General features: G+C 28.5%; 6 protein-coding genes across 13 annotated transcripts; 4 read left to right on the top strand and 2 right to left on the bottom strand.

Moving 5' to 3' along the window:
• The first annotated feature begins 9,813 nt into the window (after window positions 1-9,813).
• On the top strand, window positions 9,814-35,628 carry LOC129972062 (CD151 antigen-like). Its single transcript, XM_056086043.1, has 7 exons — window positions 9,814-9,826; window positions 13,247-13,335; window positions 16,207-16,398; window positions 21,704-21,778; window positions 24,304-24,411; window positions 34,640-34,795; window positions 35,497-35,628. The coding sequence occupies exons 1-7, from the start codon at window positions 9,814-9,816 to the stop codon at window positions 35,626-35,628; spliced, it is 765 nt and encodes a 254-aa protein (XP_055942018.1).
• A 19,778-nt stretch (window positions 35,629-55,406) lies between these two features.
• LOC129971520 (transcription factor CP2-like) lies at window positions 55,407-83,471 on the top strand. 2 transcript variants are annotated; one of them, XM_056085369.1, is made up of 19 exons: window positions 55,407-55,843; window positions 56,790-56,916; window positions 60,976-61,035; window positions 61,171-61,344; window positions 62,286-62,464; window positions 65,355-65,422; window positions 66,863-66,968; window positions 67,067-67,173; window positions 68,874-69,020; window positions 70,230-70,298; window positions 72,144-72,185; window positions 72,267-72,385; window positions 73,560-73,629; window positions 76,230-76,380; window positions 78,078-78,168; window positions 79,225-79,271; window positions 80,430-80,572; window positions 82,320-82,371; window positions 83,296-83,471. In XM_056085369.1, exons 2-19 carry the CDS (start codon window positions 56,801-56,803, stop codon window positions 83,355-83,357), a joined length of 1,803 nt encoding a protein of 600 aa, XP_055941344.1. In that variant the 5' UTR covers window positions 55,407-55,843; window positions 56,790-56,800; the 3' UTR covers window positions 83,358-83,471. The 2 variants fall into 2 exon arrangements, with proteins under 2 accessions (XP_055941344.1, XP_055941345.1); XM_056085370.1 differs by lacking the exon at window positions 56,790-56,916.
• A 29-nt stretch (window positions 83,472-83,500) lies between these two features.
• On the bottom strand, window positions 83,501-102,186 carry LOC129971571 (protein arginine N-methyltransferase 1-like). Of its 3 annotated transcripts, XM_056085461.1 has the most exons (12): window positions 102,033-102,186; window positions 99,907-99,938; window positions 95,479-95,550; window positions 94,653-94,826; window positions 93,963-94,118; window positions 92,557-92,620; window positions 91,003-91,145; window positions 90,308-90,395; window positions 89,015-89,130; window positions 88,735-88,885; window positions 85,559-85,680; window positions 83,501-84,408 (listed from the first exon to the last, which is right to left on the bottom strand). In XM_056085461.1, exons 2-12 carry the CDS (start codon window positions 99,922-99,924, stop codon window positions 84,325-84,327), a joined length of 1,188 nt encoding a protein of 395 aa, XP_055941436.1. In that variant the 5' UTR covers window positions 99,925-99,938; window positions 102,033-102,186; the 3' UTR covers window positions 83,501-84,324. The 3 variants fall into 3 exon arrangements, with proteins under 3 accessions (XP_055941436.1, XP_055941437.1, XP_055941435.1); XM_056085462.1 differs by lacking the exon at window positions 95,479-95,550; XM_056085460.1 differs by lacking the exons at window positions 99,907-99,938; window positions 102,033-102,186 and adding an exon at window positions 95,735-95,791.
• A 21,468-nt stretch (window positions 102,187-123,654) lies between these two features.
• Window positions 123,655-188,625, bottom strand: LOC129972408 (YLP motif-containing protein 1-like). Of its 4 annotated transcripts, XM_056086533.1 has the most exons (20): window positions 188,107-188,625; window positions 173,563-173,784; window positions 171,974-172,205; window positions 167,050-167,321; window positions 165,853-165,999; window positions 164,987-165,070; window positions 163,766-164,052; window positions 161,863-162,528; window positions 160,051-160,292; window positions 137,524-137,679; window positions 135,515-135,968; window positions 134,383-134,584; window positions 134,188-134,307; window positions 131,759-131,935; window positions 130,622-130,708; window positions 129,038-129,121; window positions 128,365-128,445; window positions 128,220-128,271; window positions 125,314-125,423; window positions 123,655-124,739 (listed from the first exon to the last, which is right to left on the bottom strand). In XM_056086533.1, the coding sequence occupies exons 1-20, from the start codon at window positions 188,443-188,445 to the stop codon at window positions 124,599-124,601; spliced, it is 4,155 nt and encodes a 1,384-aa protein (XP_055942508.1). In that variant the 5' UTR covers window positions 188,446-188,625; the 3' UTR covers window positions 123,655-124,598. The 4 variants fall into 4 exon arrangements, with proteins under 4 accessions (XP_055942508.1, XP_055942509.1, XP_055942510.1 ...); XM_056086534.1 differs by lacking the exon at window positions 137,524-137,679; XM_056086535.1 differs by lacking the exon at window positions 173,563-173,784.
• An 878-nt stretch (window positions 188,626-189,503) lies between these two features.
• On the top strand, window positions 189,504-220,517 carry LOC129971268 (aprataxin and PNK-like factor). The gene is made up of 12 exons (XM_056084877.1): window positions 189,504-189,734; window positions 193,282-193,356; window positions 195,287-195,462; window positions 197,460-197,572; window positions 198,584-199,086; window positions 201,456-201,603; window positions 202,514-202,660; window positions 204,842-205,041; window positions 207,607-207,746; window positions 211,339-211,494; window positions 214,871-214,947; window positions 219,369-220,517. Exons 1-12 carry the CDS (start codon window positions 189,639-189,641, stop codon window positions 219,554-219,556), a joined length of 2,019 nt encoding a protein of 672 aa, XP_055940852.1. The 5' UTR covers window positions 189,504-189,638; the 3' UTR covers window positions 219,557-220,517.
• A 31,308-nt stretch (window positions 220,518-251,825) lies between these two features.
• On the top strand, window positions 251,826-263,851 carry LOC129972778 (molecular chaperone MKKS-like). Of its 2 annotated transcripts, none has more exons than XM_056087034.1 (5): window positions 251,826-251,964; window positions 255,605-256,592; window positions 259,244-259,413; window positions 261,671-261,781; window positions 263,095-263,851. In XM_056087034.1, exons 2-5 carry the CDS (start codon window positions 255,614-255,616, stop codon window positions 263,521-263,523), a joined length of 1,689 nt encoding a protein of 562 aa, XP_055943009.1. In that variant the 5' UTR covers window positions 251,826-251,964; window positions 255,605-255,613; the 3' UTR covers window positions 263,524-263,851. The 2 variants fall into 2 exon arrangements, with proteins under 2 accessions (XP_055943009.1, XP_055943010.1); XM_056087035.1 differs by having other exon boundaries at window positions 251,834-251,971.
• Window positions 263,852-286,262: the final 22,411 nt, after the last annotated feature.

Raw genomic sequence — 286,262 nt, 5'->3', positions numbered from 1 at the left:
AATAAGAAAATGGAAGATATGCAAGTCAAAGTATTTGCTCTTTCATTGTGTAATTCTTTCATCTCATTTCAATAATACTTAATTCAGAATCCACAAAAATGCAATTCCAAACATATATATTATTGGAATCAGTGGCAGTTCCTCTCCCCTCCCCCCCCCCAATTTCATCCTATACTATCATATTCATACTTTTCTATACTCTAATTTATATTTTTGTGTTTAACCTCGTAGCATGATGAAAACAAACAAATATGTATATTGAATAGCTTTTCTTTAACTAATTGGGTTCGAATTCTGATACAAATCTATGATTTAGATTTAAAACAGGATAGCAATAATTCGTTTATTTAACTCGTTAATTTTTTGAGTTCTCGCGTTCCCTTAAACACGAATAGATAGACCATCAACATTTTGTGGAGATGTCCAATTTTTTAATAAACTGGTCGATTTAACATTTTTTAAACTTAATCAACATTTTAACTATTTAGATTAATTTTTTAATTAAATAATCTTTTGAAAATATTATTTATTTATTAATTACTAGTCGCTTCGGGCAATCAGCTGGCCCGCCAGGAGTAATGGTTAGATAAGATTTCAGATAAATTATTTTTTTTTTATAAATTATAGTTCAAAATTGCACTAAATTGTCCGACATTAAGGCCATATTATTTTAATTATCTTAGTTTTTCTTATCATATACTTTAACCTTTTTAATCGAGACAGTCTCAAAACATCATAGCACCATTGAAAACATAAATGTCCGATTTATTTATTTTCTAAATTTCGCGCTATTGTCACTTTATTTTTCTTATTCGTCTTTCAAATTACAGATAGGAAAGCTAAACAGAGATCTCTTTCTTTAGCTTCCAACATTGGAAAAAAATCGCGCGATTAAATATTTGACAAAACATTGAAAACGGTTTGAATTTCGATGTAATTAATAATTTGGAAATAAGAAAAAAAAAAAAAAAATTTAAGTGCCAAAATTCTCATAAAAATTTACAATGACTGTTAAATTAGCATCATTAAAAAGATAATTGTTTTAAATTTTAAGCTATTGTAAAAATCTTTGTGTGTGTGTATGTTGTAATAGTTTTGGTAGTTATCGCGGAAAAATGCCGAATGCAGTTTCATTTTTAATTAATTAAACTTCAAAATGGTTGCTCCTAGATGCAAATTTCCACCTTACAAAGTATACATGCGCCAAGTTTGGTAGATTTTCTTCTTTTTGTATACACCCTTCCACCACTGAACGATGCAATATCGACAGAATTTGTTGTGGCCGATTGCTACCTTTATCATACCGTTCATATCACTGAGCAGTTCTCCAAACTGGCACCCTCTTCGAGATGATTGCCCCCCCCCATGTAGTGGCTGTGGGTCAAATCGTTTGATCTGTAGAGCTCCAACAGATGCTTTTATTAGTATAGATGTTTCATAGCTGCACAGCATCCACTTTTGGACAAAATTGCACCGTTGATGCTTAGTGCTCAGTGCAGAGATGCTCAGTATTTATAAATATCTGATATCTAAGTAAAAATTAAGAAAAATCGATAGGAACCTGTACAATTACACTTAATAAAGTCTTATTATCCTAATATTTTAAAATTCACTCAGTTTATATCTTTTCTATTATTATCTGTTTAGCGTTATAGTTCATAACAATTTGTTAAATGAGTTGTTTGCGACCTTTTATTTTTTCGTATACATACTATAAAGGAAGCATAGTAATCGTCAAAAAATTCAAACTCGATATTTTTACTCTTTCTTCACATTTTAGACATCTCTGAGTTCGAAAAACGCATTTCTGAAAAATGTAAGTCTGTCTGTCTGTGATAAAGATAAAACAAAACCACCTTGCTCTGGATAGGTGAAATATCTTATACTGCTTAAAATGCTCTTTACAAAAAAATCTGTAGATTTCTATCAAATTTTGAGCGAAATCCGTTCAGAGGAAGTTTGTCTGTCCGAATGTTCGAATATAAGTTAATACGATAATTACAAAACGAAGAGAGCTAGATGGATAAAATTCAGTACGCATATTTAACAACTATAATGTAGACACTTATCAAATTTTGAACCAAATCCAATGAAAAGTTGGTCTGTACTTTCAGAAACATGAAAACGCGATCATTCAAAAGCGCAATGACTTAAATATATCAAATTTGGGATGTAATTTTGTAAATACAGGTGCAGTTTTGCATCAAATTTTCTTTTCAATCGGTTGGTAAAACGTTTCTAAAACACAAATTCAATTTTCGGATACTATTAACCGCATACTAAGAATTAATCGCCAAAAAATTCGCCAAGGATCATACGAGGTTCAGTAAAAGTGCTAACTTCACGTTATAGGTTAATATTTCTTACTTATTGTAAGTCAAAACTATGCATCAAGGCATTATCTGGAATAAAAACTTTATTATAGAGTATTCGAGAAAACTTTGGAAAGACCACTCCTATTTAGCTCTTTTACCTGAAATCTGCCTCTGGCCATTAGACAGTTAAATCATCGATGGATTTAACAGATTAAATATTGGATACATACATCTGCCATTTTAATAATAATAATTGTATATTGTATTATCATGTCACAATTAGTAGCACGCATGCAACTAAAAGCAGTAATTAAATGTTGTATATGACTTATTCCCTCGAAAATACTCTTGGGATCAAAAGAGTGATAAAATGTGGAGTTTCATCAAAGTCCAGATGTCAGATTTGTTTTTATGTGTGTTTAGTATAAAAGAAATTAAATATGCCACATAATAATTTGGGTTTTATAAAGATAATTGAAAGTGAAATTTTCCTTTTGTAAGTTTTTCGGATATATTTTTTATTGATAAATCAGTTTTAATCATTAATCATATTTTAAGAATTATATTCAATAATTAAATTTCTTATATTTTTCTTCTCAGAAGAGGAAAGTTTAATAAATGCATTACTTTCATTTCATATCCTAGTGTGCTGCCCTCTATGCATTCCTTACACAACTAATAACATTTCCACAACTACTATTAAATTTTGTCAGCGAGACATCAGCTCTTAAATCAACAATACGGGAAAAGATTGGTTATGAGCTGGAACAAATACTAATAAATAAATTATTTTTTACAATTCATTTATTGAAAATTTTTATTTTCAATTCTACTTGTAAAATGTTCTGAATTTTAATTGAATTAAATTGTTGGTATCTGATACATATTCAATTCAATTATATTAAAGTAAATTACGAACACACTCGTTTGTAAATGGTGATTTTACAAGCAAGTAATTTACTATCTTTACCCGATTACTGGAACACATATCTACGAATAAATCTTAAGATATGATTATTTATCTTTAAGAATAATAATTTATAATTTATTTGAATACTTGATTCGTAATAAGAGCTAGGATACAAATTAACAGGGAATATTTTTTTCCAAAAATATGAAAACAAAATGATAAAAAAAATAATTGAACAAAGAAATCAAAAATAAACCAGAAAAAGGAAATTAAAAGAGATTTGAGCCTCGAGACTGAAGTATCTTTGCACGATAATGTTTTTAGACTCATTCATTTATCTTTAAATATTTTTAGTAACTTTAATAATAATTATCGTAGATGCAAAAGTGTATTCAAAATTGTTGAAATATGTGTGGGCATACAAAATTTGTATGCAATTACTAAAACAATGAAAAGTATTATTATAAAAAACTTAAAAATATGGAAAAAAGTATTAAAATTAGTGAAATAGTAAAAAGAAATATAAATGATATAATTAAAAAGTTATTTTCGTTATTTTAAAAATGATTTTCATGCTATTTGAGTTTGAGAAAAAAAACGCTAAAATTCGTTTAAATTGAGAAGATGATAAAAATTTTTGGGGAAAAAATACTCTGTTGATTGAAGAAATAATGACCCGCTAAATTTCTATCTCTGGTTAAAAATATAATTAGTTAATCTGACCTGCAAAGCGTTTTGCACATTTGTAATTATGCATGTCGCATGATGTAATTTATACATAAAAACTTAAACTTATAACCACTGTTTTCAAAAAATATAATGAGAGAAATAACTGGTTGAACTCGGAGCAGTTATATTGCTTTTGAACTGTCTGAACTTGATTCAGAGCGATAAGAAACCCGAAAAAGGGAAGATAAAATCTGTGATAAGCATGATAATATTTTAGGCTTTATTCATCAGTCCGGACTTCACGTGGCTTGATTGCATTAGTCATTACAATATCAGTTATTACATCAAGAATTTACCAGAGATTACCAACCTATAAATATTATAATATTTAAATACTTCAAAACAATAATAATAAAATTGTGTGCATTACAACCACAGCTAGAAAATTCGGTACAAATATACTTTAGAAATGAGAATAAAATTAAAAATAAATTGTTCTGAGATCTCTCTTCCACGCTTCAAAGTATAGATATGCCAAGTTTTTGTAACTCTAGATCAAGCAGCGAGTTCACAAATTGTACAGACTAAGTCTATGGCAAAGGATACCTACGTGCTCTGATTGGTTTAAGCCTTGGCATCCTTTTGGCAATGTTTTGCCAAAAAGATACTATACCGAAATATATTTTTACAAAAATAAATAAAATTTGTGGATCCCCCCCCCTATTTTTTACGGTTTACATATAATATTAATCTGGAACACATATACAGCGGAAAAGATCAAATCCTGAAACCTAAATTCAGGAAATATAAAAATTACAATTTATTAAAAATAATTTTTGTATGTGTTTCTTCTTAATATTATTTTGATATAACTAAAAAAAAATAGCTACGGAATCACATATTCCGTTAAAGCTTACATATTTATACGTTTTGGGCATTGAGTAATCATCTCCCCATATGTAGTTGATGGGAAAGTAACAAATGTTCAGCAACAAGTTTCAATGACTGCATAAATTATCTAATAAAGGCACGAAAATCATAGAAAAATAAGAATTATTTAATTGCTGCATCATATGTTGAGTAGTTACATTCATATAGTTTTTATACTTCTGTGCATAAACAACATTAGTTATTTATATTACTAGTATTATTAGTAATATTTATTATTATTATTATAATTAGAAGTATTACTACTAATATTTAGAGAAAACAGTTATTATATTAATAAAAATTAGACCGTGTTGATATTCACTCGTATCTTCCATAAAACTAATGAAAGGTACAAGGTTTGAGCCAAATAAGCGAAAACTAGACTAATATGAGTGCAAAACATTGCCAAAAGGATGCCAAGGCTTAAACCAATCAGAGCACGTCGGTATCCTTTGCCATAGACTTAGTCTGTACAATTTGCGAACTCGCGATCAAGCAATCCGGCTTGCAGAGAAATAAAACAAACGGCTACACTCACATTCATCTTTATTATCAGTGGAAATTAAGTTTAAAAAGTACTATATTGATTGTTATAATAAAACTCAAATCTTTTTCATTGTTAAGACAAATACATCGATCAAATGGAAAGACAAATACACATATCGATATCTGGAGTTTTCTTCCACTGTTGTTGATGAAGATAAGAAGACACAGCTTACCTTTTCCCTGATGATTAGATATCTGAATAAGATATGCTTTTAATATTTTTTTTTTAAATTCGTCTATTTTTAAATATTTTTTTCTTTCTTATAATATAATAGGATGTATAAATACATTGAACAAATATTATGAAAATGCATAACACTCTGAAAAGTGCAGATTTAAAGCTTTTAAAATTGTTAGAGTTACATGTTTTAAGTTTACCAAAATTTGAAATTTAAAGATATGTTGCTGATGAAGCCATAAAGACCACGTTACCTAAAATATTTAATAGAAATTTTTAACAACTATCAATCTCGATGAAAAATCTGGCAGCCAAAAGCAGGCAATTACTAACAAAAACCTTTATTTTTGCTTAATCACCTGAGAACTAATAAAATATTCATACTGATTTTTACATCATTTTTTTTTATTTTGTGGTATGCAGTTATATATGATGATAAATCCTTCATCGGTTAAAATTTCTACAAAAAATATCCGGAAAATTGTTCTTGCTATAGTTCAGCAAACGATTGTAAAACTGCGCTTTTGCGCATGCGTTAGGATGGGTTTAATTCGTCAAAATAGGGGTGAAAGGGAAGATGAAAGGAGGAGATGTTTACATTTACTAGTATCTAATAGGGGAAATCCAAGGTCAAAGAAAATACGGGAAATACACTCATCGTTCCGCGTTTCACCCCTTAATGAGATGGAATCGGCAAAATGCGGTCGTCTCAGAATCTGTTGACGAACTATACTAATATACTTCTGTTGGTGTCAACAATTTAATTTTCTAAAAGGCTAAATTTAAATTGCTCCAGACATTAATAGTATCTTCGACAATCAGTGCATAGTTATCATAATAGTTATTATACTAAAAACGTCAAACAATATGGCATCTTTCGTGACAGCAAAAGTATCTTATATAATGGAAGGAAGGAATACTTTCTCCGGCACTTCCTCGCATATTCTGTAATAGAGCACTTGCATATTATTAACCCTATGCCATTGACGAACAATAGTTAGGATACAATCTTCTGCAGTATGATCTTTGAAAAAATTTTTATCGATTAAACGCTGAAGAATTGTTTATATACTATAAAAAACATTAAATGTGTATGTCGTGGCTGGTTCGTGAGTGCTTTGAAAAAAATTAGGCAAATAGAAAACTTAACAAATTTATTGCAGATTCGTTCGAGTTACTCTGCTCAGTAACTCCTTCTCCTCCAAGAGCAAACACTCGAATGACATCACTCTTTGAATTACACTCGCGCTAGTTGCCTAGCGCCATCTATGAACGTTTATTTTCTTAACGCTTCAAAATCCAATCACTACAGTGTATTTTGGGCATTTCTTTTTTTTCCCACTGATTAAAACCAAAATTTAAAATAGAACTGCAAATTTAGTCACAAAATCCCTCAAAATCCCAAATTTTATAAATTTATGCCATTGCGGTTTTGAGTAATTGCGATTGCATGCTTATAAAAATACAAACCGACAGACGGTCCATTCATCGACAGAATCAATTTTTTTTAAAAAAAAATCAAATTTTATCAATCGAGTTCAAATTTTATTTATCTAGGTGAAGTTATCGCATTAATTTTCACTCGGACAGCCAAACAATAGACTTTCTCGGAATGGATTTTGTTCAAAATTTGACAGATATCTACATATTTAGTGTTAAGTTCATACACCAAATTTCATTCGTTTAGCTCATGTTCACAGACAGATTATCATGTTTACAAACAGATAAATATATACACAAACAGACGTTATTATAACCATAGGAATGGTCTTTTTAAAACTTTCTCGCAAACTCTCTAATAAAATTGTTGTACCCCTTCCGTCGCATAAAAATGTGGTGGTATTAGAGTGCATGGTATTAGAGAATAATAGCTACGAAATATTGACGAGTAATAGTTACGAAAATTTTCTGGCCTGAATATGGTATTTTTACTGAATCTATCGTGTGATCCTTGGCCATTTGTTGGCGGTTAATCAATCATGTTTAGACGTGTTTTCTATAACCGATTGAAGCTAAAACTTGACACAGAACCACAACTTTAGCTATAAAATCATATACTGAATTTCATATATTGCAGTTTTAAGTTATCGTCATTACATGCTTGTGAAAGTACAAAGCGTAGAAGATTTTGTTCCAAATTTGAAAGATATCTACACTTTAGATGTCAAATCCGTGCACCATGACTCTGTATTTAGGAATAATTAACCATAACGAGATTAAAAAATGTGTAACTGCTTCAAAAACTGTAATTGATGCGAATCCAAATATGCGCATCCATTATGTGTCAAACACCAGGTCTTACATAACAATCTTAAAAGATCTTAAAGATAATTCTGCCAAATTTTCTCAAAAAGTGTCTCTCATTCGTAATGAATTTCTTCTGTGGTCTCACGCGTCTGTAATGAAGATCTATATCACATTTGCAACTAAATCCGTCAAAAAATTAATCGTCTCTCAGTATATACTTTTACATGCATGTAGATGCAAAAATTTTTAAATTTAGAAATTTAAGTAAGTGAAATTTAGTTAACAGTTTTGGCATCTAAAGTGTATATTTTTTTTTTATCAAATTTGGAACTAAATCTGTCAGAATGTTCACTGTCTGTTATTTCTTTCTGATGCATGTAAAGACAATAATTCAAAGATGCAAATAAAGGAAATTCAATCTGTGATCTCATGAATACAGTTGTAATTCAATGTCAAATTTGTGGTCTAAGATTCTTATCCAAGTTTCTGTTACTATGTATAAACTGCATGTCGGCCATCAAAAATGGAATTCTAGATTGAGTAAAAAAGCTAGATTCACACAAAACATCAATCTTTCGTAAATATTGTTGCAGTTAATACACAAGTATCTACTTTCTGTGCTTCGAAACCCGCAATTCTCATGAATGAAAATAAAAATCTGAGCACTCTATGTCTTTCACAGCCTTTTTCAGTGTCCATAATTTTATAAGAGTTATAGGGATAATATTTTTATAGAGTGTATGCGAAAAAATTTCTGAGAGACCATTCCTGTTGGTTATTTATTATATAATCATTATTTTTTGTAGAAATAATTTGGTGTCTATCTTTTCCTCCTCTTTTGTGTAACGAATAATAATATTTTTAATATCAATTGTATGATAGAAACTTATTTTTACACAGAAATTCTTTTTAAATGGTCATGTTCTTAGCCTTTTGTTTTCCCTCCTCTCTACTTCCTTTATTAGAAGCATCTAAATTAGTAAATATTATTTTAAACAATAATGATGTCGTGTCCGATTTACCACGGAAAGGGGATGCAGTAGCATCTGAGGGTAAAGACCCCTGACCACCAGAGGGCAAAAGTCTGCTTATTTTAAATAATATAATATAATATGTTTGATAATTATATTCAACAATCTCGGAAGTAAACTGTACAGTCACTAAACAGCGCAGAATTTTCGTGAAAGTTTTTATTATTCTTATTTTTTTTTATCGCCGTAGATGCGATATACTTTTTAAGGTCTGTTGTAACGGCGACCAAAAAGTGCCAAGAAAAAATTTCGCCAATTTGGCGATTTCAATCGTCAGACTATATAGCATGTGATTCGGACGTTCAAAATTTTTCGTAATAAGTAATAATGCACTTGAGTATATTTTTATAATTTTGCGAAATTTTTTCTTGGCGCTTTTTGATCGCCGTTAAAACTGAATCGTACCATTTTTAATAAATTAAACGAACCAAACGCATTGGTGTGAATGAATATTTTCTTCGTTACTAAGCTACCTACAAGTATGGAAAATGAACTAATTTTTAAAAAAAATTTAGAACATAGAATTTCTCTCTTCTACAAACACCAACGACATCTAACGATTTTAAATTGCGACATCCATTCCTTGTTATCCACAATGACGCTTCAAAACAGAACGTTAATCTAATAAAACAAAATATAAAATACGAAGTAGCATTTTCACGTTTCAAACAATGTATCCGGCACGTGTGAGAGTGTATTTTGCTTTTACCAACTTTCCTTAAATCCACAATGAAGTCACGTGGTGTGAACATGAATGGGATATTTTTCAGCACCTCGTAGTAGCATAATTGACTTCCAACTCGCTAACTGACAGTAATAGTACTTAATACTTTTTTCTATTTAATGCGTGATAGTGAGTTGAGAGTCTGATGCTTTTTTTCCTGACAACGTTTGACAACTTATACGTGAATTGTATTGTTAAAGACATGGTGGTTTTTGTTGTTGTGAAGATATGCAATCTGAATATATCTATATTGTTTAGTAAATATGTTCCGTAGAGGTATGTGAAGGCACTAAGCAATCTAATTTTTTTTTTTTTTTTTCGTTTTGATATAGAGCTGTTGGCACGTACTTTGATTCGACAAAAAGAGGAGAAATATGTTCTTTATTTGGTGAATACTTCCTACTTAATTACATTTTCTTAATTTTTTTTCTTTTTTTTTATCTCTCGTATTTTTAAATTTTAAATGAATAAGGATCACTCTCAATAATTCATTTGGTAAGCTTAATATTATAAACTGCTAAATATATATATATATATACTGTATAATATATGCTGTATAAGCAGATATAGTTTTAAAACAAAACAAAAAAATATCTCCAAAAACTATAGTGAAAGCAAGTAAAACCAACGGGAGTGATCAACCAAAAGCGTTTTCGCATACTTTGTAATCAACTTGTCGTGCCAGAGAACGCCTTGCATGGCATTCGTATAATAGTTACGAAATATTAGCTTTTGACGTCAATTTAGTATTTTTACTGAATTTTGGCGAGTTATTTGGCATATTAATCTTTGGCGCGCGTTAATAGTATCCAAAAATCGAATTTGTGGTTTAGACGAGATTTTATCAACTAATTGAAACAAAAATACGACATAAAACTGCATATGCAGTCACAAAATTCCATATCAAATTTGATATATTTAAGTCATTGCGTTTTTGAATTATCGTGTTTATTTATTTTTGAAAATGCAGACCGACAGACAGTCAATCCATATTTGGATTTGGCACAGAATTTGGCATGTGTCTACACTACAGATGTTAAATCTGTGTACTGAATTTTGTCCATCTAGCTCTCTTCATTTCGTAATTATAGTGTTAACTTACATTTGATCAGATACTATGATCAGAATTTGCTCAAAATTTGGCAGAAATCTCCAAATTTGTTATAAAGACCGTATACCTAATTTCTACCATCTAGCTGAAATAGTCATCTTTGTCACAGACAGACGGACTTTTTTTTCCAAAAACATGTTTTTTTTTTGTTTTTTTTTTAACTTGGGAGAGGTTCAATACATAAAGATTCGTCAAAATTTCGAGTTCGAATTCTTTGACGATTACTATACTTTCTCTATACTACGTATAAGAAAAAGTAAAAACAATTATGTTTAGAAAATATCGATCAAAACACAGAAATTAGCTACATAGGTACCTTTTAGCAATAGCTGAATTTATTAAAATTTTTGACTAGTTTAGCTATTTTCAACTCAGTTCAACATAAATAAGAATAATTGAAGTTGGCATACTGGTTTTTCTAGCTAGTCAAGAACCATTTAGCCTATATGGTGGATTACGAGTATTATCATAGTATTGTAGTACGTCTATCAACCTGCAGATATCTGATAGATGGTTCAGAGTTAAATAATATTGTTACGAATTTAGAGTATTGCTTACCTGTTCAGTAAGTTTCATTGTAAGGATGATAGTTTTACAAATATAATAATGGTTGTTGAATATATGCCGAGTCAATGATCTCCGGCGTCAATGCCATTGATCTCCGGTGTTGGCAACAGATAGGGCGATCATTTGGCGACTTAGAGACGAATTTAACGACTTTGGAGACAAACATGTAGGACCCTGAATATTCGAAAATCTTGACTGTGCTCTGTGACAGAACCTATAAAAAGCGAAGACACACAAACAAGAATGGTCGAAAAATCGAATCAAGAAAGTAGAATTCCCGCTGGGCGCTTTCCACTGTTACAATGGTTTACTAGCTATCTTCTGCTTTTATGTAGCTATTTACTACTAGTGCTATTATTTGTACACTTCGACTGTATTTTATTACTGTATATTTGTGTTTTTGAATAGATTTAAAACATCGTTATTTGTTACTGAGCCTGTTAGGCTTTCCAACCGTTCAACCCATACACGGATTTTGGAAATTTTATGTAACAATACTCTTGGAAAAATCAAATCAATAATCGAAAACTAAAAATGGTAAACAATGCAAGAATAAACAAAATCAAGTACCATTTTTCAAGTTAAATTGTCGAATGAGTAGTACTTTGTATTGAGATTAAATAACCTAAAAATTAATAGATTGTTTCTTTAATCAGTTAAAAAAAGAATGTAAAGAGTTCGCTAGTATGACAGCTTCCTGCAGGTTGATATGGTGAACAATGAAAGTGACAAATGAGGCGACAGTCATGCTTTCCTCTTGATCAACATCGAATGGGTCTTTTCTTCTTTGTATTTGTAATAGTGACTTGCGAGTTAGGAGCAGTGTTTTCTCTTGTTTAAATCATATCTAAGGTATTCAAATATGAAAATCCTTCAACCGTGAAGGTGAAAAAATCAAAATGATTTCACAAAAACAAAATGGCATTTGCAGCACTCCATATGTGACAATAGCAGCAGGGAAAGATACTTTCGTATGTAAGCAATTTCCTTTAGTGACAACAACGTGCAAATGTCACAGTGGTTGTAAAATTTTGTTTAAGGAGTATCCACAAGAACATTTTACGGGGTTTTATTAAAACAATGACAATGGTCAAAGGTTAAGATCTATTTTGTTGTTCCTCATTGACTTAGTCGCCAATGGAGTAATCCAAACAAGCAAGCAGAGTAGCTTTTCTGGTTATCTTATTTCAGATTTATTTGCTAGTATTTTACCTCAATGAATTGCACACCTACTACTTTGGCGACTTGATATTCTTGGTGAAGTGAACATTAAAATAAATTTCAACCGGATTGATAGGTAAGACTTAAAGTTGTTGTCCAGTTTCTCGCCAAACCCGGCAAAAACGTGCAAAACACTCAAAAATTTGCCGAAGTCCAACACTCTGAATAATTACAAGAAATGCTAAAATATGCCTTTTAGTGTTACAAAAAAAATCACTCAGAAATATCTACAATTAGCGAAAAATCGCCAAAATAAGTTTTGTGGCGGGGCGTAATTTGCAAGTCGAGCATATCAAGGTACCTCCTTTCTTAATTAAGTGAAGGAAATTTATTGTTAATCACATGAGAAAAATAAAATCTCTTCTGAAAGGAGACATCAGAGTATAGAAAGACAACATTCGGAAAAAGAACATATTCATGCTTGTGAAAATACATTTTAAAACATTCCTAATTTTTCAGCAAACATATACAAGCGGTCTACATATTCTCAAAAATTAAAAGAAACTCGTATTCACAGAGAGACATTGTAAAAGCTAGTTATGTGCAAAAAAGTTTTTCTAGAATTTCTCAACAGTTTCTTCTTCAGCAGATGCTACCTACTTTTACCAATTTTATTCTTTACTTTATTTCTAATGTCTATTATAGATCCGTGGATATCGTGATTGGAAATAGATTCTACATCTTTCATTCATCTTTTAAAAATAAATGACAAAAATATAGAAGAAAATCGCCACATATTTTGTTATATAGTGTTAATTTGAAGATATCAACTTGCCGCTATTCTTATCTTCTTTTAGCGGACACGGACATTTTGGTCCTACATAGCGACGAAGTGAGACACGAAGCTCTGAAAAGGACTCTCCGTGTTATCAACTTCTTCTTATGGGTGAGAATTAATGCATTTGAATATAAGAGTAAAAAATGCAAACTGTATTCAAACCCTTCGTTTTAAAAATTCTTTATTGGTCTGAATTCATGTGACGAATTAATACTGTTTGTAATCTGCAAAAATCATTTACTTTCTGAGAAATACACATATATTTATTTAAATCAATCAAAAACTAGAAATTAATCTCCACTGCCAGTTTTAAAATAAAATAATGAAAAAATGAGTAGTCCGAGAAGTTGTCCTTGACAGTACAAAATGCTCTACAATATCTTTTCGATACTGGCCAGCACTGAGAATACTGAATGTTAAGGATAAAATGTTAGACAGTCTCTTTGTGATGATAAGGAAAACACTTGGCAGGCGAAGATAACAGGCGCTTATAAATGTAAAGCACTGATAGCCGATTTGAGGGGTCACATGCATAAACACAAACCCTTAACAGATACCCTTAACATGTACCCTTAATACACTTAACAGATGATAAGGGTATTAACGTGACAGTGAATATATATATATAGTAAATGGTTGTCATTTTCTTATACTTTTTACTTTCTCGTACGTAAAGTGTACAAAGAGAAAATATTACAAACTAAATTTTATTCCTCCTGCTTGCTCCAATGTTGAATTATCATGGCCGCAAGCAGAAACACGGATAAACCTGTAACCTACTTCTACTCCATAAAGTGCCAATACTAAACAGGTTGGTACTAATTTTTTTTCTGCGGAATTCATCGTCCCGTGTCCTTTACAATCTATATATGAAATGTGATTCCATTTCGTTCATTCGTTTAAACTGAATATGCCTCCAAAATGGGAAATTTATTTTGTGGCCACTCTGTACTTAGATATTAAGCAGAATTCTTCTTCCTCAACATCACGCAATTAAGTATTTGACGAAACAAGGAAAAAGTTTAAATTTCATTTCAATAATGAAATATTTGGTAAAAATAATGCAAAATAATTTTTTTTAAATTACCAATATTGTAGAAAAATTTGCTCGCCCATTAAATTAGTGTCATAAAAAGACATATTTAAAAAAAATTAAATGGTGTAAAAATCAGTTTTATGCAATAATATTTTCGGAAGTTGTTATGAAAAAAAAACTTAAAAATCTTGATTACTTTTAATTAATTAAAAATTCTAATTAAAATCTCAAAAACCCCGCTCCAAGATACACATTCTCCTCCCTCCTCCAAAAAATATCTGCAAATTTGGGGATTCTAGGTATAATGGTCTATAGAGCCAATATAGCTCTCAAATGCACACAATTCTTTTTTTATCATTAGTAGAAATAAATTATATTCTTGTTTATTCTTTAATTTTTAAGACAGTAAACAAATTACTTCATCTATAAAGGGGACCTTGAAAACTTTTATTAGTTGAAACGGATGACTAATGAAAAAATAAGACGTCCTAGTCTAGACCTACACAATAATAAAAATCTAGCTTTGATGTCAATGTCGTAAAATAACAATAGGCTCTTTATAAATAACCTCAATATAAATAATATCTTTTTCTGTTCTCTTCTACAAATACAGATTAAATTTGAGGCACCTTTCAATTACTTTTTAAAAGGTACAAATTCATCCAATGATTTTACTTTTGTCTTATGAAGTACGACATGTTGGTTCGCTGAAAGTTTTTGTTGTGCTTAGTTCCCTTTAAATCTTTTATGCATAAGTTTATATGCATGGTACCCTCAATAAAATCTTATAAACATTAAATTGTAACCGTTTTTAAACATTAAACTGTTATTTTAGTAGCCATTTGTTCTTTTATTGAGTACATGAACTCTCCTAAAGAAGAGAAGTCGAGTGACATCATTTTTTTTACGCAAACGTAACTCTCTGCGTCATCCACCATTCAATTTGCGCATCATCTAACGCAGTAATTTCATTTTGTCGTTTTTCAAATAAAATTCTAAGTTTATATTAAAATAATCTCACGTATTTTGCTCTAGAACCTACAGCATCAAATATGACTCAGGGTTATTTCTTAAAAAGTAGGTACTCAGTCTAAAAAGAGTTTTTTGCTTTTAAATCAGTTTCTTAATTAATTAAAGCTGATCAAAATTTTAGCCTTTTTCCTCAATGACTCCGGAGAATATTATCACAAAATATAGTTTCTTTCAAAATTTTAAATGTAAAAAAAAACAAATCAGTTTTCCAATTAATAAATTTGCATTTAACATTCCAGTTCGCTTTGAATAAATTTTAAGAACACATTATATTAATTGTTATTGACATTGCCACATAAATGTTAATAAGGCTGCCACATTATTTTTAACTGTTTTAATAAACAAAAACCAGTTTTTTCATTAAATTTTTCATTCGCCTGCTTTTGTCGGTGTTAAAATTTTGATTAAAAAATTACTTTCTTCGGATATTACATTCAAAGCAGAATTTTCACTCTTGCTTTTATTTCCATGATAATGCTGGCGTCCTGTCATAGGGGTAGCGCGTATTCCCCATGATCTGGGCGTAAAGTGTTCGAGTCCCGGCATGATTGATCTTCTTCTGTGATCTTTCCGTGAGGTGTGTGAATGTGCTCATATGTAAAAAGGGGTTGCGCAAGCGAATGTGACGCATGAAGCAGCTAAGTCGTACTCTTTGCCCTAGTTGGCGCTACTGAAAAACAAGAGACGCTCACTCGGCTTAAATCGCTAACAGATAACTGTCAGCGGGCTTGTAAAGTGCCACAAGTCACAACAACAATGATAATGCTTTTATGCCGATATTCTGTAAAAGAGTGAAATGAACATCGTTATGCACAGAATGCAACGGCTGAGGCAAGCCAGCCGAAAATGAAATAGGTGATTATAAATTATTAGCATCAATATTTTTTTTTTCATTTTTTTTTTTCGAGCAGCTAAGTGGGGCATCCGTGGTGAGCACGGGCACCTTCGCGAATGTGGATATGCAGCACTCAAACATCCTACTCGAATTGCAAGTCTTCTCCATCGTGAACATCCTGCTCATCGTGTCCGGAAGTGTCATCGTCGCATTTTCCATTATCACCTGCTTCCAGTACTTTTTCAAGAAGAGGATCACCCTCTGCGTGGTGAGTTTTCTCTCAACATCATCTACAACCAGCGGGAGTAATCGCACCGAAACTATCTCGCATTCTTCCTAATAAAAATGTAAATCCCTCGTATAAAATTTTGGACTTTGAGGAATGCCATTAGCCCCACCCCCTTCAAGTACTCAGATTTTTGTTTTTAAAGTTCTACCTATAAACGTTTTGTTATTCGTTGTATAATGAAGAAATACCGAGTACGCATTTTAGACGCCTTTTTGTCAACTCAGGAAACTAGAATTTATCACACAAATAGAATTTTAATTTCAAGATCACTTACCTAATTTTATTTATTTATAAAGCTGTACTTTTAAATTGGCGAGCTTACGAGCATGAGAAGCTACAGACAGCTAGACGATCGATCCCTTGACGGTTTTGTTTCAAATTTATATATATATATATATATATATATATATATATATATACTAAAGTATTAGAATCAAGTTAATAGGAAAAACAAAAATCAAATAAAAATTAAACCAAAAAAATTATTAAAAAAATATTAAAAAAGAATCCGGCCTGAAGACTTTTTCAAGGGTCACCCTCAGGCAGGGATTCAAATAAAGGGATTTTTTCTGTGAGGACATACAGACATAAGTCTAATAATGATTCCTCGTGACCCGAAAATCCCCTGAAATTATGCTCAAGAGATATACCATTTTAACAGAAAGGAAATACAAAATAACAAATTAGAAAAAAATAACCACAAAGTAAAAATACAATAAAAACAATAAAAATAAAAACAAAAACAGCATTAAAATTAAAATTAAAATTAAAAACGAAAAGGCCAGAACATACCATCCAACAGTGAAGGAAACTTTAAACAATCGTTTGTGATTTCCTGTTTTAAAAAAAGTTAACGGTAAATTATGTAAATAGAGGTAGGCACCCAGCGCCATCTATTGAGTGATCCAATATGCAAGTAAAGTTCTATTTTTATTTAATTTTTATTATATTTAATAATTTATATAATTTATATATAATTTTTTATTTTATTTAATAGTTTTTTAATAATTTTTTTGGTTTAAATTTTATTTGATTTTTGTTTTTCCTATTAACTTGATTCTAATACTTTAGTATCAATTCATCTGTGTTTTAGAAGTAGCTGCAATTGCGCTCTCTAAATACTATGAAGTTCCTTTTTGGTTTTAGTTTAAATAGGTAATAAATTTTAATTGCGATTTCGAAACTGTTTTGTTTCGTTTTCATTTTAGTTTCGTTTTCAAACTTTTTCTTACTTTAGATTGGTTACTTATATATATATATATATATATATATATATATATATATATATATATATACAGTGGCTCAAAAAATTGAGAATACACCTTACGTTTACTTGATAAATGCGACTTTCAATATAAATAACACATTAACGGGAAGTGCAAACATGATTTTATTTTTACACATAACAAATGGTTTAATTTAGAGTAAAAATAAAGAAAAATCAACGAAAAATATCTAAATTGAAAATTTTAAGAAGCATTTTAAATAAACATACGCAGAATTTTGCCTCAAAAAAGTGAGAATACACCAATGAAATTTTTGCAACATCACGCATAGAAACAAAGTGTCACTATTAAATTGCATGTCTTTTGGCTCTTATAATGGCCTCTAAACGTCATGGTACCTATTTGACCCATTTTTGGTGGTATTTGAAGATATTTTACCCCATTCTTCTTGCACCACTTGTTTTAAATGTGTTTTGTTTCTAATTTTGTGTCTTTGAACCCCTTTTTTGAGTATGGCACACGAATATTCAATAGCATTGATGTCGGGGTACTGTGGTGGTGTGTGTAACTGCTGTTTACAATGAAAAAGACACCATATTTTGAAGTTACGTGCATTCTGTTTGGGGTCGTTGTCCTGCTAGAAAATGGAATTTCCATCTAAACCCAAATTTTTAACACTTTCCTTTAGATTGCTGCTACCATATGGTTCATCCAACTTGTTGCAAAAACTTTTCAAATCATAGGCAGAAGAGTAAGTGCTTAAATTGTGCCAAATGCCATTAAACGAGCTGGATATAAAAGTAGCATTGTTAGAGAGAAACCGTTCACCAGCTTGCAAATTCAGAAAAAGCATTTGAAGTTTGCAAAAACTCATCAATTGAAGACCAATAACCTTTGGAAGAAATCTATATTTAGTAATGAAAGAAACCTCAACATTTTTGGCAGTGACAACCATCTTACTGTATGGAGAAAGCCTAATACTGCTTTGTATCCAAAAAATTTACGTCCTACAGTTAAACATGATGGTGACTCCGTGATGATTTGAGGTTATATGGCTTCATTCGGGTAGGAAGTTTAATTTTTATAGATGGCATTATAAATGATACGGTTTACTTGGATATACTTCGCAGCAATCTAAAGGAAAGTGCTAAAAATTTGGGTTTAGATGGAAATTTCATTTTCCCGTAAGACAACGACCCCAAACAGAATGCACGTAACTTCAAAATACGGTGTCTTTTTCATTGTAAACAGCAGTTACACACACCACCACAGTACCACGACATCAATGCTATTGAATATTCGTGTGCCATACCCAAAAAAGGGGTTCAAAGACACAAAATTAGAAACAAAACACATTTAAAACAAGTGGTGCAAGAAGAATGGGGTAAAATATCTTCAAATACCACCAAAAATGGGTCAAATAGGTACCATGACGTTTAGAGGCCATTATAAGAGCCAAAAGACATGCAATTTAATAGTGACACTTTGTTTCTATGCGTGATATTGCAAAAATTTCATTGGTGTATTCTCAATTTTTTGAGGCAAAATTCTGCGTATGTTTATTTAAAATGCTTCTTAAAATTTTCAATTTAGATATTTTTCGTTGATTTTTCTTTATTTTTACTCTAAATTAAACCATTTGTTATGTGTGAAAATAAAATCATGTTTGCACTTCCCGTTAATGTGTTATTTATATTGAAAGTTGGATTTATGAAGTAAAAGTAAGGTGTACTCTCAATTTTTTGAGCCACTGTATATATATATATATATGCTTTAGACGCTTATATTATGTACCATTCATTTACGCAAATTGTTGCGCTTTTAAGTCATCAGTTTACATTCATGCGATGTTTTAATATTTTACGTATATATGTATTAATATTTTACGTGCTAAATCTGCCTATTACATTTTGTCTGTCCATCTCTTGACATTTTCTAACTATCGTGTCCTCGGACAGAGATACTTTTCCTGAATGGATTTCATTCAAAATTTTAGATATCTACAAATTCAATGTAAAAACAAAATACCAAACAACATCCATCTAGATCAAAGTATTTTTGAATCATCATGATCACAGATAGACAGAATTCTCAAATTGTGTTTTTTAGACTTCGAAACACAAAAACATTTTTCGAAACATAAAAGCTCGTTAAAATCTCACTTTTGAAATTTTTTGACGATTTTAGTATTTTTTTATGAAAAAAAATAAAAAATAGGAAAAAAACTAAGAAAATAGAAAAAAAATATAGACTAGAAATAAGAAAACAGAACAAATTAAGAAGATGAGTTTTACCCTCAATATTCTCATATATATATCGGTACAGCCTATGTATCCATTCATCAAATATTCAAAAAAAAATCAATTAGAATTTCTGTTCACACGACCCCTTAACTTAAGTTTAATTTAGCTGTTAGTGCGTGTCAAATTTTATCTGAATGGCGTATTGCGTTATTGGCACATTAACAGACTGACCAACAGATAGAGATTTTTTGGCGGATTTCCTATAAAGTCCATTAAAAAAAATATCTAAAATTGTGTAATCAAATTCTATAAAATTGTTTATAAATTTATCTTAAATTTTTTTCTATTTGAAAATCAAAAGTTTTATCTTTACACTGAATGGTTCTGTTGCAGATTGTGGTACACAAGTACAGCATATGAAGGCTACAGTAGCTAATCTCAGCTCGTGACTTTATTATCTTGAAATTGAGATTACAAACACTTATACACAGTATCTTATAAATAACAAACATTAAGTAAGTTTAAAAAGAAACTCATCATTTTTAAAATAGAATGTGGGGTTGGAAACGCAGAGGATAACGACTGCAAGGGGTTCTTTGGAATTAAATAAAACATTAAAAATAGATATACCAGTTTTAATGTATAGTATAATGAAATGCAATAATAAATACAAGGCCAAACAATACATTTGCATGAATAGTAACAAATATAATATGTATCACTTCGGGCTTCATGCAAATGGATTATTGCATTATTGTGAATTTGTACTCTATTACTGAATGCAGTAAATATTATTTGGTATATACTTTTCTTTTGCTTAATTCATCTTCAAAAATTCTTTTATAATATACCCTCTTTGCCATTTTGACTCCACTTTCTGTTGTAAAAAAATAACTTCTTCCAATATATCTGAAGTTCCCTTAAATTTTTTTAACTTTCTTGTGAGATACTCTGTAAAAATTTTTCAGAAATTTTTCGGAATTTGCAAATTTTATAAATCAAATAATTCAATGCAATGAATCATTCTGGAAACTAAATAATACAAGGCAAATGATTATTCAATAAATCAAATAACAGAAAGCAAACCATCATTCTTCAAATCAAATAACCGAATGCAAACGAAAATTCTAAAAATTAAATAATACAAAGCAAACGATCATTCTACAAATCAAATAATTTAATACAAACGAAAATTCTAAAAATTAAATAATACAAAGCAAACGATCATTCTACAAATCAAATAATTTAATACAAACGAAAATTCTAAAAATTAAATAATACAAAGCAAACGATCATTTTATAAATGAAATAATACAAAGCGGACGATCATTCTTGAAATTAAATAATACAAACGATCATTCTACAAATCAAATAATACAATGCATACGATGCATTCTACAAATAGTACAATGTATACGATGCATTCTACAAATAATACAATGCATACGATGCATTCTACAAATAATACAAAGTGAACTATCATTCTCCAAATTAAATAATACAAAACTGACTATCATTCTAGAAATCAAATAATACAAAACGGGCGATCATTCCAGAAATAAAATGACATAAAGTGAACAATTACTCTGCACAAAACGAGAAACAAATACAAAGAAAAAAAAGTTTTTAATCAACTTGCTTTCGATCAGTTCAGATCTCAGTACTTCCCACTTTGCTGGCATATATTAAGCAGTTATGGCCAAAGTATTAAAAATAAGAATTCGCTCAATTTTTGCAAACAATCTGTAATATATTTTCTGAATTTAAATTGTCTTTCTCCTGTTCCAGATACTAATGTTTTTATTACTTTTTCAGTTCACCTATCTGGGAACCCTAGTATTTGTCTTGCAATGTGTCATAGCTTCTCTTTCTTTCACCTGGAGAGAAGAGGTATGCTATGTTTATGCTTAAGGTGATAAAACCGTATTACGTTAAAGAACTATTGAAGAGTTCATTTATCTTATACAGAAATCTATTCATATTAAAATCGGTATGGAAATGTGGGCAATCATTTCTGATTATAAACTTATATTCTAAGAATTTGTATATACTGAATCTATCTGAATGCAAGCGTAAATCAGAGGAAGTGATCTCCCCAAACCTTTTCCGCATACTCTCTTATAAAGGTGTTATTCCTAGAGAGCGCCTTGTATGGCATTGGCTAACAATAGTTACGAACTATGAACCTTTGGCTCTCTTTGTTTCAGACATACCGTCATTTTTTAAATGTGTTTTTCGAACTCATGGGAGGTCTAAAATGTGGAGAGGAATCAAAATCTCGAGTTTGAATTTTTTGACGATTACAATATTTTTTCTATATTTCGTAGACGAGAAAGTAAAAATGCCAAATGAATTTTAAAGAACTGAAGAGCCCGTCTCCTATTTCCTTCAGTAGGATGGACCATACTGTCTTCGAGTTTGAATTTCGTATTCGCGACCGGAAGATAATTGATTTCAGACTTGATTCCATGGAAAATTCATTATGTGGCTTATTGAAAATTAAAAATAAATCCGCTAAATCAGAAAATTATAAATCCGCCAAAGTTCAGTATCCTTCTGATGACGTAGCGTAAAAGTTTGGAGAAGGAGTTGCTACTTCAGTTGCCGTTCTCATCCTTTGACAATGGTTTAGAACTATGAAGTCCGTCCCAAATTAGCTTTGAAGTACCTTCAAAAGAAGATATTAATAACGAGACAATAATAAAACGCTTTCTTCTTGTATTTATTTGGAAATTGCTGTTTGTAATGCATGAAAGTGTTTGATGTACTTTAGCTATCTCAGAAACAACAATATGGCTTTCTTAATAACATATTTTCAGCATTAAAAAAAAAAGAAACTTTTTTTCAGGTGTTTCTTTGTAGACCGATTTACTAATTATTCAAATGAAAGAAAAAGTTATTAAAAGTTTATTTTGATAGACTATACATTTTCCTTCGCACACCAGATATCCCTTTTACTTTCTTGTATATGAGTTTAGTTTAGTTTAGTTATATTAACGTCCCGTTTGAAGCAACACTAGGGCTATTTTGGGACTGACCTCGTCATTTTGAACCGCAGTCAGATGACGAGGACGACACCTGAGCTGGCAACCCCCCCCCCTCTCCACACCACACCACACCAGCGGGAGGACATTTCGTCTGGACGGATTTAATGTGTAACAGACCCCCTTACACGACGGTTCATCGGTGGAATCGGGTCTCGAACCTGAAACTATCCGGTTCCGAAGCCGAGACCAGGCCACCGCGGCCTCTTCTTGTATATGAAGTATAGAGAAAATACTGTAATCGTCAAATGGTTGGAACTCGAGTTTTAAAGAATCTCCATGTTTCAGACCTCCAGGAGTTCAAAAAACGCATTTTTGAAAAATGTCTGTATGTCTGTGACAAAGGTAATTCAAAAACGCTTTGAACTAGATGGATTAAATTTAGTACGCTGTTTTACACCAAGATTTCTATCAGATTTTGAACAAAATCCGTTCTGAAGAAGATCCGTTCTGTCGGGCTGCTCGAATATCAGTTAACACGATGACTAAAATCTAGGAGAGCTAGATAGATGAAATTCAATCAGCAGTTTTAACATCTCTAGCGTAAGCATCTGTAAAATTTTGGAACAGGTCTAATAAAGGGTTGACAGCCTGTCGGTTTATACTCTCAGATGCACGTAAACCCGATAATTAAAAAACGCAACGACTTAAATATAACGAACTTGGTATAGGATTTTATGACTACAAATGTAATTTTGGGTCTAATTTTTGGTTCAATCGTTGGAAAAAACATGTCTAAAAGACAAATTACATTTTTGGATACCATTTACCGCATGTCAAAGATGAATCGCCAAAGATCACATGATATATTCAATGAAAATGCTAAATTCGCTCCAAAGGTTAATATTTTTTTAACTATTGTACGCCAATGCCATGCCAGTCGTTCTCTAGAATATCTTTATTAGAGAGTATACGAGAAAGTTTTGCGTGACCACAGCCGCTAGTTCAATCAATTATTTGTAGATAAAATTACTTCTGGCTACTTATTTCATTTGAATACTTTCTACGTTGGCATGATAGCCTGGTATTAAGGTTTCAAATAGGAGATTGGAAAATCCAAGCTCAAATCACGCTTATACTAAAGTTTCCCTGCAGTATAATCGGGTCAGGACTGCATTTAATTTAGTGTAAAAATTCAAATGACTTTCTTCTGACATAATAGGAAAGTAAGGAAAAGTGGCGTCACCAAAAGTGTTTCCTATTCATCTGACCGTGGTTCAAATGAGTCCCAAAAATAATTCACATTTTCTTTCAAAACGATATGTTAACATAACTAAGTTTAATTAAAGCTGTATAAAGATTGTGCAGATATGTTCAAAATGAATTTCATTGATGATTAAAATCAGACACAGGTCTTAATAATAATTTCAGATTGGTGTGTTTGTGGAGAAAGAGCTGAACCGCTTTGTCCTCGAAGACTATAAGCAGGTGAGCAGAGGTCCAGGGAAACTTCTGGCCTTCGATCACATTCAATCAGCGGTAAGAGCGAAAAAGATTTTTATATGTTTTTATTAAATCTACGAATTACATATATGTAAGTCAAACTTTGTATTTAGAATACAGATTTCGTGGTTTCTTTCCATGAACAAATTATCAGAGGAATAATTAACCTTCTAGCCGCCTTTGGCGATCAGTTTGTTCGCCGCGATTATTGACTTTTTAGGTTGTTAATAGATTTATTTATGAAGTGCTTTTTTAAAAAAATATTTCACTTTATTATTTGATACGATTGAAAACATAAATCTATTAGAATGTGTTTTCTGCAATTTACAAAATGTATATATTAAGAAATAAAAGCGGAAATGAAAATCCTACAACGGAGTCAATGATTGGCTGAAAATCGTGATTTGAATGTTTTAGTGAATGAGTTTGAAATCCATCAATGAATTTAAAAACATTTTTACATTAAGTGTATTAAATTGAATCGAAATATCAAAATGAAGGGAAAATTCTACAAAAATTATATTGATATGATTAAGAAGGTAATTTTTTTTCATCTTAAGATAATCCAGAGATTACTTTTATAAGATAATAGTTTTAGAAGGCATGAACATCAATTTCCATAGGAAAGTCATAACGGTTACCTATTTGGCGATGGTTAAGACTATTTTTGCGCTCTATTTGAAACTGTTATTTTTTTTTATTATAACTGTCTGTTATTTTTAATTTCTTTTAAATCATCTTTCCTCTGATTGAAAGCGCATTTTGGCGACATGGCGAGCTATCTCCGGAGCATTTTCAGTGATATTTCGCAACTCCATTAAATAGCTAAGCGAAATGTTGAAGGAAGTGCATTTGTAAAAAGACCATTGAAGCAATCTGAAATTCGTACAATGATTTCTTAACATTTGGCTGTTGTCATTGTATTGGCCATTCGACAATAGATAAAACTAGCAATTTCTCTGCCACATACGTTAACATTTGTGTGTGTGTGTGTGTGTGTGTGTGTGTGTGTGTGTGTGTGTGTGTGTGTGTGTGTGTGTGTGTGTGTGTGTGTGTGTGTGTGTGTGTGTGTGTGTGTGTGTGTTTATTTTACACTAGAGTTATATTATTATATGTACAGAGAAGAAGCGATGAGATGACTCCTCAGTCTACATCATGACACAAGCGCAAATGGGATAGAAATTTATCTTTTCGGTGACTTTACTATGAGATTTTGATAGAGATTTCTTTGCCACGTCTTGACTTAGGTAAGGATATCTTAGGCATATTTTAAAAAGATGTACTGGTGTTAAGAGTTTTTATACCTATGTCCCTGGTGTAGAAATCATGGAATCGGCAATTTTGTCAAGCGCGTGTTAGAAATAATTAAATAAAAATGTGGAGACTGGATCAGGAAATAAGAGATTGTTTTAGATTGAAATTATCATGGGCTAATTTAAGATAAAAAATAGGAAGTTAATTAAAATTTAATTTAGATTTAAAATATAACTACATATAGATTGGTAAATGCTTTATGTGTACCGATTCCAAATGTAAAGTTACACACATGAAATACGTGGCATCTCGAATGATAGTTGTTTTATTGAAATGAAATTTTATAATTTCATTATTAATACCTGGCATGTGGTCAAAAGTATCCAAAAATCGAATCTGAATTTTAGTCTCGTTTCTTCGAACCAATTGAAATAAAGATTTCACACAAAACTACATTAGTAAACATATCAAATTTGATATATTTGCGTTTTTGAATTATCGCGTTTACATATTTTTGAAAGTACAGACCAACAGACCGTCAATTCCTCGTTTCTTATGGCTCAAACATTTGATAAGTGTCTACATTATAGATGTTAAATCTGTGTACCGAATTTCATCTGCCTAGCTCTTCTCGTTTGGAAATTATCTTGTTCACTTATATTCGAACAGCCGAACAGAAAGACTTCCTCAGAATGGATTTTGCTCATAATTTGATAAAAATATACAAATCTGATATAAAAACCGAGTACCAAATTTCACTTGTCTAGCTTAAGAAGCTTTTGACTTGTCTATCCCGAGTTCGATTTTTTTGACAATTATAATACTTTATCTATACTTCGAATACGAAAATGTAAAAAAACAATGAGTTAAAAATATACAAGTGAACAATTAAGGAATATTCTCGAAAGGCAACAATAAAGGAATTTTTTAATTTTTATTTTTGAAATAAATTATAGATAATCTAAGATAAGTGAGGGGTATTATTTTTTAATTTTTTGCTTTTATTATTTTTTGTTTCTTTTTCCTTGATGTGATAAAAATATAGATGATTTTATCCAATTCGACAATTATCATCCATCAGCTCTTTTTATCAAAATTTTTAAATACGGTCGTGATCGCATTGAATATCAGCTACAATGTCATAGATTTTTCGGCATGAAAAATATGTGACACTTTAAAAGAAATATTTAAATGACAATTTTTTTATGTGATTTTTCATTTTCTTCAAAAATTAAGTTTATTTGCGCATTATTCTACAAAAAGTAAAAATAGTGCTAAATAAACTTGGCTTCAAAAAACTTAAATAAAAGCAGAAGTTTCTACCGATCTTTAACAAACAATGACAAAGTTTCATCGTGCCTAATAGAAATCTTAAACGTTTAAAAGAAAGCAATTTGTGACGGGGAAACCATAAGTCAAGAAATAAAATCATTCATTCATCTTGTGGCAGAATGCAGGGTTCTGCAACTCAACTCGTCTAGTTAAAGGCTGAAAGAAAGTGCTAAATCCATTGGAAAAGTTTGAATTTTCAAAATGTGGAAACAATCTACCCTACTCAAATAAATTTTGCTAACAATTCACGCCTTATTAAATAATAAAAATAATAAATATTTCTTGAATTTTTATTCTACAGAAATTTTGTCTCATTATCATCCAAATATAAACTATACACTTTCTATTAGTTTTCATTATTGTATGACAGAAGCGATGATTTTCAGGAATAGTTAAATGACGTACCCCTTTGCATTCAGTTATATCCTTTCAGACACCATTCAAAAAGGTTCATCATTTTGAAGTTTTATTTATTTATTATTTCTTATTGCTAAAAATATCTACAGAGTGATAGGAAGATGTAGATTGGTTTTTAGAGTAAATTCGACTTAAAACAATTACATCTATTTTCCAGTTTGGCACAGCTTGGTCAGTATTGGCCCTTGCGCCATAAAAAAACAATCAAATCAAATCAAAACATTTATTTATTTTCGGAACAATAAAAAGTACTTGTATCAGGTGAATAATTATGCATCGAATTGCTTGTATGAGTACAAAGTGTCAGCTTATTTAGACCAGGATTTCCCAAACTGTGAATCTCGAGTCATTTTTTTAATAAGTCTTAAATGTTTTGTTCCGCATTTATTCAAAACTCCGGCATTTTAGCTTTTTCAAATCCGGAATTCCCGGAGTTTTTTTAAGTTCCCTAACTTCCACTCATTCAGTCTTGTTAAACTTAAGATTTAGTTTAACAAGATAAGATGATAGACAAATTAAATTTTTTTCAAATGATAATTTGTGATATGTGACTGTTTGGACACTTTCATTTACAAGTTTCAGCCAAGGAAGTGGTTTTCCCGAAACTTTCTCGCGTACTCTCCATTTAAGGGCATATCCGCCTCCCACCGCGTAAAATTATGGATTATGGGTAAAGCTGCAAATGCACGGTTTTTACGAAAAATAGTTACACTGGCATGAATTTAACATTTTTAGTGAATCTATCGCCAATGTCTGCTCATATGAATATTTTTAGATTCTAATGAAGTACTTTTTATTTTTAACAATAAAGGATAACAATATTATATTTAAAAGAAAAATACGAAATACAAAGGGCAACGCACAGCACAAATATAAATAAAGATGACACTTCGAGACATCATCACACACAAATAGCAGATCGTTACTAAGCAATCATAACAACATAAAACTCTCAAAGAGAATTCTCCGTATATTAATACTTAAAAAACAAAATTTATTCAATCATTCTGTGTACGCTTCCGCATTTTTAGCTGTCACGTGAGAGCATCAAAAGATCTGGAAGAATTTCGTAACTTGGCTCCGAATGGAGATATCGCCAAGATTCTTGCATAATCAAGAACTTTCCTTTTTACAGTGGTTCAGTAACCCGGCAGTCATTCAACATTCCTTAGAGTTATCAATAAAACTATTTTTTTACTACGAGAATAATTGCTCAAGGAGACAATATAACAGATCTGTAATACTATCCTCCCCCACCCTCACCACCCCCACACACACCGTTTCTCAATGACTGCATGCCTTATCAGTTACTTTACGCAGAATTATGGTCTTTAGTCAGTACGGAAATAACAGATTAATGAGAATTGACGACCTCTGAACTCTGTAAGCAGCACTGTTTAGTTTCTTGAAAGTAATATAAATTTCCGTCCTAGTTCTGTTGAAGCCTCGGGCTTAGACCTCTATGTCGATTCGGATTATACATCCAAACTTGGTTCCCCTATGCGAAACGGGGGTCTGTTGCTCTGATGTCGTAACGAATTTACATTTGCTGAATAAACTGATTGAGTCGCTCTCTTACATAAACCAATTCCAAACGTGCCTTCAAATTCTTCATTCACATATTCATTCTCTAAGGAAGGCATATTATTCAGTTCTCCAAAGTTCATGTCATATGGCAATTGCAACGCTCGACCAAAAAGTATCTCGATTAAAAATCTTCCAGTTACTTTAAGAGCCGTTTGGCCAGGTGAAAAGAGGTAAATATGTATCCCAATTCATTCAATTCTGTGACACAAATAACAAAGGATAATTTAAAATCGTGCGATTAGATCTCTCAGCCATGACACCGGATCAAGATGTAACTTTGTTGTTCGAATCTGCAGAATTTCCAAAATATTGTACAGTTTAGAAAAGCACGCGAAATTAAAATTTGTGTCTTGACCTGAATGTAAAAGCACGCCAAAATACGAAATTCGACCTCAAATGAATTCCTCAGCTGCAATCGAGGTATTCTGATCGGAAACTAGAAATGCTTCCGACCATTTCGTAAATAAGTCCATCAATACTAGGACATAGATTGTCCTACGAAAGTCCAAAGAAAATTCTAAAATATCCAAAGCTATTCTCTCGAATGATGCATCCACATTTTAGCTCTGCAAGCAACCTTTAATTCTTATTTTGGATCCTTTTTCGGGCTGCACAAGTTTGATATTCTTTGCGCCATTTTTCAACTTTGGTTTTAAATTGTTTCCAATATAATTGCCTTCGAATCTTACTTAATGTTTTCACAATTCCAACATGTGTCCAAAATGGTATCTAAAATGACCCCATAGTTTGAAATTTCTGTTTAGATGTTTGTTTTTGAAATGTCCATCTATTGGTCATACTAATTAATTATGTCGTTCTATTCAAACCAATTACAGTTATAGTTTAATTCATCGTTATTCACTATTGTTCACTAAATCTGTCAGTATCCTTCTAACGACCAGAGAATTGATTATTCATAAAAAACAGCAGTCTGAATTTACCATATCTTGCATTTTCTTATACCTTGTAATTTTATTTAAAAATCGGTGGATATTAATTATTGGATTCAATTGGAAATTTTTGTAAATTACATGCAATCTGAGTTGTGCCATTCTGAATACAGGATTTCATTCAATAAGTAGATGTTGCATCTTTCAAGAAAATAATTTCAAACTATTAGTCTCTATCGTATTGTTCCCAAAGGCAATTGCCTAAAAGTTCCATGATTTTAAGGGGCCAGAAGTCCTCGAGATTTTTTCTTTTGCTGTACTTTGACAGCTATTTAATTTTGTGCCTTCATTTAAATATACATAGCTTTATTCAAATTAAAAATCAAGTATTGTTCAAATTAATTTTTAACAATATTCCAACAATAACCAGTACAAGATTAATTACAGATACAGGATTTACGATATGGTATTATATAATTTATAAAAATTTCCGATAAGATTTGCCTTTATTTTTTTTATCTTTTTGCGATTTAAATTTCAGTTGTGCATGCTTTTATACGTAACATAAAAACTAGTCTTTTAGAAAGTGATCGACAATTAAGCGTTTTGCAATTCCAGTTTGTCAAACATTTACTACTATAATTAGTAAATTTTGACAAATTGAAATATAAAAGTTAAATTAAAACCAGCTGTATAAAAGTTAAATTAAAAGGTTATATAAAATTAAAGGCTATATGAAGGTTAAATTAAAAATCAATAAAGAAAATTTAATTTTGAAAGTTTTGAAGGGAAAAAGGATTACCTAGAAAACTTAATCTGTCACTTCCTAAACGTACCACATCAACGCTTTCTAACAATACTGAGCGCATACATATGTAAGTCCTTTGTATTTACATCACCACTCATTAATCCTCTTTGAGGGTATTCAGTTTGTCAAAATTTGTTACTTTAAACTACCTACATAAAGATAAAAATCTATAAAGAATATTTGTTTTGAGAGTTTGGAATGGAAAGAGACCTAATTTCCTTATCTAAGGACCTCTACAAGGCTTAATCTGACCTGTCTGAGTATAATACATCAACACTTTCTTACATTAATGAGCGCAAATGCATACAAGTCCCTTTGAAGTCTTGGATTTATCTTAGCAAATAATTTATACATCTTAAATAAATCAGATGCTCCACCAACTTTCCAAAGAAATAACAGCATTGGCTGGCCAGATCTGACATTATGTTCCCAATCAATTATAGACTCTTCCATTAACTGGGAGGTTCTGGATGATATTTCCTTAAGTGACCATAGATATATACAAACAACAATAGCATCCACTATAGCTAACCAGTTCTACAAAAGATACAAGACACGCCATGGGAATCATCCTAGATTTCTCAATATACTTGGTAAAGATATTTATTATCTAGAAAATAAAATAGCAACAGCAAGAAATTCCAGAGAGCTAAATGACGCTACAATAGTTCTTCAAAACTCTATTATTAATGCCTGCAACAAAACCTTCAAGATCAAAAAACAGCTTTTGTTAACGAAACCAAACTGGTGGACAGAAAAATTGGAAATTCATAAAAAGAAAGTAAGAGCACTAAGAAAGAGAGCACAGAGGGCACCAGAAATTGAAAAGCAGTGGAGATACCAGATCTTCAAGAAAGAAAAAACAGAGTACAAAAAACATATTAAAAAAGCAAAAAACACGGGCTGGAGAAATTTCTGCAGTTCAGCCTCCAACCCATATGGAAAGCATTACAAAGCCGCCTTCCGGAAATCTGTTTTCCCATCTCAAATTCCATACCTGATGAACAGTGACCCAAAAGGAAGTCTGAAGGAAGCAGCGCAAACCATCTTGGACCAGATTTTCCCATCTCCTGCTATTTCAACTAACTATAATTTAAACACTTCAACGCAGCCACTTGACCCTCAATTTTCCCTCCAAGAAATTTCAATGATTATAGACAACCTTCCGTCAGGTAAAGCTCCCGGTATTGATGGAATTGACAACCTCCTTCTTAAAATTATACACAAGCGCTTTCATAATATCTTCCCAACTCTCTTTAATAAGTGCCTAGAATTAAGTTGCTTCCCAGATTCCTTGAAAATAGGAAATATTATTTTATTCCAAAAACAAGGAAAAGATCAGAGACTGGCATCTTCATATCGACCCATTTCTCTCCTGCCAACAATCGGGAAGGTGCTAGAGAAATTAATGACCCAAAGGTTAACTTATCATCTTGAGACCACTAATAGCCTCAGCGAGCGTCAACATGGGTTTAGGGAAGGTAAATCTGTAGACACAGCCATCCATGAGCTGATAAACAAAATTCAAGCTGCAAGAAGAGAGGGCAAGCATGTCTTAGTGCTCTCTATTGATATAAAAGGAGCCTTTGACAACTTGCAACACAAAGATATTCTCAAAAGTCTGGATGAAAGTCCCTGTCCTTTAAACATCAATCGCCTCTTTCACAGTCTTCTCCAAAACAGGAAAGTGACCCTAATGACTCCAGAAGGTAGGGCCATGAAAGATCAGAAACAAGGCTGCCCTCAAGGATCATGCAGTGGTCCCGCTCTCTGGAATCTCGTAGCCAACGAAATTCTCAAGCAGGTCTGGCCAGAAAATGTACACATCCAAGCCTTTGCAGATGATTTTGTACTGGTTATCGAAGCGGACACAAAAATTAGCCTGGAAAGAGAAACTGAACTTGCAATAGCCAAATTTAATTCCTGGTGCTCAAATAATAAACTTTCCATCTCCACGGAAAAAACAACCCATATTTTATTCAGCAAAATGGCGAGAGGCCCCAGAATCATGTGGAATGGAGACATCATTAAGAGAAATAAATCTATTAAATATCTAGGAGTCCACATTGATGACCAATTAAACTGGCTAGAACACATAGAAAAACAAGGAGAAAAGGCCATTAAAATGCACCAAAACCTCAAAAGAATCGCTGGAAGCACATGGGGAATCTCTCAGAAACACAAAAGAGTTCTTTACAAGACAGTAGTTGAGAGAATGCTCGCCCATGGTTCATCAGCGTGGTGTCTAAACCCAACATATAGAATGAAGAGGAAGCTCTCCACCATTCAGAGACCATTTCTTCTCTACATTTCAGGTGCTTACCGCACAACTCCAACAGCAGCGCTACAAACCATTCTCGGCATTCCACCCCTGCACCTGCAATTACAGTTTGAAGCCAGACTAACGACAATATATCGCCTAAGAATCCCTCTTCCTCATAATATAACAGAGATACAACCAGAAGATCTAGAGAAGAAAGCAACTGGTTGGTCTACTCACCCTTCACAGCATCTCAATCCCAACCAAATTTCATTGGAGGATGAAGGAATAAATTTATCTCAAATAAATAATATCAATATCTTCACAGATGGCTCAAAAACAGAACATGGAGTTGGAGCTGCGTTTTGTGTTCTGTTCAATGATTCCTGGTCCTACCACTGGTCTGCCAAATTGAATGACAATAATACCGTTTTCCAAGCTGAACTCACTGCACTTCATGAAGCAGTAAAATATACATCTCAGTTTTCAAACAACAATACTTTTAAAATACATGTTGACAATAGAGCTAGTATCATGGCATCTTCAAATCCAAAGAGCACAAACCAAAAAGCAAGAGACATTTTTGGTGTCCTGCTTTCAAATCCAACAATAAAAATTTCATGGGTTAAAGCACACGCGGGCAATATAGGCAACGAAAAAGCAGATCAACTGGCAAAGGACGCAACGCAAAATGGGCAATTCTACATGCAAACAAAGATACCAAAACCACATATAAAAGCCCTCCTCCGGAAAGACATGCTTGAGGAATGGCAAGGATATTGGAGCAATGGTGTCACAGGCAGAAAAATTTTTAATATCTTACCTTCAGTCAACCTTAATCCCACTAACTGGAACAGAGAGGAAATTATTTTCTTCTCAGAACACGGCCCTTTTCCTGCCTACCTCAAAAGGTTCAACCTGTCTGAGAGTGACCAGTGCAGTTGTGGTGGGATAGGCACCGCACTTCATTATGCTACGGAATGCATCCTTACAATCTCCTGGCATATGAAAAAACCATCACCAAGCCATGAACAGGAATGGCTGAAAAGAGTCGCCGGCAACTTCCTTTCCAGACAAAAAATCCACAGTATAATTAAATTTATAAGTGGAAATAGAGACCTATTCTCGCCTCCATAGCACTCAACATCAAGTCTCATACCAAAAAAGACTAAGGGAAAAAACAAGCACTGCAGTCTCCTGTCACACATTTCAATCAAACAGAGATTGTCTTCATTTCTATTTCTCAAATCATTTTCCATCTGATTTTTTTTAACTGCATCCTGATCTACTATAACATAAAAAATGTGAACACAGATTATATGTATATTTTTACAAATTTTATCTCTCAATCTGCATTATATTTCTAAGCTAATTACTACAAATTATATTTCTAAGTTGAAAAATTATGTAAACGGTCTCATCATAATATAATTTCTTATATAATTGTAAATTTTGTAAATAGTTATTTTTGTTTCGTTTTCCTATTGTAAATATTTTGTTAATTAAATAAAATTCCCGTAACATGCCTACCAAACCGTTCAGTGACCAGAATGGTCACGGATACGGGGGTATGAGACGGCGTTCTGTTCTGTATCTATAGCATCTCTCTAACATATTAAATCTCTTTGAGCGTGCTTATGCTCACCGCAGTAGTCCTAGAATGAGATAGCTCTGAAAAATGAAACTGACACATTTTGATGCAGATTCTTCTTCTAGTATCATTGCTGTGGTGCAAACAACTACACAGATTGGCAACGCAGCTCATGGATACAAAGTCGGTCCAGTCCTAATGACCTGCCCGTCGTCTGCTGTCGGTCCACGGCCAGCATGGCCGACTGCAATCTCAACAACCCTGACATGGTATACAAGGAAGTGAGTTTTCCTGTTTTCATTCCACTGAATGACAATGTATATATGTTTGTCTGTTGACTCTTTACAGGAACAGGCAATTTATAACATAGAACTATCAAATTTGGCACAAACGGATTTTAAAGGGTTCAAATGTATTCTTCGGACTAATATTCTTCTAATTTTAGTTATTTAAAAATTAACAAAAATCTTGATGATCTTTTGCTGTCATTTCTGAAAATATTATGGCAGAATAAATTTAATAAAAATAGTTCTTAAAAGAACTATTTAAATTTTGCCAACTAGCTAAAAGAAAGTAATTTTTTAAATATTGGTCTTTTAACTATAAATTATTTCTATTTATATCACAGAAACATGAAATCATAAATTTACTAGGAAACTAAGGCATCAAAAATTTAACTTAGTTAATCAATTAACGAATAATCAAATTTTCAAAACATAAAAATAATGTATTGTCGTCGAGAAGATGCAAGTGCATAAAATTTCAAAATTCTAGTAAGAGTAAATAAAGGCGATTACAAAATTCCATTTTCACAAACATAAAATAGAAAAGTTAAGTGGAAATGTATAAAAGTTCATCTTGCAATAATTTAATATTTATCTTTTTAGTGATACCAGTTTAGATTTTCCATACTGTTTTATATACAATCATTTCAGTTTTTTTTTTTTTTTTTTCAAAATTAATTGTTTTTGTCTTTTTCCAGGGCTGCATAAAATTCCTGAAGGCGAGATACGAGATGCATTTTCTTATCATGGGTATCGTGGCCATCGCGGTTGCCTTTTTTCAATTCATATGCTTCCACCTCACAAACTATCTCATGTTCAAACTAGAATAACATTTTGAAGTATCTGAATGATACAAATACAGTTTATGTTCATCTGGGAGTTTTATGATTTATTTTAAAAAAAAAATAACTTGAAATGCATAAGGTGCAAAATTTTAAACAATTTTCTGATGTAGAAATGTTGCAATGTTGCCACTTTAATGAATCATGTGGGCAAATATTGATACATGCTTCATTTTCGTTTTCTGAAACTTGAAATATATGTAAAGAAAAATTACTGTTATCGTCAAAAAATTCTATCTAAAGACTGATGAATTTGCTCATTTTACTCCTTTTAGAATCCATAAAATTTAGTTTTAAAATTGTGTTGGTATGTTTTTGAATATGGGAACCCGAAAAGATTTCGACGGTTGAAGTCTGGTATGCAATCTTTGGAACTATAATATACATTATCTGTCAAATTTTCAGCATCATCAAGAAGTCTGTCCATACGCGTGCTTCAGAACACAAAAACTTAAAAATGGAACGACATATATTAATGGAATTTAACATATGATTTTATTATCGGAACTGTATATCTCTATCAAATTTGGACCTAATTGATCAAACAGACAAGCGAAAAAGTCGAAATTAAGGGTACAATGGACTTTGAAATGAGCAAAAATGGACGAAAACGTGCAATTTTATTTTTATCTTTTTATCACCAAAATATGTGTTTATATTAAACTAAAAGAGTATTATGAAATGTCTTCTTCAATAAAATACATATTTGGAGTATTTAAATTTAAAAAGTTCATCTTAATGGCTTTTCTCAAAATGATATTGTAATTAGATTCAAATATCTTTGAAATGTTCCAAATTTCTTAATTTTTGAAGGAATTAAATAGAATTTATAATAAAGATTCCTATTAAGTATTAAAAGAAAATAAGGTATATATTTTATATTTCAAGGTTTTTTTTAGGTAGTCAGTCAATTTTAGTTCAGAATTCAATTAAAAGTCAATTTTAGTTCAGAAAAACATAAAATTCCTATGAAAATTCAGTAAGTGTAGATAAAAATATTTTTTAAAAAATTAGCTTTTAATCGGAATTACAAAATTATATATAGTTTTATTCCAAATAAATTTACATTGGGTAATAAGAAAAAAAAATTGAAAAAAAAAAAATAAAAACTAAGCATCCTGGAAAATTTTCAAATATTATATATCTTTTAAATTTTTTTAAAAATAATATATTTTATGTTTTTTTAAAGAGCTATGATGTATTTATATTTCAATGCATATGCATAGAAAAGTTTCTAACCCTAAGTAAATAATACGCAAAAGTGTTTAATAGCATCCACCGTCCCCTTAAATATTTCCATCGATTCAACCAAACAGCATTACTTTTCTGAATGAAAGTACTTAAATATCGTTTTATTTCAACAGGAGTTCAATGTCATTTTAGAACAACAGCAAAACGTTCACCTTCAGTGGGAAATGTAGATAAGCAATCGTCTAGTTATTTTGTAGCTATGTGAAAAGTGTATACTTAGAGACATTTTTATCCTTGCCTTTTGAAACGGAAGATTACAGCGTACATTGTTATCTGTCAGGTCAGAATAGTACTCATGAGTTAGCCTTTGCCAATTACCGATAAGAAAATTGTTTTATTTTTATCTTCTGAGCGAGTTCTTGTTTTGTTTACGAGCAGTCGATCAAATTAGAAGAGGTCAACAGTTCATTTCCTAAACAGTTCAAGGTTTTGTTTACTCATTAAAAATATTAATAAATATTTAAAACATTTTTTTGCTGTAATCTTTTCCACTTTCACATCTAAAAAGAACACAAAAGAAAGAATTACTGATATCTTTGAAACTTTAAACTGAGAGATTTTGATAAATATGTGCGCTGTGCGCTTTAGATAACCCTGATACAGTAAAAAAAAAAAAAAAAAAAAAAAAAAAAGTATTTTTATAGTTTTGTTTGTCTGTGTACCTGTTAACTTGATAGTTCGAAAAAATAGAAAGAGTTATAGACAAATGAAATTTGGCATGCGCTTTGGCTTTATATCAAATTTGAAGATTTCTATCAAATTTTGGACAAAAATCTATTTACTGAAAATATATCTGTCCATACCTTTATATCAGGCCTTGTAACCACGAAATTCAATAGGCAAAATAGGGGAATATTAAAAATATTATTATACCTCCAGAATTGTAGAACTTACCGCCAAATCTGTATATCTGTAGAAAATTGTCTATTAAATCTGCCTACAAATGGACTGATTTAGGCAGTTCTTAACTTCTTCCTTCAAAAATTCAAGGAGATATATAAATGAAATTTGATAAATAATCTTCACATGTAAATTGTGTATCTGTATCGAAGTTTAATCAAAGAGAAGAGATTCAAAAGACACATTCGATTTTTTTTTCATAGTTCTGCGAATCTTAACACCAAAAGCGACATATTATGTAACTATTACGGAAAAATGCTGTAAAAAATTCAACAGCTTCAGTAACTAATAATGAACTTTATTCTATACGAAAATATGAATACACGATAGCAAAATGACAGTCGAAACGCACGCAGGAATAGCATTTACAAAAATAAAAGCACACACGTTATTAAACAACCACAACGGAACAAAGCACTCTTAGAAAAATTGCTAGACTCCGAACAGAGACTTTCATCAATTACTTTTTATCGACTCGACTACTTACTCACTCTCGTCTGTGCGCTTCGTTTTTTATAATTAACGTGATGGGGCACCAAATGTTTTAAAACAAACGTTGGAACTCAAGTCTTAATGGAAATACCGAAACAATTCGCGAATTTTTGGGTTCCTTTATTTCTGACGTTAAAATCGCCAAACGGTCGCCAATGCTGGGTCACTGGCCGGCATCTTTTAGAGCTATCTGTGAAATTCTTTCTCCTATCACAAATTAACTGCTCAGAGAAGCAGTATTACGAAATCTTAATTATCACGAATTAGTAGTACCCGCACAGCGTTGCCCGTGGCATAACATCCAAGAGGAAGAATTAGCTTTAAACTTAAATCTAGCTTCCACTCGATAATGTGCTCCGGCTAAGGACGGATTTTATTTTTTGGGCCATAATGAGTTTTGAATCGCTGTTTGAAATCAGACGTAAACAAAGAAATGTATCATATATGCATGGCACAGCTTTTGCTATTTGCGTATGCGCAATTTCAGGTTTTCGCACATGAGCGGATATTGCTGTTTTACGCAAGCGCGAATCGTAGTAGGAAATTAATTAAAATCGCAATTATAAAACTCGTTTCTTTTATTTCGATATGACTGCAATATACTAAAACCTTCCCCAATAAATGCCTTACAAAATGGCACAGATATGTCTAACACCAGTTAAGTATTTCTCGAGTTTTTCTCTTTCAAACATACAAAAGCTTTCAGGAGACTTCATTTTATACTAAGTATAGATATCTACTTATATGTAAAGCTTTGAAATAAATCAAAGTAAATTTCTATTTATATGTAGCCTATGCGATATAATCAAAACGCAGTTCTCAAATCTCCAATGGCAAGAAATTCAAATTAAAAATAAATTCAAATTTTATAACCAAACATTAAAAAAATAATGCCCTGAGCATGAAAACCCATTGTTCATATTTTTTCAAATAACAAAGCAATTTTTTTAACTACTATAATATCTATAAATAAAAAAAAAAACTGAATTTTTTGCATTCTCCAGAATGTTTGAACTAAACTAGCAAATTTAACTCAGATATTATATGGAGGGTTAAATTGTGTACTTAAGAGAGGTTTTTTTTTTTTTTTTTTTTTTTTTTTGAAATTTGTATGGGAATTTTAAATAATTCAATATTAAACCAGATTTTGACTTTTTCAAGCGATAATTCTTGAAACAAACTATTTTTAAAATAAAAAAAATTCTTGAATGATAATTGCCTTGAAATTTTTTCTTAAATTTTAACAATTTCTTGAAAAAAAAATTTTGCACCTGGGGTCCCTTTTTTTGAATTTTTAATTAGAATTTTAATTATTAATTAAAAACTAACTTTCCTGCCAAAAAATCTTCAGAATGAGTCAGATCTTCAGAATCCCACTGCCAAATGAAAAAGGTTTCAGTTCCCCCCCCCCCACGCTAAAGAGGTTAGGCTTAAGAAATTTTCGGCAGATTATTTCAAAGATTCTGTTTATTTTCTTAAGGTTTGATGCATTTAAAGTTAAACATTGTTAATTAATCGATCTTTCAGATTCCTTCTGAAGTACTTTTGAATTAAAATAAAACCGAATAAAGGAAATTAAAAATTTCTAATCTGCATAGCGTTACCCCAACTAGAGTAGAAAATTCACGCATTTTCGTTACCATAATTGGCGTTGAAAATTCACGCATGCGCATTGTGTTCTGATTGTTGACAACGGATACGGACTTGGTTTTGAAGGCTTAATATGTTTTCGACAGATTATTTCAATTGATTCTGCTTATTTTTTTAGTGTTTGTTGCATTTAAAACTAAAGCATTGTTAATTAATCGATCTGTTCATGATGAATCTGAGAAAATTTTGTTGAAAACTTCTTGAGATATATAAATTAAGAAAAATAATCTTTTGTGCCCATAAAGTTTAAATACTCAGCGACTCTGTTTTCAGTACTCATATTTAAAAAAAAATGCTTCATTTCAATAAAAAAAAAATATTATTATATTTATTGCAGTTTAATCATTTCCACTTTAATTTAAAGCATAAATTCTACGGGAGTTAACAGAAAATTAGAGATATACATATTACGTTATGGCTGAAGGCCTTTATAATATTATGAATGAATTATATGACTATTAAAGTTTGAAGTTTTAAAATATTTTAATAAAGAAGCAATTAAAATGGGAGTTCCAGAAAATATTTTATTATTAAAATTTTAACGTGCATTAAGATTGGCGGCTGGTCACCAAAGGCGGCTAGTATATAATAAATAAGTATAAAGATATTAAATAACACGGGTTTAACGGTCGTCACAATACGATGCTTTTAAAAATGCTTTATTGGAATCATGGACGTCATGTTATGCGTAAGAGGTTTAATGGAAGGTAAATATAAGAATAATCTCAGCAGAACCAGCTGATCGCCAAAGACGGCTGGCTGGTTTTGCCATTACTCAGCTCATTAAATTTTCCTTATTTTCCTGAATATAGTGGAACTTATCTTAATTAAACGTAATTGCTTTTAATTTCAAGTCATGTCAATTCGAATTTTTTTTTTTCTGTTCCCATGAATTTTTATTAATATAGTGATAAAATATTTTCTTTGATTCGAATTCATTTTGATTCATTCGATTTCAAAATTAATAACTGTAAAAAAATTGTCTTTGTTCTCTAATTGTTGTCAAGTTATATGTGTTCATTCTTTCATATTCTTAGTGATGATAACTAATTTTTTGATGACTTTTAAAAGTAATAAAAGACGATGACTTTAAATTTGAAAAAATAATTTCAAATTTCACTTTTTTAAAGAAACTTTGAATACTTCATATTTGAATTCCTATTTATTTTGAGGCTTTATTTTGCAGCTATTTTTATTACTAATTTATTAAAATTATAAATTATAAATATTTAAAAATGCCATTAAAATTGCTTTTAGATTAGTTATTAATTATGTATTATTTCTAAAAACTTTTTTTAGCAAAAATAAATCTTTTCTGCCATTCCATTCCCATTTTTAAAAATTATTGTTTTCACTTATTCATTTTTGATCTAATTTTCTTCATTGGAATCGATGAATAAATCAAATATTTATTATATTCCCATCAATTTCCAATTAGTAAAGCTATGCATATTTAAAAAATTGACACTTTATATTTTATTAAAATTATTTTTTAATCAATAAAATTTTTTATTCTTATTACTCTTTGCTTATTTGTTAATTATGTATTATTTACAAAAACTTTCATTAATAATAATAAATTTTAACTGTCATTCCATTCTCATTTTTAAAAATTATCGTTTTCACTTATTCATTTTTGATCTAATTTTCTTCATTGGAATCGATGGATAAATCAAATATTTATTATATTCCCAACAATTTTCAATTAGTCAAGCAACGCATACTTATAATATTAACACTTTTTATTTTATTAAAATTATTTTTTAATCAATGAAAAGTTTTATTCTTATTACCCTTTGCTTATTTATTAATTATGTATTACTTATAAAAACTTTCTTTAATAATAGAAAATCTTTACTGCCATTCCATTTTCATTTTTAAAAATTATCATTTTCTCTTATTCATTTTTGATCTGAATTTCTTCATTGGAATCTTTGGATAAATTAAATATTTATATTCCCATCAATTCTGAATTAGTCAAGCTACGGATATTTATAATACTGAAATTTTATATATTATTGAAATTATTTTTTTAATCAATAGAAGTTTTATTCTTATTATTCTTTGCTTATTTATTAATAATGCATTATTTATAAAAACTTTCTTGAATAATAATAAATCTTTACTTCTATTCTATTCTCATTTTTAAAAATTATCGTTTTCACTTATCCATTTTTGATCTAATTTTCTTCCTTGGAATCGTTGGATAAACCAAATATTTATTATATTCCCATTAATTTCAAATTAATCAAGATACGCATATTTAGAATATTAAAACTTTATATTTTATTGAAATTATTATTTTTTAAATCATTAAAAAGTTTTGTTCTATTTACGCTTTGCATCTTTATTAATTATGAATCATTTATGAAAGCTTTTTTTATTAAAATTAAATCTTTACTGCCATTCCATTCTAATTTTTAGAAATTATCATATTCACTAACTCATTTTTTATCTAATTTTCTTCATTGGACTCTGGATAAATCAAATATTTATTATTTTCCCATCAATTTCGAATTATCCAAGCTGCGCATATTAAATCTGTGTAGTTTTTAGATAATATAGAAACTTTTTTTTTTGAAATTATTATTTTTAAAATCATTAAAAAGTTTTGTTCTAATTACGCTTTGCAACTTTATTAATTATGTATTATTTATAACATATTTTTTTATTGAAAATAAATTTTTACTGCAATTCTATTTTTATTTTAAAAAATTATCGTTTTCACTTTTTTCTTTTTGATGTAATTTTCTTCATTCGAATCGTTGGAGCGTATTTATTTAACTATGCATAATTTCGGAAAATATTGAAACTTTAATGAGGAAACATGTTTGGAAAGTTTACTGGTCTTTGGTTTACGATACAGAATTTCCTTAAGCAGACAAACAAATCAAACTACATCTGCAGAATTTACAATGTCTTCCGACTGAACACGATGCATGAAAACGTGACACATCGCTGCTAATCTTTTCAGATATACGCTCCTATATAAGAGCGCCTTTAACATCTCGCCTGTTTCAATAATAACAATACGGCCTGTAATGACGCGTCATATTACGTCAGAATCAGACAACGGGTTAAAAGCTACGTTACTCTCGTTCAAAGGAAAAATTTCCACAATTCTTTTTTGTTTCCAATTATTATTATTCTCTATAATTCTATGTTAAGGTTAAAAGATATCCTGATTAATTAATTTTGTAAAAATGTATTTTGTTGACAGTTACCCCAAAATAATTAATAAAAAACAGGTATGTTTTACCCCACAAATTTCTCTTTTGTTTCTACTCTAGGATGTCACTTATAAGGTCAAAAATAACTTTATTGAGAAGATGTATGCTAAAACATTTATCTAACTTGAAAGTTTTCAGTTCGAATCCTGGTATCTTGAATTTCCTATTAATATAATTTCAAATATCATCTATAATTCGAATTTATATTTGTTGATTTGAAATTAAAATTAAAAAATTGATTTCATTTTTTATCATTTTTGCAAATTAGTTATTTCGGTACTTTGTATCCTCAACCCTTATAAGAGAATAAATTTTAATTATTAACTCGATGTTACAACTGAAATTTTTTTTAACAAAATAAGGAAATATAATTTTATCCTTTTTTTTAAAAGAACTTTGATAATGCTATGAGTGAATTGTTGGGTTTTTTTAAAATTTTATTGGGCAATTGAAAGATTCAAAATGTTGTTACATCATTCACTTATTAAAATTATCTACCTATTTACGAAATTCATATTTTTATAATTATTAAAATTAATTAGAGTTATTACAACTTTATCAAATTATCTGTTAGTTTTTTATTGATTTTATAAAACCCTAAAACTATTCAATGTTTAAAATTAATCTTCACATCACTTTTTAATTAATTTTTTTTTCCTTCGAAACCTTTACTACATTCAGTTTCAGGCCAAATTTATCCGAATCCGAATTTTAGGATAAACCGAATTTTTAAAATGATTCTACCATCCTCGAATCAGCCAATCGTCCGCTGTATAAACAAATATTTTCATTACTTTTGTCTGTCTGTAACAAGGCTAACTCAAAAATGCTTTGACCTGTACGGATGAAATTTGATATACCGTTTGTACACAAATATGTAGATTTCTATCAAATTTTGAGCTAACTCCATTCAACAGAAGTCTGTCTGTCCGATTGTTCGAATATAAGTTAACACGATAACTACCAAACGAATAGAGTTAAATAGATAAAATTCGATAAGCAGATTTAACATCTAATGTGTAACATTCAAATTATGAGCCGTATACAACAAGTGGTTGACAGTCTGTCGGTCTGAACTTTCAGAAGCATGTAAACGCAATGACTTAAATACATCAAAATTAATAAGTGATTTTATGCCTACAAGTGTAGTTTTGTGTCAAATTTTAGTTTCGACCTCTTGGAAAAAGACGTTTAAAACCTGAATTCGATTTACGAATACTATTAACCGCATGCTAGGGATTAATCGCCAAAAACACTCGCCAAGATTTATACGATAGATTCTTTGAAATGCTAAATTCAAGCCAAAAGTTAATATTTTGTAAAGTTGTAAGCCGATGCCATGCAAGGTTGTCTCTGCGTTAAGACTTTTATTACAAAGTTCGAGATGAAGTTCTGGGAAAACTATTCTTCCAGGTTAATTAATGATATAATTCAAATTTTAAGAAACACTTTCACGTAAGTTTAAAAATCTACTCTGTAAGGTATTTTGGACTAGTTTTTTTTTTTATCATACTTTTAGCATTATCCGTGTACTCGTGTACTTACGCGTGACTTAATGATAAATGACTAACCTAGTGATGATATACCAGTTTGACGTGCCTAAAAGTTCGAATATGTTCATTTTAAAATGATGAATTCTTTAGTCCAAGTCACTAACAATATATTTCTTATAAATTTTGTCCAAAATTTAATGTATATATATATAATTTTGGTGCCTCATATAAATTTTACCCTTGGAACTCTATGCATCCTTGGATTATCGTTTTTCCATACAGACCATCAGACAAATACACAGGTATAATTCCAAAAATATTTTTCAAATATTTAACATGTTATTTCAAAATTAATCAAAATTTTAAAGTTTTTTTCTCAATAACTTCGAAGCATATTATCGCACAAAAATCCATTATTGCGTATGTTTAAAATCAATTTCATTAGTTCTTCAATGATAAAGATTTTTTTCTGTACAATTTTTTCCCAAGTTTGTTAAACTTAAAAGGTATTTTCTGGTATATTTTGCAACAATACTTTTTATTGTTTTAGCTGTTGAAGATTTGACGTATACGTGTTGCGACGATGTTAAATTCATTTTTTATCAACATTTTATTGCTGCTATGTAATTAAGAGGAAATTCTAAAAGTAAAGATATAGGAATCAAACCTTAAAGACTCTCATATTATGATGTAAACCCTTTTTAACTTTAAAAAATTTAGAATAACTTGAATCCTATTTTGTAAAAGTTACAGGCAAATTGGATAGATTTTATATGATGATTTAGATGAATAAAAACTTTAAATGCATTTTTTTCCATGTTGTGTTTTTGCTTATATGCTACATTTCGAAACCTTAAGGCTTTCTTAAAAATGGGAGTAGGTGTGTGAAATTTTTTGCGAATGTCCAGAAATATATGTTTTATAAAACTTGGTATGGTTTTAAGGTCTGTAGTAATTTTTTTTAAAAATGTCTAAAGTCAAAATTTTTGCATTTTTCAGATTTTTTTTTTATTTTTTAAATAAAAAAATTATAAAACGTTCAATACTGTTGGCAGGAGGAAATCCATGCTAAGTTTTATGTAGCATACTAATAGCTACCTGGGAAAAATTTGAAGAAAAATCTTCATATTTAAAAAAATTCTTAAGGTTTAAAAAAACTCAAAATTTTTCAAAATATTTAAATTTTTAAAAACTGTTAAATTATCTCAAAAAAAATTAGAGAAGAGCTATCGAGTACTATTTTATGTAAAATAAAAGTAAAATATAATTTTAAACATTAAAATTTTAGAAAATAATTTTTGAGGTACCGTGTCGCCTTTAAAGCATTAACTGAACTTAACTAGCATAAAAACTTACTCTTTATAGAAAACTGAGCCTTCATATCGTGATCACCAACGATGAAATAATTATTAAGGACGAAATATTTGTAGTGACAATGAAAACGATTTGAGTTTATTTAAAATAGTAAAATGTACAATTCTAAAATATACTTAAATTATATTTAAAAATAATTAAAAATTATGCTGTAATTAAACTGCATCATTGAAAAAATAATTTTTGAACTTTATACTGACGTAAGGATTCTAAAATATTACTCGTTAATAAAAACGCTATGATGTAAAAAATACACTTAAATTTAGTTGATTAAATATTTTTTGGAAAAATGGTTGTGAGGTGCACATTTTAATGTTCTAAAGTATATTTGTGCTAAATATAGTAGCTCTAGGTCTGACGGTCTTGCCTGTTGAGTGTCAAGACACACAGATACATTCATCATTACTATTAGTTGAGATAGAGCTGATAAAAGTAACTTCAACCACAACTGTTTCCTTTTAAACTTGGTTCAAGAATAGGCTATCATGGAGAACTCCATTTTGACAACGTTTGATAGAACGAAATCGTTCTTCGTTGCGCAAAGTTGCAAGTTTATGTTTGGAAAGATATAACGGTCTTTTGTTTATAAAAAAGCTAAGTTGCGTTTAAAATTACTTTACGGTGGATTTTGTTTTTTGCATCTTACTCTCAAGCTTAGACAAGTTTTTTATTTGTTTCTCCTCATATTTCTACTCTGCTAAATTCATTTTGTACGAGGTAAGATTGTTCCTTTATATTTTGTGAATTTTTTCTTCATTGCAAGCTGAGTCGCACATTTGTATCAGTGCAAGACTTTAGTGATGAGTCCTTTCAATTGAATTCTGAAACTCTCGCCTTCAACACGATGCCTCAAATTACTGACATTTATTTTTTGAATGAAAAACCTGCCAAGGACCTTGTGCTAAATTTAGGTAAGAAGCATTACGAGGAAATAAACGTTATTTTTTCTAATGCGAATGCTTCTTCTCAAATACCGCGCACAAACCCCATTCTGATGCAAACTTTCATAAAGCAAAATATCGACAGACACTCAAATATCATGAACATGAGATTTACCCGGCAAGGGAAACTAATTTTTACTACAAAGGATCCGGGATGCGCAAAACAACTTCTTAGCTTAGAGCAGATTAACGATACTAAGGTTACTTCAAACGTTATTTGGGAAGGAGTTACTTCTAGATTTCTGCTTATTGATATGCCCACATGTGTTCCACTCAAAGAAGTTGCAGATGAACTGCGACAGTTTAACGATATTGAAATCAGAGAGATGAGACGTTTTGTCAAACAAAATTCGACACAACAAACTTCTCCAATTCTCGTAACAATTCTGGGTACTTCTCTTCCAGATTCAGTTAAACTTTGGCTTACAATCCAGAAAATTCGACCTTTTATTGATCGGCCTAGACAGTGTTCAAAATGTTACAGTTTCCTACACCCATCTAGGATATGTTCGAAAGACCAAGTTTGCCAATTATGTGGAACAGAACACGTTGGAAATTGTCAAAACCCAGTTAAATGCATTAATTGTCAAGGTTCTCATGCAGCAACATCTAAAGCATGTCCCTTGTACGTCAAAGAACAACAAATTTTGGATCTAAAATGTCGTAACCACCTCACTACGGGGGAAGCACGACGCATATTTAATGCATCTTCTAATACAACTTATGCGACTGTTACTAGATCGAACACGGAACCCATTGACTTTGAAAAATCTTTAAACGACAAAATGGAATCCATCATCCAAAACATCAACAAAAAGATGGAACAACATTTCAACGACAAAATGGAATCCATCATCCAAAACATCAACAAAAAGATGGAACAACATTTCAACGACAAAATGGAATCCATCATCCAAAACATCAACAAAAAGATGGAGCAACATTTCAATGCTCTATTGGAAATATTTCAAAAGACGGTCGAATCTATGGTGCAACAGTTAATTCATGTGATTGACAAAGGTGAAAAAATTAAATCTCCATCCAGGAAGAAAAAAGCTTTACTTAATGCTTCGAAAAACTTCGCTAGTTCTACTAGTCAACCCATGCAATGGGACGCTGGTGGCCCTGCTGGGACTTCGGATTAATAATCTTTTTTTTGCGCTTTGTTTCCTTTTTGCTGTTTTATGTTTCCTCTCCCACTTTACTGCTTGTTATTTGTTTCTCTTCTTTGCAAAGCGCTGCTTCAATTTTATCTTTCCCAAATGCTTGGGTTTTTTTTTTGGGGGGGGGGGTTGTGTGTGTGTGTACGTCACCCCGGTGTTTGGTTGACCTCTTGCAGAGTTTGCAGATTGCTTTTTCCTTTTCTGTTGGTTTAATTTATTAGGATGCGTTTTGTTCAGTGGAATTGCCGTAGTATTAGGAATAAAAAAATCTGGCTTGGTATTCCTCCCTTCTCAATTTCAGATTTCTGGATTTTTCAAGAAACTTTCCTTTATGCTGAAGAAGATTTTAGTTTCTATAAAAAAAGGTTTTTTAGATCTCACAGGGAAGGCAGACTGGGAGGGGGCCTTTTAATTGGAATCCCCGATCATTTGTCGGCATACATAATCCCTTACGATGTACCTCAAAATTCGGACGTGGAAATACTCACCGTTAAAATCATTACAGCTTCTCTAAACTTTTGTATAGTAAACATTTACGCTCCTACAGGTTTTGACATTGAAATTTTCGGAAACTTTTTTAACTCACTTTCTGAACCAACGTTCATCTTTGGTGACTTTAATTTACATCACCCGTTTTGGGGCTCAACCACTTCTTCCAGACTCAGCAACAATTTTGTCGATTGGTTAACGGATTCAAATTTTGTCATTTTAAATACTTCGAACCCGACGCACATTACTCCTGCAGGTAACCAATCACTTCTGGATCTTACCCTTTGTTCCAAATCACTCTTCTGTAGCTCAGATTGTTTTGTTGCTGAATCATCTTTTGATAGCGACCATTTCCCCATAATTTCCACCTGCAAAGTTTTACACAACAAACAAAGGTTCCTCACAGAAATTAAATGGCAATCTATTCTTTTTCAATCGGAAAAAAATTTTGAAGATACAAATCTTAACCTAGACTCAGTTTCATCAAACATTTCAGAAATCATATCCAATAATACTAGAAAAATACCTTTGAATAACAAACAATACCCACCCTGGTGGGATAAAACCTGTCACAAACTTTACAACCTTAAAATCATATATCGGAAGAAAGCATTAAAATGCATATCAACTAAATTTTGGATTCTTCACAAAAAATTCGCAAGCAGATTCAAATTTTATAGTAAACAAGCAAAACAAAAATTTTGGGATAACTTATGTAATAGTGCAAGAAATCCTCGTTTATTTTATTCTATCTTAAGAAAACTGAATCAGCAATATGAAGATAATAACTCCTTCAACACCATTTCTGTTAACAATTCTTTTATCACAAACCCATTCGTGCAAAGTAATCTGTTCGCAGAATTTTATGCCAACAATTCCAGTACTCACGAGCCATTACCAATCCAGTTTACGGACAATCAGGAAAGCGAATTAAACGGAGCACTTCAAATGGAAGAATTACAATTCGCAATTAAAAAATCAAAAACAACAACCCCAGGTCCAGACAATATTCCCGCATCCTTTTTCAAAAAACTTAACAAAAATGCAAATTATTACATCCTTCAATTATTTCAACAGATTTTTAACACAGCATATGTTCCCAAAACATGGAAACATGCACTTATTATTCCCATTCCAAAACCAAATAAAGACAAGCTTCAGATAACATCATATAGGCCAATAGCTCTAACATCTGTTTTTTCCAAAATCTTTGAACGTATCTTATGTAAAAGAATTACTGATTTTCTTACAAAGAACAAAAAACTTCATCCAAAACAATTTGGTTTTTTACCATACAAGGACAATAGGGCAGCCACTTACTCATTATATTACAGCATTTCAAAAGCAAAGAGGGAAAAAAAACATTTCATTGGTATTAGTCTCGACATCGCAAAAGCTTATGATTCGGTTTATATTGACGGATTGATATATAAATGCTTGGAATTGGGCATCTGCGGGAAGATATGCGCTTGGTTGCATCAATTCCTTAGTCACCGTTCGTTTCAAGTGCGATGGAGACAAACACTCTCCGACATAAGAATTACAAACAAAGGATTAGCACAAGGTAGTGTCCTCTCGCCAATCTTATGGGCAATTTTTATATCGGATTTTTTTGAAACTCTTGAAAATGAAGTTGATTGTTTGATCTTTGCGGACGACATATTTATATTTTGCTCGCACCAGTCTATTGAACTTATTGCTAAGAAATTACAAAAAACAATGGAAAACGTACATCAATGGTGTACGTATTGGAAGCTTTCAGTTAATGCAGAGAAAAGTTACATAGCCGATCTTTCAAACAAAATTAATTTTACCCACCCAAATATCTCACTAGCAGGAACGAACATCCAATGGAAAAACTCAATTACATTCCTCGGAATTCCTTTTTCAAAAAGAAATCAAAACGGATCGATCTTAAATAAAATTAAAAATAAAGCTTTAAAAAAAATCAATGCATTAAAGGGTTTTGCATATAAACATTATGGCCCAAGAACAAAAGATTTAATCACAATCACAGACAATAGCATTTGCAGCTTATTCTTTTACGCCAGTCCCATTATCAACAAATTTCCAGAAACTCACATGAAAGCATGTAATATTATTCAGACCAAAGCACTTCGCATTGCACTTGGTGTTCCACAGTGGACACCAAATAAAGCTCTCCTTTACATCTCCAATCAGGAAATTCTCAGTGAAAAAATCAAACGTTTATCCTTACAATTTCTCATTAAGCAGATTTCTATCAGTTCCTTCTCCGCCATCTACAAATTAGATTTAGAACATTTCAATCTTGCTCTTATTGAACAGGACAAAATTTTTCTGGATAAAATTTTTTCTGATCTAAACATTAATTGGAATCGCATTATTTCTGATCAACATTTTTTGCAACTTCCAAGAGAAAATTGCAGTATTATTATCTCAAAATACCCTTTTCAAAACAAATCTCTCCCACACTCAGCTATTAATGGCAGTTTTCAAGAAACGCTTCAAAAGGACTTCAAACAATGTTTCATTATCGCAACTGATGCATCGAAATCGCAAAACTTAACTTCAATCGCCGGCATTTCGGATCTGTCTCAATTTGCTTTTCGAACCCACAACATCAATTCAATTTTTACAGCTGAAGCTCTTGCAATTTACCAGGCTCTGGACTATCTTTCCGTTCCTGAGAAACATTTACTTCTTCTTACAGATAGTCTTTCAGTTCTTACAGCACTTCAAAAATTTTCATATAAATCCCCATCCATTATTCATAAAATTGTGGCCAAAATTGTGGAAAAATCTCAGATTAACCAACATATTACTTTTCTTTGGATCCCAGGGCATTCGACAATTTTATGGAATGAAAAAGCGGACTTGATCGCAAAATCAGTTACAGAAATCAGCCCATGCATTGAATGGATCGCATCGGAAGACATCATCTCACGCATCAAACAAATCTCAAAAAGAAAAACAACAGACAGCTATAGACAGAGCAAATATTATGAAATTCTTGGTGAAATTCCAGACATAAAAAATATTGCTAAATGGACAAGAAATAGAAGAGAAGACATCATTTGCGCTAGAATATCTACCAAAACACTCATTACACCTGGCCTTCTACATCGTTTTAACCTGTCGAATGAACCAAATTGCGAAACATGCCACTCTTTGAATAATTTGGATCATATCTTACTGCACTGCCGAAAATACTCAAGCTTAAGACGTTGCCTGTGGTCGAAGTTGGGCCTCAACTCTCTTTCAAGCTGTAATTTCAAACAACTCACGAGCAAAGCATTTGCAGATAAACTCTCTCTCCATATTTTCCTTCAACACTTGAAATTTTTTGATATTTATTGATTGAAGATATTGTTGAACGCTGGGATGACAGCCTTTGTAGCTAAAAATCCCTAAATCCCCCTCATTCAAACAAACAAAATAGGCTATCATTCTAATTCAAGTAAATCTCTATCGAGTTTTTTTAAATATTTATGGATTCCGCACAGTTTTTATGTTGAATTTTAGTGTCTATATACGGCTTAATCTTTAACGCGCGTGCGCGTGTGTGTGTATGTGTGTGTTCAGCTCTACAGGCTAAATCGTTGATCTAAGTCTAACAACATTGGCAATTACATATATATTACTTTGAAGGATGGAAATAGGTACTTTGGCACGATTTTTTTTCTTGTAATTTTAATTAAAATTTAAGCAAAATTTGGCGATGTTTACTCACGATAAATTCACGAAAGTAATGATTTTTACATTGTTTTAAAATTCAAAAAATTATCTTTTCAATACCAAATTTTTGCCAATAAATATTTTTTAATCAAATTTTTAAAAACAATGTTATTTCTTACAAGAATCGTAAGAATTCTGAATGAATATTAAACATATAATGAACGATAATATAAGAACATGAGAATTCTAGAAGAACTCAAAATTTATAGATAAAAGTCTTGATTTAAGTTGCAGATATTTTTTGTTGATGTTTTACTATCCGAATTACTATCTTGTTCTTAACACAAATTATTATTGCCAAATCAGATTTCAAGAAAGCAAGGGATATATTTACTTAATTTTGGGAAGAATCTGCAAGATAACTGATTTTTATTTAAAATTAGCCGCCTTTGGTGACAAGCCGTTTCGCCATTATTAATGCTCGCGAAATCAATATTTTATGTAATTTGATCTCATAATCATTTCAGCAGAATATTTTTAAGCTTCACAATTTGATTGTCATATAATTCACTTATACTATTATGTAGGCCTTACGCCATTCTGTTTATTGTTATGTGCATCTCTCTTTAATTTTCTATCAGCGCCATTAAATTTCAATTTTAGATTAAAGTGGAAATGATGAAACTGCAATTAATATTAAGACATTTTTTTTATTGCGACCGGACATATCTTTAAAAAAATTAGAACTGAAAGCAGAGTCATTCAGCAGTGTAGAACAGAACTGCACTGCAGAATAATTTTCATAATTTATAGGTCTCATAATTTTAGTCTCAAAGGATTATTCAACAAAACTTCATGGATTCATCATGAAATTAAGTTTTTATTTTTATTTTCGAAAGGATTTAAGTGATGTCAATAATAATATTTCATTTTTTTTCGGTTTATAAATATACTTAAAAAAATTATGGTGTATGAATTTTAGTCCTAAAATTTTTAGTCTTAAAATTTTAGTCCTAAATGTTTAAATTTTAGTCTTTGGTCCTAAGGAATCATATTCTGCAAAATATTCTTGACACTTCAACTTTTAAATAAATAAATAAACGTTTCTCTCTCTGCTGCTATCAAATCTGACCGATTTATTAAGTTTTGGATATTATAATTTTAGAATCAGCAACATTTTCATAATCTAGGTCAGACCAATCGCTCTTGAGAAACTCTGGAAGATGATTGGCTTCTTTGGGACGGTCCATGAAGTAATCTAAAATCGTCCGTTTTTTGTAGAATAGTGATATTGAAATTTTCATAAATTGGTCAGCTTAGTTAATTACGATTATTGAATCTAATTATGGTTATTGGATCCACTTTTCACATATGGGTAAATTTAGTTACATCACTGTACCTATTTATGACTTTGAACTTTTTTCTTTCTCATATGTGAAGTATGCATAGCGAACATATCCAAATGTTTGATATCCGAAAATTAATGAACCTCAGCATTTTAGAACTCCTTGAATTTAGAAAAAGCATTTTTGGAATTATGTTTGTCTGTAAATACAATAACTCAAAACTGGAACGCTTACTAAAACTTACTAAATGAAATTTGGTATGTCATCTTTTACAAAATTGCAGCCTAATTTTGGATAAAAATTCATACAAAATCCCATAACATATTTGATATATTTAATTCCATTTTGAGTTATAGCGTTTAGATGTTTCTAAAAGTGCAAACGACAAATGGTCAACCCCTGTGTCGTATTTGGCTCAAAATTTGATAGGTGTCTAATTTCTATATACCAAATTTTATCTATCTAGCTGTCTCCGTTTTGTAGTTAACGTGTTGATTTATACTCAGACAGCCCGATAGACTAACTTTTCCACGTTACCGATTTTGTTCAAAATTTGATAGAAATTCTATTGTGGTATCTATAGTATCAAAATAGATTCTACAAAGAAAAGAAAAAAAAAACGTACACCAAATTTCATCCGCCTTGCTCAAAGCGTTTTTTAGTTATCTTTCTCACAGACATATACAGACAAATAGATAAATGAACGAACAAACAAACATAATGCTAAAAATGTATTTTTCAAACTCAGATAGGTCTAAAATATGGAGATTCGTCAAAAATCTCTAGTTCGAATTTTTTAACAATAACTATACCTTCTCTTTATTTCATATACGAGAAAGTAAAATGACGGAAAATAAATATTTAGGAAAGTATCATACTTAAAAGAAAAAGCTGTTAGATTTGGAAATGAAATAACCATATTTTAAAAGTATAACATTTACATATAATTCTGTCCAATAAAAGGTTTAAACATATTGCAACCACAGATAGCGCACATTATAAGATCGTTCTTTTTTTAGCTCATTTAACATGTTTATTAAGTTATTTCTTCTCTGTAAAAGTGTTTATGCTTATTTTTATTTTATTTTTTATGAACGGCATCTCCGTTTGCCCCAGTAATATTTAATCAGATACTCGGTATTTATAAATATCGAAATAATGAAGTGACCATAACGAAACAAATATTAACTGATCCATTACACATGACAAAGTACTAATACTGTCTTTATGTGTTTTACAACTAACAGAATTTGCATTTTACACAAATTTATGTGGTAACTAAGTTAATAATATATATATTAAATTCGAGCCTTTTGCGCTCCCCTTCCTCTACTTTTAACCAAGTGGCCCTAGGTAGTTGCTTAGACGGGAATCAGCTAGTGACGCTATTACACATTCAATTTTTTTTTAAAAGTTATTGTAAGAATCAAAATACGAATGCGAAAAGTAACATTTATCAATTTTAAAAAATTAAGGACCATTTAGAAAATATTTTGAAATGATCTTTCAACTATTCTTAAATAAGAATTATCAGAAATTTTAGAGAAACGCGAGATAAAACGATTTCGCTACAACTACTAAAATCGTAGAACAATTTTCGCCATCTGAATTTTCCCTCTTCTATCCTTCTCTACCTTTGCGCTAACGGTTCCATTCTCTCCCTCTCTCTCCCTTTGATCTAAACACCACTTGTTGGATTCAGCGTTTTCGAATCTCCGCCTAATAGTGCGACGTAATGCTCTGTGAAAGTATGAATTTGTTCTTATGCGCAGATTTCGATTCTTTCGCAATGCTTCCTTGTGTTGAAACGCGCTTCATTTTATCGAAGTTGTTTTGTTCTGGAAGCTTCAAAAGTTTCAAGTGTATAAATACTCCAATAATTTTTTCTTTTTCTTTAACCTTTTAAATCTCTATGCCCTTAGAAACTATGAGAACTTTATTTTAATATGTGGTGCATGTAGCTGTTGAGTTACTATATTCGGGACATTTAAGTGACGTCAGCTTGGAAGCTTTCGTAATATTAATGTTGATATTTGGTAGAGGAGCGGAATTACACGTGCCTCGGAGATATATTTTTTGATATTTTGGCTGGGTTGAATTTCTCAGTATCAAGATGAATGAACTCTATCTGTGTGAAATGGACTGGTTTCCAAAGCCCTTGAAAGTGTTCAAAAAAAGTTTCTGATAGCTGGTTTTTTTACTTTTTAAAGAAAAAAAGTAAGTTTCTTTTTTTATTGCTTCTTACTTTGCATCGCTTCCTTATATCCTAGAACATACTATTTTATTAATGTAGTGGAATTTAAATAATTTGAAGCTGTCCGATCCAAAAGAGAATCGATTTAAAGAAAACTAGATCATCAACATTAAATGCATCAAATAGGAAATTAAAGGAACCTAGGGAATTATTTCAATTATTGAAGAATTCGAATTTAAAAAAATTCGGATTAACGGAATTCTGCTGAGTAAAAAAGTGATAATGAAATAATCTAATATTCTGCACATATATTTCATATTTAATAATTTTTATAGTAACAAAATGTGTGCATCCCAGATTAAAATTATAGTGTTTACTGGTATGTTGAATTAAATGTTAACTTTTTGCACATTTTATTCTGTTATAGTAGCCGGAAATTATATTCAATTTCACAGATATTTTTTTTTTTTTCAAATCTGAAAGGGAAATAATATTTTGCTGAAAGGACCATAGTTGCAATTTTAATTTCTTTAAAATTTTAAAATGCATATATAAAGCATATAAAACTTATTATGAATAATGAGTTTTCCATGGATATAATAATACTAAAATAAACATATTTTATGTATGCATTTTTTTCTTGAAATGCTATTTAAAATAAAGGTGTAGATTTAATTATTTTAATGAAATTTTTAATAAAAAAAGAATTCTAACAAATTGATTTAACACACATTTTTTACGGGATGCAAATTTGATTATTTTTAGTTGCAACTTTTTTATAAAACATTTTATTTTTTAAAGAACATACTGCATAATCTGAGTAAAATTACTTTATGTAAAATAGAGATTTTAAGCTGTGGTTCCTTTTTTGTGTCTCAGACAAAAAAAAAAAAAAAATCATACAAAGTTTTCTTAAAATTTAAGGAAATAACAGTGACACTTGGTAGTCTTTCAATGCTTTTTTTGTAGGTTATACAATTATGGAACCCCCTGGTGGGGGTCTGTGGACCATGGAGGACCTGGACCTCTTAGCTTCAGACTTGGACTCCAGCCTTTCAGGATTAGGTGGAGCTGGCACTACCACTTTCGACATGAGGTAGATTCTGAATAGAATTGTGAATTTAAAAAAACACATTCTTTTCAAATCTGGACTGAAATATTTGGAATAGATAAAATATAATCCCTTTTTCTAGACTTTTTTTACTTGTAATACAGCATGAAACTTTCTCCAGGTCCATAACAATCAACCATGGTGATTCATCAGAACAGTTACTAATAATTCTGGAAAAATTATCATAATTAGGAATTTAAATATCAGGGATGTGATTCTTCTGCATATCTGCAATTTTCTGCTTCCCCCCCCCCATCTTGTTCTGCTTTTTAAGAAATCTACAATTCAGTTGTATGAAATTACTATCTTAAAGGTAAAATGGAGATAAATCTGTAAAACATAAAAATAAAGAAAAGCATTCTTAGCAAAAATAAAGAAAAAAAATATTTGTGACAATCAAGTTTATGCAAAAAACTAGCTGCAAAGGAAATATCTTTTAAAGCTGCCAAATTACAGAGACAGTTTTGTTTGTATATTTTTATTAAAAGAAAAGAAAGATCTCGGATCTGAATCATTTCTTTCACATCTAAATCTTGTATACAAAATCAAGTTGGTTGTTATACCAATGTGACTAATACTTAAAAGGAAACTATGAGATGCTTTTTAAGTCAAGTCAGTGAAAGATCTGTAAAAAAAAAAAAAAAAAAATCTAATAATGTGTTGGATATATGCAAAAGTCCATTGCTGTTAATGAAGTATTTAAAGTGCTGGTTTTCCCCTCATATTTGTTGTGTAATATATTTTAAATTTTTCTTGTGTAATATATTTCTTAAATTTTCTTTGGGAAGTGATATGCTATTGAATTCTTCCTTTTTGTAAATATTTTGAAATGAATATAAAAGCCAATTAGGGTGGCTCTATTTTTGATAATTTGTTTCTGTATATTGACTATTTAAGTTATACTTTTTTCATGTTTTCCCTATGCTCATTTTCACTTTTTGGATTTCTTTTTTTCCTTTTGTTCAATCACATTCCTAAGTATGCATCTAAATTTAATTTGTTAAAAATTTTACTTCCTATATTGGTTTTTAAACAATATTATTCAATATTTAACATCTGTTTGATTTATTTGAATTACAAAGTATCATTTTGATAATGTTGAGAATTAAAAATTTTGAGCTCCTCTTCCATCTGCAGTATTCAAAAAATCTGAATATTCATCTAAAAATCAGCATATTAAAGCATTTAATTATTAGCTAATTAATTATGAGCTAAACCTTATTAAATATCATATCATTCTTCTTTCATAAATATATGAATCATTGATGGAGTAATTTATTTTTCAGCATAATGTTATAATATTTATTTCAATTTTCATATTAGTTATCAAAATATTTTCTCTTTATTTAATTGGTTTGCTACAAAAGAATTAATGAACAAGTAATATAAATTATGCCATGTGTATTTCTTGCAAAATAATATTGAAATTAAGTTTTAAAAAATGATACTGAAAATTAAATCGGTGGGAGGATAAATAAAAGGAAAAGCATTAGTTGGCAGATCTTCAACTTTGAGCTGCAGTGATTTTGGTTTTTTCCATACAGCTTGTTGTTTTTCTATCCTATTATATAATGCTTTGATATATGCATTAAGTAAATTGTGGCACTTATATATACTGTTTTCTTTGCAGTCCTCTGCTATGAATTTCTTGTTTTGCTGCATCTTTTTTGCTTTTTTTTTTTTATTCTGTTGATCATCAAATTATAAATATGGTGAAGCAAGGAAATGCCTTGTTAGGAAAAAAAAGACAAGTATATTTTTAAGTTAAGGAAGATATATTTCTGATAAAAAGCCACCTCTGACAATCAAGCAAATATGAGCATGAAACTTTGTTATCTATCTATATTATGAAAAAACTAAGAACTAAGTAAAAGTTGCCAAAAGGGATTATATTATATCTGCTCTAAATTTTTCTAGTTGCTCATGTAACCTTGCTAGGTTTTTTATTTATTTATTTATTTGTAATTGCTCGAATCATCAAACAATCCTTTTTTTTTTTTTTTTTTTTACCATAGTTGTAAAAGTTTTAAAACAGAAAGAAAACCAGTCTTTAAAAAAAAAATACTGTTATTAAAATATTTTACTTGTTTTCATTATTTATTTTTTAATTTATTTACTTAAATTTCAAACTATTTAAAATTATATATTAATCATATATTTTTTATATTTTTTGCTTTCATATTCATTTTTTCTTTTTCTGTTTTAAAATAAAATATTGGATAAAAGAAGAAAGAATAATAATGACAAATGACCCTTTAAATTACATTTTCATGTAAATCATGCACTGTATTAATTTTTTTAAATTGTTTTGATTTTTTTCTGTTAATTTAGAGTTATTATAGTTTATACCTGGAGCAGCTTGTATATACTTTGTTAGCGCAAAATATTGTGCAATATCTCAATGGAATTGTTTGATATTTTAAATGACATTTTCATGCAATCATCTAGACAGCATCATACAAATAATAGAACAATATCTTAGAACTTTTTTTGTTAATCAGTAATAACTTCAAAACTGTGACACTTCTTTCCATTGTCATTTTAATTACTAATTTGTTTTATCTTACATTTAAAATTTTAGTATGTCTGCAATAGAAAGCTTTTTTTTATATTGCTTTCAACATTCAAGTGAAGCATTTGGAAAAACTAAAATAGGAAAGTAAGCTCTCTTTCCAATTTTTTCTACCATCTTTGTGCAGAGGGAAGAAAAAAAGTCATTTTTAATGTACTGCAATTCATTCCAATATCTAATGTTCTAAACTTCATTTCTTTTTTTCTGAAAAAACAAACAAACATTTCTTTTTTATATTTGAGTTTTAAAAGTGATTAACACTAAATATTTTATCTTGCAGCATCCTTTTAAAAGTGGACATTAGAATATTTATATTCCTCCCATTCGCTTCATTTATACATTACTAAACTTTTGAAAGACTTGCAAAATGCTACTAAGCTATTATTTTATGCAATTCTTTTTATTGCATAAAAATCAGATTATTATTAAAATATATGGATAAGTGTCTTTAGAACAGTAAATCATATTTAATATGTATATCATCTTTCCTACTAGGCTGTTTAGTATTATAATACAGTGAACTTAGTTTTTCTTAATTGTTTTGATTATCCAAGAACCTTTCCGTAAGTCCAGCCTCATTATAAGTTCTTTTGAACTCCTGTCAGTAAATTTCTGTATATTGCCTTCCATATGCCTATCTAAACTGCACTTTCTTCACTATGTTTGCTTACTGCTATCCAAATCTGTTTCCCATTTTTTCAATGGTAATAGATGGATCTTGAAAGCGACTTAAATCTAGAAATTTCTCCATACATTGTTAAGAATGTTTTCTTAATATAAATGAAATTGAGATAATTAAGATTTTTTCTTCTTAAATAAAGAAATTGCCATCTTTATTAATTTAAAATCATTCTATTTTTATTTTTTTTTACACAATAAGTTAAAAAAAATTTTAAAATTTTTTTCAGAATATAAAACTAAAAATTTAAATTGGTTTATTACTTATATTAGCAATGAATATTATAAAATAAGCACAAAGGAATCCACTGATGTATCTTCTATTGTTCCGGATTAAAGTTTCGTTTAAAATTATGGTCCTAAGTGGAGCACTTGAAACAATAATGGAGTGTTGAAAATTCTCATGTTGTCACCTTTTATAAAAATCTTATATAAGCAAAATTTAGAAAATCAGCTTTTTTAATTTCCATTTTCTTTTTTATATTCCAATCTGAAGTTGCATCAAGCTTATTCTAATGAAAGTATATTGTAAGTAAAATTTTCCTCCCTGAAACGGGGGGTTACATGAATGAAAGATTTAAATAGTCCTTTTTCAAATAAATTATATTTTGTTTTTAATGAGATAGTTTATATTTGTTATTTAATATTAGCTTTGCTTTTATTATTTTAAAAAATTATTATTTAAATTAATTATTATTAAAATTGTTTAATTATTAAAAATTATTATTTAATTAGTATTTAAAATATTAAATAATTTTTTTATTTTATATAAAAAAAATTTATATTTTTTTCAGTGACACATTGTCTGCTATTCAGGTGATCAAAATGAACAAAGAAGATGATGTCCTCATTAGGTATCTATAGATTTAAAATTCAAGTAAAATACGTTGTTAGAATTTCTATCGCTTATTTCTATTGAGTTGATTATTTTTTTCTTCTTAATTTATGTTGAATAATAGTATACAGAGCACATAATTCCTGATTTTCAGAGAGCAATGGCTCCGCCACCTATCTTTCCCAGATAAGGGCTTGGATAAAGTGAAGGCTCGATCTGCCCAGAATTTGAGCACTTGGAATTTTTCAAAATCAAGTGACCGCCCAAACTCTAAGAAACCTTGTCGAGCACACCAAGAAGATTCTTTAGAAAATGAGGAAAAAATTAGGTATTTTTAATGCATTTTATACATTTTTTTATCAATGTTGTATTTCTATCATCTTGTTTATAATAAATAAATATTATTTCATACTTTAAATTTTTAGTTTACATTAGAAACTTTTTCTAATGCAGACAAAAAATAATCTACTTTTAGTGGAAAAGACCTATATCTTTTAATCTTATTCCATGAAATACAAGATTTTATGTTCCTTTTCTGAAAGTCTTTTGAAAAATATAACATTCTTCATTAGAGAAAATTTCCAATTTTTTTTATCAAGTTCCTAATGACAAAATTTAAAGAATAAAAATCTGAAACATGATTCTGCTTTTTATGAATAAAAAAATTAAATAATATTTTATTTGTTATAAAAAAGTTCCTTTTAGGAATTTTATTAGACATTGTATTTTTGCTGAAATTTGAAGGGAATGTGTTACTTCGATTTTATTTTCAGAGCAGAATTTATCTCAAAGTTTTGCTCCCCCCTCCCCATCTCAATTTTTCTTTATACATGTATCGGGTTTTATTTCTCTTGGAATTACATTAAATCTGAAGAATAAAATTAATTTAAATAATTAGATGGACCAGATGTTTGAAATTGCAATTCATATATTTTATATGTATATTTTTAATATGTTTGAAGATTAAAAAAATTGAAGTCTAAAATCTTTCTTAAGAATATTGTAATTTCTTTTTTAGAAAAGAAGAAAGGTGAAAGTTTCTGAAGTTTCTTGGATACCATTAAATTTTATATTAAGAATATATAAAAAAAATTTATATTATTGATTAATTGGTGTTGCCCAATAAAGATAGTTTGGACTATAATTTTTATACTACCATGTAACATAAATACTTTTGTTTTGTTAAATTTTATTTTATTTATTTTTTAATTTCTTTCATACATAAAATTTTGTACAAGCCATATTTTTATAGCTTGCTTTTTCTTCCAGAGAGAGCAATGGAAAGGCCAGCATTCTGCATGCCCCTACTTTATGCAATTCTTTATCTCAATATAGTCTTCAACCTGGATTTATTTCTAAAGCTAAGACAGACTTCCAATATGTCTTGGCAGCAGCTACCTCTCTGGGAACAAAAATTGGAGCAGAAACATTAACTTACCTCAATCAAGGTATAGTTTTTTTTTTTTTTTTTTTTTTTTTGCCCTGATATATTACCATTAGGCATATCATTTATTGTGAATTTAAACTTTTAAATAGTTTGAATTTAACTATTTTTAATTTAGATCATTTTGAAATAGAAATGAATCCTTTAATAGCAGTTTTTAAGCTTCATTCAGTTATATAAATTATAAATATATTCAATCATTCCTTTTTTCATAATTTTAATATAGATGAACATATTGCTTCTAACTGAAAAATATAAGATAATAGGGAAGAAATTTAGAATTACAGTTTTTGCACATTTTTAATAAGTTTTATTATTATTATTGTAGAAGCTAAGTAAGCCATATGTTATATTGGCTGATAATTATGGATTTTTTTAATTAAAAAATTAGGAATTTTTGTCAGTAAAGTCAAGTTTTCAATATCTTTAGTAATCAATATAGCCAGCTGTGTATATTTACTTGTAAATTTATTCCTAAATCAAAAGTTTTAATTTTTTCAATAAATCTATATTTCCTAGTTAATTTATTTTTTGCTGTCATTAGATTTTAAAACTTGTTATTTTTTTTTATCTGTATATATTTTTTATGACTGAGCATTTACTTTACTCCTTCTGCTTGAAAATATGTGATGTTTTGAAATAATTTCTCTCTAAATGCACAATATATATGTAAAAGATTCAATTTGTCAGTGCTTTTAAAATAAATTCTTGTTTATGTTGTAGATTTTTTTTTACATGAACCCATTTCTAATTGAATTAAAAAATTTCTGAGTCTGGCAAACTTTTAATTTTTTGCACATTTCTCAAACTCTAATGACTAACTTTCACTGCCTGGATAAAATTGGCTGATTGATTAGTGTCACATGTCCCATTAAGTTACGGAATTAGTAAAAATTTGTAGAATCTTGTGTTTTGTAAAATCCGATATCAATGTTTTCATCTCTCCTTTCTCCCCATCTGGCAATTCATATATCTTTGTACTTCCTAACTATTGTCCTGGATTGAACTTGTTTAAAATGCCTGAAAGTCTTGAATTGATCTTTCATCCATTTTAACAATATGTGGAAACAATAATAAACTGGTTTCTGAATTTAAATGACTGCCAGCTTCTTTAAAATTTGAACTCTTATTATAATACAATTCCTTGTGTTATATTCAAGTAATTTTATCATTAGTTGAAAAAATAAGATTTCTGATTTTACAAATGAACTAAATTTAAATTGTAAAATGATTTCATTTGAAATGGAATTTAATCTTCTTTGCTGGAAAAGCAGCTTGATACACTGAAGTTTTTCCTTTTTGATATGAAAAATATTTTAGAAACCTTAGTTAACTGATTTTAACTTGTAAGTCCTTTTTTACAATTCTTTTATCAAAATCCCTCATTAAAAAATATAAGGATTATATTTATGAAAAATAAAACTTTTTTTTATTTTAAAATTTCTGAATTGATCAAACTTAAATATTTATAATGGCTTATTATTTGCTGGTTATACCAGTACAAACATTACTACTAGATTTTCAAAATATTTATTCTTATCTCTTAATTCTTTGTTTTTGATTGTAAACCAAATTTTCAAACAGAGGGAATGCATTATTGTATCATTTTTATGCATATTATTAAATTTCATAAAACTTTATTTTTTCTTACCAAAATTATTATTATTGCTTATTTATCTTACCTTTTTTTCTATTATATACTTGCATTATATAATTTAATTGTATCTTAATTGTCTGAACTAGGGCTTTTTAAGAAACTTTTCCTACTTGCAATAATTGTTTTGGATGGAAGAAATTTTAATAGTATCATTTCTCTCTAGAAAACTGGCAATTATAAAATTTGAAAATAACAGATGTTATTTAAATTATTATAGTTAAGTAATAATAATTTAGGAAATTTTAATAAAATATTTTAATTCAATTTTTTTAACTTTTTTGCTTACAAATGTTGAATGAATTGGAAAGAAAAAAAATTGCTACCCTAATATATTTTTCTGCATGATTACACATGAAAGTATTATCCGTTATTTAAAAAGCCCTAGTTTACACTGCAAAGCATGTTTGATGCTTAAAATAGAGTTGAAATTATTAAACTGACTGTTATTAATTACTCATATATTGATTTGATAAATTCGATTTGAAACCTGCAATACTTTTTGATTTAAAATGTGTTATGCTAATTTTACTATTTTAACCTTTTTGTGGAGATGCAACCAAAGCTGGATTGTATAGTGCTCTGACTATCCTCGTATAGCACAGGAGATTGAGGCTCCTATCCAGGTTGCTTAAATCACAGGGTCACTTTTTATATTTTTGTGAAGAAATTGGCTTAGTATTGAAATGGGTTAGTCACTTTTCTCATTAAGTTTTCTTCATTTTAGGTAGTTAAAGTTTTATTTTAAATATAGTTAAAAAGGGAACTTGCAATGGAATTCATCTTTAACTAAGCATTTTTTTTTAATACATGTAATCAGTCCACATTACCTGAGCTGTATTTTGCTTTGTAGCTCTAAGAAGTCAGACCATGTGAGTTAATTTATGTTAGTGTAAATTGTCTCCATTATAGACATTTATAGTAAAAATCTTATGTATTGTTTATAAAATTGCATGTTAGATATCTGCACCTTGCAAATTTTATTGTACATATTTATTGTGGTTGTTTTATTCTCTTATAAAATAGTATGTAGTGAAATTATAGTGTTATGACAGTTATATTCAATAGATATTTAGCATTTTTTCCTATTTTTTTATTTTTTGTAAATATTTATTGTTAATATTCTCTTTGTTTTATGGTTTCAGTTATTAAGATGTATGTAGTTCCACTATAGCCTCTTTTGCAGAATTAAATTTTACGTAGTATAATATTATATAATTGTTAATCTTAATTTTACCAGGGCAGCCATATGAAATTCGTCTAATGAAAATGCATGGTATTTCTGAAATGAAAGGTAAACTTTTAAAAGTAGGTCAGCTTTTCTTTTCTTTTCTATTTTATTTATTTATTTATTTTTGCTCAAAAGTTATCAAATTTATAAACTTTCTAATGCACATTATTAAACAATTTTTGTTTAAGCTTTGCCAGATATTTTTATCCTAAAATATTATTTTAAAAGTATTTAATTTTTTGAAATATATTTATTATTTTTGCTTAAAATTTATCAAATTTATAAACTTTTTAATGTGCATTGTTAAACAATTTTTGTTTAAACTTTGCCAGATATTTTTATCCTAAAACATTATTTAAAAAATATTTATTATTTTGAAAAAATGTTTATAAATAGAACTTCTTGGATCAAAGTATTTTCATAAGCAATTATTTTGATTACATATAAAACTTTAAATGTATTTCAAAGCATTTCATTAATATAATAACACAGCAACAATATTTCTTACAATAATACACCATGAATAAAAATGTATACAATTATGAATTAATGCAACAGGAAAATGCAATGAAATTTTTTGACCAAGAAATTGTTTAAGTAACAGTAAACAATTGCTTGGTCAAAAAACTGCTTGTTTGAGAGAAGGCCATGAGAATGTTCAATTAAAAAAAAATTTCCTATTTGCCAAATGACTAAATTTATTTAAAAAATACTAATTTTTAGGAGTATAAAATATTAGGATAATATTAACTCTTAATGAAGTGTAATGTTGTTGTTTTTTTACATTTTATTATATTTACTTAGTTATTAAAATATTTAAAAACACCAAATATCTACATCATTAATGTTATGCAAACATATGTGCTGGGTAATCTGTAATCATAATAGATTTTTTTTTAAATTCATTTTCTAAGTGAATAAAATTAAAAGAATTAATCTAAAATAAATCATTAGCATTTTAAAAAATTGTTGAAATGGAAGTTAAATTAACTAGTTTATCAACAAAGGAACTGCATAATGTGCACTTCCTCAGGCCATAAATTGAATTAATCTAGCACTAAAAAAAATGTTTAAATAATTTGTGTTGTGTATTCTTACCTTATACTGGATATTTCATCATATTCATTTTTCCACCAGAAAATAATGATAATTATGTTATTTTATGTTATGTTTTCAAAATTAATGCATATCTTCTTGATAACCATACAAGTGTTTTTTAATATGTTTTAATGTATTTCAGTTTAATCATTTCTCATTCTGTATTATTTTTATTAAAGCATTTTATTTAAGAGCCTCTTCTTTTATTTATTTAAAAAATCATATTTTTCCATCTGGCCCATTTTTCTTCTGTTTTCATCGTTTCTTTCTTTCTTTTTTTTTTATTCCAATCTTATTTTGTTAAAAAATCAAATATTTATTTATAACATTTTTGTTCAAAGAATGTTCATTATATAATCTTTCAGCACATTTAAAATGTCTTTTTTTTCTCTCTCTCCCCCTTTCCCATTTTACTATAGAGCATTTTGCGTGTAAGTTTTCAAGAACGCAGACTTCAATTTCGGGAAAAGATGGAGTTGATGGCTTGGCAAAGTCAAAGGCCTTCAGAGAGAATTTTAGATATAGGTAATATATAAATATATAATTTTTAGCATAATGAACTATAAATGTCTGCTTTTTTTTAATATTAAATGTTTATATTTAACAGGTTAATTTAATTCCAGATGTATCTCTTTCCTACGGAATATTCGACGTGATTCCTGATCCAGAAAATATCAATTCATGCGAATTTATGTGGGATCCTACTAGAGAAGCATCTGTCTTTATAAAAGTATCTTTTTCTGTTTTTCCATTTTATGAAGTAAATTTGCAATTTATTATGTTCATAATGATTCGAAATATAGTGTTTGAAATTTGTAAATTTATGAAAATCTCAAAAATGAATATTCCCTGCTCACTTCTTATTTCACAAAAATATGATTTCTTTGTAGAAAATTTTTCCATTGTTGCAAAGAATTTCGAACTGGAATCTGTCTGTATAACAAATTATTTGGAATATTGAAGTATAGCTCTTATAGTTTTATTCCTCCCAGTGGAATTTTAGTCATTAGTCATTGGATTTTAATCATTTTGAGACATTTGTCATAATCATCAGAGCAAAAGAGAGAGAAAAGAAATAGGAGGTACAAATGATTTGGATGCCTGTGTTAGAGAGTGTTGTGATTAATGTAACGCCACTTTTGAAAGTGAAATGTAATAAGAGAATGAGAAAAGTTATTTTGTGCCTCCAAGTACCATCTTCACTTGATGTTAAATTGTTTGAGATTGGGGAGTGGAAAAAATTTTATTATGCCACTGTACTATTCTGGAATATCCAACCACAACTGTTTTGAAAATTCTGAGTAATATTTTTAAATAATGGAAAATTATTTTTAACCCCTTTTCAAGTTAAAATCTTTTTCTTTCTTGCAATTTATTTATTTGGGAAATTAAAATATTTCACCATTGTGTAAAATTTAAATTGTTTCAAAAATATTGACTATATATAATTGCTTAATTTTTCATTTTTTTTTTTTTTTTAATGATTGACTTAGATGTATGCATTTAAGTCTTACTCTGTATGAAAATTATCAGTTCTATCTACTATTCTGCAATTATAGTGTGTTTCTCCAAAATGTTCTTAAAAAACCTTGCATAATTTTTTCAAATTTTAAGTTATTGTTTTTACAAGCTTTTTTCATAGCAATATGTTTTAAATTATTCATTTTTATAATTTTGTTTGACTTGAAGATAAAGGTATTTTTGCTATACACCCATTCTTTTCTATTTTCATTATTGCATGGAAAATTTTAATCCAATTTTTTAAATCTACTGTCTTATTTTTCTTTTTGTTTATGCATTGGTTAATAAAGATTTTTTTCTCTTTCATTAGTTACAAAATTTTTAGTTAATTTTGAGAATAAAAATAAAATCAGTAACATTTCATTGTAATATTTAGTTTCAATGCAGGATGTCTTGAAAAAAGTCTAGTTTGATATAGCAGTGCCTTTTTTGTGTTGGAATTTTATTATAAATCATATTTTTGTAGTGTAATTTAGTTTTACTACTTAACAGCTCAATTATTTTTCAATAAAATATAAATTTGAAGTAATTTATTGAAATTTAATGTGCGTAAACATGATTATTTTTAGATGGTACTAAATAATCAACTTATTTTTTATTTTCCATATTTAGAATTTTCATCATCTAATCACTTTGATTTATGTCTTGTGATTTTCATTCTTAATTACAAAATAATGTTTTTCATTTAAATGAAAATTATAAAAATATTTAATATAATAGAACCAAGTTTGTCTTTTGAATCATATGATTCAAAGCACTTATTCAACTTTTTATATGATTGTGTTAGAATTATACCAAAAGTTTTAAGTTTTAACCAATCATCCAAATTTTTTTCATTCATGACATTAATATAATTATATGAAAAAATGGCTTAATTTCGCTTTATAGTGATTCTTTCCTTTTTTTTAGGTTAACTGCATCAGTACAGAGTTCACTAGCAAGAGACGAGGTGGTGAAAAGGGAGTTCCTTTTCGTGTGGTTATTGAAACTTACAGCCACTGGGAGAGTCCTGCTAGGAAGCTGGATGCTGCTTCTTGTCTTATTAAAGTTTTCAAGGTGATTCAAAAAGAAAATCTTTTGAATAAATAATATCTAAAAAACAATAAATTATTTATATTTAAATTAAATTGTGTAAGATTATGAATCTTACATTTTTGATTAGTTCATTTATATTGTTATTAAATATTTTTAAAAATTGTTTGCATTACACTCACTCATAGCAAACATTCCTTTTTTATTCACTGGACTAATAACAAGAAAATATGGTGGACAAAATGTGAGTCTTTATATTTAAGAGAGAAATCTTTACTTTTAAAATCTGCAAAAGAGTATATATTTATTTATTTGTGTGTGTTTAAAATATGCAAAAGTGAATTCAGATATATTGAAAAATTACATTTAATTATACAAAAGCTTTTTCTATGGTTTTGCTGCTAAAATATCTCCTGAATACTAGTGTCATTATCATTATTAAAAAAAATATTAGAATGTAGTCTTGAAATAAATTTCTTTTTTGAAATTGTGTGCTATAGAAAATATTCCCAAATGATTTAATTACTTCGATATTTCTTGAATTTTAGCAAAATAAAAAAAGATTTGATATAAAAATAAAGTTCTATGTCTAAACTTCTGGAATTTGCCTTTTTTTTCCCTCCTAAAAGAATGTTTATTGAAAAAATATAATTTATGCTTTTCACATTTCAGTTTAATAAAAGCAGTTTAGTAGAAATATCTCTAGATATTGAAGAATTTTTATTTCTTTTGAACAATTTTTTTCATTTGATACTAATAACTTTTTGTACTCTTTCTATTAAACTTTATTAGCTTTGAAATTTCTTTTTAAACAAAAATAATTTAGTAGCAAATAGGCAAATAATATTAAGATTCTGTGATTTTATTTCCTTCACAAGTTGATGTTTATTAAAAAGGTGAATGAAATAATTTGGATTTTGGAGATTATTTAATAGATAATTATTGATAACCAATTATAATTTTGCTAAAATATAAATAAGGCCTTTTTTATGCTATTTGTACCATTTCATTTGCCAATCATTTCAGCATTATTATTTGGTCTTGGCACTTTTTTTAAGGTTCCATATTAATCGATGATTAAGATACATCACTTAATATCACATCTAATTTATATCTATGAGTTGTCCAATTCTCTATTATTTATAGATATAAATGTTATATATCTGAACCTGTGTGTGCATTCATTATATTGTGTATTGCATTGTAATTATGTAATTGTTTTCAAATTTTTAGTCTAAAGGAGCTGACAGAAAACACAAAACAGATAAAGAAAAATTAGAGAAGTTACCTCAAGAGGAACAGGTATATTTTTACTCTGTTGTTTTTTAATGAAGAATGTTTTTATTTTTTAAGAATAAATGTTTTTTAAAGCATTAAAATCAAGTAATTTTAATGAATCATTTGGACAATTTCGGTTCATTTTTTTTATTACATTAGTTTAAATAAATTAGTGGAACTTTTATTTTATTGAAAAATAAGCACATTATGTAACATTTGTAAGCACATTATGCTATTAAAATAAATGATGTGTTCTGATTTCTGTGTTTTTGCTATTTCAAATCTTTATAAAGAATAGAAATGCAATTGTGGTTGCATGCCTGACTGCATTGGCACTCTACAGCCTAGATTGTTCGACTAAGAGATACCAAATTTGTCATGCATATACTTTGGGGAAAGGAGAATGTGCACTTCAAATTGATTTTTTTTCATTTTAATTTGAATATAATTAATTAAAAAACTAAGCAAATTTTTAGAAATAACTTCTGAAAATATTGCAATACGAAAATTATTTTTACAGCATCTTACCATTCAAAAACTTATCTGTTTAATTATGCCAGATTTTTTGCCATATCATTTTTATTTTTAATTAATTTTGATAAAATACTTTAAGTTTATATTACAACAACATATTCCATTTTTGAAATAAAACTTAAATCTTTACAAGCATTGTTTTAATCAAACCATGAAGTTCAATTTTTTCCCCATGTTGATTAGGTTTTAGTGTAAGACATGATACATTTTTTAAATTTATTAAAAATTATATTCATTAATAAAAAATATTAATTTAAGTTCAAAATAAAGCACTTAAGCCCTAATTTTAAGTGTACCCATTTTTAAACACTGACTCTTTTCCTTGTGATATAATTGATGTGTAAAGATGTAAACAGAAAATTATGATAATGCTAAGCACAATGAATAAAAAGTATAAATCTTTTGAAATAATGTGAATTATATTTTAGTCAAATGAGGTTTCTATAGTATTGGAAGACTGATTATGATAATATGAATTAAAAAAGAGCAGTGAAATGTTTTGTTGAATAAATTTTGGTTTATGAATAAAAAATCATTACAAATCTTGCTGACTCTTGGTTCTTATTTTCAAATATAGTGTTTTCTTGTGTTAAATATAATGCTGTTTGAAATTTAATATGAATTTTCTTTTACTTATTTCTGTAAACTTTTAATAATTCATTTTGTAATTCTTACGTTTTATGGTCCAATCCTAAGAGATTAAAGCAAAGTTTAATTCGATTCACAATATATAAAAACGTCTTTAAAGAGCAGAATGGTCTAATGACAAATACATGGTTTTAGAGTCAAAGGCTCATGAATTTGAGTTCCAAACTTAAAATAATAGAAGCTATTATTTTTCATTGCTAAAAAATTTTATATTGTACAGGTTTTCAAATTGATATGGAAGTATAAAGATTACTATTTACTCATGTGTTTTTCTAATCATTTTACCATGTTTCAAAATTTTAAGATAGTTCCAAAAAATTTCATTTCAATTCAAAATAAAGTGTAAGAGCAAATTAATCAACAGACAAATTCTAGTTACATTCTCATGTGAAAGAAGAGGGTATTAAAATATTGTAAATGTTATAGATAAGTATGCCACTAAATATGAATCGTATTCAAAGAAATGCATCAATGTCAATAAAATTAAATAAAGAAATTATTTTCTCTCTCTATATATATATATATTAATTACTATGTATTTTGGATGTATAGGAATTTTTTTTTATATATCATATTTACTTTAGGAATCATGTTTTACTTTTAAGCATATATATATATATATATATGTTCATTCTTAATTCTTTTATATATAATATTTTTTCAACATATAATTTTTTTTTCTCCTAGACTGAACTCCAACCTTCATATCAATATACAATTTTCACTCCTGTAAGTATACTACTTTTTTGCTACTAATGACCAATAATTTATTCCTATTGTATTTGATATCTCCATTGCATTGTTTTTCAGTGTTCAGTCACCGTCGAAAGTATCCCATTTCAGGATTTTTCTGAGAATGCATCCTTTCCTGCCTATGGAAGCAGCATAGATTCAAAACCAGATTCGCCAAATGTTTCTACTGGTGAAGTGTAAGTTTGATCAGATAAATTATTTGCATGTTTTATTTCTGAGATTCAATCAAAATTATTTCCCTTTCTAAATCTTTTATATACTGTTACTCTAAAAATCATCAAAGCAAATGTTATAATTATGTTGAAGAATAGAATCGGATTATTTTTAATGAAAAATTCACTTTGGACCCTTAGCTCTTATTGTATGTGATCCTTATATGTCTTCGAAATTGGCCGAGTCATTGTGTTAGTATTTGATTGTACTGTTAGAGATGAATGAGTTGATATTTTGTAATTGCAACAGTTTTAATTTTAATATATAGTTACAGATTTTGTTTGGAAATTAATACTTTTCACATAATTATTTTGAATGCAATTTAATTTTATAGTACATGAGCATGTATACTTTAAAAGAGTGTGTGAAATTGCAATGATTTATTTGCAGAATTACTTGAAATATTCATTTGTCCAATTTATTTATTAGCTGCTTTTTTACAAAATTAGTCTAAAAACTTTTTGAATTAAGATAGAAATTAAATCTGTAAAAACAAGTATTAATATTAGCTTCATTCAGCTTGATAAAGTTAATATTAAAATTTTTTAGATGCTTTTATGTAAACCTAAAGCATATACAACTGGTCCGAATTTCTTTTTTCATTTGATGTTTAGTACAGATGGCTTATATTACGGCTTTGTAATTATCAATAATCAAATATTAATGAAGGAGTTTGAAAGTATTGATAGAGGATAGAAAAATCTTTTGCAGAATTTCCTTAATATAAAACTTAATATAGTCACAAATTTCTAATTGAAAATGAGGAGAAAGTTCTATATTATATCATTGTACCAAATTAAATATCCCTAAATATGATTCTAATTTATTAACTAATAATTTATGTTTCTTAAAAAATATTGTTACAGACTTGTATTCAATATTCTTTGTAGTGAAGTTCCAAATTGAAACCAAATGTTACTTCCTTTTATGGACTTCTTTTACTCTGCGATACATTCTGGGACATATCATTTATGAGAGATATAATCATTTATAGTATCTATCTTATTTATAATAAACTTGAATTTGTCTTTGATTGTCACTGAAAAAATTTTAGCGCAAATATATTTTTTCCTGTCTAAATTGAAAAATTTAGAGTATTGTACTATATGTAAATTTCTGTTTTTTTTTTTTTTCCAGGACTACTTCAACACCTTCCTTGACGTCTAGTCCTCAGCATTTTCCAGACATCAAGGACACTTTAGAAGGTGTAAGAGAGATCCCATAATTTTACTTTGCTAAAAATGATTTTTTTTTTTTTTTTTCCTTTTGTAATGAAAAGATTTTTAAAATTTGAGAAACATATTTCAGTTATTAATTTTCTGACATAGTTGTCTGTAGTCTAGGTGAACTAGATAGCAGAATATTCAACTATGAATATAGAACATTTTATTCAGGTGTCAACTCTTTAGTGCATTTAAAAAAAACAATAAACTGTATGTTTGTAGAGAATAAATATAAATTCAATTTATATTACTGCCAAATATATTTTTTCCCATATATATTCATCCATCAGTTAATTCAGTATATATTATTTTCCTGTAAATATTATTGCCCATTGACTGTCAATATTTTTTTAATATTTTTTTGGCCAGATAACTTATATAAATGTACAAAAAGTTGTATAATAGTATAATTATTTTCAAATTGTTTTGTTTTGAAAATCTTTGATATTTTTTAAAAAGAGCATCATTAGAAAATGATCAATAAAATTATCTCAATAAAAAAACAAAAGGCTAAGTAAGTAACAGATCGTTACTATAACCTCTAAAATACATATTTATGTACTGAATTTCGTTATAATATAAAAGCCAAACCAAAAATATAATGCTTCAAATATTACAATTGTATGGCATTTAACTTAGATTAATTTCAAATTTGTTCAGTTCTAAAGAAATGAAGTACAGAGTACACGTTTTCTGCTATATTCAATATTGGCTGATATTTATAGAATGAAACTAAACTCTCAGGCTTACCAGATATATTTTTAGTGCTGAGTGGTGAATGCAAAATTCTAAAATCCTCAATGGAAGATCATGGCAACTAATGGTTTAAGATTTAATTAGAAAGAATGCTAAAATAATTTTAAGAAATAAGATAATATTAATATTAAGAAATGAATAGAAATTTACTTTCTCTTCCTTTATTCTTTAGCTCCCCCCCCCCCTTAAATTTGTCTCAGAAATTAAAATAAAACTGTGCTAAAATTCTTTAGCATCTCAAAGTTACAGCTCATTCCAAAATAATGCACTTATAAATTCCAATTAATAAAGGAAGTTCAGAACTATTGTAATTATTTGACAAAACAAAAAGAAAATTTTGCCTTTTAGTATATTCTTCAAGTGATAATAGAAGAGTATAAGTTCACTCTTTTTACAAAACTGAAAAAATTATTTTACCAGAAAGCTTTTTAAATTATCTTTTTTACATTAATATTTATATGAAAAATAATTTTTTATATCTAAGTAACTTCTTAATTTTTTTTTCTGTAGAATATTTAAATCATAATATGAATCTATTGAATTTATATGTAATGAAAAAAAGTATTATTTTGACATTCCTTTAAGCAGTAGAATAGTTCAGCAGTTTGCAAATGTTGTATTTGAGTTTGATTTTTTTTTTCTATCAAAATAGAAAAAAATAATCTAATAAACAATTGTACATAAAAATGATGGATAAATTATTGGCAGTTCTGATTTTAATTTAATTGCATGAAAATATACTTTCTACCATATTATTTGGTCATTTAAAAAAAAATAAATCTTAAATACACATCTAATGTTGTTTATATGAAACTTGAATCATATTTATGAACTTGAATCATTGGTATTTCAAACTCTTTGAATAAATGATACACAAGATATTTTTACAGTATCCCCATGTTATTTTTCGATATTCTAAGCATTTCACAATATCGAGAAGATCTCAACTGATGCTAATGCTTGTGCTAAGGGTTGAAATTAAAATGTCTTTTATTGCAGATATGAACAGTATTTTAAAAGTAATTTTATAAAGTACTTGGGTTGAATTTATAGTGATCTCCATTCATTAAACCTTCATTTATTAAAGTTTTGTATTTAAAAAATCTTCCTCTTGATTTTTAATAGCATTAATGCATTATTTACTCTTTGTATCAATAAAAAATATTTTTCTTGGTAATTTTTTATTTTTCTAATTCAGTGCTGCTTACTTTATTATTTGTTTTAAACACTTCACAATTTATCATTTATCGAAATTCCTACGAAATCGAATCAACTGCTATGAAAAATAATAGCTGCTAAAAGAAATGGGAGTTTTAGGAGAATGTATAGAACTATCTAATTTACTCTACTTTATTAAAGACATGATAATTGCTGAATGAATATTCTGTAGAGCTTGACATATTGCATAGTGTTAAAAAATGTAATAAAAGCAATAAAATGAGGGATGAAAATGTTAATGAAGAGGTAAAATTCTTTTCCAACAAGAAATGCCAACATAATGCAATTTGAAAGGGATTATCATGAAAAGTGTTACAGAAAATGTGTTTCAATTTTTACAAAAGTGTGAAAATTTTGTTATTTATATTAGCTTGTTCAGTGCAGAATTACAACTATCATTAAATTTTGAGTATGCATTGCAGTCAATAAAATAGATAATTTTGAAGGAATGATGAGCCTTCATTAAGTTGAGACTTGATTGTACTTTCTAATAGAAATGCAGAAGAAATAAATAAGCTGGGTTTTCAATTGAACTTTAATTGAATTTAGAATGTATTTTATTAAATGAATGATGTCAGAATGTATATTGTTATTTTAAAAATATCTTCAGATGTTTTCTCCAGAATCAGATGATAGTGGAATTTTGACTCCTAATACTGGTGTGGAAAATATCACTGCAAATCTAAGTACAACTGATGTTCATTCTTGGTTATCCAGGAAAAAGTTTTCAAAGTATCTTCCTTGTTTTGAACTGTATTCAGGTAATGTTTACTCTTTATTAAATATGAACTCTAAAGATATTACAACAATAATTTTCCACATCTTTAGTTCACTAAAAAATACCACAATATATAATAGAATATTTCAAAATTTAAATTATTCAGTTTGAAAGAAATCAGCAAAAATGTGTTTATTGAAAAGGCATTGATATTTACCATTTTTTTTTATTAAATTTAATTGCATAAAATATATATGATATGTAGAGTGTCCACACTGATCATAGTTCAATTACTAAATTCTAATCTCTAGAGATAGGCTGCTACTTTTAATGGAAAAGATACTCTAAATAATCTAAAGAATTAAATTTTATCTTATTTGAGTTAATATAAACTTACTCCAGAAGTTATGATGTCTAAATATTTATGCACTTACTCAGTTCTTTAAGCTGTGTTTAATAAAATATTTAATAGTTTAAGTTTTAAAAAAAGTCCATTCTTGCTGATTTAAAGCTGATCAAGTTATAAAACTTTGTATTACATTATTTTCAATTGCTCAACGATTACCTCAAACCTACTACAAAAAACTAGCCCAAGACTGGACTTGAGTCTTGTGAATGCTATGCCAGCTCCCTATCCACTGTACTATTCGAATGCTCAACAACAATGATACATTATTAGTGTATAAGCTATACTGAAAGTTTGAGGGCCATTTTTACAAAATTGGTTGGCTGTTGTACTTCAATGTTTTCATGAATGAATATTCTAATCGTAAACTACCATTATATTAAATCTCACTCCGAACTCTGTTTTCGACCTCATGTGTTACCCTTGTTATTATTTTGCTAATCAAGTATTTAAAAATCTCATCACATTAAAATTCTGATTTTTTTGTTATTGTGTCAAAATTTATTATTTCATGAGATAGTTTTATTGATTTTTGAAATGAGTTTATAAGCTTCACAGTTAATTTTAGTTTATATAAAGCTTTCTTTGTTTATGGTCCTCCAGTGTATTGGTGATAATCATTACTTTGCAATAAAAATGCATATCTTATTCCCCAAATCCTTATGATAATGTTTGACCTTATATGAAATTATTTATTATTGTGTATTGCTATCATCTTTTTCATTTATAAGTTTAAACAAATAATAAGAAGTAAAAAAAAAAAAATGAAACACATCATATACTTTTAAACTGGTCACCACAGCTTCCCCACTAAATGAACTATATTTGTGTAGACTTGAACCTTGTAAATTGTAGATTACAAAATTTCACTTATGGACTTTTTTGTTTAGAGATTCTTCAATATTAGTAAGTAAAAATATTGTGAAAAAGTTGTTAATACCTCTTATTTCTTAACTATTTTGCAACTCTGGTTTTGCAGCAAAAGCCATGTGCTAAAATAATTTCATTCATCTTTCTCTGAAGTTCCTAATATAAATTTAATTTCAATATCCACTCTTGACAGTGGTTGAAGGAAAGCAAAAAATATGCCTTTGCAAAAGAATGTGTTGTAAAAAGGAGGGAAATATTGCTGAAATTGAATGTAGTATTGAATTTAATCTGTTCCTTAAGCTTTCTAAACAAGCTTAAGTGAAAAAACAAGCTTGCAGTGAAAATTAAATTGGCTAACTGTTACATATAGATAAAGAAAGAACAATAATAGGGGAAAAGATCTGTTGCATACATGTTATTTCTATCGTTGAGTTTCTGAGTGGTGAATCTTCATTTGCTTGCAGCCAAAGACTTGTTAAGTTTGAGCCGTGAAGATATAATTGAAATATGTGGTCCTTCCGATGGAATACGTCTGTATAATAGCCTCCATCGAAGGTAATTTTGAAATTATATTTTATAAATATTTTGGTTAACTTATGGGAAATTTATTTCATTTGTTTGTTATATATGAAAAATGAATTTTGATTCAAACTATCATTTTTCTTTTGTAGTATGTATATTTACAAATTCAGTGTAAATTGCCAATTAATATAAGATCTTGCTTTTTCAAGAATCTTGTTCTTTTTTTTTTGTTTTGTTTTTATTCCACCTTTGTATAATCTTAATATTTAAAATTTTTATTTCCTCTTAAAACTTACAAATAATTGAATCTGCCTTTCTCTGTCAGATTACAATCTTGCCAAGGCTTTATTATAAGGTTCGGTTAAAGAAGGTTACTATAAGATCCTCACTACTACAAAAGAGCAATTTAACCCTTTGCACTTGGAAAGATAATTGTTCACTTAATATATGGACTTGTGTATTACACCAAAGATAAATGCCTATGACTATTTTGAGTTTCCCTGAAAAGTGAATCTACATCTTTTTAACATTCTGTAGGTATTTTTAACAATTAAAACTTAAAACATAAATAAATAAAATGTTGTTGCATGATCTTGAATGGTGACAGAAAGAAGACATTAGAGTGGAAAGGGTTAAATTTTGTTTTCTTAGTGAGTAAAATTTAGAAAACTGACAAACTGAGTATGTGCTTAAATATAAATTGGTATGTTGTGATTTGGGTCAGATGAGTAGATTCTCATCATATATAATTCAGATTGAATCTAGTAGAAGAGGACTTAAGTTATTCTACTTGCTCATAAAATGTTTGAATGGCCATTGAACTCTTTGAAAATGCCTGTCACTTCTTACATATTGGTATCAAAAGATTCAAAGTACATATATATATATTCATAGATTTAAATTTTACTCAGATAATATCATAGCAAATGAGGTTCTACCAACCTGTGACTTGTTGAAATTTGAAAATACTTCTGCTGGTTTAGAAGAGAAATAATTTTTAAAGATTTCTAAAATTTTTTTTACCTTTTCTTAGTAGAAAAATGAATGTAATTTCTTGTAGTTCCTTAATGTATATATATATTTCTTTAGGGAACCACCACCTGTCAGAAGACTCTACATTTCAAGAGATAATATGAGTGAGTATATATTTTGTATGGCTGCCGAAAATGTAATTGTTCTTCATTTAAATTCAGGAAAAATAAGAGTAGTATGAATTGGATTTCTGGCACTTTCTTTCAATTAGGGTTATCTCTGCTAATAGTAAAATGTGTGCATGCATGCACTCTACAGGTCGGAGTGTTCAACCAAATTTGCCATAAACTTGCTATAGAGCATAGAAATTAAGCAGCTCGAAGCGATTTTTTTTTTTTTTTTAAGTTTGAATTAGTTTAAAAAAATAAGTAGTTTTGCAATTTTTCTGCAATAATTTCCAAAAATATTATTGCACCAAAAATATCTTATACATCATTTCAAAGGTCAAAAAATTGTCTTTTTAATATCAATTTAATAGTTGTGCAAAATTTCTTTTTGAATTTTGGCAATTTTTAAAAATATTCTTAATTAGTGGATATTATTGCCTGAAAATTAAACCGTTTTTATTGTTTAATCCAATATTTTATTGCATGATTTTTTTTCCACTGTTGAAAGCTAAAGAAAGATTCTGTTTAATATCTATGCAGTTTACATAACAAATAAAATTACAATATTCCAAAATTTAGATGATAAATAATCTTCGTTTAAGTTTTTAATAGCTCATAATGTCATGGGGCCAGTTTATATTAGAAAGGTTCTTTACGCAATAAACAGACAATTAAAATAAAGTTTTAATACTTGACAATATGATGGAATCATGGACATGAAGCTATATCTAAAAGATTTAACTGACATTAAATTTAAAGCCAAAAGTGACTACACACCAGAACTTCATTGTAAACATCTTGATATCTCTTCTGATATTAATGTCACTGAACTGGTATACCTTTCTATAACTGCTATCTTAAACTTTCTTTCCTTCTTTTCTTTATGCTCTTCTGATGACTAAATTTTTTAAAAAACAAGCTGCAAAATTATCAACATTTTTTTTCTGTTTTATTTACATGTTTCAGATATAAGAATTGTTCCTGTGTTAATATTAACCAAGTTAGAATTTGTAAAAATTTGTCTGATTATTAAATTCAACTTTCTATAGCTATATTTGCATTTAATTTTGAAGGAACAAAAAAAAATTTTTTTATTATAAGTTTAGATTTATATGTTTTTAATGTTGTAATGCTATCTTTTTCTCCAACTCATAGCGTTCCATGCTTTGTATTTGCATTCTGTGACCTGTTATGAATTGCAAACAGAGCTTTGTAGGATTTATCACTTTCCTGATGGGGCAATTGCAGAAATGTATATCACTGGACCAAACGGAATTCTATTGGTACTTACTGACAGAGTAAGTCCTTATCATGAAATTCTTTTATAAATGTTTTTTTCATTCATTTATTTTTATATCCCCTCTTTTTAACTATGCAAAAGCTTTATAAAATAGAATTTTATTTTATTTTTTAATTTATAATAATTATTTGTTTGCTCACAAAATTTAGTGTTCTGCCATTTAAGTAGAATTAATCTCCACTTTTTCTTTTATGAAAATTACACTTAAATTACTACATGTTTTTTTAATTATTATTATCTTTATTTTCAATACTTTTTTGAATCACACAGAGAAAAATGGTTCACTTCATACATTACTACTACAAAATTAAAATGTGCAAAATTGTAAGTTCAGTTTAACGTAGAATAACTCTGAAATAAATGAGCAGATATCTATTAAAAAGTATCATGATTTTTTTCCTTTGTTGTCTGGCGGTCTTTTACTTCCAAGCATTTTCTAAAATTAAATTAACAATATTCATTTTTATATTGTGAGTAGAAGAAACATTTTTATTGCAAATAACATAACTTTTCCATATCAGCAAGACTCATCTTACTACTTATTTAGCATACAAATTGCTGCTTACGCTCCCTCAATTTAAGTTAGTGTTCAAATGTGAAATGCTTAAAATTATTGTGGCGTGGAAAGAGTCATTAATTCTCTCTAATTTAAAATAAGATTGATCAAAACACCTTTTAATTTTATTTTCTTATTGATGAAACCACCTAGAATTTAGAGACTGCTCAATATAATTTATCAAATTATAGATTGAAATAGGTAAAAGAATTCAAATATTTTAATTAATTTACTTTCAAGAATAAGTTTTCAATCGACAGAGAAATGAAAAAAATAATTTACTTTGGACTGCCAAAATATACTTAGAATGATTTTTCAAATTTGGATTGAAAATACACCATTGGATCAAATATATATAGTACACGCTAATTATTATCCTCACAATCTGTTGAAATGATCTGTAGCTTTCTCTAAATATGAAATATTGTATCTGTGATGTGGCCAAAGGTACAAGATAGTATACTTCTGCATTTAAGCCTCTATAACTTATTTTTGATTTGGAATAGAAAAATCGGAATTTACATAAAATAAGAGTGTTACTGTGTCTATAGTGTACATACTAATGTCATTTCGTAATTGCATCACAAAATGCAATGAGGCAAAATGTTTTCTTTTTAATACTTACTTTTTAGTTATAAAATCAGTTAAATATTTACTTATTTTAAAAATGGATATTTGATTAATTAATTAGTGTTAATCTTGTTACAAACATACTTTCAAATTTTGTCACTTGTTGCCACAAAATTAAATAGTCATAGATACAGCACTCTCTCATACTTTAAAATTCTTTTAACAGATATTTAATTAAAAATTAATCTTCAATCAATTCATAGCATATTGTGAAAAAAATTACCTTTTCTGTTATTCTAGTTTTATTCCTGTACTATATTACTCTAATTTAAATAACTTTTCAGTAATATAATGAAGAATAAATCTTCAAAATAAAATCAAGAAAAAAATGTTACAAGTTTTGCTTTAGATTTAAAAAATTAATCAGCTTTAGAATCGTTCCATCAATAATTTTCATCGCACACTTCTAGTAATTCTATGACTTTATATTAATAATAAAAAAAAAAAAAATCTCAAATATTTCAATATGTTAGTGATGGAGTGGCGGACAAGCGAGTTTTAGATGAATTCCGTTTTTATTTAATTGGATTTACTTATTTGCTTTTTTTTCTCTCCCTAGGTTCTACAGAATCTAAAGGATGAATCTACATTTACTTGTGAAATATTAAAAGGTGACATTAAAATTTTACTAAATTTGCATAGTAACTTTCCTGGGAAATAATAATCATTAAAAACTTGCATGCTCATTTATATTTCTACTGTATTGAAAAAAATTTTAATGAATGTTTTTTTTTAATTATTTGCTTTTTAATATATATTTTAATTATAAAACTATAAATTTTCACAATTAATTCATGGTTTTGCAGAAGGATCTAAGTGATATTGTAATTATACTATTCTGAAATTCAAATTACATATATTAAATTTAACTCAAAATAAGCTTATAATAGTAGTGGTATATATTGCAAGATCTAAATTATGTAACATACAAGTTGTTTTATTTGCAAAAAAAGTCAATTAACTGCTGAAAGATTAACAGGAATATTTTAATATTACCTGAAAAGCACTTGCTTTCATAATTATGAAAAGTCAACAACAAATCTAATTTTTTTTTTTTTCTTAAATATGCAGAGAAAACATGTTTTGAATTTAAAGGAAATGGCTAATGTTAAATAATCTGTGAACATGTTCATGCATTGAAAAAGTAAACAATAAATGATAATTTAGTACGAGATATGGTCTGTTATTTACTGAAAAACATTGAGAGTTTTCTTATAGATTCTACAGTTAATTTTTAAAAAATTCAAAAAGAAAAAAAAAAGAAAAAAACTGAAAGGTGCAGTATATTTAAACTATGAAAGAAACAGTTCCTTTCTCATTATTTCAAATTAAGGATAAAGAAAATACAAGATAGCTAATTTCATACTTTGCCTTATTCTTGAAGATTCTGCAAACTATTTTAATAATGAGTTTTTTTTTTTCTTTTTCAAGTTAGCACTCTTTGTTTAAATGAGTGAAATAGTATTTCCTTTATCATTACTTTTATGTTCTAATCAGTAAGAACCTTAAGTTTTTATGCATGTTTTTATTTTTAGCTGAAGAAAATGGGAAGAATACAGTCATATTGAGAGCTTACATTCCAAATCAAGAAACATGAAAAATATTTTGCATTCTATTTTTATAATCATATGTAGAAGTGCCAACTTTATTTCATTGTTGAAAAGATATGTAGATTCGATATTAAATGTAATAAATTGTTATGAGAACAAAATGGAATGATTTTCATTAATGACACCCAACAACATTTTTTAAAATTGTTTAATGAAACATATTAAAAGTCATGTATCAAGATGAATATTCAAAGAAATTAGGTGAATTTCCTAAAACAAAATGCCACAAATTTTATGCCATCATAACATGAAAAAAATAAAATAAAAGCATCCCTTTTATAATAAAACAATATTCAAGATTTAATCATGCTATTTTTTAATATAATTGACAATTCTGAGAAGTATCTTATTTGTAGATAGATTATAAATACTCGATTAAAATCTAAATTCCCTGTCAGATAGACCATGGGTATCTTCAGTGGCTTAATTTTCAAACTACTAGCAAATAACATTTAAAAAATTATTTTAACACTAAAAATTGGCATATCGTATTTGTCACAGTCAGCAGTCCACACATATGTAACATTATTAAATTGAAATACAGGGCAAGACAGCACGGCAATTGCAGTGATTGCTACTTATATAAATAAATGCATAAGTGGTTGCCATCACACACATAAATGTAATTCGCATTTTATAAACAAGAATAATATTCCCTTTTTGTAACAAATTACAACATTATTAATTTCATTTAAAAAACATACAATTTTTTTTTTAGATTTTTAAATTGTATTCAATCAACCAAATCAAAAGAAAATATAAAATTCATTGACATACACACATATCAAACATTATTTGATACTTTAGAGTAACAGCTGCTTTTTCAAGTCAAGAGAAAACCCTTTAGAAATTAAAACGTTAACAGAATTGATTTCATAGGAACATACAGACTAATACTAAAATGAAAACAGTGTCAAGTGGTTGATAATGTTATAGAAGACAGAAGGAGCAGAATCAACGCATTCGATAGACAAAGTTGTCATTTAGTTCACAAAGCTCTCCTTTAAAATCTATTTCAATGGTAAAATCAAGATCCCTCTGGAAAGAAAAAAAACCAAAGAAATTAAATATTTTGCTAACATTTCTCAATACATTTACATACAAGTTGTAATATACTGTCTACAAAAAATACTGTTTTATAATGAACAGAAGAAACGAAAATGATTTTAATAATTTTTATAATGCTAATTAAAATTCTATAACAGCATTGAAATCTCATTAATATTCATTATGCTTATGATTATATATTAATGCATGTTAATTATATCAAGTTTGGGCAAATTGTGCTATTTAGCGACATTATTAACTTTTTTCTGAACTTAAGTTTTACTGTGTATATTATTTACAGTAAAATGCCAGAAATGAAAAAACTATTTTTGTTTACATTAAAAATTGGTTAATACATTGGAGAGGGGAAAAAAGTGCAAGTTTTGTTAATATTCAATAAAAACGTTCAGCCGAACTAATTATTTGTAAGTAAATGTCAAATTTGATTAATCAAAGCAATAAAAATCCATTCATTTTGTGGCAAAAAATAGGCAACAATCATAACAGATGTCTAGTTGAAATCTGTATTGTATTTGATATACATTTGACTATAAGTATAGTTTAAATTCCTCATAGTATAATTTATAAGCAATTCTACACATAATAAATAATAATTTTTAATAACAGATAGGGAGAAGAAATAACATTTTTTTGAACCTTTTACTTACTGATATTTCATTTTTTTCAACCTTTAGAAAACAAAAGCACAATTAAAAATCCCCCCTAGAAGTGTTAAGTCCTTACCTTACCAATTTAAGTAATTAAGCATAAATGGAAATAAGATCCATGGTGCATTTAAGACTATAAATGAGATGATTAATTATTTATGTCTTTCTATATCATGAATAAATATACACATCAGACATTGCATCATATAGAAGAAAGTGATCACATGGCAATTAAAGACACCTTTACTATTACAAACTTAGAGGGCAGAGAAATCTTAACAGCTTAATTTCGTTATATTTATATCCTCTTCAAAATATATGTGAATGCTACTATGAGACAGATCTCAATTTGAACTATGTCAGATGATATAAACAACACGTCAGCCAATACAATCATGTATCTGAATATCCAAAAAGATTGTAGCAAGAAAAAAAGAAAGAAAATTTTAGATGAAAAAAAAAAGCACCATCACCTTGTTCTTTTCATTTGGACACATTCTGAAGACTCCATAGACTTCTTCACCTTTCCTAACAGTGAGGTAGTCGTCAAAGTAGAACACAGTCTGCTTCCAGTGGGTATATGGAGCTTCCGGTGCTGAAAGTTTTATCATTCAAAATTATAACAAAATGCCTTAAATTATCAGCAATAATAATGCACATTAATCTTTTAGAAATTAAAATGAAACCAAAACTAAAAAATAAATAAAATTTTATAAGAGCTAGAATTAATTCAAAAAAAAAATTCATTTATGTTACAGTTTGGAATACTATACATGCATTCCAAACTGCAAAATTATATAAATTTAAAAAAGGGGGATACGGCATGAATATGAAAACAATGATCACATGGCCATTTATCTTTAAAAATTTTTTTTTAATCTGATAATATTTAGTTCTAAACACTAAGCTCTAAAAGCTACAAACTGCTTTTAAAAAATGCAGTTAAATCTTAATAAGTTATAATTTTTTCTCAGGATATTTGTATAAAAAAGAAAAAAGCATGAATTATTTACTTTTTAACTCAGAGTAATCGTCATCATATATCGCCATATTTTTTCTTGCCATTTCTAGATAATTTTCTAGCCATTCAGTAAAACTAAAATGATTTATTCAGAGCAATAAAACTAAACTAAACTCAGTGGCATGACAGCCCATGTGGGCCAAGGCCTACAGAGCCATATCTGCTTTCTAGACCGAGGGTCCTAGGGTGCAATGCATATGTCCCAGTTAGGTGGTCAGACTATTTAGGAAACACCCAGTGTTTAGTTCCCAAGCATGCTTGGTCCTCAGTTTATCAACCCACTGAAGGTGTGAAAGGCTGAGTTGACCTTTCCCAGCTCAAGGATCGAACTTCGGACCTGTGTGTTGAGAACACAAAGCGCTACCACTATGCCATTCAAAGCAATGAGACAACAAATTAAATAAGGTAAGGTTTCTTACAAAGCTCAAAACTACTATTTTAAATTTTCCCCAATGATTTAAATGCATTTTATTGTTAAAATATTATACTTCCTACACTTCCAAGCTGATGCACATAATTCAAATTACAATTGGACTCCTATTTACCAAATTTTGAAATTTAATGCATTTTCTCCCAACCCCTCGTTGATTAAAATAAAGACAAAATCCTTATTTAACAAATAATAAAATCTGAATTAACAAATTATTTTAACAGCTAATTTTTCTTTTAAATTTAATTTCTGTTAAAAAAAATATTAAGACTGTTTTTCAAATGAGCACAGCATCCACCCTGTCTAAAACAGATGAGTAATAAGCATATCTTTGTAGATAAGTAACCTATCAGATGATTCTACAAGGCTAAGATAAGAAATTATTTTTTTATCTCCCACTACTCCACAAAACAAAGAGAAGTGGGGAGTATTGGATGCTCAGTTTTACAGAACATTTGATTTCTGGAACATTGTAAAACATGAGAGATTATTTGAAATGGAAAATGTTTTTCATCAAGTGAAAACCTTATTATTTTACAGAAGTTTGGCAAGATCATTGAATTTCAAAACAACCTTGAAACCTCCATACCAACATTAGCTATAAATGTTAAATAATGGATAAAAATTAAAAAAGCAACTGCAGAATGTGATGAAAAATCATCAAAAACAAGAAAGTCATTGAAAGCCACTGCTCTTTCCGTTCTTAAATTTGATCTAGTGGAATGTTAAAATCATTCATGCGAAGAAAATCACAAATAATGGGTCTCTGATCAAAGAAGAAACCCTTCAACTTGCGCAATGTGAAAGATTTTTTCTGCATCCAATGGTTGGGTCGATCATTTTAAGAAAAGATGCCACATGGTTCCCAAAGAAAGTGTGCAGAGAAAAAATGGATATAAATAAAAATGTAGTAAAAGATTGGGAAGAAAAATTGCTCAGACAATTAAAAGATACTTACTAATTAACATTTATAACACAGATGAAACAGAACTGATTTATGACTTGCAAACCAACCGAACGTTTAAAAAATGAGTTTGTAGGAGGAGGGGGGAAACAAGATAATTACAGTTTTGCTAGCAGTTAAAGCTCATGGAACTGATAAGTTGAATCCATTTATGATAGGAAGGGCAGTCAATTTTAAAAATGCAAAAAACTTACTAACAAAATATACAGCAAATAAATAAAAACTGGAAGACTTTTTCTATTTTCATAAATTTTAACATCCTTAATTAAATCTATAAATACAAAAGAGGGCAATTCTTTTGTTTATTGATCAATATACTACGCATTCTCCAATCTGAAATTTCAAAAATAGACCAAAATTATGTTTTTCTTTGCTAACTGCACAAATGTACTTTCACTATAAGATCTTGGTATCATTCATTCTGTAAAAGCTAATTACAGAATGTTACTTATAAAAAAAATTATAGTATTCTTGGATAAAAATAGGAACAAAAGATGCAAATCCTAGACAACCAAGTTTCTAAAAATACAACTGAAAATTGTTTTAAAAAAGTGGGATTTTCAGGCTCACAAGTGGAAAGTGTTGAAAACCCTGCTTTCCACTTAAGGGCCTCGAAATCTCACTTCCTACTTGATTTTTCAGAAGAAGTCATATGGAAAGAAGACATTCCTAGAATAGAATTTAACAATTATGCCATATGTGATGACAGATTATCTGTGCAGCTGAAGTTAATGAACTTACAGATTTATCAGAACTAATAAAATACCAGTTCTGATAATGAAACTCCCATTAAAATTGTTACTTTTCTGATGCTTTACATGGTTTGGAAACTAAAGTATAGCTAATGCATCAGGATATAAATGGTGCAATATTTTGTTCATAAAAAAAGTCGAAAACCTTTTCCAGTCAGGTATCAAGGAAGTTGTGAAACATTACCTAGTAAATATTTTAAAATCTGAAATTAACTAACATAATTATTTGCTGTAACTGCTGAATAAAGAATGTACAATTTCCAATTATGGATATTTATGTGGAGATGTTTATTAGGCTGTTCCATAAAATAAGTGCAGAAATTTCTTATTTTTGAATCCCAATATTAAGAATAACCACTATTTAACTAATAAAATTTTCAGTCCTGATGAATTTGTCAAATTTGGGTCTGACTGTAAATTCAAAAATTTATTGCTCTAAAATATTACAAAAGGAGATATGATTTTTAAAAAAAGCAAATAACCTGTTGAAAAGCCTGTTCTTTTGTGGCATTTTGAAAACTCCACATTAAAGAAAGTGACAAATGCCTGGATGTAATCATCTCTCTTCACTTGCAAGTGGAAGGGACTAGAGAACTTAAGATCACTTGGCTTTACTGTGTATAGATCCACTTCCTGGGAAAAGTAAAATAGAAATTTATTTTTCAAATTATGAAAGTTTTTAAAATATTTTTGAAACTGGAAACTAATTTATTCACATAAAACAAGTATTTAATTTTAAATTAAAAAAAAAAGAGCATTTACTTTGAGAAGGCAAACACTGGTCACAACCTGCTTGGGATCCACAACATCTACCAAAGGTTCGGATATAGCAACTTTGCGGATGCAGCTCATATTAAATCCATACACACTATCCCACCCTGAAAAATACAATTAATATTATATCTCCTACATGTAGTTTCATATTTCCTTTTCATAAAAGAGAAAAAAAAACAACATTATTTTATGCTCAAAATTCAATAGCACAATAGTAACATTTCTATTTTGAAAATCATAAATAATCTGTTTATATTCTTAATGCATTTAAAAATTTCTTCATTTTATACTCAAACATAATGTATTATTGCATTCTTTATCTTCCTATACATTGTGATGAAATAACCTTCACTCCTCCCTGCAACATGTTTAAATGATCCTAAAATTAAATTGTTGCATTGCATTTGACAGGGATTAAATTAAAATCAATTAATTTTAAGTATATATCACTTCAAAGTTACAATTTTTATATATAAATGATGAAATTTCAACTAACCCCTAATTCAATGGATGAAATGAAACCTTCGGATAAATAAAATAGTGGAATCATTCAATGTTGCAATTGTTTTCTAAATGTTTTATTATTTAATATTTTTAAGAAGTTTTCCAAGAGTGCTTCTGAATTAATGTTTAAGCATTAATTTTTTTATTATTCTTTGTTTTAATGAAGTAAAAGATCAAACAAGAAGCATATGAATCTATTAAATAATAAAAAGTACCATAGGAATTGTTTATAAACTTCTTTTTATTAAATTATTTAAATGAGTGGAAAATTACAATTAAACTGCAATAACTGAGAATGTAATTTTCTAAAAACTTTGGCTTAAGAATAATTTTTGTGTGACAATATTTTTTAGAAACTATTAAGACAATTATATAAAATTAATTTAAATTATATAAAATTCTTATTAAATTTCCAAAATGTACTCTAAAATACATATCAAATTTACTACCACTGTGTTTACCCTATAGAGTACAATAATACACAAATACATATTTACTTTTATTATTAGAAACTGCCGAGATGTTAAAAGGGGATCCTCAATACTACTATTAAAAAGATAATTTTAATAAATTGTGCTAATGTATTTTGGTAGAATATCAAGTGAATCAATATAACATATAGATAGCAGTATCAAAATATAAACTTAACTTCAAACAGAATTTACATGGTTTTAAAAAGCAATATTTTAGCATATTGTCTGCTAGGAAAGGACCATCCTTAGGTTTATCCATTGGAGAATAAAACAATGTAATTAAGATAAAATTGAAAATTCTCACAGTTAATTTTTTCATCCTTGTACTGTCTGTCTTCAATGGCACAAATAAACAATGTTGCTCTATCAGGGAACATCATGCCATCAGGTTTCTAAAACAAATTCAGATAATAAAATTTTATATTTCTAACATCTAAATGTACTATTTATTTTTAATTCAATTACAGGTCATATAAATTTTTATGTTAATATATTTAAAAAAAAAATTCTTTTTTTTTTCCCCCCCAAAACAAATACATTAAGAAACACTAAAAAAATCTTAAAATAATAATTAAAAAAATATTAAAAAATCTTTAAAAATGATTTTCCCTCTAAAATTAACCATTTTAGCATAAGTTATTTTTATCAAATAAGATTACTGTAAGCAATTATCCAGTTTTATTTTAGAATTTAAAATTCATCATACATTTTCATGAAGTACTTCTTGCAAATGCTTTGGATCAAACTTGATTTGCTATCATTTTAGTTAAACTGATATTACATTGAGAAATGGTTTTTGAAAAATGCATCTCAAAATCATGTTTGCAACACAATGACAAATTTAATAAAACTTATTTATTGCACAGAGATTAATAAAGAGTTTTAAAATTTCATATTTATTTAAAAAGGAGTACAATTTTTTTTACAAGCCATATTTGTGAAATAATTTTTTTGAAAAGACTATCATTGTTTGCATGTGAAAATATCTCAAAAACTCACCAGCCACTTATCTCGAGCATACAATACAGTATCCAACATGGATTCATAGAAAAGACAGTAGCCCATCCATTCAGATATAATGATATCCACTTTATCTACAGGAATTTCCACATCTTCCACCTTCCCCTTCACAATGGTTATGACTAATAAAAAAAAAGTCACATGATAAAATGCAAAAATATTACTCAATGCAAATCATGCTGTGATTATTTTTATACAGAAAAATGATAAATACAATCAATAAATGCATACAATGAAAAAATGTATATAATTAATACTTAATAGTTTCTAAAACTACTTTTTAATATACAGAAAGAGAAGATTTAAAAAATACAAAATTGAAACTATGCATAATTGAAAAACATCCAAATAAAACACTTTCAGAATATAATTATAACAGTAATCTCTGCTTGCTTTTTCCCACAAAAACAGTCTCTATAAGGCTTTAAAAAAAATCTATGTACCATAGCAGCACAAACACATTATATATAAAGTAGTGCATAAGAATTCCCAGTAAATATTGTTTTTTAAGGGGATAGCACAAAATTTGACTTGTTAAAAAATATCAAAAAATAAAGTTTGTACTTTTACAAAAAGGCATACACTGAATTTCAAGCTTGGATATTCTTTTATACAGATGCATCACTATCTGTACTATATACACAGCTCTGATAGTGCCATCTGCTGAATATTAGTGGGAACTTATTCAGCATCCTATTATGTTTGCCAAATTTCATTTAATAACGCAATTTATTTGATTTTTGGTAAACTAAAATTATGCATCCCATCCCCTAGAATTATGCATTATTAATGCATCCCATAATTTATTGCTACAGAGGACCAAGAAATGAATAGAAATTTAAAAGGAAATAAACACAAAATGGCACCAGTATTTGAATTGTATTTCGATGCATTAACAGAATGAAAAAATACTAACGTTTTGCATTTCAGCTAAATTATTTAAATTCAATTATTGAAAAAATATTTGGCTGAATGAGTCTTTACAATAATGCAATTCCACTGGCATGTATCACTTATATAGATTCTGAAATTAAAATGACAATTTAAATTTTTTAAAATTCTTTTTTGTGAATCCTTTTGAAGGTGATGCAATGAATTCAAAAGTTATCTTTAATCTTTTTACAGTAAACATTTGATTAAAAAGATTCTAAAATATATTTATAAGAAATTTGTAAAATAGCTACTTTTCAATAATTTTCCTAAATTTAATAAATCTTGGAAATTTATTTCATGGTTGTCTTAATTTTGGTGTTTTTAGTGTATTTTAAAAGAAATTTATCAAGATCTATATTTTCAATTAAATTAGGCATTATTGGGTTGATGAATTCTTCAGTTTAGTCTTCAAATACAAACTAAAAATACATAATAAAAAAATTAGTTCAAGATTTACGGTTGTTTATATTAATCTATATATCCAGCCGATTTTAAGACTATATTATATAATATTTTATGAAAACTATATTATAATTTTTATCAACTTTAAACAAAATTAAGATTTTTTTTTATCCAAATTAAACAGAATCAATATCTTACTGTGGTCTAATTTATTTTCTTTTGTTATATTTTCAGCATGTTCCACTATTCCTGAACACTCAATCTAAAATTCGAGAAAAGAAAAAGAATACATCAGTTTACATATACACAAATATGAATGTATTACATCAAATAAACATATAGATAAACTTACAAGATATAAAGAAAAATGTTCATAATAATCACAAATCAAATGTTCACATTGTATTCAGTTAAAACCAGTGAAAGAATACTTGAAACTCCCTATGAATATTATTTAGAGATTTACATGCCTGACGATATCCAAGTAATTTTTTTTAATCATTACATAGGATGGAATTATTCAAAAGAAGAATTTGTTTAATAGCTTTGATACACTCTTATCTTAAACATCAATAATAAATTTAATGTTATAAAGTAATTTAATATTCATTAAGAGAATATAATATTTTGTGCTTTTATAACAACACATGCATTGATATCAGGATTAACTGCAATTTCAATTGATTTTATAGCCAGACCAGTCAGTCCTTTTAGGACTATTGTATGTATGAACAATTGAATATATGTTTTTTATCAATTTCAACAAATTTTTTCCTGGATTAACTACTGATATTTCAGATGTTAATAAATACACTATCAAGAATATAAGTTGATTTTTTATATAGTATATGTTTCGGGATATGTATAAGAGCACACTGACTACCAAATTGTTTTCCTACTATTTGCAAATTGGTTGCTTAAATCTGCTCCATCAATGCCTCCTGATTTTATTTTTTTTTAATCCTTCAGACTTTTGTTTTTGTAATTCTAAAAAGAATACCAAAACCTGCATTTAATACAGACGTGTATATAATACCCAATGGTAATAATGAGTAGACTTTTCCTGATAAATAAATGCCCTACTGCAGCATCTCTAAATAGTAATCTAGGAACATCTAATGGTAAAATCAATCCTGCATGGATTTAAAAAAAATTTTAATAATGAAACAAGTAAGTGCATCCTTCATATTTAACCTTTGTACCTACATGTTGAGTCTGAATCATCATTGTGAATGATGTGCTTTCAAATTTCTATTATCTAATTATTGATATAAATACATGTAAAATTTTTTTAAAAAAATCTCACATTTCCTTATGAAAATTAAACTAATGCATGTATTTTTCAGCTGTCTTAGCACTAAAATGAAAATTTAAAAAATATAATATTTTGTGCTTTTATAACAACCCATGCATTGATATCAGGATTAACTGTAATTTTGTTTGATATTATAACCAGACCAATCAGTCCTTGATTAATATGCCTACAAATTTTCGAAATAACTACTAACAAAATCTGAGTCAAATGAATACTGTTCATTTCATGCAAAGGTAGCTGGGGAAAAAAAAAAGACAAATGCATTTTCTTATTAGAAATTGTAACTTACACCAATAACTTTAGCTGCTCCAGCTTTAGCAGCAAACATGCACAAAATACCAGTACCACACCCAATATCCAAGACAGTTTTGCCACGAAATAGATGCTTGTTGTGGTACATGGCATTCCTGTACGTCAAAGTCCGTACTTCATCTTTTAGCATTTCCTGGGAACAAAAATATTTAAAAATAAGATATATTAAATTAATAATTTTTTTTAATTTTTTTTTTTAATTCTAAGTCAAAAAATTACCAGTTTTAAAAGTAAGCATGTTAACAAACATTTAATATATATATATATATTAGACTTAATTTTTATCATCCATTTTGAAATAGGTGGTCTTTTAAAGACAAATCTCGTAATCAGACAATGAAAACAATGCATCAATTGATAATCCTCTACAAACTTCCATGCTAAATCATCAGGAGGACATCTAACTTCAATTATTTAAAGTACAGCAGATATGTTTACATAGAAGTTCAGTAAACTCAAGTTTCAAAACTTGAAATCCTTCAGCTACAAAACTAAAATCTTATCATTAAGTCATTACAATTCATCCCCCAGAAATAATTTCTTTGAAAGTCAGCACAGTATTCATCTGTTAATGCAGTTGTAATGAGCTAGGAGGTATAATCAAGATATTATAGTAATAAATATATTTTTTAATTTTATAAATTTTTATAGTATTACGTTCACATACTTCATGAATCCCAAAATGTGCATAGGAATCAAAATAGTAATCTTTTGAAGTCATCTCTTCTGGACGGTAAGTTGTTAAACCATCCATTTCCTTCTGGCACCGAAAACAATACTTGGCATTGTCATCGAGAGGTACTGCTTCACCATTAACAATACTGGACTCTGTTGTAGACACCTGAATGGAATTTATAAACCAATAAATTTATTATTGCTTGATAAAAGATATCTTCCAGACCTTATTTCAAAAATTCATTTAAAAAATATGTAAACATATCTATAATAATGACTAGATTCTTTTTCCATCTCATTATTCAAAGTTGTCATAAAAAACAAAAATAATAAGTATTAATACCAAAAACTAATATATTTTCAAAAAAAAATTAATCAATATATTTAGTTGAAATAGAGGTTGTACTTAATAATTTATCACTATGCATCAGGCAATGGAATACAGAGAAAATTCTTTTAAATCAACAATTTTAAAAAAAATAAAAGTTTTACATTATTTTATTCCTTTCAGTATTTGAATTGATTATCTCATTAGAAAAAACTACCAAGATTTACTATTGAAATTATTGATCAATACTAGAAGCAATTAAAATTCAAACCTTTTCTTTATTATTATGCTTTATCTAAGCAGTTGTATCAATCAGCAAATGTATGCTACATAAACTTGCTACCGAACAAGGCCAATACCTTTGAAAATAATCTTTAACACACAAAAACAAATGTTAAAAACATTGCGGCTTAGTTCAAAATTGGCAATTCAGAAAAAGTTCAAAACTGGCCCTTCATCAGCACACTGGTCCGATAAAATATCGACTTACACTGAACTCATTCAACATTTTGACGATGTTAGGAACTTCTTGGAGACTTTTTTCAATATTTTGAGTGGAAACCTAATAAAAAAGGCACACATTATTTCAATTCTGCATTAAGGTGTGTTACAATCAGTTGATACTTACTCACAGCACAACCAAATTCAAAAATCCCCAATAAAATTTTCCATGAAATATAAGAACACTTCAAAAGATATAAAAGCTTGAATTCATTCATATACAAACTTAAGGCAAGAAGATTTACCAAATGCTTTTTGAAGTTTTCAGATTTATAATCCAAATTCATACAAAATAAAGAATTTAACAAGATAAGAAAATCACAGCCTTTCCTTTGCAACTTCTATTGAAATTAGAAAATATTTTTTCATTACTCAACTTCCTGAAAAGTGATGCAAGAATGATTACAATACTCTAAAGAGGATAAACAAATAAAATTTCTCCATTACTATTGTTAGCTGTTATCTATTTCCTAATCTAAAAAACTTTTCTTTTAGTATATCTAAAAATGAATTTCATCATTTTAATAATCAGTGAGGAGTTATTTGTAAATGGAGAAGTTAAATATTTTTAAAACTGAAATTAAAGAAAAAGAATCTAGTCCAGACATATTAGAATATACATATCATAAAACTACGACAATAAATAAAAATGTAATAACTTTAGTAAGTAGAATAAGAATGACAATTTTATCATTAATGCCTTTAAATAGGATACTAAATTTGTAAAGCCACATATAGCCCCTTTTCCATCTTTATATCAATCATCTTATTTAAAACTTTTACAATTCCATTCTATTTATAAAGAAAATAAATTAGATGCACTTCCAAATTTTGTAAATGTGAAAAAGTTGAATTTAAACATTATTTAAATTTGTGCAGCCTTTCGGATCCATTATTTACCTGTTTGAGAATTTTCATTTAAGGCAATACAATACCCTAATACAATTAAAGCAAATGAATCCAAAAAAAAAAAAAAAAAATGTAGACAGTAATAGTAAAAATAATCAATGACTTTTTAGCAGGATATATTGATTTTAAAAGGAAAAAGTCTGTTTAGAAAATATCATTATTTCACATTAAAAAAAAAAAATTTTTTTTTTATTCTTTATAAAATACTTAATTTTTAATGATTTCCATTTTATTTCTTAAACTATCTACCATTGGTGACTAACTGGTTCGCCACAATTAATGGTCATTGAAATTTTCAAATAAATATTTTATGTAACTTAGTTTTAAATTCTTCAGCAAAATATATTTAAGATTTAAATTTTGATAGATATAAATACAAATTTTAGAAGCCTTACGCTGTTCTGTTCAATTTACTATGCATTTGCCTTATTTGTTGTCAGTTCTAACTTTCCTTTTAAAAAATGCTTACATTCTGCTATTTTTAGCTTTTTAACAATGTAATTTAATCTCTTAATTAAAGCAATTTTATATATGACATTTTTCATACTAATAATATAGTATTCTATATATAAATTCTTTTACAGAATCCCCTCAGAAGTAAGTAAATAAAACACTTGGTTTCTTAAATCTGAATGTGCTAATAATGATCTGTTAAGGATAGAATTGCTATTTTGTATGTTTTGTAATTTTTGTATAAATATTGACAGTCAATTATGATTGTTGAACCAAACAAAATATCTTTAATAGTCACTTATATTTTTCACTTATTGTTTGCAATACATTTAATATTTGTTTAGAAACTTCATTTTTTTTTGTCAGAAAATATGTTTAAAATATACTTTTTTAAATAATTAAATGAAAAAAATTATAAAGCAAAAAATCAGGATCACTAAAATGATAATTTTTTTAAATTGCAAAAAAAAAAAAAAAAAAAAAAATTGTAAAAATTATTTGTAAATTATAATCTTTTTGAAAACTGTTGCAGAAAAATGACAGAATTTTGCTTAATTAAAATGTTAAAAAAAATCATACATTCACATCTTTCATAGTACATGTGTCTAAAATTATAGTCTGTGTATTTTCTATAGGCGGTTCAAGGGCACATTTTCTACCGCATTACATTACTGGCACCAGACAACCAATAATGAGGTAGAAAATGTGACCTTGAATGCCTACAGAAAATATACAGACTACAGGTAGCTCTAGATCAAATAGTCTAGTAGGCCAACACATTCGTATCCAATATAAGTAAAGATTATTGGAAATAGAAATTAGCACGGATTTAAAAATCTAACTCATTGTAAAATGTCTTTTCTTTCAACTGAGAAAAACATGAAAATTCTTTTAAAAAGTAGATAAAAAGTCTATAAAATAATAATAAATTAAAAATAACTATCTTTATACATAAAATTGCTTCATTTCTTTTGTTTTAAATCAGTACAACTTAGTTTGAATTTTTGTTGCATAATTCATATTTCATTTTCAATATCCACCATAATATAGTTTGATGCAACGATGATATTTTCAATTTTTATCTGTAATGTCTGTATTCAAAATGTTTATATTCTGAAGTCTCGCACCAGTATTCAATTCAAGATCAATTTTCAGAATTATAATTCTCACTAGTCTACCATCTTTCCAAAACATTATGTGTTTTGATGAAAGAAAGGCAATCTAACCATTATACTTTCTCTAAAGAAGGAGAAAGAATAAACAACTGAATATTAAACAGCATTGCTTCTCAGTAAAAAACTGTGTAAAAACTAATATTGGAATTAAAGAGTTATGGATATTAGTTGAGTACTAATGAAAACTCAGAATGTTGAACATAAAACAGAAACAGTGAAAGATAAAGTAGAATAATTTAATAAGAGAGGTACTGATTTATTAGCTTATAATAAATATAATTTTAATTAACTTCAAGCATGACAAGATGTTTCAAAATGAAACTAACCATGTCTTCTCAATTTGAGATTGTTAAAAGAAAATTTCAAATATCTTTAAAATTATTTCTAAAGTTAGAAGTTAATATCCCAGCTATAGAGGTCATCAAAAACAAATTTTTAAAACAATATTATTGCCATTTTTAGGATATTATGTAACCTTTAATTAATCTTTTGTAAAATATATTTACTTGCAGACTTTTTAAATTTAATTGTTACGTTTTGCTACTCTTATTTAGACAAGTTGTAAATTTTAAAAAAATACATATGAATATTAGATTTAATATTCAACTATGCATAATAGAAATCAAATTCATGAGTTATCACCAATTGACTGATAATTGTGGATATGTACCAAAATACTTGCCTTTAAAAAAATTATTATTAAATATGAAAAATGGCATGTAATGAAATTTAATGTAGGGCACAGTGTAACTCGATTTTAAAGAATTTTCTTAATAAATATTCAATTTGAAACTCATCTTCTTGTTGCAATTTAATAACATTTCTATTAAAAAATTCTACCCAAATTTATGATTTCTTTAAACATGTTACAAAGATTCAAATACTAATTAATACTGTAACATTAAAACATTCCAAGCAAATTATAAAAAAATCTATGTGGTGCTTTACCACTTCTAAAGAAACTGATAATATCCAATATAATTCGCTTATTAGCTCCACTATAATCATTTATCATTACCATCAGTAAACAGAGACAATCAGTTGTCATAGCAAGAGACCATGCAACCTCAGTAAAATCTCATCACAATTAAATTGATATAGAGATGAGTGAAATATGGGTAGTAGAAATATAGTCCCACACTCCTTTTTAAACATGTTTATTGTTTGATATGAAATGGTCAAAAGATTTTGTGAAAGGTTATGTGATCTATTGCAACCAACGATTGTCCTGATACAAAAATTGTAATGAGAAGTGGGATCCCTACATCAACTTTTTACAAAAGTGTATACATGAAAACGAGTGCAAAAGCAAAAAATAGATTACATTTAAATACAGTTTAGTCTTAAATACAGAGCATATTTAAATAGAATATTCACCATTTGTATTTAAATGCACTCAAAATGCATTTTTATAGTTCTGTTATCTACATAAGTAAACAAATGTTAAATTAAATGACAATTTCCATTTTTTAAACCTAAATGAAAGGTAAAATATGTTCATAAAAATGAATTGCCTTCCTGCTTAACAATTGTTAAGGATAACTTTAAAATGAAATGAATTAAAAATTTTAAGAAAATAAATTAGCTATTAAATTTAAGCTATTTAATGCATAAATATTCTAATAACGCAACTCAAACATCAATTTACTTAATTTCCTCGGCACACATCATATATTTCACAAAGTAAATTAAAATGGCAAGTTCATTTTAAAGGAATTTAAATCTGTAGCTTTGATTTTATAATATATATAATTATATAAAACTAAATGCCCACAAAAAATAAATTTAAAAAAATTATAGGTTTTATAATTCCAAGGCATGAATAATTGTTTTTTCTTCCACATTATATAATTTATATTTAATAGCAAATGAAAACTCACTTCCATTGTTTCAGACATGGTTTCTTATTTACCTACAAAAATAGAAAAAAAGGTAATTTAAAAAAATGCAAACACAAACAGAAAAATTCTTCTGATGGGAAAAAAATATAGAACATTTTCAACATGCCTATTAAAGAGAAAATGAGAAAGGAAAATTATAAAAAGACAATCATGCACAGTATACATGTTCCTTCAACACATAGTAATTTAGATATTCTGTATAATCAGTAACTTTTTGTCACTTTGCTAATTTCTAAATTTTCGCATGAGATGAAATTGAAAACAAAATAAAAAATACTAAAAGTATAATTAAAAATATAAAGCATTTACATAATTATTAATAGTGGATTTTGCTAAATTAAGATTCCATTTTAAGTCTAAATAAGCATTATTTATAAATAATTTATCACTTATTTTAATATACATGCCATATTTCATGTTAATTTCTAGACATGTAGACTACTGCATGACTCGTTTGTTGGTTCACATCTACTATCTTACAGTACCAATCCATCTATTCCCCCTCCCCCCTCTTTCTACTGTAGTTGAAGAGATAATAAAAAAAAAGGGTAACCTAATTAGATAGAAGATTCAATTATTTGGTGAGAGTCGTGCCAGTAAATGTGTCAAAGGTAGAATTTAAAAATCATTTACTTATTTTATGACTTTTCTTTAGTTAGTTTTAGTCTTATAACACAGTTAAAAATAACACTAATTTATTACTAACCTACAACAACTACGCTTTAGTTTTTAAATAATATTGTTATTCCTCAAAATTTCAAATGAAAGAAGGGGGGGGGGAGGGGGAAGGTTCCAACCATTAAAAAGACTATGCTGCTAAAACAACACATAACAAAACTTATTGGAAAAAGTCAATTTATAGCAGAAAGCGTTTTACATGAAACAAGATGACTGGGTTATAATAGCTGATTGCTAAATAATGGCCTTTTTTGTAAAAGATTTTTACATAAATGTATGACATAAAAGTACAGTATACATATAATATTACTTGGACAAAATACAATTTCCACTAAAACAAGTTATCCCTATTAAAAAAATTCAGAAAACTGGTATTAATGCAATACTTTCTTTACATTTCTGTGCTATCCAAATCATTTTCCTCGGTTTTATTTCTTAATCCTTTCACTTTAATAGTCATATTTAAATAATTTATAGTCAAGGTCATACAGCAAATAATAATTAACAATACTCAGAAGATTTTGATAAAACAATAGGTAAACAAATCAGCAATATAAAAAGCATTTGGATGTTCTGATAATAAAATAAAGTAATTATTAACATAAAATATACTATACATTTATTTATATTATATTGTAACAATAAAAAATTATTATTAAATCTTTAAAACAATTAATATTCAAGTAATTTATTTTACTGTTTGAAATCCTTATATCAATTTTCAGATATATATTTATAAAAATTATGAAAACACGAAAAATTCTCAATCAGATTTTTTAACTCAGGTATGCTAATTGATGTTTATTCTTTTATATATTTACACAACTATCACAGTAAAACAAACAAATGTAAACAATGATACAAATAAACAAAAAAAAATTATTATTCAAAATTTAAACATTTTAAATTCATAAAAATTTATAATCATTTTCTTAATAATTGAAAGGAGGAAGATGAATTGAAAATCTGCAATACCGTTGATATTTGTAAAATTTTAACAAAACAGGATCCTGCAAATAATCTGATTATAATTACTAAACATCAATACTAATACTAACAAAGAGATAACTCCATTCAGAACATTTGATTGGAATTAAAAGTATTTATTGGAAGTAAACGTCACATTAAAGTAGATTTAAAGGGAAAGAAACAATGTCTGGTTGATGTTGCTGGTTCAATATTACGATCCCTCCTGCATATTTAAAAAGATACCACAATTTAAAATTTCAAACCGTTTTAAGAATCAACTTAATTGTTTTTCAAACACTCATTCGGAATATGAAAGATTATTTGAAATCTTGAACCACTTTTCGCGCCTTCAAAAAGGAAAGGCGCAGCATAGCACAGAAAAAAAGGACGCCGAAACTTAAACCGGCATCGAAAACTAGAATAGTAAAATAATAAATATTTAAAAAAAGAATACTTACAAGTAGAGCTGATCAATAATTAAATAATAGAAGATAACTAACTAAATATGTATCACAGAAGGCTTGAATAAGAATGAAAATTAATACATTGCGGACTGTTACACACGTGCGAATCTGCTGCTGTGAAAGCGACTAGCAAGTGGCAGACTTGGCTAGTTTTGGAGTCGAGTTCAAAATAAATAACAATTTTTACTGAGCCGTTAAGATTCAGTAACATAATACTATTTAAAAAATTGTTAACCCAATACCTACTTAGTATTTTTAGCTATTTATTAAGAATATAAAAATACCACTTTAATTTTAAAATATTATTTAAAATATAAATGATGGTACTGAAAAAATATGAACTGACCCTCGATCCTTTTAAAAAAAACCTCTATGAAAAAAAAAGAAAAGATTAATTTATTATTTTCAATACAGTAAAACGATGTCATTTTATTATAATTTATCTAATAAACGCATATCCCAAAAAAATGTGTGTTGTTTTTAAATTATCTAACCCTAAGTATTTATTTTTCAATTGTGGATCTAATTTTCAATCAACCATGCATTTTACTGTTTGAAATATAGCTTTTTCAATTTTGATTTGGCCGTTGTGTCTTCCGTGAATTAACTGCTTTACTTGTGAGACTTCCTCATTGTTGTTTTCATTCTTTTGGGGTTTCCACTCTCTTTACGAAATCAGTGGCGGACTGCTCAGATTACCAGCTTGCACTATGGCAATAGATATAAAATACTCCATACTCCATAGATATAAAAAGAGCGAGCGAGAAAAGAAAAGAAAGAAAAAAAACATTCCTCTTGCAGAGAATAGCTAAAATTCCCTTCTTCTTAATTAACTAAGTAAACATAACAGTAATACATTACTTTTTGTTATATATACATAGCGTTTCTGTACAAAATCTGACTACCGCAATGACCTCTTAGATTTTTAAGATTGGTGGTCATGCGGCGAGATAGTAGAGACGTTATCCATTTTTGCTTTGTGGTATAGTTCGTCAACGGATTCTGAGACGACCACATTTCGACGACTCCATCTCATTAAAGGATGAGACGCGGAACGATGAGTGCATTTCCGGTATTCCCTTTGATTTTGGATTTTCCCTATTACATACTAGTAAATGTAAACATCTCCCCCTTTCATGTTTCCTTTCACGTCTATTTTGAAGAGTTAAACCCATCCTAACGCATGCTCAAAAGCGCGGAGGGCTTTACAATCCGTTGCTGAACTATATTTACGAAACGTGACTATAAATAATTTATTTTCTATTTTTTTTATTTATTTTTTTATAACTAATTGACAAGCTAACTGGACCTTCTATAGTAAAAAGAAAGACATCCGAAAGCTACAATCCTTACGAGCAGAAAAATGACGTAGTTTGATAATAAAAGCCACATCTGGAAAAAAGTAGCATTCACATCTTTTCTTAGATTTTTGAGTTTCGCGGCAATTATTTTATCCAGTTTAAAATGTTGTCGGAAAAGCAAAAAAGCCTCAATGTTATTGGACAGATTTTTAGTGATTCTTTGGAATACATGAATGAAAAAAATACGGTGTTCCGGTTTTCTGTGAGCAGAGAGTAAGGCCGCGATAAAATACTCGGTGTTTTTTAGTAAGAATATAAATAAAAAAAATTATTTCAAAAAAAAAATAATTTTTTAAAGAAGTTAGCTGAAACCTTTGTTTCTCTATTTTTATTTTGCTTTTGTTATTATAAACTTTGGCCGCCTCCAGGAATTAGCTGATTTGCATGTCTTATTATTTGTATTAATTTAATATTAAGAATTAAATTTTAATAGGCCAACTTAATTTTTCCAGAGTTTTACTAATTAATTATTACAAAAAGAGCACAAAATGAATCCTTTACACAATGACGGACTCACGCAATGGAAAAAAAAAACAAGTAAAAAAAAAAATGCAATGGTATCCAAGTTAATTTTTTTGTGCTGGAAAAAACGTACTATTTAATGATTTTTTTTTTTTTTGGTTATGTATACAGAGAATTTCAACTGCAATTATATAACTTCTTTACTAAAAATATTTCCTCTACTACTAATAAATACGAATGTGTACGTCTGTGTTGTCACTTTACAGTACATAATGTTAGATTATAGGTTGACAACGGGGACGGTACCACTCCGAAATAGGCATGGAGCCTTCCATGGTGGTAGCAAAGGTAACAATATTTTAAAATTTGACTTGATTAAGCATTATGGAACGACGCTGAAATGTCTTTTTCCTATTAAAAAAATGGTGGTCTAGAAAAGGATGGAAAATTTAGACATTTTTCTCTCATAACTACTGAAGATCTTATCAAACAAAAAAAATTATACCATCTCGAAATTCAAATAATAATTTTTCAATGATTTGCTGCTGTATAGTTTCCATCTTTTAAGTTCAAGAGAAACAAGAAAGTTCAAATTAATCAGTTATCAATCAGTTTACGATCTTTTCTTTGAACCAACAGCTTTTCGATTCTATTATGGTTCCACAAATAAAAACAGGCTATTTTAAAAACCAATCCCAAAATCCAATAAGAATAAATCGAAAATTCAGTCATATCGCCCAATCACTTTAATTTCAATAATTCTTTTTTAAGTTATGCTAGTGCACCGAATAACTGAAAATCTTAACAACTATTTAAAGCATAAATTCTACAGGAGGTAACAGAAAAGTAGAGAATAAAACAGAATAAAGGAAATTAAAAATTACTAATCTGCATAGCATTACCCCAACTGGAGTAGAAAATTCACGCATTTGCGTTACCATAATTGGCGTTGAAAATTCACGCATGCGCATAGTGTTCTGATTGTTGACAACTATTTTCAACGGATACGGATTTGGTTTTGAAGGCTTAATATGTTTTCGACAGATTATTTCAAGCGATTCTGTTTATTTTTTTAGTGTTTGCTGCATTTAAAACTAAACATTGTTAATGAATCGATCTGTTCATGATGAATCTGAGAAAATTTTCTTGAAAACTTCTTGAGATATTATATAAATTAAGAAAAATATTCTTTAGTGCCCATAAGGTTTAAATTCTCAGCGACTCTGTTTTCAGTACTCATATTTATTTTTTTTTAAATGCTTCGTTTCGGTAAAAAAAAAAAAAAAAAAAAAAATTATTATATTAATTGCAGTTTAATCATTTCCACTTTAATTTAAAGCATAAATTCTACGGGAGCGAACAGAAAATTAGAGATACATATTACGTTATGGCTGAAGGCCTTTATAATATTATGAGTGAATTATATGACTATTAAAATTTGAAGTTTTAAAATATTTTAATGAAGAAGCAATTAAAATGGGAGTTCCATAAAATATTTAATTATTAGAATTTTAACGTTCATTAAGATTGGTGAACCAACTGGTCGCCAAAGGCGGCTAGTCAACAATAAATTTCATGTTTAACAATATGGTTTCTTCCCCTTTTATGACAACCAAATGGCTGTATTTAAAAATTGAAAAAACCCAACAAAGCAATATCTTTATTATTGGAATAAGTTTGGACATTCAAAAAACTTACTATATATGTATAAATTCTTACAATTGGGTATCCATTGACAAGCGGACAGTTGGATTTTCCAATTCTTACGACATTTTACCTTTCAAGTATGTTGGAGAAACAATAACTCAGACGTTATATATATATATATATATATATATATATATATATATATATATATATATATATATATATATATATATATATATATATATATATATATATATATATATATATATATATATATATATATATATGTAATGATATTTTAAACTCTTAATTTCAATTTAATTAATTTCCAAGAATTTATCTTAATTTAGCCCATAGTAACTTCATTCTAAAAATATTCTCTTATTTCGTGATCCAATTCCACTTTTCTACTTAATTAATTCACGAGAAGCTTCATAAAATTGCTTAGTCAGCTAAACACCGAGATACTTTCACACGCTCGGCGTGAAGGGGTAAAAATGTCCAGTAAGCACATTCTTTCTTAAAAGATCCCTGTATTTCCCTTACATGTGATCGACATGCGTCAGAAATCCCTATCAGAATCTTATTAATATATTGGCACTGTGAAGAAATATTTTCCCTATCAAAATCTAAGGTTATATAAGGCGAGGGATAATTTATATCGTCCCTTCTTCCCCACTTCGGCTTTTGTCTGCGCTGCGGCGGACGTCTTGTTCGCGTCTCTGCTTGTAAATAATTATGCTTTCCCGATGGATATTAAAAAGAATTTTAAAATGTTAAAAGGTCTCTTCACTGCTGGTCACAACTGCATCCTGCTTCACAACAAATAATATTACATATATATATATATATATATATATATATATATATATATATATATATATATATATATATATATATATATATATATATATATATATATATATATATATATATTGTTACGAATTTGTGATGCGGCTTCCCAGCATAGTTGGTTCCATCATCAGAAAGACAGTTTTACAGTCATCTGTATTAGACGGAGTCCGGGTGTCGCGTCGGAGGTCCATGAGCTAGGCGACAAACTTGGCGACTTTGGTGCCAAAATAGATTATACCCGAAACATCGAGAATTTTCCCGATCCGTCCATTAGGAACCGAGATACGCCTCGAACGTTCCTGGTTGGTTGAGAGGCTTCTAGCTCCGCCTCCTGAGACTTATAAAAGGAGGCAGCCTCAGCTGCCAGAGTAGGTAGTCGGAATCGACGGTGAAGAACTGGTCTTCCAGGGATTAGCAGAGCAGCGACGGAGTCAAGCTAGTGCTGAACTAAGCTCTGCGCTACTGTATACAGTAGAGTCTTGTTGTGTGCTGCTGTTTGCACGTCTCGCGGCTGAAGATAATTGTCTTCTCTGTGCTGTATATAGTTGTCGTCTTTGTGCTGTCCTGTGTGTCCTCATGTAAATAAACGTCGTTTTTTTTTTCTACTGCTGATTGAGCGTTCTCCACACCATATAACTCCCACTATCCAAACGAACCCCGGAAATTTTGTAACAATATATATATATATCTTTCATAGAGCAGAACTTTGTTTACTATTTTTATGTCAGATATTTTTTTTCTTAAAAAAAAACTGCGGAAAAGGGAGTCTGTGGTTCTCTGTTTGTAGATGAGATTTTTATTTACAATGCTCATCTCTCTATAGACCATATTCTCGAGGAAATTAGAGAATCCAATGGGAAATGCTTTTAACCATCTGGGCGCAGCGAAGCCCTATTGCGCTACTGTTGTGTTGTACGAAAAAACGTAGATCACGCTGTTATTTGCTATTATAATTTTCCCATCAATTGTATTCATATTAATCGCGGTTTTTATTAATATCATCCAGTTATTTTTAGTAAGACTACAATTTATTTCGAGAGTTATTGATGCTATAGAGATGGAATGGGTTGCAACCGAAAATACTACCGAAAGATTATCAATTATTAAAAAGTTTTCTCTAGGAAAAACTACCTGGGCGAAACTTGCGACAGTGTGAGGTATGCAGTAAACTCGCTTACACGATACAACTTTATTTGTGCTATATATAAAAAAGGAATACGTACGATTCGTGCAGCAAAACACTATTATAATTAGGGATGACGAATATTTTCAGAGCGGTTATTACGTAACCAATATCAAAAAGTCACAAATACAAGTGATCAATACTTTTCAAAGCGGGGTGTGATTCAAATCCTTGATACGATCTTACTGATGATATTTCGATTACAGGTTTTGGATCACGATAGAAAGTAACAATCGATACGATATCATTGAAATTTGCCGGAGCGGTGACTTTACTGGAAAGTAAGAATCGATACGATCTGTCCAATAGAAGCTCTCGAAAGAAATCTGTGATTGGATTGAAAAGTGAACGGACCGGTTATTGGAATTATCGTATCGTATCATTGAATTGCATATCACTGAAATTTATCGGAGCGGTGATTTCACCGGAAAGTGCGAAGTCACCGCTCCACTTTACGGGAGTGACCGATATTCGTATTTGATGATGCGCTATTCCATACAGATCATTTTTAATTGCTCGTGACATGATTGACTTTGATTACATGTACTCTGTTTACTGCTGGCGCCATCTATTGGTAGAATATAGGACTAAAGTAAACATTTAAAGAAATGACATATATTTTTAATTCATCTTTTCCAGAAAATGGTTCACTCTAATAAATACATTAAATAAATAGTTTTGAGAAAAAAAAAAAAAATTTTAAGAAGTAAGCTGAAACAGATAAATTAATTCAATCACACGTTAATTAAATTAGTAAATTAAGTATTAATTACAATTAATAAATTTTATATTTAATATTAAGTAATAATTTTTAATTAAAAATATGATTGAAATAACAGATATTTGGAGCGCATATTTAAAAATAACAATAGCAACATTATTTGTTATTCAAAAAATCGTGGATTATGCATCTCTAATTATAATTAGTGGGAAGAAGAAAATATTTCCGTTGGTAAAAATTACTTTTTATATAATAAATACAGACAATTATAACTGTTTTTATTGTTTTGCTCACCACCCACCAGAAAAGGGGGGGGGGACCCGGTTCATTTCACTCTGTACTTTAAGCATACATACACAATTCTTCAGCCTTCAAACAATTAAGTGGTGCAATTACTGAAAATTAACCATATATCCAGATAAAAGCAAGAGAACAAACCTCTCAATACTCTCCCTTATATTTCGTATGGCTTTGCTCTTATTACAATAAAATATCTGGGTTTTGTGCAATCAAAGAGGTATCTTATAATAAAAATTCTCCCTAACAGAACGTTAAAGAAAATCCATGGCCTCAAAGTAATTGCATCCAAGTCCTATGGCTCTCGAATCAAAGATCTTATTACAAATATTGCATTTTTAGTATATTTTTCATAGCGTAGTCTTTATAAATAATTTTTCAGAAATCCAACTTAAAGCGTGCAACATCGTGCAAACCAAGATCCTACGAATTTTCTTGGTCTTCCAATTTGAATCCCTAATATTCTTCCTAATCAAGAAATATTTTCTAAAAATATTTTAAGATTTGCTAAAAATTTCTTCAACAAACAGTTAATCATTAACAAAGCTCCAACATTGCATAATATTTAAGCTAAGGATTAAAAGTTAAGGAAAAAAACTTGCTATTAATTGTTTTTAGTGTTTATACGAAGAATCAAAAGGTGAAATTACAGAATCGCAAAAGACATAACACCGTTCTATGCCCTTGTAATTATAAAATCACAAAAAAATGTGCAATCAAAAACAGGTTACTCAGACATTTAAGTTTTTAATGGCACTACATGGTCATGGGAATCGGCTTTATTAATTCTCTCTATCTATCTATACTTATATAAACCTCAATGTGTGTGTGCGTGTGCGCGTGTGTGTTGGTACTCGACAGGCCAGACCGTTCGACCTACAACTACCAAATTTGACACATGCATACCTTGGAGGTCGGGAATGTGCACCTGGGGTCCCGTTTTTTGAATTTTTAATTAGAATTTTAATTATTAATTAAAAACTAACTTTCCCGCAAAAAAAAAAAATCTTTTCATTTTCCCCACCGCCAAATGAGTAAGGGTTCAGTTTTTTTTCCCAACAGTAATGAGGCTAGGCTTAAGATTTTTCGGCTGATTATTTCAAACGATTCTGTTTATTTTCTTAATGTTTGATGCATTTAAAATTAAACATTGTTAATTAATCCATGTTTCAGATTCATTCTGAAGTACTTTTGAATTAAAATAAAACAGAATAAAGGAAATAAAAAATTTCTAATCTGCATAGCGTTACCCCAACTGGCGTAGAAAAACTCACGCATTTGCGTTACCGTAACTGGCGTTGAAAATTCACGCATGCGCATTGTGTTCTGATTGTTGACATGACAACCATTATCAACGGATGATTTAAATTATTTTTAGATTAGTTGCATGCTTTTGTAATTAAATTGTATTTATATTAGTTATATATATTTGTGTATACGCTTATAGTTTTAAGTCCATCGCTTTTTAAGTAGTTTTTTTTAACCTGTTTTCAACCGATTATTTTAAATGATTCGTTTTATTTTCTTAGTGTTTGATGCATTTAAAATTAAATATTGTTAATTAATCGATCTGGTCATGATGAATCTGAGAAAATTTTGTTGACAAATTCTTGAAATATTACATAAATTAAGAAAGATATTCTTTAGTGCCATAAAGTTTAAACGCTCAGTGACTGTTTTCATTAATCATATTACAAAAAAATACTTTTGCTTCAGTAAAAATATTATTATATTAATTGCAGATTAATCCTTTCCACTTTAATTTAAAGTATAAATTCTACGGGAGCTCACAGAAAATTAGAGAGATACATATTATGTTATGACTGAAGGCCTTTATAATATTATGAGTGAATTATACGACTATCAAAATTTGAAGTTTTAAAATATTTTGATGAAGAAGCTATTAAAGTAGTAGGAATTGCATAAAATATTTAATTATTAAAATTTTAACAAACATTAAAATTGGCGAACCGGCTGGTCGCCAAAGGCGGCTAGTATTTATATAAATTGAAAACAGTGGAAAATCGCAAAAAGTATCTCAAAGACTTCAGAACAAATTAAATAAACTGCACCATATATTTTCCTTTGGGAATATATAAGATTCTCAAAGAAAGAAAAAAAAATCTCGAAACCAGCTAGAGTGATCTTCCCAAAAAGGTTCTTGAATATTCTCTAATAAACTTGTCATGCCAAAGAACGCCTCATATGGCACTGATGTACAATAGTTACGAAATATTAATTTTTGACGTGAAATTAGTATTTTTATTGAATATCTCGTGTTATGCTTGGCGATTAATCCCTGATATGTTTAAGAATATCTAAAAATCGAATTGATATTTTAGACATGTCTTTCTCAACCGATTAAAACAAAAACTGGCCCCAAAACTGCACTTGCTGTCTTAATATCACATACCAATGTTTCGAGTCATTGCGTTTTTGAATTATCACGTTTATTTACTTCTGAAAGTACAGACCGCCAGTCAACATGCCGTTGGATTTCGCGCAAAATTTGGCAGGTGTCTGCACAATAATGTTAAATCCGTGTACTGACTTTTATCTTTCTAACTCCCTTCGTTTTGTAATTATCGCGTTAAATTATATTGGAACAGACGGACTTCCTTTGAACAGATTTTCTTTAAAATCTAATAGAAATCTGCAAATTTGATGTGAAGACTTTATACAAAATCTAGTTCAAAGCCTTTTCGAGTTACTCTTGTCTCAGAGAGGCGCGCATTTTCCAAAAATGTATTTTTCAAACTCGGAGAGGTCTGAATCGTGGAGATTCGTCAAAATCTCGAGTTCGAATTTTTTGACGATTACTATACTTTCTCTATACTACATCTACGAGAAAGTAAGAACAACTAACAATTATCAAAACGGTAAATTACAGCTCATTTTGTAGCTTTGTAGATATCATTGAGATTTCAAAGTGATCTCGAAACGGAAAGAAAGATAATCTAATTACTCGAATCTTATGCAAAATGATCGTTACCCCCCCCCCCCTAAACTGCTTACAAATTTAATCTACAACTAATCCAAAGTGTAATTAGATGTACATTCAGAATGACATGGATAACATTATCTTTTCTTTCTTAAATTAATCTATGCATAGAACAAAATAAGTTAATCCCTTGACCTACGAATTTACCTAACTTTCTAATTAGATGATAAAACCAATTTGAGACATTTATTATTATTTTAATTCCTAAAATAATATAAAGATATTTGAGATATTGAAGTGACCTTTTTCGTTTTAAATTATTGAATACTTACGCTTAGTTACAGATTTGAAATTCAGTGTGCATTCTCAGTATCTCTTACCAAGAACGTTTGTCCTCAGATTTTAGAAGTAAATCTCATTTTCTCATCTTCATCCAAATCTTAAAACACTTCGACATCTTATAACAAACTGTTAACTGTTTTTTTGACCGGGGATAAGGCTCTTGCTATGATAAAGTACTCATTTCATTGATAATTTCAGTGTCGTAGCATCATTAGGATCCCTTTCAAAAGTTTAGTATTTATATTTCATCCTTTCCAATACCATATAGTTAACTTCTGATTTTGAAAGCATAAAATAAACACAAAAATATTGTCTTCGCAGCGTTCTCTCCCTTTCCCGAGACCAGCAAACGTGGCACAAGATATATATATATATATATATATATATATATATGGCCCATCTTGTGCATAACTTAAATTACATCAAGTCAGAGATCATGATGATCCAATCGCTAAACTAATTATATTGTAGACAAGGGACTATGTACACTAGGGTGGAAAAAAAATAGCCTTAATTTTGTTAAAAAAATTTTAAAAAAGATTTTAGTTTGGTAATAGTGCAGAAAAGCTGCCTTTTAGGTTCAAAAACAATTTTTAAAAATTTGGTTGAAATATTACACTAACTTGAGGTACTGCAAAAAAAAACTTAAAATTTGAAAAAAAAAAAAAAAAAAAGAGGAAATTTTTATAATGGGCCTTTAAAATTTTTTCTCAGATTTTAATTTGGTAATAGTGCGGAAAAGTTACCTTTTAAGTTCAAAATTTTTTTTAGAAAATATGGTTCCAATATTATATTATCTTAAAGTGCTGCAAAGAGCTTGAAATTTGTAAAAAAAAAAAATTGGGAAATTTTTAAAATAGGCCCTTAAAAATTTTTCTTAGATTTTAGTTTAGTAACAGTGGTGAAAATTAGCTTTTAGGTTCAAAAAGAATAAAAGAAAATTTGTTTCCAATACAACAATATCTCGAGTATCGCAAAGAGCTTAAAAAAATTGAAAAATTATAAACTTTGATGAAATATTTTCATAAATTTTTCGTTCATATAAAGTTATTATAGAATTTTTCGTTAAAAGCGATGATTTTAAATACATATATAAAAATTACAACTGGAAAACATTATTAATTACAAAGTATAATAATAATAAAAAATATTTTTATGTCCAATGTTGAGTTTCTTACTTCGGTATCCTTAATGATTACAAATGTTATAGCTGCAGAATGTTTGTTTCTACTTCACTGCCATATTAAACTGTTTCTTAAATTAAAATTTTATATATTCACACGTGAGTCATTTTTTGCTTTTATGTATCCTTCTCTTGCGATTGAACCACAAAGGCCGATTAGGCCACTAGTTTTACAGCTCTTTCCACTGCTTGCATGAGACAAGGAAGCCGGGGAAAGTCGATAACCGAGTCTTCTATACTATTTGGTTCAGTTTCAGATGCCTTATAAAGTTTTTATCTTTGGAACATTAAACTTCCCGACTCTGTTTTTACTTTTAAAACAAGTCGTAAATCAAGTTCTCTTTGAATTTTATGTTCATTACTTAGCATGGACAAAAGGATATTTTCCGAAGCAGTCAAGTACCCATTTCTTTGAATAATCTGGTCTATAATGTTCTTGAAATCGTGAGAGATAGCGTGAATATGAGATAACGTTAAAAAGATGTTTGGAATCATAAGTGCATGAAGGTTTTAACTTAATATTAAACCACACAGGCACCTGGAAGTTTTATCTCTTCTTATCTATTTGATGGATCTGGTTAGTTTGCCTCTTTTTGTAAAGAACACTGTTCTTCAGCGTTGCCATTGTCGCCAGTAATCGCTTCTGATACATAAACATTTTTTGTCCCTTCTTGATTAAACTTAATTATTCTCTGTAGTTCCTCACTCTTTCTTCCTCAAAACGCTTGCGGTAGCAATATCAATATTACCTATAACCATTTTCCTGTTAGAGTGTTGATCATTTTGAAACCTTTGTTCCATAACTGGCACTTTTTTTTTCTTTCATAGAAGTCAGCAATATCAAATAAACGATTAGCTCCTATAAATTCTGTGAAGTTGGAATCAAACTTATCTGAATATTTTCTGCTTTTAGACTTTAATAAATTCCTGTATTAGTATAAACTTTTATCATTTGTGAAATTCTTTTGCTAGAAGCAACGGGAATAGAAGCTCTTGACCATATTTGTTCTATTATGGGAGCTAAAGTGTCACATATTTCACTTACAGAAGGATCCTTCTCTGAAGCAATTTTGAGGTTATGTCTAATATAGCACTTCATAACAGATTCATAAGTAGGGAGTTCAATTTCAAGCAAATCACTAAATTCCCCAAAAATATAACGCTCCGACATTTGCATTGCTTTCACTAATTTAGACATCTCCTTTTACTCACAGTAAAGCACACAAACTAACAAATCAGTTACACAATAGACGGAGCGGCGACGCAAATTCACCTGAACTCGGCAAAGCTATTGATTTGAAACCAGGCCTGTCCTTCTCACCGGACACAGACAAATCTCCACCTTACCTCAATAACAACCACTTCGGCGGCGGCTTATTGCCATGCCAATGCAATAATAAAACTGTTTTTATATTCCTATTCATTTTATATATTTCTATTCCTATCCTGACAACGCCTATTAAAAGCTATTATTACTATCATAATCGAGGTACGCAAAAATACTTTAAAAGTGGCAAAAAGTGTGTTTTTATGAAACTTTAATGTCTTTGCGGTACCTCAAGATGCACTCGAATATTTTTTATACTTTTTATTTATCTTATCTATATCAAGACATCCTTTCCACGCTATTACAAGTTAAAAATCAAAATTTGATTTTTCCGTTCCACCCTAATGTACACATCTTTGTGATCTAGTCAGAGAAATCGTGTCATTTTATATTGGCTTATATCGATATTTTTTTCTTTCTCGTATAATGTCCGGCTTGACATTTCGTATTAATATTTTTCATCAAAAATCGTCCACTTTAATTTCTATGAAATTCAATTATTTGATAACACTGCCAATCATAAAAATCCGCCAGATCTGTTATCAGGAGATTGTTTATCTCGGAATTCGTTGGATCTAATTAATAGAAAGATAATATTTGACTTTATGAAGATTCGACATCTCTGGATATGTTCGATTTCGACCCTTGAATTATCGGATGTCGGTAAGATTATGTATGAAAAAACTCCAATAGATTCTGTTGTGAAATGTTATCAAAATTGGCCGAATTATGGTACGGATATTACAATTCTATAAAAGGATCATTCATAATTCCAAAGATTTTTGCAACTTTAAAGTTAGAAAATGCATTCAGACAGAATGATTTTTAAGAATCGATAACATTTCCGATGCGCATTAATTGTAGTGTAATTATGCGGATGAAATCGAGGATTGTTCATAAGAATGATGATGAATATATTTAATTTTCCAATGGTGTTTTATGTTAAACATTCATTGTTTGAAAGGTTAATAGAACGTGCGTATTTAATTCACTAACATAGTGGAATTTTAGCACTTCTTATGATTTTGAGAGAGAAGATACAGATGTTAATAAGAAAAACTGTAAGATATGTTATTTGCAAGGGTAATATCTTTTAAAGCAATCGTGCAAAAGCCTTTGAAGCCTCTCTTCTTGCACTTCCGATAAATCGCACAAGAATTTTAGCTTTTTTTTTTCAAGTTATAGAATGGATTTGACTTTACTAGATTTAAACGATAAATGTTATAGGATGATTTTAACATGTGCCGTGTACTATAACTGCTTATCTAGAAATTATAGTCTTTGATCAAAGTCTTCCATGATTTATAGCACGAAGAAGGATATATTCGGAAAGATTCTTCGGACATCAGCATTGACTCTTATTAGAGTTTATTCAGCCATAAAACAACAGACTGGAATTAGATTCAGGAGAAAGATTTCAGATTTCATTATTAAGAAAGAAAATACGAGAGCAAATTTTTTCCTTTTCTGCATCTGGTGGGATGGTTTCTACAATGGTAAGATTCTTGACGGATCTATTAAAGACAAATTTAGGTCGAGAATTTTTAACTTATAGAGTTTAAGACATTACTTCAAAGAACAGGAATCAATCATAAATAATCAGCTGATTATGTGTTCGAAGATATCGATGAGTAGAAGGCACTGACATTTTCTATACTTCTACAAAATCTTCTTGGAAATCAGGTCGATAATCAAATTGTCAGATCAAAAAGTAAGCTTAGTAAACTATGGTCTATCAATACCACCACTGATATGTGGAAAACCTGTTGCTATTGTTAGAAACTGATATATGTCTAATTAGATAACAAGCGCGAACAACCAAATTATGGGGCAAGAAAGGAGCCGAGAACACGTTTTAAATTCGAATATTTAGGATTGCCGCAGCCATCAAAGGTACGACACAGCAATCATTAAAGTTGGAAATGTCCATATTAGCACACGCTATTCATACATCTTTATGATGTTGTTTGATATTCCAAATTCTGGACAATCTGAAGATAATGTAATAAAGTTATCAGTTTATTGTTATTTTTTTTTTCCAAATGGGTGCAATTTTAATCGGTAATGATTAAACAGAGGCTACCTACTAAAAGTGATTGAAATATTTCCAACTAGGGAACACGTTTCCCGTCTAAAGCTTTCAAATTTATATTGTTTAACACTTTCACGACCAAAGTTTACATCTGTGACTCAGATAATCTATATACGACTTCTTTGCTGTCTCTTAGAAGGGGTATTCTAAGCAGATAGTAGATATGAAGTAATTGGACGGTAGCTGTGAATCAGGTGGCAGTTAATGTGCTAAGGCCCATATAGCTACTATATTTTTAGAGGTTCACAAGCCTAATGCATTGCTTGCAAAAACAAGAATCAATGGTGAAGCAATTCTAACGTCCTTTGACGAAGACAACTAAAATAGCAGATGTTCTATCGACCTTTTTGTAACAAAATTGTCTGGCGAGACATCTCATATAACTTGATGAGACAAAACCATACAAAAGTGTGAGTTTATATAACCTTTCTAATTTTAATGTTAATTTCTTATTACAAATTAACATTTCTCTTATATATTTTCCAGATGTTTGTAAAGTTCCCTTTCACAATAGATGAAGATGTTATGCATTGCCCTCCGAACTTTTATACGTTACAGGAAAATTTCGATTCCACTGTACCAATGATTTCACAATGTAGTTCTCGTTTATACTACAAAAAATTAGAAAACATAGTAATATAGTAAATTTTCTTAATTCCAATTTTTTACCTTATCTGAAACTTCTGTAAATAAATTGCAATCGAAAAGTGCACTATTATCAAGTAAATTTTTTTAATATAAAGGGAATCAAAAAAGTATTTCAATGGAAGGGTTTAAATACATAAACATATTTAAAAAGTATGCAATATGAAAATGAGAATAAAAATAAAAAGTTATTTTGAAATTAATGTAACAAAGAAAGTAAATTTTGGAAACTCAAGCTTTCACAATGGAATCAGATAAGGCGATTACAGAAATATTATTTTTATTTAGAGATTAATTTCAGCAGTTACGAGTCGAAAAGATCCCAGAGTTCGAGTTACAAAAAAATTTATGGTCCGCGTTTTTTTAATGAAAATTTTAACCTAAGGGTTCGACTCACATAAGGCACATGTACTTATCACGTTAAACATTACACCTGTAAATCTGGGGCAAGAATAAATTATACTTCGAGAAAAATATCACTTTCAAGGGAACAAGAAGTAAAAATAACATCAGAAAGTAAATAGAAATTAATCATTCTTTTCCCAACATGATAATCAAAACTTTATCGCGTACTCTCTAATACTGGTCATACCAGAACAGAGAATTTTGTTACTATTGTCATACAACAGTAACAAAATACTTACTTTTGGCGTGAACTTAGCATTTTTACTGAATCTATTATGTTATTCTTGGTGAGTGTTTTGGCAATTAATCCCTGGCATATGATTAAGAGTATCAGAAAATAGAATTTGTGTTTAAACGAGTTTCTCGCAACCAACTGAAACTATAATTTGGCACAAAACTACATATGTAGTTTCAAAATCCCATACCAAATTTGATATAGTTAAACCATTGCATTTTAGAGTTAACACGTTTCTGAAAGTACAGACCGACAGTCAACTCGTAGTTGGAGTTGGTTCAAAACTTAACACGCGCCTACATTATAGATGTTAAATCTGTCTGTGTGTGTGTGTGTGTATATATATATATATATATATATATATATATATATATATATATATATATATATATAATGTATCCAGCTTTCTTCATTTTGCAATTATCTTGCTAATTTCTATTCGAACAATCGGGCTTACTCTGAGCAGATTTTACTCTAATAGAAATTTGCAAAATTGGTGTAAAAACCGTATACCAAATTTCAACTAACTCAAAGTGTTTTTGAGTAATGTTTATCACAGACACAGACATTCTTTAAAAAGGCATTTTTTGAACTCAGGGAGACGTGAAGATTTGTTAAAACCTTGAGTTGAAAAAGAGGGGGGAGGTTAGTTCAAGAGATGATGGTCATTAAAAAGGGAACAAGGGAATTTCCGTCCATAATCAACTTTTACTATCTGGAATACGAAATTAAATTATCGTAATCTTCAAAAAATTGGAACACGAGATTTTGACGAATTCCGCATTTTAGAGCTTTCTTAGTTCGAAAAACACATTTTCGGAAATGGCAAGTCTGTGACAATAAAAATGTTTTGAAATAGACGGATGAAATTTAGAATATGGTTTTTATAAAAAAAAATTGTAGATTTTATTTTTAGTATAATCCGTACGTCACCGTATGAACAAAATCTATTAAGAATTCTGTTTTTTCTAAGATTAGCTAACACGATAACGACAAAACGAAGAAAGCTACATAGATAAAAATCGGTAAACAGATTTAAAACCATAGCGTAGACACGGATCAAATTTTGAGTCAAAACTAACAAGGGACTGACCATCTTTCGGTTTATTCTTTCAGAAACATATTAACGCGATATCTCAAAAACGAAGCGGCTTAAATACATCAAGTTTGTTATGTGATTTTGCGATAATAAATGTAGTTTTGCGTCAACTTTTTCTATCAATCGATTGTGAAAAATGGGTCTAAAATAAAAATTCGACTCTCGGATATTGCTAACATCATGCCAGGGATAAATCGCTGAAGATCACACTATAGATTTAATAAAAATGCCAAATTTACGACAAATGTTAATATCTTGCAACTAAGGTACGCCGATGCCAAGGTCCACAATTTTTTTTGCGTGGTGGGTGGGGACTATACAAGCGAATACGCGAGAAAGTTTTAGGCAGATCATTCCTGTATTTTTATACTAAATGATATCCAAGTGCTTTTCCGAATTTACGGTGGTGTATTTATTGAATGCGCTACTATGATGAAGGGAAATCGACAAGTCGGTTAATCATTTAACCATATCATATCAGATGTGATAGAATGCAGATAAAACCATTCAATAGCTTAACAGACTTTGGGAAAAAATGATTGTATAAAAAATTGTTCAAGAAATTTATAGTTTTTTTCCTATAAAAATATATATGAGCCGTTTATTTTGAAAGTGGGGCAAGTCCATTAAAAAAAAAATGGGGATAACGGTAGTGATAGATAAAACTTGTTAAAATTGTTTACGCATAAAAAGATCATAAGTTAAAAAAAAATCAGATTCCAATATTTTGGAGATGGAAGTTTTAGCTCTTAACAGTATTGAAAAGTATTGTTTATTTTGAAAGTGGTGCAAGTCCATCTTAGATTGAAATTATTTTTGGCCGAATATATTGAGGCAAAATTTAGCTCCGGTTTCTGTATGGTGAAGCAAATGGGGCCATTTGACATCATGTCTGAAATATAGGGTGTCTCTGTCTATCTTTGATATTGAAAATCGGTATTTGTATAATATTTCATAAACAATAAAAAGTATATCTTAATTTTGTGTTTCGATAATATTATGTTTACTTCCAACATCGATTGTTCAAGTCCAGTAACAGTGAAATAAATATCACTGATCACAAATTTTATTGTCACGACATTCATTTTTACTGAACGATCATGATTTTGGAGTGGCAGAAATTTCAATCCGGAAAAACAGTTCCTTGTATATTCCGCAGGATTACTGTAAAGTAACATGACATTGTCGAAAACATAATAAATTTTTAGTACATGAAATGAAACGCGAAAATTTTTTTTTCAACCCAACCTCTGCAGAAAGCGGTTTTAAAAAAGAAAGAAAAACACTGATGGAGAAAACTTGAATTGGTTAAATATATGCTGGATCAGATTTACAAGGAATGCACCATACAAAATGTTCTACAAAACTTCAATAGAACAAGATGCTGAATTTAAAATTACAGATTTGTCACCACAACAAGGAAGACCAAGTAATTTCGGAAATATAAAATTATCTTTTATGTATGAAAAAAGGAGATTTATTACATCTGAAAAATGCTAAGACATGATGGATTTATTACCATATATACCTCCTGTTCATCATGAGCATTTTAAAACGTTAAATTCTGAATAAAATTCTATTTAATTATACCTACGTATAACTGAAAATGAATAATTTCATTGAAGTTCTTAATAAAACTGAATTGATTTTTTGTTATGTTATATTTTCTACAAGAATATTCGTTGTTTTGTTTCATTTTTTATCAAATGAATAAATAATTATCAATTTCTGAATAATATTTTGCTTTTTTATTAAAAAGAAAGGCTGAAGCAGCTGAAATATTTCCCAATTAAATGAACGTTTACAATAATTCATAAATTTTGAAAGTGAGGCAAGTTCATTTAATTATAATAAAACTCTTATTTTTTTTTAGTCAGCACTGTAAACACTATTGGATTATAAACGTTCATTATCTGGTACCACAAAATACAAAAAATATATCTATTTATATTTACCAATAATTTATTGAAATGCAAACCTTTAAATATCTTGCAATAACAAAAAATGGACTTGCCCCACTTTCAAAATAAACGGCTCATATATAAGGTATATCTTAAGCATAAATTACTATTACTTAATCATACGACAATAATTCTTGTGTACTGTTCAATTTAAAGTGTTATTAGATGTGAAAAAAAAAAAAAAAATTATAACAAAGTCACAAAATTTTGAAAAAAAATTCTTTTGTTTCAAGAAAAATAAGATTAAAAGGAAATGCAGAAATGCCTCTGAAGAAATCAAACTAATTAAAGAGTTTAAGCTTTGCTTTAAATGCATAGTCAGATTTATAAACATAATCCAGGGCAAATTTATTGTAATAATTGAGGATTCCAAAACATTTTCTTGGACTCTCACGCCGGAAAGTCAGAAAACTGTTTAGTTGAGTTTTCAGCAATTTCAATTCCACAAGACTTTTTTAATTTAATAGATGCCAATGATGTCAAGAAAATCTAACAATGGAAAGTTGGGAGAGTATTTTTAGCAATATTCATACCTGAGCCCTGAAAAAAATATTAATTTGAGATGACAAATGGAAAAATGCAATCAAAACATTTTCGGAATATATATTTCGTTTTTATCATTCCGAGTTAGAGTGAGAAGAGCGTCTTTATTGTAATTTTCTTGTATACGTAATATAGAAAAAAAAACAAAAAAAAAAAACATATAGTATAAAAAAAAAAATCGAACTCGGGATTTTGACTCGAGACAAATCTCCACGTTTTAGACCTCCATGGGTTTGAAAAACACATTTGTTTGGAAAATATCCGTGACTAAGATAACTCAAAAATGCTCTGAGCGAGACAGATTAAATTTGCTATACGGTCTTTATATCGAATTTGTAGATTTCTATCAAATTTTGAGCAAGATCGGTTCAGAGGAAGTCTGCCTGTCCGGCTCTTTGAATATAAGTTAACACAATAACTACAAAATGAATGCATTTAAATAAAATTCAGAACGCAGAATCAACATCTATAGTCTAGACATCTATCGAATTTACAGCCAAATGGAATAAGTGGTTGATTGTCTGTTGGTTTGTACTTTTAGAACATGTAAAAACGATAATCGAAAATGGATATGAAATTTTGTTTGAGATTTTGTGACTACAAGTGCAGTTTCAGGTCAAATTTTTGTTTCAATTGGGTGAAAAAATTCATTTAAAACACAAGTTCGATTTTCGGATACTATTAACCGCACGACAGGAATGAATCCCTAAATAATTTGCCAAGGATGACACGATAGATTCAATAAAAATTCTAAATTCACACCAAAAGTTATTATTTCGTTACTATTATACATCAGTGCTATGCAAGGCATTCTCGGATAACACCTTTATTACGAAAAAGTTTTGGGGCGACCACTCGTATTGGTTTGAAATAGACAAAAGCAATTTACTGTCAAAAAAGCACATTTCAGATCAGTTTTATACATTTTTTAGATTGTTCTTTACGGAAATTTTAAAAAACAAATGCCCTTACAATGTGGACTGCTGCGAAAATAAAATTTATTCACAGGTTTTCCAAAAATTAAGTTTACATATTTGTGCACTTTTATTTTAATCCCTCCCCTTCAAAAAGTAGAACTTTAAAAAAAGTCTTAGTATTGTTTTTTAATTAAAAAATATTTTTAGTTTAATTACAGGTAGCTTAGAAATAAGCAGAGCTGCAAAAAATACTTATCAAAAGATTGTAATTATATATAAAAAAAGCTATTTTACACACAAGTAGCTTTAAAGTTTTCATCTGAAATCCACAGTAAAGTATCAGTAAATGCTATAAATTTCTTATAATTTTTAATAGAAAATTCTATAATATAGAAGTAATAATTCAATATATAAGAGTAACCTTCTTTTATACACTTCCATCTTTACACCCAATCAGCTGAATAATGCTTGTTCGAAACCAAATATTAAATAAAATACACAGTAAATGATCAACAAAAAGTCATTTTTTTTACATGTAATAATAATGATTAATCTTTTTGAAAAATTTTCATCTGAATAACATTTCAGAAAATCAAGTCATATATTTCAAAAAGTGTCCTCTAACAAAAGAAAATGAATATTCTATATACCAAATGTATTTCTGATAAAAAAAAAAGAAAAAAAAAAAGATAAATTGTTAATCAGAGTGAGAGAAAAACACCAATGCTCAAAATTGGGCCTGCTCCGATTGCAGATTCAGTACCTCCAAATTCAAGGGTGAAAGTGTTCCTTTTTTTCCTAAAATTCAACCAATCAGTTATATGTACAGTGGGCTTTCGTGGGCTGCATGATGAATCACCCCAATTTGCAATTTTCTTGCATGTTGGTTCATCTCCTGTTTCCCTCCCACTTTTCACAGTGTCAAAGTATGCAAAGAGAATTGAAATCTCAAACTAAAAACTAATAATAATAATAAAGAAATTTTAGCTTTTAAAAATGAGTTCAGGAGGTGCTATATAACACTAAGGAGCTACCATTGCTTGAATACAATTATTATTTACATAGTTTGGCTACACATTGCTCTAATAATACACTTACTTGTAACTAAATTTAAAGAATTTTACATAGAATACAAAGCAGATTTTTCAGGGAATTAGGGATTGAATTCAGAAATTTCTGACTTCCAAAGTCATAGGTTTATCACCTGAGTATCACAACCCATTAGTAATACAGAGATAGAGAAGCAGCATTCAGACATCACTCATATTCTTAAGCATTATAAACAAATATTCAGCAATTATCTATAGATGTTTGAAGCACCTCCCAAAAATCTACTTTGAAATTTTTAAAATGCATTTTTTAAAATCACAGTTTATGATTCAATAATATTAATGAGCATCAAAATGTTGTAATAACTTTATTGAAATGAATTTTAATACATAGTAAGAAGAAATGAAAACTAAATGCAGTACACAACTTAGAATATTTATAGTCAAATACATACATATACTTCTTCCTACAATGTGATGATTTGAACTGACAATGATATTAGTTGCATTTTTTACATAGATGAATGACTCATGTAGCAAAAGAATTTTAAATGCTATTGCAATATTTCTTTGCAGAAAAAGGCTATTTTTAAATTAAAAAAAAATTATTTAAAATATTGTAAATCACTGCCATCTATATCTTTCTTTAAATTCTTGAGTCAAATATTAGTTTGAAATCCTTTAAAAAGGGTGGGGGTGGGATCTAGAATAAATATTCTTTAAGAAGATATATTATTTTTCTTTGTATTATGCTAAATAAATACTAGAAACTAGTTTAAAAAAATATTTTTATGTAGATAATTACCATTACAAAATGAAAATTTTCAATGAACTCAAAGAATAATAATGTAATATGGCAACAACAATTAAATGGACATGGACAATGAAAATAATCTTAAAGAAACAAATCTAGAAAATATACATATAATATTACTTATTATTGACACAGCAGCATTTATTATTTCCTTCTTCAGAATACACTGCAAGTTTTACAATACTGAAAGAGAAAGCCATCTATAGAAATGAGGAACAACTAGTTTTAAAATATGACAAACTGAAGATGGCTTCAAGTATGCTCTTTAAGTTATTGATCATATTCTGATCATAAAAGCTGGAAAACAATACCCTCGCCTCCTTTTGAGTTCCAACAAGGAAAAATAGCATTTGAAAAATTTATGTAATGAAAATCATTCAATATGATAGTAAAAAGTTGATGCACAACGAAACATGTAAAAGAAGAAGAAAAGAAAAAAAAAATAACAGGAGCTGAAGTATTATGACACAAGTGCATGAATTTAAAAGTACTTGGTCCTTGTGAGTGCTCTATCTGCATGAGTGGGATCAGTCATCTTATTCCAATCTGTCTGTCCTACAACAAAGCCAATTGCACGCAGACGATCTTGCTCTTTCCTCTCTTCCAAATCAGCCCAACGCACCTAAGAAAATATTAGTTCAGCCGTAGCTTTCTTGTGACAGGAAAATTCTTTTTTTTTTTAAACCATTTTTGCCATAATAAATTTTGCAGATAATTTTGCATAAAATCCTTTTTGCAGATAATAAATATGGCAGATCACCAAATAAAATAAATTTCATAAAAATTTACTTGTAATTTCACACTTGAAATTTGCAATTAATTCTGAATTAATTATTCATTAAACTGACAATTTCTAAACGAAATTAAAAGATTCCAAGACTTTATTACAGCTTAATATTGGCATAAGAGTTTACATCTATATTGTTACATGATAAGAATTAGCTCTTTGAGTCTTGATTAAAACTCCACATTCAGTTCATTGACCTCATGTGATAATGTTTTGGCATAAAAGTTATTGTAATTTTTAAAGCTAACTTTTAATCATCTTAGAAATCCAGAATCCGTGTCTTTGGTCTCTAGTTATTTTGTCCATTCTTTGAAAAAATAATTTTGCAAAAACTTTTTATTTATCTTTGAGCAATTAAGTGGCATTTTTTATGAAACTGTAAAAAAGGGTATTAAAAAATTATACTTACTCTTTTCTTTCCAGGTTCACATTTTCTGTCATCATAGTCATCAGGAAGCTGTAAATAATCTTCCATTGAAGAATGCTTTTTCTTGCTAACTCGGAGACCATCCAGTTGATCTGCAAAAAGACAATTTTTTTTGATAATATTTTTTCATGCATTGCAAAGAATGTTGTTACATATGTACAAGACTGTTCATATATCACTAAATAAGCTAGAAATTATGAAATAAACTGGTAATAATAATAATAATCTCCACTAATTAAAAAGATGAATGTACAACCAGACTGTTTGACTACAATACCAAATTTGGCATATATATATTTTAGAGAATGGCAGCATGCACCCCAGCATTATTATTACTTGAAATTAAAATTACTTAACACAACTAATAATAAGTATATTTATACGTAGAAAGATTGATAAAAATATTTGGAACTAAACAATTTCAGGCATCTGAAATTGCTAGAGATAAATCATTTCCAATAGCTTTCTTTTATTATTAAAACTATTTCCTTCTGAAATAATTCATGCTTGTTTACATAAGGCAATGCTAAAGCACATGCAAGAACCAAATATAGAAACTGACGTAACATTTTCTATAACTTTAATGAACAGGAAGATTTCAAAAGAAACCACAGTTTATTATTTTCTATTTCTCATATCCATAAAAAAATTTGAAAATCTTGAAACTTTGCATACAAGAAAGAATATTCATTGGTCTCTAGCTTTTTCATCTATTTTTTGAAAAGAGAATCTTACCAAAAATGTATACTTATTTTTTAGAATATATTCTTATAATTCGTTATCAGAATATGAGCGATTATTTTTGCAGCAATTTTTCATCCCATTATTAGATTTTATATATTTATGTGCAAAAATAGAGGCAATTTATTTTAAATAATCCACCACTATCTGTAATGACGGACGAAGTTAAAAATATTCTTGCACTTTTTGTTTGTGCCATAAATGGACATGAAGTTCCTTTTTTTCCTTCAACTCTGCAATAGATCCCCCCTCCCCCAATGTTTAAATTGATTGACATATCAGAGTGAAAATGGACCTATGAATAAACAACAAAGATTAATGAGCTAAGGCATGCAATTTTTATTTTTAAAAAAAATTATGATGATTAATCATATTCTACCTTCTTGGATCATATTGATGGTTTTTGCTAATTTGCTCTTACGATTTTAAAAATTTTGTATTTCATATTGCAATATTTTTCATTAGTGGATCACTATTCTTTTCCATCCCAGAATTTTGCAAAAGCACATGAAATTTTCTACAAGCTTCATCAGTTCACCTATAGCAATCATATCTAAGATATTGTTAACAGCATAAAGAGGTACTCTTCCAGTATTTTAAGACACATATACACATACAAAGAAAAAAAATGCTATAGGAATTTTTATGCAGTGCTATTCCATTTCAAATGGTATATATGTAACTAAAAAATAGAATTTGCAAGTGTGACTATGAAGTTTTGGAAATAAAATATACTTATCTTTATTCATAAATTAGCTGTCTCTGATGTTCAACTTGTTCACCAGAAAGAATGTGAATTTCATTTCAAATGAATATCATATTCATAATTTTATGTTTATGGCTTTATTAATTTTATATTTTTAAATTTCAAATTATGATGAGCAGATGAGGTGTTACTATAAATTTTAATCTTTTATTTATGAGGTTTCATTAAAAAATCATTGCCATTTGTTCATTTGTACGTGAATGCCTTTAAAAATGTCGAGACATATGATATAACTAAAACCGGCCAGGAATATAAATGATTGTTGTCACCAACAATTTCTATTTCTATGTAAAATACACAATAGATTCTAATATTTAAATGACATAGCAAATTTTATTCAAATTAAAGGATAAAAAAAATTAAAAATTAACAACAGTAATAATTCATCTTACTGGACATAATCCCTACTATGTTTAATAGACAGCTCTCTCTTAACAGATTTCACAAAATATTTGGTGAAATTGAAAAGAAATTAAAATTCATCATTTTACCAAAAAACATGAAAAAGTAGAATTTTCATCTTTTAATTTTAAACAACTGAAGAGAAATACACGATTTAAAACTTGTACAAAAAATGAAAACAATTCCACTGTAACAATAAAAATATTACTTCAAATTATGCATAAAATATTTTTTAAATTTGGCAAAAATTAGATACAGAAAAAAAATTATTATTTGAATTTTAAGATGGTGCAAAAATGATTTTTACATTAATATTCTTGAAAATTATTTCTAAAATTAATTTCATTAAAATTTTAAAAACTCAATCAAAGGAGATCATTCTCACATTCTAAAATATATTTGTGCCAAATTTGGTAACTAAATCAAATGGATATGCAAACAGATAACACACACATTCATTATCAATATCAATAGAAATATTAATGAGTATACTCTGAAAAAAGTTACATCTAATAGTATATGAATTTTTGCATTCATCATGAGTCAAATTTTTTGCTTCCATGATGAACTGATTTAATACAAAAAATAGATTATGAATAATTAAATTCTTCACCTAGGATATGGAATATGTTAATAATAGCATAATTTATTTTATAACATTATAATGCTTAATAAACTTACTTCTTAGTAAGGAGAATATATATTGCACCCAATACTTTCAAATGGAAATATATCTTACAGAATTTTTTTTTTAAATACATTTTACCCATGCACTAAAAAGATTTTTTTTAATTTAATTATTTCTCTTAGTTGTTAATTTAAAATTTGTTTTTCTAACTATTATACAATTTTAAAATTTTGACAACTTCAGCACATTAAAAACATGCAAAAAATTGACTATAAAATTCAATCTTTGCATACAGGAAACAAGTAAATTGAAATGAAATCATATGAACATAAGATAAAATTGATTGCATACCTAATTTTTCTTCTGTAGCTTCAAGTTTTTCCCAACGACTCGGAACATGAAACTAAATAAATTATATTGTAAATAACAATCATGCTCTTAGAAGGATGTTGGAAGTTATTATTATGGTAAAATTAAGAGATAAATAAACACTTACACTCATGCCATCAGTATTATTACTAGATTCTTCATCTTTATCATCATCTTTCTTATCATCAGATTCAACTTCCATCTCCACCTTAAATACATTCATTCCAATATTCATTAATAATGGTAAAAATATCAAACAAAGAAATTATTTAGAACAAAATAATTGATTTGAAAATAATGAAGGAATAACAATTTGAACAAAGTGTAATTAACCACTTTGAAAGGAATCAAGGAATGACATCGAACAAAATATAATTAAACATTTTAATAATCCAATTTTCAGAAAAAAAAAAAAAATTACAGGAACTATTTTTAAAAACACTACATATTCTTTTTATAAATAATTTTTTTTATATTAACTGATTTATAAAAAATATTTAATATCTCAAAAGAGGAGTCAATAATATTTGAGGAAAGTCCGAAATATATCAAATTTTGCCTTTTATGTTTAGAAGTCATTACACATAATCTTACAATATTTTAACATTTAAATTCACACAAATCAATGGAAGTATTAAATAACCAAATCTATATAGAAAAATATCAAACAGATAAAATTTAAATATTTTAAATAAATTTCATTAATAAAATCATCAAGTTAATAAAAAGATTCTTCAAGGGAGAAAAAAGGATTTAAAAAAAATTCTAAAATGGCATTAAAGTCAATTAGTTTAACATACTTCTTGGATAGCAACATCCTGCAGTAGAGAGCGAATATCAATGCTCATAAAATGACGAGGCTTCGGCTCCCATGACTCCAAAATCTAAAATACAGAATAGTTTCAAATCATTTCCCTTCACAGATAAACATAGTAAATAGTTAGAATAATATTTCCCTTCACAAAGAAACAAAACAAATAATTTAGTATCATATTTTTTTTTCTTAAAAAAAGGTTAGCAAATTATAAATACAAATTGCATATGTATCGTATGTTCTGAATACATGGAATTAGATTAACATTATACACCTTAAAAGGCAACATTTGTATGGTGAAGAAATCAGTACTTTTAAATGAAAATAATCAATTCCTTTTTCTAGTAAATTTTTTATCGAGCATAAGAAAAATCCCTTAATCATCCCAAAAGAAACATTTTCAAAAAGTAAGTCAAAATAAATAAATAAAAGTGAAACATTACTTTTTGTTTGAAACTTCATAAAAAGAGGAATGCATATGGATTAAAATTTTGGAACAGAAATCACTGGTAAACAAAAATATTAGGAAGAGGGGGAGGGAGTTAAAATTAAACATTAAAAACTTGGTAATAAAATATAATATGGATACTACTGAATTGACATTTAAAAATAGATTGTATTTTATTAATTTTTTTCATTCCTTATCCCTCAGAAATTTAATATGAAAATTAATTTTCCACTTAAAATCCACAAATAATTATTTTTATGGTGTTAACTTTGGATAATTAGTTGTTATAATTAAATTTCAGTTAATGATTATAAAAGTTTAATGGGCTTAATAAATAAATTCCTTCCCATTGTTTTACACAATCTATATTTTATTAGTTCATAACACATTTGTTATATATTTACATTAAAAGCGTGGAAATTTTACCAATTTAAAAATGTTTTAAAAGTATTCATTTAATTTTAATTTCAGATTCCGAATTACAAAGAACAGAACTTATTTAGTATTTTGCATAGTAAAAATTTAAGTCAATTTTAATATTTAGCAAGTTTTTTTACTTCTTAATTTAAATTTCTTTTTATTTCCATTTATGATCAATTCAAATGAATTCTAAGAAGTTATGTTAATTTATATTTTTAAACATTCTGTGATAAGCATAGCTATAACTTTCTTTATTCATTTTAGAAATTTATATTTGAGCAAATATAGTATGTTTTTCAAAAATGATTAAGTTGAATAAAATATAACTAGTGGTAAAGAAGTTAGATGCAAAAAGCATAAAAAAATATTCAAAGAATTAGCCCAAAAGTTGTTGGATAAGATTGGTAGGATAGATAAGAGGCAGGAGAAAATATTTATTTTCTTTTGATATGCATATTAAAACAGAGAAGCATAAAAAAATTAAAAGGACCAGAGTAGTTATTTATAAATTTAATTCAAAATCTTTCAGTAAATATGAATTTTATTCCAGTTTAGACAGCTGCAGAATGTAAAACAGAAATATAAATGACAATTTTAATTCAAGTTTAAATAAAATTATTTGCCATATATGAAACCTTAAAGAAAAAGTAATTTTTTGAAACATGTGATTGTGAATACAATAAATATATAAATATATGTTACCTTAGAAATTTCTTCTAAAGACCTATTATGAATATTTCGTTTATAACAAATGACAGGATCTTTACAATCCATTTCAGCAATATAAACCTGTAATTAATAAAAATGAGTTTAACTGGCATGCTACATTTATAAAGGAAAAACAATAAGAATACTGTATAGTTTCCTTGACAAAAACAACAATGAATTTAATACCATAAAAATCTCATATTAATTTTAGAAACACATCCACTTCTAAGACAAGAATTATTCCTATATTTAAAACAAGGTTTCAAAAAGCTGCTAAAAGATTACACATCTTGATAATATATTCAAGTTCCCACAATGAATCTAATATTTAATGAATTTGTTCGATCACTTTTTTCAATGGTAATAACAGTTTCCAAAATAAGGCAAACTGTTAAAAGCTTGCACATAATATGAAAATTGTTCATATTATTATAATCACAGAACAATGTTATGACAATAGTCACAGCTAATATTAAAAAAATATGTTTTTTTAAAGATATTTTGAATTTAAACCTCAACAATTATTAAAAGAAAAATTTGTATTTATACAAAGAAAATGAAGCATTTTTACTAAATTTATTATTCTTTTGCAATTTCACATTTATTAATAAGACCTTCTATCTTCACAAAAATTACAATATTATGTGATTACAACCATCAATATCAATTTATATTGATTTTTCAAGGATGAATAAATGTAGATTTTTTCTTAATATTAGATTCTTATCTCTAATATGCTGTACTGATGATAGTATAGAGAAAGTTGCACAATGTGATATATCATGTCCAATTCAATAAATTTTGACAGAATTTAATTTGTTAAACAATAATAAATATTTTTCATTAAAACAATCAAAAATGAATATTTAAGGAAATTTTTCCATAGCTCTAAAATACAGACACATATGAAATCATTCTGTAGTAATATGTCCACATATAGCTTTCAATGCATTGGCAACTTGAATATCACCGACTACAAGCAAAGTCACAAATGTACAATGATGGAGTAAAAATTTATACACCAAAAAATCTAAGTGAACAGATATTCAATTAAATTTGCAACTTCATAAAATATTCACAACTTTTAAAACATGTTCATAACTATTTTTTCTTAAATTTTCATCATAATACCTGGAAACCTCTTTGCTTTGCATAACTCCAATATTGCTCATATTGTTTGGACTTCTCATGCACTGCATCCACGATGATAAAAGGGAAGAAACGATCATCAATAGTCTTCTTAAATGACTTGAATAAACTGGATCTATAGGCTTCTTCCATTTCAATTTCATATTCAAATTTAAATTCCTTAAAAAATAAGAAAATTTTCATTTTATTTCTAATTTTGATGTTAAAAATAAAAACTATTCAGTTATAGTGTCTGAATTTTAATAAACAGCATTCAACAACAACAGAAAAAAAAATATCAATAAAATTGACTTTTTTTTTAATTATTAAGTACAGACATAAACTAATTTTAAAAAGTCAAAACCTATAGATTGGACTTAAACATGTTATGAGTGAGACCATTAAATGAATAATTTTAGTCTATACATAAAAACTAAAGAAAATTTTTTAATATAACTTTCCATTAAACCAATTAGATAGTTATTAGTTTAGTTTAATTAATCAATATTAAATTCCTATTTTCAAGCAACAAGAGAGCTATTATGTAATTTTCAACCTAAAACAGGTGATGAAGATGACACCCGAGTCGACATTTCCACTCAAAACATTTGAGCCACACTAGTAGCAGATATTTGATCTGTGACATTAAATCCAATATAGATCCCCCCACCCACACACACGACAGATCTTAAGTAAGACTTCAACTTTCTGATCCTATGCCAACAGCAAAGATTGCATCAAATGACAAAACAAAAGTCAATTTTTATATATAATCACTAACATTTTTAATACATACATTTATTTTTTGATCAAAAAGAAAAAAAAATAATAATAGCATAAAAAGTCTTGAAATTTAAGATAAAAAGGTGTTTTAATAGGGGGGGGGGGAAATGCATAGAAAAGAAAATACCATAAGCTAAATTATTATGTATAATTCTTTAATGAAATTAGATAAAATGAGTTAAAGTTCCAATGCTTCACTAAGAAGTTGTAGTAATAATGTAAATCATCTATTTTAATCTGATATAAAAAATCTAAGATGGAAATAAATTTTCAAAATTAGCTTTGGAAAGATAATTTAAAATTTCAACAGCAAATAAAAGGATAATATATATTGAAATCCTACACTCTTTTTTTAAAACAAAAATAGGTCAATGAAAAGTATTAACAAATATAAATATCTTTGTTTCTATTAGAATTAAAACAAGAACATTATTATAATTATTTGCACTATTCAAAATTATCTATGAATTCAAAAATATAGTTAAAATCATCATCATTATATTTTGCTAGACAGCCCAGGGTGGGCCAGTGCCTTTCTCTGATTTCTGTTCCATTGTATTCTATTTTTGACACTTGTGTGCCAGTTTCATTCCTAGATAGCCAGGAAGTCTCCACTGCCTCCATCCATCCATCTCAATTTGGGTCTACCCCTTTTCCTACTTGTTAGAGGTTTATGCAAAAGATTTTTTTTAAATATGGAATCATCATCCATTCTAGATATATGAGCCACCTAGTTCATCCGATTTATTTTTATGAACTTTATAATATCTGGCTCCCAATAGATTTTATATAGTTCAAAGTTATATCTTTTTCTTCAAACATTGTTGATTTCTATCCCACCAAGAATGGCTTGCCGAATTTTTCTTTCGAAGATGGCTATTTTATTTTCTCCAGCTTTGGTCAGGGTCCAGGTCTTTGAGCCATAGATAAGTATTTGTCTAATTAAGGTTTCATATAATAAAAATTTTGTTATTCCTGATAGTAATGAGGATTTAAAAAATCGTTTTAGTCTGTAAAAGGCTTTATTTGCATTCATTAGATGACCTTGAATCTCCTTAACTATGCTATTGTCATCAGTAACTATAGAACCAAGATAAATTTGGACAACCTGAAATTGGCAGAAACCAATTTCTAGATGCAATTCATGGAGGTTCTGTTACTTAGTACAAACATATATTTGGTCTTTTCGCTGTTTATGATAAGTCCCATGCTATTAGCAGCATGCTTTATAGAAAGAAAAGCATCTTTTAACATGGAAACAGTTCTTGAAATGATGCCAATATTGTCTGCATTGGCCAAAATTTGTGTTGATTTTGAGAAAATATTGCCTCTGATGATAATTCCGGAATCTCTTATGACTTTCTCTAAAGCAACGTTAAAAAGAAGACAGAATAAAGAATCGCCCTACTTGACTCCATTATTGACACTAATTTCAGCCAGAGCTTCATACAAGTAATTTCAATTAATACTGGTAGTTAAAATAGTTTACAAAATAATTCAATATACAATAAGTTATTTTTTATTTATCTATTAACATCATTACTCTATAAATTGGAAAGTTCAAAGTATTATTAATTCTAATAATATAAAGTGTTTTGTTTATTTTAACAACTTTTGATAAGTAGCTCATATACAAAACAAATACGCACCTTCCGTCTTACTTTCTTTCCTGTATCAGGGTCAACATCATTTACTTCCTTTTCTACCATAAAATAATCATCCAACGAAAGAATGCGAGGAGCTGATCCACCATTTTCAATTTCTTTGTCCTAAGAAATTCTGAAAGTTATAACCAAAATACAACTTTTTAAAACAAAATAAACAACGAAGTAAATGCAACTCACCTTGATAAGCTTAGCAACATAAGTTTTACCAGAACCTGGTAAACCTCTAAGAATAATGACCAACTGTTTTGGCCTAGTTAAGCGTTTGGGAGCAAATAATAAATCTTCAATTAAGTAGGACTCAGATAAGCTTTCATTTTTAAAAACGGATGATGGGGTTTTAAAATGAGATGACACTTCTTGTATATTCATCCCTTCATTGCTGGAAAAAAAGAAAGAAAAAAAGAAGCTGAAAAATAATTTTTAAAAAAATTCTAAATAGCACTTTTTTTTTTTACTGCATTAAATGTTTAAAAATATTTCATTAAAAAGTGAAATTAAAATTTACATGATAGTGAAATGGAATCTACAAGTAAAATATAATGAAAAAAAAAAATTCTGATATTTTACAAATTTTTATCATTGTAATTATTAAGGCAGGGAAATATGCAAAATTTATTATGGAACTTAAAACAAAAACATAAAAAATTAACTTCTATCAATTCTATTTTTAATCTACAGTAAAACAATAAGTAAATTTCCAAACTTTTATAAATAAGAATACAGTTTCCTTTAATATCTCTTAAATATAAAATTCAAATTTACACATTAAGAAACTTCCAGCAGTTATTTTCTCAGCTAAATATAATACAAAATAATGAAGAATTCTTCCAACAAATTCTCAAATTAAAATGCAAAGACAATAAATCATGAAGATTAATTTTGATAACTATTTCAAGCATTGCAACATACAAATGTATGCTTTGTTTGTTAAATTAATTAGTTTTTATTTTTAAAATTATTTCACAATTTTTAAAAATATTCTGGCAATTTTAAAGTGCAAAAAATTAAGAGTCAGACTATGATCCTTTTCATTTAATCTTTTAAAAAGCAAATTATTTTAATGTAATGATTTTAAGACCTTTAAATGGACATATCAAAAATTTTTAACAAGCAATTATCTGTGAAATTTGAATAGCCCCTATCTACTCATGAAAATATAGAAATCTGTTTTGGAGCTGAGTATAAAGAACTGGAAGACACTTAAGTTGCTGGGGGAGGGGGGGGGGAGTAGTCGAACACTGGAAAGAAAATAAAATAGCTAGTGTGTTGGGAAAACGAGAAGGAATAATTTCAAGTTGAAATTAGTTACCTTTCTTTTTTCTGGCTAGAAGAATGAGAGGATCTATCTTTGGAACTATTTCTTTCAGAATCTGCTTTACTGTCCCATCTAAAACGCTTACTGTCTCTATCTGTATCTTCTCTGTATCTGTCACGATCTCGATCACGATCTCTATCTGAATCTTCTCTATGTCTGTCACGTTCCCAATCCCTACCCCTTTTGTTTTCCCTATCTCTGTCTCGATCTCGATCTCTCTCACGATTATCATAATCCCTCTCCCTCAAATCGCGATTGTCTTTACGAGACCTGTCACGATCGCGGTCTCGCTCAGAGTCTCGGTGGTCTCGATCCTTTTCTTTGTCTCGGTTCCTGTCTCGTAATGATGGCCCACGTTCTCTTGGAGGTCTTTCATCAATCCTATCTGGAATATAGCCTCGATCTCCATGAGGAGATCCTCTGTCCACACGATGGGAGTAGTCGAACACTGGAAAGAAAATAAAATAGCTAGTGTGTTGGGAAAACGAGAAGGAATAATTTCAAGTTGAAAGTATCATGCAAAGCCTAGGAGGAACTGACAATTATAATCAATTCCAAGTAAAACACTTTCAACAATTAGCTGGTTTCATGTAATGTGAAAAAAAAAAAAAAAAAAAAAAAAAAAGCTGATACATAAAAAAAATAGTCAAATAATTAAAAGAACGAACCACTTCCATGCTAAAAAAAGCTTCAAAGCACTTAAAAACAATGAGTTTAATTTCATGATGCTACTAGATCCTATGAAGAGGATTTTTAAAACCATCCCCCTTTGTTTATCTAAGTAGAAGCTCACAAAACAGTCAAAAAATATATATTGCTGGAAGGAAAAATTTAGTGGAATCGCTGAACTTTTGAATAATTTTCTTATCAAAACCATGACATATTAAAAAATGTGAACACGAACATTTCATGTTTGATGAAAATATTAGAAGAAAATAAAAGAGATCTCAATTAAAAATTTGATAATTAAAAAATGCAAAATTATTTTCTTTATCAGTATTTTGCACTGAAACATTTCTTTTCGAAAGAGGGGCTAAAAATCATTATGGAGCAACAACCATAAACACTGCTAAACTATACCATTAAAAATTTTCATATAAGCACATATGTGATTACACAGGTTTAAAAAAAGAAGGACATCTCCAAATACTTCATTATTAAAATATTCGATTTTATTTTCATATAATTATGTTATGGAAAAATTTTAGTTGCCTTTGGTTAATTTCTTGCACACTTGTTCTTTGATATTAATTATTCAATCTCAACATGAAGACTAATACTATGAATAAATGATTTTGGAAATAAAATTCTTTTTAATTTCTTAAGAGATATCCTAGAGTTTTTGAAACGTAAAACCAAAACAAAGCATGAACTGAAAAATTTGATTTTGAAATAAACAAATATTAAGAATATAAATTGCATCTTAAAAAACATATTTAAATAAATAAAACAGGAAAAGTTTTCAAAGGTTAAACTTTCTATAAGAGCTTTAAGAATTTTTTTTTTCTATATTGTTTATACAATACGCAATATTTTTCAATATATAACAATTTAATATCAAACACTGGAAAGTGTGGAACTGGCATATGGGGAAAAAAAAATTAAAAAAAATGCATAAAACGCTTGAAACTGATACTGTATTAGAAAATATTAATTAAAACAGCATCAACAAACAATGCAGAAGTTACAATTTTCAATTAATTTATTTGACCACTTGTGTCAAACAAGTGCAATATTCGATGTAAACATATGCCTGTAAAATCATATTTCACAGGATTTATGCTTTGATCAATAAAATTAATTTTGTGCTTTTTCACGGATATAATATTACATGCTCATCTTTAAGTAATACTTCATATTCTAGAAGTCAGATGGCATAGTCTACATATTACATGAACCAATTTAATATTCCACTGATCAATTATTATAATGTATCTAATTTTCTTAAGGGAATAACAAAACTACAGGGATTTACTGAACGTATTATGTCATGCACAGCCTACCTTTGAGAGGAGCATTAGAATCACTCTCCTTCTTTGCAGGAATCATTGTAGAGGTCATAGGTTTCATACCGTGTCCATAATCAAAAGATTCAACAGGGACTTGTGAAAATATTATGGGATCATGGGAAATCAGATTTATATCCTTACAAAAATTATCTACAGAATAAAATAACACACAGTCACATTCACCGAGATTTGGATTGTCAAAACAAAATATTTTAATAAATCGTTTCACTGGTAAATAGACACATTTATAAAGATATATTTATAATTAATATGCAGAGCTGGATAAAGTAATTTTGTATATATAAAAAATTTCATATTTAACTTGTAAAAAAAAAATTATACCTCACTGGAAAATGTTTCATATGAGTTTCTTGATATCTCATTCTTGTATCTTCCAAAATTTACATACTGACACAGTATCCTAAACTGACTTTTTTCAGAAAATGCACACAAATTAGGCAAACTATTCAGGTAAATCTCTATAGAGAGCACAATTATAGAATATTTCAAAAAGATCATGCTCTTTGGAAATTTCACAATCAGATACCACTAAAAGTCCTCTTCAGCTTCAGGTCATTAGGTACCAAAGAATATTTTAAAAATGTACCAAAAGTTACAAAAGACACTAAATAATTCAAATAATTTCGATTCAGAATTCTATTACAAAATTCTTCATCTTCATTTGACAGAAGACCTTTCAATGTTTTAAAATATTTCCATAGCTGTTTAATAAGTACTCCACTGAAGGAAAAATATGTCCTTTTTTAAGTTAACAACGACACTTCTTACAAATAATACATTTTCCAAAATTGTAATTTATCATAAAGTCTGCAATAGCAATTATCTACCACTCATATAAGTCTCAGTATGTTTTTCAATCAAATACCAAAATCATGTTCCAACAATATTAGACTAAAACAGGAAAATGTTCAAGGTATGCCAGCTTATTTATGATCTTTCAGCATGAGATATTAAAAAATGTAATATGATTTTTTAAAAAATCTATGAGAAGCTTATTGATATAATAACCTTAAATGTTTCTTTCAGCTATCATGAATTTATAAATATAAAAAATTCACTAAAGGTATATATCAAAAAGAATGTTTGCTGCAGGTTATTTATAAAAGAAATTCCTTTATAAATTTTCAATTACTCTTTATAAAATCTGGTTTTAAAAAATCTTGAGAAAATTGAAATCATACTTACAAATAATACAATCCCACATATTTAATCCAAATTCATTGTTAAAACATGCTGGAATTTTTTGATTTAATAACAAACAGTTTCATGTCTCCTTCCATGCAAATGTCTTATGCATAAAACAAAACGAATCTTCGAAATATTCATTTTTGAAAGAAGAAATTTAAAGCTGCCTAACCCACTGTGATGCATTTTAAATATGAATTTAAATAATATTTATAAACCTTGATAAAATATATGTTTAAAGCTATTCAATTACTTTAAGGTCTATGAATCTATTCTCTGTTGTGAAATAATCTTTTAAGTTCAATAAAATTTTTGAAATAATCATTAATGTATTTTCTTTATGGAAAAAATATCATTTTCAGTTGCATTATCTTTGAAGTCATGATTAAGCCACATACGTATCTTTAAAGATCCTTCAAACAACTAATTCAAAAATAAATTTCTATTTATTTAATATTACTATAAATTATTTTTCAACTTTCAAAAGGTTGGAACAAATTTTATAATACAAAAATCTTCAATAACAATTAGAAACCAGATATAGAATTTTCTTTTACAACTAAACCCCTAATTATCAAAATTTTCTGAAAATATATATTAGCATATTTAACAACATATATTAGCAAATTTTTTTAAATTATAATTTAAAGGCCTTCATATTTTATATTTTTGTGCAAACATCACAAGATTATCAACAATATATCCAAGCAGCAACAACAGTTGAAAATTTTATAACAACAGTTAAATATTTTACAATAAGAATAAAGCATTTTCATGGCACGAAAGGTCATCAATGAGATCTAGATTATTTCCTTTAAGATGATATACACAGTGCTCAAATGCATTTCCAATAATTCTCATTTTCAATTTTAAACAAAAAATCTTTCACAGAATCGCCTTTTATTCTCTGTAGGAAAAATCTTTTATACAGTAGTTTCTTCCATGTACTACATTTTGAAGAAAAGCTTATCGTTTACGTATAATATTTTTGACATTTATTTTACAACATTTTTATTTGCTAATATCCTTTATTGTTTCAGAATTTATTTAATTAGGAGATATTGAAGGATCAATTCTAAATATTTATCTCATTGACAACTATTTTTTTAAATTACAGTTCCTGCTTTGCTCCTCGATACACATGGAATTCGATAAATGTTTCATTGCAGAAAACAACATACCATTTTTCACATTCAATTTCTGTTTATGACATTCAACTCATTGAAAATAACCCTGCAATACTTATATAACTATATTAAAAATTTCCAACTCATTAATGTCAAATATCACATAAAAACTGATTAGAAGCAATATATCTGTAAAGCTTTTTGCAACGTTAAATGTTGTCAACACTGAGCTATGACAAAATAATAATAATAAATGCAGCCAAAAGCAAGCACAGAAGCAAATAATATAAAAATTAAGAAGCTATGATTAAAGTAAAATTATAGAAAAAAAAATGCCAGTTTCAGACTATATTAAAAATATAATAAAAACGATTTAATTCAGATATCATTAACAAACATGAAAGATATTCATACCAACAACTAAATAATTAACAAAACATCTGAGGATATACCACAAAAGCAAACAAACATGAAAGTAATTTGAGAAACTAGGCAATTAAAAATTCACAAAATCCAAACATTTATATAACTAGGATAAACAAAGCTGAATATAACGGGAACAAATGTTAACTTCACTTACTCGTTTAAAGGATTAGCCAGTGGGAAATCCTTCCACTGTAGTCAAGACTCAATAGGAGAAAAATTTCATCAATATCAAGAAGAGCTTCTTATTTAATTCCTCAAGCACATTCATTACTCTTTGGCAATGTTCCATTATTATTTACAGCATGTACTTTGATTATGATAATTTCAGATATATATTTTAGCCAAGAAACCACACAAATGTATTCTTAGTTTTAATTTATTAATTAATTTCTATACCTAATAGTTTATAATTCAATAAACTTTATCAGTACAATTCTTCTTTTAATATAGGGGGAAAGTGCTCACTTCAAAATATACAAGTTCTATTACAGAAAAGTAGGCATTCTCTAAAAGATCTTGCAAACTAAGCGATTCAAGAATTATTTTAGCTTAAAACAAATTCATTTATGATTAACTTTTAAAATCCACAGCTGTACAGATTTTGTTAATAAAAAGTTTGTTTTAGCCAAACTCAATAGCCCATCCATTACTATTTCTCGTTTCCTAAACAGTCATATGTAATCATGTTTTCCTTTCCTTCTAAGATTCTTTAATGTTACTTAAATCATTATACATTAAAAACAAGAAATGAACATTTCAGAAGTTTTCCAATGAACTCTAAAAAACATTTCAGCAAATGCATCCACTGTTACTTCTCTAATCAACATCAACCAAAGAATATTATAGCCAAGAGACATTCCTGAGAAATGATATGCAATCATGTGCAGTGGAAAATAGATGACATTGTGGTAAAAGTAATGGCAGAAGTGATTCATAGACAGGAAAATAATTATTAAAACTCTTATTTCATTTCATTCTTCTACTATTAATTTCTGTAATTCTTTAAACCTTCAGAAAATATTTATATAAATATATAAGCATGAGTTTTCTTTAAAAGGATAAAAGAAAATTTCTACCACATCAGGATGAATATTTTGTAAAAATTACAACAGAACAGGAGAAAAAAAAAGCCTTTAAACAATAAATGCCAGATATGGCCATGAAATATCTTTGTTTCTTAAATAATTTATTCTTTAAATTCTTTAAGGAACATTAAAATAAATCAATAAGAATCACAATGCCTGTAAAAAGAATGTGTCTGAAAAAAAATACCTGTAAAAAGAATAAATATATTGTTTTTTTTTTTTTTTTTTTTTTAACTGGAGTAACTTTATACTATAGAATACAAGTAAAAAAAAGTTTGTTATTATAAAAATGAATTAAAATACTTTACATCTACCACAACAGATCAAATGAGATCAAATGCCTTACTATCACTTCTCTTTCTGGATTTGCAAATTGATACACACTCTCATTTTATTTTTATAAAACAAAAGAATAAATATAAGTACAAAATCTTTTGAACAATACCTCATCAGGCAACCACACACAATTTCTAAAATTTACAGAAATTTATAAATAAAGATCATTGTCAAAATCTTCAGAACTTATGAAACTATAATGTATCACACCACAAAAATGGTCCCAAAGTCATAAATATGTTTTGCAGAATAATTCAAAATTGCTATTAATAAAATTAATGTTACATGTATTATGAAGAAAGAGTAGCACATTGCTAACAACCATTTTAAATAAATGGCATTCAATGTTTTCGTACAGAATAAAAAATTTTACTAAGCATTGATGAATTTTGGCAAAAAGCATTGTGAATATAGCTTTAAACCCAAAAGTGTAATTGATTGCAGTAAGAATGGATTTTCATAACTGTTTAGATGATTTAATTAGATGGAGAATTATTGGCAGTCTCAAGAGGAGATAGTTTCAGGGTTAAAAATAGCACCACAAATGGTAAGCATTAGAAAGGAATTATAAATCAACTAGTACAATCACAAGGAGGTCGGGCTGAAGTCACTCAAGAACATCTTCAAATGTACAATCATAGGGCTGTTCTTCATAAGTAGCTACTGAGCTTTTTAGTGTACATGGAAAAATAATTGAGAGGTAAATAGTATACAGACACTTAGTAGAGTAAGGCCTCTTTACCCGTTGTCTAGTACAATGTCTCATAGAAGAACCCTTTTGTTGCAAATATGAAATATCAAGATTGGGCAGCATGCTCTTTTCATTGATCAGCACACAGTTATTTTTGAGTCTTTGTTTGAAGAGAACCACGAGCTTCTTGTCATCCCTCTAATATAAGAGAAATTTATTCTTTTGATATCAGATGGAATCTTGTCTGAGTGGTATCAAGTTGGGCAGTCATACACTGCTACACGTTTCATGCATGTGCACAGCATTACAGGGATGAGATCTTTGAAGTTGGTGTAAGAATTTTCCAGGGCGCTGCTGCAAACCTATACATTCTTTTTATAGATGATAATGCAAAGACACAGTACTTACATTGTTGATGATTTTCTTGTGGGGACGGGGGGGGGGGGGGGAGAGAGAGAGATATAGATTATATGGACTGGCTAACAAAGTCTCCATATTTCAATCTTACAGAACATATTTGAGATGGGATAACAAGAGCTATTACATAGTTTTGCCCGCTCCCTCAGAATCTTCCAGAGATCAAGAGCTGTTCTTTTAGATGATTGAGATTCATTGCCGCAAGCATTTATTGATATCCTCATTAATAATATGACGACTTACGGTTAGGCTCATTTTACAGAGCATGGTGGCCACTCTCTAAATGACATGGATATTTCTCAAGACAAAATGCACCATGATTTGACTTTATAATATATATATATATAAACTGTATCTCAACTTCTCTCAGTATCAAATACTTTCCTAGTTAATACAGATTTTGTGTTTATGATTTTAATTTCCAACATCGGTGATTTTTTTGAAAATTTGAGAAGAAAAATAACAGCTGATCTTTAAAAGGTTACAGATAGTTTTTTAGGCATTCATCATTTTTATTGCATCTGTAGAAAAATTTAGACGATTTGTTCAAATTTCATACAAAAAAAAAAAAAAATTAAATAATACATCTAATAATGAAGATCACTCAAATTAATAATAAAATTGAATAAATAAAAGCATTCATGACACTGGATATAATTAGATAATTTCCAGTATCCTAGCATGTTTTTTTTCATTATTTCCATAAATTAATGCGAGGTCATGTAACATGATGAATAAAATTCATTATGCAATTCTAGGAATGGAATTACAAAATTTTAAAAGGCTACGAACATATTTATGCCTAATTTATATATTTTCTTCAAATTAATTACAAAACCCAAACATGCAATTGTACAACTGTTTTATTTGTGAACATTTCATGTATTGTAGTAATGTTTAAACTTTAATTCTAAGAACTACAACTTCCACTAAAAGTAAACACACTGCAACCTTTAAAGCAAACAATGAAATCATTAAATGCAATCCTCTGAAAGATGTGGTGATTAAAAATCTAACTATGCAAACAGCAATAGAAGATTTCCAAGTCTTAAAAAACAGCTGAACTTCCAAGTCTTTATAGAGAGGAATAAGGTAATTTTTACTACAGAATTATTTGCAAGTATCATTGTAAGCTTCTGTTAGGATTTATAAGATTAAAGCAGGTTATAGCATAATTTAGTGATAACAGATTTATCACTAACTTATGGTAAAAGTGTTTGAAAAAAACATCAATACATATAGATGAAGTTACAAAACAAAAAAAGGAAAAAGCACAGTCACAGTCAAATCTAAATAGCAACTGAAATTAACATTTATGATAGTAACTTTATTTATGTTATATTATGCTGTATCCCCCCCTTTTCTAAAATTTACAAAAACTTTGCTGTTATTAGTTCACTGCTCCTATTAAGAATTAAACTTTTCCTTGAAAGCAGTGTGTGTGTGTGGGGGGGGGGGGGGGGTAGAACCTTTATCTCTAATAGAGATAGGATTAGTTCAGAAACACTTCACTAAAACTGATTTATCTGATATGCAAGCCATTCTTGAATTCTGGTCTTCGAATAACCCTGTTGTATTGTTGTTAAGTTTTTTTTTGTTGTTAAATCTGAAAGCTGGAGATTGCATAAAACACTTACATTGATAGATAAAATTTTATTTTAAAAGGATTAAACAAAAAGCACAAGATAAATATATAAAAAAAAATAATCGATTTTCAAAAAAAAGCAAACTTTAGTTTTAATTCTTACAACCACTGTTAATCAGACAGTGAGAGGTGGGGGATATAGGAAAACGCTGCTTCAAAGAATTTAAAACAAAAGAAGGCTAATTTTTTTTTTAAATTAAGGACATTTTGATTAAGGTTTTAATACATTGGCATCAAATGTTGCCTCCCATTTTTTTTCAATTAGATGACTTTAGTAGTTCAAAATGTAAATAGGAAAAATTAACAAATCATTCAAAAATTTCTCTAACAAAATTTATGGTATTCAGCTAAAGAATATTTAAATGTTGATTAAGTGGTTTCTTTTATCATCTCATGTTTGCAAAAAATGTAAGATTATAAAAATATGGAAGATAAAATTCTAAAGTTTTCATTCTTATATATATACTTCTTGTATATATATATAAGAATGTATATATATACTTCTTTTAATATTAATATTGATGGAATCAAGTACAATATGAATCAAGTAATGCTTTAAAGATTTTAAAGCACTGACAGAAAATTATGAAAAAACATGGATTTCTGAAAGCATTTTTACTGAATGGTTAAAAAAAACATAAACAATTATAAATTAGTCCATTTTTTTCAAGAAACTAATGGTTTTCAAAATATAAAAATAACTTTCTTTCCACTGAATGGCAAGAGCTAATTACAAATTATAGATCTGGGTGTTACAACTTCAGTATGCACTTTAAAATACCACAACAAGCAATATCCATGGAAAAACAAATATACAAGAGAATATTATCTTGCAAGTACAAAACAAGTTAAATTTGAAACGATAAAGAAATATTTGAATGTGAAACTGAAATTTGAAATGATGTTGGTGAAAGAAATAATGAAACTGTGATCATGGTTAAAAGGTGGAATCTCAAGATTATTTTTAAGGAGCATGTGAATTGTGACACAATATCATGAATTCGGAATTATTTATAATGAATTAATATAAGACAATTTGTAAAGTGCTAATTAAAACAATTAACAAGAATATGAAGAAATTCTCCCATCTTTCTTTAAAGTTGCAATGAAATGTTTGAAAACTGATTTTAAGTTATTAAAATGTTAACATATTCTGTTTGTTAAGCTCCAAGCAAAAAAGAACAAAAAATGCATTTAATTAAATTCATAATGTTGTAATTAATACTCGGAGACAAAATATCAGACAAAAATAGTTAATACAATAAAGTGGTTTAAACATTTATATTTCATTATAGAATTGAAAATTAGCTTTATAAATTTCAAATACAATATATATTCCAATATCATATATTCAGATTCAAAATTTTAATGTGCAACACTTGAATTTTAAAAACCTCATTTTAAAAGATTAAACCAAACTGTACTCGTTTTTTGTACTCATTATTACTAAGTTCTACACAATGCAAATATAAGAATTATACACATTATACATTTTTTGACAATTTGGAATTTTCTTTAAATCAATACATTGTATTGTTAGTCTTTGACTTCAATAAAATTTCTTACCAAATTGAAGTTTTAAAAAATAATTATCAAATAAAAATTCAACTAGATTAAAAAAAAATTTAATTGATTAAGATATCAACTTGCAACTTTCCTTATTCTTGTAAGCTACAATCAAATTAACTGATTTTTCACAACTTATGTTCAGCATGCATTTTCCTCAAGACCTTTTTTAATTAAATTTCTAGTCCTTTTTTTGTAATTCTAATTCAGTATATTATTTTACAATACATTAGGAATGGAATATAAAAGTCAATAAGAAAAAATATATTTATAAAATAGACTTTTAATATAATAAAAAAATTGAAGATTCATGTAAAATTTATAAATTAGAATAAACACTTGCTGTCACTGGCAACCTTACAGTATTATACAGACAATGATTTTCTACATATCACATTCATATCTGTAATTGATTATTTAAATTAAATATAACAGAACTAATATATTAAAGAGATCAAGATAACTTTTCATGAGTTTTATGATTTTTTAAATTTTAAATTCAAGCTACAGATGCTTAAACATTATATATGATGATACTAACTAATGTAAAATATAAGACACTTAAATCTTTTTTTTTTAATATGCTTAAAAGAAATGTTTTAAGAGCATCCCCCTCCCTCAATTTATCATAAAAGAATAAATTAAGAAATTCAGCTCAAAAAATACTATGAATGTCATCAGAATATAATGATTTTTCCCAATAAGGAAAGAAAATTTTCTTGCATGAATATCTTTGTACTAAACAAAATTAAGCAAAACAAAGTAATAATTTTTAACTTTATTTCAATTCCTCCATCTCTGCATTTGTACAGCAGTTTTAAAAAAAATTCAACAAAGCCAAATACTAATGAACATGTAGGATTTCAGAAATAAAAATTATATTCTTTCCAATTTAGATCAAAGAAATTTTGAAAGCAAAATATAGTCATTGAGGGAAGTAATCTTAGAAAAACAGCTAATTTCTTTTTTCATATATTTTAAATGAATATATAAAAGAGTAACTTTTCTGAAATACAAAATCATTAGTACAATATAAATCAACAAAATATGAAATGCATGCACAATTAATTTAAGGCACTAGTCAGATGCAATAAGTAATAGAAGTTGGACAGAAAAAAAAATCAACATTAGAAAAATGTTACAGGAAGTAATCAAAAGTTCCATTCTTAGTAAATAAAAAAATGTCTTAAGGCATATAATTCTAAAATTTCATTTTCTTTCGAATGGAATTAGTTTTTTCAGAATGCTGAGAAACCAAATTATTTAAATGTGATATGTGTGCATCCACCTCAAATATTTTATTACATTCTGAATTTCAACATTTTAAACAAGCAGTTATCGAAAGTACAATATGAAAAAAGCCATAAAGTTATAAACTATTTTTATCTTTCATTCATACATTTGTAACATACAGAAGAGTAAATACATCACATAAAGCTAGTGATATAACAATTTTTACAATAACGAGATACTGACAGGATTATATACATTTCAATATTTCATTTATTATCACTTAAAAATGAAAAGCTGCCCATAACAAATTGGAAAATGTATTAATTTTTACAAAAATAGATTAATTAATTAATTGCTTTATTATAAATTAAATATACAAAACAATGAAAAAAAATCAGAAAACAACTGACATATTACTTTTAAGTGTGAAGGAATAGTAAAAGCTATCTTATGTACAGCAATGTACAAATAATATGAAATACAAAATAATTTTACTCTGCTGTAACTCAGATTTAACATTATTTTGTACTTAGATACAAACATGTGCAGAACAAAGCAACCCCTTGCTTACTACATAAAATTTTCAACTAATGCATTCTTTTTCTTAGGCTTAAATACATAGCCTGTACTTATTAAAGTAATCCAATACTTTACTGAATAAAAAGTATAGCATTGTATCCTCATCTTTATAAAAGAATTCTGAACAATTAGATACAGCATTTTAAGTAACTATTTATGTAATTACAATGCCACATCTTTCAAATATTTTTCTAATAAGTGACAAATTAAGAAAGTATACCTAGTTTGGTTTGAGGTTTTAAGGCACAAGAACTAATAAGAGATACTAAATTTGAGGTAATTACTATTCAATATAACATATTCATGAAATTTATTGTCAAGGAAACAAAAATATTTGATCTTAAAGAAATTTCTATAATATTTGTTTTAGAAAACAAAAGCATGCTTGAATCTTATGCTTTATTTATTGATTTCTAGTTCTTATTCAAAATTTACGATAAAAATTTTGTGCCAAAATTGTAATGAAGATACAAAATATTTAAGAGTAGGATGATTTAATAAATAGTACTCATCAAGATAGCTTTGTATAAGCATATACATTAAGTTCCATAGAAATTAATTAGTAATGTTGATAAAATATTTATTGCACTATTTTGAAGAGAATACGTATAACAGAAGATATGTTGCAATAACTATAATAATTTTTTTATAAAGCTGTGGGGCAAACGAATTAAAGGGATCAATGAAATTACGCAGCTAAATTACATTAATTGAACACTCTGAAATTATAGTTTGTAAATTTATGATGAAAATATTAGACAATAAGAGCCCATATAAATCTTATTACAAATGGAAAACTTCCACAGTAAACCCATGCTTTTGGTTTATCAAATGAAGTGTGAATAACAACTATTTTACAAGATGCTTATCAATCATAGATGGTATGCTCCCTTGGACTGTTTTATAGAATTAGATAATAGAATAGATTTTTGAATCTATGACCATCTGAATGTTTTAAGTGCAGGGGATCCCTAAATGCCACAATACTCTATAAGAAGGTACATCCTTTTCTCATTTCAACTGCTGAGTGTATTGTTACGACAAACTGAATTTTATGTCTTGAAGTATAGTGGGGGGGGGGGGGCATGAGTAAATGTTTGGGAGTCATCCTTTAAACCTATAGCTGCTTATCTCACAGATTGGCAATCAGTCCATTTCCCGAGTTTTTCACAGTTTAATGTGTTTATTTTTACAATTACAGATTTTTGTTTTATTATATTAGCATGTAACATATAGTATCAGTTCACTTTTTTTCAAAAATATTTGAACTTATTTGCAAATACCTCTCTAAATAGTGATTAAAAATATATATATAGTCAGAGGGTTAAAATGAACAGAACAAATTTTTCAATAATTTTGGTCAGATTGCAAACAAAATTTATCTAAGTTGTAATATTTCTGATTTATTACGTTTATATACATATCAATATAAAGACAGACAGATGTTCACCTAGCAAGAGATTGTAAAAAATTTAATACACATTTTTCACGATAAAACCTAACTTTTTCTTTCCATCTTTCGAATATTGTGTTTATATGCAGATGAACAGATAACCTTCCTTTTGATTTATTTTATTCCAATATTTGATAGAAAATTACACAGTTCATGTTAGAAACACATACCACATTTCATCCTTTTGTTTTTCTTAGTTGGCTTATGTTCCCAAATAGATGCATAGATATATTTTAAAAAAATGTTTTTCAGACTCGATCATTTAAATATGTAGCAATTCATTACAATTATGAAGTCAAATTTGTTTTAGGCTTTACAATGGTTTCTTTTTGTATGCAAGAAAATAAAAAATTAACATTCTACTTAAATAGTAATAAAAATATTGTATAATATTATCTTCAGCTTGTACAATTTTCTACTCACTTTACAAACATATACAGGAATTGATTAAAATGTTTCATTTTCAAAATCTTATTGTGCTGTAAATTTCTACATTTATTAAAATTTTAAGAGGTAATATATTTAAATTCTAAATGCCAATATTATTGAGCCTCAACATGCATTCTTTTCATCATATGGTATATATTAGGCCAGGAATGCAATTCCCATCATACTTTCTGTAGCACATCTATTGACGCTTGAAAAAGCAATTGTGAAGTGGAATTTTCAAATCGGTGATGGTTGTTTGAAAATTAGGTATACAAAAAATACAAAAAGAAATCTGGAATTGCAGTGGACAGAGTTAAGGCGTTAATGTTTGTAAGCTGAGCAACAAATTCACTGATACTATGTTTTAAAAATAGTTTCCTACTTCTGTATGAAAATGTAGTGGCATGATATTTTATTGTACAAAAAAATCACACAATTCATATTATAAGTCTATTTTTATGTAATAGGAATGTTAGGTAAAAAAGTACCCAGTGAAAAACTTATTGACAAATTTTGCTCTGTTATAAAAGCATATACAATAAGATTAAACTCAACAACAAAAACAATAAAAATTAAACACAAAACTTGAAAATATTACTTTCTGAAGTATGTTATTTTTCAAATAAATAGAGAAATTACTCTTGTACAATAAAGCCTTGGAATTGTGACATTCATTTTGATTTCAAATGTATTCAGGGAGATGAAATAAATTCATGTACAAGCAGATTTGAATCAAAACAAAAGTGCTTGAAATCTAATTAATTATATTATACTATTTCTTATGAAATTGACAAATTCCTATTATAAAAATGTGAGCATAAAATAAAGGTTGGTACTAATTTATAAAGGAAAATAGTATTTAAAAATATAATGCATAAGGAATTAATAATAATAATAATTAAAAAAAAACAGAATTCCATAGAAATTAAATAAAAAATATAACCATGCTTATTATTATTATTTTTTTAATTTCATTCCTTATTTCAAAAACAACTGTCTTCACTAATACAGAATTTTTCCCCCTCATCTATTTCAAAACAAATAAGATTTCAAGGAAAAAATTTTAAGTAACATTAAATAATAAAATATGAACTTAAAAATGTCTACTATTTTATGGTGAAAAGAATACTATACTGCAGAACTGTCTTATAAGCAGGAAATATTTAAATAGAACACAAACATGTATATCAAATTTTTGCATTTTCCTTGAGTAAAATTTGCTTTCTTAGTTTATCGCTGCATTATAAATGGAATTTTCCTCAATCTAAAATTTTGTATTAACTTTTTTATTAATATATCATAAATGTGTATAGAAAATAAGTTCATAATCGACCAAGCAAAAAATAAATTAAGTCACCATTTATTAAAATGCTACGATCTCAGACCATTATACGAATTTCCACATTAATTCATTTAAAATTATATGTGTAATAATAAAAAAATAGAGGCCATCTTCACTTTGTTAATACAAACTTTAAAAATCAACATGTACTGCTGAAAGATTTTTTAAAACAACTATCATATATTAAGTTAAAATACATATTTTATTTCTCTCATATTTACTACCCAAAATTTAATGATTCATTTATCAAAGAGTTCAAAAAAATTATCTGGAATATCTTTTTTTTGTTAGTAAGGTCAGAAAATAGAAACACTGAAGATAAGAAGATCATACAATTTATTTGAAATAAAGTTACTTTTAAAATAATTTATTAATAAGTAGAATAGTGTGTGAATTATTTTCAAAACAGATGAATGGAAAGTAATGCATAAAAAATTCTAATACAACAGTTAAAAAAAATAAATACAAGTCAAAAAATAGAAAAAAAAGTCACATTCTCAACATTTTATTAAAATTTTGAACAGCGGCATAACAAAATATTTTGTGGTAACATTGCTCATGTGATAAAATATAACAGACTAAATGAAAATGGTATCAGTCCCGCATCTTCTTCTCTACTGGCGCTTTTCTCGGAGGGGGCCTTTTATTACGTTTCATGGGAACTGCTAGAAAGAAAATAGTTCTTTCAGCAATTAGAATGACTTAACAATATTATGATAAGCAATCAACAGATTTTTCGGGTGTTTGCATGCGCTATTTGCAAACATATGAAAATACGTATTCCGATTACATGCAAAACGGTACCGAATCTACGAGCAGCTTGCATAAACGCTTTTTCGAGATAACGCAAAACGAGGATTTCCATTAACTTGAAGATATTTGAGGAAGTATGCACAATCCAGTCTTGAAATTGCAATTGAAGGTCTTTACAACAAATGATATAAAAATGCAACACATTTGAAATTCGGTAATTTATGAGAAAAGTATTCCTTTAAATCTGGCAGATGTTGATTCAAATGAAAATATGATGAAATGTCTTCAGATGGTAAAAACAATCATTACTTTGGACGGCATGTCTCTAATCCAGAATGGCTCTTAAAAAAATATGATAAGTATTTCAGAACTTAATATTATGTGAATTTAAATTAATACATCATACCCGTTGTTTTTTCCAACGAGACGTTGAAATTCAATGATTTGGATATCATTTAAATAATTCAATATTTTAGATTTCTTTCTTTTTTTAAAAAAATAATAAAATGAAATAAGAATATAAAATATAAAGATGTTCAAGTTTTCCCAGTTTAAAAAATATATTTCAAAACAAAAATGGGCCATGACTTTTACTAGGCAGTTATAGCTGATGACAAATTATGAAAAACTTCATCAATAAAAAATTGCATTATATGTGTAAATCTTAAAACAGTTGACGTAACTACAAGTGATATTTAAAAAACTTATTACATGGAAAGTTCATCATGAGTTTATAAACAGATGGTATATTTGCACATAAAGCAAATATATCATTTTGAAATACAGACTATTCCAGAAGTTCAGAACAAATTTTAAAAACCAATAATTCATAGGAAAATAAGTATAATAAAGGTATTTTTGCCTTTTCTTCGCAGAGTGCGAAAATGAAATCAGATTTCAAAGTTCACAGAAAGATAATTTAATGTTTACATAATTCGTAATTTAGGCATTCATATGATTTTGCAATTAGTGGACTGATACAGCACCCAAAAGGGGCGGGGATCAAAAATTGACGTACAAATATTCAATGTACTCCACTCAAGAATCCAACGAGGTGTCATAAAGCAGTACTGGAAACAATTCCTCATTGTTTAACTAAATGGGAAATGGCAGGCGAATTTTTAAAAAATCATTCCCACAACTTTTTTTATACACCACCAATAAATTTATATTATCAAACAGCAGTATATGGCATATACTAACGCATACAGTAAATTTATTTCACTGGAACAGAATCTAGTTTCATTTTCATCAATTTAATATAAACAGCATTAAGCTATTTTCATTCATCACTGATTTTATATGAATTCACAATTCCAAAAGTTGCCACTGACTTCAGAAATACAAGGTATTAAAATCATATTCAAAACTTTTTAATTAGCTATAATGGTACAGAGATGATAATGATTTTTCTTCAGTATCAATTTGAATCGTTTTGGCTTATAGTCTTCCCCAAGACCATATGACTGTAGAGAAAAGAAAAAGGCAGCGATCATAGATCAATCATTGACGGTTATTGGCGCTCCGAATTAATATGATTTTTTCAAAGTGAGTCGCAATTAGTGATTTAGTAAGAGTGGAAGGTATCTAGAATATTTTCTCAAAACTGACATTTAGATATCACTGTACTCCAACCCTCTACTCGCCTGTTGCTATGCCATTGAAAATATCCAATATTAGCAATAGATATTTCAGATCATGGGGAAGTGAAAAATATAAAAAGCAAGTAAAAATGGCACTTAAAAAATTTGGAACTTTCAACGATCATTGTAATTTTATATCATTTACAGTGAATACATATATAAATATGACAGAAGTATTATTTAACTACTAGCCTAATGTTGTTCTACCCCCCCCCCTCCCATTGCCTCTTTCTGAACATTTGTTCTTCAATATTCCGCAATTTAAAACAATATTTATCGCTTTTATAACCACCAAGTTCCCTTTCCCTCTAATATTGTAATGAATAAATATTGTTAATTCAAACCCTGCAATGAATACAAGAGATTCACAAATTAATTATTGAAATATACTCCATACAAATATTGTTTTAAAAATTATGTGGAGTTAACTAACACTGACAAGATATTTAGTTCAAAAAGTTTTATTATCTAACTTGGTTATAATGAAAATTAAATTCAAAACAAGAAAATAATATTGCTAGTAAAAAACGTTTCAATGCTGTTAAAAAATCTGAGGTGTTCATACTGAAATGGACCCAACACTTCATATTCTAAGACATTTCACAAAAATCTTTAAACTGCTGAATAAAATTCACATTAAAAAAATCCCAATAATTTTTAAACAATTTCATCAACTAGAGATTAATTTTAAAGTGATCACAAATTAACGATAGATAAACCGCAAACATGAAAGGACATGGGAGTCGAAGGATTTAATTCAGTAACTTAGGATTATGCTTATAACATGGTATATAACAATATCAATACAATTCAATATAAATACCATTAGTTGCTCATACAATATTTCAATATTCCTCTGCCACTAGGCATTATAATTTTATTTGTAAAAATAAAGAATCTGTTAATATTCATGGCAATGAAACTCTTAGAACTAAAGTATCTATTCAATAAAAACTTCCAATACAATCATACCTTATTCAAAGAGTTACTCACAACAGTGATTTGCATATGAAAAAATTGACTCTTAATGAGCAACGTTTTGCAGAAGAAGAGACTAAAGATATCAGGACATCAAACACAGGATTGGCCTGTATCTTAGGTATCAGTCAATGCTGAAAGCTTGTTTGGAAAGTATCCTTATTTCTACAAGAAAGAACCTTTGACCGGATAGCACAGTCGAACAAAATTTCAAAAGATCTAAGCAAGTGACTCTAAAATTATGATTGATCAGATTGTATCTGTGGTAAAGATTATGGTACTAGAGGTAGATAACAATGACATTGATGAGTTGGTGGAAGAACAAGAGTTTATGGAGGTTCATTTCGTGTTCACAGAAAAAAATTACAATATTATTTCACGAGAGAAAGAAATCATACGTTTAGTAGAGCAATAATCTTCCAATGAAATAAGGAAGATGCAGGCGAAATTATTGCATTGTATGTTGAAAAGGGTAATTCTAATCATTCAATTTAACAATTATTGGATTACACTCCATACTCCGCAACCCTCCAAATCAAGATGTAATCCTGGTTCTTTTGTGATATAATTAAAATTTTCTGGTAGCAGAAATATACATAAATGTTAGAAAGTGAAAATATACAATTCTAAAATGCTTAAATATTAAAATTATTTACATTAACCTGAAATTAGTCATTTAAAACTTCCTCAAGAAGCGCAATGGGCTTCTAAAAAGTCTGCAATATGATCATTTTCATCATCAAAGTTATGTACATGGTCCATTTGATTTTAAGATTTTCCAAATTCCAACAGATTCAATAGATTTCTTTCCCCAAATCCTATTATTATTATTGTGACAATATCTTATGTATTTTCCATATGAATTTACTTCTTTTTTCAGAGAAACATAGCAGATAAAAAGAACAGAGTTCCATAATTATGCTTCTGTGGTTCAGAAACATTTATTCATACACAAATGCTTTATACTTGTATTGTTTTATTCCAATAGGATCTTCTTAGGAATGATTCTTCAAAATGTTCATTTATACTACCTTCTTGTTTTTGATTTATAATTGAAAAGGCTCAATTTAAAACTTCTTTTTTTTTTTTCTCATTATCCAACTCCATAAAAATGACATTGCCAAATGATGATTAACAAATTCGGTTTGACTTTGCGTTCATGTAGGCATTTTATATATATAATGTAGCATCCCATTTTCGCTAAATTTTGTAGAGTAAAGAACAAACGTCTTTAACCAATATAAATTACACAATTATTAATTTATTTGGATTTTTCTCTTTTGAATGGAGATTTATCCAGATTTTTTTCTTTTTCCCAAATATGTTTTGCATTAAGAGTAAGATCTAGGAACAAACTATGTTCTTCACAAAGTTTCTATTGCACATTCTATTTTTTTTTTATGGATCTTTTAAATTAATTCATTAATGGATACTGCATAATAATTCATGAATAATCAAAATATTTCTGAAAAATATTAAAAATATCTTACAGAACTGTTTAATCAAGATATTCCAGTTTAAGAATAAGAAATATTATTCAGTAAAGAAAAGAAAGAAAATATTCATATGAATTTAGGTTCTAAAGATACTTTTTACCAAGAATCTAAAGTTAATAAAATGAATGACATTCAATGAACCATAAAAAGATAATTTGAAAATAAATTCTGATTTTTACAGAATTCACAAAATTTTATAATAAATTAATTTAACAAGATAAATAAAGATTTAAAACTCTGGAAAATTTAATCTATCTTTTTTAGGTAATCAAAAGCTACAGTTTGAAAAACCCCCCACAAAATTAGAATTAAAGGGTGGAGACAACTGTTGTTTTAAATTTAGATATCTGATCAAAAATGTGATACATAATTTCAGAACAGAATTAATGGCACAAGTGATTAATACTTGGGCTCTAGTCAAACAAATATTTTAATGATTAACCTATAAACACAATTCATTTGGTTACACTAAATTATATAAAGAATCACAGCAACTGAATGCAATAATAGTTTTTTTTGTTCTTGCAAAACTAAAATGAGGGGGAACAAATGGAGGAGGATTTTTACATATGCAATAAAAAAGTTCACAGATCCAGAAATGAAATGTTTTGATGTTACAGCATTACTGATTACTGATACTGCATTAACAGCATTTGATGTTACAGCATTACTGATAAGCAAGAGGCTTTTACACATTCTTGTTTCGTACTAAAAGATGGAGGGGGGCGAGGGCAAATATGAGTTTCAGATGTATAAATAACTTCATAAAAAAGTAGAGTCAAAAGCATTTTTTAAAATATTTTTTATTAACAGCTTCCTTTCTAAAATATGGAGGGTTACAAATTGAAAAAATACTAGCTATTATCTTGCTGAATAGTAGGTCATCATTTGTTTCTAACAAATGTAACAACAATTATTTAACATTTATCAAAGGTTGTTCAAGGTTCAAAGGTTTCAGTTAAAAATATCCTTAATTTTGGGAAGAAAATATAGATAGCACCAATAAACTTCTTATATATTATGTCTATGTTTTCATATATTTATTCAACAAATACAAAATTTAAAAAATGCTAGGATCCAATTTCAACTCAATAAAACTAGTATCTCGTTAAAATCCACTTACGGTAAAAAAAGAATAAAACATAAAATCTCATTCTGGAAATATTCCATGTCACCTTTATTAGCCAAGTACATACAAATAATTAGAAATGTACAAGAATTATAAAAAGTTTTGAATTTCAAAACACATCAAATTTTCTTACCACAGAAATTTAAATTTCAAAACAGTCATTGTTTACTCTTTGCACCTTAAAAGGCAGTTTCTGTACATTTAATTCTGAATGCCCAGGATCTTAATGATATGAATATGAAGGAAGCTCTTCCTAATTTTAGAGATTCAAATTAACTTTCTCTGATGTTGTTTCAAAGGTCTTCTTGGGTATTTTAAAATTATACTATTAGCCATTAAAATTGCATTTCACTCTGACTGTACAAAGCAATATGATAAACAAACCGAAGCAAAAACAAACATAGGTTGAAAGAAATCAGGTTCAACACAATATGCACAGCCGCTCAAAACCATGAATTTCAATAGACTTTCCCCTCTCCCCCCCAAAAAAAAATGTAACAGTTGTTTTAGAAAGGACAGAATTGATCAGAAAATGTCATACAAAGATGATAATCTCCGAATGCTTACACAAATGTAAGGAAAATTTCTTCAAACTTTATTTTATTTAAAACTTATTACTTACATAGGGCAATAAAATCAGTAGTTATTTTCTAGGGTGAAAACTGCACTGATAAAGAAATTAGTGATAAATGATATATCAAGCATTAAATGATATGAAGTGAGCATTTACTCTTACCTTTATTTATTAAAATATAGGAAATATTATAATGTATTCTAAATATACTAAAATTCCATTCTAAATGTATGTTAATCATTAAAAAAAAAACAAAAAAAACCCACTACAATAAAACAGTTGGAATAATTTCTTTTTAGCTGAGCAAAATACATTCTATTTGAAAAATTTATTGACTGAAGATGTAACTGTCTGAACATGATGAATTTTTTTTCTGACAGCAAACTTTGGTTGATCTATACTCAAGAATACTTTTCTGCAAACATGCATTATTTTAACAAACAAATTCATAGTTTTGCTGCACAAAATGTTTTGATAATCTGCTCTTAATCAAATCATTTTTATTTTTGGCTTATACTTCAAGGAATGAAGAACTCAAGACTATACTTCTAATCAAATATAGTTAAAAAGTAGATTGACTAAAAGTACTTAGTTTTCAATTTTATCAACTCTTAAAAAAGGGGACCCCCCCTACATTTTTATAGTTAATAATGAATGCCCTATTCCACACATTGGTTTGATTATGCAGTCTGTCTCATGTGACTGTAAGCTGCAAAAGTATCCTTGCAAAGATTTATTATATCCTGCAAAAGATTTATTTTCTATCTTTTGTAAAATTGAGATATGTGGCACTGCTTATTAAGTGAAAATAAGTTCAATGTTTTTAGATTTAACACAAAGAACAGAAAAGACACTTAGAGCACTGGGATAGATATGAAAATAGTAATCTCGGAATAGTCAAATGAAATAATGCAATCATTCACAGAAAAATATAGATTCTTCCAGAGCAGAATTTGAAAAATGTTAATGAGTACCAAATATGTAGGGGAATTCACCAAACTAAAAAAATTAAAAGTTAAAGACATTCCCTTCTCTTGTACAGCAAGACCTATAATCTAGATAAAACAAATAGTATTATTGGATTATCATGCAGTTTGATATCTTTCACTGCATGTGAAAGATATCAAACTGCAAAGTTGTAGAGAATTTTATCTTTATTAATATATACTTAACATTATTCTTAATTCCAAAGACAGAACAATAATTTAAAGAAAACTGTAAAAAAAAAAAAAAAAAAAAAAAAAAATCTTATAAAACTGCAAATTAATGAACTACTTTTAGTGATGTAAGATATTTAAAAGATCTTTTAAATGTTGTAAAATACACTACAAATATACATAAGAATTAAAGAATGGGCATGAACATGATTCATTGTGTTTATTTTAGTTTTGAAAACAATGCTTTTAAAAAATAAGAAATTTTTAAAGCTTTTCTACTTCATTTAAGGTCACTTATACATGAAGTAAGTAATTAACGCATTTTAAATATCATTTTCATGCTTGCAAATAATTAAAAGATATGAGAAAACATAAAACATTCAAAATATTCTTTGAAAAGCAAATATTAATCATAAGTCAATACAATTTATAGAAAGGCAAGTTCATCCAATAAGTCCTTGAAGACATTTCAAACATCAATCAAACTTTTCTGTCTTGATATTTTCTTCATAAAAATGAAGCACTGAAACTACCGTTATTTGCCACATTTTGAAAGCGCAAAAAAAAAAAAAAAAAAAAAAAAACTTCAAATTCCTTAAGTTACATTTTCATCATTTTTATAGAGCAGCTGGTGGTTTCTTCAGTCGAGGTTGCTTCGTTGATTGCCTACCTATTATACAATATGCAGCTTTTCTAGATTTCTTTCACCAACAATACTAATATATGGCAATTTTCAACGTACGAACAAATAGAGACATCTACTTAAATCAATAAATAAGTATTTACCACGAAAAAAAAATCATAAAGCAAGTTTAATTTGACAGCTAGAAAGAATGTCCATATCAATTTGAACTATATTATTTTCAGAAAATACACACATATCACATTGATGTAATACCAGGTAAAAAATAGAAAGGGGAAGACTTCAAGATAAAAAAGATTCACGTGTAAAATAATGTTAATAATCGAATAATGAAATGTTTATTTAAAACAAGATGTATTAGATCAGTTGACTGATATACAGGTTTTAATCACGTATCAGCAAATAACACTGGGCTACAATAAGCAAAAATACATGAAATTTTTGCCCAAGTAATATGGTGAATTATCATTTAGACTAGTGAGAAGGAATATTGAGGATAAAAATATTGTTGCAAATTTATAAAAGCTATGAGGCTGAAAAAAGATGAAAATATCAAACACCTAGGAAAAGGATGAAGAAACAATTAGTCATATATTTAAATTAAATCACTCACCTCTAAACTGCCCTACATCATCTTGAAATTCAGCTTCAAATTCATAATGTGGATCAAAGTCTGCAGAGGATCTGTGAGTATAATCAACTGATTTAAAGCGCATTGGAGGAGGGCCACCTTCTCGAAAATATGGCTCATCTGGAGGAAATCTAGGATGGTTTCCAGGTCCAAAAGGTGGTCTATGACCACCTCTACCAGGAGGTGGCAACCTTGGTGGTCCATCACCAGGGAAAGGAGGATATCTGTACAAAAACATATTTACTTAAAAACTAAAAAAAATTATCCACATCTTTACCATACATACACACACACATAAAAAAAAAGTAACAGAGAAAACATAAATACAATAAGTATTATCAAATGCTGAAATTTTTTTTTAAATGCATAAAAGGCATTTGCAAACCTTTTGAATATAATGTTAAGGAAGGGGGAGGGGGTATTTAAGGTAACATCACATTTCACGCTACTGTCTGGCACTTTTTCAACACAATATCATCTTTTCTAACATGGATACTATAAGAAAAATATGATGTGAAAATCATTCAAAATATTTAACAGATCAATGAACCTAGAGCTATTAAATTTAGAACATAATTACATCTCATGTAGTACTTTTCCCCAAGAGAAGTTTCTCCTAATGTTTTAATTAACAATTAAATTATTAATTTTTAATTAGCAAACTATCTTAATGCTTTCCTGAATAACTTTGTAGCATACAACAATAAAATTACTTGCATATCATTTTGAAAGTTATAGCAAGATTGTGAATATTTAATAGCATGCATGACTAACAAAATAAATTATTAGATTTTTTAATTTTTATTTTTACTAAATAATAATTTCAGAAAATGGATTTTTAAAAATATGTTTAGATGGGCAATTGCATGAAAACATTAAGCATAGAATGCATTGACTGATGTAAGCAAACCAGACAAAAAGAAAACAGTAAACCATCAATAGGCTATGGTGTTTTGAAACAGATTTGAATCCTTCCCCCCCCCCACTAAAACGACAACATGTTGGGTGTAGTCTTCCCAAAATTTTCTTGCATAATCTGTAATAAAGGTGTTATACTATCCTCTAATACAAAATTATAGACTTTGGGTAAAGTTGCAATTGCCTTGCACGATATTGGCAAAAAAAGAAACATTGAATGTTAATGTAAATTTTATCAAATCTATCATAAGACACTTGGTGATTCTTTTGGTGATCAATTTCTGGCATTTACCAATAGGTACCCAAACATTGAATTTGGGCTTAAGATGCATTTCCAACCAACTAGAAGTGGAATGTTATATGGGACAGATTGCCTGCACTTTCAGACCACTATGCGAGTCAAAGCTCTTATATCCCACTTGGCAAGTCCCCCTCCCACACACTGTAATGCTTTGCACACATTATTGTATTTTGTGTATGCTGTCTTAATGGCTGATACAGCACTCCTAACATGCCCAAAATGATTGGATACTTCCATCACTGAGAAACCAATGCACCACATTCCAAATATAGTTCCTTTTACAAACTTCAATCAGTCATTATTCAGTTTTTTAGTAGATATATACAACACCAACAACCGATACTTTTATCTTTCATAACCGTTAAGGGGCAGGCTTGACTGCAAAGTAACAGGCAAATTCAGCTTCTTTAAAATGGACTATGTCTTTTTCAGGGGATATTCAAAATTTATACTACTACTTTGGCACCCATCAGTACTACAGGCCGTCTAATATTTGAATGGAAACTACAATTAACAAAGAATAATTTATTTCTTTAATTAAACAGAAATATAACAATATTTTGAAATACATTTACCTGTCATCCGGACCAAAAGGAGGACCATCATCTCGCATGCCAGGAGGAAAATTTGGAGGACCAAATCTATCAAAATCTCTATGGCCCGGAGGGAATCGCCTGCCCCTGGGTGGAAAACGCCCCCGACCAGGCGGAAATCGATCATCAAAAGGTGGAAATTCATCCCCAAATGGTGGGGGAGGTGGAGGTCCAAATCCTCTATCCTCCATAGGTGGATATCCATCAAACTTCCGATCCATCATGAAACGGTCATCTTTAGGTCCAGGAGGAAATCTGTCAGAATCTGGAGGAAATCTGTCATCATATGGCTCAGGAGGATAAGGTTCATCAAATTCACCAGGTGGGAACTGACCAGGAGGTCTGTCACGTAGTAGCGGTGGTTGTTGACCCTCAAATGGAGGTGGCTGCCCATCATGAAGGAGTGGTTTAACATCTCGAAGAAGAGGTGGACGATCTTCCTGAGGGAGAAGAGGTTTCTGTCCATCACGTGATAGTAGAGGAGGTTTCAATTCACGATTAGGTGGCTGTCCATCACGGAAAGGAAAACGTTCATCTGAAGGAAAGTTTCGCCTTTGTCTTGGATGATCTTCAGGAAAGTTTTGGCCATCAGGATAATCCCCAGGAAAGCCATCAGGAGGATAGTCAAATGGAGGTCTCTTGTTAGGGCTGGTATAAAAGAAAATTTTTTAAATGAAATATAAATCAATATAAAATTAAAATCAATTATCTTTTTCTTAAGACTAGTTTCATTATATGCTAAATTTGTACATATAAATTATATTTAAGGATCTTATAATAAGAAAGTTAAATTTTCTGAGTTAAAAATAATTTTTTTTCTCTTGGGGGGGGGGGTGATTTTTTTTTCTTTTTTAGATAATTAGAGTAAAAACTAACAAGACAAAATTTTGATTAAAGAAATATATCATGATGAAGAATAAATTTTATGAACAAGTAAAGAATTTTTATTCATTTAAGGAAATTCATTACCATTTCAGTATGTACGATGTAGAGAAAATAAGAATAGTTTAATAAAATAAATTCAAAATCAAACTAGTAATTTTAGGAATGCTAAAAGACAATGTCCAATGGCAGCAGACATGAAAGTAAATTAAAAAAATATTTTATAATTTTATTCAAAAGCAATGCTTTACTTTGAAGTCTCAAAAATGAACTAAGATTAAAGTACAAGGCAAAGCTCATGTTATTGAGATTTTGTCAAAGCTTCATGAATTCTATATCCAGCAAGCAATATATATATATATATATATATATAGTTACAAATCTGTAATTTTGCTAGCCGGCACGAATAGTGTCATCGTGGAAAAAACCGTTGTAAGATCTGTCCTGTGCGTGCTGAGCTCGGCGACCATTTGACGACTAAATGGATAATATTGGAAAGTTCGAGAACTTTCACGATCTATCCGCTAAGACCCGAGATACAGCCAGGTACGCCCTGATTGGTCTGGAAGATATCTAGCCCCGCTTTCGGGAACTATAAAAGACAGGCACTCTGAAGCTGCAGGGAAGTCGTGTGCGAGAGTAGTCGGAGTCGCCGATAAGTAAAAGATTTGAGAGGATTAGACAGCAAGCAAGCTGCTGTACTAGCAATTAAATGTGCTGCATTATTACGATCGATTAGTGGTATTTGAAAAAAAAAATTTGTAACAATATATATATATATATATATATATATATATAGAGAGAGAGAGAGAGAGAGAGAGAGAAAGACAGATTTTTTCCCCAACTTTTCTTTCAACACAAATTTAATCAAAAAAGCATTTAATTAAATATTAAAATTAAGTATTAAAAAACTTAAAATACACAGAATTATTAAGAATAACAACAGAAAAGAAATATTTCTTAAATAAAAGTCACAAACAATAATAATATATATTTTTTTTACCCTGGTGGAAACTCTCCAGGACCATCTGGAAACTTTCCATCATGAAATTTGCGTGGACTATCTAATTCTCCTGGACCAGGGGGAAAGTCACGAGGAGGTCCTCGTGGAAAACGGCCTGGAGGACCAGGCGGATAGCCACCAGGTCCTTCCCGAAAGTCACCAGGACCATCACGAAATTTCCCAGGGCCCCCAGGACCATCTGAGAATTCAGGAGGATTGTCTAATAAAGCAGGTCCTTGACCTCTCATATTAGTTGGTGGTGGGCCCTCTATTTCATTAGGTTCAGACTGAAAATAGAAGTTTAAACAAAACATCAAAAAAATGATTTGACAACGTGAAGACTGATTTTGGCAGAAAAGTTTCCATTGTATAATAATCAGACTTATAGACAAGAAATTTTTGCTATACATTAATTGTGGGAATAATATTTTTTAAAAATTCCCTTTTGTTCCATTATTTAGAAGTCAAACAATGTAATATGCAAAATATAAATTACTGTTTGAACACTCATATAAGTACACTGGGAATTGAACAACGATTTATTGGTATTATTTTACTTAAAGATTACATTTATGTCATATAAAAAGGAACAAACAAAAAAACAGATAAAAAAAAGCAAAATGACAGAAAAATGTAGACATTGCAATAAACAAATGCAATGATTTTAAATAATTTAGTAAGAAGCATTTCATTTCTTTCCTCAAAGAAAAATGTACTATGTTACATTTATGCCATTCAAGCTATTGTACAGCACACTAACAAAGACATTTTTGCATGTAACAGGCAGTTATAATAAATGTAAGATAATGCAAATGAAGCTTCAATTGCAGGAAACTTGATGCTCAGATGGCACAGTGAATAGAAAAATTTAATTTCAAAAATAATATATTCCATTAAAGAAATTGCACAAACTATAATACATTTATTTCCAATACAATTCTCTACTTATATCAATTTTTGTTATTTTTCCAAAGAAGGATAATTGAATTTAAAGAATTCACGTGTGTATATTCACCTCAATCTTTTTATGAAATAATCATTCATTATGCACAGAAAAAAATAAATTAAGAAAGAATAAGGTACATATTTTATAATAATATGTATAGTTCAATCAAAACTGCATGTTAGTCAAAATTTGATGGACTATTTTCCTTTTTGGATATCATATGTATTTAGTAGGGATACAAATATTCAATATATAAATATGCATAAATTTCTTACCCATCTCCCACGCCCTCTGCCTCTCCCACGTCCTCGTCCTCTAGCTCGACCTCGACCAAAATTCATATCTCTTTGGTATGGATCCTAAATAAAGAGATTGACATAAGAACTATTACCATTCAATAAATATTTATATTTATAAATTGAAGCATTTGTTAAGCTTAAAATATTATACAAATAACATTAAAAATCCAATATGCCTAAACAAAAAAAATGCATGCAATGTAATTTTAATTTAAATGCGATATTAGTTTTAATTTGCCCTATACTACTTAATTGTGAACAAAATTTACTGGAATAAAATTAGAATTAAGCCATAAAATAGCTATTAAATTTAGTTAAATTAGAAACAAGCCATAAGGTAGCTATCCAAAACAGGCCTCTAAGTTTGTATTAAAACATATTACTGGTTTAGGGATGAAAATGCAAGTCAAAACACAAGCAGGTTTTTTTTATTTCCTTCATTTAAATAAAAAGGCTATTAATCTGAGAGGAAACATTTATCTTGAAAAACCCTATAAATTAAAAAAATCCATAACAACCAGTTGTTGAATGTTAGGATAGCTTCATTAAACCAGGAAAAAATATTTAAAAAAACTCCCCCCCCCTTCAATTTTAATGGAAATTTTATAATTCCATAACTATTGATGAAAAAAAAAATATATATAACAAATTTCCATGCCCTCAAAAATGAATAGATTCTCAAGCATGTACACAATTTAATTATAAGTAAATAATCAAAACTAATTCTAAGACTATCATATTATCAAGAAAATTATTTCCCTATTATTACAATGTTCACACCTCCCCTCCCCGTTCCAAAATGAGGAAAGAAACCATTTTTTAATAATTAGAATATAACTTACCTCCATATCAGGAGGAGGGTACATAGCTGAATTTCCATAGTCATCATAATTTCCATAAGAATCATCATGACGAGGAAAGTTTTCAGGTCCTTGGCCATATTTGTATTGTTCATTTTCTTGATCATAACTTTTCACATCTCTTGAGTTCTGGGAAATATAAATTATTTAAACTTCAGTTTTCTGAAAAATTTAATAAAAGTCCAACAACAGTCAGATATCAATTTAAATAACTCAAATTGCAGAAAGAGAAAGTATGAGGGTCTTGTTCTAATCCTCATTCATTTGCTGACAAACAGTGATTTCACTTATTGATGAAATATTTTTATAAGATATATAATATAGAAAATGCTATGAAAACATTTTGCTTTATTTGCTTTGTGATTGGTAGATAGTGAGTCCCCTGACCAATGACATTTGAAGTTTGTTTTGCCAATGTTTAAAATATATAATGAAAATTAGTATTACACTATAGTAAGTATTTATATTGCACTTGATGGTGAATTGGTGACTGAAAAAGTAAAGCTTTAATGAATATTAAATTAACAGCAAATAAGTTTTAAACAATATTATTTATTAATCCTACTTTTAGGCACACCGTTTGTAACAACACTGATGAAAAATTTTCCAGTTTGTATATCTTTTTCAAGTAAAAGAATTTTCCCATCTATTTGCTTGCAATAAGCTGAATATTTAAGCAATATATGTGTTTGCTCTTCATTGTTGTTTTTTTAAAAATAGTAATGGGGTTTCCAGTGATATCAGATGAAGAAAAAAAATGCAAAAAAAGTTTGAGCAAGAATCTGGCAGTTGCTCATTGCGAAGTCACTATAAATACATAGCAAAATGTGAAAAAAAAAAAAAAAATGATTCAATGTTTAGATAGTAGAGATAATATAAAGGAACAATGTCCTCACTGTAGGCTTTGAGTTTTGAAGGAGAATTAGGCCAATTGGAAAATGTATGCTCTCATCATGGAAAGATTAAACTTCCAGAATTGAACAATGTCCAGTGGAGTTTAAAAGCTCACTAACTGAAAATGATGAGCATTGTGTACAGTATTGGAGAATAGAGAAGTTGGCAAGTGAAAGTGAGCAGGTGACAAAGCCCCCTAGTACGAGTGTGTGCATTATATATATATATAAATTTTTCATAAACAGGATTTTTTTCAATTACAATTTATAAAGGAAATACCTTTACCATGTTAGAGTTAGGCACATTCATTGGAGGTGCTCCAGTATTTCCCACTGGAGGTGGACCATTAAAAGTATCCACAGGACCAGGTCCAGACTGGCCTCCAAAGGAAAATTGAGGTGGGACAGCAGGAGGAGCAACAGGCACAGTGCCTGGATAGACATAAGGCTGCATGTACATGTACTGAGTCTGTTGATAATAGAGATTGGGATTTGCTACACCAGAGGAGTCCACTACACCAGAACTAGTAGTTGCAGGTATAGTGCTAGTATTTATGGCTAATAAAATAGGAAGGAAAAAAAATTATGTTCACAGTTATCACTTTAAAAACAATTATAATTGTTTACAAGAAATGAAAACAAAATAATTGTAATTGAAATAAAAAGAACTTTAAATTCTAATGATAAAATATGAGGCCAATTTTTTCAGCCCTGCAAGAAGGTCAAAAATCTTCTATGAAAATGCTTTTAATATGCTGGATTAACAAAATACTCAATTATAATCTGAAATCAGAAATGTAGCCCATTTTGAATTTTTTTATTCATTAAAATAAAATAAAAAATGTTTAAAAATTTCAAATAACCCCATGTATATTTACATTGATTAACTTAAATTATTATTAAACTAGCCGCCTTTCGACCAGCTGGTTCGCCAATCTTAATGCTCGTTAAAATTTTAATAATTCAAGTAACTCCTATTTTAATAGCTTCTTTATCAAAATATTTTAAAGCTACAAATTTTGGTAGTCATATAATCATTCATAATATTGGGCCTTTAGCCAAAATGTAATATGTATCTAATTTTCTTTTAGCTCCTGTAGAATTTATGCTTTAAATTAAAGTGCAAATGGTTAAATTGCTATTAATATAAAAACATTTTTTACTGAAAAGAAGCATTTTTTTTTTTAAATATGAGTACTGAAAACAGGGCTACAGAGTATTTAAACCTTATGGGCACTAAAGAATATCTTTCTTAATTTATGTAATACCTCAAGAAGTTTTGTACAAAATTTTCTCAGATTCATTATGAACAGATCGATTTATTAACAATGTTTAATTTTAAATGCATCAAACACTAAGAAAATAAAACGAATCATTTGAAACATGTTAAGCCTTCAAAACATTGAAAATAGAGTAGATAGTCAGTATCTGTTGAAAATAGAGTTGTCAACAATCAGAACACAATGCGCATGCGTGAATTTTCTACACCAGTTGGGGTAATGCTACGCAAATTATAAATTTTTAATTTCCTTTATTCTGTTTTATTTTAATTCAAAAATACTTCAGAATGAATCTGAAAGCTTGATTAATTAACAATGTTTAATTTTAAATGCATCAAAAACTAAGAAAATAAACAGAATCGGCCAAAAATATGTTAAGCCTATCCTCATTAGTGTGTGTGTGTGGGGGGGGGGGGATGAAGTCTAACTCATTTGGCGTTGGGGAAACGAAAAGATTTGTTGGCGGGAAAGTTTTTAATTAATAATTGAAATTCAAATTTAAAAAAAGGGATCCCCGAGTGCACATTTCTGACCTCCAAGGTATGCACGTGCGAAATTTGAAAATAGCTGTAGGTCGAACGATCTGGCTTGTAGAGCACCAACACACACACACACATTGAGCTTTATACAAGTATAGATAAGAAATATATTATTTAATATAAACTTAACTATTAATTATTCATTCCATTGATTATGTTTCATATCATTTGACAGGAATTATAAAATAAGGGTTTTATATTCTCTCGCATACATTCAAGATATGAGAAGATGTGCAAATAGCATTCATAAGCCAGTTATAATGGAATATGATTTTAAGGAATGGAAAAAGCAAGGAAAGCTAGCAATAATTTAACAATGTTCGAAATAATAGTTTATTAAAAGGAGATTTATATTTACATACAAAGAAAAATATCCTTATTTCTTATATAGAATTTAGCAAGACAAAATTTACATATTAAGAAGAGATACACTACCACTTACGCTCTTAAATTGTAAGTCACACAAAATTAAGTAATTGGGTGAAATAAAATAAAAAATTTTGTTATCATGATACAAACCATTTAATGATTACTTATCAAAAAACATTACAAAACAATTCATTTTTGCCAATTCAATCATTTTGACATTAATTTCTGTAACTTTTTTAGCCATCAGTTTCATGGAGCTAATGGGCCTAATCCTTAACAAATAAGGTACAACATTTCTGTATGGCCTAAAGTACATTTTTTAGCTATTTCACTTTTAGTGAGCATATATGAAAATACTTTCAATATATCATTGAACAAATTAAATGGTAAATGTGATACAACAAGTTTTAGTACTCATAAAATAAATTATCGTTCTGAAACTAAAATGTTCAAAATTAGTTTCGGACATACAATTTGACATTTTTGAATTTGACATGCATTCCTTTTAGATATTAAGTCAAGCATCAACAATGACTTTTTTGAACTGAAACACAGACTTCTATGTTTCCCTCTCTTGGCATGACTAGTAAGTGCCTTTCCATATTACTTAGGCTTATTATCTTCTTTTAAAGCCAGTAGTACGCACACAACAAATTCATTTTGTCAAAACTTCTTGAACTCATATAGTAAAATTAGGATTTTATTTTTTATACATCCAACTTGTATAATATACAGATTTTGAGCAACTCATTGATTAAGAAATATTATCCAATTTTCTTTGGATAAGGTTACAGTATCTCAAATAATAAACAAATCATTAAATAAACTCAAGTATGAAACCAAGGACTAAAAATTGTCACATTGCTTCCACAGATTTAATGTTGCCAATCCCACCAGAGAAATATTAGCTGCCATTTAGGAATCTTGTGGAAGAACAATTGTCTCGCAAATCAAAACTGGATAGATCTATATAAAAAAAGGGGGGTTAAAAAGGAGCGAGTTTCCGCTTTACACAATCATGAATGGTACTATTTTGTTTTTGGAAGCAATGACCAAGATCTTTTATTTGCAATTTTTAGAGATCGGCTCTTTTTGAATGGGAAAAAAGTAACCAAGAAGCTTAAAATTTCCTGTTTTTATGAAAAATTTCAAATTTTCACGCATTTTTAGATGATTTTTAAATTACCTGTGTTTACCTAGTTCTTCCGGTGGCATGGAAACATTGATAAAATGCTTAAAACCATCAATGGATATTAAAAACACCTGCTGAGATTAGTTAACAAAAGTTGAACTGAAATAGTGAAGAAATACAGGTTGTCTATAAAGCTCTAAGAGAAATAATAAAAATTATATCATTCCGCAAACCTTTTAGGAAAAGGTTTTAATTAAATATGAGATTGTCAGTTTAATTTAGAAAACTAATAAGTTTAATTGAATGGATTCTTAAAAGAGATGTGCAAAAAGAACATAATGTTCATATATGTCAAGCATCAAACTGAAAAAATAAATGACCACAAGATCTGCAAAATATTTCCACAAAAATTACTAAAAATTTTCATATATGTCAAGCATTAAACTGAAAAAATAAATGACCACAAGATCTGCAAAATATTTCCACAAATATTACTAAAAATTTTAAGAATAACATACAATTTAAGTATTCTTAATTTTCTATGCAAAATATACTTAAAAAATGTCATACATCATACATTAATTGATTCATGTGTCACTTTAATGCAAGAAATTGAAAACTTTATTTTTGATTTGAAGATTCTTGTGAAAAGAAGCATTTAGTACAATGACTAGTTTATCTATTAAAAATAACAGGGGTGTTTGTGGGACCCCAAAAAATCCCCGGAAACTTTTACGGACTTACTACCGACATTTTGCAGTTTCGAGAAGGGGGGGGGGAGAGAAATGAAAAATTACGATTATTAAGTATTGAATGACCTAATTATAAAAGTTCAATGAATTACTTTTTTTGCAAAATTAATAACCATTAATTTTGCAAAATTAAGACCTTTGAACCCAGGTCACGTGATCGCACATCTGGTCGAACGAAGTCTCTCCCTTTTTTTTCTGCCGCGCCTACTTGCCGAAAAGAATCCAGAAGAGAATGTCCGAGAACCGGGGGAATGAGTCATAACTCGCAATAAGGAAAGAACAAAAAAGAAGTTTTTTCCCCCCTTTTCACGCATTATCACTGCCTTTGGAGAAAGAAAGGAAAAATTTTCACCACACACACTGACCTTGCGCTTTCTGCTTTCAAAGCAAACAAAATTACCCAGATGAAAATAAATAATTCATTATTATTCCTACTTCCTTTTGAATGACGATCCCCGGAATTTCCGGGTATCGAAGTTCAAAATCCCCGGAATTCCGGGGTTTCCCCGGAGCACAAACACCCCTGAAATAAAGATTTTTATTACTGCATTAAAAAAATGATTTGTGAATATACATTCTAAATTCTTTTTACAATCCTCTATTTTTCTTTTCTTTTAAAAATATGGATTTCCCATTAGCAATTAGACATGATACTTCATTGTTGGCAAGAAGAAATTATATATATATATATATATATATATATATATAACTGGTAGACATTATAATGAGATACTAACTACAAAATACATTAAAATTCTTCATAAACTAAAAAAAAAAAAAAAAAAATGTTGTTACTAATGGCATTTGCCATACATAAGCCCACCGATACACTCAGTGATTTAAGGCGAGTTTGTGCAGTAGCTTCTGATGATAAAGGCCCCATGAGCATCTAAGGGCTGAAGTCTGACTTCTGGCTCTTATGATGACACTCACATATTCGATTGCATAACCCCTTTTTACAGGGGGGGGGGGCTTTCACACACCTCACAGAGATCAGGGTAAAGAACAACCATGCCCAAACCAGGATGCCCAGATCATGGGGAAGACACGTTACTCCTAAGCCAGAATGCCAGAATAGAAAATAATAAGTAATAATACAAATAAAAATAAGAAATATTAAGAAATTTTGCACACTCACTTGGGGCAGTAGTGGTATTCCCTGACTGTTGAGCCAATCTGGCTGCTTTGTCTTTCTGCATCTGTTCCTTTTTTTGTAGGAGTTGAGCCCTCCATTCTTGCCACTGTTTTTCATATTGAGCAAATGCTTCCTTATCAGGATGATTGATGTTCTGTTCTTTCCACGCTTCAAACTGCTTTTCCCATTCTTTGAACTGACGATCAAATTCCTCTTCTTCTTGATCCAATGGAGCCTGTATAAGTAAGAAATATTTTTTAGTCAATTTATGGGGATAAACAAATCTGCAAAAATGATAATCTAAAAATGTAATTAACTTAGATTTCTATATTTAGTAAAACAATTCTAAAACTACTAAATATGAAAAGGAGTTCAGAAAATCAAGACTGCATTCATATTAAATGCTACTTATTAATCAATTTTACTTTTACTGCTTTGCCATAACATTTTCATATGAATGCTTCAAGAAATTACAACTTCATGAAGCAAAATTAAAATTTTAAGTAACAATTCAAAGAATAATAATTTAATATCATAATTTGTAAATAAACATCTAAAACATATGATATAATCTTAAAAAGAAAAATTATACAGCATTTAAAAATATACCAGAAATATGTCTAAAAAATGGAAAAAGAAGAAAGGCCAATAATCAGAGAAAGTACAAAAACAAAATAAAGTATGAATGATAAATAGAAAATAGGCAAGGTTTCATACAAAATATGATTGTAATACCCATGAATTGTTGTTTACTTTAAATAGTAAAGCACTATTATTTTGCATATAATCAGTGAATGTTACCTTCAACAGAATTAGTAACATAAGAGCAGAACATTTTCTCCTTTTATTAGTCTTTGTTTCAATCATCCAAAAAATTGAAATTTATCACAATAAAAAAAAATTAAATATTAAGAGAAATCAAAATGACACATTTTGAAGCAACAAAAAATACCTTATCTAGAAATCATAAAATATAGTTGAAATTTGTTTATAAAAAATCATCGGTAATAAATGTTAACTCTTATTTTATAGAAAGGGAAAACTCTGAAAAATGTTTTTTTTTTTTTTTTATCTACATTAAAAAAAAATTTCTCGGGAAAAAAAACAACTGCATTGTATTATATATATATTTTGCACGTGCAAAATATTTCAAATGCAAAGAAATTAAAGACCTAGATAACTATAAAGCATCCTAAAAGAAATAAATTGAATCAGGATGTTTCCTTTGAATCAGTATTCTAAAATTTAAACAAAATTATATTACTCACTTGAAGTGTAGCATAGGTTACATTCATAATGAGTGTCTGATATAATAACTAAACTTATTTACATAAGATTAAGTTTCAATACAATACAAAATACAACCAAATTTTGGGAGAAAGTTACAACAGATTATAAAACATTAAATGGTTAAGATTTTCTATTAAAAAAAAATTTAGGCTGAAAAAAGAACAGATTTCAAAGATTGTAAATATTTTTTACAGAAGCAAAAAACTGAAAGCAATAGAAATCCAAAGAAAGTAGCATTAGCAACAGCTGCATGCAAAATCATAACTAGAATAGGGCGAAATAGATATGAAACTAAAATGAACCTGCTGTTCAATGTTGGACTGTGCAGTATTTGTATTTTCATTTGATTTTAATGGTGCTCCAGATGTTGTAACAGAAGTTGCAGTTGCAGAAACACCTGCTGCATAAGGCCAGGAAGTAGCTGCAGCAGCAGTTGCTGCTGGCTGTTGAAGTGATTTCCATTGCTCAGCTTGTTCTTTCAACTGTTTTAATTTGTCTGATTCAGAACTATTCTTGGAAGTCAGCTAAAACAAAACAAGTATTTCTCACTTAGATAAGAATTTTTTTTTTGCTCGTAAAAGTTTCTGCTGGTGAAGGCTAGACATGGATATTTGTATTTTACATTAGAATTTTTATATTAATGGTTAAACAGCTTTGTAACCTTTACTTTTTAAAGTTCAACCCTGAAAAATTAACTAATGCAATTATGCACAACTACAATGTTTGAGTAAATGTTTTCATATTAATTATTTATAATAAAACTGAAATCTACAAAAAAAGATGAACTTTTTGTATTTCTGTAGAAAAGGGAAAAAGAAATTCGACACTCAGCAAAAACAAACTATAAAGATAGGCAATATTACAAAAAAAAGTTATTTGCTGCTATAATACTTGCATCTAGCATTCAAGTTTGTTGTATAATATACATTTATCAAAATATATCTATTGTTTAGTTATGATGCAGAATATACTTTTTTTAAAAAAGAAATTTGTTAAATAGCCCTAAAAGTTTTGCATTATCTTGAATACAATAATCTCATTGCAACAAAAGCAAGTCCCATCACCAATAAATAAAAAAAGTACTGAATTAGCAATTTAAGACATTTTGCTGCAGAGCATAGAAACTGAAGAAATAGATATTGCCATGCGGAATAAACTCATTATAAAAAAGTCATGTTGTAAATCCTATCTATATATGAAATAATTTGGCTAAATCAATTTCATCTCGCAAATAATTGTGAAATAGATTTTAGAAAATATTAGCATAATTTTAGAATTTCAAAATCTCAAATAATTTTTTTTTAATGCAACAGAAATCAATGCATTATGAAACCTAGTTTTATGTAATGCTTTGAGTAAAGCACACAGTTCTGCATTACTCATTAAAAGTGAAAAAGAAAAGATGCCCATACAAATAATGCAAATTTAATGATTTCATAATTGCACGGCTAATAATGTGAAAAATAATAGAATGATGCAACAATCAAGGTTATTGAGTACTGAAATTTTATTTTTTCTCCAATGTCAAAATGGAGAGACAGTAAAAACTGCATGAAAATAAGACCTTTATTTTGTGTAAAAAACAGAGTATCCTCAAAAAATAAACACACACTCTAAATAATTACCTAAAATATTCATAACTCAAATTGAACTATACAAATTAAGTTTCATCAATTAATGTAAGTGCTGAAACTGACCGTTCCTGTCCAGGTACGAAAAGATCAGCCAAACTATACTTATATAAAGCTCAATGTATGTGTGTAAGTGAGTGTTGGCGCTCTACAGGCCAGACTATTTGACCTACAGTTACACAATTTGGTACATGTATACCTTGGAAGTCAGAAATGTGCACCTGCAGTCCCTTTTTTTGAATTTTTATTATTAATTAAAAACTAACTCTTCCACAAAAAAAAAAAAAAAAAAAAAAAAAAAAAAAAATCCTTCATTTCCCCACCGCCAAATTAGTAAGACTTCAGTTTTTTTCCCCCACGCTAATAAGGTTAAGCTTAATATTTTTTAACCGATTATTTCAAACGATTCTGTTTGTATTCTTAATGTTTGAAGCATTTAAAATTAAACATTGTTAATTAATAGATCTTTCAGATTCCTTTTGAAGTACTTTTGAATTAAAATAAAACAGAATAAAGGAAAATAATTTCTAATCTGCATAGCATTACCCCAACTGGCGTTGAAAAATTCACGCATGCGCATTGTGTTCTGATTGTTGACAACTATTTTAAACGGATGCAGACTTGATTTAAATTATTTTTAGGTTAGTTATATGCTTTGTATTATATTAACTGCAGATTAATCCTTTCCACTTTAATTTAAAGCATAAATTCTACGGGAGCTAGCAAAAAAATTAAAGAGATACATATTAGGTTATGACTGAAGAACTTTAAAATATTATGAGTGAATTATATGACTATCAAAATTTGAAGTTTTAAAATATTTTGATAAAGAAGCTATTAAAGTAGGAATTACATAAAATATTTAATGAATGACTAAAGGTAAGTAATAATCTGTAACAAAGTATGCTTCAGGTTACATTCATTGCACAAATGCATCAAAATTTGAAAACTGTACAATTCAGATTATTTTACCTTTTTATATTCAAATTTCACTACCATAATACTATTGCTTTATTACCCACCATTTTACATAATTTTATTCATCATAAGATTGCCTGGATATACATAATGAGTGAAAATATAACTGTTTACTGCAAATAATCATACTTTTCATTAACTATACAGAAATACTTGCTTTATAAAATTAAATTCAGAATATATTAAAAATTCTACAGCAGATAACTGGATTTCTTTATTCTAATTTTTAAATATGACCGAGAATATAAATTATTTTACCCAAGAAAAATATAAAATAATCTAATTTAAAAAACTTCGAAGAGAATCAACTTCACAATAAACTGTTATTATTTTTTTAAATGAGATTATTATAAAGCACAGCTATTGTAAGTGCATGTGCAAAAATGAGTAACTTAAAATCAACTACAGCAATAAACTTTTCTTAAACCCAGTTCACGTAAAAGAAATTATTAGCTGTATACCTAATAAAAATGTAGAAATTTGCAACTTCCTTATAATACTTCCATGTTACTCCACAACTAAGTAACATGTATAAATACTTCCATGTATAACATGTCTGCTCCCATTCATTCATTCACACATTCATATTAACAAACATCTAAAGAAAAATGAAGCAGGCAGAAAATAGTGCTTAGACAACAAAAGATTTGAGATTGCAGCTTATTTTTTTTTTTTTAATCTTTTTTCTTAAATTTAAGAGAGAGGTGTGAATGTTCAAGTAAAATTTTTTACAAGTATTAATGAAAAGCAACAGGAAGGAACATGAGTTCATCTATTAATTTCATTTTTGAACCTTTTACATAATTTTTAGTAATTTCTAAAAATTATATTATCACATTTTAGTTTGATTATTACAAAGTTGTTAAATTATTGCCATCTTTTCCCCAAATCCTGCAATTTTAAAACAAGCATGATTACTTTTCTATTAAAATAATTATTACAGAATTTTCTTATTTTCATTTGTTGTTAATATATTTATATTATTTTTCAATTCCCTTTCAATCAAGGATGTATATTAGTATAATTAATTTATATTGAATTAATATAGTGGAATATATAACAAATAACTTGATACCAATTTACCAATTGACAGAATTAATTTCCATATACCAAGCAAAACTAATCATGAAATAATTAAAAAGATAAGCCTACTTGTATAACTTTTGTCTAAGGCATTTTAAATATGTAATTTTAGTTTCCTTAATTAAGGAATTTTAAAAATATGATTAAAAGCCCAACTCTAGTGAAACCAAATTAAAAAGAAAATATTTTTCTATATTGGTTTTTCCTCCCCTCAAAATATTTAATTGAATTTGAAGAAGTACTTGAATGCATACATTATTATTTTCATACATTATTAGATTCAGTCTTGCAATTTTACTCTCAACAATAACCATATAAATAAAAATACAATTTGAAATAAATGAAAATTTATGAAATCAATATCATCCCTTAAATAAATCAATATTGATTACAATAACAAACCGAAAGCCAATTAATGCAATTCAAAATATTTGGAATTTCTATGAATGAAAAATGAATGGTGACTATTTATAGCTAAATAAAAATCTGGCAAATAAGCATATATTTAAAATCAGCCCCCCCCCCCCCACGATTTGTCATAGCAATCAGCTACTAATACTGAATTCTTTATTTAGCATACCCAAAATTCCCAAGACGTACAAATAATCAAATTTTTAGGATTTTTCTTCAAATTATGCCCTAAAATTTTAATAAACACATGATTATTTCTTTATTAAAAATGGCATTCCTGAAACGTGTATAAACATACCAGAAATATCGGTGCAAGGGAAAATGGGTTGAAATGATTAATCCATTTATAAAAATGAATAAGAAGTTTTTAAAACCTTTGCATTAAACATTAACCAGGTACATACCAATATACAAATGGCATTTAGCAATGGTAACAACACAAGACAGAGATCAATATGTTTCGAATTTTAAAACATCTATAAATATTCAACATCATTTAGGACATTTAAGATCAAGCATCTGAAATCAAACAGATAATTCCGAATCTATATTTTTGAAAGAGAATTACACCAAATTATATATAAATTCCTGTTCCCTGAAAAATTTTAATTACTCATAAATGAATTTTTAATCATGAACCATGATTTTTCAAGATTTTAAAGTTTCTTTCATTTTGAAAAGTGGGAAGCGACAGAAGTATCAACGACTAAACCTGACTGTTATGACAACAATAACCACTATGTTTAATCTAGCCTGATACGAAATTAAATGAACATCAAACTTGTTACCAACACTGAAAATGGATCATTTCTTTAAGCCAGATTCTTACTTTTCAACTTCTTTGGTTATTTCTGGATGAGACAAATTCCACAATATCCTAAATGAAAGCCTGGATCTGTATTAGGATCTTGGAAACTAGAACTTCAGTGCAATCTGCTGCTGAAAATAAATTCAACAAGGGAAGAGATTGAAAGGTGCATGTCTAACAACCGAGTAAAGTGCAGATAGAACTAAATTAAATTGAAGAAAGCGAATTCTGCATGCGTTTGCAATCAATTTTTCAGAACGACCTACAGAGTTTTGAAATAAATCAAATAATTGTATTTTTCATGTATGTAAACAGTATTGCTGTATATAATGTACTGAATAATTATTTTAATGCACAATCTTTCTTCATTATTAATACTGTATTGCAAAAACTTTTAAAAAATATAACATACAATTAAACTTGAAATTAATATTTAGCTTACTTCCCCGAATTTTTCAGTTAACCCACTATAAAAACAGAGTGCAACAATTAAGCTTATTTAATACACATTTTTTTTTAGCAACACCCTAACCGAAACTAGTACATATAAAAAAAATTAAATTATTAAAAACATACTTTCAGATTGTCCAAAATATTAATTTAAACATATTTATTACTATTATATTTTAGGTCTATTTAGATTTTAATACTTCTGACATAATAACTATTTTTTAAATCCTGACCACTTCCCAAAATTTAATTTCACGAGCAAAAAGTTATATGAGTTATATGATCTATTTTAACAATTTTGATTTACAAAATAATTTAAATAATGAGTTAGAATTTATTTTTACTCTATCTCAAATAATACAGTGTATTTTATATAAAACATGAATAATTCCTATATCTGCAAACAAACCCAGAAATTCATTATAAAATATCCCTTTTGAAGATATACTAAGGATAATTTGCTACTAAATAAAAAATTTATGGATTGAGAAATTTTTTCAAATTAATCTTATCAAGTAAATTTAATTTTTAATGAGAATATTAGTTTTTTCTTCTTCTAAATTTAGACATTGCAATTTTGGATAGACAATGATACTTGTAATTAACAGTGAGACAGACAATAGCAATATATATGCTTGTTATCATTCAAAGATCTTTTTCCCCCCAATATTTAATGATAATAGCTAGTTCTATCCTATGAAAAAAAAAAAAAAAATACATGTCACCTTTTTGCTTATTTACTTCATTTTTTGTAGCCTAAAAACAAAATAAGGGAGCAGATATAATCAGTGGAAATAAAAATGAATGTCTGATAAAAAAAAAACATTTAAATTATAAAGTGAAGTTTTTGTCTCTCAATTTAATGCAATGTGGAAAACAAGAAAACATTCCACTAAAATTCTATTTAGATGCAGATTTCTCCCATAGGATCAATGGCAGCAAAACTTTTTTTAAAGTAGCAATCAGATGCAAAAGACTTCATAATTCTTCAATATTTCAAAAAGTTAATATCCTGAAACACTGCACTTTTTATTCAGGAATGTTATGCATAGAACAGAGATTTTAATATTTTTACTAAAGAACATGCAATTATAAATTTATGCAATTTTGCCCAATAATACCACAGTGTCGTATTTACCATTCATTAAATTCTTTTTTTGAAAAACACATTTTCCAAATCAGTAAAATTGCCAAATTCCAAATCAGTTTCAAAATATCACCATAAAGGCAAGTTAAAACTGAAACTAACGCATTTATAAGTTCATTATTCTTATTATTTGTTATTTCTTTCAGGTGGTTTCTTTCTTCATTTCAATTCAATGTGAATGATATATTTTCGAAATTTTCCCAGATTTCTGAATTTTAAATATTTTATTTCATTTATTCATTGAGGAAGGAGGTCAAGGGATGCTAATCCAAGCTGGATGATATTCTATCTGAACAATGCCATTTTCAAACAAATGATGTATATTTTTAAAACATTATAAATTAAGTGCATGTGCATTAACTCTATGATAAAATTTGATTTAATAATTGTAAAAACTAGCCTAGTATTGTTTCAAAATCCCAAATTTCTACAAACATCCATTTCCTTATATTCCCAATATAAAGTATTGTTAAAAAGCAAACTCTTAAAGAAGAAAGCAGCCAGAAATAAATAAAGACTAAGTTATCATTGCTGGGCGGAATTTTCCTAAGATAAAAATGTTGTAGAAGAAAAATCAAACTTTTCTATCTTTTAAAGTGAAAAAATTAAAGAAATGTAAAACTCTCTAAATGTTAACCTGAAAATAAAAAAGGAAGAAAAAAAGAATAAATCTGCTAGATAATTGACAAAGATAGCAATATTTCTTTTATGTTTTATTAACTTTCACCCTTTCAAGTTCTTGGCTTATTTTTTTTACCAAAGAGTGACTCACTGAAATCATTCGGCAATTTTCCTTTAATTTCATGAAAACAAACTCTTTACAAAAACAGTACACTTTAATTAAAAGCTTTTTATGCATAAAAACATTTTTATACTTTTTTTTATTTCACTATAATACGCTGGAAGAGGTTTCTCTCAGATTTTCATGACTAGCATGAAATTTATTAGTTGTAATAATAGTATGAAATTTTTAAAAATCTTTTTAAACGTTGAATAAATAATGAACTTTCTAAAAATGATAAATAAAAGGATTGTTAAAACAAAATGAAAGTTGTGTTGAGTAACAGTTTTCCTCTATGTTCCATGTACAATTATTTGATACGACAGTTTTACCTCTCTTAACGGTCATAATTTATCTCTTACAGTTCTTTATCAGCACTATCGTCACATAATGGCATTTATAAAATCTAGCATCTGATAAGGATTTAAAACTGCCTCATGAATCAAAACAGGACTTTAAGGAATACCGAGAATTTTAAAATTTTTTTTTATCCCCATTAAGAGATTTTGTGAATTTTAAAACAACTGATTTGCAAATTTGAGGCATTACTTACCAATTATTAGACAAATCTTGGATGTTTTAAATAATTACAAGAAAGTCCGAAACTCTGTCACAACTCAAACACTTGATTTAAAATTCTAACTTGAAAACTAGTTAAATATTTAACACTTATAGACTTAGGGAAACATTCTTTTTAATGTTAAAAATCAAATGCCTATATTTTTGTCAATTGAATGAAACTGTATAAATACATCTGTCTACTATGCTTTTCAGAACATATGCATTACAACCTTCAAAATATAAACTTAGGGTAACAAATTTATTTGATAATAATAATGGAAGTAGGAAACTTTTGGATTAAAAATACATGTTGTATGTTTTATGTCACAAGCTGAATTTTCAACACAATGATGCTCAATTGTGTAAAGGCCTGCAGATAGAATATCATTCAGAAGGATTATTTTTGGGTAGCCTTTCCAGTAACACATAATTTAATGAAGTGGAGAGGAGGTGAAATTGACCTAATCATGCATGACCAAGTGTAAATCAAAAGAAATGCCTTCTTTTGACTTACAATTCAAGCCTTAGCTACTTGTCTTGAGCTATCTTACCTACAGCTGTCAAAGATGAAGTTCCTCGGGGACAACAGCAGGCCGATTTCCAGAAGCTGCTGCCTGGCTCTAAGGCAATAACAAATCATCCATTGCTGTAAACACTCTGGGTGAAGTCGTCTTTTCATGCGACGTTCCCTACAAGACAGCATTATGTGTACAATCAGGTACAATCAATAGACACGGGATCGCTCGTTCGTTTCACCCCATGCAGTTCTTTGTGGTTTTACGCAATTCCGACTTGATATCAATGTATTTTATGCAGTTTTAATAACCACGACTTTTATGCACTAATTCGGATATTTGTTTTAACTTCCTAACTTGTATTAAACTATATTTTACTCCCAACTCAAATTTTAGTAATTGTAGTTCATGCATGATATTAGATTCATTCTCATTATTATTATTATTCACTAAAAAAAATAATTAATTTTCCAATTTTATATAGCACTACTGCAATATAGAGATTTATTTGCCTCATTTTTATTAGGACAATAAAGAAATCTCCATATAACGGAATGATAAAAGCAATTATTTGGCTTAATTTCAAAAATTTCTATTGGTACCTTTCAAATGAAAAATATAAAAGCACTAAAGTCAACTTTTACCTTAAATGTATAATGGTCAATTTCTCCATAAAGAATTTAATTTACTATACAAATATGCCATAGGATTAATTTGGATAGAAAAGATATCAAGTAGAAATAACATTCGCTTATTAAGCTTGAACCTAATTATTAGGAATTTTAAATAGTAAAATCTACTTTTGAAAATTTGCATTTTTTGGCAATAAATGCCGCTGAAGCATATAATCAGTTATCACGAAAACTATTTGGATAGAAAAGATAATAAGTAGCAATAACATTTGCTTATTAGCTTGTACCTAACTATTAGGAATCTTAAGCAGGGGAATTTATGTTTAAGAAATTTTCACTTTTTGGCAATAAATGTAGTCGACACATATAATTAATTATTATAAACTGTATTAAATGTCACTATAAGACTGACATAACAGTCAAAATATGAATTTGTAATTAGAATAGAATATATTCCTTTCCAGTGGATTCTAGGATTTGGAATATATAAAAACAGTCCATTTAACACTCCAAACCTCGCAAAAAAAAAAAAAATTATTGTTTGGTGTATGAATGCTATTCATAATATTTTTGAAATAAACATAAACACCAAATTTCTAACCTGACAAAGATACCAGCAGTGAAAAATTTTGGATTCTAATTCATTTAACATCCACAAGCATTATTGAATAAAAAAGAATTATTCTACTTCATAAAAAATTGCAAGAAGACATCTACTTAAGTTATGATTATCTTAAAATGAAACTGCTGCATTTTTTATTTATTTTAGTACATTAGCTCCATCAACTTATTTTTAAATTAAATGTTAAGGCAAGAGAATAATTTAAACCTAATTTTTTGCAAAGATCCATGTTTTCAATGTACGAAATGTAAATGCGCTTTTTAAGCTTTAAAACCCTAAAACGATAGTAAACAATTTGTTTGTAATACATATACAATTGAAATTTAAAAGTAAAAATGGAAATAAAATGTAAAAACAGAGTGTGAAACATGATGAATGATGCACTATTTGCTCAATAAGGGATAGAAATAAGTGACTTAGGCACTTTCTTTTAGTTCTTAGAAAATTTTCAGCCTTTATTTTGTATTTATATTTTTTCTTTTGTAAATATATTTGTATATACATATAAATAAATTACAATCGCACCAAAATACAAAATTTCATTCAAATTTACCAATCACACATAGTGAATCATACTTTATCATTCCCTCACCCAAAATATTGTTACAAATTTGCAATATTCCTTCCCAGTGCAATTAGTTCCATTATAAGGAAGACATTTTCATGGACAGCTCATGCCAGGTCAATGACACCGATTCCTGGTGACAAAATGGAATATTAACGATTCATCAGGATTTTTGACGATAAGATCATTACAACGCAAATCATGACGATCCTTCTTAAAGTTCCAGCACCTTGCTTCTGCAGCCATAGAAAAATCTGGAAGACCTAGTTGAAGTGAATCAGCTGAGTCGAGTTCAATCACGTATCGCTTTAAGTGATGATTCGGCAAACAAGTTCGGATGAGTTCAAGTGTCTTGCAGAATTCTGTCTGAGTGCTTTATACTGTTATAGTTGTTACCACCAATTTGTTGCTGTTGCTGTAAACACTGTTTGCATGCACATCTTGGTTGTATTTAGTGCCTGTATATTCACATTCTTCTGTCAAATAAATGCCACTCTTCGTTATCAAGGCTGTTGGATAACTCCACTATACACTAACTTTACTAGGCCTGTTGATTGTCGTTGATTCGGTGGAATTTTCCGTAATATTTAACATAGTAGTCAAACAATCATTCTAAATAAATATTTTGGGTTTCTATATTTTAATTGCATTACTTTTCTACACATCAAATGTATACAGATAAATTATAATTTATGATAAATTTTGGATTGTTTCATATGTACTAACAAGCATTATTATAAAAATAAATTCACAAGAGACAAATTTTAAACAATCTTTGTATGTGAATAATTTATAATATAAAAAATATGCCCCAGGTAACTGCTTCACAATTTCTATCCATCAAGAATCTAACTACATATTAATTTCATTTCTAAAAAAATACGAGTATTTACAAAAAGGAAAATTCCTTAATTATGCATAAAGAACAAACAGATAAAATTTAATATAAAAATTATTTATTATCTTTAATTACTTTCCTTAATTGCCACAACCATAATATATATATATCAATAAGCAATAAGTGACATTTACCTTCCAAGTATTAAAAATCCTAACTTTTATCTGGAAGAGATTTTTTTTTTTTTTTAAAGGGAAGAATTTACTACTCAAGAATTAAAGCACTAAATATATCTTAAAATAAATTAAACTTTATTAGCCATCTTGAGACAATTTGCACTCTATATAATTTATTGATTTTTTGCTTCTTGGGTAAAAAATGTACTAATCTCAATATTCCTAGGAAATATATTCTTTTAAAGCTTTAGAAATAATTAGTTCTAGTTAGAAAAGCATTCAGATTCAGAAACTCTCAATTAGTCAAATCTTTTACTAAATGTACAATATTTTAGTTGTTAGGGTGGTATGCAATTTTAACTACTGTTTAGTGCTCCTTCCTTCCTGAAGCTTAAGTATATAAATAATCATGTGGATAATATTATAACAAAAATAAACAAGTCAAATGGATTATCAATAAAATTTAATTGGATTTATGATATAGTTAGCCAATATCTTAATAATGAAGCTATGAGGTTTCCTTTCTCATGCCTATCTAAGACCTAAGATATATTATTTTGTCAATAATAATAATAATAATGCTCAATATCCATTTCAAATGATATAGGCACTGCTTTCATGGCTATCTTACTTTATATATTCAGATTCCTTTCTTTCATTACATTGCCAAAACTACAGAATGCTCAAAGATTTATTTATTTTTTTAACCATACCAATTTCAGAGGTTGCAGGTATCACTTCTACAATTTCTTCTCTAGAACAAGATGTCACCCATTTTACTCAAGGTATCCAGAGAAAAGAATGCTAGTTCGACAATTCTGGAAATCACCCCAGTAGTCTACAGCATATTTTCACCAATTCTTTTTCTCCTTTTGGGAATTACAATTCTATATGAATATCAAAATTCATTTACATTTCTAACACATATACCTAAGTATGAGGGAATAAATTACAGAATTCACTTTAATGAAGAAGAGTATACACACTTTTTTCAATAAAAGCACCTTATAAGAAAATTACTTATGTGAGTAAATTCTGAAATGGGGCAATAAAAGTTTAACCAAATTCCATTTTTTTTTTTTTTATCACTGTATGTTTATTTTTAAGATCAAGTGCAGTGCATACTTTGCAATAGCAAAAAACAACCAAAAGACATCAAAAGCAAGTAAAGCAACAGATAAAGGAATATGCAATAATAAATGCAACTTTCAATCATAATTAAGATACATTATTCTCATATCTTTTAATGCAATAATTATCCACATTTTAACTCGTAGTTTAAGACATTCAAAAGATATTAATTACTTTATATTAATGAAATACTAAGCTGATAATTATTTTATATATACAATTTATTATACTTAAGAAAACTTAAAGAAATTAATTTTGCAATTTTTATAATAATTATTTAAATATCAGTATAATATTACATTAAAAAAATATCTAACTAAACATGAATAAATTTTTCAAATATAAAGCAATAAGCTGATTAAACTAATTTTCTGTAAGAGATACATATAATTATGTTCTTTATCTTAAAAAAAAAAAAAAAAAATGAAAGTGATGTAAAATATTCTTTTGGCTAAAAAATTTTGTTCATAAAATTTCTGATATTTTATATTTAAGATATCAAATATATAGAAAACATTTAACACATCCATTTTAAATTTCAGCAGAAACAAAAACCCAATCCAATTTTTGGAACTTAAAGGAGAACAATATAAGAGTATAAATGACAAACTGATTTGTTAAATATAAATTGTTACGCGTATAAAAATTTTAAATACTTGGTACTGTGTAAATTAATAAAAGCAGCTTCAAACTGAAAGGCAATTTTAAATTTCAATCAAAATATTAATCATATAAAATCTTAGTGTATCTCTGATTTTATGATTAAAATCTTATTTTAATCTGATATTTTATAAAAATTACAACTTGCATAAAACCTGCATTATATATTATTCAAGACATTAACTTTTATAATGATGGTAATTAAATGATTAATTTTCTGTTTTGAAATCACAAGAAGGCTATTTTTGGAAAGATTATTTAAGACATGTACATAGTTTTTAGTGTAGATAATTAGACAATAGAAATGGTAATGTCTCATAAAACAGGTTAATCGCCATCAAATCATCTACCTGTTACAGATTTCTTAAGGCAATATTTGATTAATCTTACCTGTGTCAATATAAGTGCAGCCAACATATCAGACATATACCAATAGAGAACCAGAATATTCTAATATTCTAACATTAATCCTTCACAGCTGATCACACCATCAAAAATACTAGTGTACACTCAAAATAGCGTAATTTTATACGGGTATTTAAGAAATTTTGAAACCAAACAGAATATAACTTCTAGTTGATTTTATTTAAATACTGACTAAAAAAATTTTTTTTAATTAAAAACTCAACTGTTTCCATAATACTAGACATGAGTAAACAATGTTATTTGCAAACAATTAATATAATATATAATCAAATGTATTTTATTTCATTCTAAATAACTGTATTAACAATAGCTGTGCTGAAAATTTATAAGAAATGTATAATAAAAAAATTACACAATTCAATTTATTCTAAAATATAAAATTCTAAACTATCTTAATGTTGGATGTTTACACACAAATCACTTTCCAATACAATATATATAATTATATTTCTGATAGATGAATTATTCTCTCATTATAGAAACACTGAAATGCTTTTCATATTCTAGACAAAAAGTGATAATTTTTTTTCCGTGCAAGAAAATGTTTCAGATATAGGTACAAAACCCTGTCTAAAAATATGACTGCATGATTTGATAAGAAAATGAAATGCATTTTTAATCACTAAAAAGCCTATACAGAAACTAGAAAATGCTTTTTTTTTTTTAAATGCAATGATCAAAGCTCCCACTTAAGAGAAAATTAACTGCTAACTCAAGGAAAGATATTTTCAGCTTACTAAAACATTTACATAATTAGATAAAGATAGTAGTTTACAAAATAAGTGGAAGAACATAATCTGTAGTAAGAGTCCTTTCAGCTACAAAACCGCTTACTCATACAAGAGATACCAATCAAGGAAATCTGTTCTGAAAATTCAGAAGGAAGAATAAAAACTACAGAGTAACGAAAAAAAATTATTTAATCTCTAAAAGATAGTTTAATTATTAAACTTAAGTGTAAAAATCAAGCAATCATAACTTTTATTTGAAAGAAACGATAACGCTTGAAAATGCAATCGAATTGGAACAAAACAAGTAAAATATTTTAAATCATAAGTCAGAACTGACGATAAAAGTACAAATGAAAAATAAGAGTGAGGTCATTTGAAAGAACAGAAAATCTTTTGTAACTAAAGGAAATAAACTCTTATCTTTTCAGTAAAGTGTCTACAAATCGTCGATCGAAGAGTATTATCGGTTGTAATTGATTTATCACTCACTTTTCCAAAAGTGAAAAATTTCACAAACGGAATTGTGGGCAAATAAATTAAGAAACATGAAAATAGTATTTCTGGGTATAGTTTATTCTCTAAATTTTCGATCGTCATTTTAACACCAATTCTATTAAAAACAATACTTATATCATTTTCCAATACATTCTCAACAATCATAATATCACTACTGACTTCACAAAAATTAATCAAAATTTACCTCTTCTGATGAATTCTTTGGTTTTTCTGATGCTGTCTGTGCATTACTGTCCGATGTTTGTGTTTGAGAATCAGGATATCCTGAATATGGAATTGCAGTAGTAGTTGGAACTTGACCAGCTACAGGCACTGCACCACCATAAGGAAATTGTGCTTGACTAGCCCATGCTGCGGCCCACTGTTGTTGAAGTTCTGGAGTAACAGAGGCATACTGATTATAATTTGCTGGCCACTGAGTAGCAGCAACTGTTCCCGTTGCAGCAGACTGAACATAACCCGCCGCAGCTGGATTTGGAGCAGCGGCAGAAGTACCTCCCCATGTTGGCCAAGGTTGGTACATAACTACTTCATAAATACGAGTCTTGTTTGAGTGAAAAAAAGTGAATAGTTTCCAAATAAGAAACGAAAAATATACGGTTAATCCTAACCTAATTTCACAATCAATTACCTATTTTCTTTTCTTTTTTTCTTCCAAGAAAACATTCGCTACACAGCCATTTTGTTCTAATGAAACGTATATATAAAAATTAGAAGTTGAAGTGTTTGTTTTGAAAGCGATGCACGTACGATGCACCATCTAAAAAAGAAAATAAATATTAGGAAAAACGATACCATACAAAAAAAAATTAAATAAATTTTTTAACTATATTCAAGTAAATGTTTAAATTATTAAAGCTTATTAAGGTTCTACACAAAAAATTTAAGGCTTGTGCTTCGTTTTCTTCCAAAACATTTGTTTTAAAAATTGAGCAAATTATAAAATTATAGCAATTTTATTCGATCAATACCTCAAAATCAATCTGAAATCTAAAAATAATAAATGTTTATAATCCGTTCCAATTTAGAGAATATCACTTAAGAATAACGAAATAAGAATTGTACCAAAAGTTAATTGTGTGAGTGAATAAGAGACTATAGTTAGGTTAACATATTGTTTTCAAACAGATTTTATAAAATCATTGCATCAAGCTAGAATTTAAAAAGTTTTCTTCTGATTTTTTTAAAAATTACATTATCGCTAGTAATTTTAACATGAGCCACTGTGCCATTATGCTTCGGTTTAAAATTTGAACTGTAATAGAACATTATTTTTATTCATTTCTTCTAAAATTGCAGTTTATTGCATACTTCTGTACCGTAATAACGTTTTGTATACTTCTGTTAAAAATGATTGATATCTTCCTCTCAATTAATTTTCAATGCATTTTATAAGATATAAATTAAGAAAAGTAATTTATTGAAGGATCATTAATTTTACAGAAATTGCTTAGTTGGAATAAAAAAATTTTAAATATACATTTGAAAATCTGGCGAGGAAAATTCTTTTACGATTAAATTTATGATATAGAAACTTGAGCAATAAGGAAAAATCAGTTCAAAACCCTAGACAGAAGTAGATGGCGCTGCATATTAAGCAGCATATAGCGTTTTTGTTTACGTTGCTAATGCACTGTATATTCTTAAAATTTAGAGTCAAAAGATACTTTTGCAGGTTGAATAATGATAATGTAACATTCATTTAAAGACACCAGTATGTCGCAAATAACATTAAAACCTTTGGATGATGGTCAAAAGGCTGTTGAAATCCCTTTAGGCAAAACAACTATTGGGCGAGGACCTTTCCTTGGCGTACGTATAAACATACGTATATGTTATCTTAGTATTAGGGTTAACATTCATAGGGGATAGTTTCGCGGGAAAACGATACGAATGCTTATGGGTGTAATTTTGAGTAGCGCAATTAATGTTATCACGGTATACTTTCTAAGAAATAGGCATGTTATGCTTCACTGTGTGAGTGATGCATATACGATATCCTAAAGATTGATATATTGTAAATATAAATTTCGCTGTTATTTAGAATCAAATCCAAGTGGGCTAGCATAAAAAATGCAGTTTCTAAAATCGATTTTTTTTTATCAAATTCAAATGATATTTTATTACTTTGCACAGAAGAAACTAAGCGATTCATTAGATGGAAGTATTCCGTGATTACAATTCAGTGCTTACTGAACATTTAAATGCACTAATAACTGATTTTATGCGGAGATTCATAGTAAAAACTTTTCTGTAACTAACCGCAAACTATCTAAATCATATAGTTTCATTATTTGTTTTGAAATCTGAACTCTGTTCCGAAATATCGGCGCCGGTAACTTATAGAAACACTAAGTTTCGATGTAAGGCTCTAATATCAACAGATGAAAATTTTGGCCATACAGGAGTAGCATATGTATATTAAACTTAACGGAATCTTGCATCTATAACATTCATTATTTTTGTTTATTTCTATTTATATTGGTATTTAAATTAGTATTAAATAATTCTTTGTGGATAAAACTATAATATTTAGCAGCATAAATGTAGTGACATTAGATTGATTTATAAAGATTTACTTGTAATTTGTAGGAATATTTATTTGAATGTGTATAATAAATAAAGATGAAAATCAGCATGAATTCATAATTCACTTTTCAATGTTGGATATATTTTTAATATGTTGTTACCGAAATAAATAATGTTTACTTCTTGTTTTAATGATTTACTATTATCTCTTATTTAGAAAAACTTTGTGTTTTAACACTTCAAATACTTATGAAATATTCATTTATTCTGCTATATGCCATTGTAGTAGCCAGAATTTCAACTGCAAAGTAAAGGCATATACAAATAAATAAATAAAAGTGAAGCATTTATAATATCTTAAAGTAAAGCCATAGCTGACAATAAATTATTTTCATAACAATTTTTTGTAGTTGTTTTATTTAATTCTTGGCACTTACTTATTATAATATGTCATTGATAAACATAAGTTTTCATTAATGTTTAGTTATTAGTAGCTGGCATGTTTTTAATATGCAAGTACCTTATTACATATTAATTAATATTCTTATATATATTTCACAATATATAAAAGAAATATATCAGAAAATATTTTTTAAATATTAGTAGAAAAATTTAGTCATGCTAATCTACAGCATTTCTGTTTGATTAAGTGGAGTTTAAAAAATGTAGTAAATTGAAGATTTCTTTGAAAAATAAAATCATTGTAATTATTTGCTGAAAAATTTCTGTTAGGGCTATGCAAATAAATCTTTGAGGATTGTGAGATTCTAATTTTTAATTAATGTTTACCTTGTAAGAGATCAGTTAAAAATACAAAACTATTTTTAAATTGAACACAGATTCATATTATAGTTAAAGTAAAGGTTGTCAATTTATTATTTGTAATGAATCGTTCAAAATTTCCCTTGTTTTCACAAATAATATCTAAAACACAAGTTCAAGATTTTCTTTATGATTACAAAACCATGATTATTTCATCGGTTATATTTATGTAATTATTATTGCAGTAGTTTTCATAATTATATCCATATAAACAAGCTTTATGGTATACTTTTTATGCTAGATAGTTTAATGCCTTTATATTTCTAGAGTATTGAGTTTTCAAAATGTATTTCAATTACTTAAATTACTTGACTAATTCCTGTATAAGGTTTAATTTAATTTTTAGCATAACCATTTATTCAGGAATAACTATTGATTTACAATCACTAAATCATTCCATCGGTTTATCATAATCAGGGCAAATATTTTTAACCAAGCTTTCTATTCTTAAATTTAAACTTCCTTTATTAAGTTTTAATGAAACGTCATAGATTGTCAGACATTCAGTTAAGATTAATGTGTAAATTAAACATTAAAAATTTCTAATTAAGTATTATATAACCTTATTATATACAATATTAACATAAATTTAGATTATGATAAACTAAAACTGAAAATCACCTGATAGTTTGTCATTGGATTCTTTTTTTTTTTTTCCTCCCATATTATTGCAAAATAAAATCATTGATTTCTGTAGTGAACTGAGGGCGTAGGAAAAAAGGAACTGCTTGAATTTAATGACCTTGCATACCTAAGCTGCATCTGTGTTAAAAGTGTTACTTTACCTCCAGTATATTGCTTTTCTGATAATGCATGAATTGTAGTTATGCTTATCTTGAAGGAACCTCAAGTCCAATCTCAGCTAATAGTTGGTTGCTAAAGTGTTCTTCTACCAACCAATGCTAGTTAAAAGTGCATAGAAGGGTATAACTTGAAATGCCTGTCTCTGATTGATGTTCCTTTACCATGCAATACCTTAACCCTCTGGTTAGTAATAAGGCTATCTATTGTGATGCCATGATACAATATTACAAGAGTAATTTAAAACATATTAACTTTGTGAAGTGAAACGAATGAGATTTTGATGTCATATGGGTTTAATAGCATATATAAAAACTCATAAAAAGATATATAAAAAAATCTCTGCTCTCTGTCAGCAAGTGAAAAGTATTCAATAAAAGAAACAAAAAAGGAGGTCTTAGATAAAACCAAATAAGCCTATTATATTAAAACTGAGGGTCAAATAGTGATAAAAATTTTATCTCTCTGGCAACAGTTGCTAATTTAATTTCTGTGATCATCTTTCCTTATGACTACGAAGGTCTTTCAAAATTTGTTAGATGTTTTGCAACATTGAAAATTTGAGTATTTCATATAGTTTTAAGAGGGGGGGGGGGCTAAATTTATTTTAACTGTGAAGTGATAATTTTAAAATTGCAATTATCCAAATCAATAATTAAGTATTAAAAAGGGTATTTGTTCTATCATAAATTTTTATCATTTGTTTTGATGGAATCCTTTTCTAAACAAGTTTTTGATACATTACAAATATCATAATATATATTTATGAATTAAATAGTATATATTTATGTTTATAGATTTATAATTATTTATGATTTCCAGTTAAGTTTAGCTTTAAGGGAATTGAAAAAAATTGCTTTTCAGTTTTTTTTAAAACCATAATTATTTATTATTGCTTAAAAGTTAAAAATATGAATAGCTATGGATTGTCTTTTTGTATAATTTATTGCATTTTTTAGTATTTGTCAAAATGTTTTAAATTAAATGAAATTTTAAATATTCTTTTAATGAAACCAGAGCAAGGCTTTATTGTTGTGAAATTATTTTTAAAAAATAACCAATTCATAATTCTATTTTTTTATATGAGTAATGAAATGCTATGCAACTTTCTCATTGTTGATAAGCTCTGTACGTTGATAATTTGTATTGTTATTAATTTCATATGAAGCTTTAAATTGCTTTTCTAAAATGTATATTTTATATACAGTGTATTGACAAGAAAGTATCAAGAAACCATGCTGTTTTAGAAGTAACAAGTAAAGGAGAAGTGTATTTAACTCCAGTAAGTCTATTTTACTTATTTTGCAATAACTTTTTTGGATTTGATTCCCATTGATTTTTTTCTTAATTCCTACTACTGCTTTTACTGATATTTAATTTATATAATTATGTTCATTCGTATAATAATATATATTATTTAATTCACAATGTATATTATCGAATTGATGCTTGATACATGTAGTATGTATATTTAATTAGAAACTGTTCATATCTTTTAATACAAAGGCCAAGTAAAAAGCTTTTTCCTGCTTGATTTTTTTGCATTTTCTTTTCTTTTTTTATATATAATTATTTTTGGTACTTTTCCGATAGCCGGCACAACTGTCACCAATTGTGAACCAAATGCGAATTTGGCGGAATTCTACATTATTTGGCGATTTTTCGCTTGCGCCTAACAGAAAAGTACCTTATTTTTATATTGGGACATTACTCAGAATTTATGTTTCATTATATTTTTATGTATAATTTTTTAAGTATTTTCATATTCACTGCAAAAATATGCTAAATTGTGTATAAAATTGTAAAAAATTATGATTATATTTTTTTGTATTGAAAGCATCCATTTTGTTAACACTTCAATTGCTGTTTTATGTATGTATGTGTGTATATATATATATATATATAGTTACTTTTTATTTCCTCTTTGATGGTATTACATTGAATCTATTGATAAAATATGACTTTTCTTGCATTTGTCTGATAATTCAAGTATAAATAGATAGATTTAATTAAATTTGGAATGCTAAGTTATGATGGATGTCTAGATATCCAAATAATTTTGATATTTGTGAAGTTCAAGTTTGGTTGATGGAACTTTTACCAAAATTCAATTTGCGATATGCCAAATGATTTTTCATGATTTATTGCTATAATTTTGGTTTATTTTAATATTATATGGCAATTTTTTTAATACAATTAAATTGTTTCTCTAATCCTGAAATTTATCCAGTGTTACTTTATTATAGTCAAAAGTTATGAAGATAAATACTGTTGAAGGTCAAGTTGAGTGCTTAAATTATAGAAATATCAGCTTACCTCTTTGTGTCAAATGAAATAAGATTTTAAACTTTGTACATACTTTCTTTGTACGTATATATAATTAATCAACTGATTTAGTCAGATGGTATTATGAAGATTAATTATATGTGATAATAATTTTCATTGTGCCTTGTGATTGACTGTTATGTTGAAAGGAGAGCATTTTGATTATGTTGTTCTTTTTTAAATGTTTTCAATATTAAAAGCATATCCCTTATAAATCAATAAACAGGATTTTCCATAATTATACTGCACAGATTAAAAAATTTACCTTCTGTTAGAATTTGATAATCAATATTGTATCCACTGATCATTTTTTTGTTTAAATTTTCAACTTTTTAAAATACTTTCTGATACTCAATGGCAATTATCATGGCTTGAAGATTTTGATCAATCTGAATGTTTTAGACCTATCTGAATATATATATGTATATATCCACTTTTAAAAATTCTATTTGTGTATCAGCACAATTGCTCAAAAAATACAAGCTAGATAGGTAAAACTTAGTTTATGATTTTATCATTAGGATGTGAATATGTGTCAAAATTTGATCAAATCTGGCTCTTGATTATCTTTCTATCAATGTGCTTATTTTTCTATATGTAAATATGACAATTCAGGAATGCAATCAGCTATATCATTAGAATGTGGTCTTCCCACAAAAATTGTAAATATGTATTAAATTTTGGAGGATAAAAGACAAGGGGTACTAAATACATACTCGTATTTCTTTGTGAAACTATATTACCTTTAAATAAAATTAATAAAAAAATACCTTTAATATATATAATTATATTAAAATAACCAATTCTTGATATTTTACCAATATCCAGTAATTTGCATATTATATTATTGTAAAATTGCATATTTGATCCTTGTCTACTCATTACAGACTCATGTAAACCCTTGCTTTTATCAACCAACTGCTGATAGCCCTGGTCAGATTTTAAAGAAGGACACCCCCCACAAACTAGAGAATGGCGATTCCTTTTCTCTTCTTCCCAGAGCCTATCGGTATCAGCTCATTGTGGTTGAAGATCCCAAAAAGCAGCAAGAAAGTACAGACCAGTGAGTGAAAAAAACCTATTTGGATTTTATGTTTATTAGAAAATTGTATTGTATTTTGCTACTCATATCCAGCACTGTTATCAATAATTGTACAAAAGGCATACGAATTTCTGTTATTGCAAGATGTTAGATGCAAAATTTAATTTAGTGAGTAAAAAAATTTTTTTCATATTTTGAAGACATTGAAATATACACATCATTGTTTTTAAGAAATTACAAATTTGGTGAACAATTATTTATTTGGAACATTGAATATTTTGATTATATGGCTCTGTCTGCATTTATTTATTTTGTAAGAAAAAGCAGAAACCATCCTTTTTTTTATGTGTAAAATTTTTTTAACTTTTACAATCAATTCCTTAAGAGTTTTTAGGTCTCTTATACCTAGTTAATAATTATTATTATTCTAAAACTTTCATATTAAAGTTTTAGTTCTTCTGTTTGACATATAATGCAATAAAAGCTAACAAACTTGTCTCGTGAAAAAAAAAATCCTACTCGGTGAACTCAAGCTATAAAAATAAATGATAGGTCTACTGTATGTATGCATTAAAATTTTTTTAAATGCTAAATGTGATACAAATTTAGGTCCAATAATTAAAGCCATTACAGTAATTTTTAAAAGAAACAATGTTTAACTAATACATTTGCATATTCAAATTTAGCATTTATACTACAAATTAAAAGTAAAAATATTACCTGTAGAAAAGAAGTTGATAGGAATGTGTGATTAAATGGTGAAATAGGTATATTTCAAGAAGAAAGTAACTATTGTAAATTATATTTAAAAAAAGGATTAAAAATCAAAGGAATAATACAACAATAAAATTGATGTTATTATAAATTTAATTTTTGTAATTTTAAGATGGTGTAAGGATATATTTTTATATTGGAATTAGTTCAGAAGTTATATAAACTAGAGGGCTTTGCCACCTGCTCACTTTTGCTTGTCAATCCCAATGCTGGCCATTACTGCATGCGATGTTTATCAATTCCAATTAGCAAGTTTTGGCACTCCACTGGCCAGTTATTCAATGCTGGGAGCTTAATTTTTCCATGATGAGAACAGACATTTTCCAATTGGCCTACTCCAATCGTATGTCCCACATTGAAAACATTATTTGCTTATCTCTAATATCTAAATATTGAATCAATTTTTCACATTTTGTTGCCAATTTAGCAGCTTCACATTCATCTTTTCTTTTCATATTACCAAATTCTCACTTGGTGTTCCCTCACATTTTATTCATTTGGTATTGCTGAATGCCCCATAACTATTTTAAAAAAACAATGGAAGAATAACACAGCTAAGAGAAGAAGAATTTCTGTTACTTAAAGAAGATAAACCTAAAGGCTTTTCATTAGTGTTGCCATAAATAGTGTGTCTAAAAGTAGAATTATCAAATAATATTGTTTTAAATTCATTTGCTATTAATTTGATGTTAATTAAAGCTTTATTTTTCCATTTTTCTCTCCGTTTCACCCATCAAGTGCAATAAAAATACTTGTTACAACATAATGATAATTTTCATTTAATATTTCAAACTAACCTCAAATGTCATGGGTCGGTTGGCTTGCTATCTACCAATCAAAAAATGAATAAAATTGCAATGTTTACATAAAAAGAGTTTTGAATTGAAGAATTTTTTTTTATCTTAGTGTAAAAATTGTAATTAAATAGATTTTCAATATATATATAATTTCGGATATATTTTTAGAAGGAAATTATCAAGTGCTAGGTACTATCTTTAAAATATAAATCCAAAGTGGCGATGGATATTAGATAATTGCTTTGATGGTATTCTGAACGCTATTAAATGCATTTTGGGTCACTACAGTCAGTGTTTATTTTGTTAGACAAGATTGGATAAACTACTGAAACTGAATACTATAGATTTTGTAATATCATGAATATGCTTGAAATAGAATAATTGAAAGAGAATTGATATAAAGTAACTTGTTTTTATATAAATTTGATAATATTTCTCTTATTTCAGGAACGATTTAAATAAACAATCTGGTAAAACAAATGGATCAACAGGTGTTGGATTTGAAGAAAATGTTAAAGATCCAGTGAAAAATGTGTGCAATGAGGAACAGGGTGACACAAGTAAATTTCGTCTACTTTTCTTTGTTACGGGACTGCCGGAACATATATATTCTATTACTTAAAAAAAAAATTCATTATAAGTAATTATATATTGAAACTATACTATTCATTGTATAAATCTAAACTGTATATTAATCATATCAGACAAGCAGAAAGAAATTTTATCTTGACTTAATAATTGAAATAAAATGTGATTTTCATCTAATATCATAGAAGAAGGTCACAACTTAAATTAATTTTCATATTTAAACTTTTTTTTTTTTTCTTAGTTACCAAATGTAGTTGATTAGAATTGCTGAGCTTGTAAATGATCTAAATCCATTTTTGTTCCGACGGATTCTGACATATATTTTTGAGCAAATATTTATATATGTTATTAATATATTTGTTAGCTTTGAAAAAGATAGTAATTAGCTAATATCATTTTTAATTTTTAAAATATCTTATTATTTTATACACATATTAATTTATTTAAATCATTTATTGTGATATCCGTTTTGATAGAAATTTTAAGAATTTATAGAAATCTTAATTCATTTCGTCAGTCTTAACATTTTAAAAATTTTGTTATGTTTTATAAGTGGATATTTTGATTCCTTGATCTTCTTTGAGATTTATTGAACTTTGACTTAAATATCCTGTATGTTGTGCATAATTATCAGGCTTTTCTTCTATGCTTTAAAAATGTAAGTTATCAAATAGTCTTGAGAGGTTCCATTGTCTTTGAAACTATTTGATGCTGCAGTGTTTAGTTGATGTTTTAAACATTTAACCAGTAATTGTTATATTGTTTGATATAAATTTGCTTTTAAAACAAAGCATGTTTAATTTTATTGAACTCAGCCTGCATAGACACATGTAATGCATCATACACAGATGATGCTGTCATTTGTAGTCTTTTACATATTATCAGTTTGTCAATTTGAGTTGTGACCTACATTACTCCTTTAAAACAAAATTTAAGATATTATTTTACTTTATGTGTAATATGAGAAATATTTCTATTTTTAGCAATGACTGAGAAACCTTTTAGTAAAGAAGATGAAGATAATAATGTTACTGATAAAAACCACTCTAAGGAAGATAATAACTTCTCAAAAAAGCTTGCAGATATCACTGAAGAAAAGGCACCATCTATAAAAGAAAATAATGAAATCAAGAAAGAAAAAGAAGTAACTGAAAAGGAAACTATCCCACCAGAAGAAAACAATGTTGATGATACCAAGGCAACTGAAAACAGTAGTGAAAATCCAACAGAACATTCCAAAGTGAATGATTCCAGTGGGGAGAATTGTGTGGATGCAGATGAACTGAGTAAACCCTCATCAGACAAAGTATCAGAAGAGAATGAATCAACATCTCATGCTGATTCTTTCCCTAAGAATGGTGCGTCTGATGCTGCAGTAGATGCAACACATGAAGATAAAGAAGAAAAAAGTGTTCCTGAAGAAAATTCAGAAGTGAAAAGGACGGACAATTGTGAAGAATTGCAAAAAGAGGAAACCCTAGATATGGTGTGTGATTTGTTTATGAATGTTATATTTGATGTATATTTATTGCATATTCTACATTCAAGAATACTTAGTTATAAATATAGCAGTATCATACGAATCTTTTAAAATCTTTTCCACTCAACTCCACTCTTCATAACATAATTCTTTTGTAACTTTAATTGACGATTGTTTGGTTAATTATCATTTACAATTGATTGAATTTGAAATGCACAATTTTTTAAAAATACTTCGTTTTTCAAAAATTCTTTAAATTGGAGGGGGGGGGATTTTTTTAAATATATAATAAGGTTTTTTTAAAAAAATCAAATAAATTTTTTTAGAACTTATTTTATTATAGTATTTTACCATTTTAATAATGAAATAGATGCATACATCTAAGTTATATATAAGTTAGTATGTACTTTTATACTAACCATACTTTTTCTTTTTTTAAAGAGGAAACTATTTTTGCATTTATAATGTCATGTTGCATTTCTCATAAATTCTGAGAAGGAATTTGAATTTCAAGCTCTTCAAAATCAATTTAAAATTGTCTTTTCATTTATGTTTAAATTAATATTAAAATAAATTTGTTCATCTTTCTCTTTTAAAATTGGGCTTGGTTCTTATTTAAAAAAATTATAATAAAAATACTGTTTTATCAATAAATATCTTCATGTCTAAATGTACTGTATATACATTATATTTATTTCAGCCTTGTTATAAATGATTTTATTTTAATATTCTTAAAAGAATCTTTCTGTGATCCTTATTTTTAATGTAGTTTAACTTTAATTTTTAATAATAGTTTTTAACTAATGTTAATTGCACAAATTATCTTCAGGTTTGTTTAGGGATTGCAAAAACGAATATCGGTATTTTGAGCCATTTGTACATATGTACATATATTTGTACATTTTTGTTTTTATGTCTCCCTAATGGGTGAAATTAATTAGACTGTAAATACAAAAGTTGCTTCAGATTCCGACTTTGAAGAGAGTGTTATTGACAATGAAGATAATGACAATGTAATTTTTGAAGAAGATATTGCTAATGAGGATGAAATATTAACCCATCAAGAATTGCTTTCTATAATTTATAAAGTTCGAAAAATTATTAAGGTATTTAAACGTAAATCATGTTACAAAAATATATACTAACAAAATAAAACAGAATATATGTTAATATAAGATTCTAAAACACAGTGGGAACATTTTACTTGTAATGATTGAACGATTTTTGAAACTGAGAAATCCAATCCAAAAAGCAATAATCGACTTAAATCTACAAATTAATTTTTCAGATAGTGAATTCCACTTAATATCCAAGTACTGTATCAGCTCTACTTCCAATGAAACGGACAGTTGAGGCATTATGACAAAGATATTCTAATTTATTAACAGACAATGTAACAATAAATTTCATGTTGCAGTCCTGAAAGAACAACACACATCACTATCTAAAGAATTATATATTACATTGAAAAATCGCACAGAAGAAATGTATCTTATGATATTTACTTAATTATGATGATTTTGAAAATGAAAAAGAAGAAAAGAGACTAACCAATTCAAATCTGATCAACTTTATAGAAAATTTTCTTAAAATTTTTTTCCCACAAACCTATCCACATTCAGAAGAATTTGATACAGTTATCAAAGATTATGATGACACTAATGTTGATAATGAAAGGGAATTATCTCTTGAACAACAAAAATTAGAATTAGCGAAAAAGAAAAAAAATTCAACAAACCAAAATACTATACAGAAATCAGCTATATCCAAAACCATCCAATGAGAAATCAATTTATATGAAGATGAGGGATTTAGAGGTAAATACTTGGAAAAAGTATATAGCGCATTGCTAACAGTATCACCAGCTAGCGTAGATGCCAAAAGAGCATTTTCGACAGCTGGTAATTTTTGCACAAAATTACGTTCCAGGCTTAATGACAGTACAATTGATGCATTATGCTTTTTAAGATCACATTTCAAAAATTTGTAATAGTGCCACAGACTCAATAGTGATATTTACACTTTTTTGGAATTTAAATAAGATGTTCCTTTACTTTTTTGTGATTCTTTATATACTGTTATAATTTATAAGTTACAAATTATTTTTTTTAATATTTACAATCTAATAAAACTTCTTTCTCTAAAATTTCTACTACCAGTATTAAGATCTAAAAAATACTGAATACAGGTATCAAACTTTTGGTCCGGTATTGCAATCCCTAGGTCCGTAAAATTCTTCAACAGTAATTACATATTTTCTATTAATAAAATAGATTTAAAGTATATAAACTTTATCAAAAAAGTTGTGATATTAAATTTTGTATATTTTACATGAAAAGTTCTAGAGTTGTTAAAAGTTTATATGTTTTGTGTAGTCTCCTTCAAAAGATGCTATCAATGAAGGAGAGGATGAGAAGATGTTGTCAAACCGGATGGAAGAAGCTCCACCTTCTAAGAGAGGAAGGAAAAAATCCACAGTCCCCAAACCACCTAAAGAAGAAAAGGGAGCAAAAAGAAAAGCAGGTAAGTGAATATTTTTTTTTTCTTCATTTTATAATTTTTGCTTTCTTATATTCGAAGATAATCTTTAGTTTGTGGAAATACTGCACTTGTCCAAATATTCCAACTCAGGAATTTTACAAATCAAATCATTTTAGGATTTGTCTCTTTATGAACTCAAAAATGCAATGAGCTATATAGATGAAATTTGTAATGTGCAGTAATTTTCCACATATATATTCACATCCAAGATAGCTTGCAAATTTTCAAAGACATTGCTTGTTTAACTTAACTGTGTTAGTACGATGCTCAACTATTATCAAAAAATATACTTGCTGTAGTTTATCATTTATGGCCCTTGCTGATATGTAGCGAAAATTGATGGAGTTCTTGAATTCAACAGTTCTTAACTTCTGAATATAACTATGTTTAAAGAGTCTTTTACAATACAGTGCTATGAAATGCGGTCTTTTCTAAATTGTGATTTTTGTATGTAATGTAGCAAAAATATTTCATATTAATTCTTAGAAGCATTTATTTTAAGATATATAAAAGATTGTGATATCATAAAAGTATATTCCACTTTTGAAATTTAATAAATTTAGAAGGATTTGTTATGCATTTGGAAGTAAAAATTGAAGAGAAAATAAAAAGGCAAATTTTAGACATCCTAGTAATGTAAAGAGCTGTGTGTATTTTGCAAAAGTCTGCAATATATGTTATTTATGTAATCTGAAGTTTCAAAATGTGATACAGCAAATAAAAATTAGCCAGTTTAATTTGTCTAGTTTATTATTATTATTCATTCATATTTTAATAATCTTTTATCTGTTCTTTCTTCAACTTATTAATTTATTTTAATGATAACCAATTTAATATGAGTAAGAAGAAAATATTTAAATTATGTGTATTAAGAAATATCTTGAATGTCCAGCTACAGATGCACCTCCTAAGCCTAAAGGTCGGAAGAAAGTTCCAAAATTTGAATTTGAGCCAGGGGAGGAAGGCAGCTCACAGAGGCAAGTGCCTGGTCGAACCTCCTCCAGAACCAATAGACAAACAAGGCAAGGTCTTTCACTAGGTATTACTACCTTTATATCATTCAATTATTTGTTTATATATGTAACATATTTTGGCCAATGTTTGGCTGAAAAGATGATACTTATGAAATTTTTTTAAATTTTTTTTTATGGGAGCATAATTTGTACACAGGGGCAAAGGCGAAACGCATCTGTTTGCACCAGAAGACAAGAAAAGTGACAAATTTTTCTAATTGGTGATTTTATTAAGATATTCTGATAGGGATTTCTTTGACACTTGTTGACTTTGGAAAGAGAATCTTGGGTATCTTTGAAATGAATGCATAGGTTTTAGGTATTGTTATTCCTTTGCGTATAGTGCGACAACAAAAGCATGAGACTTTTTAAAGTACATGCTAGAAATAATTAAATGAAAAGTAATGATTTATATCAGAAAATAAAAGAAAATTTAGAATAAAGTAATATTAAACTTATAATAAAATAAAGAAACTTATAACTTAAAATATAACTTATAATAAAATAAATAAACTTATAATAAAATAAAGTAATATGAACTTATTTAAGATAAAAACATAGGAAATTAAATTTAAATTAAGAAGTGTATATAATTTGTTTTATTAGTTCAAAGATGGCAGTCTTGCATTTTTACTTTTTTTTATGTGTGTGGTTAAAGAAATTTTCTTGGCTCAGTTGGTATTTAGGAATTTCACTTACTTCTTACTTAACTATGGAATATAAATACAGAATACCTTTAGTATTCTGGTTTTCTTTTAGAAGGATTATGGCTATTAGGTAATAGAATGAGAGAGAGAAAAAGAACCTTTTTGTGTGAAATACTTTGTACTATGTATTAAAAAATATATTTTTCGATATACTGTATATCTTCATATAAAAAAAGTTTTGATGATAAAAAAAGAAAAAAGTAAAACTGTCTGAATATAAAAGAGCTTATTTTTCATAGTAAGCTATTCCTCTGTAGACCAAGCTTTTGTAATAGCTTTAAAATGCCTTCTGAAAACTGATACATCCTTGCTTGAGATTATCTCTTGTTATATTTCAAAATTACTTCGAAAGTGTCTTGTGAAAATCATTATCCAATCTTACTTTTTTATTTTTGAATTTCTCAATGTTTCTTGACACAAAAACTCTGTCTGTATCATTTTTTCAAATAAACATTTTGAAAAGTGTAGATGAAAGTGATAATTTACAGTATAAAAACAGGCAACAACAACAACAAAAAAAAAAATCAGTAAAAATAAACATTTACCATCACAGTGGCCAAAATTGAACTGTAGTCTCTAGTAACACAAATTATGTTGCTTTTCAACTGGTACTCATCCACCTGACTAAGACACCTTAAAAAGTAATTTTACAAATCCACCTAACAATAGTTAATAACTATAAAGATTTTTTTAAAAATGTACTCATTATTGAAGATGCTGAAAATAAAAATATTAGTTTTGTTTTGTAAACAATAGTGAAATTTTTTATCAAATGTTATATAATGGACGCCATCCATCCCAGATTCTATTCATAGAATCTATATATAATTATCACTGATAAAAGAATTAAAAATGATATTTTGATCTAATCTGTTTTCAGTACAATACATTTAAGAATCATTAATATTTTTTAAAAGCTTTTATATAATGTGATACACAAATGCAAAATGTATTTGAAATCTTAATAAATAAAATTATCACAAATTTAATGTTATTAATGCGAATTCATTTAAAATCAGTAATTTTAAAGGGCTTTTTTTGGGGAGGATAGGGGATAGGTATGGTATATAACTACTTAGTGTCGAAACCAATAACAAAATTTCAAAATTAAAAATTTGAGAAAAATTATACTTTAATTGTATATCTTGAGTGCTAATTATATATTATTTATTTCATACAATTTGTAATCTCATGCTAGTAGGCATTTAATTAAAAAAAAATTTTAACATTTGATGTGTTGATTGTTTGTGAGTTTTTGATACTGTAGTATGGCAATATAGTTGTCATAATGCTATGAACTAAATTAATTGATGTCTTAAAGTAAGTATGAAGTTATTTATTGGAGTCCCTTGCATTTCTGGAAATTGGGATAATTTTTTCAATGTTCACCATTTTTTAAATTAGCACAGCATAATGTATTAAGTTATGAAACATATAACTTAAAATTTTTAGCTAAAAAGTGTAATCATTTAATGTTAATTATATGCTTCTTTATTCCAGAGGATTTTATTGTGAGCGATGATGACGAATGGCAGAGTGATCGATCAGAACCTAAACAGCGACGAAAGAGAGGTTCTCGGAGAAATGACGATTCTGGTAGCGATTGGGAAATAGAGCACAAGAAGTCTAAAAAACCTGTTCACAAATTTGGTTCTGGAAGTGAATCGGGAAGTGATTGGGGAAGCCATAAAAGGAAAAAGGTGTGTATTTGTGTTTGCTCTTTCTATATATTAAAATTCTAGAATTTTGTATTGCATAATGTACTGTCAATCAGCTTATTTGTGTTTAAAAAAACTTGCTTTAATTTATAAGAAAATTAACTGTAAAAAGATGTTATTCATGCTAGTTGTAAATTGGCATTCAAACTGTAATATTCTATATAAAATAAGTTTTGAATAAATATATTCTATAAATAATTAAATTCCAAATTATTCAGACATTTTATTCACTGTTAGTAGTTCCGATATATTGGCTAATATTGCCAGCAATCATTACAATATTTCTTTTGTAAGTATGTTGCAAATTATAATTGACTCTCTAATCTCTTTTCATGCTTTGGCTTATTCAGTACTAAATTAATATGAAGCAAAGTATTAACGATGTGAAACTTGTTTTAAGAGAATTTTTTAAAACTTTTGGAAAATTGATTTTATTAATCATTTATAGTTTAACATTTAATATAAAAAAAAAAGATTAACTAATTTACAAAAACATAAATTTGATGTTACATTATATTTACAGATTGTATGCTGGTTTTTCGCCTGTTTTTCATTTAACTTTTTCAAGTGTGTGTGTGTTCTTTTTTTTAATAAAAATGTCAAATATTTAGAGAAGTTTAAAAATAAATTTTATTGTATTATAAAATTTCTATGTAAATTGCCCGTTCGTAAAAAGACAGAATTCACTAACTCTTATCAATCTGGTGGATTAAAATCTCTCAAAATTATTCCTGTTTTCAGCCTTAGATAGCTACAATGAGCTACATGCATGAAACTTCTGGAATTTTTCAAAAATAATTAATCAAAAAAGTTAAATTAGTTCCCATAGTTAAAGGCATGTGTAATGTAATTCTATTAAGGTTCTCTTTCCCCTATAAATAATCAAAATATTATTTTATATTAATAATTATGTTACAAAAAGTTTCATTCTAATAATTTTACCAAATTTCATGACGTCAGAGCATTTGCGCTCTTCTAAACTAGTTTCAATTAATTGTAATCTTTACCTAAACTTTTAAATTATAATAACTATTCCAAATTATGATGTGGAGGTGCTTGTGATCACTTTGTCACTCTGTGGAACTTGCTGTTGTGTTATAAAATAAATCATTTAAGTGGGGCACAATGTGATAAAACATTTTTCTTAAATTGATAATCAACATCTGCCACAGACAGGTAGTTTTCAAACTAATGGAAGCACCTATGAATAAAAGTGACATTTTTGAATGTGCTTTATAAGCATTAAAATATAATAATAGCCACCAGTTGTTTTTTTAATAAATAGCAATGTATGTATTCTGGTAGTATGTGTTGGCTTAATTGAAGTTCTGTAATTCTTGGATTTTTTTTCAAAAGCATAAAATGTGAGACCTCTCAGATTTTCAAAGAAGCCAGAATGTAGGAGCCTATCTTGCTGGAACTAGTATGACTGAAACATCCTTACTTTTAGGCATTTCTAGAGGTGTGGTGCCTAAAGTTACAACAGCCTACACACAGCGCAAGAAGACAAACTCGGCAAAGCAAAATAGTGGGCAGAAAGAGAAGCTCAGTAATAGAGACCAACAAGTGTTGAAGTGAATTATAATGTCTAAAATACAAACAGCTGCAGCAAAAGTGACCGCAGAACTCAATACTCATCTGGATTCTCTAGTGTCAGTGATTACAGTTAGAAGGCACCTTCATAAACAGAACATTTATGGCAGAGCAGCAATTCCCAAGCCAATTGTTACAGATATTAACGGTAAACATCATCTACGGTGGTGCCACACTCACAAAACCTGTTCGATTGATAAGTGAAAGAATAATATGGTTTGACGAAACGTGTTTCACACTTTTCTCTACAGCAGGATAGGTGCACATTTGGAGGACACCTGCACAAGCGTATGATCATGATATGGATAGCCATGTCATGGTTTTCTGCTGGAACCTGAAAGGAAGGATCACTGGGGAGAAGTATAGAGAAATTTTAGCTGATCAGGTCCATTCTACGATGCAAACTTTGTTTCCTGCAAGTGATGGAATTTTCCAGGATGATCATGTACCTATCCATGCGGCGAGATTTGTCTAATAATGGTTTAATGAATACGATGAAGTTAAACGACCCGCACAGTCACCCGACCTCAATATAATTGACCGTTATGGTCTATTTTAGAGCATTCAATACGGAATCAATATCCTCTCCCAGAACTTGAACAATATCTCCAGGAAGAATGGTACAATATTTAATACTTTTTATGAATTGATTCCCAGGTGAATCGAAACTGTATTTCATGTCAAAGGCAATCCTACACCATACTAATAAAAGATTCTTTATAAATATAAGGTATTTCCATTATTTTGTTAACCACCTGTATTTTAGTACCCTGATGTATTTGAAAAGATTTTTTTTTTTAAAGTTCAAAATAAAATCAGAATTGTTCTTTTTTTTTCTCTCTCTCTCTCTCTTCTTTTCTGAAATATTTATTTCAACTTTTGTGTTTAGAATTTGTTTTTATTTTGAATTTATGAATGAATTTATTTTTATAAGTGAAAATGAATTTTCCACAGGGAGGTCCTCGTGGAAGAAGAAGAAAAGGTAAAGCTACGAGTGAAGCTGGTTCAGAAGATGAAGCAGAGCCAAAGCCTTCCAATGTAACCAAGAGTGACAAACCCAGAATACCATGCACATATGGAAAAAAATGCTATAGGTAAGAATATCTTAGGTGACGTTGGGTATTCTATATTCTGTCACAACTTTCAGAATAAACTTTCAAACTTCACAATTTTTCAGAAACATTTTTAACATTATATGTATATTTTCGTTGATGTTATTACTTTCTCATATACATGATACAGAGTAATTGTAGTAATTGTCAAAAAATTCAAACTCGAGATTTTGATGTTTTAGACCTCCCCGAATTCAAACAACACATTTTAAAAAAATGTATATGTCTGTCTGTGACAAAGAAGGCAAAAATGCTTTGAGCTAAATGGTTGAAATTTGCTATACAGTCTCCACACCAAATTATCAGATTTTGAGAAAAATCTATTTAGGGGGAGTCTGGATATAAATTAATAATTACAAATCGAAGTGATAAATAGATGAATGAAACTCAATTCCGGTATTTAACATCTATAGTTTGGACATCTGTCAATTTTAAGCCAAATCCATCAACATCTGTTCTTTCAGAAACATGCAACTATGATAATTCAGAAACATAATGATTTAAATACGTCAAATTAGGTATAACATATTGTGACTATAAGTGCAATTTTGTGAAATTTTTGTTTCAGTCAGTTGAGAAAAATATGTCTTAAAATATAAATTTGATTTTTGGATATTCTTAATGCACCCCAGCGGTTAATCGCCAAATAATTCACCATCATGACATGACATGACAGATTAGTAAAAATGCTTATTTCACTCCAAAAGTTAATATTTCTTAACCCATTGTATGCCAATGTCATGGCATTCTCTTGCATAGCTTTTATTAGAGAGTATGTGAGAAAATTTTGGGGAGACCCTCCTGCTGGTTAACTCTCCATTATGCATGGGCTATAGGTCTAATAACTTCAATATATATTTTTTTTAGTTATTTCAATTAATTGCCTGTTATTTTTAGTCCTTTAAACTATCGTCATATTCATTTAAGGTCTGGAGGTTAATAAACTATCACCTTCAGTCACCCACTTTTCCTGCACTTTTAAGTGTCTGAAAATGTAATTGCAATCTACAGAATCGCCATAATTGAACCTTTTTCACTTTCTTTTTTTTATATTGTTATTTTTATAATTATTTAATATAAAATTTACTTATTTTGAAAATGTGTCTAATATCTATATTGATGATGCTAGAAATCAGAAATAAAATAGTTTTGGAATGTGATCCAAGAAAGAGTCAGTTATATCAGTAAAATGTGTACATTCTACAATATTAATTCATCACAAAATTGCCAATGGTAATTTTTTTTTTGTATTGTTAAGTGTCCTTAAAATAAATAGGAAGATTGTATTTATAGCAGTGAAAACTACAAAAATCTATGAAGCTTTTCTTTGTAATTTAGAATGAAATAAATAAGAACAAGTAGCAAACTTGTATTTGCTAGCAATTAAACTATAAAAAGCCATCAAGCTTTCCTTCATGGTTTAGTTAGTTAAATGCTAGTAGAATGTTATCAAAGAAATGACTGTCCACATGCGTAGAACATATGTCCATAAAAGGTCCTTGATGTAGCATTTATTGTGTAGAATGCTTAATGAAAAAACTTCCATCTTAATTTACTGAAACTGGTGATTCATCACCATGCTGAAAAGGATCTTTAACTTGTAATTCAAAGATGAATTTATGTTTAAGACTGTTAAAAAAATGTTTTTGTGACTCAACTTGTAGGATTGTAAATGTTAATTGAATACTTAAATGCTTCAGGCACTTCTACTTATCTTCCTTGAGAATCTGAACACACCGTTTTAAAATGGTTTATTAGATTTTTTTTTTTTTTTGTCATAGTTATTGATGTTTGATAAGATTGGAGGTCTTCTCTAGGAAATGTAGCTTCACCAGGGCCATACAGTGACCTATAATGATATGTTTGCTCAATAAATCTTCACAGAATCCATATGTCAGGGGCTAAACAGCGAGGGTTATTTTTCTAGATATCAAAGCTCCAAAACAAGTAAACTGACAATTTACATCTGTAGTGTTTATTTATGTTTAAAATATAATACTTTAAAATGTTTTTCAGAATGAAATCGTTTATAAAAGCAACAAATTTGAGTAAATTTTTTTTTTTTTAATGCTTTTAATTTTTTTACTCCAATTATTAAACCTACATATAAACTTATTTTATAAGTACCAGTGCTTATTGATTTGTGATCATTTGACCAGTGTATGATGAATCTAAATTTTAATGGCATTATAATTGAAATTATTGTATTTTTCTTATTTCTAATTGGTTTATTTATCAATTTTACTATAATATGAATTATAATATGCACATAAATAAATGTAGATTTTTATCACAAACATTGAAAGGAAAATACTTTGCCTGAGAGATTGCTTTTTGCAATTTGGCATTAAAATTTGTTATGCCCTGTTACATAAAAATGATACATATTTAAATTAACATACTGGAATATGACATTTTAGTTGTGTACATTTGAATGTTTGGATTCAAGGTACATTAAAAATTAAGCTGTGCTGCTATTTTAATATAATTGGAAGCTGTAGAAAATACTGCATATAAATGCTATAATAAACTTATAAGGCATATGATGAAAAGATGTACCAAAAAATGCTTTATGAATTATGAAATATAGTGTAATTACCATATCTGTAAGTATAAATTTATAATCATTCAACTATTAAATCCGAGTGTGTTTTTTTAATCATAATTTTATAAAGAGTCTATATCAAAAAGATCACTAATAATAGTGGGAGCCTCTTATGTTCTAATATTCATATATAAAACTTGATTGAAGAAGCAGTTTTTGAGATTTGCAACTCTTTTTATTCGTTATAATTTCATGTCTATGGAGTAGAGCAGTGAATAAGTAAGTCAGCAGAAGGAGAGATCAGGAGATAAAATTTTGATCTTGTGTAGTTTTAAAAAGAATTTGTACAGCTCAGCATTTTGATTCCCTCTGAAAATTAATAGCATGCATAATACTGCAGTTAAAATTACAGTAAAGACAGACTGTATAATTAGAAGATTGTTTTAAGATCATAGTTAATTTGAATATATATACTTTTTGTAATTTTTTAATATAAAGAAATAATGTTCTGTAATTTAAATTTTCTTGGAAGTGGTAAGTGGAAAAGAGGCATTTGATTGCCATTTTTTTTCTTTTAGAAATGTCAAATCCTATTGGAAACTTTTTATTCAGTTTTGGGGTCCAAACAAATACGTAAGAAGCTATAATATAATATTTTATTAAATTGTTGAAATGTTTTGAAATATTTTTGTTTTTATACTGTTGTTATCAACATTTTTGCCGTTTTTTTAAAACTTTTATTCATGTTGAATAACAAAGTTCTCATGCCCTGAACAAATATATATATATAATATCCTTTTTTTTTTTTTTTTTTTTTTTTTTTTTTGAATTTGTTACTTTAATTATTTTACAACTACTTCTGTTCCCATTTGCAAGCTACTAAAAAGTTAGTAAAAATAAGGAACAAAAAATTAATAAATTTTTTGTCATGTATAATCTTCCTCCAGCAAAATAATATGTGAAAATATTATGCTTTTATTAATGGAATTGAATTCAGTTTTCTTGTTGCTGATTTTATAATTTTTTTAGGAGAAATCAGAACCATATTGACCAATTCAGTCATCCAGGAGACTCAGATTATACATCAGAGCCTGAGGCCAGTCAAAAAAATGATACTGCAGCAGTGAGTGAAGGAGAGGATTCCAGCCCCAAAAAGGAATGTCCCTATGGTGAAAATTGCTTCAGGTAATTTTGTAAAGAAAAGTTTTTACATTTAATATTATAAGAATGAATTGTACTTCAAAATTCAAACGAAATCATCCCCTTTTGTTTTCAAATCTTGATTCCTCCTATTCTGGAAGGTTGTGGTATCAAGACTTGAGTTTCAAGGAGAATTTGCCAAGCATATAAGGTCTGTTGCAATTAAATCTATACTCCATTTCTGACGATATTCTCATTATTGAACCACAGCTCAAAATGATGAGATTCATCTCTAAACTTCCCTCATATGACTCCAAAATGTGACATTAATTTAACTAAATTAAAACTGTTATTATGATGAGTGATATGAAAACTAAATTATGATGAGTGATCAGTTAACCGATATTAACTGCCAAGATTGTGATAGAAATGTGATTAACTGATTTCAAGAAATCTAATAAACAAATATTTATATTTTTATGTTATAATAATGTTTATCTCTTATCTAGTTTCAATGGCAAGTAACAATTCTCTGCAATTCGTTCTTTTTTAATGTTTGTAATTTTAAGATTATTTTAATTTTATTTAATGAAAATTCATAACTTACAAAAATTCAAAAACAGAAGTAAGTTACATAAAGCATGAGACAGTTATGTATGCAGATCATTGTTCAAGAAATTGACTCATACATATTCTCACTTAAGTTTTTAAAATTCTTGTTTATTTGCCAAATTTGCTTGTGTCTTTTATGATTCTTTGGAGTCTCACTTTATTGATTTGCCCCTCTTAGAGATAATGGTAGGATGCATATCTACATTCTTAATCCTCTGACATTTTCTATTTTTCGTGTTCAAAAGCTAATAATTTATATTTAAATGTTCATTTTCTTATGCATTCATGAATAAAATATTTTGAAGATTTTTTAAATGTATTTAAATTACAAAAAAAGCTAATTTACTTTAAAAGTTAATTTATTAAAGCTTTCTGTATAATTTATTATTTCTCCCTGAAAGAACTTTTAAAGTTATCTCAGCATAAAACATTTTCATATCCTCAATTGTGTCCAAAGAAAGGATGCTAGTTTTACTTTACAGATTGTAACAGATGTAAAATTGTTTCTGTCATCATTAATTTAACTCCTTTGTTTCTTATAATCTTGTGGAACTGAAATTTCTATTTTAATTCATTTGCAACTATAATGTAGAAATGCTTTATTTTAAAGAAAAAAAAACTTCTGAATTTATTTTTTACTGATTGAAATACTAATATACATCAAGCATGTCTTACTCATAGCCCGCTATAAATATGTTTGAGGCCTAGCAAATATAACAGAATGTAATGAGCTTTTCACATTTATTAAATAACCTTCTGTAAAAAATACAATTATTAAAAAGCCTTTAAATACTATTTGAAATAAAGTTTTCAGATTTAAAATTCTTAGAAAAAATTGTTTTTCTTCAAATGTTTTAATAAATTTGAAATTGGTATCTAATCAGATGCAAAAGGAAGTCATTAAGATTTAATTCTATGCAGATTTTTCACAAATATTTCTGTTCTGTAAATAAACCAAGTTTTACATGTCTAAATTGGACAAATACTCATTCGTAAGATTCTTTATTTAAAAATTAGTATTTAAAATTATCCTTATGCTTGGAATTATTTATTGTTGTAAGAAATTATTTACAATCATGAAAAGAAATAACTCTATTGGAATAAGAGTTACAAAAATGCACCTTGGGTAAATTTTAAAAGTACTTGGTGCAAACAAGATATTCCTAAAGTAGGAAAATTAATAGCAAAGAATAGATGCCTACGGTGTATGCACCATGAGAACACTCACCACTAAATGTCTATGCTTATGGAAACTGAAAAAACAGGTTACTGCTGGAAGAGTTCATTTCGTGTTGGTAGAAATTCATTCAAGTTTCTTACATTGGTATGTTTAGTGCCAAATAGGCGGTATTTGGTATTTTTACATTTAATTTTTCAAAAATTCAAAAAATAATTTGAAAATTATTTGAATACTCAGAATTCTTGAAAATATCCATATTTCCAATTCCATATATCTATCAATTCAAAGGGTGATCTTATTTAATCTTTTAAGAAGTTGTCTTAACTTTTGATTTACAATAAATATTTTTAAATTTCTGTATATGGCATTAAATAAGTTTTCTATTCAGAAAGGGCTATAAAAGTATATTATGATATAATTTTTTTTAAGAATGGATCTTTAGATTTAGTTGAAAATCATACAAAAATTACTTTTATAATTAGATTTTGTGACTTATAATTATTATTAATAATAATAATTATAATTATTATAGTGAATTTTTAATGTAAATCATTCAAAATTTATGACAAAGTAGAAAAACAAAATGGCATTATTTGAGTGCAAATGAAACAAACAGTTACTTTATTATTAACTTTTATTATGAAAAAAAGAAATAATCAGAAAAAGATTTATCTCAAATATGAATTTTCAACAGCATTTTTTTTTATACCTTCAAACAGGCCAAGAAAAAAAAAAAAAAAAAAAAAAAAAACCTGTCTGATTCCTGGTATTAGAAATGGATCTTCCCTACTGAAACCTATTTCTATGATGCCCATCATAAACATAGACATTTGATATTAAATGTTCTCTTGGTGGATGCATAGTAGTATCAAGAAGAAAACTCGAACTTTATTGTTCCATTTTTTTCTATTACATTTTTAGATAATAGAAAATATTTTATAGAACATTTCATAACTACATTATTTTATAGAACATTTCGCAATTACATAATTTTATAGAACATTTCATTAAAATTATGTTGTTAAAATTGAAAGTTCTGTTTTCTCACATTAAGTTCAGTTTTCTTTGTTTAGCCAATAATAGCATTTGAGTTTGTCTTGCTTCATCTAAAGCATAATGCTTAGTTCCTAAAGACCACAATTGTTCAGAGGCTAAATATTTAAGAAAAGCAGGTTGTAAATAATCAAATAAATAGATAGTTTTGTAATCCAAATCAACAGTCATCCTTTTTTTTTTAAAAAAAAAAGAGAAGTTATTGATGCTTCAAAACTGCATAAAAAGGTTGTTCCAAAATCAGGGCTGTAGCATATTTGTTAATTTTACTTAATTCCACTTCCTGAATATGTTTTATTTTTTTGTTTTAGTAAAACAATGTTTTATATGTTGATTTAATGTTACATTTCCCTTACAGTGTAGTACATTAATTTTGAATATTTTTATTTGTGAAGAAAATACAACTGGAAATTAATTTTAATTGTATTGAATAGTTAAAACATTTTCCGTGATTTATATTTGCTCATGCCAAAGACAGTTTTAGAATTTTTGAATTCTAAAATTGTCTGTAAAATGAATGATTTCTAATTGGTGTAGGATAAACAAGTTTTCAAATAAGAAAAATCTTTATTTCAGAAAAAATCCTCAACACAAGAAAGATTTCAAGCATACTAAAAAAGTCCGCCCACAGAGAGAAGCTGCTAAGCAAGCAGGTAAACTTGTTTAGGGTATCACTATAAGTTTTAACGTGCTTTTTAGAAATCAAAATAGGGAAAAGAAATATTAATTAACTCTTACTTCTAGCCAGAATGTATATTAATTCTAAATACAGTATTTTAATTTGATTTCAAGTTTGTGATGTTTTAGATCTGAATGTCACTAAGTGCTTATTGAAATATGGAAGTTTCATGCTGAACCAAATGAAGAAAAATTCTGTGAAGAAACTGTAACATTTCATTGGTATCATTTAGAAAACAAACTAGCAGGACTTTCCTGGTTGTTATTCCAGGAAAATCCTTCCTTCCATTTCCTGGATGTTATCCTGCTAAGCATTGCTTTTATAGATTGATAAAATTGATATCTGATAAAACTTTGTATTACTGGTTATTATTTTTTTCTTATGCAATAAATGAAGTAATAATAATTGGGCATAAAAACAAAACTCTGAAATTTGCTTAAAATTAAGTAGCGATGGAAATTATCTATTGCATATGAATGATTAAGCGTATTGGTAGATATTCTAAATGCTTTAATGCTGTTCTTTAATTTATTTTATATTAAAGCAATTTTAAAAGTTTTTTTAATGAAACCTATTTAATATTATAATTTTTATTTGATCCTTTTCTTATTTTGTATATTTTTTTGTGAGCAGTTTTCACCACATTCATACTTTGGAGTATCCTTTGCACATTAAATATTCCATATGATTTTATAATCTTACTTTTTTTTTAAACGTGTAATGCAAATGTATCATCTGAAATATTTTTCCATTCATATTACAAAATTGTTTTTGTAAATCTGTTATTGATTTTTGCCAAAATTTCTGTCTTATTGAATACAAGGGGGAGAAAAAAACATGTTCAGATATAGTTGCTTGCAAAATTTTAATAAATGACTTCAGTTTATTACAGTTTAAAAAATTTGTTAGATATTTAAATATATTGGCACATTTTTATGTTTTGTCAATACGAGGTCTTTTAAGAAAATTTTTTGCTACTGCTTTGGATGCAGTTTAAAAGGAATTATTTTAATGTTATTCACATTATCCAAAATTGCATTTGTAATAAAAAATAGTTTTTGGTTTATTTTAGAATTGTTAAACATTGTTTGTATTGAGTAATATAGAAATCTCTTATGATAAATTTTTATTTAGATTTCTTATTAAAACTGGTGAATTAGTAAAATTTTTATGAAAATTGTATTTTATAAGGGTGATTGTGATATTTATCCAGAACTCTTTTTTTTACTTTTTGAAATCCAGAAATTCCAGATTTTTTTACTGAAGTTCATTAATTTTCTCAGATATTGTCTGATTACACTTATTTCATTACAATTGCTAAATTAAATTTTTTGAGCGATAACTTGTCAAATGTGACAACTCTGACTGTTTTACAGTTGTAACTCTGATAAGTGAAAATTTAATGTTTCTAGTTGAATTTTGGTGTTTGTCGCTATCCAAGATAGTTGTCATTTGGCAAATGCTCTATGAACTTGCGGAGGGAGAGCATTATTGGAAAATTGAGTTCCTGGTGAGATTTAATATAATATTTGTATATCTTTAGAATGTTCATTCATTAAAATATCAAAACACAATTGTCAGCCAATTTTGAGCGAATAGCCTTCGAGCTTTTTGAATGCTTATATACTAGTAATTTATATCCTTGTTATATCCTTTATATCATCATCCCAATAACATTGTTGTTAAAGCAGTGACTTCATAAGCAGAAGATCCGAATTTGTTCCTTGGTGCATCTTTTTTCTTTCTTACCTTTTAATTTCTTTGAAATTATTCAAATTTAAATGACAATTTACTAATATTTTCAATTAATATGCTTTCACTTTTTTTTTTTTTTTTTTGCAAATATAGATGTTTATTCTTATTTTCTCCAAATATTTAGATTACAATTGTTATTTTTTTTTTGAAAGAAAAATAATATAAGCTTTAATGCATATATAAATTGCTGTTGTCTTAAAAGCACTAAAAGCTTTACATTTTTGATTTTAATATTGACAAATGATTTGTTTTAACTCAATGAAACTGAACCACATGTGCGTTACAAATTAGAGAGCAACTCATAATTTTTTTTAAAATATGTAAGCAAACATTCCCAACACTAATAATCAAAAAGAAATTGCAGAAAGCAAATGTTAAGTTATTGATTACTTAGGCAGATATTTCGAAAGTTTTAATAAAATGATATGGTATGCTGCCTAACATACTGATAAAAGATAAATATTTTTGTTATCTACTAATTGACTTAAAGATACATTGCTCTTCAGAACAGTTATGATTTATCAGTTTTGCAAGATGTCAAAATGAATTTAATTTCAAATGTTTTTATGAAATGATGAAATTGAAAAATGAAGAAGAATCAAAATTTATTTTTACATATAAAAGAAGTAGCACATTAAAATTGTATGCAATTTAGTAATTTAATTTAAATGACTTGACATTTTTTTCTAAAAAGTATTTATATTTATGATTATTTTTCTTTTACAGATTAAATTATTGTTCAATTATTAGAAAAATAAATATTTTTGCGTAAAAAAATAAGTGACTTATTAATTAAAACTGTCTTTAAATTCTTAATTTATTTGAAATAATTTTGAATAAAGAAAAACCTTTTATATTTGTAATTATTTTTCTTTTAAAAAATTAAATTCAAATTCAAATATTTGGAGATAAACATTTATTTTGTATTAAAAAATGAAAGCATATTAATGTAATGTTAATTGTTAATTTAATTTGAATAATTTCAAAACATTAAAAGGGAGGAAAGAAACAAAGACATACTGAGGACTGAATTCTGTCCTTCCTGTTACAAAGTGATTGCCTTGATAACCAAGCCATTGAGATATTGAAGAGACATGTATATAAACTATGCAAAAAATGTGAAGGTTATCTTCTTGAAATTGGCCAACTATTGTGCTTTAATATTCATGAATGAACATTTTAAAGGTATACTAAATCTCATCTCAAGCACAATTTTCCAGCCCATGCCTTCTACTTGTTAATGACAAGGCTTTTCCATGATTTGAAGTCTATTTGGAACAAATTTGACATTGTGGCATTTACTTTTTAAGATTTGTGTTTGGAATTTCTAAAATCATCTTCCTGATAACTTAAATTTTATTGAATTTACTAAGATAAATGTATTTAATGAATGTATTTATTAAATTAGAAACTTTGGCTAGATTGATTTATAAGGGAAAAAAATAAAAGGCAATCCCAAAGAAACATGCATTAGTTGAACTGGTTACATGATGAAAAATGTTATTTCTAAAGAAATATCTTCATCAAATTTAATAGTTCGAATGCTGTTTTACATGGCAAAGCAACTATAGTAATTGCTTTAATGAAATTGATCGATAATCTTTTAAATATAACTTCAGTTAGTGAAAAGTTGCTAGAAATAAAAATCAAATAGTTGTTCAATTATATCTTAGTTGTTCAATATCTTACACTGGGACTGAAATATCATTAGCTTTTGGATTGAAGTGTATGGTGACTAAAAGAAGACATGAAAATGAATTACAATGATCTTTTCAATTATTTGGTTATTTTTACGATCAATAATGAGCGTCTTTGGGAATGAATAATTTATATGCAATATTGACTGCAAAATTTTATTGGGCATGTATTTTATGGCAAATTTATTGAATCTCCTAACATCTTGTCAAAATTTTCCGTATACCTTTTTCTTCCTGATTTTAGTTTCTCTCCAGTGGCTGTTAATATCAGTAATTTAACTGTCATTTTAGATTCTTATGGAGTACTTTAGAATCTTAAAGCCATTGTCTTGATAAAATAGAACTTTTATTTAACTGAAAAAATTGCCCTAAAATAATCTAAATTTAGCAGTTATTTCTTTTAAAAAATGGAGCAATATTGTGAAATGATCTAATGAACAGTTATTTTCAAAATTGTGCAGTTTTCTTGCTGAATATAATTGTTTAAAAATACAAAATAATAAAATCATTAAAAACTTTGATTTTTAATGATTTTTTTTCAAAATGTTCTGTTTATAGTGCTAATAATTTTTTTAAAAAATGGAATGTATGTACCTGAATTGCATTAATATTCTGAATATTTTAATATAGTTTTGGTTTTTTTACTCCACACCAGTTTTCAACTTTTCATATGGAGTTGCAATCACCCTTAATTTTAATAATAATTTTACAGAAAAATATCAATTTTTAGCCTATTTGTAGTTTTTTAAGCTCATTTCATGAGATGTTTATCTAGATATAAAAAAATTGATTGGTAAATTATTATTTTTAATATCATAAATAAGTGAATGTCTTGTTTGATATTATGTAATTTTTGTTATGATAATGAACAAATTTTTTAGAATGCTAATTTAATTCCTTTAGTTTGAATTCTTGCTGATAATGCTTTGTTATCTTTTTTTAGACAAGAAAACAAAAAGTTCCAGAAACAGTGATGAAGTTGACAACTATGATTTAAATGACAGTTTTCTTAATGACGATTCTGATGAATACAAACCTGTGGACTCTGGCTCTGATTATGAAAGCGGTGAAAAGATGAAGAGGCTTGCCAAGGCAAAGGGGGGGAAGAGCAAACGTGGGAAAAAAGTCTGAGTGCCCTTCAGAGCAAATTAAATCATTCTTCTCATCTCCATCGTTCTGTGGTTGTACAAACCTTCATCGTTGCACCGGTCGTTTCCCACAGAGCAGGAGAACTCTGCCGTTCGATCGAGTCTGTGTGTCTTTTCTTTTCTTTTTTTGTTTGAGTTTGTTCGCAATTCACTTTCATCAGCGCCCTCCCCGACTGCGCCTCGCAAAAAGTGATATACATGAAATCATGGATTGGATTTTGCAAGCGCTCGAAAATGTATGTGGAAGAAAGCTGGAATGTGGATCTCTCTGAGCACAGCCAGCACATCATTCAAATTGTAACAAAAATCATTTCATTCTTCTGTCTGATCAGTGTCAATATGTGTTTTAAAAAGTGCATTTATCCATTTACTTGTGTTTTTGTTGATGTTTTAACATGTTAAACAATCATAGGAAAAAAAGTTTTGCATATCACGCCTGCTGAATATTTATGTGAGTATTTAATATCTCTCTCTGCGAGCTAATACAAATTAAACAATGTTCTTATTCATTAAAATGAGAAATTTTAATTGCCCTTTGCTTTTATCTTATCAGAGTTCATTTGTATAGAAGTATGTTCTGTACCTAGTCCTAGTCACAGGCTATTTTTGATACTTATGTTTTGTAATGGGAAATGATTGTTTTTATGAATGAATTTTATAGCATATGTTTTCATTTTTAAAGTTAGATTGTATATTTTATTTAAATGTTCCTGTTTTTATCCCAGAATTATATTTCTAAAATGTTGTTTTATGGCTCAAATAGTTACATCTTTGAATTATATTTGCATGATGTGGCGCAATATGCTACTATTAATTTATATAATAAGATATGCCATGGAAAAATTTATGCAAAATTTGAATAAAAAATAAATTTAATTTGCAATCAAAAATTGAATGTAAATTTGTCTGTCTCTCAAATATTAGTTTCTGTTTCATTTTTCAAGAAATTTGTGCCACTGCAAAAATTTTATTGGTAATATATTAATGTTTACGATGATTTAATTTGAAGAATATCATTGTATATTGGTTTTAGAATTAAAATTTTAACTTTGCTTTAGTTAATAATTTTCAACTTTAAAGTACTTGTAAATACAGTGTTTGATAACCAAGAAACATTAAATTAATCACTTTAATTATAAATATATAAGATTTTAAGAATGTTTCTGAATGAATTTAAAAAAATAAAAAACTTTCCTCCATTCTAAATTCATACATTTTCAATTAACTTTGATTTTTAAAAACTTTTAAAAAGTATTAATAAAAATACGTAGAATTTTGTGAATGAAGATATTGCTTTTAAACTTGACCATACAAGTTTACTTGATGTTTTCTGAATGTAAAGAAAATTTGTGTGAGTAGCTATCAAAAACTGTAAAGAATAGCTATTATATTTCAAAACATATCTATAAAACTTGGAATGTTATGGTACATGAAATATTAACTGCTTACTGTTATGTAATAAACAATTAATATTTCCTGTTAACCCCATCAGTTATATAAATACTGGATAGAACGTTATTATTCTGAAGCTACTCCTAACATCTTTTTTTTTTTGTAATAGAACCAGCTTGTATATGTTACTATGTCATATGACATTGTATTTTGCTTCTATGGTGCACCATGCATGTATCTGCCTCCAACATCTTCAACTGCAATTTTTTTTAAAGAAAAAAAAATGCTATTGATCATCTTTTGGCTATAGCATTACAAAAGAAATATGTGACTGGTATACCAAAATATTTTAAGAATTTTTGCTTTATAACCCAGATTTGTTAAGAACCTGAGCTGAGAAAAATTGAAGAGGGATTTTTACGCATCAGGCATACGTTTTGCATGATGCATAAAGTGTTTTCCACGTGTTAGTTGTTGAAAAAAGAAAAAAAAATTTTTTTTTTTTTATTTGATTTTTATTCAAAATGAAGAGTGCATGTCTCTATAAAAAAACACCTTCTTTAGTTTCAAAAGAGGCCATTAATTTAGTTCAACTAAACTAAAAAAAAAAAAAAAAATTATAAATATATTAAAATAAAGAATTTTTAGAATTATTTTTTCTACAATTCTGTCTTCATTTTATGGTTTATAATTATTATCATAATTATTATGAAATCATGAAATCAATTTTTATTCAAATTGATAATATCAATAGAATTGAACAAAATTTTAAATAAATTAATCAGTTAAACAATAATTAATTTGTTATAAAAATTAAAATATTGTATTGTTATCAAGATTGCATAACTGTACAAAATTTTAAACAAATTAAAAAGAGAGTGGAAAATCATGAACTTTACTGAAATGAAACAAGTCAAGTTAATTTAAAGTATGTGATAAAATTAGTGCAGTGCATTTGATGTGTCCATTATGAGCATGAATCGACTCTATTCCACTTATAACTTTGAACCTGGATATTTTAATTGATAACAAGAAGCAATACATTCTGCATATTCCATGTCCTGGCTTTCTTCCACACTTTTCATCTTCTCATTTAGGACTTAGTGTCTGTTCTAGAATTTTCACACCATTTGTCTGTGTTTTATGCTGTGGAATCATTGTGTGTTGCATAGATGGTGTAGTTATTTGTTTCTCAAAATTTTAGGTATTTTTAAAAACAGCTTTCTTTTTTAAAAAACGAAGAGAAATATAGGGCATGTGCATTTTTTTTTCTTGTCAGTGGCTTGCAGCAATTAATTTTTTTTTGTAGAATGGCCACTATAAAACTATGCAAACTAACTATGCACAGAATTTACTTATCATAGTAAGCCTTATCTTATTCTGAAAACCCAATTTTTATATTGTGATGTTGAAATTTTTTTAAACAATTTTATTACATTCGGCCATTTTATTTTCTTCATCTTTAATTAATAAAAAATTACGTGATTTAAGGTCCGTTGAAAGGTTCTCTGCTATAAATTTTATTTCAATTCAATGCAAGTATTTATATAAATGTTAATGATGCATTTTTTTATACCTTAATCAAATTACTTTTTCTAAATTGCTGATTTTGATTTAAATACATTATATATCTGATATGCTTTTTATTAATGTATTTGCTTACGAATGATATTAAAAATAATGTAAAAATATAAAAGCATTTTGTGCATATTTTAGATATTTTTTAAAAAGTTAAATGAGTTTGAAAGTATATTGTTTTTCTGTATGCTTTATTCACAATGAACTTATTCATTAGAATGTTTTTTAATTATTTCCCACTTTTCTCTTTTTTTAAAAGTCATAAATAAATACATCAATGAATAATATTGATAAAAACTTGGTATTTTTATTTGGGTGGTATAATTGAATTATTTAATACCTTTTAAATTGTAAGAGAATATTAGAAATCAAAATCTGATTTTTCCAATTTTATTCATACTGAATAAAATTTTATTTAAAAGCAAATCATTTAAAATAAAGAAAATGTATCTATTGCATTTGTCATATTAATGTTATTTCCATAATATTAATATAACTAATATTCACATATCTGATTTTTTTAACCAGATGTTAGATTACATTTTAAATATTTAGATAAAGGATGCCAGATTTTAATAAGCTTAATAATTTTCTGCGGTTCATTCAGCATAGCGAAATACAAAAGAAATTTCCAAAAAAACATTTTTGAATAAAAATAATTCAAGTCTTCGGAACAGCTTTATCTGGTATGCTCAAGCAGTAATATTTCACTAGGGTGTAATTATATAATGAACAAATGTGGACATACTTTTTATAACCATTAAATTAATATCTTAAAGGCAAATTTTTATTTTTTCTAATAGCTATTTTTTTCTTTTAATTAAGCAGATATTATTAGATTTTTGGTGGGGTCTTCCTAATTAATGTTGATAATTGATCTGTTATATTGGTTAATATATCCTGAACAACACTTAAAAATGCATATTTACAACAAAAAAAAAAGATATAATTACAAATTATATGTTGTGAATAAAACATATAGAAAGGTTTATTTATTAGTTAATAAAACAATTTTGATATTTTATTGAAATTTCTTTTTTAATATATCTGTATTAAATTGGTGAAAATATTATAAGTGAAATGCACTGCTAAAAAGATGTTTGTACTTTTTTAATATTTTTGCCAATCAAAATTGTAAAAAATATTTTTTAAAAATTATATGTTATGCATGATGAACATTATTGGTTTTGTAATTTTTTTTTTTTTTTTGTCTCCATTATTTTTTATTGTAGTCATGCTTCTGCCTCTATGAGGCTCCATTCATCCATTGTGCACTACCAGTTGTGTATAATAACTTTAGTGAGTAGATTTTAGATGATTGCAGTACTACTCTGCATGCATTAATATTCCTCGAGAGTTTCATTTATCGTTTGTTTTTGCTCATCAACTGTCACATACTCATATAGTTTTGCATGCTGTTATATGGTCTTGTCAAAATAGTACACACTTTGATCTAGTGGACCATGTGAAAAATACTCAGAGTAATTTCTGAATGTTTACTTTTTTTTTTTTTTAACCCTGGAATGGAAATCTCTCTTTTGTGATCCTTCAATGAAAATAGATTGATTCTGATTTTAATGTAACCTATTTCAAGATTTGTTTTGCATTTTATGACAATAAAAATTAAACAGGAGATGTTTTTATGTACAAATTCTTTCAAGTTTTTTTTTTTTTTTTTTCCCCTGTTTAAAGCTACTTTTCTAGGAATTTTTTCACCCTTCAGTCTGGTAATCTTTTGATGGTTTATTAGAAAAAAATGGTATTAGTATGTAACAAGAAACATGTGACAGACATATATATTTTGTTTTTACTAAGAAAAGTAAATAATTTGTGCTCCTAAAAGTATTAAAGTAAATTTGCTTTAGTAGCATTTTTATTTTCAATTTGAAATTGGTTCCTGTTAGTTCACAACTTGCCATGCAATATTAGATTTGGATTTGGATTTTTCTGGCACAAGAGCCAGGGCAATATTAGAAGAGCACTGATGAAACAATTGCTAAGTAAAATACTAGGTTTGTTTATTTTTCAATCAGTTTCAAAAGTCCATTGATCCTTTTGTCTTGACCCCTAGGTTCAGTATGATTCATAGGGTTTGAAATCTTATTTGCTGATTTAGTGTTGACAGTCTTTGCACTGATAGTATTTGATCATTAACATGCTATGGAGTTTAAATATAATCAAGCTCGGAGGAATGTTTTTTGATTTCTCTGCAACTGAATCATAGCGAGCTGCATTTCCAATCCAGGGTTAAACCAGAAAATAGATATCATTGTGTAATAAGAAATCCATAAAATCTTTTCTTAATTGAATTATACTTAAATGAAATTGTTAGAGCTTGAAAAAATTTTCTCACCTTAAAAACCTGCTGATTATGTTTTATCCTGTGTGTATGTGTGTACATAGTTGTTGAATCTGAAATGATTATTATCAGATTTGAATTGTGTGTTTTTATTTTCAGTTGCATTGTATGTCTGTTAATTTGACTTGTGAAAATTGATTCTGAATGAATAAGGTCTTGCAAAAGGTTGTGTAAATTGTCAAAGTTATTGTTTTTGCAATATTTGCGTATATGGGGGGGGGGAGATTTAGTGGGAAGTGGACTTTCTTTATTTAATTAATGAAATTTAGAAGGAAAAAAAAAAGAAATTCTGTTGAAACTTTGTTTTTATAAATGAATATCATTTATTCTTCCTTTTTCCTTTCTCTCTTTTTTTTTTTTTTAATTTTTATTTTTGGTGCAAATTTAAAAAAAAAATCATTATTGAGAATTTAGATTCCTTGTGTCATAGTATTAAAGTAACTTATCTATTTAAATAAAATTAATGCAGTTTCTGAATTCGTATATACAGTGAGATTAATTAAAATGAAATAATCTGCTTACTGTAGTGTAATATGTAAAAATATTCCGATTCAATAATTTATCAAAAAGAGAGGGGGTAGGGGTTTTATTGTTGTATGTTTTTATTAAAATTATAATATAAGAGTTTATATTGTGAATTCCTCCTCATTCATATTATTTTATTTCAAGCATACATGTGTTTTTCTTGCAATTGCTTGAAGCCATTTTAACTACAAAATGTTGGTATCATGTCAATATGATATCAAGAAAAGAAATGAAAAACTGCAGTTTTAGAGTATTTTTGACTTTTAAATATATTTAATATAACTAATTGCACTGTAATATCTTTTAGCATAATGAAAGCTGGAAAGATACTACTTGTTATATGATTATTTAAATCGCTCTTTTAAACAGATGATAAATTCTATCTTGGAAAATTAATTTTATTTCAGTTCACATAAAAAAATCTAAAGGATGTTACAATAATTGATCTTAAAAACTTAGTTCCATCTTTTAGTATTAAATTTCTTCTAAGTAAATGCACCTATAAAATTCACCATTATATGCAAATTATGTATATAAATATTAATTATGTGTATATTATCTGAAGTAATCATATGCAAGGTATGTTTATTTGCTATCTGTGTAAAAAAACATGAATGATTATATCTCATGAGAGATATGCAATAAAACGAATTCGAAAACAACTACACAACTTATTTTAAAATCGGTGTAACTTTTTTTTATCATAAATACTAATTTTAACAGAAAATCAACACATTAGGAAAGTTGCCATTTTTGGAACTTGGAAGCACTTGATACTTCTTATTATAATGTATAATCTACCTATAAAATCTTGACCTTTGCTTTGTCCCAACTTTTTATACTTAGGAGGCTAAAAACTTGCATCAAAATAGTATCTCACCTTATATCAGCATTATTATTTTTAAACCTTAATTATCAAATGAAAATTTTTTAATGCATTTGTTGTATTATTAATTTGAAAAGTACCATTTTTATTCAGTTTGGTTTTTACATATACTAAATGAATTGTGCAAGTTGAATTCACAAATTGTATCATTTAATTAAAAGACTGACTGTGCTGAGAGTTGATAATGCATGTATGAGTCTACACTAGTCCTCAACATAAGGTTGTCAAGATTTATTAAATGTGAAGCTAGTTAGATTGGATTTCAAAAGTATTTCCAGCTAAGGGACATTCATCATTGAGGTAAATGTCTAGTCATTCCTTTGTAAATAATAGATGTAATCATTAGTTAAACATGAAAACGCTGGTATAGAAGTTGATTTATGTTTTTTGAAAGAGAAATGGTAAGTAAATTATTTACCGTCTAATTTATCTTTAGAAAATGGGTATGCTAAAAAAGTTGGTAGTGTTGACTTTCTAGTTTACATAATTTTTAAAAAAACAAAAATGGGGATTTTAATTATCAGTTTTTAGTATTATTTTTTTTTATATATAAAATATCTGGGGAAAGCGTTTTAAAAATATTTTCTTTATGAATAGTGCATATATTATAACAGTAATTTTTTAGCCTTTGTTGGTGGATTGTTAAGTTAGAAAAGGACCTTAAGATTGTTGTGCTCAGATTAGCACTGCAATCCCTTTATCCTTTTGTACTGTGACATACGATTAATAATTGATTATTGCTATATGCTATAATGGAATATAAAAACTGGTAATGATACAGACATTTCCCTGATTTTTTTTAATTTTTAAAATCTTTATCTTAAATAATATTGGATTCTATAATCTAAGAATTGACATTCGATAATTAATTACTGTATTTTAACTTAAGACAAATCTTTCTATTTTAAACTTTAACTCAGAGGAATGTGGGAGATTCAATTTGTCCTATCATCTTACAAAAAGTAAGTTACAGCTTTTGTTCAGATCTTATTTCCTGTTAAGTTCCCTAAGTTAGTGACTATTATCTTTGATGATGAAAATGATTTATGAAACTATTGTCTGTATTCATAAAAGTTTCCTTGATGTACTGTTTCATTTGATAGATGAATATCATATTTTAAAACCTCTTGAAATCTGTGATTAATGGTAAAGGAAGTATCTAATCTGACCCCAATAACATTTTTATTGTTCAGAAAGTCCACATATTTGATTAATTTTCTGAGAATTTGAAACTTGAACCCACAATTTTTTTATTACAGATACTATTGTATTTCCATATATAGCAGATTAAGTGTAATTTTTTTTCTTTTGTTAATTTAATTATGTGTTTATTTCAATAGTACTTGAAATGAAATCGAGGTTGTATGTTGAAACTTAATGAAAAAAAAAAAAGAAGCTTATTTTTAACTACAAATTTTTTTTATTCTGATAAATGTCACTCAATTTGATTGTTTAATATAAAATAATTTATTTTTAAAATGTATACCATGCTAAAAATTAAAACTGAAATTGAGATGAAAATAGCTTTGATCATTGTAAACTTTCTAAGTGGCAATTGAATGCTTTGACGTAATTTAAAGTATGACTTTAAAAAACCCTCCCCCTCATAAAAACAATATTACATATTATTGAAATTTTAGTATTAGATGCTTAACAAAACTAAATTTTCAACTTTTCCTTTATGAATGATTCATTTTAAATGTAGACAATTAGTTGAATCCTGTATTTCCTTTCTTGGTTGTGCTGAAAACGTTGAAATTTATGAAAGGGTTTAGATAAATGTTTGCATTCATAAATCTTGAGTTCGGTTCAGTTTTTGGTGTTTGATCATTTCTTCGGCAGTATAAATGCTAAAGTGATATATCGCTTTCTACTAGCGCAATAGGCTCTATAAAGTGCAAATTCGTCAAATATAGCAATCATGCGTAGCGAAACGAGTGATTTTTAGCCAACTTTTGGCTGCTGTCATGTCAATGAAAAATACCTAATTTTGTAGTATTAGTCTGTTCCTTTTTTTTTTTTTTTTTTACTGAAATGTTTGTCATTGTATAAAATAAAATAGAGAAATCTATTTACTTTTTTTTTAATGCAAATTGAATTTTATTGAAATCGCTTAAACATCTCTGTCTGAGTAAAAACAAACAAAGTTCAAATAACTGTATATACTGTTTTAAACAATGAAGTACAAGTTGTTGCAATATTTATATTTAAGATCCTTTTAGTTACCAGTTTCGTATTAGAAATAAAAATCAGAGCAACCTTTCTGTTTTTTTAAATATTCCCTTCAGTTGTAGATTGTTCGCTGCTTCTCAAAATCTCTTTGTATCCTCGAGTAGAATGTAATTCAATATTTTTTTAGCTCTATGAATTATAATTTCAGAATTGTGAATTCTGAAACCAGTTATTAATTATAGTTTGACCAACTCTAAACCAAACAGATTATTATGGTATCGAATAAAATTCAATTGTCTTTAAAAATTTGATATTTTTCCTAACTGCTTATTGGAAGAGAAATCTATTGTAAAAGGAATGCTGTAAATTTGTGCCATATAGCTTTTGTTACTAATGTAAGTTTGCAAATGTTGCTGTGTATTATTATGTTAAGTCAGTCCCTGTGATGTTTGTGCATTGGATGATTGTACAATACTCTTGAGTTGCGAAAGCACCTTTTACCCAAATTAGAACGAGTGGCAGTACTTTTGTGCTTTTTGTGTGGTCCTTTGTACATACATGACCTTTGCTCGTAAATTTCGTTTTTCTCCTTAATCACCATTTACAACTCTATGAATGGGTTTGTCGGATTTTTAATTAGAAATAAAACTGTTGTAAACTTCACTGTTGTCTCGCTTTTGTTTGTATATTTATTGCCCTGCACCGTGTCTCACGAACTTCTTTGGCGGAAGATTGAGGTAAATTATCGTCATTTCTGTTATAAAAGCGCATCGAATGTAATTTTCTTAAGTTTATAAGCTTTAAATACAAAATTGTAATTTTTATTTTCACAAGTCCTAGATTACCTATTTGCTGCGTATTGAAAAATGAGCCCAAGTTTCATCCAGGTAGCTATTTTTGGAGACCATTTCGTTCCTCCAATTTACTGACCTTTTAAGCTGATAAATATTAATGGAGAACACATATGTTTAAACATTTTTTACCTTAATTTATAATACCGTATTTGATACTTGATTTTAATTGAATAAATCAAAACAAATTATAACGTGTGCAAATTAAACCAATGGGAGTGGGCTTCTCAAAACTTTCTCGCATACTCTAATAAATTTATCAGAGAAAGGCATTGGCGTACAATAGTTATAAAATATTAACTTTTATCGTGACTTTTGCAATTTTGCTGAGTCTATCGTGTCATCCTTGGCGAGTTATTTGGCGAATGAAACTGAAATGGTTTTCGCTCTAGATTAAAACTTTGTTTGACTCCTGTTGCTTAATTTCTTTTACATTTTTCCCCTGTGAGTTATCCGAGTTTTGGATGACCTTATTCAAAGCATTTTTAATAATAAAGAATTTTAACCCCCGGCGAAATTTTCAAAACTCGCCAACACTGGTCTTGCGCCGTGTTTTGCGAAATGTTCAAAAGCGAGGGAGCAGTTCTCCAATCATAGCGCATAATAAAGGCGAAAGATAACAGGTTTATCAGTCTAGAAAAAGGCTAGAGCTTTGACGCGTTATCGCACCTTGGCAAGGGGGTTAAGCTCCGGTTCACCCGCTTTATTAATTAGCGAAGCATTGACTGAAGTACAGCTAAAAACATTTGATAAAGCAGTTTGCAACGTTTCTTATAACGATTTGTTTACGCTTATCTGTTGCTAATCGCCAGTATGTAATAACAGCAATTGATGTGTCACATACGTTGGCAATATATATATGTATATATATAATATATTTCTTCGCATGATCCGAATTTTATTGATTAACCTGCTGTTTTTGTCGACCATTTGGCTCAAACAGGATTTATGATTGCTAAAGATTTCAATTAATCACAAGATTGTGTGATCCTTGGCGAGTTTTTTTTGGCAGTTAATCCTTCGCATGCGGTTGATAGTATCCGAAAATCGAATTTGTGCTTTAGATACTTTTTCACAATTCATTGAAACTAAAATTTGCGACTGAATTATAATTGAGTCACAAAATCACATACCAAATTTGATATATTTGTCTTTGCGTTTTTTAATTATTGCGTTTACGTGTTTTTGGCGATACAGATGCACAGACTTATCAGCCCCTTGTTGCATTTGGCTCAAAATTTGAGAGATTTCTATACTATAGACCTTAAATCCGTATACCAAATTTTATTCATCTAGTTCTCTTCGTTTTATAGTTATCGTGTTAATTTATATTCGGACAATCGAAATTACGTTGAATTCATTTTGCTCAAAATTTGATAGAAATCTACAAACTTGGCGTAAAGATCCTACACCAAATTTCGTTAATCTAGTACAAAGCGTTTTCGAGATATCTTTGTCACAAATATATGGACATTTTCCACAGATGTGTCTTTCGAAGTCTAGCATGGAGATTCGTAAAATCTCTTTTCGACGATTACGATGCTTTCTCTACATTCCGTATACAAGAAAGTAGGGATTCAAACTAGTAAATTGGATCGTTGAAAAGACAATATTTTAAGTTTTAAGATGATGTAGTTTTTGTGCTGTAATAATTTCGGCGATGATGAAAAAAAAAAAAATAATAATAATAATAACTAGCCACCTTTAGCGACCAGCTTCTTCACCCAGAATATTGCCTTTTAGTCTGTTAAATCATTATTGCATTTTTTGAAACGTTTCTCTTTGTTATTTGATATGACTGGAAAAGAAATTAAATCATGAAAGATCGAAATAAGAGCATGCCCGCATTTTCCTGTGAGTGTCCCACTCTTATCCCATGAATAAGAGTGGGAATGAATGCTAGACACCAAAATGGCGTTTATGTGAATGCTGACATTCGCTGGTAAATGTCGACATTTGTCAGGTATCAATCTTTCACCGTAACATATATATTATGAAATGAAAGCGGAAGTGAAATTCCAGTTTTGGGAATTCATGTCAAAAGAAAATAGTTATTATTTATTTATCATGTGAAAACATGATGCTCGAAATCGCGTAGGCAATGAATAAAGCATAAATGGCAATTTTCATCATCATTTTTTTAGTCTCATATATTTTTTTACTTACTTTTACCAGTATTGCATTATTATTATGTATGCTTCTTTGAAAGCAGATGTGTTTTTAAAAGGTTTACGTAGAACTATGACAGCATAGCTGTTATTTCATCTCAAAATCGGTCGAGCTCCAAAACTTCGTTTGCCAGCTAGAAAAATTGAGAAGGAAAGTTTACAAAAAATTATATATATATATATGAGAGAGAGGGATAGAGACCGATAGAGAAGTCTCGTGATTGTTTCAAACCTGTTTAAATGGTTAATGACTTAATTAAGACAAATAATGACTTAAAAATAATAATATTCTCATATGATAATTTGAAATTAGCGATCGTAGATTTCATTTTCATTTTTTTTAAAGATTTCATTTTTTTATTTGGCTGAAACACATGATGGAATATTGTGATGGATGAGTTCGAATTTCATCACAACGTTTAAAACTTAGTTCCTTATGCTCTTGGCTGCCATGTTTGGTATTTTGTTCAAGTAGCGTAATTATAGGCGGGATAAATCGATTTCCTACTTTGTCTATAGGATTACTGGCAAAGTCTTGTTTTGCAAGCACAATGAGCCAGTAAAATTTAACTTATCATACTTCCTATTCTATTTTACCTTTTTCCAAATTTATTAAAAGTTGTGGAGGATTGGTATGGGCGAGGATAGAACCTGGGACCTTGTGGTTCGCAGCCCAATAACATGACCACAATACAAAAGCAATTACTCGTGTAACGTAGCTGTTAACTGGCTTATAAGCTTTCACCTCAGACTCTCCCTCCAGTGAAACGAATGATATGGCTGTTGAGTGGTGATGTTTTAGCTGTTGAGTCTAATGTGTCTGTACCCATTTGAGTAGCGCCAAGCGTTACGGCGAGTGTGTGAGTGGTTGCTGTTGCGTCAAGTGAGTCTGACGGCTTTGAGTTGCTGCGTCAAGTGAATCTGACGATTTGGTGTTGCTGCGGGTAGATGGCGCCACAACAGCTGTACGAAGGTTGAAGGTTCATTGTCCGAGGTTACCAATGTAAAGGAATTTGAGATGAGCGAGGATAGAACCTGGGCTTGCAGTCGAGTAACATGAGCAGAATACAAAAGCAATTGCTCTGGTAGCGTAGCTCTTAACTGGCTTATAAGCTTTCACCACAAAGTAAAGAAAAAAAAATGGAAATGTGTATCTCATTTTTTTTTAACTTTTTAATAATATATAACGCTAACATATGTGGCATAGAAATTGCTCTCCTTCCTTATTTAATTACAGAAATCAAACTGATTTAATTGAAAAAGCATTTTTTTTAAATTTTAAAACAATGTAAAAACCATTTGTGAAAAATAATAATTTTAGAAGATATGGTCATGGGTCCATGGGCGAATCATTGCAATTATCCATCTAGGGGCGATATTTCCTTTTGATTAAATTTTCTGTTTGTCATGGTGAACTCTCCCCAAAGCAATTTTAACAATTCCCAATGCATATAAAAGTGCAATTAAACATATAAAAGTGTAATTTTCAGCACGTGTCGGTATGAAATGAAATATGATATTTTTTAAACAGTAAATACAAAGCTATCTATGATCTTTTATAATATCTACATTATTAATTCAGTAAATCAACTTTATTTAAGACTAACCTGGTTTAATATATATCCTTTCAATTCAGGGCCCAACGGCTAATTTATAAATCTTTAATAATAGAAATAATACATGTGTTAAAACATTCTAAATGAAGTAAAATATTTATATTTTATGTAACTTGAATCAATGAAAGCTATAATAAATTACGAATGTTTAGCTTTTATCTAGATCCTCTGCTCTGTGAATCATATTTAACAAAATATTCAGGGGACACTAATATTTCAAATAAAAAGAGTTGCACTCCAATCAACTAAATCACACACTTAAACTGACTAATTTATGAAAATTTGAATATCACTATTCAATACTAACGGGTGATTTTAGACCAATTCATCAACCGTCTCAAAGATGATATCGCAATCAGCGTCCAGGCATTTTCAAGACTGATTACCTAAGATTATGAAAATGCTAATTTTTCTAAACTATTCAAAATTCATAAATCGACAAGATTTGATAGCAGAAGATAGGAACGTTTAAAAGAAAGCGAAAAAGTTTTTTTAATATTAATTGCAGTTTCATTATTTCCACTTTAATTTAATATTGAAAATTTACGGGAACTGACAGAAAACTAGAGAAATAATAGATTATTGCTTAAGGTCTGTATAATAGTATGAGTAAATTGTATGACTATCAAAATTTGAAGTTGGAAAATATTTTAATTAAGAAGCTAATAAAAAACAAGTTGCATGAAATATTTCAATGAAAGAGTGGCTAGTACAATAATAAAATTATTTTGTTAAAATTTATATTTATTTGTGACTGCAAAAAGTATCTCACTTATTGAATATTCTTCTTGAAATAAGATATAAATTGTTTGTATTCTCTTTTTATCGTATTTTTAACTGTAATAAGAGGAGTGAAAAAGTCAAGATGTTTCCAATAGCTGTGAGTACAATGCCTTTCTTGAAATAGAAGAAATTCCAAGCAGACAAAGTAAAGGGTGCACTGCTATAAAGAGAAGAAAGAAGAAGCAGATCATTGCCATAAGATTTCTTTCCAGTCCGAAAGATGCGTTTCATCATTGTTTCTTGGACACTTCTTGCATTTTTACTGGCTTCGTGGACACTAGAAGCAGTCAGACAGATGAACAAGAAAGAAATCAACGATATCAAAAAATTAATCATTAGAGAAAAAATACGTTCTTTTATCCATAGATCAGAGCCTGAATTCCTCAAGGAATCCAGCAGGAAGATACCCAAAAACATATCCAAACAATTTCTGAGCACAAGAACAAAAATGGGAAAGGACATTATTTTTTCCAAGGATGTCAAAACATTAATTATTTTATCGTAAATCATTAGATGGTTCAGAAAATCTTTAAAGTTCACATTGGTTCTCATATTAATTGTCTTTGAGTGTTTATGTATAAGATTTCGTAAAAGGCAACAAGCAATGACATAAAACACGGTCGTTGCTGTGTTTAAAGCATATCTAAAAATGTGGAGAAGGAGCACCGTACCATACATTATTTCACAGCTGTGGTCTCTTGGCACTTGAATATAATGTAAAAAAACATAGTTCATAAATTTTAAGCAATTTCCTTGTCTGTAACTGAAAATTGCAAACCAAGAAATTAATGGCGTTAGTACTATGATAGTTACGCAGATACTCGTCAATTTGGGATTGAAATCTGCTTTCAGACTCTTGCCCAAAGAATAGATATCAATCAACAACGCATAAATCTTCTTTTGTCTTTTCATCATTGCACGCCAAATAATAAAAGAGCTTGCATCTACAAATTTAATGGCCATCATAGGTTTTGTCACGAAATTTAAATCGCTTATAAGAACATCATTCTTGATGAACGTCGCTATGGACCAGCATATATAGGTTATCCAGGCGAACTTCACGAACGTTTGGTAGCAAAAGTAAAAAAATGATCGATTGTTATTTAGAGACCTTTTTCTGTAGGTTATGTCAATTCCCAAAAAAAAGAAGATTGTTTGAAAGGATTTGAATGGTCCATAAAGCATTTTTCCTGTTCCAAAATCCATTGTAATTTATTTAAATGTTGAAATTCGAAACAGTGATAGAATCAGATCTGAGTTTATTCAGATTACCCTAATATTTTCATTTTCCTCCTCTGTAGCAAAACCATCATAATTCTACAAAGAGGTTTTTTTTTTTTTTTTTGACAAATTGAACAATTTGGTGAACAAAGAGAATTTAATGTTTTAAGTATTGATGTGGTTAGATAAACGGGAATATACTACCATTTTGTCTTAGATTTCTATCTTACTATCGTGTTGTTGTTACTTATGGCACTTTACAAGCCCGCTGACAGGTCTGTTAGCGATTTAAGCCGAGTGAGCGTCTCTTGTTTTTTCAGTAGCGCCAACTAAGGCCAAGAGTACTACTTAGCTACTTCATGCGTCACATTCGCTTGCACAACCCCTTTTTAAAGGGGGGGGGTATATTCACGCACCTCACAGATAGAACACAGAGGGGAAAAACCATGCCCGGGCCGGAGGAAGACGCGCTGCCTCTAAGGCCGGGACGCCGGCGTCTTACTATTGTTATCAGCATCAACATCAGTTAACGATTTGATGTACAAAACTCACCAGTGCACTTCCTTACACGACACACTAAAGCCTCAGTGCAAGCAGGCAATAGTTCCGATTTTACAGAATTCCAAAATGAATAAATATTTTCTCACACTTCTTGCTAGGAATATTACTGTAGTTGCCTCTCTCTCTTTAATATCGGAGCTTTAATTGACAAGTTTTTATTTGAGCTGTCTAGTTCTCTTATAAAAGAAAGTGAGTTTTTTCGTATTTATCAAGGAATGATATAAAATCATAAAAAATGGAATGGTCCTCTTCTTGCGTCAAAATCTTCAATTATAGTAAAAGTGAAAGCTGTAATTGTCTTTATAACGACCGTTAGTTCATTATCACGACAGTTTTAACTGTCCTTATAACGAAATGCTCGAAGTTAAATAGGCATATTTATCTCTTTTCTTTTTATTCAGATGATTTTTTTTTCATTAAAATGTATCCATATCCAAATTTGAAGGAACTTAAATACACATTGTCAATTTGATAACATTATTCTGTGCTTTATGGAGTGCAGCATCTTAAGACTGAAATATTTGAAGATTATTAAAAATTACCAATAATAATAAAATATTTTCGTTGAATCTTTCTGTTGAAAAGTTTCATGATACTTTCATGCAGTCTTTTTAAGTTTTGCAGAATACAATTATTGATAAGAGAGAAACGAAAATATATCTTTCCTGATACTTTTGTCAACCTTATAGAAAAAGAGTACTTTATTTCACACATGATTTGTACCCTTAACATTAGTTCATTGACAGTACATAAAACTAAAAATAGTGAATTAATTAAAATTCTTATTCGCTATATTGGTTTTCGAATACTTTTTAAATATATTGAAAAATATATTTCGAATACTTCTTCTTGCCGAAGGATCTTGCTCTAGAATAATATTCGTATCATCATATAAAAATGGCAACATTTGAAATACTCAGAATACTTTGCGAAAACAGCTACATTTCAAAATTCGTATATCGAAATTAATTCCTAATCGTATTAATGTGCTCACTCAGCTAATTAGATTAGCTGTTCTGCAGTAATGCTACCATGGTTACACAAAGTTCTTTTTACAGATATAGCTTTTGTATCGATAAATTGAGGGAAATGCAGTCTTTTACGCCTAGTTGTTGATCTAGAAATCATTTTAGTTAATTTGATATCTTTTGTGGAATGTCTGAAAATAAAACTCCAATCTAATTTTGTTGAATTTCAAATCCACTCTCTGTCAAAAGTTAGTTTCTCTTGCTTTGCAATATTTTTATCAATTCGTTATTTTTCAAAAAAATTTACGAAAATTTAATCGACTATAATATAAATGTTCTTGATTGTTTTTTAGAAATTAAATTTTATTTCTTTTACACTCTTTTAGAGGTTCATTTCCTTTTTAGTAAATTGAGTATCATAAGTTGACCAAAGTAGCGAAAAAAAGTTTTTTTAAATTTTTTTAATATCTGCTGATAATAGTAAAAGACAAAATGTGTATACGTATCAATTTTCTACCAGTCGGACTTCGAACTACCAAAACTTTGCAAATGCATACTTTAGAGGATGGGAAAGTACCTCGGAGAGATTTTTTTTTTTTTAATTTTAATTAGAGATTAAGCGAAATTTTTGACGTTTTTTCACGATAAGTTCTGAAGATATTATTGCAGAAAAATAAATTTTACATCATTTCAAAATTTAAAATATTATCTTTTTAATGATACTAATTTAACTAAAATAATTCACAAAAGTAATTGTTACATAATTTTAAAATATAAAACTTTGTTTTTTAATGATATTAATTTAATATCTGTGCAACATTTTTCTTCAACTTGGACAATTTTTTGAAACCAGCAATAGATTATATTATTGCCTTAAAATTCAGAGCAATAATGTAATCGTTATTTCATCCAATATTTAATCTTATGATTTTCTTCTTTTTTTTGAAATCTTAAAAAGAAGGATTCTGTTTAATATTTGTGTAGGTTACAAGACAAAAAAAGCGAAGTTAAATATCACGAAAATAAGACAGTTTAAATAACACGGTGTTAATGTCAGATGATTTAGCGGAAGCATGGAATTATTTCGAAACAATTTATTCAGATGAATTGTTCGGATATAATTTCATGGTTAAATAAAATATAACCAATAAATAATCAATAAAATATAACCAATATTTCCAGCAAACCTTCTAGTCGCCTGAGACTACTAGTAATAAAGATGAATGTAAGTGTGTGTTGGCGCTTTACATGCCAAACCGTTTGAACTACAGCTACCAAATTTGGCACATACATACCTTGGATGGTGGGAACGGGCACTTGGGAAATATTTTCAGAAGTTTTAGTTAAACTTTTAATTAATTACAAAATTTAATTGAATTTTGGCGTTTCCCCGAGCTACTTTCCATAAATCTTTTTTCGGAATAACAAATTTTAACTTTGTTTCAAAATTAAAAAAAAAAAAAAAAAATGCCGTTTTTTAATGATACAATTTAATAGTTGTGAAAAAAATTCTAAATTTCAGAAATTTTTTAGGGTTTTTTTGTTTAATTTCTAATAATTGATTACATTGTTGGCCTGAAGCTCAAATCGCCTTCATTGTTTTTTCAAATATTTAATCATATTGTTACGAATCTGTGATGCGGCATCCCAGCATAGTTGGTTCCATAGGAGGTCCAGGAGCTTGGCGACAAACTTGGTGACCATTTTTCGAATTGGCGACGAATTTGGCGACTTTGGCGCCAAAATAGATTATACCCGAAACATCGAGAATTTTCCCGATCCGTCCATTAGGAATCGAGATACGCCTCGAACGTTCCTGATTGGTTGAGAGGCTTCTAGCCCCGCCTCCCTAGACCTATAAAAGGAAGCAGCCGCAGCTGCCGAGCAGTCGTGAACCAGTGGAGTCGAAGAGTAGTCGGAAGCGAAAGAGTCGTCGTGAATTGGGTCGTCGTAGTCGGAATCGGCGGCAAAGAACTGACCTTCCAGGGAAGATAATCGTCTTCTGTGCTGTATATAGTTGTCGTCTTTGTGCTGTCCTGTGTGTCTTCGTGTAAATAAACGTCGTTGTTTTATTTTCTACTGCCGCCTGCTGATTGAGCGTTCTCCACACCATATAACTACCACTATCCAGACAAACCCCGGAAATTTCGTAACAATGTTATTATTTTCTTCCATTGTTGAAAACTAAGGAAGAAGGATTCTGATTAATATTTATGTTGTTTTCAAGAGGTATTTAAAAAATGTAAAGTTACTATACTGTGAAATTTAGAAGATAGATGAAGTGCCCACTTTTGTTTTCAATCAGCAATATGATGTCATGGCACTGATCTCCATAAAACAAGTTCGTGTACATACTGAATAGAATATATGCAAGTCTATTATTCTCTTCTTGAAACAATTTCTGAATAAGACTCTAAAATCGATTTTAGTAACTCAAATAAACATTCTAGCTTGGGAGGAAAACGTGTTTAAATGCTGAAGATTCAAAAATAAATTTGGTCCGATCACAGTAATTATTCTATCAATATTTTGATTAGATATTTTATTTGAATGCATTCATTATAGGGAAGTAATAATGTTCTTATTGCAGTATCATTAAATGTAATAGTTTCATTCAGCCCTAAAAATTCTACAATTGCTTCTCTAATGCAATAAAATTTAAAACTGACCATGTGCGTACTCAGTCTAAATATTTCTATCAACAATAAAGATGTGTGTGTGTGTTGGCACTCTATAGGCCAGATTGTTTTATTTACAGCTACCAAATTTGGCACATATCTTGGAGAGTGAGAATATAAGAGATTTGAAACTTTAATTAGAATTTTAATAAATTAAAAGTTAAGCTGAATTTAGATGTTTTTCCGCTATACATTCCGCAAATATTGTTATGAAAAAATAAATTTTACACTGTTTTAAAATTTAAGAAATTGTCTTTCTTATGATAATTCAATAATAATGCGAATCTTTGCTGAAGTTTGGCAATTTTTTAAATATATGTGTATGTAAGATTAATCTTTTAAGCAGAATCGTGTCCGAAGACAAAGAAGACAGTATGAATTCTTAACTTCGTTTTATTTCATACTGGGAGGCATGATTTATGCACAAGCATAAGCGACGAGTACATCAACACAGAACGATACAAGAGAGAAATGAGAAAAAGCTCAAAAGGGGAGAAATTATTTTTATATATAATATTTGATAATTTTCCACAATCCATCAATAATAGATTATTCCTGAAATTCAAACTATTTTCATTGTTTCATTAACTATGTGATAATGACTCATTGATTTGAAAGTTAAAGAATAAAGATTTTGTTTAGTATTAGTATAGTTTATAAGAAAAATAAGCGAATGAAGTCGAATATCTAGAAATTAATAAGATTTATGAACTACACATTTATATTTTTAATAGCGCTATGACGTCATGGGATTGGACTCCATTAGAAAGCTTCGTGTACAGAATGAGCCTGGAATATGTAACACATATTGAATATCTGTCAATTTCACGATATCTTGGATATGAAGTTATATCTAACGATTAAATTGAAATTAAAGATAACCAATATCCTCGGCGAACTATTTGATCACCAAAGGTGGCAAGTTTAAAGTAATTGTCAAAACAATAGAACTAGTTCCCTAACCACTGTGCCCATTTTGCCACTTTTTATTTCACATGAATATCAGTGACGTCATCGTATGACACCGTTTATATGCACCAACTTCAACAATAGTCTCCATTTTCGAGAGAAATATCAGCAATACTACTTCAGTGTACATTCTCCATGCAGGAAATCTCGACAGAGTTTCTCCGTCGCAAACACAAATATAGCTAATACTAGCAGTACCCGCACAGCGTTGCCCATGGCATAACATCTAAGAGGAAAAATTAATTTTAGACTTAGGTCTAGCCTCCACCCGATATGACATGGGAATGTCATGCGGGATTAAAATGTTATTTAGAAATCATCAAAAATAACTACAAAACAATTTTTTATAGCATATATTAAACATATTTACTGTTACTTTGATATACAGTCATTTTGCGCCTTGGGAAGTTGGCAATTTTTCGGTGTTATTTTTGCTACTGTTACCCTATTGTTGACATTGCTATTGCTATAATAATTTATCGCCAAATTTTTGAGAAATGGCCGAATGTGGCGAACATTTGGCTAAAATTTGGCGATAAATTATTTTTTGACGAAAATGACTGTATATCAAAGCTGTTCCTAAAGCTGAACAATATGGACAGACTATAGACATTGTTCCTATTGAAACCGAGGCATCATTTCTGTAATCCACACATGGATCGAAATTCAGAGCGGTGTACTCCTTTTCGGACCAAATATCAGGAACATTTGTTCTTTCACTTCTTCTCCTGTGTCTCAAATTTAAATGTCTTTCTCTGTCAGCAGACAGGCGAGATTCATTCTGTCTGTAATTCAATTGCAGTGCGATTTAAAGAGAGACGGTTACTTCGCTCAGCAGAATACCCCCTTTGAAGAAAGTGTGGACATTCTTTTTCTGATATTCGCGAACCTAACGTTCTTTTCCTCTACATTTTCATTATCGTGTAACAAACGAAGCGTTTTAATGTGCTCCGGCCAAGGTTGAATTTCCTTCTTTTGCGGCTAACGAGATTTGAATCGCTGTTTAAAATCGGACGTAAACCAAGAAATGTATCGCATATGAATACCACAGCTCTTGCTATTTGCACATACGATGTTTGGGATTTCCGCTCACTTGCGGCTAAGTGCAAGCACAGATACTGCTGCTTTACGCATACGCGAATTGTAGTAGTAAAATAATTAAAATCGCAATTATAAAACTCCTTTTTTTTTATTTTGATATGACTTCAATATACTAAAACCTTTCCCAATAAATGTCCTACAAAATGGTACAAATATCTCTAAAATTAGTTAAGTATTTCTCGAGTTTTTAGGGTTGCAACATACAGACGCTTTCAGGAGACTTCATTTTATACTATGTATAGATACCAATTTCGCCAATTTTTCATTTCATACGAAAGCTCAAAATACGTCATAAAATGCGCCTCCTGCGTTTTCAAGAGGTATTCAAAAATAAAAATTAGACATCCCCAAACCTTAACAGCTGGTGAGACTTCTCTACTTTGAAGACATAGCTCACAAAGGAGAATATTTTAGCATTTTCATGCAGTCATAAAATTTAAAATAGTAATAATAATTTGATAAGATGTATTTTATCAAAATTTGTCAACATAACTAACTATATTATGTTTTTATGCAATGCATGAAGAACTCACAAAACAAATCTTTGGAGCAAACTCATTTTCAATCACCAAAGAAATTTCGTCTCTAAATTTTGATCCCCCCCAACCCCCCCCCCCTGTTTTTCATAAGTGCTATTTACAAATTTTTCTCCCTTCACCGAAGTGTTTTTATATAATATTAATTATGACTCTTTGGCATTATGGGACGACAGCCTTTGTTACTAAAAATCCAAATTTGTTTATTTCAGTAATAATAATAATGACTATATTAATATCCTTAATATTGGGCGCCAACTAAGAATAAAATATTTTGCAAGAATATTTTTGTCTTATTATTCAACTTTGAGGAGCTACATATTAATCAGAATCAAAACAGAACAAATAATTACAATAGCATAAGTAAGAATCTTAAAAAAATGCTAGAGCATTCTGATTGATCAACATTACTTTGAAATGGCAATTGTATATATCTCGGAAATGGCGAGAGAAAAAAAGCGAGGTTATTGACGATTATTGATGAGTTTCAAGGAGTCATGAGCATTTCAATTTGCAAAATAATGACATGATTCTTTTGGTTTTATACCATAAAACTCATTTTTACGGCTTGAAGCTAAATTGAAAATTTTTATTTGTCACTAAAATGGATAATTTCTATTACTTTCTATAGAAATTACTTTCTAAACCAATACTACTTTATACTACTAAACCAATATTACTTTCTAAAACTAATCAAATGATAGATATTTGTTTTCGATATTTTTATTTATTGAATTTAAAATTTAAAAAAAGCACCATTTGATAAAATTTGTTTATTTTCAAATAAAAATCTGATAATCATTGATTTGTTGATATAATTTCCTTTACCCACCTGATAATATTACGGTAAAGAAATAAATGATTTTAAAAAGAATTAGTGAAGATTGATATGATACTTCATTGATACTTGTGTTTGATAGATATTATGCACTTAAAAATATTAGCTTTCCTACTTATAGCCTCTTGATGTTTTCAAAGTGGAGTTTCATCTAACAAACAAGTATTCAAATATAAATTTTATCGATTTTAGCAATGTTCAGAATAAATTGAATCCTATTGATATTTTCATAATGGAGTTTAATCTAACAAACAAACATTCAGGAGTAAATTTTATCGATTTTAACAATAGGCTTTTTATTTCATAAACGCATTATATTTATGAACTATAAACATAAATAGACATATATTTAGAATAAATCGAATCAACAAATTTTTATTCCTAAATCTTTACATTTGCATGTAACAGTTATAAAAGATGCGATAGCAACGTGAAAGTAAAAATAATTTTTATTATAAGACATTTTATTCATTCTCCAGATGGATGATGTAATCAAGAATTCAATTTCCATTTGAGCAAACAATTTTTTTCAGACATTTTATGATAATGCTTATAAATATTACAGTTCGAAAAATAACAAAGTACAATTTTTAGATATAAGCATTTCAAATTTTATAGTTGTGCAAGTTTTGTTTACATCATCAATTTGGAATCCATAAACTGTATTTATTTGGATTGTTTGTTGTTTTATTCCGAGTAGAAGAACGCTTTATCACTCTTGTAATATTTTAGTTTTTTATTTAATTTGAAATGAACTACTGATATGTGCAACAATTGAATGAATTATTTTTAATCATTCGAACTTGCATATTGAAAACATATAATTAAAATGAATTTAATAGTTATGCATATTGTGCTGTATTATAAAGAACTGAACATCTGCTTATAAATAATAACTTGAATATTGAAAGAATAGATCAAAAATGAATTTAATAGCAGTTTATGTTTCACTAAAGAATTGAACATCTGCCCATCAATAATAGCCAGAACCAGAACTTCTTCGATCAAGAATACTACAGGCGATTCTTTTTTCTTTATTTTTCCCCCTGCTCATTTGGAACACAACAAAATGCATCAGAATCGTTTCAACATCTTTTCTAATTATTTAATTGTTTCGCTTCATGTATTTTCTACTTATTTGATATTAGCTGTTTTGAAATCGACTTATCATCTAGCGAGCATTAAAGAAGACATATCTTTCATTTTCTCAAATATCTTTTCGATCGCTTTGTGTCACTCATTATTGCACCAGAAGAAAAATTTGAAAGCTCTTATGACTTCATTTGACACTCACCCCCAATTATCAAGGTACGATTTCACTAAAATTTACGTACGTTTCATGAGCAGGATTTTTTTCATATCTTGTTCTGTGTCGATCTTTCTTTCGGTCTTATTGGCTTATCTAGCAAACGAAGATGAAAATGGTTATCTTTTTTGGACATTCGGATATAAACTAATAAATCAAAAGTGTATGGGTATCGTTAATTTCTTTGGTTACAGTATTCATTTCGCAGTATATGTGCAATTCCCTTGTTTAGTTGATTTGTTTATATTTTCTCTAATCCGTCACTGTGTTCTACTACTGAACCACTTCCACGGTGATTTGAAGAATATGGATTTTTCTATGATATCAGCAAAGTGTATTAGCATAAGAGAAAACTATACTATTATAGAAGAGAATATAAATAATTTAAAAGATATATTATCGTTACCCCTGTTTATTATTTTATTGAATAGTTTCATGAATTTGTACATTCTTTTCTCCGCCATTTTGAAAAGATATTTTATACTTTTTATGATAGCGGAGCTGATAGGCAACAGTATTGTAATAATCATTCTCTTGATCATCCTGACAATCTATAGCTCAAAGATTTCTGAAAATATTTTAAAAATTAAAAGAACAGCAGGTTTATTGATTGATAAATATGACTTCGACATTTCCAATAAAAAGAAAGAATTTAAAATTTTAGTCAGATTGGAAAAGAAAGAAGTAATATGTTTGTCAGCTGGTGGCGTGATTCAATTTAAAACAAGCCTCTTGTTATCCGGCTGCGGATTATTTTTTACTTACGGACTGCTTATTTATGACATCCAATAAAAATTTTTGGGCGCTATATTTTAATCAAGCCAAACTTGGACCCAACCAACATCGCTTCTCGTTTTCTTCTTAATTAAGAACCAGCAGCAGTGGTCTCCCCAAAACTTTCTCTTATACTCTCTAATAAAATTGTTATCATAGAGAATACTTTCTATGGTATTGGCGAACAATGATGAGAAAGTATTATCCTTTGGCATGAATTTAGCATTTTTAATAAATCGTTTTTATCGCCATTGTTGAATTTTTTGGCGATTAATCTCTGGTATATTGTTAAAGTATCCGGAAATCGAATTTGTGTTTTAGACGCGTTTTCCACAGCCGATTTAAACCAAAATTTTATACAGAACTACAGATGCAGTTACAAAATCACATATTAAATTTTATACATTTAAGTCATTGCGTTTTTGAGTTATCGCGTTTATATACTTCTGAAAGTACAGACCCACAAACAGTCAACCATTTGATGGATTTGAACTAAATTTTTATACTTGTCCATACTGTTAAATCTGTGTACTGAATTTTATTTATTTAGCTCTCTTTGTTTTGTATCTATCGTGCTAACTTATATTCGAACAGCCGGATAAAGAGATTTCTTTCTCAACGGATTTTGATCAAAATCTGAAATAAATCTACAAATTTGGTGTCAAGGCTGTATACGAAATTTTATCCGTATTGTTCAAAGCGTTTTTGAGTTATCGTTATTACAGACAGACACATAGATATAATGCCGAAAATATATGTTTCAGATTCTTGGAGGTCTGAAACGTGGAGTTTCGTCAAAATATTGAGTTTGAATTCCTTGTCTTACAGAACTTTCGATATATTTCATAATCAGGAAAGTAAAAAGACTGTGTCAATTCTATAACAAAGTTACTTTTGTAAACAATGGAAACTGTAGGTAGAAATAAAACAATGAAAACTGATGGGATTTATCATTATTCCTCTGATCGTCATTGCTCCATTCAGCTTAAAAGAGCACCATCTTACATTGCTGGCAAATGTTGCCCATAAATCCTAGACTCTGAATTTTGGTATGTTTAATGTTGATCAATGGCAGATATGCATTCACTTATGATTATCGGTTGTATTGTCGAGCTGATGGTCAAATTTGAACTCTTTACTATCCATGGACTGGGTTCGCAAATTTTTTAATAGTCAAACAATACGAACTCCTTCTCAGATTCGGAAACCCTTCGCACTCTTGCGCATGCGTCAGGAGGCGTTTATATCATAAAAAGAGAGGCGAGAGAAAAGATGGAAACAGGAGGTGTTTACTTTTAAAAAGCATGAACTCAGATTATTCGTGGAATTAGGAAGCGTATTAATAGACATATATTTAATCTGAATAATTATTTTCTATTTATTTATATGTTGTTTGGCAGCGCTTGATTCTAGTTTATTGCCCTGTTGATTTGCTATGCATGCCCGTACAAACTCTTATTAGCACAAGATATACAAGATCTCTACCAAGTTGTTCGATATTCAGGGAGCCTTAAACTTTGCGAAGAAGATATCGTAACGATATTGTTGAGCGTTTCAAGCCAGTTATTTTTTTTTTACAATGATGTTTTTAAAATAAGATGAAATTTCCATTATGACAGAAGCTTTTTCATGCCATCACAGTTCGCTCTAAGTATCAAAGGTGTTCTACTTTAGGCTATGGTAAGGGTTCAATGATACCATACAAATGATCAACGATCGGTTATAAGAAGACATTTTTACTATTTTTTACATAATGCTAGCCATCTTGTGCTATCAGTTGGTATGCCGAGAATTTTGGTTGTGCTCACTTCCAATTATTGTTTTATGCAAAACTTAATATTCATGATTCTTTCGAGGAAATTTTTTAAAGCATCAAATTGTGGCAGGAATAAAAGCTCTATTAGTTTTAAAGACTAACACCTTTTCTGTTCATTATGTTCACAATGAACCATCATTTATACCTATTTCAACCTTTTATGTTTAGGTTAAATCAACCTAACAGAGTCAACTCTCACGACATCATAATGCTTAAAAACGTAACTGTCTGGTTCATTTATCTTCTAAATTTCACGATATTGTAACATCAGTTTTTTTTATTTGTCAATTTTATTTCAAAGCCACAAATGTAATCTATTGTTGAAAATTGGGCACAAAATTTTTTTAAAAAAATGCCAATATTCAAGAAAATTTGGAGGATAATTAAATTGATATCGTTATAAAGATATTTTTTGCCTTTTAAGATGGTACAAAATTGCTTTTATGTTGTAATATTTTAGGGAGGGATTGCCCTCCCCCCCAAAAAAATAAAAAGATATCGCTCAAGTTTTATTAATTAAAATTTCGAAAAATCACTCCGAAGAGTACATTTTCACAACCCAGAACATAAAAATGTCTGGTTACATTTGGTAGCTCTAGCCTGGCAGTTTATTCTCTAGAGAGCTATTAAACACACAAACTGACACACACACACACACACACATATATATATTTAAAGCAGTTTTGTGGCCGAAGAGAAAGAAGGCCCTTTTGAATTGTAAACTTCTGTTTACTCCATCTCGGGAGGCATAAATTTTGTATAAGAAAGGAGCGACGAGGTACATCAATCTACAGCGCGTCACAAGGGAAAGCGAGCGAAAGAGAACGAAATATTTCTTCCCTTGTCATTATTTACTATGAGATTCAGAAAAGGATTTCACTACACGTGTCGCTTTAGGCAAAGGAATTATAGGTATATTTTAAAAGAATTCGGTTAGCTTGACAAATTTTTATCCCTTCACTCGGAGCGTGAGAACCGCTGATTTAAGCATTTTTACAGAGCTCCTGGAAAAAAATGAAATAAAAAATGTGGAAATTGGATAAGGAAATAAGAGAATTTTAGAATAAAGTTAACATGGGCTAATTAAAAATAAAAATTAGGAAATTAATTAAGATTTAATTTAGATTTAAAAATAACAATATATATTTATGAAAACATATTTGATAAAAGCCATTCAGAATTCCAGTCATTTATCTGCTTGCACTTTTGAGCTCTAAGGCTCATGGAACGATGGACAAATAAAAAATTTTTGCTTAGTTGATAGATTTAATCCAAAACTCAATATAAATCCACAATTTTGTAGTAGGACTATGTGCCAAAGTTTTTTCATCTAGACCATTCCCTTTTTAAGATATCTTGTTTGGGTACAGACAGACATAGATACTTCCAAAGTTTCAAAATTTTGTCTCAGTTTAGTGGTAAATAAGTCTGAAAATTTTGACTGAAATATGCGACTGAAGAAAATATTCAAATCCCTTCATATCTTTTTAATGCGGAATGTTTTTTTTAATATGATCTTAGACAATATCTCTTTTTTTGAAAAGTTGCATTAAAAGGAAAGTTGGCTCGGAGCTAGTACCTCAACCAGCGTGCCTATATCATAATTTTGATGCCATTTCGTTGTGAGAAATTAGACCTAAAGAAATCAGATGTAACATGCTCCTCACCCATATGTGGACTTTTGGGTTGACTCCTTGATTGTAAACGATATGAGATGTAGAAATAAATGCTACTATCCCTTGATTGATTCCTGTATCAAATTTGTAATATCTTTTCTTTGAGATTGATTTTGCTAATGGGATGCAAAATAACTATTCTTATATTTATACGGACCATGGAGATTTTCGAGTCTACTTATTAGTTCATTCTTTTTGCGTTAGTGATGCAACTCGCCACACGTTATCATTAGTGAAGTTATATTTAGCACCATCATTGTTTATCATTTGGTGTATTTTTTGTACAGAAAATATCGATTCTGTTTTCTCTCTCTCTCCCCCCCCCCCCGAAATGTGTTCATTTTTAGAAGCTTTTAACCTTTTTTTTTTTAAGAAGCTGAACCATTTTTTTCCAAAGTTAATTGTAGTACTCAGAAATGATAAAAATTCAGAAGAATGCGATAGTTGGATGATAAATTATCTGATACGAAGTGGAAATGAGGAACATCAAAGCCTGGACAAAAATTAATTTGCTTCTAAGCATTAGTTGAAATATAATTTTCATTAAATTATATTTTAATGTCAATTATATTTTTAAAATAAAATTTTACTCAGTATTCATATAGTATATAAAATGACCTCTTTTTTTTTCAGATTATCCATACTCACTAATAAAAAGGCGTTTTTTTATACTATTGGAAATTTGTTTTAAGAGAAATTATATCTGGTTTATAAAAACATTAAATAGAATTTTTATTCACATTCTTTTTGAGAAATGATAAAATTCTTCAAAATTATTCATATCTTGAAAAAGCCCAAAACTGAGCACTAAAGATTTCATATTATGAACTAGGTTTTATTTTTATCTAAAGATTATTAAATTTGAGAAAAATATCTTTCTAATGAGTTTTCTCTTCTGAGGACAAATTTAAACTTATTATTTGTCTTTTATTATCTTTACAGTTGAACGATTTAATTCAGAATAATGATTAAAAAAACTTGTTCAAAATTCAAATATGAAAAAAAAAAAAAAAAAGAACTTTAATATTTTTATATCAGCTTACCTGTATAAATATGTTGAATTTAGAGAAAGAAATAACATAATAGTAAGTTCCCATGATGTCAAGGAAATATATTCATATATTTCTTTAAGAGGCTGCTAAAATATTATTGCCAGAATATTTTGAAACTCTTTATCAGCAAAAATTAGTTCATTAAAATCGATCATATATGAACAATGTTTAAAGAGACTAATATATATATATATATATAGAGAGAGAGAGAGAGAGAAAGAGAGAGAGAGAACTAACCACCTTTCCTTAAACATACATCCCATGAATTCTTTTCTTTGTAAAGAAAATAATTCTTCCCTCTTGCTGCATTTTTTTTTTTTGATTATTTACATGTTTTTAAAAATAATCTTTAGATTTTTTGAAATATTAGCATAACTCAAAATACCTTTAAAAATGCGTAGAAAATATAAATTTTCCCCTTCTCTCCCTTGAAATGCTTATTTAATATTTCCACAAAATAATGATAATACTAGTAAGAAAAACAAATTAGCTTAAAAATCTAAACAACTACAACATAAAATTTTAAAATAACAAGAAATTTTTTTTATCAGATTTCTAATGAAGAAATAGAATATATTATTTCCATAAGTCACTGCAGATTTCTTTAAAATTAAAATTTTTAATAAAGTATTCATATACACATATTTTGCAATTTTTAAATTTTATGATATATTTTACGCTAATATTTTCTGCTTCTCTGTTAAGAGATTACACTTAATTTTCTTTACTTTTTCCTGTTATTTTTAAATTTACAATTAAATGACATAATCTGATTTGGGCTAAAATCCAGTCTATTGTTTTGCATCAGAAAGAACACGAATAATGCAATTGCAGTTTTTGCATCTCATTTACTTTATTATCTATAGAAATTGAAAAGTTTTAAATAAAACATAAGTAAGTCCTGTTATATTTAAATACATAATTGTTATATTTGTATCAGGACTTATTTATTTTTTATTAAATGAATGATGAAGAGAATACAAATTCTTCATTAGAACAATAAGGAAGGGGGGGGGGTGGAAGGAAAATTCTGTTAGATGTAAATTCGAACCGCGAACCAAAGAGGGGGCACGAAATTTTCCATGTGAATGTAAGGATAGTAAATGCATTACCAGGTAGGGATGACGAATATTTTAAGAGCGGTTATTACGTAACCAATATCAAAAAGTCACAAATACCAGTGATCAATACTTTTCAAAAAGGGGTGTGATTCAAATCTTTGACATGATCTTACTGGTGATATTGCGATTAAAGGTCTTGGATCACGATAGAAAGTAACAATCGATACGATCTATCCAATGGAAACTCTCAAACAAGAATTCAATCATGCAATCTGTGAATGGGCTGAAAATTGAATGGACCGGTTATTCTTAGAATTATCGTACATTGAATCGCATATCACTGAAAGTGGAGCTATCACTGAAAGTACTCATAATTGTGAAGTCACCGCTCCGCTATGATAACCGCTCCGCTTGACTTTCCGAATTTGCATTTGACAATGCGTTATCCTATGAAGATCATTTCTAATTGCCTGTGACATAACTCTCTAATGACATACATTCCTTTCACTCTGCAGGCGTCATCTATTGGCCGAATATAGAACTAAAGCGAACATTTTAAAGAAATGACTTTTTTTTTAATTCAATTTTTCAGAAAATGGTTTACTCCAATAAATAAATTAAATTAATAGTTTAAAAAAATTAAAATTAAAAAGTAAGCTGAAACATATAAATTAATTCAATCACACGTTACTTAAAATAGTAAATTATGTATTAATTACAATTAATAAATTTTATATTTAATAATAATTATAATTTTTAATTAATAATATAATTGAAATAACAGATATTTGGAACGAATATTTAAAAATAACAATAGCAAAATTATTTGTTATTCAAAAAATCGTGGATTATGCATCTCTATTACTAGGATATCACAAATATCTGATAGTAGCTATCCTGATATTTTATTTGTTTGGAAAGATACAAAACTGTTTATAGGCTTTCTTTTACAACATGGAAAGACATTTATGAATAGATATCCACAATCTTTATTAGAAATATATATATGAAAAGAAAGTGGTCGTCACTACGTCTGATTTTTGTTTCCATTCAATTGCTTTAATTGAAGTGAAGTGAATACATATGTTTGTGTTCTTGAAATTTTATTGTTCGCGGTTTTGTGAGGAAATATCTCAATCATTTTTCATTATGAATGATAAACAGTCAAAGTTGTGTATTTTACCATTGTCTAGAATCAAAATGATTATGAAAAGCTCTCCTGAAGTTGGTAATATAAGTCCTGATTCATGCTTTTTGGTGACTAAAGCCACAGAAGGATTTATTGGTTTCCTAGTTCGTCAAGCTTTAAAAGCCAGTGATAATAAAATGCAGGTTGATTATTCAGATCTTGCTAAGATAGTTAACACTATTGATACATTGGACTTTTTAAAAGACATTGTTCCACCTAAAATCAAGGGTAGCAAGTACTTAGAAATTTTAAAACAAATCGAAGAGCGTGAGAAAAAGATTGCATTAGAAGATCAAGAACTGTAAGATTGAAAAAGTAAGGCGTAAGTTTGAAGGCGTAAGTAAGCATTTTCGCAAGTTCCTAGTTTTTTTTATAAGAAGAAAACAGACAACAGTATCTATTCATTATTAGTACAATCACAACTGTAGTAATTATCTTCAGTAAGCCTGGAAGATCTTTGATCTCGATGAGTAGATGACCATGCAGAAGAATCGGGTACATGTCGGCGAATAATGCAGAATTGTAATTTTTTTTAAACGATAAGTCGCCAAAGAAGAAAGCTGGTACCGATTTTCGTGTTTTATTGAATCGATTTTGTTTCTTTTTTTCTCCTTGAAATTAAATTTCTAATGTTTCAAGCATTTTAGTTGCCTTCATTGGTCATTTAAAATGCGGAGATTCATGAAGTTTCAGTGCTGGTCAGTTATCACTTGCCATAATAAAATGCGATCCATCAGATAATCGTTCTTTGTTTCATCTTAAAGTTCAGATGTTATCCATTGCTGAACAATATTTCTACTGGTCTACAGTGAGCATATGTATGTGTTCTACCCAAAAAGAAAATCAAAGCCATTAACATCCGTTTGTTTTGTGTCCACAATAACTATTTCAGTTATTTCTAATTCCATTCAAATATATAATTTTATGAAATGTCTTTGAAATAGTTCTTCTGACAGAAATTGTTGAAATTTCTCTCCTGATTGTCATTTAAGCAATGTAAGCATAAAGATGGCTTTGAAAAAAAAATATGTAATTATGGCAATATTTTAATCAATGCTGAATACTATCAGAATAAGTAGCCATTTTGTGTTAATGGCAATAAGAAGTGAATAAAAAGTTATTGATCATTTTTTCTGTTTCTACAAATGGACTAATTCATTATTAGCAGATCGTTAACAAAGATATCTGAATAAAAGAGTTAACTAAAAAATTTTCAGCATATGATTCCTGAAAAGATCATTATTCGGGATTAATCTATTTTGTTTGCATTTTTTACTTTTTTTTTTCCCTTAAAAAGTTTTTGTCAAATCTCTAAGAAAAGACAATTCAGGAAATTTACTTATATTATGTCTGGTGCTTATTTATGCTTAGACACAGTGACTTAAAATGCATAATTAGTTGGTAGAATACTCTCACTTTTGAAAATGATGGGTTTGAAGGAATTTCTGAATTTAATTCTATATTTCTTAATGATTCTATTTTTCTATTATATTTTATACTTATACATAAGTTTATTTTGATAACACAGTTTATTATTATTAATTTGTGTGATGGAATTGTAATTTAATCACAATTCATTTAAAGGTTTTTTATTTTTTTAAATTCTTACATATTTATATATTAACTTTTTTGCAAGATTTTAGTCATATAAGCAATATATTTAGGAAATAATTTAATTTAGGTATTTAATTATAAAATTAAGATTTTATAGATAAATTGAACAAAATGATTTTGTATATCTGTGAATCTTGATGTGAATATCATTTAATTCTTTAACATCAAGTAGTTCTTCCTTTAATTCCTCAATTGGTAAAAGTGAAGTTTAGTGTGTCTCTTGCTGCTCCAAGAATGCCAAGTCGTGAAAAAAGATGGCAGACAAGACAAAGTAAACAAACACTTTCCGCAATATAATTATGATTTTTTTACTGATAAGTATTGTCTTTCTCAAATCGGTGCAGACGGTCTGTTGGATGCAGAGCTAAAGTTAGAGCATGCAATGCCTTCGGCTTCTGTAGACGGCACCTTGCAGAATTTTTTAACTTTAAAAAAAAAACATCCTATGGCTTTACTAGCAGCGGAAGCGGGAATCTAGTAGCTTCGCTAGCACATTGAGTATAAGGACTGTGTGGATAACAAGAACAGTACATAACCAATAGAAATGAAAGAATGGAGGAAGAAGCAATTGAAACATTTTCCATACAAAATTTCAACACAAGCATCCTTTTCCCAACTTCATCAACTAGTAAAAAAATATATTCTACTCGCCCTTCATCCATTCTGCCGGTTCGAAATACTTCGATATCAAACCATACAGAATTTTAAACAAGTATCCTTTCCTAACTTCATCTACTTGTAAATATATATATATATATATATATATATATATATATATATATATATATATATATATATATATATATATATTCCACTCTTCCATCAACCATTCTGCAGGTTTGAAATACTGTCTTCCATCTCATTTACTCAACATCTATTCTTGTACAATAGCCGGCATAACAAATTATCAAGTTAACCAACCATTAGAGAATTGCAAGAACTGCGAAAAATTCAATTGCAGCTGACTTTTAAATAAGAATGTAGACAATTTGTAAAGTAAGAATTCAGACAATTTTAAAGTGCATATTGGCAATTAAAAATTGCAAAAGAATAAATATTTTTTGTTTGCATTAATATTAAAAATAAAATTGCAGTGTCTTTTTTATTAGTTGTAAAATAACTTTTAATTATAAAAATGAACAAAATTAAAAGCTAATCGATATTTTTTTAAATTATTTTTAATTTAACATTTTTCATGTAATGGTTGTAGTTCATGTATAATTCAACCATTGTAAAAAGTTGTAAATTAAACAGCATTAGGGTTGCTAGAAGAGTGTTCCATTGGGTTGCCATATTGGCGATAAACTCGAGGGGCACACTAATCTTCACTTTAACCCCAGAATTTTTAACAATATACTGCAGTTCAGACTCTTTAATTTTAGGCTGTCTGTAACCCTTCCTCCATATCCAAAGCATCCAAAGTCTGCCAGTGCATTGCTTTAAATATTTGCATTATGGTTAATAGAATTTCCTTTTCACTTTCAACATGAGAGTTTTACTTCAGATTGCTTTTATTTTTGCTTTTTTTAGCAGAATTTTGCCCATTGATTTTTTTTAAGAAGGATTTTCTTATTATAATATATTATTTGGAAATTGTGTTGCATAACTAAGAGAGTAAAGATTCATTTTTTAAAAGGATGCTTTAATTTTCAAATATTAAAAAAAAAAAAAAAAAAAAAACTATATAAATGAAATTTAAGAAGATTTTGAGTATGGAAATAACTTTTGAAAATAACATTCCTTTTACTTTTATCATAGAAATTTTGCATTTTTTTAAAATTATGAATGTTGCTTATTGATTTTTATGATGGTTATTTAATTTTAAAATGTTTTCTCTTTCAATTGTATTATTATGAAAGCACAATACTTTTTAAAAAGAAACTTGTATTATTTTTCCAAAAATTTATGCATTTGAGTTCTATGCTAGGGTATTGAACAAGAGTCTCTCTGGCTTCTAAAAATTTAAACTATGTCCTGAAACCTTTAATATTATAAATTAATATGTCATGCCATAAAAGTATAGCACTATACTTGTTATATTGTATACTATATATGGATCAGAATATAGATATATTGATATTTAAAGCATTTTTTGTAGAATCAGACATAGAGCTCTTTAACAATTTTTATCTGTTATCTAGTTTTTTTTTTTTAAACCATGATGCAGCATACATAACAAATAGCAAGGTAGGAAGCATTCTGAACTTATTTAATTTAAAAGGAATTTGCAGATTTATATGTGCGTGTGTATATATACATATTTAATGTTTTCAGGAAAATACCTATGTTTAAAATTTATGTTGATTACTCTGTCTTACTTTCTTTTATTGATATTTTCTAGGGGGAAAAAATGGAAGTGGCATCATCAAGATCATCCAACCTCATTTTTGATCCTTTGCATCAAGATTCTTTTACTGCATCTCTTAAAATTCTTATCAAGATCATTGGAACTTGCATTGGGCCTCAAGCTAAACTCAAGCTTCTCCGCCATGAAGAAGGAGGCTCTGTCATTCTTACTTCATCATCCCAAAGACTGTTTCAGTTCATATCTGTAAAAAACATTTTCTCCAAAATCATCATCTCTGCTGCTAAATCTCAATTAAAAAGTTTCAATGATGGTGGCTTGTTTTGTGTGATTTTAATTTTAAAAACAATTCATCATGCTCTGTCTTCAGAATCCCCGTTGCCTATTATTGGGACTATATATGAATATTATGCAACTCTATATATAGAATGTTTAAACTATACAGACAACTTATGTGTTAGGAATGTTGATTTTTCAAATTTCCTACACTTGCGATCCATTGTACATTCAATACTGAGTTCGAAACCAGGATGTGTGCTAACGTTGGAGAATAAAAATCATCTTACCAATTTAATCTTGGAAGCCTATTTGACAATTGTCCCTCCACCAAGTACACTTTTGGATGATTACAATATTAGAATACTAAATTTAGAAAGTTTTAACATCAATCATTCTAAATTGTTTAAAGGTGTTCTTATTCCATTGTCAAAAGTAGATGGAAATTGTTTCCAAAACAAAAGAAATGAAAATGGACCTTTTCGAATCGTCCTGTTTACAACCTCTCTTGCTGGAGATGCAGATCTTCCTGTAAAACATCTTGAGATTTCTACTTCTTTTTCTGTGGCAGATTTCATTTTGAAATATTTGGAAGGAATCATTCAAAAAGTTATTTTAGGAAAATATGACTTTCTGTTTTGTCAAAAAGTAATACATCCAAAACTTAAAAAACAATTACGAAATGCTGGTATCTTATTTTTAGATAGATTAGGAGTTGAAACTACTAAATACATCCAAATCATTTCAGGTAAAATTAATTATTGCAAAATATTTCATTTTCTGTCATCTGAAAATAAATTGAGATTTTTCTCCATAATTAAAAAATTTTTTTTGTATCTTAAGTATAAAAAAATTTAATTCTTGGTTTAAAGTAATTCAGCAGTTTTATATTTTAATTTTTTATTCACTCATGGTTTTTTAAAACTTTGTTTAAAGAGTTAACTTTTTTAAAGTATTTTAATATTATATAGATAATTTTTAAAGAAAAAAAAATGTATATCAGTAAAGTGTCAGTATGAAGTCTTTCACTATAAATAATTAATATGGTTTGAATAGCTTTATTTCTAATCTGAATTTTTGACATTTATCTGAAATTTTTACTACATAAAAATACCATCATAAATTTATTTTATTTTGATTTTGTCAAAAATTATTAACTATTAAAATAATGAATAGAACATTAATATGGTATATGATTTTATAAAAAATGTTAGTCATGGACTGTCATTTATTTAGTCATTACTTATACCATTTAAATTGTGAAAAAATCTAATATGCAATTTATGAAGTAAATAATTAAATGGAACAATTTTTTTGACATATGATACTGACAACAATATGTGTGAGCAAGTCCTTGGACATAATCTTATTGATTTAACATTAATACATTTTTTACTTTAAATGTTGATCCTTTTTTTTGAGTGACATCGGTTTTTAACCAAATAAAGTAAAACTTTTTGAAAAAATGCTGCGTGATATATTCCAATTCAGCTAAAAATGTTTAGAACATTTTGAAATATAATGGATTTCTGGTAAATTTTGTATTCAAAAATATCTGCAAACTATTTTATTAGAGTTTGTGGTGAATAGCATATAAGCCAGTTAACAACTACTCTGCACAGGCGATTACTTTTGCATAATGGTTTAATACTGGACTGCAAAACACAAGGTTCCAGGTTCTATCCTAGCACATCGCATGCAGCTAAAAGTTTATGAGATAAAGATATACTGATTTAGTGTTTGAATTTTGTCTGAAACTGGGCAGGTTTAATTAAAGCTTGTATCATTTCAATACATGATTATGCCTATGCATTTGAATATAATAAATTAATAAAAATACAAAAATTATACATTTTGCTTTTTAATTTTTAATTAATTAGTACAAACTTTATGAATTTTTGGAACTGCCATTATCTTTTTCTTTTCAGATTATTTTTAATTTTGATAATATTAAAATAATATATTGTCATCTCGAATATAAATGAATATATAACTTAAAAGCAATATTGCAAGAAGTAAGTGAAAAATAAATTGAAAAATTCTATTCTTTCCAACATGAAATTTGTTTAACTGATTTTTAAAATTATTCATATTTATTTGCAAATTTGAATGAAATTATGTTAAAAAAAACTTCAGATCATAAATTACTCATCAAAAAATTATGATCTCATTTCTCACCATTGCTAACTATTTGAAATATTGACTGCTTTTAAGATTAAGGAAAACACACGCACGCACGCACACACACACACACACACACACACACACACACCTTTTAGTGATATTTAATATTTTATTTGTTTTTTTATTGAAGTATTCATAAAAAGGTTAAGTATGAAAACTGATAAGGCAAAACTGATAAATTTTTCCATAGTAATTAAACATTTATATCTATAATTTTTATTTATAATACAAATCAACATTTTATGAAAAAATGAATTATAAATGAATCATACAGGATAAATCAAATAAAATATATAATACAGTGGAACTTGGGTAATTTAAGATTGATAGGACCATATTAAGAATTCAATTTCCACAACAATTTGAATTTATAAAAATTGGGTCTAAAATAAATACAGTTAAGAAATTGACAATTTTTATGCTAAAGTGGGTGACTATGATTTATTTATAATATATAATGGTTTTCATAACTAATACGTGATGAATAAACAGTGAATAGTGTAATAATTATAATTATCATGGAAGCCTATTATTATAAACATATTAACCTAAAAATTAATTTTCATAAATAATATTTTAAAAAATAATTCATGCTATTTTAAATTCATTAATTTTGCTTTGAAATTGCAAAATAACTGAATACAAATTTGCTAAAATGAGACTATTTTTTTTCCTTCATTGAATTTATTGTACAGCAGTAAATTCTCCAAGTAAATTAAAAACTTTTAAAAAAATCATTAATGATTATGGAGTTTAAGAGAAATTGAATAACTAAAACAATTCAGATGTAGAAGGTCATTTTTTAAACCAAAATAAATTCTAATCATATTAATAAGAAATTTAGAGGACTTTGGAAGAAACAACTATAACCTCACATTACCAGTTTTGCTGAATTTAAAATATTCAAATTAATCAAGTGTCACTGTAATTCAAAATAGTATGTGTTTGCAGCACAAATAATAAATTAATAATAAATCATGTTTTTCACATTTAAATTCAAAGCAGAAGTTTCGAGATTTATTCATACATTTTAACATATACATAATATATTATTATATCATTTAACATCTTATTTTCTTTAAATATTATTAAAACAAGATTTTGATTTGTGATTCTATATCCAGATAAATTTTTTAAAATTGTTTTTAATAAATTCTTAGTTTAGCTTATTTTTCACAGTAATTCTAATATTTTTGATCCGTATGATATTTACAGGAGGTTCTGCCAATACATCCTTAGCTTCAGAAATTTCTTATGGCACTGTATCTAGTTTTAAAATTGAGGAAATTGAAAGGAAGACTTTCCTGCTATTGAATAATGAAGAAATTCCTGTTGTATCTTTAGTCCTGGGCCATTATAATGCAGAAGCTTCTAAAGAGTTGCAAGTTAGTGACTATTCTATTTTTCACATTCTTCTGTTCATTGACCTTTCCTTCCATTCTAGTTTTTTTTTTTTTTTTTTTTTTTTTTTGTAGTCTATTAGGGTTTTTAATCTTAGGATGTCAAAATAATGTAAATCAGACTTTTTTAAATTATGGGTCCCCACCTTAAATAAAGTTGATTTACTATGAATGTTTCTATAATATTAAATATTAATCAATAAGCAATTTTCAGAGAGGCTTGATTGGTCATATGATTTGACTTAAAATGACCCTCAATGGCAAAATCTAACAATACACCAAAAATTTGTACCTTCATCAGTATGAATAGTAAACTCAATTATCTGTGAAATCCTGAGAGGTATTCTCTTGCTAAAAATCTGCAAAATGAAGTAGCATGACATTTGCAAATATTATATAAAATGACTGAAAAAAAAAACATTAATCAACAAGAAAATGCCTTTATACAATTTTTGATTATGATAGTGGGCTTGCATGTACAATTATGACAATGAACTGCACGATTTTGTACATGCAAATATGTGATTTACTTTTTACAAAAAAAAAAAAAAAAAAAAAAATGAATTTTTGATTTTTGATTTTTTAACATTTATGGTTTAACAATCATGGATGATTTAATTTTCCATATATGTCAAATGTTTTTTCTCCAATAATGTATTCTGTAAATAACATACATCTTGCTTAATATTATTACAGATGGTATGTGTGGTTTTAATTTGGTTAGTCTCTTATTTCTAAAGTGAAGAAAAAACAATAAACTTAGATTGTCATAGTGGCATAATGAAATAGATTAAATAGTTTATTTGTTAATATGTGTAAGAAAAAAGTTGCAGTATTAAATCTCATCACTAGTAAAATTTTATTATTTTGAAAGATTCCGACTATATTTTCCAGAGAGTTTTTAATGATGCTGATTTAATATTTAATGATAATGATATATTAAAAGAGAACATTTTATAAACTTATGGGAAAAGAAAAATACTACAAATAAGGGCAGAAACTTTTTACAATTTACAGCCTTTTCCTTTTTCTGACTTCATGGAAATTGTAATTTTCTTGAAATCTGATAAAATTTTTTTAAAATAGAGCAAATAAGTGTGCATTTATTAAATAAAATAAAATTCATATGAAAATTACAAAATGGTTTACAATAAATATTCTGATAAATTGATTACAATAACTTTAATTCATGACTTTAATATTGAATTCAGTAAATATTGGCATGCACTTTTTAAAAATTACTTTTATGAAAATAGGTATTTGTTAGAAATATTTTTGGATTTCAAACAGTAAAATTTGTAGTTACCAACTCTCTTAATTAGAATTTATATCCTGTAAACTTGAGGATATATTAGTTAAATGTAAACCAAAGATTTATCTTGGATCTCTCTTAATATATCAAGAACACAATCTCTATTTATGTTATATTATTATGTTCATATTATACCATTTTTATAGAATCTGAATTTATAATTAGAGAGATATTTCCTGCATTATAATAAAAGCAAGTGAGCTTTGATATAATAAATAATTTTGAATGTAAAATTTTTGATTTTTATAAAATTCTATAAGTGTTTAATTGTTGAATTTGATATGAAACAGCTATAAACTAATGAAATTATTCTAAAAGTATTTTCTTTTACCAGCTTGTAAAATGTTTCAGTGTGAATTAATTCATTTTAGAAGCTTAGTATGAATATGCATAATTAAGGAGTAAAATTATTTGTTAACTTATTCTGGAGTGAACTTTTATTTTTTTAAAATTGACTTTGTTCAGGCAAAGTAACATTGCCTGAACATAATATACTGTTAATTTTTTAATGAATTATATAAATTTTGTATCAGCACATTCAGTGAGGCAAAAATAGTTGAATTTATTATTCTGAATTTTTATGCAACAGATTTCAGTTTATTTTCTCTTAGGATATTGTTACTTTAAAAGAACAAAATTTACAAATATGTGTCAGTATTCTTGGATGGAGTAAATTTAATCTTAATATCATTTTCTGTTTTTTCTCCTTTTCTTTTCTGTTTGTTTCTGTCAATAAAAAAGATGTTTTCCCAAATTTAAAAATATTAAAAGAACTGTTTGAATTTGCACTTTGCTTTGTACTGTTTGATTTTGACTTTCTTTTGAAAGAGGGCAATGTTTTATATCACAGACTAAAGGGGAAATATAAATGAAGGCGTGATATTTATATTCTTTTAATGTGTTAATGTACTGTTTAATGTCATCTTCCAGGTTGTTTGTCGTCAAGCCATCAGTGCATTGTTTCGTATACTGAAGAGTAATAGAGTTTGTCTTGGAGGAGGATGTACAGAGGTCTATACTGCACATTTATGGTCCACAAAAGTATATATATATATATATATATAATTAAAGTTATTAGACTCTTTTTTGCATACCATACTTTTGTTTATTATTTTTAAAAAATTTTTTCAATGAAATTGTTTTGTTATTTTTTAAAAATTAATAAATTAGTGCTTCATATATTACAGCAAATGCCTATAATATATAAAATAATGCCCTCAATAATGCCTCAGTAATTATGTTCAGATATGTGAGTTGTTTGATAATTTAAGATATTGTGCTTCTGCATTGTGTCTAAATTAGTTTTGGTTCTCAATTACTTTTAAAGACTCTCACACAAAGTTTTGTTCATATATATTTATAACACTATGTTTGACATATATTCATATCTATTAAGTATTGTGATTTCAGTAAGATGAACACCGAAGAATTTAGTGTAAGAATACATTATTTTTGTGAAAGGAAGGGAGGGGGAAATAAGAAAAATTTGCAAGCTTTGGCTACAATTGCTTGTCTTAGATCCAAGAGATGTATCAAAGAAAATTTGAAGATGATTTAATGGAATCAAGAGGAATTTTTGTATTGTTTTGCAAAAATGGATGGAATATGAATTCATCACTAATAGCCTAAGACAAGGAAAAAAATCGAAAGAATGTGTTGAAAGCAAGGATTTAATCTCTGCTCCTAAAACAAAATCTATTTCTTCATCTTTTGCATGTGAAAAAATGTTTTTTGTTATGAGATTAAATCCTCAAGAGAATCCTTCTGAGATACTCAAATAAATTCCTTTTTGATTTTTTAGAAAAACGTAATACAATTACTGAGCATTATTATACTTCTCCACTAGCATAATTTAAGTAAAGAAGGAAAAATAACCTTTTGCAGGTATGAGTGGGGAGATAATTTTTTAGAATGATAATGCACCAACTGATATTTCTGCATTTTCGAAACAAAACTATGCTCCACCAAGTTTCTGCCTCTTCCCTATATAATAAATATATTTCTGTCGATAAAAGCTGCATTATTGCAAAAATTTAAAATTACATTATGTAGAAAGCCAATTTTACAGGATTTTTTAAAAAACATTTTTTGAAATACTTATAGAGTAACTTATGTAATCAGTCTTGTTTAAGAAATGCTTGCTTGTAAAACTAAACTTTAAAAAATGTTGACATTTTTTGACCCACAAACTTGGCATAAATTGAACTTGGAAGGGAATAAAAGGGACAATTTAACTATTAGATATTTTAAAATTTTGTTATGAGCATATATTCTATTTGTAAGAAAAAGGTTAAAATATTTCTGTAATATATTTTGCTAATATTTTTCAGTAAACATTTGGTATCAATTTCCAGGTGAAGAGCCGTTGGACCACCATCCAGAATGAAATGGGATGCACACAGGGCCAATTGCAGGAGAGCTATTCACTATTCTTAAAAAGTGTGACTGATGTTTGTGTGGCCAATCATCAAGGGTCACAACTGGATTTTGTGACTGAACATGTGCATGGCCATCTTTGGAAAATGAGAGATGATCAGTTTCCTAGTGGAGATGACCAGTGTGCTTGTGGCTTCAACATTGCATCGGACATAGATTCTTGGTCTTTTCTTTCTGATATTGGCAAGTCTTCTTTAAATAGCGAGGCAAAAACTGCAGAGAACTGTAAATCTCATGATTTATTAGTGTTGGATGAGTTAAGTTGTAAGGCAAGTGCTCTCACGCTGGCATTTGAAACAGCCTCCTTACTTCTTAGAAGTTCTGTTTGTGTCAATAATTTGCATTAAAAAGGAAGATTTTTCTCCTATCTTTATACGCTGTATAGAAGAATATTATTTTTATTATCATAAACTTCAGTATAGTATTATGGTCGTAAAAAATACAATTACTTCTTGCACATTTAATTATTTATTTCACTTCTAATATACAGTTGCTTTTATTTTTATTCCTGTGTTTGTGTTATGTTAAGATTACAATGTAACTGTCACTCTTGCAATCAATTCATATTAATTTGCAAAAAACTACTGATTTGTCATAATCCTTCCACTCGCTTTTTTTACTATAATTTTTCATCTGCAATGCTTTAAATGTAATAATATATTATTATAAAGAATGCCATCAATTATGTAATGTGAGTTCATGATTATAAATAAAATTATGCATCATTGTTATTATTATTATTTTTTTAAAATGAATTATGAAACACAATACAATTACACGATCAATTAAATACTAGTATCACACTCTTGCTAAGTGATAATCATAGCAGTCTTTCGGATCGACATTAAGAATTCAGTTGGGATAAGTTTAAAAATTGTGGGAACTTTTATCTGATTTTAATATCATGTGATAAAATTTCTCATAATTTCCTTATTATTTATCAGCAAATATTTTTTTTCCCTTTTGTTTTAATACTTTAAATTGTTATATTTTTGTCTTACAATTTTTAAAAACATTTTTATTAGTACTAAAGGATATTCATCTTTTATAATTATATGAAAAATTGAAGATAATTGAGCTTGTAGCATAGAAAACAGCAACTTTGTGCTTGTATTTGTCAGAGATAATATTCATAATAATTTCATGTTTGGAGTGTTTGCCCACTTTCCCACTAGGATGTTTACTAGGCATACTAATTATTTGTTACATACCCAACTATTATATTCAGGACAAAATCTATCTTTGTTTTGTAGAAGGTTGTAATTCTTCCACGGATTGACAGTTTTCAATTTTTTTCATCTTCTTCCATTTTTTTAGTATAAAAATAAATTTGCAGCTTATTGACAAGTTAAGAATTTTCTACCACAGGAAGAAAATAAAAGTTCTTCCTTTCTTGCTATATATCCTTCTACACTTTATCTGGCAAAACTGCCAAATTGCAGAGAAATATTCATCAGAAAAAAGTTTAGATTCCAGGTATCCAAAATTTCTTCCACATCTGTATCTTGTACACAAAAATGAAGCAGTTTATTGTCCTAATACAGCTGATATTATAAAGAAGACTATGAAGAAATGGCGATAGAGCCAATGGAAAACCTGTAAAAAAAACAACACCAGTAATGTGTTTGAGATATGCCCCATAGAAAGAAAGAAATGTTTGCTAAAATGTGCTAGTGAGATATGTTTATAATAATATACTGGCTTTTCTGTCATGTCTGTTATCCTATATACATCTTGTCCTAGACTACATACTTCTTAAAGAGTCTTTAAAAATCATATGATTTTGATTTCTTACTTTTATCAGTGTTTTGAAATGAATATAAAAGCCAATTGAGCTGAATCTTTGTTATTTTTTTTCTTCTGTACATTGATTATTTGATGCATTTTTTTTTTTTCATGTTTTCCTTTCATGCGTTGTTTTGTGTTGCATTTTCTCTTTTTGGGCCATTTTGCAATTTGGTTTTTTAATGAATTATTAATCCCCCACTTTTTTATTATTTTGGTTAAAACTTCTTTCATTTTATGAAAAGATGATTTAAAAGGGTTTTAACCATGCTTTTTGAGATGCAGGTCAATTTTTGTTATCTGAATAATATTTTAGTCGCACAGCTGTAAGAAATTGTATAAATAAATATGAATTAGCTGCTTTGAAATTAAAAATTAAGATTCGAAAAAGCTTATTCAGACACTTAGTAGATTTTGGAATGGCAACTAATCGATATAGATCTACTCAGTTTTTTTATTAGTATATGAGGAAAATCGGCATACTGATAAATTAGCATTTCTTTCTTTTTTTTTTCTTTTTTAAAAATTACATATCTTAAACTAAATATGTAAGATAAATATTCTCATTTTTAAATAACTTCTGAATCAAAAGAATAAATTATAATCTTTCAAATACTTCCTTGTTTTAGTGTAATTTTTATTATTTTAAACCTTTCCAATTTTTTGTGTTTAATAGGAATGCACTTAAATGTATATCATTCCAGAAAATACTATGCTTGCATTATAGTTTTTTTTTAGCTGACAAGATTTGTTCAAAGCAAATGTTATTGTCGTCTGTTCATCATTAAAAAAAAAAAAAAAAATCTTTCATGTGATTTAGCCTCTGATCCAAGTCCAACTTAAATACAAGTCAGTTCTTGATTTTGATGTTTCTATTCCCCCCTCCCCCCACATACTTATATTATCAGAAAAGATGAGGAATATAATTGAAAATTTTCTTTTACAAAAATCTTATGTAAAGAAAAGTATACAGCATTCAACCACTTACCCCAAAATTTGCTTGATCTTACAAATAAAAATCTGTATAAATCATTTTTTAAAAAACTTATTTCTATTACTTGAAATATTTAAAAGTTGAGTTTTTTCAAGAACTGAAATATTTTACACAGAGTTTAAAATAGGAAACAGATCACTAATCTAACTTTCATTTTCTAAATTGTCAGGAAATTATAGTCTGTGTATTTTCAATAGGCGGTTCAAGGTCACATTTTCTACCTCGTTATTGGTTGTCTGGTACCAGTAACGCGGTATAAAATGTGACCTTGAACCGCCTACAGAAAATTAACAGACTATAGTAATCCTAAAGCTGCAACTAGCACACGGCCTTTGTGTTTGCTGTATTTAAAAGGGAAGTTGGCATAAAAATGTAAATATATAATGAGCCTGTCTGTATACCATAATTAAAAAACAAAACACACACACACACACACACACACACACACACACACACACACACACACACACACACACACACACACACACACACACACACACACACACACAAACCCTTTCTGCAATATCTTCATTTATTCACAAACACTAAGCATTGCAAAAACTTTTTGATTGGTGTGCTAAATACTTGAGATGCCACACTCGTTTTTAAGGCAAATTTAATTCAGTTTAATTATGTTAATATCCCCCTTTAAAGCAAAACTAAGGCTATTTTGGGTCGTATCTTGTGAGTGAACTGCAGTCAGATGATGAGAACGACACCTGAATTGGCATTTTCTCTCTATACCTCCGCACCATTTTCCCTCTATACCAACCAACTTTACCTTGTGCTATTTGAGTGTGGCAGATTTAGTGCGCTCTAGATTGACTTGCATGGTGGTTTTTCTGTGGAATCAGGTCTCGAACCTGGATCCCACCAGTTTTAAAATCGAGTCTTTGCAACCAGAACACCACGGCCCTCTTAAAGGCAAAGTAACAATATTCGCTGGGAAAAGACATGATCCTGCATTTTTTGAGGTCAGTTATGGTTGCATACACTCCTAGCATAATCGAGCTTAATTTTTTACTTTCTCGTATGTGAAATATAGATAAATGTATTGTAGTCGTCTTAAAAATCGTACTCGAGATTTTGGCGAAATTCCACATTTTAAACTTTCCCGAGTTCAAAACACACACTTTTGACGAATGCCTATCTGTCTGCAACAAAGATGACTCCAAAAAGCTTTGAGCTAGACATATGAAATTTTATATATGGTCTTTGCACTAAATTTACAGATTTTTATCTGATTTTTAAGCAGAAATCATTAAAAGGAAGTCTTTTTCTCCGTCTATTCGAATATGAGTCAATACGATAATTACAAAACGTAGACAGCTAGATGGATGAAATTTGGTATTTGATAGGCGTCTATTGTGTAGATGTCTATCAAATTTTGAGCAAAATCCAACGAAGGGTTGCACGTCTGGTAATCTGTACTTTCAGAAACACAAATGTATACGCGGTAACTTAAATATATCAAATTCAGTATGTATTTTTGTGACTACAATTCTGGTTTTGTGTCAAAATTTTAGTCTAAAAAGCAAATGCGATTTTCTGAAACTTTTAACAGCATGGCAGAAATTAATAATCAAAAAATGCACCAGAAATAACACGATAGATTCAGTAAAAATGTTGAACTCGCGAAAAAGGTTGATATTTCGTAACTATTGTACGCCAGTGATATGCGGGCGTTCTCTGGAATAACATCTTTATTAGAGGATGTGCTAGAAAGTTTTGGGGAGAAAACTACGCTTGTTGAAATTATGTCTGTTTGTTTGAAAATTCGAACTCGAAACATTTTGGACTAAACGGGTGAAATTCAGTATACAGTCTTTATACTAGATTTCAAACAATTTTTTAAAATTTGTTAACTTATATTAACTTAAATATTTAAATTTATTAACTTATATTAAATGATTTAAAATGAATTCATTAAATTTTTGAAATGTTATTAGTTTATCTTCTCGTTTAAATGAAAGTATTTTTCTTAACCAAAATTTGCATGGACACGAATAATCTCGGTAAATTTTTTTTGAAAGGAACAGCGAGTTTTTCATTTAATCAAAATTTGTTCAGTATTAATTTTAAAAATTAATCTTTAAAATCCATTCAGTACTTTCAAACATAGCTTTGATAGTGAAATCAAGTCTCAAAACTCTGCTTTTCTAAAATATTAAAAAAATAAATAAATAACGAAAGCGATTTTGTGTGTACTGAAAAAATAAATTTTAAAAATCATAATTTCAAATAAAAACAAACAAACCAAAATTGCATTGGTAATTACGCTTTAGTAATCTTTATTGCAAAAATACAAAAGAATCAGAAATAAAATCTTTTTAAGGGAATAAATATGTTAAATATAATTAATTTGCGAAGTTTAATAACGTATTTCAATAATTTGCCTATATCATATATTTGGTTTGTGAGGAGGAGCTGGAATTTAATTTTTGGTTTTAGAATTCCAGTTTCATTGCTTAGATGGAACCCGTGCCGCAAAACACGTTTTACAGACAATTTTTAGCACATTATCTGGCAACCATCAGAACTTGGCGCCATCTGGTGACATATTAAGTTAATATCAAAACCTTACCTTATATTACGATACAATACATATTTTGAGTATTTGGTAGTAATTTCAAATAAGTGATTAATTTCTTGGAAAATACAAGTTAATTTTTTAACCTTTTTTCTGAAAGATAAAATATTATTGCTTAACAATAAATTAAAATAATTATTGATGATTATTAATAGAAATATTAAAAAATGAAAGTATGTGTTTCTTAGAATATTAAAATGAAGAAATGAACAAGCGGGAACAGTTGCCCCAATGCCTTAGCGCATACACTCCAATAAAAATGTTATACTTCTCACATCACAAAACATTTTGGACCTTGGGTAATATTTGCATGGCACTGTCAAAAGTACCTACACTACAGGTGTCGAATTTGTGTACTAAATTTTATCTATCTAGCACTTATCTTTTTGTAGTTATCTTTCTTAATTTCGAACGACGGACAGATGAACTTCCTGTGAATGGATTTATCCAAACTTTTGATAGAAATCTAAAAGGCAGTGCAAAAACCATATATCAAATTTCATCCGTTTTATTCAAAGCATGTTTCAGACAGACGGGTCGACAGTAGATAGATAAACGGTCAAACTGATATAAGGCCAAATATATATATATATATATTTTCGAATTCGGCGAAGTCTAAAATGTGGAGGTACGTCCAACTCTCGAATTCAAATTCTTTGACGGATACATTACTTTATATTTAATATACGAGAAAGAAAAACAAGTCTAGAGGTAAAACAAAAGTCGTGAAAGTGTGAGGTATCGATAGCAATAACATAAGGAAATAAAGCCACAAGGAATATCAGAGCAATATAGTTTATAAATATTTATTGATTGTGTTTTTACCACAAATGTTGTGTGAATTTGATGATACAAAATTTTGTTCGAATGATTTTAACCTTTGCGAGATTTTCTGTTTTGTTATGAGGCTATTTCTCTGTAAATGAAATTTTCTTCGTAAGTGAAGATATTTTTGCAGAATGAAAGGGCCTAACAACATTGTAATCGATACAGGGGTGATGCATTTTACCATCGATGGTGTCATTTCCAAAATAACCACGGTATAGCATGTCAAGAGGGAATATTTTGAACCTATTTTGAAAAATAAACCACGAAATGCATGGCGCGAAATTGTAAAAATCTAAATTTTAAAGTCAACAAGTGAATAACAAATTTGTAAAAACTTAGTTGGATAATTAAAATGAAATAAAACTGCACAAAATTTATTTTTATGTTAACAGGCCATTACATTTCAATCTATCACACAAATTATTTCTTTTTCTTTATTTAAATATGTTTTACAGTTATTTTACTGCCCAAATTCAGCCTACAGCACCGACTTTACCATTGGTGAGGAAAATGAGAATTCTCTTTTTTCTTTCTCGTATATGAAGTATAGAGGAAGTGCTGTAATTGTCAAAAAATTCAGGATTAACCTTTTTACCTATCTTCTGATTTCAGGTCTTCAAGTCCAAAAAACAATCTCGGCATTATGTCTGTCTGTCACTCTGCGAACACGATTTGAAAAACGTTTTAAGATAGAAAGCTGATATTTGATATATAGAATTATGACCAAATTTATAGATTTGTATCAAATCTTGACCGAAGTCCACTCAAAGGAAGTCTGTCTGTCTGGCTGTTGGAGTACAAGGGAACTCAATAACTACAAAACACAAAGCACTAGGTACATAAAACTTGATACATATGTTTAGCATCCAAAATATGTGTAATTATCAAATTTCGAACCAAATCCATCAGATAGCTGACCATCTGTCGGTCTGTATTTTCACTAATGCAGTAATACATAAACGCATTTATTTAAATTATTGAAATTCGGTTTGTTATCTTGTTATTATATTTGCAACTTCGCATCAAATTTTGGTGCCAACTGAAAGGCCAAAAAGCGTCTAAAACACATATTCTCGCCAGAAATTCAATAAAATTGTTAGATCCACGGCAAAAGTCTATATTTCGCTTCACCAATGTCATGCAAGATATTCGTGACCAGACCCAAGATGCCCAATTTTATGGAGGATAAGAACCTTTATTGGCGAATATGCCAGAAGGTTTCGGGGCGACCCTTCCAGTTAGTTTTATCTATTTATCGATTCCCCATAGTCTAAATATTATGTGTACGAAATTGTATACCTCTAGCCAGGTATTTTCCCTATAACTGAGCTTTTCATTTTTAAACAGTTTTCACATCGCGTTCATCCGTTTTTACATTTGATTTTAATTTAAATATATTTAAATTGTTCTATTTTGACGTTAGTAATGGACTTCTAGTCAAGTTCTTATCCATTTTAGAAACTCACGTTAATACTTATAGCGTGACGAGGCGTGATGATGGGATGATGGAATGGAATAAAGTGTTATCCGTTTTCTAGAGTTAATCTGATTGAATATTTATTATTGCAAAAATTAATTCAGACTAATCATGAGAATATTAATATTGAAAGCACCTTAATTCAGAAATTTAAGTAATTTGACGTGATAAATAGAAAATATTTCATCTTTAAGTTATTTATTATTTTCTCATGTACTAGATATAGAGGAAGTATTGTAATTGTCAAAAAATTCGAACTCCAGATTTTGACTAATTTCCACGTTTTAGACCTCCCTGAATTAAAAAAAAAACGTTTTGGGAAGATGTTTGGGACAAAGGCAACTCGAATTATCTCAAAGAAAACTTAGAGATAGACAGATGAGATTCGGTATACAGCCTTTACACCAAATGTTTAGATTTCTGTCACATTTTGAGGACAGACACTTCAGAGGAAATCTGTCTGCCAGGCTGTTTGGATATAAGTTAACACAATAACTTCAAAACGAAGAGAAGATAGATAGAAATGGATAGATGAAATTCGGTACACAGATCTAAGATCTGTAGTAAAGACAACCATCAAATTTTAACCAAATTCAAGAAGGAGTTCACCGCCTGTAAGATCTGTACTTTCAGAAGCATGTAAAATCGATAGCTTAAAAACGCAATGACATACATTTAACAAATTTGATATGTTATTTTGTGGCTGCAGTTGTAGTTCTCTGTCAAACTTTGGTTTCAATCGGTTATTAGAAAAAAAAACTCTTCTAAAACAAAAATTCACTTTTATTCAAGAGAATGTGAGAAAAATTTGAGAATGTCACTCCCGCTGGTTCAGCACTATAAAAGAGAAGAAAACTTTATAATGCCCTCAGTGAATTTCCTCTAATGTCTGAAGAAAGTATTTTGAGTCGTAATAAGGAACGTCTGCCTGCTAGAATTTTAGGATTTCAGCTATAATATGTGAATGGTTTGAATATTCTATGATTCAAAAATAGACGTTTGCCCGGAAGCTGTTCGTTTGCAGAAGTTTAACATTTGGATTGCTGACGTTTTAATTTTTGATACAAAACATGCTGCTGGCATTATCTTTAAAAAGAAATGACATCTGCAGAAATGGTAACGCTGCCAGAAATAGAACATTAAATTCCTTTAATTCTTCATAACGGGAACTTAAAAAACATTGTCAGTAAATTTAATCTCGAAATCGAGGCTCATTTAATAAAGTTAACTATTTTTTTGATAAAGTGCACCGATAAAGTTTGATTTAAGTCGATTTTTTTTCACACTTCAAAAAGTGAATATTTGCCATTTTTTAGAAGCAAATTTAATAAGAAATATTTTCTTTAAATTGATTCAGTTCATGTAATTATTACGTATTGTTAGCTGTTCTCAATTCATGATAAGTTTTACATAATTTTATCATAAATTAAATTGACATTGAGGCAAAAATATCTAAATATCAACGAATTCCCAACAGAAGAGTTTCCATTCAACGCTCTTCTATCTAACGAAGTAACCGATTTAACGAAAGGTTCAACAAAACTATGACTTTTTACGATAATTACCTGTTTTTTAGTCTCTATATTACGAAAGGTAATGTCTATGTAACGAATCTTTTCCATTATATAAACAGATTTTTATTTTTTTCAATATTTCGCTGTTTCTCATTTGTTGAATAACAATATCATACAAATCAGTTTCCACGGAAAATGGTAGCCTCTGAAAAACATAAGAGGTGTTGAAAAAGACAAAAATATATTATAGGGTTTGCTGTCACATATTTTTAATTTCCTTCGTATGTAAGCATTGTGATTGCAAACTATTCTATAAAAATCAATATATTGCTAGGCTTCAAAAAACTTAACGAAAACATTACTATGAGTGATAGTGATGAAGATTGCAATAAAAAATAACTTTACAAGAGGAAAGGTAAATAGCACTTAATATAACACGAAGAAGTGTTACAGATGACATGTTTTAATTTTGACAAAAAAAGTGTAAATTTTTATGAAGAATGCGTTATTTACCATATACTTATGCAAAGCAGGATTCCAATTTTTTGATCTAATTCAAATAAATTTTATTAAATATGTAATTGAGTTTCAGTATTTGTACTTTTTTTTCATTTTTAATAATTTAATTTATAAATTTCTATTTTACGGATTATCTTTACAACGAAGTTTTTATCAGAACGATAAGACTTCTTTAATTAGAAACTCGAATGTATATTTTTTATTAAGTTAGTTAACTCGACATTTTTACCCGTATTTTTTAAAATTTTTATTTTGAAAAATAAATTTAAGGCAGTTAGCCCTAAAATTATCTCCTCTCTAAATCTTATCTACTAATTAAAATGATTTTAACTTACAGTAGACTCCCGATTATCCGCTGAGCGGATTATCCACGCCTGCCGCACTAAGTTTTTTTTTTTTTTTTTTGCTTCCAAGCAAAGAGAAAATGATTCCAAACCAAGAAGCAAACACAAATGACTGATTTCTTCAAAAAGGTGTAGTTTTACAGTAATGCTTTTGTAATTACATAATACATTACAGCATTAAAACAGTACATATGTATTAATTTTTCTGTGTATCCTTGACGCCTCTCGTAAGTACAAAGTACTTTTCTGTTTTCATTAACAAAATGCATTTTAGGTTAGTTTTGAGTGATAGATTAAAATATTAAGCGTAAGTTAAACATTTCCTGCTGTTTATTTACGTTTTATTGTACATAAAACGATTTTTCAAAGTTGGAATGACTGCTTTCTCTTTCGCTATACCCGTTTTTAGCTTTTTTCGGATTATCCGCGATTTTTGTTATCCGTGGCGGCCGCGCCACCCAATTCCGCGGATAATCGGGAGTGTACTGTACTTATAAAATAATGTTGAAGGCTTTACTGATTGAAGTAACATCTATGTATATAAAATTCTAGCGTTAAGGCACAGAAATCCTTCTTATTATTCGTTGTCAAATGGTAACAATTATATAAACCCCATATACATATTTTAGACTGTTTTACTGAACAATTTTTCAGCTGCATTTAATTCAGCGCTACATTTAGTGGATTAATAGAGCTACAAAATAATATTAGAAATGCTCGAAAGAGAACTCGCCGAAACCTCAACTCATTCAGAAGGAAGAAGATATGAAAGAAATCAAAATGATAGAAATAGATGTTAAAAAGAAGATTTAAGCAAACGCAAAAATGAACCTTTACATGATGATTGCTGCTTGAATTACTTGTAGCTCACAGATGCTATCTAAATAGATGGTGTCTTTATTTTCGTTACAGATAGTAAAGAAGGGATAACCTAATTAGATAAATGATCCGAATATTACATATGAGTGGTAGTAATGAATGTAATAATCATCGCCAGATAGGTAATTGCTAATACGTGCTTATGAAAATTTATGTTAATATTTTCCAAAATTACTATCTTTCAAAAAGGATTTTAAACCTAAAAAATTGCTTTTTTTTAAATGATATTAACTTCATTTTTGCACAATTTTTTTGCTTTGTTTTCAAAACAATTTTTAAAAATTGATTTGATGCACAAGCTGTAACAATGTTTTTAATAATACGAAGAAATCCAAACACTTTCATCAATGTCGTGCTTTTGTCGATGTTAAAATTAAGATAAGAAATTTGCATTTTTTGGACATTAGCTTCGATATAGGATTGCCATTTCCTCTTTTATTTTATTGTACATTTTTAATTTACACGCATTCCTGCAGATATATATAGTAGACTGATTAAATTGAATTCAGAAATTTCCAATATTTTCAAAGTGAAATTTTGAAAAAAAAAAAAAAAAAATGCACTCCGTATTAATAGTTTAACAACCTAAAAATTCAATAAACTGAGCGAACAGACTTAGATTATTGAATTGTTAAAGATGGCAAGTAAAATATAATTCTTTACATTATTTAGAGGTTTTATTTCATACTGCAAAGAAATTTGGTTGGTACCAACCAAATATGCTGTTCACTGATTCCTTTGATTTGTATTAAAAGGCGAATGGCTGATAATTTTGCCTCAGTTTTTGCTGTGACATGCAATCTGTAATTCTTCTCTAAACAAGTCTTTTTTGGTCCAGTTAATATTATTGACGGGATTCGTTTTTAATTTCTCTATACACAATATGGAGAAAATAGAGTAATCGCCAAAAGATTCGAATTCGAGATTTCGTCAAATCTCCACATTTCAGACCTCCCAAGTTAGAAAAAGATATTTTTGGAAAATGACCGTATGTCTGTCTGTCTGTGACAAAGATAATTCAAAAACGCTTTGAGCTAGATGGTTCAAATTTCGTATGCGGTCTTTACACAACTTTGCATATTGCTATCAAATTTTGAGTAAAATCTGTTCAGAGGAAGCTCGTCTGTTCGAATATAAGTTAACACGTTCATCACAAAATGAAGAAAGCTAGATAGATAAGATTCGGTGCACATATTTAAAATCTATAGTGTAGACATCTATCAACTTTTGAGCCAAATCCAACAGCTTGTTGACCGTCTGTCGGTCTGTACTTTGAGTAACATGTAAATGTGATAACTCGAAAATACAGTAATTTAAATATTAGGCATGGAATTTTGTGACTACAAGTGCAGTTTTGTTTCAATCGGTTGTGAAAAACGTATCTAAAACAAAGATTCGACTTTGGATGTTATAAACCGTATACGAGGAGATAATCGCCAAAACACTCGCCATAAATGGCACGATAGATTCAATAAAAATTCTAAATTCAAGTCTGAAGTTAATATTTCTTAACTATTGTGCGCCAATACCATGTAAGGCGTGACGCATTTATTTCAGAGTAAGCGAGAAAGTCTCCCCACTGGTTATTTGCATTTTAATTGAATTCTATGCTCATATTATATGTCATTGAGGGTGAAGCTGGGTAATTCCTCCCACAGGTAGTAAAAAGCGCTGGAAATGGTCTTGGACTTCTTACATATGTGGAATATGTTAGAAGATACATGGTGGAAGGTATATGTGTTAGAAGAAGCCTTCTCTCCTTTTAATTTCTCGTTTTTATTAGAGCATTATCGGGTATTTAAAAAAACAACATTTTTCTTGCATTTCTGATATTTAGATTTTAAGGTTAAACTCTTTTTTCAAATCAATAAAAAGTATATATTGTTTTGCATTACAACACAAAAGTGTTGTAAATTTTTTTTGTTAAGAATGTTCTTGCATCAAGAATAATTTACTCAATACAATTTTATACGATACAAGAATATTTTACTCAATAGAACCGTGTTTTAAAACTTATTTTTAAAAGTGCATTTATTGTCTTAAACATCATAAAATATAATTTTTTACATCAGTTAGTGCATTTTTTTTCACCTTAAAGTATATACTTAACTCTAGCAGTTTAAAAATTAATTATGAGATTACGATTAGAGACAACATCATGCTTTTTTTTAACGTTTTTGCTCTTTATTTCATTTATACTCGTTATACGATTCTATTTCTCGGTAGTTCTCCTTAAGTGGACATATTTATGCATTTCGGAACCAACTCCAAACCGTTCAATTTGACATATGGCCGTTTCCTCAAAATATTGTCACCCTTTTCTAAAACTCATTATTGAAATTAAAAGGTTGTGATGCAACCTATTGGAGTTGGTATAATTTTGTTTACGAAATGGCAGATTTCGGCACAATTTTTTGCAGTGAAAATCCATTATATGGTAGTTAGTTCTTTATAATTGGTCCAAATAACTTTGCATAGTCCGAATCGAATACTGGAGGTACGAATGAGAAAATTTCCAAATACTACTATCCTGTAAAGTAACTGATAAACTCCTCTTAATAAATAACAACAGGCCGATCAAGTATAATCCAGTGGCAGTTCTAGCTTTTTTTGTCTTGAAAATGCTGCATAGTAGTTAACTAAATAGAGTAGTGTAGTGACTACATAGCATTAAACTACATAGCGTAGTGAGGCATTTCAGCATAATTTAATTTTTTTGAAAAATGATGCGAATGGTTTAATTATTAGTGAAGAAAATGCATTAACTAAATTTTCTACATATAGTGGATTTTGACAAAAAAATCCTAATGAAATCGTTCATTTTTAATCAATTTATTTAAAATTCAAAAATTAAAGTGTGGATTTTTAGAGAATGCTTTACGTTTTCAAACGCTTAATAGCTCTTGCTTTTAAAAATTTATACAACTGTAGTTGAACAATAAAAATAAGTTATAAAAGTGAGAATACATACACATTAATGATGCTCTTTTCGTATCGCTTGACAAGGAACATTTTTCCATTGAACATTTTTTATAAGTTTTTATTATTTCTTCTTTTTGTAAAAAATTTTTATTTTAACTATTTTTCTGCGTTTAAAAAATTCCACTTTGGATATTTCTGGTATTGTATTATAGACGGATTTTTTTTTTGCCCTACACAAACAATATGATTGGAATGAATGCTCTTAATTATTACTGAGCTTGCTCAGAAATGGAAAAATGATACTGACTTAAAATACAAAATTTTAGAATGCTTGTGAGGAAAAGGATATTTTTCCTGTTTTTCCCCTAAAGACTGAAAGTTCTAAAAAGAAAACGTCTTTAAATTGGTAACGGATTAAAATATCTTGCGCACATAGGTTGTACTCATACATTAAAATCAGCGGGAGTAGCCTCACCTACATTTTCTCACCTACTCTGTAACAAAAGTGTTATCCAGAGAACACTTTGCATGGCATTGGCGTACAATAGCTATGAAATATTAATATTTGGCTTGAATTTAGCATTTTTCCTGAATCTACCGTGTCATCCTTGGCGAGTGTCTTGGCAATTAACCCCTGGTAAGCAGTTAATAGTATCCTAAAATCGCATTTGTGTTTTAGATATGTTTTTCTCAATAGATTGGAACAAAGTTTTAATATAAAAATGCGATTGAAGTCACAAAATCATATACCTAATTTTATATATTTAAGCCACTGTCCTTTTGAATTTTCGCGTTTTACACGTTTCTGAAAGTACAGACCGACAGACAGTTAGCATGTTGTTCGATTTGGCTCAAACTTTGATAAGCCATTTTGATCAAGATCTGATAGCAGTCAACACATTTGGTGTAAAAACCGTATACTAAATTTGATTCGTCTAGTTGAAAGCTTTTTGGTGTTATTTTTGACACAGACAGATAGATCGACATAAGCCAAAAATATGCATTTCAAACTCATGGAGTTCTAAAACGTGGAAATTCGTCAAAACGTGGAGTTCGAATTTTTTGAAAATTAGAACACTTTTTCTATATTTTATATTCGAAAAAATAAGAAAACGACGTCAACTCTATAACAATGTTACTTTTGTAAACAATGAAAACTGTAGGAAGAAATAAAACAATGAATAGTGCTTGGTGAGTTTTTTGGTAATTAATCCTTTGTATACGGTTAGAAAAATCCAAAAGTAAAATATGGCTTTTAAACGCGTTTTTCAGAACCGATTGATACAAAAATGTGACACAAAACTACACTTGTAGTCACATGATCCCATGCTAAATTTGAAATATTTAAGTCATTGTGTTTTTGAGTTATTACGCTTACAGGTTTCTGAAAGTAAAGACCAACAGATGGTCAGACAACCCTTTCATAAATTTGGCTCAAAATTTGATAGGTATTTATATTGTAGATGTTAAATATGTGCCCCGAATTTTATCTATCTAGCCCTCTTCGTTTTGTAGTTACCCTTTTAACCTATCTAGGGAGTCCGACAGACAGACTTCCTCTGAACGTATTTTGTAACAAAAAATGGGATAGAAATCTACATATTTGGTGTAAAGACCGTATACAAAATTTCGTCTGTCTGCCTTAAAGCAGGTTTGAATTATCCTTGTAAAAGACAGATGGGCGATTTTTTTAAAAGTGTGTTTTATGAACAGAGGGCGGTCTAAAACCAAAAGATTCGTCAAAATCTGGAGTCTGATTTTTTTTTTGACGATTACTACACTTTTTCTATATTTCATATACGAGAAAATAAAAAGGTAAGGGAGGGTTGCTGCTGCATTTCTATGGAATCTATTCATGGGCCGCATCTTAATAATCTTACTTAATTATTCACTAAGTCAAAAAGACAAAATGATTTCATCATGTGTAGCTAAGATTTAGGTTTGTCATGTGGAAGCAACTTAAATAAATTTTTCACTTGTAGAATATTTAATTTAACACCAAGAATCATTGGTAGTTTAAATGTTTAATTTTGATATCACAAGACAACGTTTCGAGAAAGATCTCGCTATTTGAAACTTTGATCAGAAAGAAAGGATGACACTTGATACACCAATCATCAACCTACTGACCCAACATTTTCAAAAAGCTAAAGTGAATAGGTTAAGTTGCAGCCAAACCTAACATCCATTAAGCTGACACAAGACTCGTAGGCACCAGGATTCGAGCCCACGATCCTCCGACCACGCAATCTATAGATCTTTAGTTTTACAAGAAAGATTCACAGACGTATTTAGTCACATGGCATACATTGATCTCGTAATCTAATTCAACTCAAATGTAAATTTAGATGCAGAGTGGTAATCTCAAACTGGTAATTGCGTTGCACAGTGATAATCTCAAACTGGAAATTGCACTGCACAGTGGTAATCTCAAACTGGAAATTGCACTGCCCAGTGGTAATCTCAAACCCGTAATTATAAAGATTCACAAACGTATTTAGTCATCTGGCATAGATTGATCTCGTAATCTAATTCAACTCAAATGTAAATTTAGATGCACAGTGGTAATCTCAAACTGGTAATTGCGTTGCACAGTGATAATCTCAAACTGGAAATTGCACTGCACAGTGGTAATCTCAAACTGGAAATTGCACTGCCCAGTGGTAATCTCAAACCCGTAATTATAAAGATTCACAGACGTATTTAGTCATCTGGCATAGATTGATCTCATAGTCTAATTCAACTCAAATGTAAATTTAGATGCAGAGTGGTAATCTCAAACTGGTAATTGCGTTGCACAGTGATAATCTCAAACTGGAAATTGCACTGCCCAGTGGTAATCTCAAACCCGTAATTATAAAGATTCACAGACGTATTTAGTCATCTGGCATAGATTGATCTCATAGTCTAATTCAACTCAAATGTAAATTTAGATGCAGAGTGGTAATCTCAAACTGGTAATTGCGTTGCACAGTGATAATCTCAAACTGGAAATTGCACTGCACAGTGGTAATCTCAAACTGGAAATTGCACTGCCCAGTGGTAATCTCAAACCCGTAATTATAAAGATTCACAGACGTATTTAGTCATCTGGCATAGATTGATCTCATAGTCTAATTCAACTCAAATGTAAATTTAGATGCAGAGTGGTAATCTCAAACTGGTAATTGCGTTGCACAGTGATAATCTCAAACTGGAAATTGCACTGCACAGTGGTAATCTCAAACTGGAAATTGCACTGCCCAGTGGTAATCTCAAACCCGTAATTATAAAGATTCACAGACGTATTTAGTCATCTGGCATAGATTGATCTCATAGTCTAATTCAACTCAAATGTAAATTTAGATGCAGAGTGGTAATCTCAAACTGGTAATTGCGTTGCACAGTGATAATCTCAAACTGGAAATTGCACTGCACAGTGGTAATCTCAAACTGGAAATTCCACTGCCCAGTGGTAATCTCAAACCCGTAATTATAAAGATTCACAAACGTATTTAGTCATCTGGCATAGATTGATCTCGTAATCTAATTCAACTCAAATGTAAATTTAGATGCACAGTGGTAATCTCAAACTGGTAATTGCGTTGCACAGTGATAATCTCAAACTGGAAATTGCACTGCCCAGTGGTAATCTCAAACCCGTAATTATAAAGATTCACAGACGTATTTAGTCATCTGGCATAGATTGATCTCATAGTCTAATTCAACTCAAATATGAATTTAGATGCAGAGTGGTAATCTCAAACTGGTAATTGCGCTGCACAGTGGTAATCTCAAACCAGTAATTATAAAAGTTCACAAACGTATTTTGTCACCTGGCATTATTACAGTCACCTGATCTTGTAATTTAATTCTACTTAAATGTGAATTTAGTTATTTGAGTCTTGTGTGTTACACAGTAGTAATCTCAAACTTCCGACGATTTTTTTTTCTGGTATTGAGAAAGATACAATCTCTTCATTCTTTTTTTTTTGTCCTGTAGTTAAAATTGCGATTACCTCATTATATTCTACAATTGTACTATAAGTTGTGCTTTTTTAGGAATAAAATTTTGTAAAAGTTGAAAAAATGTGCATATATATGGCGGGATGTTTGTATTTCTCAAGTCATCAAATTACAGAACATCATTATCATTCAATGCGTACAGGGCAGTCACAAACTCTTATTAAAAAAAATAATACAAAAGAGCCATTTAATATAATTCTGTAAAATTTTTATTATGGAATTGTCTGATCTTATTTTTATAATGCAACAAATAGTGCAATTAATGCAGAAATAGAGACATGCATTCGATTTTTATCAAAATAGCGTCAACGTGGGTGCAGTACCTTTTGTAAGGATGTATTTTGTGTGAGCCTACTATTTTGGACTTGGGACCAGACAATGGATCGAGAGGCTAAGTGGCACTCGGAACATTGATTTTTTTGTTTCCGTTAGAGTGACACTAGATATTAGTATATATATTGATATTAGTCGTTGTTAAATGTTGATCTCAAAGTGATATAAATAATAATGTCAAATATTGACATATAGTGTAACGTTAGCGCTAGTTCTGTTAAACACGGAATCAGTCGTCGTCATAATTGTGAAGTATAAATTGATGTCAATTGTCTCAAAGAACATTTTCACCAAATGCCGGTGACAACCTAGTATATATAAAAGCCAATTATTGGTGTCAGATCTTGTGTTAACGGAAAAATATAGATTCGCTCTCAAAAATCATCAGTGGTATAAAAAGTGGTAAAGAAACGGTGCTTGGAAATTTTTATTTTCGCGCACTCGTCTTATTTTTGACGTAAAAAAATGACAACGAAATAACGCTGGCGCACCCTATATTGCTGTTATTTTTCCAAATTCATGATCGAAGGAAAACAATTTTGAAAAATGTTATATAGGGTGTTCATTAATTATTGTCGGGGTTTCCGTACCTCATAACTTTCGAATAAAAAATATTACGCAAAAACCGATTACATATTAGTAAATTACAACTCAAAGAATTTTTATTAATGATATTAAAGTGTAAAGCTTGCATAATTTGCACTTTGTAGGCATTCAGCTGAAGGCGATTATGTATTCGTAAATTACAACTCAAAGAAATTTATTAATGATTTTAAAAAGATTATTGAATTTGCACATGGCTGCCCTTCGTGATTCGTAACACATCGAGACGAAATTCGAGTTCCCTCCAAGTGTTCCCCAGCATTTGTGGGGTAACATTTTGGATCGCAGTAACAATTCTGCGCTTCAGTTCATCAAGGGAAGACACAGGGGTCTTGTACACAATGTTTTTGACAAACAATCATAGAAAGAAGTCCAGTGGTGTTATATTTACTGATCTCGGAATCCATGGGATTGGTCCACTTCTTCGCATTGTTGCCACTTAAAATTCTTTGAGTTGTAATTTACGAATACATAATCGCCTTCAGCTGAATGTCTACAAAGTGCAAATTGTGCAAGCTTTACACTTTAATATCATTAATAAAATTCTTTGAGTTGTAATTTACAAATATGTAATCGGTTTTTGCGTAATATTTTTTATTTGTAAGATATGAGGTAAGGAAACCCCGACAATAATTAATGAACATCCTGTATACTAACAAAACTCAACTTCATCTACAAAGTTTGTGATCTAAAAAGTAGTTATTGTGTCATTATATTAATGTCTTACATCATATATTAGCAACAACATCAATTACTGTTTACTAGAAGTGCTGTTTTTGTGGAAACACGATCTTCCAAATCACCCAAGGATGCGAAATCTTGTGCGGAAACACGACCCTTCGATATAGCGCCATGACTGCTGCAAGTGCCTGACAACCTCTACCTTTCCTGTAGATTTGGAATATCCCGGATAAGACTTATTTACGAAAATCCGAATGTTACTCGGATGAAATTACTCTAGCAAATGGTGTGGACTAGAGAGGATGATGGAAATATCACTGATTGCATGATAAGTGTTTTCGGATGTTGCAACGATGGAGTAACTTATGCTCACGATTCATCAAAATCTGGATGCATAGAGGATGGAATCAATATCGATGAGATTTGACAATTTACTTTTAAATGATTATCTTCGGTTCTCATCTTGATACTTAATTTCAGAAATAGGTCCTGCTTCCCTAAAAGCTGCTTCCTAAGAGCTGCTTCCCTAAAGCTGCTCTTTAGAGAAAAGAAGCTGCTTCCCTAAAGTTTTTCTAATTCGTATTTGGATGTTGTCCAGACAATGTATTGAATCGCAAAGGAGCCTCTCACGAAAAGGAAGATGCGTTCTCCAAAAAATTCTATATTGTGAGTTGTGGACAATGCTAAAACGTCAAGCAAAAATTTGGAATGGAAACTGACATTCCCAGGAAAACTTTAGCAATGCCAGCGATGCATTCCTAGTCAAAATTCCAAAAAGCGTGGTTGGAAGATCTAGATGTCAGACGGATTCTGGATGTATAACCCAGAGCGAATGGCAGGTCAAGAAACTGAAACTTGTTAGAAGAATTTATCGGTCGTCCAACGCCAAGTCAAAGATACTCATATTAATTGGCTTGTTCCATTCCGGGTTATTGATCATAGTTTTATCATATAGCAATTTCTCAAGAAGAGAGCAATGTTACGAATTTGTAATATTACTTTCCTTCGCAATTTGTTTCCTGATAGTTTTACATATATAGGAAAGCTTGTTGAATGATTGCTGAGTCAAATATCCTGGCCTTGGCGAAAAATTTTGAGACCATTTACCGACTTTGAAAAAAAAAGTATTCAAATGCCTGAAACTGCTGGAACTTTAAGGTTTAAGAGTGAAGATGCAAACCATTTCTAGAAAATTTGATGCCTTGTCATAGGAGCTATAAAAGGCGGAGCGCACAGATGGGCATCCATAGTCAGCCGTTGTAAAGTTGACAAATCATGAGAGAATAATTGAGCGAGTTCAATCTCAATGTATTGTATTGTTGCGACTGTTTCATAAAGATTTGCTACTTGCGTGCTGCTCTTTATTGTAATTTCTGTTTGTGTGTACTCATGGGCTGTGTTTCACTATTATGCATTCATGTTTTTGTGCATAATAAGTTGTAATTATCCGTTACTGAGCATTATGTTGAAATTATGTTATGTTATTATTATGTTGAAATTTTTACCTTATAACCCACGTATCAATTATTGAATCTTTTGTGTAACAACACTTTTCTCCCTCTCAGCAAATGCACTCGTCAGATTAAAATAGGACACCAGTTATCAAGTCATGAAGATTTACGCTATATTCTTGACTACAGACCTAAGAACTCTCACTCTCTATGGTTGATTGATTGGTTGAGTTTAGAGGCAAAAACCAGAATCAGTCATACTACGCCAAATAAATTACTGTTTCAAAAACACGTGACAAATTTCAAAAATGAATTAGGAATATATCATAAAATATTAACATAAATAAAAATTATATTTGTTTAGATGGAGATAAAGCAATTAAAAAAGATTAAAAATGAGAGTTTTCATGTGGCCGTATTGAGTGCTTTGCTGTCATGTCTTATATTGAGACATGGCAGCAAAAGTACCGAAACAAAATTTGTAAAAGCGAGTCAATAGGCAGTCATAAGATCAAAAGAAATTTTTACCCTTTCCATATAATCTTTGGTTTTGATTAATCCTCTGACTGCGGAATTTTTAAAAACATTGTTATGAAAAAAAATAATTAAAAATGAGAGTTTTCAAGTGGCTGTATAGAGTGCTTTGCGGTCGCGTTTCAAATTGAGACATGAGGGCAAAAGTACCGAAACAAAATTTGTAAAAGTGAGTCAATAGGCAGTCATAAGACCAACAGAAATTTCTATCTTTTCCATATAGTTTTGGTTTTGATTAATCCTCTGACTGTGGAATTTTTAAAAACATTGTTATTTGAAAAAAAGAAAAAATTAAAAATGAGAGTTTTCAAGTGGCAATATAGAGTGCTTTGCGGTCGCGTTTCAAATTGAGACATGAGGGAAAAAGTACCGAAACAAAATTTGTAAAAGTGAGTCAATAGGCAGTCATAAGGCCAACAGAAATTTCTATCTTTTCCATATAATCTTTGGTTTTGATTAATCCTCTGACAGAGGAATTTTTAAAAACATTATTATAAGAAAAAAAATTAAAAATGAGAGTTTTCATGTGGTCGTATAGAGTGCTTTGGGGTCATGTCTCAAATTGAGGCTTGACGGCAAAAAATACTGAAACAAAATTTGTAAAGTTAGGCAGTCATAAGATCAAAAATTTTTTTTACCCTTTCCGTATAGTTTTTAGTTTTGATTGAATGAGGAATTAAAAAAATTTTTTAAATATGGCTTTTGAAAACAAATTCAGATACATTTAAAAAGAAGCGAACTGCTGATTTTGAGTTCTTTGTTCATTCTTGAGCGCATTATGTGCTCTCAAGCATGATGTTGAAAAGAACAATTCGTCTGTCTCGCTTCGATTGCAATTTCTAAAATTTCAAATTTCAGATCTCTTTTTTTTACTAGATTAGAATGCAACTTTCATCGTAAAAAAACTATGTCTGTAATTGGAATGGAATCTACTGCACGAAAAAAAATCTGATGCAAAGCTTGCTAAAAAAAGTTGATAACTAATAATGAATAGAGAAATAAAACTTTTTACTATGTTTCACAAATTAGTTACATGAATTAACTGCGCAATCATGTATGAAGGCCGACGGCCTATCATATATCAAAGTTATATCAGAATAAAAAAATTTATTTGGTAACAGACTATAAAGCACTTATAAAGGCCACCCTTTGCACTTGTGATCCCATGTTTTATTGCTTTTTTTTTCTGTATGTTGACATGCCTTTAAAGTCTGTCAAACAAAGTCTGCCATAAAGTTATCCTTTGATCGGTATTTGTTCTTGGAGATCAAATACTCATGAAAATTCACTGCGAGTTCCTTGTTTTATTGTAACAATCTGTTTTGAAGCTTACATTTGACAGATAGTTAATGAAAATATTATATAGTGATGAGATTTTTATATGAGGAGGTTTTAGGGGCTTGTCTGCCTTTGCTAATTTGGACAAAGAAGAGCGGGCCCTTGCACGGTGAAACCGCCTTTTTATGCTGTAATATTTCTTAATTTATCTTTATAAGAAAACAGCACTGAAAAGTGATGAGAATCAATACATTGCTATACTCTGATTTATTTATATTCAACATAACAGTACGTATAAATCAAAGAGTCCAATAATATTTTTGAATATCAATTCAGTAATATAATTAAG

The sequence above is a fragment of the Argiope bruennichi genome, chromosome 6 (genome assembly GCF_947563725.1).
Source record: "Argiope bruennichi chromosome 6, qqArgBrue1.1, whole genome shotgun sequence".
In the NCBI taxonomy this organism is placed as follows: Eukaryota; Metazoa; Arthropoda; class Arachnida; order Araneae; family Araneidae; genus Argiope; species Argiope bruennichi.
Note: the sequence above shows the minus strand (reverse complement) of the source record. Positions and strands in the feature narration are given on the sequence as shown.

Excerpts from the sequence above, each read along its gene's own strand:
- LOC129972408 (XM_056086533.1), bottom strand. The coding sequence starts at position 188,445 with ATGTACCAACCTTGGCCAACATGGGGAGGTACTTCTGCCGCTGCTCCA. Across the intron at positions 162,529-163,765 it reads CCTGGAGAGTTTCCACCAGG|CCCTAACAAGAGACCTCCAT; the intron begins GTAAAAAAAATA and ends CTTTTATACCAG. Across the intron at positions 134,585-135,514 it reads TCTAGCCAGAAAAAAGAAAG|CAATGAAGGGATGAATATAC; the intron begins GTAACTAATTTC and ends CTTTTTTTCCAG.
- LOC129971268 (XM_056084877.1), top strand. The coding sequence starts at position 189,639 with ATGTCGCAAATAACATTAAAACCTTTGGATGATGGTCAAAAGGCTGTT. Across the intron at positions 189,735-193,281 it reads GGCGAGGACCTTTCCTTGGC|TGTATTGACAAGAAAGTATC; the intron begins GTACGTATAAAC and ends TTTTATATACAG. Across the intron at positions 201,604-202,513 it reads GGGAGCAAAAAGAAAAGCAG|CTACAGATGCACCTCCTAAG; the intron begins GTAAGTGAATAT and ends TTGAATGTCCAG.
- LOC129971520 (XM_056085369.1), top strand. The coding sequence starts at position 56,801 with ATGGAACCCCCTGGTGGGGGTCTGTGGACCATGGAGGACCTGGACCTC. Across the intron at positions 61,345-62,285 it reads GAAAATGAGGAAAAAATTAG|AGAGAGCAATGGAAAGGCCA; the intron begins GTATTTTTAATG and ends TTTTTCTTCCAG. Across the intron at positions 72,386-73,559 it reads AATGTTTCTACTGGTGAAGT|GACTACTTCAACACCTTCCT; the intron begins GTAAGTTTGATC and ends TTTTTTTTCCAG.
- LOC129972778 (XM_056087034.1), top strand. The coding sequence starts at position 255,614 with ATGGAAGTGGCATCATCAAGATCATCCAACCTCATTTTTGATCCTTTG. Across the intron at positions 256,593-259,243 it reads ATACATCCAAATCATTTCAG|GAGGTTCTGCCAATACATCC; the intron begins GTAAAATTAATT and ends TGATATTTACAG. Across the intron at positions 259,414-261,670 it reads AAGCTTCTAAAGAGTTGCAA|GTTGTTTGTCGTCAAGCCAT; the intron begins GTTAGTGACTAT and ends GTCATCTTCCAG.
- LOC129972062 (XM_056086043.1), top strand. Across the intron at positions 16,399-21,703 it reads AGAGGATCACCCTCTGCGTG|TTCACCTATCTGGGAACCCT; the intron begins GTGAGTTTTCTC and ends TTACTTTTTCAG. Across the intron at positions 24,412-34,639 it reads TCGATCACATTCAATCAGCG|TATCATTGCTGTGGTGCAAA; the intron begins GTAAGAGCGAAA and ends TTCTTCTTCTAG.
- LOC129971571 (XM_056085460.1), bottom strand. The coding sequence starts at position 95,776 with ATGAATTTGGATTATAAATCTGAAAACTTCAAAAAGCATTTG. Across the intron at positions 94,827-95,478 it reads AAATGTTGAATGAGTTCAGT|GTGTCTACAACAGAGTCCAG; the intron begins GTAAGTCGATAT and ends AATTCCATTCAG. Across the intron at positions 85,681-88,734 it reads AAGAACAGGCTTTTCAACAG|CACCGGAAGCTCCATATACC; the intron begins GTTATTTGCTTT and ends TAAAACTTTCAG.